General features: G+C 40.0%; 9 protein-coding genes across 20 annotated transcripts; 5 read left to right on the top strand and 4 right to left on the bottom strand.

The window, feature by feature from the left end:
- Positions 1-16,845: 16,845 nt before the first annotated feature.
- On the bottom strand, positions 16,846-28,088 carry taf1b (TATA box binding protein (Tbp)-associated factor, RNA polymerase I, B). Its single transcript, XM_023297128.3, has 15 exons — positions 27,947-28,088; positions 26,713-26,811; positions 25,102-25,189; positions 24,445-24,542; positions 24,260-24,352; positions 23,477-23,582; positions 22,620-22,779; positions 22,396-22,495; positions 20,601-20,748; positions 20,287-20,461; positions 20,176-20,213; positions 19,941-20,028; positions 18,943-19,016; positions 17,801-18,029; positions 16,846-17,426 (listed from the first exon to the last, which is right to left on the bottom strand). The coding sequence occupies exons 1-15, from the start codon at positions 27,962-27,964 to the stop codon at positions 17,141-17,143; spliced, it is 1,800 nt and encodes a 599-aa protein (XP_023152896.1). The 5' UTR covers positions 27,965-28,088; the 3' UTR covers positions 16,846-17,140.
- A 2,690-nt stretch (positions 28,089-30,778) lies between these two features.
- On the top strand, positions 30,779-49,717 carry adam17b (ADAM metallopeptidase domain 17b). The gene is made up of 18 exons (XM_023297113.3): positions 30,779-31,079; positions 32,681-32,813; positions 32,901-33,034; positions 35,371-35,459; positions 35,652-35,832; positions 37,004-37,134; positions 37,202-37,288; positions 37,811-37,921; positions 38,543-38,687; positions 38,794-38,885; positions 39,066-39,218; positions 40,825-41,024; positions 41,356-41,459; positions 42,843-42,977; positions 44,873-45,003; positions 45,084-45,251; positions 45,809-45,865; positions 47,221-49,717. The coding sequence occupies exons 1-18, from the start codon at positions 30,917-30,919 to the stop codon at positions 47,611-47,613; spliced, it is 2,607 nt and encodes an 868-aa protein (XP_023152881.2). The 5' UTR covers positions 30,779-30,916; the 3' UTR covers positions 47,614-49,717.
- Positions 49,718-50,147: 430 nt separating this feature from the next.
- On the bottom strand, positions 50,148-62,177 carry cpsf3 (cleavage and polyadenylation specific factor 3). The gene is made up of 18 exons (XM_023297114.3): positions 61,994-62,177; positions 61,395-61,458; positions 61,212-61,309; positions 60,897-61,025; positions 60,468-60,645; positions 59,449-59,538; positions 58,709-58,859; positions 57,929-58,104; positions 57,681-57,839; positions 56,022-56,168; positions 55,505-55,657; positions 55,312-55,420; positions 54,998-55,096; positions 54,002-54,096; positions 52,608-52,695; positions 52,463-52,529; positions 51,968-52,064; positions 50,148-50,393 (listed from the first exon to the last, which is right to left on the bottom strand). Exons 1-18 carry the CDS (start codon positions 62,062-62,064, stop codon positions 50,304-50,306), a joined length of 2,061 nt encoding a protein of 686 aa, XP_023152882.1. The 5' UTR covers positions 62,065-62,177; the 3' UTR covers positions 50,148-50,303.
- A 636-nt stretch (positions 62,178-62,813) lies between these two features.
- Positions 62,814-100,192, bottom strand: asap2b (ArfGAP with SH3 domain, ankyrin repeat and PH domain 2b). The gene is made up of 28 exons (XM_035942376.2): positions 99,732-100,192; positions 90,159-90,231; positions 88,303-88,448; positions 87,103-87,177; positions 85,879-85,928; positions 85,531-85,660; positions 83,355-83,440; positions 82,992-83,067; positions 82,816-82,902; positions 81,066-81,169; positions 79,816-79,885; positions 77,320-77,407; positions 77,183-77,231; positions 76,942-77,108; positions 75,885-76,018; positions 74,382-74,476; positions 74,107-74,296; positions 73,295-73,380; positions 73,010-73,125; positions 71,857-71,924; positions 70,680-70,787; positions 70,369-70,600; positions 70,096-70,200; positions 69,003-69,279; positions 68,653-68,711; positions 67,429-67,487; positions 67,096-67,215; positions 62,814-64,219 (listed from the first exon to the last, which is right to left on the bottom strand). The coding sequence occupies exons 1-28, from the start codon at positions 99,855-99,857 to the stop codon at positions 64,145-64,147; spliced, it is 3,051 nt and encodes a 1,016-aa protein (XP_035798269.2). The 5' UTR covers positions 99,858-100,192; the 3' UTR covers positions 62,814-64,144.
- Positions 100,193-101,772: 1,580 nt separating this feature from the next.
- On the bottom strand, positions 101,773-180,345 carry LOC111587239 (NACHT, LRR and PYD domains-containing protein 3-like). 9 transcript variants are annotated; one of them, XM_055015740.1, is made up of 18 exons: positions 163,385-163,541; positions 162,154-162,255; positions 161,934-162,047; positions 160,670-160,759; positions 159,976-160,083; positions 158,910-159,020; positions 158,498-158,608; positions 155,881-155,982; positions 154,787-154,835; positions 154,292-154,514; positions 149,874-151,674; positions 149,610-149,783; positions 149,108-149,281; positions 133,603-133,776; positions 106,505-106,678; positions 104,890-105,069; positions 104,322-104,368; positions 101,773-104,031 (listed from the first exon to the last, which is right to left on the bottom strand). In XM_055015740.1, the coding sequence occupies exons 2-18, from the start codon at positions 162,240-162,242 to the stop codon at positions 103,487-103,489; spliced, it is 4,266 nt and encodes a 1,421-aa protein (XP_054871715.1). In that variant the 5' UTR covers positions 162,243-162,255; positions 163,385-163,541; the 3' UTR covers positions 101,773-103,486. The 9 variants fall into 9 exon arrangements, with proteins under 9 accessions (XP_054871715.1, XP_054871719.1, XP_054871718.1 ...); XM_055015741.1 differs by lacking the exons at positions 101,773-104,031; positions 104,322-104,368; positions 104,890-105,069; positions 106,505-106,678 and adding exons at positions 128,617-131,462; positions 132,799-132,845; positions 133,331-133,504; XM_055015742.1 differs by lacking the exons at positions 101,773-104,031; positions 104,322-104,368; positions 104,890-105,069; positions 106,505-106,678; positions 133,603-133,776 and adding exons at positions 142,847-144,903; positions 145,955-145,998; positions 146,539-146,718.
- On the top strand, positions 116,139-192,945 carry LOC111587233 (NLR family CARD domain-containing protein 3-like). Of its 3 annotated transcripts, XM_055015748.1 has the most exons (13): positions 116,139-116,289; positions 117,360-117,512; positions 118,464-118,565; positions 118,666-118,782; positions 119,123-119,236; positions 119,814-119,951; positions 185,616-185,694; positions 187,296-187,521; positions 187,717-189,517; positions 189,610-189,783; positions 189,903-190,076; positions 191,987-192,033; positions 192,144-192,945. In XM_055015748.1, exons 3-13 carry the CDS (start codon positions 118,477-118,479, stop codon positions 192,665-192,667), a joined length of 3,483 nt encoding a protein of 1,160 aa, XP_054871723.1. In that variant the 5' UTR covers positions 116,139-116,289; positions 117,360-117,512; positions 118,464-118,476; the 3' UTR covers positions 192,668-192,945. The 3 variants fall into 3 exon arrangements, with proteins under 3 accessions (XP_054871723.1, XP_054871724.1, XP_054871725.1); XM_055015749.1 differs by lacking the exons at positions 118,666-118,782; positions 119,123-119,236; positions 119,814-119,951 and adding exons at positions 184,731-184,844; positions 185,335-185,448; XM_055015750.1 differs by lacking the exons at positions 116,139-116,289; positions 117,360-117,512; positions 118,464-118,565; ... (1 more) ...; positions 119,123-119,236; positions 119,814-119,951 and adding exons at positions 181,561-181,694; positions 183,956-184,000; positions 184,269-184,370; positions 184,731-184,844; positions 185,335-185,448.
- A 2,387-nt stretch (positions 192,946-195,332) lies between these two features.
- LOC129347237 (NLR family CARD domain-containing protein 3-like) lies at positions 195,333-203,045 on the top strand. Its single transcript, XM_023297125.3, has 10 exons — positions 195,333-195,472; positions 195,810-195,911; positions 196,019-196,135; positions 196,633-196,746; positions 196,908-196,986; positions 197,283-199,072; positions 199,165-199,338; positions 199,459-199,632; positions 200,817-200,863; positions 200,985-203,045. Exons 1-10 carry the CDS (start codon positions 195,390-195,392, stop codon positions 201,518-201,520), a joined length of 3,216 nt encoding a protein of 1,071 aa, XP_023152893.2. The 5' UTR covers positions 195,333-195,389; the 3' UTR covers positions 201,521-203,045.
- A 2,539-nt stretch (positions 203,046-205,584) lies between these two features.
- LOC118469452 (NLR family CARD domain-containing protein 3-like) lies at positions 205,585-221,038 on the top strand. Of its 2 annotated transcripts, XM_055015746.1 has the most exons (13): positions 205,585-205,949; positions 208,258-208,360; positions 209,348-209,464; positions 209,780-209,896; positions 210,773-210,877; positions 211,112-211,190; positions 211,309-211,537; positions 214,045-215,842; positions 215,935-216,108; positions 218,351-218,524; positions 218,625-218,798; positions 219,486-219,532; positions 219,672-221,038. In XM_055015746.1, exons 2-13 carry the CDS (start codon positions 208,272-208,274, stop codon positions 220,235-220,237), a joined length of 3,669 nt encoding a protein of 1,222 aa, XP_054871721.1. In that variant the 5' UTR covers positions 205,585-205,949; positions 208,258-208,271; the 3' UTR covers positions 220,238-221,038. The 2 variants fall into 2 exon arrangements, with proteins under 2 accessions (XP_054871721.1, XP_054871722.1); XM_055015747.1 differs by lacking the exons at positions 208,258-208,360; positions 209,348-209,464; positions 209,780-209,896; positions 210,773-210,877 and having other exon boundaries at positions 205,591-205,949.
- Positions 221,039-221,576: 538 nt separating this feature from the next.
- On the top strand, positions 221,577-228,478 carry allc (allantoicase). The gene is made up of 11 exons (XM_023297131.3): positions 221,577-221,763; positions 222,833-222,883; positions 224,663-224,750; positions 225,838-225,957; positions 226,130-226,209; positions 226,462-226,594; positions 226,671-226,826; positions 226,952-227,025; positions 227,859-227,967; positions 228,045-228,163; positions 228,244-228,478. Exons 1-11 carry the CDS (start codon positions 221,674-221,676, stop codon positions 228,421-228,423), a joined length of 1,200 nt encoding a protein of 399 aa, XP_023152899.2. The 5' UTR covers positions 221,577-221,673; the 3' UTR covers positions 228,424-228,478.
- The last annotated feature ends 59,880 nt before the right edge of the window (positions 228,479-288,358 follow it).

The following is a 288,358-nucleotide window of genomic DNA, read 5'->3' on the forward strand; positions in this document are numbered from 1 at the left end:
GAAGGCAGTCGGAGCAGCACCCCACCACCACCACCACCACCTCCTCCCCCTTTCCTCCCCCCACTTGTGCACACGCTGGCCCAGTACCGGCTCCTTTGTTGTGGCTGTATGTTAACCCTTTAGGCTGGAGGTCGAGATGCACTGCCACCACCACCACCACCATCATCATCATCATCTTCATGACATGAACCAATATTGGAGGAGGAGGAGGAAGGTGGAGGTGATGGAGGGCTGTGGAGTTACGACATCCTGTCTGAGATAGAGGCAGACAAAGAGCGAGTTTCACTCCAGGAGCCGGACGCCTGTTTGTGATGCTTCATCTCTCAGTGTGTGATTGACAGCAATAATCTCCTCACACAGCCGGCCACGCACCGCCCGCTCGCCTCAAAAAACCTCTCGGCGGCGGCCTGGCTCGCTGTGCAGCTCATACACAAAACCAGATCAACAGCTTCGTTACTCAAAGTGAATTAGCTGAACATGCTGCTGCTGTCTGCGGAGAGAGAGGTGAGCGCTGAGCTGTAAACTCAGCCCAGAGAGGAGAGAGAGAGAAAACTGGGACAAAAGCAGGCTCTGGCAGCAGGCAGGGGTGACGTGAGTTCATTTTCATTTTCAAGTTCAGCGAGGTTGTGAAATAAAAAAAAAAAGGGAAAAGAAAAACACACAGGCGGTCCGACCATAAAAAACTGTTTCCAGGCAGAAAACACTCCCAGACTTGTGCAGGAGGAAATCAAAGGCAGCTCAGCTGTTTGCAGGATGAAGTCAGAGTGAAAGCCCTGAAGTATACTCTGATTGCAAACTAAACTCATGTATTAACAATTCACTTATCCACGTGGCACTTGCCTGATTTTAGACACTTTTGTGCATTAAAGATGCCTCTTCCCTCTAAAGTTAAGAGCCACTCGCTATTATATTATTGTATTATATTTAAAATACAACTCTGTCAAAGATGACATGTTTTGACACCTGAGAAAGTCGTCTCTGGTTTTTATTTTGGTTCATATGAGTCCTGACTTCATGGCAAACAAAATAATGGAGTAGAGAAAATGTGGACATTCAAGGGCTGCATAAGTAATGTTTTGCCAGTAACTTCACTCATAATGTCACTTACTTATATACAGCATATATATATATATATATATATATATATATATATATATATATATATATATATATATATATATATATATATATATATATATATATATATATATAAAATCTACCTCTAATTTGCAGCAGCAAGAAGTACAAGATGTATTTCATACCTCATTATAGACTGACTCTTTTTAAGGTTATATAATTTCCCAAAAGTTTCATTCATGCTTTGTTGAATGTTTCCTCTCTGTTGTAAAGTTAAACAAATACTAAAGGGCAAAGTATTGTAAAACAGTAAAACATTCTGCCTGTAATTCATAGCTGTTGTAAGCGTCAAGGGACCAAAAAATAAGTTATTTTATTCATTATATATCTCTGAATGGTGAAATGCGCTGGCAGTTCGTCCTCGTGGTCACTCACAGTAGTGCAATGAAAATGTTTGGGGATTAATTTTACAGGTGAGTAACAAGGTTCTTCATGTTAAATGTTTGCTGGAAATTATCCAGTATTTAGCTGCAAGGTATTAGCATTTTTCGAATAAAGTTTTCCATAATTTGGTATTAAGTGCGGCTTTTAAAAAAGGTAATTATGTATTAAGTAGGAGAAAACGCCTACAAAACTATGTACAGAGACACAAGTTTATAATTTTTCACAATGCCTCAATTTGCTCCCCCTAAATCCTCAAATGTATGACAAACAGGTAGACATTTCCTTTATTAGTTGTACCAAACTATATAGGACTTTCTTGGAAATATCCTATAAATTTCAGGTACGAAACAGTTAATTTTAATGGGAGAACTTTTCAGGGAAATAGTGGGAATTATGAGACCTGTAAAATAATGCTTCATCAAAAAATACCCAGCGGCCCAAAGACCACCATTATGAAAGAAATGTCCATAAAACTGTTGACAGCCTTTGAAGTGCAACCACAGTTGAATTGCTACTCTGAATTTTTATACTTGTAAAATTTTCCTAGAACCCAGAAAAATGCTTTTTAATTTGAATGATGTCACTGCAATGTAAAGTCTACAGGAAAACACAGTAAAATGAAAAGTATCAGCTGTTAACACCAGCCATTACTAATGGTGAACAAATATAGCATTTACTGCTTAAAAAAACAATTGGCACTGTTGTCTTAGCTTGCTAATGTTGATTATATGGATTAATTGTAGTAAAAAAGTTGTTTTTTAACTGCCTCTTTCAATAGATTTCCAGAAATTTTAATCTCCATCAGACTTTTACTCACTAAACGCTGAAACGGATAAGAAGTAAAACAAATAAATGTCTTTCAGCAGCAAACAATTATGAACTACAGTTACATTTCTAAATTGTCACAATACAGAGACAAACAATAAACAGAAATATGTTCCCCTGTAAGGAAAGATGCTCTGAAACTAATATGAAATCAAGATAAAAAGCAGCAGGCAGATGCAAAAGAATGACAGAAGTTATTTATAAGTTCTCACCTGTCCACCTCACATGCTGTGTTTAGACGTCTTGGTCCACAGAAGGAGGAGACAGAAATGAACCGGCATCCCTCAATTACTCTCAATCTAAGGTGATAATTGGCCGACTGTCACCATGGAAACGAAGGCGTTGTGTGAAGCCTGGCGGGTTATTATGTCCGACCTGAGCCCAGCAGAGTAGAACACAATAGAAAAGACAGTAGAGCGTTGGACTTGGACAGTGAGGAGGCTTTACGGGACGTGTTTTTTCAAGTGGGGACATTTTTAGAAAGTGGATTATGTCAATGAGGGTCCTGAACAGTGTAGAAATACAAACGTGGGTGTTTAAATGTTTGCTTTGCTGCTCGTTGCCGCTCGATGTGGGTAAGAGCCTCAGTTAAATCAGCACACAGTGTAAACACGCCTGAGCGGCAGAAATAAATCCTCTGCCCCAGGGTTTGTTTGCAGACGTTGTGACTCTCCATTGCAGCAGTGGTGCACATTACTGCAGGGTCAGAGGTCGATCCTCCTTTCAGACTTCCAAGAATCAGACCTCCAGGAATTACAACCCCCCTCCCCAACGCTGCTCACGTTCAGGCTGTTTGAGATGTTCACGTTTTTAGCGCTGAAAGGCCACGTTTAGGACTTCCTCCGAGGTTTAAAGTGTGTTTGGAGTCAGTTTAACTCACGGTTCTGGTTATTTCACACATCAGTTAACTGCTAACAGATCCTAAAGCATCGTTAGACTGTAGCTGATTTCAACTGGTTTAAAACAGATCAGGGGGAGTTTAGTCAACAAGTTTAGTCTCTGACTTCAGGCTCAGGGCTTAAATGACATTTTGCTTTGACTTTAGTTTCATTAGGCCACAGATTAAGATCAGATTCAGCTGAATTATCTTGTGTTAAGTTCATGAGTTTAGTCTTAAAGTTTACTTCATGAGTTTAATGTATAAGTTTAGTATTTTAGTTTAGTCACTAAGTTTTGTCTGTAAATTTAGTTCATGAGTTTAATATCAAAGTTTAATCTTTCAGTTTAGTCCTCGAGTTGAAATATCAAAGTTTAATCTTTTAGTTTAGTTCCCGAGTTTAATATCAAAGTTTAATCTTTTAGTTTAGTTCCTGAGTTTAATATTGAAGTTTAGCCTTTTAGTTTAGTCTTTGAGTTTAGTTCTCGAGTTAATATCAAAGTTTGGTCTTTTAGTTCAGTTCCTGAGTTTAGTCTTCAGGTTTTACTCCTCAGTTTAATGTCTAAATCTACTCTCTTTTAGTTTAGTTACTTAGTTTCCTCTGTAAGTTAAGTTCCTGAGTCTAGTCTCTAAGTTTAGGGTTAGGGTTTAGTTACTAACTCTAAACTAAGGAGGAATTTAGCATCTAAGTTTAGTCTTTTAGTTTAGTTCTCGAGTTTAATGTCAAAGTTTAGTCTACCAGTTTAGTTCATGAGCTTAGTCTCTAAATTTAGTCTTTTAGTTTAGTCTATAGGTTTTACTCCTCAGTTTAAGTTAAGTTTTAGTTGTCTAAATATACTCTTTTAGTTTAGTTGCTGAATTTCATTGGTAAGTTAAGTTCCTGAGTCTAGTCTCTAAGTTTAAAGTTAGGGTTTAGTTACTAGCCCTAAAATCAGGAGGAGTTTTGTGTCTAAATTAAGTCTTTCAGTTTAATTCCTGAGTTTAGTCTCTAACTTCAGTTCCTACATTTAGTCTATGATTTAAGTTCCTGAGTTTAGTCTCGAAGTTTTGTCCTTCACTTTAATGACTAAGTTCAGTCTTTTAGCTTAGTTACTAAGTTTTGTCTCTGAGTTTAGTTTCTGAGTTAAGTTTCAGATTTAGTTAATGAGTTTGGTTTCTAAGTTTAATACTTGAGTTAATTCACTAAATTTAGTGTCTGAGTTTAGTTCCCAAGTTTAAGGTCATTTTTCACTGCAGGCACTTTGTAATTTGCACACGTTCCGACTGTAACGATCAGCTTTGGAAAACCTCTTTCAGGGCTGTTTCCCGGAAGAAATCTAATCCAAAACAGGTACTTGTGAGTGATCCTGAAAAACAGCTGTGCGGGTTTCCAGTCTGATCCTAATTCATTGAAACTGGATAAAACAAATACTGATTGGTTAAACTCAGAGAGGACAACAAGCATGAACTCTTCCCTTTTGATGTCCTCATTGAGTAACAATCATCTCTTCAGTAACATTATAAAATTCACTTTAATGGCTGACATCCTCCAGCAATGGAAAAAAAACACATATAAACCAAAGCTTGTCTGAGGTCCGGCAGCAACTACAGCTCTTTGATTGATGAACTATAACAGTGTGGATGATGGAGAATCACCTCGTACAGTCTCTCCTCATAACAAACATTTATTTTATGCACCACAGACCAATGCACAGTACGCCCGTAGTGGGTGGATGATGAAAAATGACGCCCTTTGCGGTTGTGGAAACCATGAACTGGCCTGAAGTTTACTCCCTGAGTTGCAGCTGTAAGTTCATACTCAAAAGTTTGTTCTTTAGTTTCTGAGTTTAGCCTTTAAGTATAGTTTCTAACTGTAGAATCTAAGTTTAGTCTTTTAAGTTTCATTTCTGAGTTCAGTCTCTAAGCCTAGATCCTGATTTTAGTTTGAGTCCAGTTTTCAGTTCCTGGGACTGTTTTGTCTGCGTTTGATCGGAGCAGCTGATTTCCCTCCAAAGCAACGACCTCATCGACCGATGACACACCCACACCGAGTATGTATGTGCGTGTGTTTAAGGGGTGAGGGAGGGGGTGTCGGGGTGGGTGGGGTCACTCAAATGTAGGTCACACTGCGTCCGTCCGTCATCCAGGAGGAGGCGGGTGGCGCAGGGAACATCCTGCACACTGTCCTCTTTGTTTCCTTCTTCACTTTCTTCACTTCTGCTTCATTTCTAACTCCTCTGTCTGTCCTTTAACTTCTCTTTCTTCCCCTCTGTTGTCTTTTATGCGCTCTTTCCTTTCTTTTCTTCTCCATTTCCACTGATAAACCAGTTGAAAGCACTGAAAGGATAAAAATCTTCTCACACTGACCCATCTGTGCAGCTGACATCAGAGAAAGGCATGATGGGAGTTTGTTTTTGCTGACGGCTGATTCCAGACCAGCGTAAACAAACTCTTCCTGCATGGCTCTGCTCTCGTTTCCGCTCGACGACCAAGGTGTCATCACAAAAATCCTTTCTCACCAACTTGGTCCACAACCACATGAGCTGCGTTCAATCACCTACGGCAACAAACACTTTCAGGTTTTTAATGAGAACAGTTTGTACATAATTTATGCTCTTCATTTTCTCTCTGTAAAGCACATTTGAGACATTTCCAAAGAGTTTCCGGCCTTTTTCACACACACAGGCCTCAAGTGGATCTCACTCAAGGGGTTTTCTTCATATTTTACCATTTTCTACAATGCGGGAAAATCTGAAGACATCAGAACTATGAAGCAACACATTTGGAATTATGCAGCATGTTTGAAATGTTTCTCACCTTCTTCTGCTTTGGTAACAGCTTCAACACTGTCATCTAAGAGGTTCTGGACTGAAGAAGCCTCTGGATGAGAGGTGAAACTGCTTCAAGAACAAAAAGGAAAGTCCAGTTGTCAATGTTTTGAATTCTGAACAAATGTCCAACATCATCAGCAGAGAGCCAGGCTGAGCACAGCGCTGGTGGTTTTTGACACTGAAGAAACTTTCTTGAAATGTTTAGAGCTGACCTTTATGTCTTAAACTAATGCTGGACTGTCATTCTCTAAAGTTAGCTGAGCAGTTTTTGCCATAATATGGATCACTACTGCAGATAAATGCGGATGTTTACTGATAATGCCAAAGCCTAGAACGATTAAGCATCACTGATACTGTTGACCTTCTTAAGTACTTATTATGTAGGACCTTCCTAAAGGGTGTGGATTCTGCATTTTCAGACATGATGTGGAGTATTTTTGCGATATTTTTAGACAAATATTTTAGGTGCATAAAGCTGCCTTGCATAAACAGCAAAGGAAAGAGAGTTTAACGAGAAAAAATATGGGAAGCATTCAAAAGAAGGAAATAAAACCACACTGACTCTGTGCTTTTACACAGTTTCAAGTTTCAAATTAGTTTAAAGAAAATATTGTTGCAGTTGTGTATCTTTTAAAACCTGTTTAATAAAATAAACATTAAAAAAAGAAGCAAAAAGGGTCAAGTTTTTAAACTAAACACAGAAGCTAAGGAACGAAATTAATAAAAATAGTAAATATATATATTTCTACCAGAGAATTACTTAATTAAAAGTAGTAAAACTGCAAAGGAGAATTTCTTCAGGTAATAATTCTGATCTGAAAAGCTGAACAGACCAGCTGGTTATGTATATTTGTGTCATTTTATGGATGTTTTTACTCAGAATAATTTATTACTGTATAAATACAGCTGTGATAAATTATTTGGTTTGATAAACAATAAAATATTGTTGTTAATGTTGAAGGAGATACTTGTGATTTCTCTCCAATGAAGGAAAACCTTTTCTGTTGGTGTTTTACAGGATTTAAAACGTTTGTGAATTAAAACTGTTACCGATTGCTTCAGGATATTTTTAAAAGCGGCTTCTCAAAATATCTACTGCTTTGGAAAATCTCAAAAAGGCCATTTACAAGTTGTGCTTTTTCTTTACTTTGAACAGCAACTGTCTGGAAGCTGGGATTGTTTTTCTGTTTGAAAAAGAATCATACATGCAAAAAATGGTCATTTCAAAGGTTTTGTTTTGGTATTTTTGACATTGTCTTTAACTGAGCAGCCATCACATTTTAGTTTATCAAATAAAAACTCCTTCCCTACTGATATCACTTCATTTAAACATTAAAAAATTGTTTAAATCATCCACAAACACATTCAAGTATGCCCAAGTCACCATTAATATATTTCACTTCTGCATCAGCTAATGCAAGTAAATACTGAAGATGAAAAGCATCAATTTATTGCTCAATGATAAATAATTTATTTAATGCACAAATCAGAGAAATATCCACAGAATTTATTTGTTATTGACAACATAAAATTGTTTGTCGTTTCATCACAGCAGCTACAAAGCAGTTGGATGTCTCTCCTGGAGAGATTTTAAAGTGTCTCATCAGCTACAGTATTTTCATGAAATTTTAAACGGCTGGATAATTTCAAATTCAACTGTTTTCCCACTATTATTGATTTATTTAATTGTACGACAATTGCTGTTATTTGAATGTTAAAATTAATAATGTAGAAAAAGTAACGATAACGACACAAACATTTAACAATTCTGTGATTAAATCTTCTCCAAGTGAAAAAATGGCAAAACTAATTTCTAGTTTCAAGGAAAAGAATTAAATATTTTCTAAGACGAGGGGTTTTGTTATTTTTTGACCTGCAGTTATCAGTAAATAATTTTTTTCTGGGGTGATTTTGATTTGGTTTATTGACAACATCCTGACAAGATGTAACAAAAACACAAAAGCTCAGATTGGAATAAAGGATAAAATCATGAACTTGTTTCCCTCCTGATGTTTTCAGGGCTACGAGACACTCAGTGTCTGACTTTAATGGGAAAATAAGAATTAAAGGACCAGAAAATTGGGTTTAAATTTGATTAGATTACATGTTTACAAGACAATAATAAGCTGCCTTATTTATCCTCTCATCATTTAATAACAATCATTTAAATTCATGTGACAAAACCACAATAAATGATAACATTCAATGAACAAATGAATGAGAACAATGACATAAATGATAGCCAGCCAATCCAAAGATGATCTATAATCTATAAATAAGAGCAGATTTTTGAAAGCAGACACAGATTAATTTCCACAACAGTTTAACAAAACGTTTAGAGGTGGAAGGAGGCCGAGACACGAGGACAAACATCGTCTCTCAGTAGAAGTCATTGTGGTTTTATGTTTAATTTGGTTTTAAACAAAAGCACAAAGATCATACTAAACAGCATTTTATTTAAATTTGAAAGTTGAAATCAATAATTTAGAGAAGTAATGGACCAGCTGATGGTATTTAGATTCAGTTAAATTATCTATAATGTTTTTGAGTTTGTGCTATTTTCAATTTATTTCTCTTGATCAGAAAATGTCATATAAACTTGCATTAAAATACGTATTGCCTGTTTGACATGTTGAAAGCTCATCAGCACCAAGAAGTTGAATGTAAAGGATTTTAAAATGCAGGTTTGAAATGTTTTATCAGCCTGGACAGAAAGTTTCTGTGAAGGAATGTTAATCCCATCAGTCGAGCTGTTTATAATATTTACTCTGATTCTCTTTTATTTGGTTTTAAAAAGGCAAATTCGGAGTGCGTCGGCTAATTTCAGGCTTTCCTCAAACAGGAGAAAAACCTTTTCACTTTAAATCCAGAAGAAACCTTTCTTTTTCTCACGTTCATTCCTGATTTTTTAGAGTAGCTGGATGCTCAGCAGAGAGGCTGTTTGCTTTCCAGGAACTCTCCAAGTGAAATCTGGACGTTTTCCAGAGGTTTTTTATCAGCAGCATTCTAAATAAGGAAACCACGTCGATGTGCTGTGCTTTCCTCTCAGGAGCTGGAAAAAGATCCCGGCAGTGAGTCGGCTCTCTGAGCGTTGAGGTCGTTTTAGAGTTTTTGTTTAAGAGCTGAAAGAAAGAATAGAGTCGGGAGGCAGCTCTGAACCCGAACTCTGATGCTTTTATTTCCTAAAACCTTTTAAAGAGATCTGAAATGTGCTGCTTCCTTACAGGCATAATTATAATAAGCACTATATGATTACTTTTTACTGGTATTTTATGCTGTGCAACAGAGGTGACGAGTGCAAAGTTAACATGACCCACAGAAACACTAATAAATCAGACTGAAAAAACAGAATGGTCCTTTAAATCTTTGACCCAAGAGTTTCAAAATAAACCATTAATTTACCTTCATGTCTTATTTTTCACTTCAGTTCAAATATTGTTGAAGCAAACAGAAAAAAATCTCTTCAGCATCTTCTAAAATCTAAAATCTGAAATCTGAAAGAAATTTCTTGCTCAAAGTCCATCACTGGCCAACAAGTGTTCACTTCCACATCTTCACCCTTTTTCAGACAAAATTAAATCTACAATAATCAACAAAAACGAGTTCATTGCAATGTCAAATTAATCAAAACTGCATTACCTCTCAATAATTTCCTCTTTTTAGTTGACAAGTGGGGTATTTGCTCTTGTTAATGATAAAATACAGATGCTATACAAAGGCTATGTTGAAAATAAAGTAGAAACTCATTGCTACAAAAGTGAACAGACCTGTGATGACTGAAACTAAACTGAGCTCACTTGTTATTTCCAATCTAACATGGTTAGAAAATGACTTTCTCACTTTTAGACCCACAGACTCTACATCCGTACATGCCTGCATGGCTCCATATGGAGAAGAATTGTAGCATAAACTGAAAAACATGATCATGAGACTTCACAAAGATGGAAACGGATACAAGATGATCGGTGACCAGCCGAAGCTGCAGTTGTCGTCCTCCTAAAACAAAACCACATTTGGTTCACTACTTGCACAATCTAGCCACGGAAAACAGACGAGCGTTTCAGACTTGGCACAGGAGGTATCGGTGGAGATCTTAGTGGCAGTCCAGACAGTGTGAAGCATGGACAGAACAATAATTTTTTTAAAAACTAAAAAAAAACCAACCTTGTGGTTCAGCACAAAAATGCAACGTGAAACTTTTCTATGGAATATGAAAAGAAGCCTGATGAATATTGGGAGATGACACAGATAAACTTGGTCAGCTCAGATGAGGTCCAGCATGTTTGTTGTGAACCTGGTCAGGACTACCAGTGAATGTATAGTCCTGACAGTGAAGCACGGAGGTGGGAGTGTGATGATATGGAGCTGCATATTATGGAAAAATCATCTTTTAGGACTTGTTTTTGTTCTTAGTGTTTTAACATTGTAGCTTTATTGCTTGGCGCTTTTGCACATCCATTTTGATGTCTATGTTGTGTTTTGTCATGAACCTGTCTGTCTGTAACTTAGTCTTATATTGTCCAGTACAGGTCCCTTAGTGCTGTTTGTCAGTGACTTAATGCTGTTTTGTTGTTATTTGAGGACAGGTCTCTCTTGAGAATGAGATTCCATGTCTCAATGAGATTACCCGTATAAATAAAGGTTAAAAAAAAAAGAATGCAAAAGGTGTCAGGGAGATTACATTTAAAGATGCATCATGGATGCCCAAAATACTGGCAGACAAGACGACTTCCAGTCTGGAGAGTCTTGGCAGAAGATGAATATTCCAGCATGATAATGATCCAAACACACTGCCAAAATCACAGAAGAGTCTCTAAAGAAGAAAGAAGTGAAAACTATGGCCCGACCAAGTGTGTTGTGTGGGGTATTTTAGGGACAAAAGCAGAGCAACACAACTTCTCCAGCAAAGACCAGCTGAAAAAAAAGTCTGATGAATGAATAACAGTTAATATTGAAAAAAATGAAAGCTGTGAATCTCAGTAATGAAAGGTGTTCTGACTTTTGAGTGTTCAAATGTACATAAGAGCAAATACTCTGCTGTTCAAATTAGAAAAAGTGCAAATACTGTGAGTGGATGCAATTTAAAATCATTTGACATTTATGTGATATTACACACAAAGAGTTTGCTCATTCTTCCCTCCTTAGGTCAGACTTAATGTGAAGTGACGTGCTTCCTGTGCCGCCAGTGGGGCAGCTTGCAGCTACAATACCCCCGTTGCTTCTTATACGAAGGACAGACAAAGGGAATTTCAGAACACAAACATACAGAAACCCTCCGCATACTTGCAGGATTACGTGTTCAAAACAGTTTCTGTTGTGTGAGAGTCTGGACAGAACTTCTCCAGCAGCAAGCTCACATGAACACATTTGAGAGATAAGTGAACTATAAAGACTATAAACGCCTTGAGTCGGAGTCTGTGAACAGGAATGTTGTCTAAAGATCAGTTGGCTCGTTTTCAAGCCACATGAGGTGAAACAGTCAGAGGAGGACGAGGCAGCTTCACTGCTCCAGAGGTCATCTGAGGACTCGCTGCTAGCAATGTGTGCTGATGCTGGGAGTTAAGGCACTTAAGGCAATGCTGTTTATTCTGCTGAGGTGACCAGAGGTAACACTGGTATTGTTACTACAGAAAACAGAGAATATTGCAGTATTTCTACCACAACAAGCTGAGACTACTACAGTACTGTAATTAAAATGAACTTTAGAATACTTCAGTGTTCTGGGCAGTAATTAATGCTGGGATCAACGAGCACCAAGTGAATGCAGCACAACACTGTTTTTGAGGTGACATGAGGAAATGTTGACACTTTTTAACTTAAAGCTATTGGAGCTTTTGTACTTTTACTGCTAATAATACAGAAGTCATTTGAGGACTCATGCTATTTTTTATTTTGTTCACTTTAAAAGTCACATCAGGTAAAACAAGTCAGAGTAGGACACGTTCCGATGCTGTGATCAACCAGCTGCAAGTGAATGCAGCACGACACTGTTTTTACCACATGGTTTTACTCAGCTGAGGTGACGGGAGGTGACACTGATGCTGCTACTACATGAAGAAGCAGTAGCAGCAGTACTTTTACTACATGAGGCTGAGAATACTGCAGTATTCTTACACACGAAGCTGAGAATACTGCAGTACATTTACTACATGAAGCTGAGAATACTGCAGTATTCTTACAACACAAAGCTGAGAATACTGCAGTCAATTTACTTCATGAAGTTGAGAATACTGCAGTATTTATACTACTTGAAGCTGAGAATGCTGCTGTATTTTTACTACATAAAAGTAAGACTATAACAGTATTTTTATTACATGAAACTGAGAATACTGCAGTACTTATGCTACCTGATGCTGAGAACACTACAGTATTTTTACTACACGAAACTGAGAATACTGCAGTATTTTACTACATATAAGTAAGAATATTGCAATATATTTACTGCATGAACCTGAGAATACTGCAATATTTTATTACATATAAGTAAGAATACTGCAATATATTTATTGCATGAAGCTGAGAATACTGCAATATTTTACTACATATAAGTAAGAATACTGCAATATATTTACTGCATGAAGCTGATAATACTGCAATATTTTACTAAATAAAAGTAAGAATACTGCAGTATATTTACTACATGAAGCTAAGAAAACTGCAGTATTTATACTACATGAAGCTGAGAATACTGTAGTATTTTACTAAATGAAGTTGGCAATACAATATTGTTACTTGATGAGGCCAAGAATACCACAGATTGGTCACTACATGAATCTGAGAATACTACAGTAGTGTTACTACATGATGCACAGCATTGTTCCTACACAAAGCTGAGAATACTATAGCACTTTTGCTACATGAAACTAAGAATACTACAGTTATTTTATTGCTGAAACTTTAACTACATAAAGCTGAAAAACTACAGTGTTGTTACAAAGTGATGCTAGGAATACTACAACATTATTCTGAGTACTGCAGTATTTACATTATATGAAACAGAAAATTCTACAGTATTGTTCCTAAATGATGTTTATAATATTACAGAATTGTTCCTATATGAAGCAGATAATATAGACTAAGCTAAGAATACTGAAGGATTTTTACCACGTGAAGCTGAGAATACAACAGATCTTTTACTGCTGATGCTACATAATCACGTGAGAACATTTTGTTCTAATGCTGGGATCAACCAACTGTAAGTGAACGCAGCAAAATGCTGTCTTTTCTCCACTGAGGTAACGGGAGGTAACACTGATGCTGGTACTACAAGAAACTGAGAATAACTGCAGTATTGTCACTACATGAAGCTGAGAACACTGCAGTATTTTTATCTCATCAAGCTGAGAATCTGATAATATTTTTACCACATAAAGTTAAGAATACTACAGTATTTTTACCACACTGATGCTGACAATACTACAAAATCAATAAAACAGTATTTTTATCACATGAAGCTGACAATACTACAGTGCTTGTGTATTTTTACTGCTGATACTGGAGGTCATCTGAGGACAGTGTGAACAATGTGTTCAAAATGCTGGGATCAACCAGCCGTAAGTGAATGCAGCACGACGCCTTTTTCACTCCACTGGGGTGACGAGAGGTAACACTGATGCTGCTGCTACAAGAAGATGAGAATGCTGCAGTATTTTTACTACATGGAGCTGATAGTACTACAGTACTTGTTTACTTTTACTACTGGTACTTCAGAGGCCATCTAATGGCAATGTAAATAACGTGTGCTGATGCTGGCCGTGAACGCAGCACGATGCCGTTTCTACTCTGCTGAGGTGATGGGAGGTATCAGTGATGCTGTTACTACAAGAAGCTGAGAATACTACAGTACTGTCAATACATGAAGCGGAGAGTATTACAGTACTCATTTATTTTTACTGTTGAATGAGGTCATCTGAGGACAGCACAAATAATGTGAGCTCAAATCAACCAACTATAAGTGAATGCAGCACGATGCTGTCTCCCTGACAGCTGCTCTCTGTAGTATCACCATGGCAACATGTCCTATACTGTAAAGTTACCTAGCAACAGCCACAGCACTTAAAGGTGGATCGCAGCCGAGAAATAAAAAACATCCAAACTCAATTAATGTGACTAAATTTATCCAGAGGATCTCTGAAAAGGTTTGATCTGTTGATTTTTATCTAATACTATTTTATTTTGAATTATCCTATTTTGTTTTTGCAATGTTTTTTTAATTCTACTTTCTTCATTTTTTTTTGTCTCCAGTTACCTTAATTGACCTGTAGAGGAAAAATGAGGCCACTGCATCAGGCGACACAACAAAGAAATAAGTCTGCACACAAGCCAAATAAAAATCAAATCCCATGAAAATAAAATTACATAACACACTCATAGCAAGAAACCGAATAAAAATAACACACAGCATGTGATCAATAGATAGATTTTTGTACTATCAGCCGAGTACTGAAAACAAAAACCAGACAAAGGCAGACAGAAACTTGAATCAGAACCTCATCTGAACTCCAACTAGTGTTTAGTTTGTTTCTGACTAGGGCTGGAAGAGGCACTCAGACTATTTACTACAGTAACAGCACAATAACCACAGTCTAGAAATATTCTTATTTTAATAATACCATCTAAGTATAATCAGAGAAATATACTTCATGTATTAAAAGTTAAAGCACTCCATGCAGAAAAATATCCATATACTGTCACTGGTACATAATATTAAATAATTATTATGTGATGCACTCACTTGCCAGCAGCACTTGAAGGACATAGTTGGTTGAGTTACAGCTCATTTTTACCAGACATTAATGATTATTACCATTATTGATTAATCTCCTGGTTCCTGATTTTCTTGATTAACTGACTGTTTGGTTTATCCATTTCCAAAATGAAAATTTGCAAATCATCCCATTTGAGTAAGTAAAAAGAAAAAAATATTTTGAATTTTTACATTCACTTTGATTTAACTTTCTGCTATAATATTAATAATGACAACAGTAACTGAACAGATGGTTGTGGAGCTCAATCCATGGTAAAGTTCATATTGTAGAAGCCTTTTATATATTTTGTGGGCAAAAACTTTGACTGGTAAAGCAACTGCTGATGTCAGCTAAACGTAGTGCAGTAAAAGGTAGAAAAGTTACAGATGTTAGCAGTGTTGTGTCTCTGTTCCGACAACTAAATGCAGACACAGTGACACAGAAGTTTGTCCGTTTGCCTTATTGTCTCAGTAACATGATAGAAGTCCAGCTGGGCAAAAGTTCAATTCAGAGCAGCATTTTCTCTGATGCTGGAGGTCTTTCAATAAACAGTTCTGTAGATGAAAATGAACCTGATGATGATTTTAGGTAGTACAATTCATAAGTTAGATCATTTAAAAGCAGAACCAGCACTTGAAAATGCTAAAGGTTAAAATTTGTCCCGTTGGTCGTCCCAAGACAAATTCAGACTAAGGATGAATCTCCTCTAGTTCCTTGGCTGCTTCAACCCTGCTGCTATAACCACAAGCAGATTTCCAGGACAAAATTACAGCTTGTAAAGCCAGAAGATTCCACAAACTCTAGTCTGTGGCCACAGGTGTTGAAGAGGTAAGAGGAGTCACTACTTTCAAAAGCTGATTGAGGCTCTAAAAGTCTTTATTTCATCCAGAATCAGAACCGCTTCAAGTGAAAATGCTGCAGATGCCTCTTCTATGCATCCGTGGTCGACTGCACAACAGTGGAGCGGCATAGCTTTGTGCAGTAACCAGGATGCAAGAACCATGAACACATGACTGTGATTAGTGATGACTGCTGTGGGTTTGGTAGGTGTCCCTCTATGAGAAGTTACAGCAGGCGTGCACAATATATAAGACAGTGTAAACATGAAGTTGACAGTAATTGAAGTACATATTGGTTCAAGGCTCATTTTTCTTTGCTTACATGAACTATTTGCCCTTGTTTAAATGCACGTGTGTTATATTTTGTGCAATTGAGTCAAATTCTTTGAACATGTTCATGTACTTGTGCAATAAAGCTGATTCTTTGTGCACATCTTTGACTCTTTGATTGATTAAATATATCAGTTTGACCTGATTTACATTCACCCAGGCAGAACAGTTTCTGATGACTATAAATGAGTAGAACATTTCAGAAATACTAGCCATTAATAGTCCTTCAGCAACATAAAACAAATATGAGGTTTAATCTGCTTTACAGACGTACCAGAAAAGGAATTGATTGTTAAACTAAGAAACTTTGTTCATGTTTCTTTGTTTTGTTTTTTTTCCAGTGTGAAAATGAACCAGACACAAACATTATACCCGTTTCCTGATGTTTGATACCTGTTGTAGTTTGTTCTCAGCATCCTTCAGAGTAAGACTATCTCCTCCTGCTGGCCAGTTTCTGTCACTGCAGCTCTCAGATGTTTCTTTGTCTTCAGTTGGCAACACTGAGACACAAAGCAAATGAGCAAATTAAAGGAATAAATCAGGCCTCGCTCTTACACTTCTATGTAAACTAAGAATCAATGAGATTTTCACACAAGAAGGCCATTATGATCTGAGTTTACAGTTCCGTCTTTAAATAGTTTGTCCAAAAATGTTCAATTTACTGATATAAAACAGACAAAACAACAAAAAAATCTTATTTTAAGAAGCTGCAGTCGTTTAACTCATCACTTCATCTGTGAAGAAAATCAGCAGATATGAAAGATTTCATATCCAAACTATAGATAGATTCATGTAATTTAACAAATAAATATTTTCATTTTTGTTTCATAGAAGTCCTCTCTGTTTATCTGGACTCTGGTTGTGTCCTCCACATTTCAAAAACACACTTTCTTCAGTTTCTTGTTTTAGATGCTTTTTTTATTTTTAAAAACTGCCTCTCATTTTGTTGAGACGTATCTGCTTTTATCAAAGAATAGAAAATCATTCCGTTTTTACAAGACACATTTCTCCCTGTTAAATAGAATCGCTGAATCCCTGATGCCAAACACACACTGGGAAAACTTAAACATTTATTAAAAATATTTCTGGTGTAAAGTTGGAGAAAATGTTGCGTTGCAGAACGAACACCTGAACCAAAGGTGGCATCAGCCAATCAGAGAACTGATGCCCTCCAGCTGCTCCGCGCTTCTTTTAGCTGGAGTCACTGACAGTTTTTCCACTTTCTCCTCCAGTTAAACAAGTTCTTTCTAAAGTCCTGGGTGATGATTTGGTCCGGGCGCTGGTCCTGGTTTTCTTCTTCCTCGAGGATACGTCGCAGTGCGTTTTGGTACCGATGACTTGTCTCTCCACCTTCAACACCTCCTCGTATAGGTCGGATGGCTTCACGTCGAGTAGGAAGGAGAAGAGCTGCAGCAGCCAGACGAAGGAGCGTGGCAGCGTTGGCTCCATATCTGAGTAATGACTGCTGGGGCACCGCCTGCACAGGAGGAGGATGAGGAGGAGGAGGAGGAGGAGGAGGAGGAGGAGGAGGAGGAGGAGGAGGAGTAATCAGGACGGGAGAAGTCTGGAGCACATGTTCTGATTCAACTAATAACCACTTATTTTGTTTTCACCAACAATAAAGATGTCTGCTCTCCTGATCAATAACTGAAAAGCAACTTTCTGTCTGACAACAGCAGAAGTCCTGAGGCTGGATATGCTCCCGGTTTGTGGTCAATTCCTCTTCAGATTTGGACACACTTGCACATCTCCCACATCCAATCAACTCTTCACTTACCATCTAAAATATCCACACCTACACCTGTTATCAGATAATGACCACTGTTTGAACTCCAGCTCTAAAAGACCTACCGGCGGTCACATTTCTTGAGCCCTGGATGCCAGTACGTGGAGTTGGAGGGAGTCAGGAGGTTGTGTTTCTGGCTCACGACTCCATCCAGCTTCATGTGATGCAGACTGGGACCGTCTGATCCCTCCTCGTCCCCCCAGCAGAACCTGAAGCTGGACGGACTAACTTCCTGGACTCCAGCCGGCCTGGAGGACAGCTTCTCGAAACACAGCTGCACCTGCTCCGCTATTCCTGCACAAAAACACAGCAGACAGTAATTAGAATGTTTTGGTCCTCCCTGTGCGTTTCAAAGACACTTCACCAGCTTATAGAGCAATTTCTTTGTTTTAAGCAGCTGTCTGATTCATTTTTTTCTTGGAAAATCAACCTCTAGAAAGACAACCCTGAGCACTTGGAGTGAAGCGTACAACCTACTGGATATTGTTGAACTCAACACTGTAACGTGATCACATGTTTGCTATCAGCTGCTTATTTAGCTACAATTTCTTTTATAGTCATGCTTCAACTTTTTATTTCTGTTTTTGGTCTCCATCAGCTCCTTAGGGAGCGTTGCTCTTTAGCTGCTGAATGCTCCATTGTGTTAACCAGCTTGTTTATAAGAGACTTTTGATAGTGGTTTCTCTGAAAACAGACAGAGAATAAACCTGCACAATAAAGTTGTAGACGCTCAGCTGAGCAACAAGGCCAAAGTCAGTTTAAAGCTGAGCACAGCTGCAGCTTCAACTGATGACTCTCTATGGGAGACTGCTCTCAAATCAGTCTAAACCCTTTTAAAACGTTGTCTCTACTAGGACTGGATCCCTTTTAAACATTTGAAAATAATGGTATTAAAAAAAGGTTGACGAGACAATGTTTGAATAATGCTGATTAAAGTTATGGAAAGTATCTCATCTTTTATTATCTGTTAAAATAAAGTTTATTATGAAAAGACGCCGGGATTAAAAAATGAACAGAAGATTCCCATCAAAGCTGAAATTGTAGGACTCACACAACCTGGATTTCTAAAACGAATGCAGCCTGGAGAGAAAGGAATCAACCTGCAAACTAGTTGGAGGATTTAAAACTCAGGAACAGCAGTGACCACTTCACTGCCCACACCACATAGTCAGATGTTGTTTTGCAGTTAACAAACTCAGATTCTTACTTTTCTTTTTCATCATCGTACGTTTAGCCCCATTATTCTTCGGGAAAATTAGTTTCTTTGCCTTCCACTGTTTCCTGTGGACGAAAATGAGATAATAAATACATTGGTGATAAAAAACATTATATTGCTGAACAAACATCAAACATAATCAAAAGTAAACAAAGGTTTCATCATCTCATGCACACATTCCATCTGGTTCTGCTAAGCTTTCAGATGTTAGGCCTCACTGATGTTATATTTTGTAAGATTAGAGGCAGCTTCAATGACATTAATTAAACTGACTCAAAGAAGCTACAATTACTAATTTATCTCTAACAAAAGGTACACAGACAGCGTTTCAGCATCTTGTTTATTTAACAAATAAATTCAGCTGTTCTATTGTGTTAATATTTGAAGTAACTGGTATTTACAGCAACAGGTGATGCTTAATTTTTCAAGGAAATGTAATGTTTCAAATAGAGCTGTTCAAGTCGAGCCAAGACCAACACCATAAGACGGTAAGTCCAACTAACTCCAAAGCAGGCTAGAGTCCTAGTTTCAAGACGGAGGCCAAATGGGTTTGAGTTTGAGACAAGCCCAAGTCCTAAAGTAGCAAGAGTCACAAAAGGGTCGCGTTCGACTGAAGTCAAAGTTCAATAAGTTGAGTCTGAGACAAAAGTCAGTCCATCAAGGGTCTAGTTTGAGATAAGCCAGAGTCCAAATAGGGTTGAATCTGAGGCAAGACAGAGACAAGACCAAGTTCCAAAGGTGTTGAGTCACGATTCAAGATTAAATCCAAAAGGAGCCGAGTCAAAAGGGGGAAAAGTCCAGGACAACAAAGAGTCCAGTAAACATGAATAAAGCCAAAAAAACATTCAAGTCTGTAGACAAAATAAAGTTTTAACATTTCAAACTGACTGCTCAAACAGCAATCCGATGTTGTCGAGCATCGGGCCTCAAACGTGATTTCTGGTTTGTGTGAGCAACAGCTGACCTGTAGATCACTGTTGACGTCTCACCTGGCAATATCCTGCCGTCTCCTCTGCTGAGCTCGCATCAAAGCAGTCTGCATTAATCTGTACCACCTCCTCAGGTTAAACATATCACCTGTTAATCATCAGAGAAAAGACAAAACACTGTGTTACAGACTCACAGGTGGCTGTCAAGTCCATGTCCAAATGAGGTCAAGTCACTGGAAAACAAAAACAGCAGGTCAAGTAAGCCCTGCATAACATTTAAGTAATAAATACTAACCTGAGTCGCTTTGGTTCCCAACTTCATTGGATAAATTCCTGAAAGATAAAGAGCAAAGTCACACACATGTAGCTGTATACATGGAGTCCTACAGTGTGGAGGGGCAGTTACCACTCAGTTTGGTCGTCTAGGCCGAAGAGGAACTTCATGGTGACGATGATGAGGGCGGCGGTCTGGACGTCGTACCGAGGCAGCACAGGACAGGAATGCGGGTCAAATGTGTGGAGTGTTTGATCTGCCATACCGGCTTGTTCCATTAGTCTGCAGACCCAGAGGTGGAGCTCATCTGAGCGAAACGAGAACAAGGAAGAAGTCTTATAAGCGAGTCCTGGATGGTATCAGAATGTGTGTCAGTATCAGTAGTGTTGGTACCAGCAGGTGGTAATATCAGCAGTACTGTTAATATCATGTATCAGTATTATCACCGGGCAGGTTGGTGTCGGTCAGATACCGCAGGCTGAGCAGCTCTGGGTGCAGCAGAGTCTCACAAGTGACTGGAGGAAAAGCAGGAAGCTGCAGGAACAGAACCAGAGCCTGAGCCTCCTTATGCACAACCCGGTGAGATGGGATGCTCTGCAGAAACAGTTCACAATAAAGTTAACCAGACACGCTTGGATTAGGTAAACGGTGATCTCCAAGACAAAGAACACGCATGATCACGAGACTGGTAGTTTGCCATGAAGAGTTGTTGTGTGAGTTTGATCTCAAGTGGGAGTACATTCTGAAAATGTTCACATTTAAGGAATTATCTTTTTATAAAACACTATGAACAACTTGAATTGTCTTAAGAAAAATAAGTTGAATTTCAAAAATATGCCTCAGTTTATCATTTACACATTACAACTTCCAGATCACAGTGTTTCTGCAAAGGCACAAAATATTTAGTCATATCAAATCAAAGGTGCATCAAATGAGACACAAAAGGACAAACATGAGACAAAACATGACAAAAGCAAGAAGCAAAACAACAAAAAACTAGACAAATAACACAAGCGAGACAAAAAAAACATAAAACGATAAAAAACGATGCTCAAAACAACAAATAAAGCTTAACACAAAATGACAAAAATAAGACAAAAAAACACAAGCATGACAAAAAGGAAACAAAAAATGACAAAAACTTGAGACAAACAACAAAAGTCAGAGAAAAAAACAACAAAAACAAGACAAAATATTACAAAAATGAGACACAAAATGACAAAAGAACAAACAATCTAGTATTTTACTTTATGATCAAAACAACTTGCCATGGTCTAGAGATTATTTGAAATTTATAGTTTTACAAATTTACAATCTGCATTTAATACCTTCTCTGTAATTTTTACACTTTACAAAGTCGTCCCGAGGGCTGGATTGGACCCTCTAGCGGGCCACTTTTGGCCCGCTAGAGGGTCCAATCGTTTGACACCCCTGATTTAGAACGACACAGTGTGACTCGCTGTCGGATCCTGGTCCAGACTCTCCATGCTCTCTCAGGGATAATTTACATTGAAGGTACTGGCACTGTATTTTAATTTGTGCAAATGTGTGCAGCTTCCTCTTTTTGGAGATGCTTGTAAATCCTACTCCTGTCTGAAGCTGCAGGTATTTAAAAAAACTTAAATAGTCCTAAATAGCTAGATGAGACAGACTTAAGGTCCTATTAATGTGTGGGGGAAAAAAACTTGGATTACATCTTTTACTGGTGAGTGTCATCAGTCTTCAAGCTGTTAGTCTGTTTTCATTGAAGTAAAGTTTTATTTTTGGACATTTAATTTTGTAGATGAACAGGTTTGAAAGTGTAAAGCAAAATGAGTGAGAAAAGTGTCCTTTCTATGATGTATTTGGATGATAACCTTTCCTAAATCCCTTCCCACGACTTGAAGTGCCGTTGCTTGTGTGCGTCAATCTATTAATGTACCTGGGTGCAGTTACACGTGATATGGAAATGGTATTAGGTCCAACCTAGTAAAAGGAACCATTGTGCTGATTCAGACATCCAGCTGACGTGTTCAGATGCCATCAGATTAACAGAATAGAGAGCATGTCTGAAAGGGGCTAAAGTGGCAGAGTCACAACTTAACAAAGTGTCAGAATTAGAGTCAAAGTTGATGATGGTCAAAACGCTAATTCTAAATCAATCAAAAATCAACAGCCGTCACTATAACAAGACCTAAAACTTTATTGACTACACTCATACATCCACGATTAATAAAATTTATCAGGAATTGAATTTCTAACCTCAACTCTAAAGAGGAGAGCGTCTTTTCCGACCACCTTCATCTCTTCAGGCAGTTGTTCGTAGGCGTTCACATACGGGACGTGGCCTTCGTTAACCAGCCTGAAAACACAAAACAATCACTCCAAGAACTTTCCCATATTTTTTAGACCAACACAGTCATGAGTTCCACTTAACATCATTTGCTTTTAGCCTTGTGCAGCCGGTGTCATCTAAAATATGTTACCTGAGCAGGTCGCTTAGAGTCAGAGCTTCGCGGCTCCAGACCAGAGCCAGGTGGATCAGAGCCAGAGTTTTCATCATACTCAACGGACTGCGTTTCCGCCTCAGCCTAGCCGAGAGGTAGCTGGAGACATCCATCGAACCTGAGTAATCACTGGCGTTCTCTGAGGGGTATAAGGAGCGTTTCAACTAATAAAAGACTGCAGCAATAAATAACATCTCTTCATTAATTCATTATGGGACAAAACAAAGTCATTTTAATTCACAAACCTGCTGTTTCTTTTATCTAAACTTGGTGCAAGGAGTTCATTTTTTCAAACAAAAGAGGCAAAGTGTGACATTCTGAAAATTTCACTTAATCAAATCAGTCTTTTGACGGATTATTTTGCATAAAGTTGGGTTCAGTTAAAGTCTTTGAGGGAGAAGACATGTAGTGACAACAGCACGACACACACCGAGTGCAAACATTGTCTACCTTCACACGTCAACATGTGGCTCACACTAATGAACATTTATCGTTATTGAACAAGCTGAGTGCTGTTGGACATTTTAGATAAAACAATGTTCTATAAAATTGTTTAAATTGAGAAATAGAAGAAAAAAGGGGGCTCAGTGTTCAGCTGATAAAATAAAATTACAGGAACCTAACTAGCAGGCTAGTCAGCAGTTGTTGCAGCAGCAGCAGTAGTGGCAGTAAAGAAGTTGTACATGTAGTCGTGCCAGTAGTAGCAGTGATAGCAGTAATACCAGGCTTGGAGAAGTATTAACTGTAACTGCTGCAGTGCCAGTATTAGTAGTGACAGTAGCTGGATCATGAGTCTTGAGGTTTGCATGTTCTCAGCCTTAGTGCCTCTACTGTACCTGCATTAGAGTCGGCGACGCTCGGCGGGTTCGACTCTCCGTCTGTCGCACTGGCGGACATGATGGACGACTCGGCTGCACTGTCTGAATACGAGTTCACATCTTGCTGAGGGGAGAAGAAAACATGGCGGCAGAGTGAGAATAGATGAAAAAACTGATGAATAATGACATTTTCTTTTTGTCTGGGATCAGAATCATAAAGCTATAAATACTGCACACAACAAAATAAGGACCGTTACTCATGTTGGTGCGTAGAAAATGCAAACACATAAAGGACATTCTATAATCAAACAATATGATAAATATTAAAAAAAGTTTTGGAGAAGTGATGCACTGTAAGCAACATGAACGGATGAAGTGAATGTGAACTATATTCGCTACTATAAGTAGCAACATGAAATATTGTCCTGCATGGTAGTAAATCACATTAGATGTTGTACACAAATGATTAAATTGCAGGAGTAAAAGCAGCATTATTTTTTTTTGTCACAGTGTATGGAGGAACCGCATAAATAAGAAGTCTCTCAGCGTTTATCTGAGTCTATTAAGAACTACAACTTATCATATCTGAATTATTTAAACTTGACCGAATCTATTTGTGGGTTTTTTTTAGCTTTAAAACATAAAAGTTACAATTGATTTAAAAATTATATTCAGATAAGGCAAAAATAAGATAATAATAATGACAATACATACAAACGCAACCATAAATAAAACACAAAAATGTAAAATATACAATCAAATGATTTAAAAAAAACTTATATTTCAAAATACAAAACTCACCACTCTGAACTTGGAGCTCTTCACTGGGTTAGAGGTGTAGGCCAGTCGACTCCTCTGCAGGAAGAGTCTCCACAGTGGACACAACACGTCGTCCTGAAACATTTTAATCAGTGAAGTCTCCGATCAGACACGTTCTGCTGCCGCTGCGGCTGCAGGTCTAATGATGAGGAGGATTAAAAGCCGACCTTAAACTGTGGACTGACTCCCAGTCTGAGCAGAGCGTTGGCCTGGTTCCTCAGGATGAACTGGAAACCTTCACACACCATCCATATATGACCACGTTCTGAAAAAAAACACTTCATTTGAAACTGTTTCTTATTGTTATACATCTTCAATACATCAAAAATTAACATTTAATTGGTAAACTGGCTGGATATACTTTTCAAAAAGCTCCTTTAGGTGAACCTAAGTGCAATAATTCTTGTCTTTTTTTGGTGATAAAACGTCACAAAACAGACATAAAACATTCATTGTTTTCCAAGAACTTCAGGAGACATTTTCAAAAAAAGTAACTGTACTGACATACCAACCAGCGAGAAAAAGAATGAGCGAGAAAATAACTGAAACACTGAGTGTCATTTTGTTGTTGCTCGTAATTGTAAGGAATTACACAGGTACCATGTGTCTGCAAGTACATATGTGCGTCCATTATACTCTGCTCTCCCTACTAACTACAGGAGTGGACTTAATATCATAGGGAACAATACACAAGTGGTAATGGACTGTGTATTTTATATGGGTTGTGGGCTAAATTACAATAACTAGATTAGAACTTTTAAATATACTACTGACATCTATTGTAAATATCATAAACGCTTTTGGTAATCAGCTGTATCACTGACCGAGCTTCTTCTTGCTTCCTTTCCTGATGGAGGAGATCTTGTTGGACCCTCCTTGAACAAAACCCGTGTCCTCCACATCTCTGGTTCTCTGAGGACATTTGAGCACATTAGATACATTATAACGGGATCAAATTCACACATTTAAGACGTCATCAGTCTGTGTGTCGGCTGGTACACAAATACCAAGTTTGCCATCTGCTGACACTCAGCAACACTGCAGCCTGACAGCAGGAGCTACAACTCTCCTCCTTATGCCAATTTAATCTGCAGGAGTTTTTAAATCTAAAACACATTTTGAAATTAGGGGACCTTCTCAGATATTTTGTGTCTAATATAAAATGTGCACAACTTCCAAGATTATTATTAAGGTTAACTCAACCAGGACTTTGTGGACTGGTGCCTGCTGAACTGCCTTCAGATCAACGTGGTGAAAAACAAGGAAGTGGTGGTGGATTTTAGCAGGAACGGACACACTTCTCCTTCACCAGTGAACATCCAGGGAACGGATATTGAGACTGTGGACTCTTACAGGTACATGGGTGTTCACTTAAACAATAAACTGGACTGGACTACAAACACCAATGCACTTTACAAGAAAGGTCAGAGCAGACTCCACCTGCTCAGAAAGCTGAGGTCCTTCGGGGTGCAGGGAGCACTTCTGAGGACCTTTTATAATTCTGTGGTGGCATCAGCCATCATGTATGGAGGTGTCTGCTGGAGCAGCAGCATCACGGCTGCAGACAGGAAGAGACTAAACAAACTGGTAAATAAAGCCAGTTCTGTCCTGGGCTGCTCCCTTGATCCTGTGGAGGTGGTGGGAGACAGGAGGATGATGACAAAGCTGTTGTCTATCATGGAGGACACCTGCCATCCCCTGCAGGAAACAGTACCATCACTGGGCAGCTCCTTCAGTGACAGACTGCTTCACCAGCAGTGTCTAAAGGAGAGATACTGCAGGTCCTTCCTTCCTGCTGCAGTCAGACTTTACAATCAAGCTCCCAGTAGTTCAGTTCATCCATTTACAAACTGTGCAATAAAAATGTAAAAAAAATGACGTTGTGCAATTTCATAGAAATTTTGCTGTAAATATTAAGGTTTTCTTCTAGAATGAAAAACATCTATTTATATCTATGCACTGTGTGCATTGTGAGCTGCTCTTTTTCTTCATGTTTTTCTGTTTGCTGCTGTTACACCGTAAACTTCCCCGCTGCAGGATCAATAAAAGTTTTATCTATCTATCTATCATGGCAAAGGGAGCAATCAGCTAGGAGTGCTCCACCTCACATGATCTCATGGCGACGCAGATGTAGACAGAAGGAGAATGTGGAGCAACAACGTCCTGTAAAATTAATAACACGTTGCAGTGAGAAAAAAAGTGGAAGGCTGAACAAATCTGGACAAGAACATGCTTGCCTTGTCTACTTCAAGAGGAACTGGAAATAAGAGTTTAATTCCAATATCAATCTTTATAATCTTTCTAAGGTCTTTCTAGTGGAGAAACTGAACTCATTAGTTTGCTAATGCCTTCATGGTAATTTGCTGAGGACAAGTAAGCCAGCTTCACTGAAGAAGATCCTGAGTCAGACCTTTCGTGATCATTTTGTTGTTTACCTCGATGACGTTGTGGCAGGACCTGCAGTAGAAATGACACTCGTCTGTAATGCCCCAGTCCACCGCTGAGCACTGAGAACAGGGCTCCCTGTACCCAGCCTGAACACACACAGTTAAATGTACATGTGAGAAAAAAGACACAGCAGCACAAAAACACAAAACATGGTTTGATCTGAACCCACGATGCTCTCTGGGTTCTGTATCTGCACATCTTGAATATCAGAAATGCTTAACTGGTTCTTATTTGATCAAATCTTAACATTAATGATTAATCTGCTAATGAAACAGAAAAATAATCGTCTAAATCATTTTTTAAAAACACAAACAGCAGGAAACACCCCATTTTCTGCAGATTGGAGGATTTCAAAACAGAAGGCTTGCTGTTTTATTAGTTAAATATAATAGTGAAGTGAATGTTTGGAGGTTTCAATCTTTGAATAACCATAAAAAGTCATGTGAAGATCCCCCCTTCAACTCAGAAGTAACCATCTGGCAGTTTTTTAAAAATTATTTTACAGAATATAATAATTAAAATGACCATAAGCTGCAGCCTGAGAATAAACACTGTAAAATTTTATCCATAAGGGAAACTGCACAAATTAAACGATTTAACTACCATTTTTATGTCTATAAATGAATGCTAAAATACATACTATGATTTTAGCAACATTATTTAATATCTTAAAGCCACTTGAGACACTAAGAAAATCTGTCCTACAATATTATCAGCAACTACTGACAAAACTACATTCAGAAAGTAGCAATTTAAACTTTCCATGCTTACTGAGAACTGTAAATAATTCTTAAAAGCTACATAAACAGTTTTCAATTTAAAGCTTTGCTAAAACTTTCGTCATATAAACTGACAGACATTTAAATTTTATGTTAATATTTAAATATGTGTTTTAAAAAAAGAAATATAATTTAATTAGTTCAGAAGTATTTGAGCTAATCCGTTTTACAGCCAGAAAAACTGATGTGTTAATACATTATTCTCGAGGTTAGCAGTTAGTAAATACATGCCGATTATTAAATACGCTCGCAATGATTAGCTTTTTCCTATTAAAATCAGTTGTAGACCGTTGTAGACTGAGTTTTGCACGAAAAATCGCAAAATTTATGTTATTTACAAAGTTTGGTGTGAATCGACTAGCTAACACCAACGGTCGTTATTAGCTACGAAACGTTAGCCACAAACTTTACCAAAGTAACAGATATGTGAAACAGAGTTTACCGTATATTCGTCATCCATGTTGACTTAAAATTAAGCTTTAATTTCAATATATAGTCAGTCCACAAAGATAAACGTGCGGATGTTTAGGACTTTTTCTTCTTCTTCTTCTTCTTCTTCTTCTTCTTCTGCTGCTGCTGCTGAGTCTTCTTCTTCTTCTTCTATGATTTGCAGCAGACTGAACGCTCTCCATCCAGCACTCTGCTGCCACCCACAGTCCACAGCATGAACTACAATTTAAGAAATCACAAGTCAGAGTGGAATCGAACCATGCAACCTGAAATTTCTATTAAAACACGTTCTGAAATTAAAGAACCTGGTAGTGAATCTCCTGCTTAACTGACTGTTCTTCAGATGTTTCTACATGACACCACAGAAAGGTGACTGTTTAGGAGAATTATAAAAGTTGGACTTAAATGTCATCTATGTAAACAGAAAAATGAAGTTCTATTAAACATAATTATCATCACCTTTCGTGCTTGTAGAACCTCATATCATCACATTCTCACCTCTGTGCTTCGCTGCCAGGACTATGCACTCACTGTGTTCATCCTGACCAGATTTAAAACACCCTGGAACACATCTGAGCCAAATAAAATGATATTGTTCTCATCTGACCAAAGATTGTTCCTCCAACATTTCATCATGTAGTTTTCTGAAGCCGCCTGTCTGTTTTTCAGAAGTAGATCGTGAAAATAGTGCGCTCTCTGTGGCATTATTTTAGGAGAATGGCGACTGCAGTTCTGATTAGTGACACTGTGGCTCACTCTAAACCTTCTGATCATTGCTGCTACTGGGTTTGCATTGATTTTTACTTTAGTCAATGATCTTCCTGGATCATTTTCCATCTTTGTGAAGTCTCAGTTGGATTTTTCAGTTCGTCTGTCAGATCTTGTCCATGTGGGGCCATGATGCAGACATGCCCATAGTCCTGGGCACACGTTAAAAGCTGAGAAAGTTCTGGTGTTCACAAATCATCTTATACCCTTTTTATATTATATTACATATAATAATGTAATATTTTTATTATACCCTTTATTGCACTATTTCAGTGTTGAAACCTGTATTTTCAATATAGTCTTCTTAAAGTATTTGATTATTCATAGAAATAAACGCTCTATAAATAAAACACATAAAACGCAACTCCTGTGAATTGAAATCAGACTTTAAAGCTGTTTTTCCACTATGTCACATGCATCAAACACAGTGATTTGTTTATAAAACTTCCATTACATTATCCATGTAATATAAACAAATACACAAATGTTATAAGCCTACAAACAGGTCGTCACAATGTGTTTAATTGTGACCTTAGACAGTATTTGAAGTGTTATTTTCCTGCTCTGTCTTTACATTGTGAGGGACAGTTGTGATATTTGCTCTCCATCAGAACTGTGGAGGTTTTTCTCTTGCATATATGTTGGAGTAGAGGAGGATTTGGATGAGATCAGAGGTTATAAATAGATCAGCCAGATGTCTCTCTTATTCTCTTACATAACATGGACGAATGGACGATAGACATGTTGTAATATATTGTTTTTTTGTTTTTAAAAAAAAAAAAACTTTATCTGGTTGAGTTTGGATTTTTAAAGTGAATCTTCCACCTCAGTAAGAATCACATCCAGTCACAGTTTGAGTTTTAGTTGCGGCAGCTTTTCAGTGCTTCGCTCACGAGTCCGTCAAGTTTACGATAACACAAACAAAAAGAGAAGAGAGGGTTTTCAAAATAAAAGCAGTTTACGCTATAATCCTGATTTTATCGCTATTTTTATTTTTGCTCTTATGTTTACTACCACAACTGAGTGTTTAATTAGGTTTGTATTGAAGTGATACTTATATAAAATTAACCAATTACCCTGTATTCATAGATTTAAAAACATTCAATGCAGAGAGTTAATATTCAATTAGTATTCATTATTTTTCCATATGTCAGAATTTATTTTCTGACAATGTGAAGAGGGATTTGAAAGTCATGAAAACATTTACAGCATTTGAACTGTGAATAACTGAGTAAAAAAAGTATGGTTGCCTTTAAAGTAGTTGCTTTTATCTTTTAATTTTTTTTTAATTTATGCTCATGTACTTTTTATTATTCAGTTTTTATATTATTTACTTTGTGATTGATTAAATTTTAACTCAGTAGTAGTTTTTTTTAAAAAAAGCTATCTCAGTAAATAATTTCCAAAAAAGCATTCAAAAATATGTTATCTGAAATAAATACATAAAATTATTCAAAATTAAATTTACAATTATTAACTTAATCGATTTATTTGTTTTGTCTTTATATAATTGTTTCTCTTGCATATCTATTAAAATACACTTATTTTATTTAGAAATGTTGCATTTATTCATGTAATTATTATGTATTCTAATCTAGTGATAAATGATTTACTTAAATATGAATTGCATTATATATGTTTTTAATGCATCTGTGTATGTGAGTCTAGCTTTGATTAGGCCAAAGATGTACTTTGCATTTTATTATTTTTAAAAAAAAAATATTTTTAATATACTGTTTACAACTCTTGTTGTATTAAAGGTATTTTAATTAAATTTTTATCAAACTTTTTTCATTAAAAACTGAGTCAGTCTCAGTTGAGCCGATGTGATTGACATCCATTTCTTAGAGCATTAATCCTAATTATCCAGGGACGGAATTTTATTCATTAATCACAGACTGCATAATAAAGACTGTTTTTAATCCATCTCATTCTAAATGTTGGCTATATTTAAACCCTTTATTGTGAAGGCTGTTTTGTCTACTTCCGCCCTCCCTGCCTGCTTCTTGCTAGCTTTCCTCGGAGACTCTCGGTCTTCCTGGTTCTACGGGCTGGAGGCGTTTTTTTTTCCCCTCTTCTGGTTGTCTCTAAACACAACAAAGACTTCAGCTGGAAGAGATTTAGCCTCATTCCTCCAGAAATGTGTCTTGAATCTGAACTTTGCGTCTGAAGAGGCGTCAAAGTGTTGAATCTGATGTGCGGAGACTTCGGTCAGAAACAAGCAGCGACGTCCTTCTTCCATTCAGTCTGCTGTCAGTCCAAACCGTCCAACATGAGACTCACTTTTTTAACCGTTTTTATCGTTTTAACGGAGGCAGCCATCACTCCGCCTTCAGACCTGGCAGGACAAGACTTCAGTAAGTTGCTACAACATGTTTATTACCGTGTAGGTTTTATTAAAGGTCTGTTTTCTTAAGTTAGCAACGAGAAGCTAAAAAGAAAGTTGATGGTTGTCGTTGGTTGGAGATGAAGGAGACCACTCCTGCAAAAACAAACAAACAAACAAAAAAACCCCCACTAAAATACAACAAAAAGTCCAAATTATAGGATAGCAAGACAAAAAATGTGAGATTTAAAATCAAAAACATGAGATAGTAAGTTAGAAGTTTTGAGATAATACAACACGTGACAGTAAAGTTATGATTTTTGTGATTTTTTTATGCCAAACGCTCAAATTTAATTAAATAGTTTGGGATTGTTAATTTTAAATTATGACATAATAAGTTCAATATTTGAGTTTTTAGGTTAGAATTAGTAAATAGTAATTCGGAATTTTGTGGTCACAACTCAATATTGTGGTTTACTAAATCAAAATTATAACATGTTGAGTCAAAATAATGAGATTTTAAGTCATAATTGAACATAATAATTGAAAAATCTGAGACAATATCTTATCTCTGAGTTATTACTTAATACAATATTGCTTTGCATCTCATACAATGTCGCAAATATGATATATGGATATAAGTCCTAATTTAATGGGAATTTAATGGTTTGAGAAGGTGGATCAGAATTGTAAACTAACTTTCTACGTCTTTTCACATCAGAACTATGAGTTTATGTCAAATATTTGAATTTTAAGGTCAACATAATAAAAGATAATGAATCAGAATTTGGAGATAGTATGTCAACATGTGAAAATCGGTCATAATTTGGTGAATGTTGTTATTACTGTTTGCTAAATCAAAATATGTCAAAAATGATGAGATTACTGGTCAAATTATGACCTTTTATAAAATATTTTAGTTTTAAGGTCAACATTAGGAGGTCATAAATCAGAATTCAGACTTTTAAATTGATACATTTAAGCTAATAAATCGCAACTTTCTGATTGTTATAAAGATTAAGACTGTTATGACGGAACAGTAAAACTGAAAGTAATTTTGAGGTGACAATTCCTTGTTAGTACATAATAAATTCAGATTTTATGAGATAATTTTGTGTCTTTTACTGTATTTTTACTACTATATTCTTACAATGTCATCAGTAATTGATAGTAAATCATAACTAGGAGAAAGTAACTTCAGATTTTGCCTCATAATGCCTTAATTTTGGCTTTATACTTTATAATTTACTATTTACAGTGACCTCTTTATTCATAAATGCTTACGCACAAGCTATAAGAAAACAAAAATTATTTCAAAATTCTTTTGGAAGCTTTTTTTTGTTCACGATTGATGATTTAATTGTGGTTACCTGCAATGTTTTGATGGGGAAACGTATATTTTAGTCATAAAACCACAGCACTGGTAGTTGGTGCTGTCAGGAGGAACATTAAAGTTTATTTATTTGATTTCCTGTTAACTTGCTGTCATGCATGACCTTATAATACATCGTAGAAGTCTAGATTAGCACATGAGAGTGTTTCATTTAACTATAACAAAAGGTAACTTGTTTGTCAGGTGAAATGAGCACTTTGAAAGGATGATAAACATGAACCTGTTGGTCTCCGTTTCAGCCTCCCTCAGGTCGATGCTGGATGATTTCGATGTGCTTCCTCTCGCCAGCCTGCAGACTCACTCCGTCCGCCGCCGCGACGTCCAAACTCAAACTCAGGTGGAGAAACTGCTCACCTTCAACGCTCTGCAGAGGTCAGACTCCACGTTTGAGACAGCTTAGTGTCACTTTTTGATCTTGATTCATATAATCTGAGTGTCGCCGCCTCCTGCTGTGTGTAGGCACTTCAGACTGTACCTGAGGACCAACGACGAGCTCTTCACTGAGGACTTCAGAGCCATGATCGTGGACGAGGACGGCCAAGAGCGAAGCTACCCGGTCAACAGACACAACTACTTCACCGGACACGTCATCGGTAATGTCAAATTCAGACAGCAGGGTGCTTCTTTCAACGATCAGCTGAGATCCAGTCATAAATTTCAGTTTCCTGTCATTCACAACCTGCGTGATGACGTTGGGAAAGATGAGTCAAACTGGACTTGTTGAAACAAGAATGTAAACAAACAATAATAATAGTAATAACTTTTATCAGAATCAGCTTTAATGGCCAAGTACATACACAACATACAAGGAATTTGGTTTGCTGTTGGTGTCACCCTAGGAATATAGAGGAACGGGGAGGAAAATAAAAATAGTAGTAATAAAATTAAATATAACACAGTATATACAGAAATTTACAGCTAGAAAGGAATATATAAACACGGCAGTGCACAAATGATAATTGCTATTAACACGGTAGTGCATATAATAAATAAATGATGCAGTGCAAAAAGTAGAGAATGCTGTTCATGGTGCAAAAAAACCTGTACATGTGCATTGGAATGCTGTCTATTCTACAGGTGTGTAGGAGTGGCTCAGCTGTTTATCAGAGTGATGGCAGTGGGGAAGAAGCTGTTTTTGTGTCTGGTGGTTTTTGTGTACAGGGCTCTGTAGCGCCTGCCAGAGGGGAGGGGGGAAAACAGTTTATGTGAGTGAGGGTCTGTGATGATATTAGCTTCCCTGGTTCTGGTTTATTTCTTTATTTTTATAGCACCTGGGGTTATAAAATGCTTCACAGAGCATTAAAATATTCAAAACATTAGATAAAGGAATAAAATAAACAAGAAAAGCACTCAGAGCGCAGTACTCCACCAAGGCTGCTCAGTCGTTGTTTGATGTCCGACAGATAAGTCCCAGTAAGTCCACAGCGGTCTATTTGTAGCAGGATCGCAACCATTTGATCGTCAGCAGGCAGCTGGCGTAACGTTTATTTGTTGTCACAGTTACGGTGACACCGTGCCGCTATCGCGCAATGATACGGAAATCTTTAACAAATCCGTGGATCCAGACTATAAGCCGCAATCTAATCACTTGGTCCTTGTGTCATTTCTTACCTTCTCTGAGAATTTCATCCAAATCCATTAATCCATTTTTGAATAATGTTGCACACAGACACACAAACAGACAGACAAAGTCACATAAATCCGCCTGCTTCCTTGGTGAATTAATTTTGTCAATAAAAAAAAAAAAAAAAAAACAGTGCAACCTTAAACAAAACAACAATCAAGCATCAGAGCAGGAATAAAAAGTTGTATCAATGCTTGTCTGTCCGGATCCAGAGTTCAGTTTCAGATCTCAGGGGTCGATGTGCAGAATATAATACTAAAAGTTCCGATATATAGAGTGGGGCCAGACTGTAGATGCTTAAAAGTGATCAACAGAATCATAAATAAGCAAGTAAGCAATTGTGTCAGAACCAGAGTTAGGCATTCCATTCATGCCTGAGTGTTTGTGAGAAGTCTTGCTGCTCTGTTTTGAACCAACCAGGTGATTGTTGCATCATTAAGACAGGTGAATAAAGATTTACAGTTCGGTAGGAGACAATGAGGGTGTGTATGAGCTGCTTAGCTATGTTTCTCGGGAGAATTGGTTTAATCTTTGCAATATTTCTAAATTGGATGTGGCATGATTGGACTAAAGTGCTGATATGCTGGTTAAAGTTGAGGTTGTGGTCAAAGATAACTTCCATGTTTCTTGCATGTATTATATTGGTTGAAAGTGGTCCGAGGTGGGGGGACTGATATTGTTGGAAATGTGGCTGGGACCAATAGTCAAGACTTCAGTTTTGTCTGTGTTTAGTTGGAGGAAGTTAACAGCCACCAGTCCTTGATTACAGTGAGGCAGTATTGCAGAGAGTGTAGATTGTCCTGATTGGGGTAAATGATATGTAGAACTGGCAGTCATCGGCATAGTAGGGGCAGGAAACAGAAATGAAGAATGATATAGTGAAGTGGCAACAGATACAGATTGAATAAAATGAGACTGAAGGCTGATACCTGAGGGACCCCCCACAGGACATGAGGGCAGATGAAGTTGACAAATTGCTTGCTAAGTATGATGAAGACCATTTAGAAGCAGTTCCAAAGATGCCGACCTGGTTCTGTAGCCTGGTTTGGAGTATTTCAAGGTCTACTGTGTTGAATGCTGCACTCTGGCGTTTGATACTTGATATTGTCCATGTCATGGTTTTTGAGGTGTTTTAGAAAGTTATAGAAGTTCTTGTGGAGATTTTAGACGTCTTAAAGTTCCAGATGTTCTGGGTGGAGAATTTAGACTTTTAGGTTTTATGTGGATGTCGTCAAAAACCCAATGAAATTCAAGGATAAGTTGCCAAGAAACAAAATCCTTTAACTCTGCTTTATTCTCTTCCAGGGGAGGAAAACTCTCGTGTTCAGGCTCATATAGATGACCACGAGTTCTCAGCGCACATCCTGACTGATGAGGCGGAGTACAACATTGAGGTAAAGCACTAGTAGAAGGAAAATGAGAGGTTGTCCACTTCCAGACTCAACTTTTTAATCATGAAATGTGTTGCCACTTTATCATGAATCTAAATATTAATCAAATCCATCTATGAGATGTTTAGAATTCTCAGAGAATAGGTGAAACTACCTGATGTCTCTGCTGGTATTTTCCCTCTTTGAACTCTTCAGCCTCTGTGGAGGTTCACGTCGGCGCCCCCTGATGGTCGTCTCCTGATCTACCGCTCAGAGGACATCAGGAACATCAGCCGACTGCAGCAGCCTTCAGTCTGCGGCTATGTGACCTCCGACCCCAACCACCTCCTCCCTGACAGCGTCAGAGCAGCCATGTTGGCCGACCAGGAGGAAGAAGGTTGGTAGATGTTAGCAAACACAGAACAACCTGGCAAGAGGAGTTTCTCTTTCAGGTGTTGAGCCATTAAATTAGCTTATGTATAAAGATATCAAGATTTCTCTATGTTGCTATTCCTGAACCTAATTGCAGATTTCTGTCTGCATAGTTAACTGTGACTGTTCCTCACTGCAAATTTGAAACTAATGTGCCGCAAAAATTGCCGAAAAAACAGGCTGGTTCTGTCGTAACGATCAGTGCTGGTCAGTGCAAACTTTATAGACAAATACAGCGTATTTCCTAGAGCTGCTTTACAAGAAAAGCTTTCAGTGTTACTCTCCAATGGAAAAGTCTTAACCTGCACACAGAGGTATTAATGTGGATTAAAGAGCGATGAGCAACAAAGAACTTTTGATGCGAAAAGAGCTTTCAATATGACAAAAGAGCTTTCGGTATAAAAACGGGCTTTCAAATAATACATGAGCTTCTGATGTGAAGAAAAGAGCCTTCAAAGAGTACAATATATTCAGTGTGAAAAGATGTGCAAAAGAGCTTTAAATTTTTGAAAAAGGCTTTCAAAGAGTACTGACCTTTCGATATGAAAATGACATTTTAATTTGCAATAGCTTTTGATGAGAGCAATGAAACGTTTACTGTGAAATAAGAGCGCGCTGCATGATTACAGTGACCCTTCAACTAAAATGCTGAATCATCAAGTTGTACCGTCACAAAGATGAACAAATTCAACATCTGTTTATGTAAGTCGGTAGCTGACCGACTTACATAATCTAAGCATCTAAGCTGCTGACAGTAACTCCACACTTCCTGCAGCTGCTTCTCATTGAAAGCTTTTACCATAGTGATGATGATAATAGATACTTTAATCCCAAGGGATATTCAAGTATTCAGCAGCTTACATACAACAAAAAAGGCAGGTTAGTAACAAGATTAACATTAAAGGTTAGTATATATTCTAAAAGGCATGCTCTACAATACTATAAACTTTATAACAGTAAAAACTTCTAATTGAATAATGGACAGTAAGAGATGCTTATTGTGAATATAAATAAAAATATATAATTAAAAAATATGACTTTCACCAATTTAGACAAAGAAATTTTAAAGTTGACTTAACGTCTTGACTTCGTTTTTGTAGTGCTTTATCCTGACCTTTGTGTCTTTTTCTGCACAGAGTCTGTGCTCAGAGAGAAACGTCAGGTCCACGACCACAAGAAGAACACCTGTCCTCTGCTGCTGGTGGCAGACCATCGCTTCTTCAAACACATGGGCCGAGAAGAGGAGAGCACCACCCTCAACTACCTGGTCAGATCATAGTCCATACAGCTTTAGTTTAACCGATAGTACGTCCGCCTAACGACTGTGTTTTCAGATCGAACTGATTGATCGTGTGGACGACATCTACAGAAACACGTCGTGGGACGATGAGTTCAGTGGTTATGGCGTTCAGATCCAGCAGGTGAGCGGTGTGATGTCAACCAGCGAGAGCTAAAACTTTCTCTGTTAAAACTGTTTTAAATGAGCTGATGTCGGTCCCAGCACTGACTATAAATCCTAATGTTAAACTGATATAACTCGGTGTCTGTTTTTTACTTGTACAATTAAATGTTTTTACTTCCGGTTTGTGTTGCCAGATTTTACACTGTAGTCCAAACTCTTCGTCCTGACTGGTTCACATAGAATGCTAGTAATTTCTCAAAACTACAACAAACATCCACGTCTATGAGGAGGTTGTACCTCAGACCAAAACCATTGGTCAGAGGGACTATATGTCTCAGTTGCAGTCTTTCACAGTTTGCTAATTTCATTGTTTCAAATCATAATTTCCATTTTAATTGTTTGATTGTTTAGACCTGTCGCGGATGATTGAAAAGACTCTTTGGAGCAAAGTCAGTTGTCATGTTAACTGTCAAAACGAGCTAACTGCGTGTAGTGCTGATGTAAACCATGATGGAAATGTGCTTCTTTGTGTCTTCGTCAGATCATCATAGAGAAGAGTCCGACTACTGTAGCTCCAGGAAAAAGTCACTTTAACATGAGAGGAAGTCCAGTGAAGGGAAGAGACGTCTGGGATGTCAAGAAGCTGCTGGAGGTAAGAGCGGACAGACATGAAGCTAACTTGGTAATGCTGGTGTTGTTCATCAGTTCCTCCCATGCTTAGACCCAAAAAAGCAATTTTTTTAGTTTGTTTCATTATGCTTTTTGCTGTATTGACTTTGTCTGTGGCTCTCAGATACAAATGCATTGGTTCATCCTGAAGATATAAATCTTTCACAGGTATATGCTTTCAGTTTTTGGATCATATTGTAGGTTCAATCATAATAACGCATTTTAAAAATAGGTATACATGCTGCTCTACCCAGGGATTGGATGTCAGGTACAGATGTGCCGTTATTAGCCGGTGTAAATGTTATTCTAGTGAGTGTTTCTGGCAGCAATATACTGTAGATAATATGTGGGGCTCAATCTAAATAAACTATGAGAAAAGAGGTTTCAGGTTACAAAAAAGTATTCAGTGTTATGATATGAAAAGGGCTTTTGATAAAGAAAAAAATGTGTAAAAGAACTTTTACTAATAAAGGAGCTTTACATGTTAGAATGTACAACACAGTCAGTGCTGCTCTGGTATTGCACATGGGATTTGTTGGCAGTCTATTGACAATGATGAATGTGGCGTCTGCTCTGAGACCTCTGCTGGTTGTTCTTCTTGCAGCAGTTCAGTGTGGACATCGCAGAGAAAGCCTCCAACGTCTGCCTGGCTCACCTCTTCACCTATCAGGACTTTGATGAAGGCACTCTGGGTCTGGCCTACGTTGCCCCGTCCAAACCCGACATCCCCGGAGGCCTCTGCTCCAAAGGTGAGTCCTGCTGCTTCATACTGTGGTTCTGTGATCACGGCAGCTAATTCTAAACAGTCGTCCTCCTCATCTAAAATAAATCACACCTGGTGTCTTTGATCTTTAGCTTGCCCTTCATCTACAAACGAACAAGGATCGATCTACCTCAACACGGGCCTCACCAGTACCAAGAACTACGGGAAGACCATCCTGACTAAGGTGTGCTGGTTTTTATAACGCCACATCAGAATGTATCTCGCCAAAGAATGAGCTAACGACATTATCGATTTGGAAAACGTGGTTACCTGAGTGACAGTGCTGTTGAGTGTGATTCTTTGGAAGTGAGCCCCCTTTGTTCTGCTCAGAAATAATAAGCGAGGTTTGTCGTCGTCTCCACAGGAAGCAGACCTGGTGACGACTCATGAGCTCGGCCATAACTTCGGAGCGGAGCATGATCCAGACAACATCCCGTACTGCGCCCCACGAGAGGACCATGGGGGGAAATACGTCATGTACCCCATCGCCGTGAGCGGCGACCACGTCAACAACAAGGTGCTGTTCGTTTCACCTAACATATCTGTGGCAGATACCAGCATCCCACCATCCTGAAACGTGCAAAATGGGTTACTGTACAAACACTGACCACTAAAAACTAACCTTCGAAAACAAACAGACATTTACACACATTTTGAGATAGGGATGTAACCGAGTCAGAATTTTGCTAGTTGAGTCAGATTTGACGATTTGAGCATTTGCTCTTTTTACTCCACCAAGGAACGGAGTTATGCGACGATCGGCGTATGTCTGACTGTCTGACTGTCTGTCTGTCTGTTAGCAACATTACTCAAAAATGGACAAACGGATTTGGATGAAATTTTCAAGGAAGGTCAGAAATGACACAAGGACCAAGTGATTAGATTTTGGCAGTGATGCGGTTTATAGTTTGGATGCATGGATTTGTTTAATATTTCTGTACCATTGCGAGATAGTGCCATGGTGTCACTGTAACTATGACAACAAGTGAACACTACATCAGCTGCCTGCTGATGATCACACAATTGTAATCCTACTACAAATCCACTGCTGCAGACTTAGACATCGGAAATCATACAACGACTGAGCAGCCTTTTCGGACTACTACGCTGTCGGAGTGCTTTTGTTGTTTTTCTTGCCGAAATACAATCTTGGGCTACTTTAGGGGTTTGTCGAAATAATAAACCAGGCAGCACACGTGTATTTCTGTTAAAGTTGAGCTCTACAGCCTGATTAAAAAAAAACAAAAAAAATTCTTTAAGCAAAGTGTACTTTACTATCAAATGACTCTGTAGTGATGACGGGAGACAGAGACCTCGCACACTGTTTACCCACAAAACCACCCTTCTAAAGGAAACAGCTCGGCTGGTAACCAGAGTACCAGAGTAGTAGTTTCAGCTTCACTCACCAGTTATCCACAAGCGCAGCACATGTTGTCACAAGGATTAACGGATATATGAAAAAACAAGCATTGTGCCAACAAGAAATGGATTTAAACCCAACGAAAAGGTAGTAAAGTCACCTTCACACCCCCACCAATAGACCAATAGAAGGATAAATACTGAAGAGGAACCAGCAAAACAACAAACAAAAACCTAACAAACTGTAGAATCCCTAATTAATATCAGTGCATACTGACCCTAAAATTTAACAGTGAAGTACATCAATGATGACTTCGGTTGAGAGTGTTTTTTGCCTCTAATATGTTTCCATCAGTTAAGAAAAAGTTTGTACCATGAACACAGAGAGTTTGGTTTATTTTTGCTGATTAGAAACCCAGTAACAAAACCCAGGTTGGAGCAACAGACTCCCACAAAGCTGGTAACGTTCTACTGAGATTCTGCTCCATGTTGTCAAGCTTCTGCTCAAGTGTTTCCCATAGAATTAGATTTTATTTGGGGTGGTAGCTGATCAAAAAATAAGTCATTCTTCTAATTAGGATGGTGGATCTGTGGGTAACCAGTTAGCCCATGTGTGGAGCTACACTTGTTGGACCTAGTGTCAGTGGTTTACTTAAAACCAGTATGCCTGTGAGTTAGCTTAACCATTGATTGACAGGATCTGTGTTACTTCCAAACACAGTGTGTCAAATCGACCGATAACAAATCCTCTCCTCTGTGTCCAGCTGTTCTCCAACTGTAGTAAGCGCTCCATAGTGAAGCGTCTGAGGTCGAAGGCACCGTCTTGCTTCAAAGAGAGAAACATCAATGTTTGTGGGAACTCTCGAGTGGAGCAGGGGGAGGAGTGCGATCCGGGACTACTGCACATCAACTTAGACGAATGCTGCACCGCAGATTGCAGGCTGAAAGCCGGATCTCAGTGCAGGTCAGAGTGAAACCAATGTGTTCGCCCTGGTTAATCTCATGTCTGTCTAGTGTTTCTTTCCTCCGTTTGTCCCATGATTTCATTGTTTGTTTAGTTTGTCCTCTGTTCTTCTTATGTTTAGCAGTTTTTCCAGTGCCCGGTGTTTATTTGTGTGTTGTTCTCATTGTTCGTCCCATATTTGTCCTGTGTTTTTCTTGCACAAGTCCAGCGCTTCTCTGGTGTTTTCCCATGTTTCTATTTGTTTATTATGTGTTTGTCCCATGTATGCCCAGTGTTTGTCTTACATTTGTTCCACTGCGACACTCAGCTACATGACGGTTTCTCTGTTTAGTGACAGGAACAGTGCGTGCTGTAAAAACTGCAAGTTCGAATCTGAAGGTGAAGTGTGTCAGGAGCCCATAGACGCCACCTGTAAAGGACACTCCTACTGCACAGGTCAGCTGGTCAAACTGTAATTATCAGTGATTTACACAAGTACTTTACTTAAGTATAAATTTGAGGTACTTGTACTCTGAGTATTTTCTTTTCATGTCCCTTTACACTTTCCATCTAAATCAATGTGGTTTAATAGTATTTTACTAAGTCAGAGTCTCTTATTAAAGTAGTTAATGTGGCTGTAACAACAGTTACAGATTATTATTTAAGAATCAAGCTTCTTCTCGTCTTGTTAATTGTTACGAGGGCCAGTCTGAGAACCCAAATTTAGGCACAGAAACTGGCAGGCACGAGGGAAATAGGCAATACTAGTTTTATTTTACCAGCGCGAACAAAAGCAGATGCAGATAAGGAAAACTGAGCAGCGGGGAAGAAGAAAACTAAACTGGCTATCAAACAATCGGAATTCAACATAAAACTTTATCTAATCAACAGAAATGCCAAAAAATTATCAAAGGAACATTACAGACACAAGCAGAGGTAACCGACGAGGGAAAGGACTGAACTGAGGCAAACTGAGCCAACTAAAACTGAGAAGTAATCACTAACCCTACGAAATCTAAAGATAAACTTAACAAGGCGAGAACAATAGAAAACCAATCTGAATACAATAAGACACACAAACCACACAGGGAATACTCACAAAAGGGGAACAAAAACTGACAAGGAAGCAGGGTCGGGGAGTCCAGAAACAGAATGAAAGCTGGGACGAGGCTGGGTAGAATCCAGGGAGAGTACTGAGTCCTAGTGTGGGAAAGAGAATCCAAAAGGGAGTAACAGAGCCCATGACAGAGTGTAAGCCTTTAAGTGAATGAACAGAGTTTAAATAGTGGAGGTGTAATTGCAGACAGGTGAGGTCAACGGCCTGATCAGTGCAGGTGATTCACAAAACTAATCAGGAAAGCAGGCAGGTGAGTGAGACAGGCAGAAAGATAGAAATCAACAGGTGCAGACAGACAGAGGGAGACAGAGGTTCCAGACAAGGAGAGGGAGGAAACATGGGACGAGAGAGACAAGAGGGAGAGAGATGACAAACAGAGGGAGCCAAAGGAAGACAGATCAAAACAGATAGACAGATACAGAGAGAGCAGGAGGAAGAAGGAGACCAAGAGGGAGAATGAAGGAGAGAAATACAAGAGACAGATGACAAAGACAGGAAGAAGAAGGGAGAAGGAAGAAAAGAGGAGGAAGGAGAAAGAAAGGCAGTGGCTAGAGCAGGATCATAACATTAATAACATAAACTGACATTTTAACTGGGAGGCGAAGAGATGAGACAGAAAGTGAGTGAAAGGGTTGAAATACATTCAGATCCAAAGTGGAACCCCCATAAAAACCCATCCCTTATTTGGAAATGAACAGTCTGCTGTGTGTTTCTGTTGACAGGAAACAGCAGCGAGTGTCCACCTCCGGAAAACGCTCCAGATAAAACGGTGTGTTTGGACAGCGGAGAGTGTTTGAACGGAGAGTGTATTCCTTTCTGTCAGGCCATCTTAAAGCTGCAGCCCTGCGCCTGCAACGGTAGGACATTTACAGCAGTCCCCTGTTTGAAAACAGTTGTACACCAAGTTTAATCCAAATCTGGATGCTATGTATTGACACGTAAATTGAAGATGTGAAGGACTGAGTACTGAGCCCTGAGGCACGCCTCAGGTAAAGATTGACACTGACAGGGGTTTAAAGTGCTGACGTCTAAAATCTGGTATTTGTGTGGATGTGAAGGACAAAGCCTGAAAGCTCCTTCATGTCTCATTAAGACTTGAATTATTTACTATTTACAAAATTTTAAAATCAGAATTGAGGAAGAAAATGTCAGTGAAAAAACTTCTTCTTCAGGCTAACAACTGGTTAACTAGCTAACATGAGCTAGAATGGTAGCGGTTGGCCTAAGGATTCCAGTGACTATCCTTGTAAAACTAGCTGTCAGCCTGAGGAAGTCATGCCAATGCCAGTTGGCAGTCCAGGATACTTTGATTGCAAGTGGCTAGGCTGGGAATGCTAGGGGTTAGCCCTGAAATGCCAAAAACTAGCATTGGAATGGCGGCAGTTATTCTAGGAATGCAAGTCGTTAGCCTGCGAATGCTAGTGACTAGCCTAATAATGCCAAACACCAGTGTAGGAATGTTGGTTGTTACTTAGGAATGGTACTAATTAGGCCTGGAGATGCTAATGACCAGCCTGGGAATGACTTGTTCATTATGAATACAAATGAATAGCCTAAGAGACACTAGTCGCTAGCCGAGGGATGCCAATGGCCTCTGACGTCAGATATATATCCAGAGTGTTGCTGAGGTTGGCAGGTGAATCATCTTCTACAGAGGAGGAGGAGGAGCATTGAGGACTGTTTCAAGGAGCAGATTTAAGGAAGTTTTCTGCGTAACTGGAACAAAACCTCCAAAGTTATTTATAAACATGCTTCCTGGAGAAGGCTGTGGTGTTCAAGAACGACTTGGCTTATACTGATTAAAGGTTCCTGTTTATTTCAGTCCGGCTTATTTCCCATTAATGCTGACTTTTGTAGCTCTAATGTCATGTTAACTTTGCACTCTCTGACTCCACTCCAGGTGGCTAATTTCTGTTTTCTTTCAATAAGACTTGAAAGCAAACACTTAAAATAATTCCTATAAAAATCGGCTTATTTGGAAAGCTGCAGGAAGTCCATGCTAAACTCTGTTTCCCCAAAACTCTACAACTGAGGTGCAAACTTAGCATGATTCACAATAACCGTATTATGGGGAGATACACAACAGTGAAATAAAAAGAATTGTCCTTTAAGATTAGCAATGTTCACATCCCCCACTTGTAGCTGCTGTTTTTCTGACTTTTTATTGCTTGGCCTTTCATAAAAATCTCCTTTCACCATCTGCTTTGAAAGATGTATATCAACTGTTACATGAATTTTTCTGACAAAAAACCCACAGTTTAACTAAAGACAACAAGCTAACGCTAATGGAGTAACCTCTGAGTATCAAGTCACTTGAGAGAGTGAAATTTAAAGCTAATTCATTAAGATCGTTAAGGTTTGATGTACAGGAATGATTTTGGTTGTGTTAAATACAAATGTGGAAAGTGTTAAGTAATATTATTTCACCATATGAAGCAAAAAATTACCCCTTTTTGTTTCACTTCAACTGAGGTGATCCCTTTACCTTTGCTGAATGTAGGTCAAACAGTGATCTCAGAGACTTTATTTTTAGGTTTTGGATATAATTTGTATCTTCACAAGCATATTTCTGACTTCTGTTGTTCATTTTTAAACTTGAGAGAAAATTTGCAGTTCATTTTGATATTGAATCACATGCAAAACAAACCATTCGGGATCCAAGTCTCTGTGCAGAAGAAATTTCCAACATCAAATGCTTTTCAATCCAGACTGAGTTCTGTTCTATGAAGATCCATATCTGCTTCTCTCCCAGAAACCAACTCATCGTGTAAAGTCTGCTGTCGGAGCAGCAGCGGGGTCTGCGCCCCCTACCAGGACAAAACAGGCAACTTCCTGTACCTGCGGAAAGGAAAACCCTGCACCGTGGGCTTCTGTGACGGAGCGGTGAGACGATTGAAACGCACACGTAATGCGCCTCGTGAAAGAAAGCAGGAGGTTTGAGGGTGTGTCTGCTGTGTCTGCAGGGGAAGTGCATGAAGCAGGTGCAGGATGTGGTGGAACGTCTGTGGGACTTCATCGATAAACTGGACATCAACACGTTTGGCAAGTTTCTGGCTGATAACATCGTGGGCTCAGTGGTGGCCTTCTCTCTGCTCTTCTGGGTTCCTTTCAGCATCCTGGTGCACTGTGTGGTGAGACTTAAGTCACTCCGTTCAGTTCATTATTACACAAGAGATCCATCCTGATCACAGTGCAGTGGTCCCTTGCCATATCGCGGTTCACTTTCGGTCTAACTGTATCGCGGATTTTTAAATTTTATTTGGTATCAGGGATTTTTTTGCTATATTGCAGTATTCTGTGGTATCGAGGTATTTTTATGTATGTATTATTTTAATTATTTTTGTATTTTGTAGTATATTCACTGTTGAGTACCCATATAGAATTGTATATGTTGTTTGGTTTAAGAGTGTAGAAAGTGTTTAATAGCATAGGAAGTGTTTGTGAGAGTGTTGGGAGGGTTTACAAAGCCTTAAAATATATATAAATAATAAAATAAATACGGTGGCTACTTCGCGGATTTTTGCCGATCGCGGGGGGGTCTGGAACGCTGCGACAGACCAGGGATCACTGTCCATTTATATGAAAGAGCTGCAGGTGTTGAAAGTCAAAGGATGTCTCAACATTACTGAGATGTTTCAGGTCTGAATGGGGCTCCTGTTTCTCACCCTGTGTCTCTTTATACTTTCAGGACAAGAAGCTGGACAAACAATATGAACAGACCACCAAGTCTCTCTTCTTCCCCAGTGTGAGTATAAACACATTTAAAATCTGTCACATAAAGCTGAATATAATCAGAAACATCTAAAAGCTCAAGAAGCTCTGTCGGTCTAAAATGAGGCAGAAATATTTCAGTCTCCAAACTATTTCTCAGTTAGAATTAAGTGAAAGTGATGATATATTGCAGACAGATCAGAAGTGAGCACAGCATCAGTAGATTAATACATCATGTTTTGTTCATTGACAGATAGAAAAGTAGCTTCATTGCAGATATAGAATTAAACTCAAACCAGCAACATTCCTGTCCAAAGAAGTCTAGTATTGTCTTCAAGGATGAGGAGAGTCTCTACGCCAGTTTTCAGCAGGAGAAACAAGGCCAAATACTTGGAATGGCCTAAGATATAGCAACGTTTTACGTACAACAATGAAAACAGTTCTATTTTATGATGAATTCCAGTTAGAGATGAGTGGAAATAACAGAAAGCTGTATGTAAGGAGACCAACAGCAGAGGAAAACAATACGAAACTGGGTCTAACCCACTTTGAAACATGCTGCTGAGAACAAAAAGCTCCTGAGTTGCTTTTTATTTATAATGTTACACTGCATACAAAATAATAATGCATCAGAATAAATGTTGGTTTTAATCACTGATACATCCCAGCCTCTAATAATCAAGACAAATGAATTTTCCCTTTAGCACTTATATAGAAAGTATTAATTTTTAAGGTTTTTTTGTCATAAAAAAACAACAATGACATCATGGAAAGAAAATGGCATTTGCAGGGTTAAAATCTTGGTGAAACAAAATGAGCCATTTAAAGTAGAAAATAATGGATATTATATAACATTTTTAAACCGTGATTTTCGTCTGAGACATTTTTGTCCTTAAGGTCTTAAGTGTAACAATTTTTAAAAAAGTTTTACAGTATAAAATGTAATAATGCATCAGAATCAATGTTGGTTTTAATTATTGACACATCCCAGACTGTGAATATCAAAAAATTGTTTTCCACTTAGCTCTCACTATATGGAAAATAAATGTTTTTGAATTTTTTTTCTTAAAAAAAAAAAAAAACAAACAAACAATGACATCATGTAAACAAAATGGCATTTAAAGGGTTGAAATCCTGAAAATGAATGAATATTTGATAATTATGATCAATAAGTCAACGGAAGTGAAAAATAACATTAGTATATTTAAGTTTTTTTGGCATTGTTTTGATGTGGACATATTTTGACCTGAGTGTACCTTTTTTTAAATTGACGCCTAAGTGTTAAACTGAATTAAATATCAGTAAAGGAACATACAGCTGGTGGAAGGTTCATTTAAATTCAGAAAAAGTCACAGTCTAGTAACTGACTGCGGGTGTTTATTTTCCCAGAATGCCGAGCTCCTGAGCAGCCTGGAGTCGGCGTCTGTTCGGATCTTCAAACCTCCAACCTTCCCCACCGCCCCCCTGCGCTTCCAGCCCAGCGGCCCCCAGCAGACCAGCACCCCTCCGGTCCCCAGCCCCGATTCCGTCCCCGTCCCCATCCCCGGCCACACCCCCCCACCTCTGGACAGCCCCCGCATGGCCACCATCCACGAGGACGCCAGCTTCGACTCCCACCTGGACCAGGAGGCCCTGGAGGAGGCGTTCGGGCGGCCGGTGGGGGCGGCTCGGCGCTCCTTCGAAGACCTGACGGAGAAAAGCGTGGCGAGTCGCAGCAAGAAGGCGAAGCAGTTCAGGCTGCAGAGACAACATCAGATCGACAGCAAAGAGACGCAGTGCTGAGAGACGCTGTTCCGAACGCCGCTGCACCCGTTTCCTTTACTTCTGGTCCCACTCTAACAGCTGCTGCCAAAGCTGTTTCTGTTATAACCAAGATCTTCATGAGTTAAAATCAGGTTTAGTTCAGGTCAGTAAAAACGTGCTGGGGTCAGAACACACCCCTCCTCAACATGAAACCACTTCAGGATCCGTCCTCTTAACGTCTTGAGACAATTCAGATGAAACCATTTGGTCTCGAGTCAGTTGCACCTCGGTACCGACACGTGTCTGTAGCAGCGACAATCAGTAGACTTTCGTCCAAATAAGGTCAGACTTCGGCTTCTCTCAGATTTAGAAATGATCTACAAATGTTAGTGTTAACTCCTGAACATCCAACACTCAATTTAGTTTCTGAACTTTCAAAGTCATCGCTATTGTCAGCTTCTAGAAAGCTGCAGAAACACCACTCAGGCTGCGTTCCAAATCACATACTTTGTGTTTCTCTGCTCAGTACGTGCTAAAGCTGCCCGTACAAAGTATTTCCTGCTGCATACAGCGTGCACACATATCACAACATGTTGCTTTGACATAATATTGCGCCTTGATCGTACATCTGTTGCAGTCTAAAGAGCAAAATGAGTTGGCGGCTGAAGCTAGTTTACATTCACACAAGTCACTGTGACGTAAGTGATGTAACTGTGCAGACGGTCAGAATGGACTGAAAAGTACTGGAAAATCTGGACATCCTGGTGTTTTAGGCAAACCTAATTAGACGTAATGTGTATTGGAACAGACTAAACCTTATTCAGGCATCCTATACAGTTAGATATTGTGGATATTGGCCCTTCATGTGTGAAAGTGTTTACAGTTTGTGAGTTTTCTCAGCAGCATGAAGAGCAGATTTCCCAGAAGCCAATTCTCAGGCTCTTCTTTCACCACTTCATGCAGCAGATCTGAGCTGCAGCTCAAATGTCATCCAACTTTAAGACAGAACTCTGTCGTCTGTGTTCTATTTGAAGCTTCAGATGTTTTCTTTCCAGTCATTCACAAATGTTAAAAGGTGCAGCAGCAATTTATTAACAGAACATCTGACGCTTCACCTTCTCCAGAGTTTTGCTTTTTATTTGGGATTCAGCAATTGTGAAGCATGAGCAGTAAAATCTTTTTCACCCTCGACACTCTTAAGAGTCAAAGTGTTGCAAACGTCAGGTGTCTCAGTGGGACTCAAACCCCAACAGTGTTAGTGCCTTGCTCAACCTGCTGAGGCGCATACTTTCTATATGTATTGCACAAAACATTCTATATCCCTGTGAATCCCGTTGCTCTGCTTTCTGTTTAATGTCTTTTGCAGGAGAATATTTCTACCAATTTCAGTACCATTAGCTCTGCAATGATAAAGGAATTCATTATTTAACCAGCAACTATTTTAAATATGTACAGTTTTTAAGCAAAAATGTCCTAAAGTTAAGTTTTTTGACGATTTGAAAAGTGAGAATTTGGGGTTTTTTGGTCCTAAACTGAGTATTTTGGGACTCCTAATGTTTTATAGTAGATTTTTTTTTAATGTTTTCTAAACCATTTACAGCCATATTTTATAAATAATTTATAAAACAAAAAGTTTTACACTTTGTGTAACATCATCCAAAGGCATGAGTCTGAAAGATTTTGCCAAAAAGGTGATACAGCACCATAATGTTGACTTACTTTGTATACGTGAATAGTTTTTATCTGCAGAAAAATGAGACTCTAAATGAGAAAATACATTTATTTCCAACTATAAAGTCTGACTGGACACAAAGCTTTAAAAAGTTTCAGTCTAAAAACTGACATATTTACCGCTGTGTATCTATGATTAGTTATGATAAAAATCCGTTTGTGTTGTATCAAATGTCATTTTTTATGTTTTCTTGCTTGAACCAAGAGACAGGCTGCTGTTAAAGTCTTTATTTTTAAATATGACAATCAGTCAATGTGCCTTCTCTTCTTCTGTGGTATTCAAATGCACTGCAGTCAGTATTTTAACATTGTGTGTTCTATGCAGGTGATGCTTTTGTGTTTAACGTTTTTACCTTCAGGCTCACTGTGATGTCTGTTTTATGGATGAGAAATAAAGTTATCGTTGAATAAAGCTCAAATGTCCTGCAATGTTTTTTCTTATCAGGAGACAAAAATGCTGTCATCAGAGTTTTGTGAAGTACTAAATACTGCATTCAAGTACAGACATAAAATAACAGACGTGACCACAAACATCCTCCTCAGGTCAACATGAGAACACATCTGTATTCATGTAAATACAACATCTGCTACAAAAAATTATTTACAGTCTCAGAATTTGGAAACAAATCAGAATCAGTCACACTTTAACTGAGTATATTATGTGAAAATAGAAATATACAACAATTAAAGGACGAACCTGTGTGTATTCTGACTGAAAACGTCGTGCTTGTAAATGTAACTTGTGATGGTTTTAAAGGATCAGTCATGTTCTAATGGAAACCTGCTGCATTCATGTGTCAATCAGAACGTATATTAAAAACGGTAAAATCTGAAAAAAGGGGTTAATTTGAACAGTTTATTTTTTTTTACACATAAAAAATAATCACAAAGTTGCAAAGCTAAATCAGTAGAAAAATGTCTCCTACAATCAGTCGAACTCCTCAGGTGGTCGAAAGGTGAATCCCCGCCCTGTGACATCACACAGTGGGCGTGGTTTGTCAGAAGGCAGGGCTGAGGGCGTCGTAGAGCCGATGGACGGCGACTTCCACCATCTCCCTCAGCGACTCATCCTCCGCACAGACCACCGACTGTAGAGCAGCACAGAGACATCAGCCAAAGGACAGTTTATATCTTACAACATGCAGCGAGTAGAAGCAGGCTATTATTGTTTCAAGGCCAAAAACTATCCGACAAATACTTAAATTTATCAAGTTTTATATAACACTTTCTGTCAGCAGTTAATCAGCTGTGTTTACCCATAATTCTTAGCATATAATACACAACCAAGAAGCAGCAGAAGATAAGCCTGTCCATTTTCAATGTTGTTTTATTCTTCAGTTTAAGGAAATTACTGAGAATTGTGAAGTCCAGAGTGTCTTGGACAAGTTTTAAGATCAGTATAAGAAAGGAAAACTTCAAAACCACAAAAACCTGCATGTCAATCAAAACCTTCCAGCTATAAAATCACATCTATGTTTGTTCACATCTTGCTACATCTATACTGAGCTGCATTCACTCACACTGCCGTTACTTCTGCCTGTGAAATGTTTGTAGTTGATTTTGTGACAACAATGATTTGTAGCTAAAATTTTTTCGTTGGTTTTCAGCTTGAAGGGAAAAGGATCAAGAAAATGTGGCACCATCGCACAGTCGTGGATGTGCAGAAGAAAATAAGACAACATGCTGAAATTCTAACATCTTGACACGCTTGACTTTCGGCATCGTGAGTGGCGACCTCTTCAGTAGGTCCGTCTACTCCAATTTCCCTCTAGATTAAGAAAGTATCTATCTATCTATCTATCTATCTATCTATCTATCTATCTATCTATCATCTAGATATGAATAAGACAGGCACTTAGACACTCACCTGCGCGTCTCATTTACAAATTTGTTTGCGAGGCATTTTAAAAGATTTGCATCTTTAGCATGATAATGGTTTACATTATTAACTGATGAGATTCAAATAATTTTTTCACTCAATACATCAAAAAATGTGGCTGAGAAGAAGGACACATCTTCAAATGTCTTATTTCTGTTAGTAGTCAAAAAAAATGCAAATATTCAGTTTAAATTGAAATGACAGCAAATCTTTTCTGTTAAGATGTTGAAATCTAAAAATATTTAGATTTAAAAAAAAAAAAAACTAATCATTTATCAAGCTAGATTACTTTTCTTTTTATTCTGTCAGCTCTAGTCAAAAGTCCCAGCTTTAGATACTAAAAATGCACTCATGCATATGTATACCTCTCTGCTGATTCCATATCTGTACAGGAGCACATGTCATGATGTATTGGGAGTAAAAAAGGAAGCTTTGATTGTGGCCAGTAAGGCAGTTGTCAGTAAGTTTCATAAATGTGTCCTTTTGTGCTGCAACACACTGCTAGTTTGGATGTAAAATTAGATGTGAGGACAGTAAGACAAACAAAATGACTGATTCTTGTTAACATTTCAGCTGTAAATTTGTCCCAAGCAGGCTGTGGTTCCAGGCAAAGAACTTTTAGGTTTATGTAGCTGTAACCTTTCCTCTGCTGCCACCTTCTGGACAAACGTTGCATCATTAATCCACTGTGATAGAGGTTTTAGTCTTTTTTTTTCCCCAAGTGTAATAAACATTTTAGCTTCCTGCTCTTCCTTACAGTCAGAACATCAGACTCATACTCACTCGGGTCTCTGGGTCGACGGACGCTGTGGCTCCGCCCACCGTCACGTTCAAGTTTTTACGGTCTTTGAAATTCACGCAGTCGTCCCCAAACATGTCACTGCAACAAAACATTGTTCTTGTTATCCTCATGTCTACTGACTTTAAAAGTTTAAAATATAATCATTGAAGTTTTGCAGATACTTTTGTTAACTTCTTGGCTCAGAAATATTTTAACTGGGGAACTGGTGCTTTTGACTGCTGTTTCAAGAGTCCAAAGAAAATTTAAACATAATCATACAACATAAATCAACAATAAGACCTTCAAGTTTCCAATTTCCTAAAAGTTTGGTCAGTTACTATATTATGTCTCTCTTGCAGAGAGGTAATTTGTTTTATCATAAAGGAGTGCCAGGTGGGGTTTCAAGAGCTGGACCTCTCTGTTCCTTGTCATGTTGTTCCAGGTAGACGCCACAGACATAAAATCAAACGTCCACCAGGTGTGAGATGTGAACTCACTGCAGCATGAGCTCCAGCCGCTCCACAAACAACTCCATGTCAAAGGTTTCTTTCTTGCCTTCCAGGACTGAAACAAACACACAACCGTTACAGATCCCGCGTCACTGAACGTCACACTGCAGGTCGTCGTGTTGCGTTTACTTACACTTCTGGGCGTTGGGGTTGGACTGGACCTCCAGGACCACCGTGGCGACGGCGTCAGCGTACATGTCGTTAAGCGGGTTGGCAATCCACTGAGGTGGAAACACCGAGTTAGAAGACGACACTCAGGAGTGACGCACTAAACATATGCTGAGTTTTACTCAAGCCATCTTCAGCTCTGATTTTGCTGTTTTTAATTTTGTTCTGACAAAGACACTGCAACTCACTGTATCCTGTTTAATCAACATACTAACATGTAATAACGGTGTTAGAACAAACTAATGTGGCTGGAAGCAAATCTAAATGTTTGTTGATAAATGATCAGTGGAGGAAATACATGAAAAACATTTATATTCACCAATACAATGATTCTCTTAAAACAACATAGTGTTTCATGGGGCTTCAGTCAGTGTGTCTACAACTTAATTCATTATTTTTTGAATCATTAGTTCAGTCATTGGGCTAAGAGTGTCAAACTATTTTAGCTCAGCCCAATTTAAGGAATTATCTTTTTACAAAACATTATGAACAACATGGGATTTCTGAAGAAAAACAAGTTCAATTTCATCAACATTATGCCTCAGCTTATCATTTACACATTACAACTTCCAGATCAGAGAGTGTGTCTACAAAGGCACACAACATGACTCACAGGTATCTGGAACTGAAATATGTATCATTTTACTTCAAATCGACAAAAGTCAGACAATAAAAGACAAAAAACAACAAAAACAAGGCGAAATATTACAAAAATGAGACACAAAATGACAAAGATTGAGACACAAAACACAAAAACACAAGCGAGACAAAAAAGAAACCCCAAAACGACAAAAACAAGAAACAAAATGTCAAAAACATGAGACAAACTATAAGTCAGAAAAAAAGACAAAAAACAACTAAAGCAAGACAAAATATTACAAAAATGAGACACAAAATGACAAAAAAAACCTGAACAATCTAGTATTTTACTTTATTATCAAAACAACTTGTTATGGTCTAGAAATTATTTTAAATTTAGAGTTTTACAAATTTACAATCTGCAGTTAATGTCTTCTCTGTAATTTTTACACTTTACAAAGTCGTCCTACGGGTCAGATTGGACCCTCTGGCAGGCCGGTTTTGGCCCGCGGGCCGCATGTTTGCCACCCCTGGTCTATCACTAAAAAAGTGTCTTATGATCCACTATCTTAAAGTAAAACAAGAAAAATACAGTAATGCCAGAATCCTCCCAGTCAGCAGCAGCAAGTGTCATTTTGTCATCAGTTAATAGACTCGATGTCAACTTAGGTGAGGCCAAACCTTAACTTTAAATTCATCAAATATTTGACATTTTTTGCTTAAACATGACCTAAACGACTAAATCACAATAGTGTTTGAGTAGAGTATGGTGTGTCTGACCTCCAGCAGCACCATGCCGGCTTCATGGACCAGAGTGATGCTCTTAAAGATCCTAACTGTGATTTTCTCTGCTCGCTCCACCTGCTCCACGTCACCTGGAGACACATAAATCACACGTTACACAAAAAGCAAACACAATCACAAAGAAACTACTCAAAGAAATCACACTCGAACAAGGCTGCAGGATATTTTGCTTCACATTTCGGCCCTATATTTATCTGTGTACATCCGGGCTCCAGACTCACTTTTTCCACTGGTGGCATCGGTGCGACCAATTTGGTCACACCTCCCATCTTGTCAGAGGCAAAACACATCACCCGCTGAACATTTTCTTATCGACAGACACTGCAATTTACCAATGTTCCCTAAACACCCCACACTGCAGGTTGCAGTAGCTGCGGTGCTCAGACAGGTGTGTGACCAAAAATTAAACTAATAAACTAGGGCTTTCTAATGTCAGAATGGTCACAGATTTGTGTTGTTTTGTTCTACATATGCTCTTTTCTATGAGCAGATGAAACACCACATGTAGGTCCACATTCTATTTTAAGCTTAAAAAAAGCACTACTTTCCACCACTGTGGTGAACAGTCACTGACTGCCGGTTAGAGCGACACCAATACAGGTTAATGATCATCATCACCTCACACAATGTGACCACGTGAAATTTTAACTCGCAGACCCTCAAAAAAAGGTTGCAAATGCACCATTTTAGGCACTGACTGGAGCCCTGGTGTACATACATCTATACATTATATGTCACTTTTATGTTTCTGCCTACATCAATCAGAAATTGAATTTATGTTTTTTAAAGGTGTTTCAGGCCTGAAGAGTGAAAAATACTTTTGACATCTTCAATGTCATCTTACAGTTCACTATGGTGTAACAGAAAGAGGAAATCTTCACATTCAGACCATCAGCTGCTGAGCTGAAGCAGAAGGATGAACAGAGAAGTCTGAGGTGAGTTCAGGTGAGTTGGGCTCTGGTGGTCTCTTACCTGCCAGGCTTCGTAGCTGGCTGACCAGCAGGGAGATGGGTCCTGTATATGGGATGGCCTGACTCTGTGTCACTGTGCCCATAGAAAGATCTGTGTAATCTGAACAAGAAGAGTACAAACAGTCAGGAGATGATGAGGAAGCCCAGGGAACGTAAACACATAGGGATGTGTTCATTAAAACCACATCTGAACCGTCAACCTTTAAGTAAACAACAACCAACAATCTTTAAGCAGCACCAAAATGTCCTCGCAGTGATGGTTAAACACTGACTGGTCCTCAGAGACAGATGAACACATACAGCACAGTTACTAACCAGAGAGGTCGGAGGGCGTCAGGATGTGATAGTTGAAGTTTCTTTTGACGAGGATCCCAGAGACCCTCTGACCCTGAGCACACTTCTGATCGGCCAGTAAGCCCATCACCTGCAGCGAAGCATGCTGGGAGTTAAATATTGTCGGGTTTAAAGCTGCTGACTGTTTTCAGTGTTTGTGTGGATGCAGGTAAACCTTAGCAAGTTTCTCTCCTCTGAAGTTGAGCGTGACGGCCTCGGTGTTCTTTGGGTTGTGGACTTCGATGTGAACCTCGTCGTTGTCTTCGTACTCGCGGATCAGAGCTGCCTTCAGTCGGGCCATCTCGTTCTGCTCGCCGTGGACCAGAATCTGAAGACATGAGACCAGATCAGGAAACACTGTTAATGTGGTGATGTTCGCATGTAACCTTCAGCATGTCAGCATTGATGCGAGCATCGTACTAGTAGACACAGAGGCTATGAAGGAGTTAAAATCATCTCCAGTTCACTGTTTCTGAAACATTATCCAACTGAACTCATTCGAGTTTGAATTTTGACATTATTCTAAGTAAATACTGTTCGTCCACAAAATAAATCTTTGATATCTGAAAACTGACTCAGAACTGAGTTGAGGTTAACCCTAGCTTTTCATCATATGTTTTTCTGCCTGTAATAAGTCTTGTTCCATTTCCTAGAGTAATGTGAAGATGTGCTTGTTGTTTTCATGCGTTTACCACATGTGGAGGTTTGAGGGCTCTGATGAACTCGCTGGTCTGCTGGTAGTCGGTGTGAGCAGAGAAGGAGATGTAGTCCACAGACATCTTCAGAGGAAGCTTCTGACCCGACATGGTGGTAATCTCATCCGGTTCTGTCATGATGTGCTGAAACACAGACACACTTTCAAGTTATATTCCAGTCTTTTATTTCCCCTCATTATAAACATGTGAAATGTGAGAAAACAACCCCGGTATTCTCAAACTTTCTATTCTAATGTTCTGATGTCCACAGGTTAAAAATAATGAAAAGTTTAGTTTTTCTAATGTCTGTGACAAGGATGATTTATTTCACGGGACACTGGATGAACATTATAGAGGGCGGTGTTGTAATTCACACTGTAATGTGAGGTTGGCAGTGTTGTGACTCACTTGAAGCGCCTAAAACCAAACACAATGACACTGAAGTTAGTCTTTTTGTCACAGCAACATAACGGAGCGGGTGACAAGTTCAGTTCAGAGAAGCACTATCTTTGATGATGGAGGTTTTTGATGATGACAGCTCTGCAGATGAAGATGAAAGTGACGTATCTGATGATTTAAAAACAGCACTCTAAGAAAAGACTGAAAATAAACCTCGTATACTGTAGTCCAACGACCATGCTTCTATAAACACAAGTAGTTTTCCAGGGCAACTGTGCAGCTTCTGAAGCAGGGCTCTAGACTAACTTTCTCATTTGGTCGCACCTCCCGCTTTGTCACAGGAAAAACACATCACCTGCTGAACATCTGCTTATCGATAGACACCACAGTTCACCAGTTTTCCCTAAATGCTGCTTGGTGGCTGCGGTGCTCAGACAGGTGTGTGACTAAAATTATTAAGAGAACAGTTAAACCAGGGCGTTCCAATGTCAGATTTGTCCAGGACGAAATAGAGTGACTTTTTTCTACATGTTGTCTTTTGTTATCAGCAGCACATGTAGTTGTACTCTGCATTTCATGAGAAGACCGAATTTTTAAGTGTAATTACCACAGTACACCGAAGTGATAAAAGCACTACTTTCCACCACTGTGGTTCACACAGTAGCTTGTCTGTACTGGTTGGAGCTACGGCAATACAGATTAATGATCATCATGCCCCCGCACAATGCGACCACTTGCAAACTCTCAAAAGAAGGCTACACAGTCTGGAGCCCTGTGAAGCCACAAGATCTCATGAACTCAGAAAAGGTAGGAGAAGCCACAACTGACAAACACTGACTGAGGCTCTAAGTCTTACGTTTTTCCAGAATCACAATAGCTTCATCTGAAAATCTCCCACAAAAATAAAACGCTGGAGACACCACACTCAACTACACAACAGTGGAATACTGCAGATTTGTGCAATAACCACAATATAACAACCACAAGTGATTAGGCAGGTGTCCTTCCATAAGAACTTAGAGCAGCTAGGTGCAACTTAAGACAGTAGAAACAGGAATTACATGCATCTGAACTGACTCATACTTATCCAGGTAGAACAAACACACTTTCTGATGTCTTTAAATGACAAGAACATATATTAAAAATGCTTGTTGCTGTCACTTTAGAACACTCTGAAAAGGTTAGAGCCACTACCCAGGGTTATAGGGGTGTCTGAGGGTTAAATTATGGCTGCTGGTGTGTCTGAACTGAGCTTACCTTGGCCAGCGTTCCCTCCACGCAGTACCCAGCGATGATGACTCCGTTCCTCTTGTCGGTGCACCAGCTCTCAAACAGCTCTCTGGAGAGGCCGCTCTGCATCATACCAGGAGACGCCATCACCACGCTGGGACCAATGTCGTCAAAGTGATCCATGCTCTGAAACACAAACAGGAACATGAATCATGTACGTTATCTAATCTGCCACTCTCCGGTAACAGGACAGCCTACAGAGCGCGCTCACTGACCTTGAGGTTGCTGATGTGTTTGAAGACGAAGGGGTTGTTGATGTTGATGGCTTTGCGGATCTTGTCGTTCATGGCGTTGATGTAGGTCTGGTAGACGGCCATGCACTTCCTGGCCAGAGACGAGGCGTAGTAGATGGGGATGTCGTGGAGCTCCGGGTGGTTTTGCCAGTACTCGTCTGGTTCAAACACACACAGAACACTCTTTGTACATCTACAGGTTCAAAGATGGTTGCAAGATGAGTCCAAATGAGTACTCAGCTGGGGTGGCAGAAAATCTGCCCAAGATCTGTTCATGTCACTTTGAGAGTCAGAATACCCCAAAACAAGTCCACTGTTTCCCTTTTATGTCCTACAACAGCTGCTGATAAAAAAGAAGCATTAAATGTTTGTTGCAGTGACATAAAACCAACCAATAAAAATTCAAAACATCACTTTAAGTTAAACTACTATGTCAGCAACAAATGTTTGATCTACGCTGTCAGATTAAAGCTATTCTAAGATCCGTTTAAAGATCTTACTGGTATTTTAGACATGCAGAGTTACTTTAAGTATTATTTGTTTAAAAACAGGACTATGATCCATCACACCCTCTCTGTTAAACTTCAGTTCTACTAAAGACAGTCACTGCATGTGGGCTGATAAAGAACAATCTTTTGTGAAAGCTTTAAAATGAGTCGACATAACTGAGAAACACCCACTTTGTTGACGTTGCTTTACACTGAGGAATAAACCCTACCGTTTCAGCTCAACACAGACGCCTATGGTGCCAGCTGATCTTACCCAGGATAAGCAGCAGCTCCTGGGCTCGTCCCAGAGCGAAGACAGGGATCAGACAGCGACCCTCCCTGTTCACAATGTCGTGGACGGTGTTACAGAATCGAGCCTCTCTCTCCTCTCGCTTCTCGTGGATGTGAGTCCCGTATGTCGACTCCTATCAAACACATGCACACAGACGTTTACGTAAATGTCCAGCTGCTCTAACTTCTACTCTGAGTTTAAACAAAGCAAAAAAAAAAAACAAAAACAAAAAAAAACATATGATGCATGTTTCCTGATCAATATTTTTATACTGGCTCCTGATTGATGGCTGTTGTACAGCTGACGGTGCTTCACAGGTGTCAGGTTTGCCACCAGTGGAGCAGCAGCAGGCGAGTCCTTAGGTTTGATGTGATTGCCAAGTCACATTGCTGCTTTACAAAGTTATAATTTGTAGTGAAGAATCTATAATACCTCCATGCTCTGCTCCAGTGTGATAACTTAAAATGTCAGTGACTGTGTTGTGTATAGTAAAACTTCTAAAATTCAAGGTGAATGTATGGAGTCAAAACCTTTTTTTGGTACTACTTCCCCATCAAACCGACATCAGATCATTTGCACATCTCTGCAATCAGCCGTATGCTTGGTATCTCTCAGTATTAAAACTGTTTATTAGGTGGGTAGTGTCGTCTGCTTACATTTTTTATAAAAAGTATGAACACTCAAGGTATTCAGCCACAGCAAAATACTGCAGTCACACTCACTGTGATGAGGATGTCTGGTTTCACGCTGGGGATCTCTGCTGCCATCAGATGTCTGTCCTCCTGACGGGAGAAATCTCCTGTGTACAGCAACTACACACACAAACACAAAAACACACAATAAGCACAGGTGAGCACCACACAGCTCTGAGAACGCAACCAAACACCTTCATTCTCCTTTCGTCTTTTAATTCTGTGAGGAAGTTTACGTTCTCTGATTGTCCCTTTCTCCTCATTTCACATCGCTGTGTCTCATCCCTTTAAAAACAGGAACAATGCCAGTCAGAATCAGGAATACCTCATGCTCACAGTAACAGAATCGGTTTAACTTAATTTTAAACATAGTTGGCAACAGAGATGTGTGAACTCTTAACGTTAAAAAATCATCTTCACTGCTGTAAACCAGCAAATACAAAATGCTGATTTTGACTGAGTGAGAAGACTTTGTGCTCATGTGTCATTTGTCAAATATTGTGATATTTTCATCAAATGTGAGGCTGTAATTTGCTGTCATTTTGGTTCACAGCCCCACACTTATCCTGACATGTTCAGGCATAGCCGCCGAGAGTTATTTAGTTATTTTCGCTGCATCTCTGTTTTGATATCATCTTAGTGTTTTTTTAAGAAGAAACATTAGGATGCCTCCTTTCTGTTAGAACTAATTCTATTCAGACAGTGTAGTTCATGGGCTGCAGTCATTGTAATGTGGCTCATTAAAGGCTTCTATGCTATAAAACAAGTGTTGTAGGGCATTTCTGACAGTAAAAAGGTGTAACGTGCAACAAAGGTATAGGAACTCTTGAAGCAAAAACAGATATTCACTGTAGAGGGAGAAATGTGAGACAACAATGTTCTGCAAGGCAACAAAGACAACACAGAAAATTCTGCTCCTTTGAATGAGATAATATAACAAAGTGTAAAGAAAAACAGGCTCAATGGGAAAAATATGCACCCAAACAGCAAAGAGTCAGTGAAGTAAGTGGAGGATGAATCTAGATTAGTGGAGTTATTTTTTAACAGACCTTGACGCCAGCGATCTCGATCATGAACATGGCGGCTCCGAGGACATGTCCAGCGTGGTAACACCAGAACTTGATGCCGGCTACCTCCTTCACCTCATGGAAGTTGATGGTCTCGATCTTCTCCATGCTGTCCTCCAAGTCCGTCTCGGTGTACAGCATGTCATCCGCAGAGATGTTACTGCAACACACGTTGTCAATAAACAGAACACGCTGTAAAATACAGTACACATCCTACATTAATCAGCCACATGCACGATAAATCTGACCTGACTCTAACATAGTAGAACTGTCTACTGTCTGATGTGTCACTATCTGGCTTTGTGGTCATCCTGATGGACATCTGACGTAGTTGGACATCAGTTCTACCTGACTCTGATGTAGTTCTATCTGTCTATAATGAAGTTGTATCGAACTCTAACGTAATCCTACCTGACTTTCACGTAGTCGGACAGCAGCCAGCGGTAGATGGCCTTGGTTGCATGTGTCATGAAGGTTCGTCCTTTAAAGCTGGTCTTCTGCAGGAACCAGGGCAGAGCTCCACAGTGATCCAGGTGGAAGCTGAGGGAGGAGGGAAGCTGTTACCTTCAGTAAAATGAGCCTTCACCTGGATTTTTACAATCACGATGACCTATTGCACGAAAGTCATCTCTTTCTACAATTTAACCAAGAGTGGCTATTTTTGTCACTCCTCATCATATATCTTTGCATCTGTTCATTAATTTATAAAAGATTTTCATGACTCACTGGCTGATGAGCAGCAGGTCGATCTCAGCCGGATCGATCAGATCGATGTAGGGCAGAGCATCCATCCCCTCTAGACCAGGATGTATCCCACAGTCCAACTAAAACCACCAAACACAGATGCTTTTACACATAGAGGTTTAATGTTTACAGCTGATTTGACAAATGACACAAAGGCAGTGTTACCATGATTTTTCGTCCCTTGAACTCCAGGATGATGCAGGATCGTCCAACCTCCTGACCAGCTCCTCTGCACATAAACACATAGCCATTACATTGTCTATCTGACATCCAGCTATTCTAGATATTCCTCTTAAAGCTAAAACTGTAACTAAGCACACTGAGCATTTCAATTCACCATGATAGATAATAACTTAAGGATTAGCAGCCAGGATTACAGTAACCTTTAGACAAAAAAATACAAATTCAATTTAAAATTTCATGCAATTCTAAAGATCTCTGGGCAATTCAAAAGGCAAACACCTGGGAGAATATAAGCCACGTGAATCTCAACATAATATATACTCAATGAAATATTAACGGTATGGAAGCTACTTGCATCTGGTTCTACACGTTAAAACCCTCTTAGATAAATACTGCTCGATGCCGAATTGAAAATAATCCTCTGAGGACTCTTCGGAACTCTTTAACCTGTGTGTTTGCATTTGCCAATCAGAGAGAACAACTGAATTTACGATTTCTGAACGGAGTTTGTTGTGAGAGCAGCTCACACGGAGCGAAGCTAAGCTAGCTGCTAAACCGAGATAAAAGTGGCTTAAACTCACAGCGGGCGGATGAGCAGCTGATCGCTCTCCTCTGCAGGAACCGTCACGTCAGCTTTACGTTTAGCTGCCATGCTTACTCCGAAAAACGCAATAAATGTCACAAATAAACTATTTCATCACTCCTTTAGTTAGCCACTACGCGCGTATCCGTAAGTTTTGCTAATACATCATTTCCGGTTCCTGCTGTAATCGGTCCGAGTGGAACAACTGAGCGTTACTTTTGTTCCACCTTTCTCTCTGACCAGAAAAGTTTTGAAATCAGTTAAACAACATTTTTCACATAAATCATTTTTATGTAATTGTCAGGAAATTTTGCTTTAAATAAAAACTGATGTTAATACCGTTTTCAAGTCTCTTCCCCTTATTTTAAGCAAATAGGTTTCCTTTAATTCAATTTTAATGTAATTTAAGTATGTAAATTATAATTTTGAAGGCTTTCTTAATATTTATTGTCACTTCACTTCATTATTATTTTTTTTCAAGTATTTTCACCTGGATAAATACTGTACAGTTTTCCTTATGTCTGTTGTCATACGTTTTATCAGTAACAAAAGTTTATTTTAGAGAGAAAGTATGTGTGAGTTTTCAGAGCTGAAATATTATTTGTATTTTTTTGATTAACTGTGAAAGCAGATGCAACAAAAACAAAACTGCTTTGTAAGTAGCCATTACTGTAAGAATGGATTAAAAATTTGGAAAAATATTGAGGGGGGGAAAGAGAAAATAAGAGACTAAAAGAGAAAGGTGTAAAGAGGATAAAGTAGAATATGCGCAATGGCAAGAACAACAACAACAAATTCATACACAGTTTAAGACGCAGTTACACTTCAGGTGTTTTTAATAAAGTGAGAATATAGTAAAATTCAATAAGGTTTTCATATTCTTCCCTCAACCTCTCATCCACAGTTTCCCTGCAACCCTTCAGCCAACATGTTAAGATAATAAAAATAATTCTCATTCAGTAAAACCTGGACTCCAACATTTGTCCTGAAACAGTTTAGAAACATAAACACAGTATTTTTCAGCTATAATGTCACAAGTTTGATGCCAGCAGCAGAACAAGTGTCACGTTTATTAGTCTCTCACAATATTGCATAGTAATATGGCAAAAAGTGTGTGGACGGCCTCCATACCCCTGGTTTCAGTCTTTCATTGAACCTGTTGCAGAGTCCAAACTTGTACCTCCCAAAGGTGTTTTGGTTTTACTGGCGGTTTTGGCTTTAAATCACATACTTACATGCATTAAATTGTAAATTTGCACTACCAGTCAAAAGTTTGGACACGTCTTCTTATTCAACGCTTTTTATTTATTTGTATTATTTTCTACATTGTAGATTAATATTGAAGATTAACAGTTTTTTGTTTACTACATAATTCCATATGTATTCTTTTATAGTTTTGATGTCTTCAGTATTAATATACAAGGTAGAAAATCATTCAGTAAAAACCACTGAATGAGAAGGTGTGTCCAAACTTGACTGGTAGTGTATGTGTTACAGTCATTTCAATGAGTTTTAATAGCACTTGGACACAGTCAAAAACAGAAATATGGACTGTAACTAATAAATTAAAGTGAGTCTTCTGAAAAAAGCTCCTCAAGAAACTACGCGAAGGCATAGTGAAGTATTTAGGTATTGTGTGGCTTCCAAATAAAGTTGTTATTTTTTGGTAAAATAATTAGCCTAAAAAGACAATAAATCAGTGAATGTGATTTATTGTGTACTGCTATTCTAACTGTTCACTGAAATTCTGTTGTATTTCCACTGAAAGAAATATGCTTATTCATTAAAAGCTTCATTATTTTAAGAATATTTGCAACATTCCTTTGGATTTGGCACCTTTGGAAGCCTTAAGATCTCTCTTGAGCTTTTAAAATAAATCTCTCTGAACATGACTGCAAGGAAGTGTTCTGCAGGGTTCAGTGCTCATGTCGTAAATGTTCTTTATCAGGGAGTAAAGTTGGGGCTGAAGGCGTCAGGTGAAACACACTTCAGTGCTTTGCTTGGGTTCATTCTGACGTTGGGTCTGAGGTCGAGCTCGAGCCTCCTGATCGATCCAGAGGAGGGTCAGGTTTGAGTTTTTGTCCTGGATGTTTCCACTCAGACTGATTGTTGCTGGAGAACAAGTGAACAGGATGTGAATCGTGTCCGATCACTCCGTGATGAAGTGAACGAAGGTGACAGGAAACACTCCCCGTCTGCCCGGTTCTCCTTCAACGTGACCGATCTGAAACACAGAACGCAGCCAGTTTACAAAATGCACTTGTACCTTTTTCTTGCTATTGCAACCACCTGTTTCTGTCCTTCTAATTGCACAGAACTCTGTAGCAATCATATAGCAACCAATTACTCACATCAACCAAGTGGAACTTCTGAACAAGTGCCACTTTTAAAGGGGGGTTTCATCTAAATGTAGCACAAGATTTGATGTCAAGAGAATGAAAACCCAATTGAATGCCCGTTCTCATCAGAGACTGCATATATAGGATGGATGGATGGATGGATGGATGGGTGGGTTGGATGGATGGGTGGATGGATGGGTGGGTGGGTGGGTGGGTGGATGGATGGATGGATGAGTCAGGGATGGATGGATGGATGGATGAGTCACAGATGGATGGATGGATGGATGGGTTAGGGATGGATGGATGAGTCAGGGATGGATGGATGGATGGATGGATGGGTGGGTTGGATGGATGGATGGATGGATGGATGGATGAGTCAGGGATGGATGGATGGATGAGTCAGGGATGGATGGTTGGTTGGATGGATGGTTGGATGGATGAGTCAGGGATGGATGGATGGATGATGAGTCAGGGATGGATGGATGGTTGGTTGGATGGATGGTTGGTTGGATGGATGGATGGATGGATGAGTTAGGGATGGATGGATGAGTCAGGGATGGATGGATGGATGGTTGGATGGATGGATGAGTCAGGGATGAATGGATGGATGGATGAGTCAGGGATGGATGGATGGATGGATGGATGGATGGATGGATGGTTGGTTGGATGGATGGATGGTTGGATGGATGAGTCAGGGATGGATGGATGGATGATGAGTCAGGAATGGATGGTTGGTTGGATGGATGGTTGGATGGATGAATGGATGGATGGATGGGTTAGGGATGGATGAATGAGTCAGGGATGGATGGATGGATAGATGGATGGATGGTTGGATGGATGGATGAGTCAGGGATGGATGGATGGATGGGTGGGTGAGTGGGTGGATGGATGGATGAGTCAGGGATGGATGGATGGATGGATGAGTCAGGGATGGATGATGGATGATGAGTCAGGGATGGATGGTTGGTTGGATGGATGGATGGATGAGTTAGGGATGGATGGATGAGTCGGATGGATGGATGGATGGTTGGATGGATGGATGAGTCAGGGATGAATGGATGGATGGATGAGTCAGGGATGGATGGATGGATGGATGATGGATGGATGGATGGATGGATGGATGGATGACTGTTCTGAAGCTTAGAGTTTGAAATGTAGAGACAATACAGCTATAAGGCTCTTCCATGTTAGCTTAATTTTTCAGACCCAAATGCTTGGTCCATCTTTTATATACAGGTGTTGGGTTCCTTCCACTGGTTATATAAAAATGAATTAATCGGTTGATTGACAGATTCTCCACTGTGTAAGAAGAGATGACTCAAACAGCTCCAGTTAAAGCTTAAACAGTGAAAAAAAGTACAAAACATGATGGTGATGATATTTCTGCTAGTTTTGTTACAGTTTCCGCATCGCTCCAAACATATATGATCTATTTTATTCACCAATTCTGTAGCATTTTACTTACATTCGTACAGCAACTTTTCTTCCTCCACAAAGCATAAAAAAATCTTGGGATAATTTAGGATTTTTCCACTGTTTCCACTAAGGGTTTTTTCTAAGCAAACATTAGAAATGCACACAAAAAAGAAACCTCACCTGCTGGATAAGGCCAGTCCATTACTGGAAGGTTTAGACTGATCACTTGGTTCATAGAGACCTACTCACTGATCCTAGTTTTAGTCCATACAGGTTAGATGTAAATTTGAAAACGTGGCAGCAACGAGTTTGCTTATTTGCAAGTAGCCAATGGAGTCGCACAAATAAATAAGGATTTTTTTTTAGATTTTAGATTAGACAAAACACAGATCAAATGAAATAGCTCAGAGCATCTGTATTTATTTTGACACTCAGAGCTGATGTAGGTCTTCATGCTGTTAAATCTTTAACAACAACAATGCTCAACCATTCTGATGAAAAAGAATTTTTGTTGACAAGTCCTGTATTTGGGCAACATATCAACATTTAGTTTTTTCTAAACTGTACCTATTGAGGATAGATGGCATCAAAAAGCATCACATGGGCTTTTTTTGAGACGCAGAACAAACATGTTCAATAAAAGAGGAAGTGAGTTTATTCAAACCTTCAGATAAGATTTTCAGTAGAATGCTATCAGACATATTGTACTGTAACCTTCAGGTTTTCCAGAACAATCAGATAGGAGTTACTATAATCAGCTATAATGAGTCTGATAAGCTGAATAAATGACCTTTAAGACTCAAAGACGAGTACTGTCTACAAATGCAACGATGCCTTGTAAAGGTACTCAATAGGATGAAACCCAATATTAGTGTCACCACATCAGTACTCAGCAAAAAATAAAATATGGTCAGTCTCCCCTCCTGTTCTTGAGTGGTTTTGTTGAAAAAAGACCAGAAAAGTGTTTTTGCGGAACGTTGTGATGGTTCAGTGAAGGTGACCTTTTGGATAATCTTATCATAATTAAACATGTGTGTGAAACGTTATAATAAATGCATGAAGTATTGAGTTATGGTAAAAATGTGCCACTGATAGTTGACCACTAAAATAAAATCGGTTAATCCTCGAGTTCAAGTGAGTGTCTCTGCCAAATTGAAAGAAATTCCCTCAACGCATTCACAAGAATGGGACGTATGGACAACCCAAAACGCAATGAATCAGGCCATGAATGCATAACAACAGGTGGAGTTGTTTTTATGTGTTACTTTCTGCGCTCCTTGTTACAGATGAATCATGTGTGGGTAGCGGTGTTGTGTTTGCTGTGCTGGAGGTTTCCGTCACTCACCCACCACACGTTGTCCTCCTCCCCCTCCACCACAATCACCTCCCCCTCACTGAACGTCAGCTCGTCAGGATTATCGGCAAAACAGTTGTAGATGGCCTTCACCCTCTGAGGCTTCTGCTTCTACACACACAAAGGCAAATTTAACACTTATCTATACTGTACATCTAAATTATCTGGATTAAAGACTGAATCAAGCTGCATTCACAAAAAAAACCCCTCTAATTCACACAGTCACTGTCGGGATACTTTGCAGTAGACAAAACTGATCAGGTTGAAGGTTTTTACTGAGAAGCTGTCAGACAGCAGTAACAAAGGCTGTGCTTGAGGACTTACTGAAAAGGTGGTTCTGGGTTTGGGTGTTGGAGGACTTTGGGGGGACTTGGGTTGAGGCCCTGCGATAAAAAAACAACACAACATGAAGTAAGGATCACGAAAAGAAAGCTTCAGTGACGTGGTTTAATAAACACAAACAGCAGGAGATTTGAGGAAAGATGCAGGTCATTTATTTGCTGCTGACAAATGCTGCTGGGGCACTGATTGGTGCAAAACTCAACAATGCTGGATGTTTTTCACGTTAAAATTCTGGTGGATTTGTTGAGTTTTATTCAGAGGAGCTAAAGTGGTGAATTTGTGCAGAGGAAATGGACGTTATATGATATTCATCAGACGACTTAGCAGAAAGGTTGAGTTCAACATAACTGGAAGAACTAGAGATAAAGGCCTGAGGGCTGTACTACGAAGCAAGATTAGTGGGTTAGCGAGGTTTGTTGAGCCGAAAGTAAAAGTTTTCAGAATCATGAATGTGGCCCTCTTTTAACCTAGTTAGATCTCCATCTGGTCCAAAGCAGGTTATGTTTTGAGTTTTGGATTTTCACCAAAGCGTTTCCTGGCAATTATTTATGGGCGATACAGATTCACAGTCGAGGGAAAGTGTTGTATCTGCCACATGTTGAGCTGTATGTTACTAAAACCACTGACTGAAGCTGCGGAGTTACAGTATTGTACACTACATGCGTTGTGTTTCCATGGGAACCTACATATACTTCGTTGGTGATGCAGAAATCATATAAATAGGGTTAAAGTTTGGTCAGGATTCCCTGTGAAGTCAATTTACATGTCAGTTACAAATAATCAGCTGTACTGATTGGTAAAATAAATATATTAGGCACATTTAGCAGTTTTCTACCAGCACCCCTGCTTTGCATCAGCTGCAGTAACAGCACATTTAACCGTCATACATTTTCATAGTCCTCATTGTTCTCCATAAAAAAAAATCTGTTGACTAAAGCAGCTGATGATCATTTAATTTCTAAAGAGTCACATGAAGCATTAAACGCCCACTTGTATGCAAACACACACAGAATTGGAATCAGAAAGACAAAGAAAGTTGATAACCACCTTCGTGATACCCGTTAACTCAGATTGAGGCTTCAGTTTTTGTCGAGCTGACTTACACAAAGAAAGCCCCACCAACTTGCTTCATAGTATACCCCTCTGGTTCTGTCTGATACTGAGGTAAACAAATAAATCAATCTGTTTGTATGTGTGTTTGTGTACCTCGTTTGTCCACAGATGCCGTCCTGAGTGGAGGTCTCTGAGGAGGACGTTTCACTGACCTGAAATTAGTACATAGAAAGTCAAACTCTTCCACTTCCTGTTAATCCATTCAAAAAAACAGAATCAAAAGTACTGTCTGGTAACACATCACACAAGTACTAACTAGTACTAACATGTCATAGAAACTGGTACTGACTGGTAAGAAACCAGCTAAGGTTGGTACAAACCATGAAAGAACTGCAGCGTGGAAACCAGAACAGACATGTACCAACCTCTACCAACCTCCACAGACAAGTACAGTTCACTACACATCAGCCTGGAAGTAAAACCCACTACAGTCCAGTACGTACGCAGTGGGAGATTTGGGGGACTTGGGCCTTGGTGGTCCCAGTGGTCCCTGTAGTCTGCTGGTCTGGTGGCTGGGCACAGGTGGTGGGTGAGGTGGAGCTTTGTAGTGGGGTGGCGGCGGGATGGAGGGGGCTGGAGGGGCCGGGGCAGAGGGGGGTCCTGCTGGTGGGGGAGGCAGAGGAGGGAGGGGGGTGTTCTTGGCTGACACAGGCTTGGTATCCAACACGGTGGACCTCTTGTTGACTGGGGGAGGAGGAGGAGGAGGAGCTGCTGGGAGCACTGGGTGAGGAGGAGAGAGATGTTTAGGATTCATCACAGCTCACAAGTCACACAAGGCCAAGAGTAACATCTGAAGGTGCATCCACAGCCTGCAGTCTGTGTGCAGCAAAAACCCAGGTCAAATAAAGTCTGCAAAGCACGCACCAGTTTCAAATAGAAAAACAAAGTGACAAAAACAACCGCAAGTAAACACAAATTGATCACAAGAAGGCACAAAAGACTAAAGAAGACACTAGACAGAGACACGTAACTACTCCAAAGAAAGGCAAAACTATCACAAAAAGATGCAAAGCTGCTACTACAAAGAAAAACTACTAAATATAACCAGATACACAAAATATACAAAGCTTCTCCAACGAAATCTGAAACCACAAAGAGACACAAAGCTACAACAAAGAGAACATGGGACTACAAAGAAAGACAAAACTACTATAAAGGCATGCAATGCTACTAACAAAAGATACAAAATTACCACAGAGACCTGCAAAACTACAACAAAGGCACACAAAACAGCAAGAGGCACAAAACGACTAAAGAATATCTCAGAATACAACAAAGAGACACAAAATTACAACAACCGCAGGCTCATAGAACAATAATGATGCAAAGCTGCAACAAAGAGATATAAAGTTACCACAAGGGGACCCAAAACCAGTAGAAAGAGATCCAAAATGGCCACAAAGAGACGCATAATAACTAAAGACGACACAAAGCTACTAAGGGAGACACCACACCACTACAAAGACATGGAAAATTGCTATGAAGCATCACAATCAGACCACAAATCGATTCCACCCAGTCCCAGGTGACACTCACCGTACATGGAGGAGTTCCTCTCAGGGGCTTGAGGGTTGGGAGGGTCTGAAGACGAACGCTGTCTTCCCACTACTTCTACAGTAGCAGGTTTATTAAGACCTGGACCTGCACGGAACCACAAAACACATAACGTGAAGCAGCTGCATCAGTGAACTGTCTGTTACAGAGCTGATATGCTGGAACTTTAGCGTGGTACCTTTGATAAAAGTCAGTCTCTCATTGTACAACATGTAAGTAATAAAACCCAGATACATGACAAATGACTCTTCTGACCTCTGTTTGGTGCTCTGGGGGGCAGCGGTGGTGTCGGTCCCTGAGGCAGCTTCAGGTCCAACATGGTGCCGTAGGTCTCGTTGCTGATCATAGTGCTTTGGACATGAGGCCTCTGTTTGTCCCGGGCCAGAACGGCGGCGTCCCGGGCCAACACTGCCAGGTTGGGCTGCATGCCGCTGCTGCCGGGCACGAAGCAGCTGACCGGACGGTCCTCCCGGCGGTTGGGAATGGGCTGCGCACAAAACACACGGTTACACAACCTTAACGCCAGCATGAAGCTTAACAAAAGACCTCTCAAACACCCTGCTGACCTTGTCCTCCATCTCGTCCTCGCTCTCGTCCAGGTCCTCGTTTTGGAGACGCCACTCGTACTCAACGTGAACGTGGACGTTGAACTTTCCCGTCTGAGCCTGAGTGAGCTGGAACGAGATGATATTTTCAACGCAACGTGAAACAAGCGGCATTAAGGAAACGCTAATTATACAAATAAGTAGGATAAACAGAATCCCTATTGGAAACTAAATTCTTTGGAAAAAAAAGTGAAAACAACACAATAAACCAGATATAAAGATTTCAAATAAATTGAAACACCGAAATAACGTTAAATAAGCTTTTACTATTTAACATTCCTCTGCTTCTACTGCAGCAGCATTATTTAAAAGCTTTTCTGACTTAGATAGCCTAGCATAGCTTAGCATAGCCTAATTCAACTTTATTATTCATAGCATAGCTTCTATTAATTTACTCAATTCTGCGTTAATGTAGTTTTTATGTGTTCAGGGTAATGTTACTTTCATTTTTTTGCTAGAAGTAAAATTTTGTACGATTCACGCCTAGTTTCACTAACAGTACTGTGCTAGTTTAGTCAGATTTAACTTACCTTAGCCTAACTTCAGCTTATTTTACCTCAGTGAAACATCAATTTATATTTGTTTACTGTAATTAATTCAGCTCAGTTTGCTTGGGTTTACTTCAGTTAAACTGCACATTTGTACACTCCAGCCATTTTACTGCTACACCTATGAAATCTGTTGAGAACCAATACAACAGTTTTGCCATAAATTCTAGTTTTGTGAGGCAAAACTGTTTTGTTTTGTTCATGCAATAACTGATATTGATTTTATCATATAGGTGAGCTCTGACTGTCAATAACATTTATGTTTTTGCCTCAATAAAATTGTCATTTTTAATATTTGGTATATTGTGTTTCTCTGGCCTTCACCAGTATGTTGCACGTGTAAGAAATGGAGACATTTTACATCTATTACATCTATTTTAGGAATATCCACCACCACCCATTACCACATCAAATATAAACAGAAAGTAGATTAACCACCTCTGAAAATGCGGAAGCTTTGCAAAGTGTGACTTATGGCTGAGCTGCTGCATTGGAATTTTAAGTCATGGAACCCACAGTACATCTTTGTACTATAGGTATTTATTATGCTAACAAAACAACAGATAATATTACATACGCTGAAGTCTTACCAGTTCTTCGCACTGAGTGTGTCGCAGACGTTTTGCGATGTCCAGCGGTGTTTCTCCTGCTTCGTTTGCTGTGGAGACAAATTCAGACATTCAAACTGAGACAAAAAACACAACTACAGTGTACTTCCTCCATGTTTCATTGTGTTGTGTCTGAAAATAATTTTAATTCATCTGAATTAATTGAGAAACCCTCCCCTAGGACATTTATGCTGGAGGGTAAAGAAAAAAATGTAAATAAATGTACTAACTACTGAATGCACTTTGCATTACTACTAAACTCTGCTGCTCATATTATTAAAGACATTTTGTTCATGCAACAGTTATTCAATGCAGAGTTACCAAGAAGTTAAATGTTTTTGCACGTCTTGTTCATTTCTATCAGTGTTTGTTCGCATCTCCTACATACATATACGTCTTAATTATTATCAATTGACTTTTCACTCTTTCGTCTCAAGAAGTGAACTGAAATGTATTTATCCATTTATCTGTATTTATTCTCTGCTTCTGCTGTGCTCTGTACATGGATAAAAACATGGAAACTGAAAGAATGTTTGGTACCAGAGAACAAGTCAAGGGATCAGCATGATCTTAAAAAATCATCTTTTGACAACAATGAATAATTATAAATTTACATGCTTAAACAACTGGCACATATTCAGTGAATTATGTGAGTGGACTGCATTGAAAAAAATGAAACCTTATTATCTTGCAATTATGAGATCTGCATCTCATCTAATCTTGGAATTACATTACTGATGTTTGACTTCCCCTGAGTCATCTGTCATACAGATACAATAAAAACTGTTTTTAACTGTTTAAATCAGAGGCGTCTACTGAGCTACACTAAATACCTGAGACACCTGTGCGAAACCGACTAATATTTGAATGAAGTTTATAAAGGTTTACATGAACTGAGGAACTACATCAATATTCGTCATTACCGTTAACCTTACATGAAAATGGACATTAAATTAGCACATATTTGAATGGAGTTTGGTGATTTTGAGCGGAAAAAGCTTGGAGCTAGGAAAACTTGTAACCAGACACTAATATTTATCATGGGTATATTAGTATACAGGTTCTTCTCTAAATGATGTATTTCTATTCTGACAGTGTTTGCAGCTGATGAACAGTTTCCGGCTTGTGCTCTTACTGATGGACACTGAAGCTTTTCCTCTTAGCAGCAGTTTGAGACACTCGCTGTTGTCTGTCAGGCAGCAGTAATGCAGCGCTGTACTTCCTCTGGCCGTCTGCTTGTCCAGAGTAGATCTAAAACACACACCGTAGTCTTACTATTAACACACACACATATACAAACACACTCTCCACTCTGACATCCGCTATGTCAGGCAAACAGTTGTTTATCTCAGTCTTCTGTGTGCTTTCAAGGCAGGAGGTGCAGGTTTTTTAGCTGACAGTCACAATGTGTTGTTGTTACCCGTTTTGTGCGAGGAAGTCGACAATGTGAAGGGAGTTTCTGTCGACCATTCGGACCGCCAGATGGAGCACCGTTTCTCCAGGTTCCTGACAGAAACCAACACACAGACCTTTAGCATGCAGACACAAAGACAGACACAAACAGCTGCAATTTAAGGCAACATGACTGCAAAGAAAAACGAGAACAACTGCATGGAGTCAAAACGACCAGAAAGACAAGGAAAAAAGAAGAAAGATCTAAAGTGACTGCAGAACTTACTGTCAGGAAACAAAAAAATACTGTAAAGAGTTGCTAAACGGCTACATAGATATGTAAAATGAACAAAAAATATATAAAAGGACCAAAAAAAGAGACATAAATCAACTATGAAGAGCGAGAAAACAATATGAGAAAGACTACATAAAGATGCAACATATCCTCAACAATACAAAAGTTACAGACAAAAAACAACTGTAAAAATGTAACACAAACAAAAACAAAAACAATCCAAAGAAACACTAATCATCCTCAAAATGACCAGAGAGACACAAAACTGCCACAAACAGATGCAAAACAACTACAGAGGAAAAAAAGGCCTGCAAAAGTCAGCTACAAACTTGAACAGAGTCATAACGAAACAAGAAAAGTGATGCAAACTGGCCATAAAAAGACAAAACTAGTGAAAAATATGATGAAAACAAACACAAATAGATGCAAAATAACTGTAAAGACACACAAACTAGATCACTTTTGCTCTCCGGTTCTGGGTTTGGCTCAGGGGCCTGTTGTCTTACAACCAGCTGATGGGTGAGTGTGACTGTGTGTAGTCGTACGTGTTCGTTGGGTTGTGGGATGGCCTCCATCAGGTCCACCCCCTCAGCGTAGACCTGGATGAGAGACAGGATGTCTCTATTTCTGACGGACTCATACAGAAGCTGCAGTCTGGACGCAGCGTCGGCACAATGCCGCTGGGCGAAGCGCTTCTCGGTGTACTTTGCTGTGATGTAGTCCTTCCTCATCTGCCTGGAGAACAGCGCAGAGAGCCAGTTACCATGACAACCTCTCGTTTTCTGTGAACATCACCCAGCGCGCCGTGTTCGTCACCTACATGTCACTTGTCGGATCCGGCTTGGTCACACCCTGCGCTGACAGATCCGCCTCCATGATCTCGTTGAAGCTAGCATTTCCCACGTTCTTCGCCAACTAAAACACAACAAAAACAACACATCAGCTCTGGTTTGGTGCCTGCTGCCCCTCCGGAGATCAAACTGTCACATCCTTGTGGTTCGTGCTTCTTCATATACTGAAAGTCTGTGAGGACGTTCAATGGAGTCCAGTACAGCAAAACTAAAACATGCTGGAAAAGTGTTTGTGAGGAAGGACAACAGGACCAGGCAAGTTTAATAAGCAATTAAGCCATTAGCCAATCAGAGGCCACTATACTCTGCTGCTCTGCAGAGGATCACTCTCACCTCGTCTTCGTGGAAGGTTCAGAAGAGAGAGGTTGTTAAGACTGTTCACATACATATTTGGTGTGTTGGTCGTCACCTTTCTTCCGTGTGCGTACATTGTACAAGCAGGCTGATTATGTTCTTTGTGTAGTTTATAATGATAGTGTAGGTCATGCTGTTGCACGTTTACCCAGTTTTCCTTTGTTGCTGCAGATTGCCTGCTGGGCGATGTGCTTTGATTTCTTTAGATTCATAGTGTCATTACAATGTAGAGTCAGAGAGTATTGTGATACTACACACTTATTATTTACTTCTTTCTATTTACCTCTTATTTCAGAACCACAATCATACAGACACTTGCATCTGTGTAACGTTTGTTAGAAATAAAGAGCAAAAGGGAACACGTTGTCTTGGAGGGGATTCAAACCGATGCCCCCCTGGCGGCCACAACCCTACTAACTGGTGAAAAATTATACAGTCCTTCTAATCACCAAAACAGTAGTTTAGAAAATATTTGAGGGTGGTTTTACAGAATCCTCCTGTTTAGAAAACATCGTGAACATCAATTATTTTTGCAACCAGCATCATTAAGTAAATCTGTCCCCTTGCTGTACTCAAAGTGTTTAAAATTTGTACTCCAAAAAATTAACACCAGAAAACTTGAAGAATGTTAAGAAATATTCTAAGCTGACTGACATAATATCTGTAGAGATATTAACTATATTTTCTTAATTATTTGTAATATTAGCTGAAGAATTACATTTTATTTATACTGCTGTTTGAGAATAAAGTTACATTTCAAAAAAAATAATGCAAACTTTTTGAGAATTTTAAAAACAACAACACACAGTATTACAAGACAATGCCGTAAAAAAACTACATTCATTCTAACTTTTTTCTTTTACATTTAATTACTCATGCACTACTACAACTACACTAATTTATGCTCTTTCTTCTGTAATTTGGCTATTTTTTCAAAAATATTTGTCCTTTATTCAGATAATCTGGCGCTTTTTTATCCTAACCCTGGTCCTAAAAGTTGCAAAAAAAACAAAAAACAAAAAAAAAAGAGGGGTAAAACACAAAACCTTGGTCTTACTCTGCCCTGCCTTGATGCTCTGATTTCCATTACTTCTCTGGGAACAGTGAAGTGGACTCACCAGCAGCTCGGACGTTCCCAGGACGTCCAGGTCCAGACTCTGGATCCTGGAATAGTGGACCCCCATCTCCCTGTGGATCCCTGAGCACTCGATACAGATCAGCACCCCGAGGTTGGTGGACAGCCAGGTGGGACCTGCAGGGAAGAGGAGGTGATCAATTTATCGTTAAACTGAGAAGCATTCACTGTAACAGTGGGTCATATCCAAGAGGTGGCTTCATATTTTAGAATTTCTGTACAGATACAAGCAACAAAGTTAAAGTGAAGAATGAAAGTTTTGAACAACCACAACTGACTATTACAGGACAACACAAGTCTTAATCACAGAGAAGACTGTGATTAACATTATGTACAAACAACAAAGAGACACAACTCAAGACTCTTCAGTCTGGATGTGGTTTTATAGAGCAGAGGTTGGAGTTCCAGCAGTCTTTAACTACGGGTCTGATTTCAGTTCATTTAAAGACACAACGGCCCACAAAGTGACTGACAGCTTGGCCGAAAAATGGGAACTGTTTGCTTCTTGCAGCAATTGCAACAGTAAAACCTTTCTTCTATTGAAAAACTAGTTGGACCGGCGCAACCAACAGCTGAGGAATGAACACGTCTCTTTGCTTTGATTCGAAGAGGCCAAAGATGCTGCTGCAGCCTCAGACACCAAAGACATGCCAGAGATGTTAAAAAGGACCAGACTTAAAGGAACCAGAAAATAAATCCATGGAAAGAACACCAAAGACTGTGAATGTATGTCAGATGTCCCGCCCCTCCCCTGAAAAAGCCAATCATCTGCTTTGTAACAACTGAACCTGGAATCATCGAAGACAATTGTGTTGTTGCACTGAAAATTTTTAAACCTGATTTTGGGGCAAAGAAGGAAAGCTTTTTTTCAGCAGCTTTTGTCAGATTTGATAGTTTTTCTGTTCTAGTGTTGAATTGAATTGCAGTTCAATTTAGGGACAGTTCTCTCCCCATTCAATTAGACAGGAACTTGTACTATAAGCAGCAGTAGTATTAGCTGTACTCTTAGTAAACATAGCAGTGTTTGTAAGTGCACTGACTTGCAGCTCCACAGTCGCAGCAGCCATCGTTGCCGCTCATCCTCTTCACCTCTCCTACGATAGCTTTGGTCAGCTCCTGGATGATGTTGTTCTCTCCTTCATCCTGGTCGCCTTTGAAGGCCTTGTTGAGTGCCTCCTCCTTACTGTTCTGCAGCACCGACACCCATCTGAAACACACCAACCGTCAGAGCGAACACCAACACTGAAAGCTGGCGCTGAGCCCATATCTGCTGCTACTTACATCTGACACTCTGCCTCGTCCTCAGCCTGGAAGTGGTAGGTTCTGTCGTCTGAGGGAAGGACACAGAAAGTAGCTGAGATGTGAGATAAAAACACGTAGGCCTCTTTTAATTCTGACATGTGAGCTGGATGGCGTACGTGAGAACAGGTCGAAGCTCTTCTTCTCGTCGGGATTCCTCTTCACCTGGCAGGTGAGCAGGTTGAGTTTGGCTGGAGGTCTGTTTGCCTGCAAGACAATGAACAGGGACGAAGGTGAGACAGCAGCCTGACAGGACACCTGAATGAACCTGACAAATGTGGAAACCTAAAGTGTTTAATATGTGTACAAAAATAAATAAATAATTACGTGAAAAGACAGACAAATATATAAAACACTGAACTTGTGAATAATTCATTACATTCAGCCACAATACGTACATTGGATAAATGTAGAACTGAAATTATCGTCTCCAGACGATGAACCCAAATGACTTTTAGTAACTGACTACATTTTCATAAAGCAGACAAAAGTTGTCGCTGATCAATGCATAAGTGACACATAATTTGGTACAGACATGTCCACAGGGCTGTTTTTCCTCACCATGAATATCGCCTGCTTGGTGTGCTGTCACTTGCGAGCCACTAGGTGGTCACATGACAGCCCTTTAGCTTCAGTTTGGCAGAAGCATCTGACGGTAGCAAACCTTCTCTTTTATTACGAACTCAGTTCAGAGAAAAGTATTTCTGAAAGCATTTGAGGCGAGAAATAAGCTGTGCAGTTGCTGAATCTGTCCTCATTTTAGTACAATAATGGCTAGTTTAGATGTTTACGAAAGTTTCCCGAGGCGTTGGACTTCCACTCACTGCGTCTCATTTGCATAAAGCAGAACTCAAGTCTACTTTATGCAAATGACCTGCTGCCAACTCTGGGGCAACGCACAGCTATATACCAGGAAACGCACCACAACGCACCCAGCATGCAACGTGGTGCGCTGCACATAGACAATGAATAGGAAGCAAGAAACTGACGGATCCTATGAACACGTACCATTATGGTCATCAGAGGATGCAACAACTTTGGTCATATAAACAGCAAAACTGTTCACCATGGTGGTGCAAAAGGAACATTAATATTCATTATGGCTCCTCCTCTGGGGACAGTGAACATTAGCAGTTTCTAAGATAGAGAGGATTTCTATCTGTAGGGCAGATGGTGATTTTCAACATTTAAATGATGGAGATCTTTATATTTCAATGTGAATCTCTCCTCTGTTTTAGCATCTCAGGAGTAGGGATGCAATTTTTAAATAATCTTCTTCAATTAATAATCAATAATCATCAAAATACATGGAGGTACAAAGGAAACGATTCCATACGCTGATTTATTTCTAACCACAGACGTGTGACTTTCGCTGCAAATGTAGCACTACAGGTAGGTTTTCCTTGTCTGGAAGTCATTAACCACCACAGAAGTCAAATTTGTAGTCATGGAGGCCTGTTGCTGGTTTAACTCCCACAATGCTTTCTGCTTGCCTACACAGAGCTGCCCATAGTCCAAGTGACCGCCTCCTCTGGTCAACACAGAATTAAACATAGCAAACAAACTGCAGCCTTCCATCTAAATAGTAAGAAGCTCCACCTGGTGGCATATCTAGGTATCACAGCTAACATACATTTTCTCACATGCATGGCTAATTTATTTTTAAGCCATTAGAATATTATCTGAAAATAATAGACCGACAATTAATCATTAACGTAACTCCTCAGGGTGAACTTCAGTCTCTAATAACAAATGGTACTGTTGTGGAACAAAAACTAGAAAGAAATTAAATCGGTCAGAGCGACACCCTGCAAGCTCAATAATGAGCTACAGGGAGGTACTTCTGTTTTCTCTGAGCTCCAGTTTTAGTCTGGATATATTTAGATTTTGTCAAACTGGTGCCTTTAGAAGCACCTGAATACTTTGTGAGTAGTTCCTGTTTGCAGTGCATCATGGATGTACAAACATTAATAGCTTAATTACTGTGATACTGAAAAACAATGACTGAATATAAAAGTTTAAAATAACTTTCGAACAAAAAGTTAAATTTGCAGGAATGACAGCTGCATTCAAATGTGCAGATTTGAATTTTCCTGCTGCATATAGTTGATCCTTACAACACATAGGGTTGTAAAGGTTGTAAAGAAAGATCAATTATACCAGTACGAGTTCTGTGACAGTCAAAGCTGAAGCAGAAAAGAAGGGCTGAAAGCTCAGAGAGAAACAGTGAAGTTGCATTAGAGACTTCCTTCCCCATCACCTCTCTCTAATCAGTGTCACAATTTATTGCAAGCTCGTCCTCTTCCCACCCTTCTCTCTGTCATCCTTTTCCTTATGCTCTTCCTTCTCCTCCTTTTTCTCTTCCTCTGCTGCTTGCTCTGTCCTGATTGGCCGTTTGACTCTTCATGTTCAAACTTCAAAATAAAAGACAAAAATAAAAAAAAGAAGGAAAAAAAAATAAGAAACTAAACTTTTTTTTTTTTTTAAAGCACTCTTTATCCCCAGCTGATGTGGATGGTAAAGTCATGAGAAGACGTCTGATTGGACATGCAGGCAGGAGGGCGGGAGCTTGGCATGCAGGACGACCAATGGGAGAAGAGGAGGCGGCGTCTTACCGTCCCATGGCAGATGGTCAGGAAGCCGTTCCTCACTGAGCACTTTCTCTTCTGCCAAACCTTCCTCAATCTGAGGAGGAGACACATGAATCAGTGTCAGTATTTAATGAATTAATATTATTTAATGATCATAACTGTTTAAATGCAAGAGTCTTAGAGAACGATACATGTAACCATGGCTACTGTTCACGAAGATGATATGAGCTGTGGCCTCAATGTGCTTAGAATCTTGGTTTTAGTTTCAGAGCAGTTGAAATTATCCAGATATTTCAGAATTTCACATGATGTACATCGTTTAAAGCAACCTTCACATGCAAACCCTAAAAACATCGTATTAAGAAACTGCTATACTTCTGTATGTGTCTTATTATAAAATGCTGGCAACAGAGATGTCTTTTCATAATTGCGTCAGAGAGACTGTCAAGAATCTGACAACATCAGAACCATGATGGTGGGATTCTGTTTACACTGTCAGATAGACTATAGATCTAAGACCAGCGCTGCCTGATTGTGCACAGGTGACCTCCGATATCTTTTAACCACAACTTGTAAAACACTGAATTGAAAAGCAAATCCATTATTGTGTGATTGTTTTTATTACATGATGTGGGATGTAATATCAGCCCTATGTTGGCAACCAGGCAGACGTTTGCTGTTAAAACTGGGCCACTCTTTGACGTTAAGAGAAACAACCACTATCATTGGAAAGAGTCATTTCTGCTGTTTATTTTGAAATGCGGGAGGTGTGTCATTGCTTAGATACAAACATATCTAAGCAATGACATGTTTATGAGTAAATCAAACAAGAGTAATGTGCGTGGACAGTCGTATGCAGGTAGTAACTATGGTTACATTTGATGGAAGCTTAATATTACTGTTCTTACAAACATTTATTGTAACAGATAAGCAACTGACATTGTTGGAGAGGTCAAGTTGTGCTGTTTTATTTGATAGGAGCAACACCTAACTACAATAAATACGTTGAGAGCAACTCAGCCAAGAAAATGAAATATGATTATCAAAACAAAGTGCATCTGCAGCAAACCATGTGTGTAGCTGTCTGTCAAAGCCTCCAACATATTAGATGCAGCAACTGGAATGTTTTTTTTTTTTGTTGTTTTTTTTGTTTACACACACGGAATAATAATAAAAGAAAAAAACTGAATCAGTGCGAAAATGTGCAGAGATTTTAACTCCAGAGAAAGTAGTCTGTCGGTCACTTGTTTTCCTGTCGGACTGAGTTCACTCACCCCTCACTTTTCTTGTAGAGGACTCCGGAGCGCTCGGTGCCGTGGGCCTTGTTTCCCTGCAGCTGATGGAGGCTGTAACCTGCGTTCTGCTTCGCCTGAGCGTCCTGAGGTTAAACTCAATTAAATTACTTTTCATAAACAGAAAACTAATTTGCACCAGAATTCTAATGCATTTAAATTAGCATGTACATGAGCATCAATGTAAACTGTTGCAGAAATCCTTGAAGCATTTAAGTCTGAGATCAAAACAAGATAATAAAAGTAGAGACTAACTGCAGCTTTTAATTCACGGTTTTTCACTTCTACAGAGGAGAACAAAACTGAATACATCACAACTATGAAATATTATAAGTGGAAGTAAACAAACCTAAATCTGGTTCATATGTTTGTCAGAGGAGCAACTGTTATACTTGATTACGGCTCTGAACATGTCGTCAGGATATTAACCAGCTTCATGAGGAATAGTTTCCATTTTAAAAGTGTCTGGTTAAATGATGAAATTTCTTCCTTCTTAATGACACTATCAGTTTTGTGTTTGTCAAGGTGGTTTTGGTCTACAGCAAACTTATTCAACTACTGTAGTTATCCATGTTATGGCAAGAAGGGCTCAGACAAGTAAACAGCAAGAAACAGCAGGTCATCTTTACTTTCAGACCTTCATGTCTTAAAGTAAATACTGACAAATAATCCAGTAAAATGGCTTGGAAGACAAAAATCTATGTCAAAATTGGCATTTGGTGCCAATGTTAACCCTTTCTGCCGCAGGAGAGAAAAGCTGAAAAGACCTGGAGACAGCAGATTAACCAATAATATTTTTTAAGAATTTGAAAAACTCTGTTGGCAAAAGACAGGAAGTCCGTTCTAATCCTGCAACAAATAACCCTAAAGAGACAAATACAGCTTTGAGGGTAGCTTACGATGGTCACCACTAGTTCTGCATCATCTAAGCAGCAAATCAGTCCAGAACATTTCCAGAAAGTTTCCTCATAGTCAAAAAGCATCTGGCTTTCAAGAAACCAAGCCACAAAAGAAAGGCCAAGAGTATTTCCTGCAAAGAAACCACTACTGAGGGGGACCAGGAAGAAGAAGAAAACTGCTTGGATCCAGAAAGACAAGAACTGGATATTAGACGAATAGAGATCTGGATATGGACTGATGACACATCGAGTTGCAGAAGTTGTTGTGTGGTTCCTACAGTATTTGTTCAGAATTCTAGGCAACTGCACCACCATGGTGACCACAACCTCCTGCAGAGACACAACATCTTATCTGGTTTCACCTCAAGGGGACCATCATTAGTTTGTCAGCAAGACTCGGAACTAAAGCATCTCTAGTAGGCGCTGTTTGACCAATAAGCCGAATTATGCAGCATCTCATCTTCTGACCTTTACAGTCACACAACTATACCCAGCTGAGATGGTTTGGGATGAGTTGGAGCACAGAGTGAAGGAAAAGCAGCCAATAAGTGCTCAGGATGTGTTGGAAGAAAATAAAAGCTCCGGGTGACGACCTCATGAAGCTGGTTGGAAATTGAAGAGTGTAAAAGTTGTGAGAAACGAAGAAGACAAGAGATTGAACATTTGAGAGAATTCCACGTGTCATTTCATAATTCTGATATCTTTAGTTTTGTTCTTCACTGTAGAAAATAGGAAAAAACAAAAAATCATGAATGAGTCGCAGTTTAAATGTTTCAGTGCTGTCAAGTCCGATTGTTCGGTCGCGCTGTTGTTTCAGTTTCAGAGTTTGTCACCTCTTTGTGCTCCGACTGTAGGGAGGTCTTCAGGACGTCTCGGAGCTGAATCAGCTGCTTCCTCTCTCCATCCTGAGTCTGTTTGATCTAAACACAAACGGTTGGAATTTAATGTCCTCGTGTGCTTTTCTTTGTATTTTGTATTCTATTTTGATTTTTTTGGTATTCTGTCTCACCGTGGTCAGATCTGTGGCCAGTTTCTCCACAGATGGCTTCAGGCTCTCCACAGCTTTCAGTCCATCCTGAAAGAAACTGAAAAAAAACAAAAACACTGGAGGAGTTTTTCACCAGACGTGCGCAAAAACTTGCACGAAAATATAAATGAACAAAATGAATGTGTCATGAATTATTTCATCATTATTGTTGAAAGAGTAATCTGGGCAATGATCATGTGTTCACATTTTATTATTGTTACCTTGATCTAAATTAATTCCCACATTCATTTACTTAAACAAGGATTTCAAACTAAATCACATGAAGTGGATATTTTCTTGACTGAATAAAATGACTTTGTGTGTTTTTTTTGCAGGGCGGCATACTTGCACTGAGCGTGGAAATACTTGATGAGGTTCTGGAGGAAGTCGACACCTTTCTTCACTTTGATCTCATTCACTTTTAGCAGATACTGTAGAGAGACAACAGACAGAAGAAAATTAATTCATTTCTCCAGGTCTCTAAGTCAGGCTGCATAGTGGCTCGGTGGTTCACACTGTTGCCTCACAGCTGGAAGGTTCCCGGTTTGTTCTCATTGTGCATACAGTCCACCCACAGTCCAAAAATATGCTGAGGTTAATTGGCAATTCTAAACTGCCTGTAGGTGTGAATGTGGGTGTGATTGTTTGCCGCTACATGTAGCCTTGTGATAGTCTGGTGATGTGTTCAGGGTGTCCCCTGCCTTTGCCATAAGTCAGCTGGGATAGACTCTGATGAGGACTAAGCAGTGTATAGATAAAGGATGGATGGTCTCTAAGTCTTACTGAATGCATTTTAAATGATAATGGGGATAAAAACAGACAATGCAGGGACAGTTCAAAACCTCCCTGTGAATGTTTAAGTTTTAATGTAATCCACTGATCATTGTGAGTACATCACCAAATACAAAACATAAACCGTTAATTGAAGCAACTTAATTCTCTAAAACAAAAACAAAACATGGTTCATGTTACAGCACAGAGTCAAACTCACTGCGATCACTGATGGCAGCATTGACATGTTCCAAATAAGTTTGATGAGACAAAAAAAAAATGACATTACAGCTCATGTTCAGTACATTAAATCAGGCACTGTAGTATAGTGATGATTGATGACCACCTTAATCACTTTTCTGAATAACCAGACCTGGATTTCGTGATGGATTTTTTGCCGATCCCATAAAACATGTCTCAGCCCCAACACTGATCCTCTGGATCACCTTTTCTCCACCAAACAGCAAAATTTATCACAAAAACCTGTTAGCTGAAACATTATAGCCACAGCCCATGTGCTGCTGGTCCAGTCCAAACAGCTCTGATCTGCTCTCAGGCTCCAAAACATCAGCAGCAGGGCTTTAAAGTCCTGGAAGCTGGAGCTTTGGATCAGATTTGTTCCAGCACATCCTCCTACAACCTGTATCTGTCCCTTCTCAGGTCAGGAGCAGCAACCCACAAGCTTTCAGAGATGGCTCTTGTCAAAGTGGCTTAGGTCTTTATAGTTGCCTATCTCCTCCAAATCTAACCACGAGAACCAACAACATCAAATACGGCCAAATATGGTCCTGACATGCTAGCAGATCTTCAACATCTCTGTGCAGAGTTAATAAGTTTATAAAAAAACATAAACAATACAAATGCAATGAAGACGTTCTGAGATTCTCCCTGGAGCGAGTGCATGGAGCATTGGACAGTCATGGTCACTCAACATGTGAGCACCAACTGTCACAAGTAAACATGCTGAGCAACGTTGAGGTAGCTATGTTTTATAGGGGCACATTTGCACTTTCTTCATGAATCTCAAAATAGAGCAGAGAGATAGCATCACATTCTGTGTCAGTAAGCAGCTGTAACGACCTTCATGTGGAAGCTCATCAGTTGTGATGAGAGGTGGGTCAGCAGCTACCACCAAGAAAAGATACAGCAGTTTTCACAGCAGAAGAGCCGCAGTATCCAATAGCGGAGCCAGAACACCAGTCAGGAGCATTTCTTTAGCATTCACAGGGATGTGCAGCGTAAATTCGTCCCCCAATCCACAATTCGCCGGATTGTCAAGACAGAGTTCTACTGCAACATCCTGAGGTGTCTGATGGAGAACATTCAGCACAAATGACTTGAATGACTGGTGCAACTGCATGTGGGTGCTCCATCACAACAATACGTCCTCTCACAGCACATACAAAAAATATTTTTGTTGGCCACAGCTACACAACCGCTGCCCTCCACCCGGCCGTTTTGTAAGATTTGACTCCTCTCAAATTCTTCCTCTTCCCCCCAGTGAAATTCAAGTTGATGGGCCACCATTATGATGCAGCTTAGGACATCCAGCATGCATTGCAGAAGGTGCTTGTCATGTTTGCATTAAAGCATTTACAGGGAGCAGTGGATCTCTGCACCAGGAGGCTACTGGCAGCTAAAATTAGGTAAGGCATGATTTTCGATTTCACCTCTAAATTTTTAAGCTTAAATGGTCTTAGGTCAAAAATGATTTCAAAATAAAAGACTCCAGTGGCCTCTGTGACCTCACCTCACACATCTGCAGCTGGAACATTCGCCTCTCCTTCTCCATCTCTTCAGCGATCTCTCCTCCGCTGAACTCTGTTCGAATCATGCCGTGCTGCTTGGCATGCTCCCTCTTCTCCTTCTCGATTTTCGCTCTGCAGAGGCCAAAGCTCAAATGAAAATACCATCCCAAATATTCCTACATTTGCAGCTCTTGCTCTGCTGTTGTTTTATGTCTTAAATGTTATTTTTGATAATTTCTGACAACAGTTTTTTCGAAAAGTGACACCCTTACAAACGGTCACAAATGTCATAAAAAGGGTCCTAAAACCTGCAGAAGGTAAACTTGAACAAACGAGTAACTTTTTCTTACAGCTTGGTTTCGTAATCCTTCCAGGCTTTATCGAACGGCTTCTTCAGATCCTGTAGGAGAAGAAAAGACGTCACAGTTAGTGTGAGCTGCCAGCAATCCTTCATAACAGCAAACACAGAGAGGACTTCGACCTGTGAGTCTCCCTGGAAGTATTTCGAGACGATAACCTTGGGTGTTTTATGCTGATAAAAAAGGGAACTTGACTGGAAAGTGTTGTTGATAGCTGAGATCTTATTCTAAAATTGGATCGGATGCACATAAATGCTGAAGCTCCACAGAAATGCAGATGTTATCTAAAAGTGTCAAGAAATGTGACAAAGCAGCCTGAAGAACTATATTTATGGTATTATAGCATTTTTCACACTTTGCTGGATATAAACACTCAAAAGATATTTCACCAAGCTGATAGCTGATCTCCCAAATACTCACTTATCTGTGTACTATTTTTGAGCCATGCTGTATTTATTTTATTATTCCAGTATGTTTTATTTTCCTTTTGTTGTCTCTTCTCCATTCTGTAAAGAATGCCTGCAGTTCACCTGAAATCTCTGAATCATAGATGGCTTCTTATTTGTAAGGAGAAGCACAAAATGTTTTACAGGATCTGGTGCAAGCCATTTATTTTTGTCCATTTTGACTAAATATTGTGAAAACAGACGTATTTTTCCCAGTGGAACTGTATGTTACTAATGATGTGTTCAAAGACCACTGGAAAGCTGAAATGATTCTGTCTGTTTTGATCTTTTGTGGCTCTGACAAAGAAAACATACTCAACTCAGCTGGCAGGTTTTGGGGTTCACATGGTGATTAATGAAAATTATAAATGAGTGCGTTATACATATTTTTAGTCTTTATTATATAGGACAGTGGGGAGTGAGAGAGGAAACGTGGGTAGAAGAATGGAGGAATGACATGCAGTAAATGGCCATGAGCTGGATTCAAACCCACGACTGCAGCATCGTGGACTATAACCCCGTTCATGGGTCACCTGCTCAGCCAGCTGAGCCGTGTTATATTAAATCCCATATAAATATAAATGCTACTTGGACAGCTTCACTTCTTCCTGTCTTCAAAGGGCAGAATGGAACAAATCATTAATCAGAGACATTAATCAACAGCATGGCAACTGTTTATTCTCTGCAGCCCTAACAGGAAGTAAAACCTGAGTGCTGTGTTTGCTTTCTGAGACATTTAGAGGCAGACAGAAGAAACTGAAAGACAAACCCCTTTCACTCCTTTCAGATCTCCCTTCAGCAGACTGTCCAGAGGGAAGGTGATGATGTTGTTCATGTTCTGTAGCTGCAAACAGAAAGTTGTGTTACATCAGCACATTTACTTCATACTGCAGGTCAGCGTTACATCCAGTCCGTCATAGGATCGGATTTTTAGAAGAATAATCAGAATCAGAAAAGTCTTTAATGCCCAGTGAGTTTGCACACAAAAGGAACCTGACGTGGTGTATAGAGTTGCAGCACTCAGCAACAACAACAGACAGGAAAAGAATAAATATACACATCTAAATCTGAGAATTTCTAAATAAAAAATGCTATAAGAAGTACTGTGTAAAAGTAAGGGTAAACAAAAAAGTACTGTGTAAAAAAAGACATACATTTGCTTAACTAGGTTAATAAATTAGAGTACAATTAAAATAACAATATTGCACATTGTTATTAAGGTATTTCACATGAGATAGAACTATTGTCCATGTATTGGATATTGCAGTGGTAGTGAAACAGGAGTCCTTAATGATTTCCTGAAGTATTGCAGTAGTATAGTGAATAGTTTTATAGTGAAAAACACTCAACACGTATCCACAGACATTCTGAGAACCATGTGGATAAAAACCATCCTGTCTGGGTGGGAAAACGTTTATTAGTGAGTCTATTTTCACAGTAAGAAGACAAACGACACATTATCTGTGATTGTTTTAGTGTGATCAATGTGATAATATTAGAATCACCTTATAAAGGCCTGAAAACTGAATTGAAAACTTTACTCTCAAATACATTTAGAATCTTTGTGCTGTTTCCTAAAAGTGACAACATGAGGAAACACGGTTTGTCTTTGCTTTTTTCTATAATTTGATAGAGTTAACATTCTCATCACATTCATTCCTGTACGGAAAAAGCTTAAACACTAAAACACTCACGACACTGTGTTGCTTAAATGTTGGAGAAAAGTTTAGGAAACTGAGAAACAGATTAAATGCTCTTTTACTTTTATCCAGATGGATTAAAAAAGAAGCAGCTTCAGGATCAGGGTCAGTGAGGTCAAACCACCTTCTGGGTTTTTTAAAGGCGCCTGGTGTTTATTCTTTCTGTTCTGTAAGATCTTTACTGACTCCACTGAATCAAACAATTCAGTTTAAACCGAAAGTTCAGATTCGCCTGTTTGCTCTCACTGTGGCTGCATTTGGTTCCTCACCAGGTTTTTGAAAAGCGCCGTCAGCTCCTTGGTGAAAACGGCAAACTTGAGGAAGGCAGAGCCGACCTCGGCGTCCTCCCTGCACACACAGTGGTCCCCGAACTTCTCCATGGACTGGATGTACTGCTCCTCATTGTCCACATGAGCTACGACACACAGGAAGAACTTCAGCTGGACGTCAGGAACAGAAACACACACTGAGGTTCACAATCATCTACCACACAGAGCTGGTTTGCTTCTTAGTACGAATTGTAGCCCTAGATAAATGAATAAATCTACATGTACAGCTGATCAGTTAAGAGATCAGCAATGTATGAATGTGTGCTGCGACAACAAACATCGGCCCAAAGAGAAAAGAATTTTAAAAAGAATTAAAAATGACAGGAATAAAAAAATACATAAGAATAAAATAAGAAAAGTCATAACAAGCAACAATAAAACAAACGAACCCAATAATGAAATGAAAAAAGACAAAAGTTACGTCTTCACACAAAAAGAAAGAGAGAAATCAGCCAAACAAATAAAAGGAAATGATACAAATTATAATAAATTGCTTTAACAAACAGAATAACAAATATGAGTAAAAAGAAAAAAATACAAAAGAAAGGAAAACTAAATTATTCATAATTAAAAAAATATAAATACAAATAAAAAATATCACTAAACCAAAAACAAATAAATAGAATTACAACTATATGAAGATAAAGTAAAAAGCAAGAAAATTAAATGAATAAAAAAGAAAAATTGAATAATAATCACAAATAAAGAAGAAAGAAAAATAAGACTAATCATAATACATAAAAATAAAAAGCAAATAAATAGAAGCAAGAACATGATTTTAAAAAAATGTAATTATAGGAAAAATAGAAAAAGTTAAAAATAAATGACATCTAAATATAAAAAAGGAAAAAATATTAAAATATATATAAAAAATAAAATAAACAGTCTATAAATGCAATTTTTAAAGGATTAAATAAGGCAGTTTTTGTTTGTGTGAAACTATCTAACTTGTATTCGACTAATTTAAGTTTAGACTGCTTTAACACTATAGACCAGATGTGTTTGTGAAACTCTCAGTCTTCAATTAACTCAATGCAGAAGGAACAAGACCTTTATTGTTATTTAAAATGAAGGGAGACCAAGCCTCTCACATCCACAAGGAGAACATACAAAATAACTTATACTTATCGTACCAAATTCAACTCCGAGAAATGATTTAATTCCAGATATTTAGTCATGGTAACATTTTTACTTGCTAGGTCTATAAATCCTGTTTTCTTCTTCTTCACTGAGAAGCATCTAAACTTTTAAAGGGTGAAGCATCAGTACACTTTTGGCCATGTAGTGCAGACAAAGTGATCTTTCTGGTTTACAGCTGAGTTGTGTAGCTGCTCATTGATGTGTCAGAATTGTTGCCAGCTCACTGACAGAACTGCTGAGTAACGTTCAGGCAAGTTCAGTTTGATAAATTAAATATTAAGTCCTTATTTGCTGAGTGTGTTTGGTGGGATTCAGCCTCTGTTTCCTATCTGAGCGCATTAAGGTGGTTTATGAGGGCGTCTCTCCCTCGGCATGCTGGGACAGGCGGCAGTATGACAGGAATGTTTGGAGGAGAGACTCCACCTGCCTGAACACAAACCTACCAACCACACCGAACGCAGCTTTGTTATCATTTAACAGACTGAGTAAAGCTGAGACACGCTGCATGCAATTAAAACAGTTTCTACCTTTATGCCGGCAGTTTGTGTCTGAGCAGACAGACAGGAAGTGACAGAGAGAGCGGGTTGCCGTGGTGAGAAGCATTTTTTTGCATATGCGTATTTTTGGACGCACTGAGATGAAACTGTGTCTCTCACCCAGACCAGACGTATTGATGGCCTTCACTGACTTCTTGATCTTGTACAGAACCGATCTGTCCACGTCCAGAGCCTGAAGAGCAACAGCACAGAGATCAGATGACCTTTATTACTACAGCCACAGTGTAAAAATACTCTATTACAATAACTGCTCTCCTTGGGATAAAGTACAAAAGTACTAATAGAAAACCTAAGTATCAGAATGTCTCCTGTAATGTATATTTACGTGTTTAAACAGTTAGTTGATTTAACAATTAGTAACTTCATTCATTAAAATCAGACTTTAAAGACTAAAGCCAGCATCAATTTTGGTTATAATTATCTTATAAACAAGTAGCACTTTTTAAATTTAACTTCTATAACTAGATTTATGGGTTTATATTGCGGAATAGAGGCATTACTGGGGCCCAAAAATCAGGGAGGGAACCACGAAGAGGCAAAAATGACCATAAAGAGATGCAAAATAACACAGTGCCACAAAATGACCACAGATGCAGAACAAGCAAAAGACAGAAAATCAACCATCAAAATGCAAAATGCCATAAAGAGATACAAAATAACTACAAAACGATCACAAAAGACATAAAACAACTGCAAAGAGACAATAAGCGACCAGATAAGCGATGGAGAATTACCAAAGAGATGCAAAAGAACCACAGACACAAAATAACACGGACACAAAAAAAACCCCCAAAAAACACCACAAAAATACAAAATGAGACACAAAATGACGACATAAAGGAGGCAAAAATACTGCAAAGAGACAAAAAAAACTATGGCAAAAAACCCAAAAATGATCATAAAAGATGCAAAACGAACGTGGCGATTCAAAAACAGACACAAGCTGAAAGAAAAAAGTGACCATAAAGAGAGGCAAAAGAACTAAAAGACACAAAACAATCACAATAAGATGCCAAATGCAAGAGAGACAAAGATGCAAAATAACACAGAGAGACTCAATACAACCACAAAGAGACACAAAACAACAACAACAAGGTGCTGTTGCTCTCAGTTTGGGTGTCTTGTTATACGGACAGGTCTCATAATTTGTCCACCTTAACAACTCCTTCTTCTAAAAGACCTGCAGGACAGCAGAGTGACCGGCTTCCCACAGGACAACACAACATCAGACACACAAATAAAGCTACCGAACAACTGTCAGAATAAATAAAAAGCTAAAACGAGATGAAAAACAACAGACTCGCTGACCTCAGCAGCCTTCAGTTCATCATTCGTTGTCTTAAATTTAGTTTAAGAAGTGTCAGCAGCAGCAAACAGGAATCTTTCTTTCCTTTTGTCAGAACGCTGCAACACACAGCAGATATGGGTTTGTGGTCTGCAGGCATTACTATAAAACAAACCTAGTTTTAAACACGAGGAGAGTTTTATGACCCAGAATACACCAGCGACACACACAGAGAGGCAGCATGATGAGTTCAACATGAAGACTGCGTGCTCTAAAATAAAAATTGCAGTGTTGTCAGATGCTGCTTGAAAAAAAAAAAAGACACTCATCAAGTCAAACCAAGATATTTCTGACAGCTGGTAGCATATTTTCTGTCAATAGTATCTGTGGTCTTTTGTCTTGATGTAATATGATGTAAAAATTATTTTTAAAATGCTTTGATGAAGGTGTGCGTGACTGACAGGAGGAGTTCTGACAATATTTCCTTCTTGGTGGTGCATTCAAAGGCACTCAAATGAAGAAGTGCTGCATAATAACCAGACAGGCATCATATAGAAAGACAGTCTAAAAGCATGACAACAATCCAGTGGACCACGTCCTGGTTCGGCCTTAAACAAGTCAAATAAGTGACTGAACAGGAAACAGTTTCAGACAAAACTTAACCCAAAGAAAATAGTTTCTGAGCATCACAACTTCTGCTCTGATCAGGTAAGTTCAGCTGATCGTCTGGTTTCACTGGATTCTCAGACATTTGTAACTGTGAGCTTTATATGCCTACTGCAATAAATTTATTTCAATCAGAGTAAAAACATAATCCATTCGTTGATCTATTAATTGATTTTTCAAGCAAGGATAGTAAAATGTTCTCTGATTCCTGCCAATAAAATAAAGAGGATTAGCTGTTTTTCTTTGTCTTGTGCACAAAGTAAACTACACCCTTTGTCCAACAGATGGACTTCATCTAAGTTACATGTCAGGACACTATGACTAGACATTTCCACTTGTAGCACTGCTGCAATCAACTTACTGAATTACTAAGGGTGGGAAATAGAATGACATTAATTAGCCATGCATGCTAATGAACAGTTGTCTTTGTACAGCTTAATTTTGCATTAATCTAAAGACTGACAGTAACTCCAGCCTTTATATTTGCCCTGAGGTGGTCTGATATCACTGCTATAAACTGGACACAGGCTAAATTCCTCACTTATTGAACATCTGTTTCATTAAATGCCTCACTTACAGGCTAAGTTAGCCTGCCTGTGCACAGAGAAGACTCTAGTCTCCACTCAGTTACTGCAGTGCAGTGGCTGCATTGTAAAAATAATCAGCTGTAGGGTGCCCAGGTAGCTCAACTGATTGAGTGGGTGACCCATAAACAGGGGCTGTAGTCCCCAATGCAGAGGCCTGGGTTCGATTCCAGCCTTTTACTGCAGGTCTCCCCCCCATTCTTCTCCCTACTCTCCTGTCTGCCTCTCTACTGACCTATCTAATAAAGCCAACAAAAGGCCAAATAAAATAACTTTAAAAAATCTGCTGTAAATCACTTAATCTTCATCATCTGCTTAGACTAAGCACTGAGGAATGCAATCTTGCCCTCCGATGGTCTGACCCTAAAAGCGTCATCAAAATAGAAGACACCCTGAAGAAGTCCTCTCAGAATTTGCATTCGCAGATGACATTGCTCTCCTGGAAAATGCTCTCAGTGAAGCAGACGACTTCCTGCATCAGGTAGAGCGACAAACAAGACTGATTGGACTCTTCCTGAATGCTGGAAAGACGACGTTCATGCACCTTAACCCAACATCTGAAGAGACATTGCACGGAATAGATGAGTCCAAAACTGAAAAAGTTGGTGTTTTCCTATATCTTGGAGGCTACACCAACTCAGCACCTGATATAGAAACAAAAATTGGTAAAGCTTGTGGAGCATTAAATTCTCTGTCAAAAATATGGGTATCTCCAATTAAAACAACCAAAATGAGAGCATTCAAGGCATCAGTGGAATCCATCTTTAGACTTTAATTACACTAAAGCTGCATCACTTTTGGTTAATATTATGTTATAAATAACTAGCACTGGCAATTTAACTTGTATTACCGGATTTACAGGTTTAAGCTGTGGAATAGAGGCATTACAGAGGCCCAAAAAGCAGGGAGGGAGGGCACTATGAACCTTACTATCGGAGAAGAATATTTAACAGACAACAATACGAGATGAAAAACAACCACAAAGAGACAAAAACGACCATTACGAGATGCAAAGTAACACAACGCGCAACAAAATGACTACAGAAGAGACACAGAATAACCAAAAGACAAAGGAAAAAAACAACCACTAAGATGCAAAATAACTATGCCTTCCCCTTCTGGCAGTGAGAGTGATTACACAACACTGTTGGTGCAACTGCTTATACTGCATGCCTTTTCGTTGAGCTTTGTTTGTGGTAACCTGTAATTCTTTCTCTGATCACTGATTCTTTTATATCTGCAGCATCACAAACCTTTCTTGGACATTTGTGCCCATAGACTCCACCATACTCCTAGTTGCTCCAACTACTCCATCAATAAGATGAATCATCTCTTCAGCGCTGACAAACCAGTCATTAAATACATCTCAGAGCTTAATCAGAAGAGTCAGAACTCATGTTGCTTGAATGTAACAGATGTCTACATATAAATTGCTAAAAAGAAATTGAAGTAAACATGTAATCATCACAGCATGACACCAATTCAACTTAACTTCTAGGATATGGATCTGTCCAGTTAGTAAATGGTTGTGAATCTCCTCCTGAGTGGGTTAATATTTTTCATTTTCACGGTTCATTCTTACGTCATTTGCTCTCAATAAATTACTTAGTGTACATCAGATTTTTAAGCGTTCCTTTAGATTTTTGGAGCGGTGCATGTAAAAGTACAACGCTTCAGTTTTAATGTTCCTCACTACCCTGGGAATAGGGTTAGTTTCAAAAGCTAACTTGGAGATTGGGCGACTTATCTCATAGAGAGATAAGAAAAGGTCCTGTCGGTCTCTCCATGGTCTTAATTTGGGATGCCCCTGCTCCAAACTGCAGGACAAAAGCAGTCCTTTAAATTCTTCCTCACTCTTCATCTTAACTAACTGGAACATCCTTGAAGGATCTCGATTAGTCTCCAGATCTCCAGGACGGGAGGGAGTTCAGTTATCCCAATGGGAAAATCAGCTGTTTTGTCATATTCACAACATTTTAACTGCAACTACACACTGAACGCAGCATAATAAAAATTTCAGCCTGCTGTGCACACATCGTAAAGCTCTACAGTCAGCAGCTGTCTGGTTAGAGTGTCACTGTTTGCACTGACAAAACCACGATGTCAGTCACCTGACGTGGTCGACGCTTCTCCCCGGACATGCAGATGCAGCATTCCTGCTCAGGTTCACCTCAACGTGTGCAGCTGCAGCTGAGTCACAGCTCAGTGACTCAGTGTGTGAAACATGCAGACCAGCCAGAAGCTCTGGTAATGTTTGCACAAAGTTTGCTTTATATCTGCTCTGAAAACTGCTAGACAAACTCATTTTCAAACATCATTCGTAGAACTCAGCTGGGTGTGAGAGACACTGATTGTGTTGAGAGGAACAGGTGTACTCGCATGTTATAAAAGCTAAAAGAGGTCATTTGTCATAGTTAGTCTGCAGCTATAGCTCAAACAGGAAACTCAACTCAAAGAGGAGGCTGGAGACCTCTAATACACTCCTCTTAATGTGCTTCATAACTTACTGAAAGCTAAAACAGACCTGCTAAATGATCACAAATACCACAAACAGGGAAAAAACAACCACAGAGACACAAAATGACCACAAAGAGATGTGAAACAACTACAAAAAGGCAAAACATGACAATAAAGTGGAAAAAATGAACAAAATGACCACAAAGAGGCATGATACAACAATAAAGTGGCATAACACAACGACAGATGTGCAAAATGACCACTTAGAGATGCAAAACAAACAAAAAGAGCCATGAAATGGTCCTAGAAAGACACTAAAAGATCACAGAGCCAGAGAATGAACAAAAAGACAAAACTGCCGAAAAGAGACACAAACTGACTATAAACAGACACAAAATGAACAAAAAGACACCAAACAATTACAAAAAAGGCAAAAAATGAAAAAAGAGAACAAATGACACAAAGAGAGATAAATTAAATAGAAAAGACAAAAGATAACCCTTGAAAGACACTTTATGGACAAAAATGGCCACAGAGAGACACCTAATGACCCCAACAAGATGTGACACAAAAAGAAAGATACAGAATGAACAAAAAGACAAAATTGCCAAAAGGAGACAAAATTAATATAAAGAGACACAAAATGACCACCAAGAGACGTGAAACAACTACAAAAAGGCAAAAAATGACAGTAAAGTTGACCAAAAACAAAATGACTACAAAGAGGCACGACAAAGTGGCAAAACATAACCACAGATGCGCAAAATGACCACTTAGAGACACAAAACAAACAAAAAGAACCACAAAATGGTCCTAGAAAGACACTAAAAGACCACAGAGGCAGAGAACGAACAAAAAGACAAAACTGCCAAAAAGAGACACAAAATGACCATAAAGAGACACAAAATGAACAAAAAGACACCAATTACAAAAAGACAAAAAATGAAAAGAGAACAACAATAACCACAAAGTGATAAAACAAACATAAAAGGACACTATATGAGCAAAAATGGCCACAGAGAGACACCGAATGACCCCAAAAAATACAAAACAAAAAGAAAGAGACACAGACTGAACAAGACAAAATGAACCCAAAGTGAAAAACAACCACAGAGATGCAAAATGACGAAGAAGTGACAAAAAATGTACTAAAAGACCAAACTGTCCGAAAGTAACACAGATAAAACAAGAAAAGGACTCAGAGAGTGCAGTACTCCGCCAAGGCTGTTCATCCTCCCATATAGCATTGTCAGAAATGCAGCATTTCTTTGTAGAAATGCATCATTTTTTAATTAGTTACTGATGATCAGAAAGCACAGCTAAATAGTTTGTGTCCATTTAATATCGATGTACCCACAAACAAAATGACCTTGCACTGAGCACAAACGTGTGTTTTCCATGTGTACATTATGCATGGATACCGATTCGCATGACCTAAATATGTAGCGGGCGACAGGAATTGATGGGACTCAGAAAATGCCCACAATTTAATCAATTGTTCCGTGTATTATTTCTGATAAGTCCGCAGCCATGGATTTGTAGTAGGATCGCAATCATGTGATCATCAGCAGGCAGCTGACGTAGTGTTCACTTGTTGTCATAGTTACAGTGACGCTGTGCCGCTATCTGGCAATGATGCAGAAATCTTTAACAAATCCGTGGATCCAGACTATAAGCTGCATCACTGCCAAAATCTAATCACTTGGTCCTTGTGTCATTTCTGACCTTCCCTGAAAATTTCATCCAAATCTGTGAGTTCATTTTTGACTAATGTTGCTAACAGACAGACAGACGGACAAACATATGCAGATCGTCACATAGCTCTGCTGCGTTTCTTGGTGGAGTAAAAAAACAGTCTCAAAAACAATTGCAAAAATAAAAATATTTTAGATTCAGGGTGACACTTTGTGACAATATCATCATCTCTGACGTTCATCAAGAGCAAAACTCCATAAGTCTCCTTAGAAGCACATTCGACCATCTTATAATTGACAATGTGCCATACAATTTTAATGTTTTTAAGTTTCCAGGATCACAGCAACCAGTGATGGCTATCTGAACACCCAAACATGAGCTACTCACAGAGGTTGAAGCTACTTTTATTGGTGAGAATTGGACAAAACAGAACCGAAACAGGTGACGTTCTGTCCAGCCACCACCCCAAAACACAAATATATTGAAGTTACATTCAGCAAGTAGAAGTAACCACCTTACAGGAGGCGCTGACCACTAAATCTGCTCTCTGTGAAGGGTTGTAGAGGATTAGAGAGGTTTTCACTGGCTTTTTACATGTCAACATGTCCAACAGTTTTAGACCAGCTGAGTCACCAGGCGAAAGGACATAAATCACGACTTCTGCAAAGTTCTGGGCATCTTTGATTTTTTGCTGTCAAGTTCTTTAATTAGTTTCACTGCTATCAGAGTCAACGATACTGTGCTTGTTTTTTACAGAGCAGAGACACTGTGTTGATCTCATGTGTTTACTGTAATTACATTAACAGTGTGGAGACGAATGAGGCGGTGATGATTTATTGGTGTTAAAGACACAGAGCAGCTTTAACTTCTCTCATATGACTTCAGACTGACGAGTTGGGACACGACTGAAGCACAGAGGTGGTTAAAAACTGAACACAGGAGAACATTAAAAGTGAACAGAGAGGATGGATGGATATAGAGTTGGAGGGAACAAACAACCAAAGTGAGGAAAAATAAAAGATTAAAACGGGAAGATTTAGCAAAGAGGAAACTATACATTAGAGAAGAAGGAGGGTGAGATGGGTCTTGTTAGGACTCGATCAGACGGGTGAGGCTCTGCCATCGCCTCAGGTCTGCTGGGAGGGAACGTCCCAGCATGCAACAGGAGGAGGAGGAGGACATGATAAGATGTCCAGACCTGTGACTCCACATCAGTTCACTCGAGGTATAAAAATAATAAGTGCAAGAATGAAGAAATATATGTTTTTAATAGGACTCAGGAGCGAACTATGATTTCTCCACCGAGAAAAACCCTTAAAACCACAGAAACCTAATGGAAACTTGTTAGTAAAACTGAAAGTGTCTCTGATGCAATCTGTTCATTAACCATTTAACAACCACAGGACAGTTTGGATGCATTACTGAATGTGAGGCACTACCCCGGGGGTTACAGAGGTAGGAGGTCCCTGGTGTGAAAAACTACTGCAAAATGACTGCAAAGAGATGCAAAACAAAAGCAAACACATGCACCATGACCACTGGAAAACATTGTAAAAAGGTGCTAAATAACTGAAGACAGGAAATGACATGCAAAAGGACCACAAAAACAGAAAATTGTTGGAAACAAACACAAAACAACAACAAAGAGATGCAAAACAACCACAGAGACACACAAGAACTACAAAAGATACAAAATGACCACAAAGAGATGCAAAACAACCACAATGAAATGCATGATGACCACAAACAGATAGAAAACAACTACAAGGAGATGCAAAATTATTACAAAGAGATTTAAAACAACCACAGGCACAAGATGACAACAAACAGACGTACAATAATTACAGTGAGACACAGAATGACTACAAATAGGCTATAAACAACCACAAACAGACACACAATAGATTCCAAAGAGACACAAAATGACCACAAAGAGACACAAAACAAGGGAATCACAAAGAGATGCAATATGACAACAGACACAAAACAACTACAAAAACAACAAAATGACCACAAAGTGTCACAAAACAACTATAAAGAGACATAAAATGAGCAAAAATAGGCATAAAATGACCACAAAGACACAAAACGGCCACTCGGACACAAAACAAGACAATTACAAATAAATTGAATACAATAACAGGCACAAAACAACCACAAAGAGACACAAAATGACTACAAAGAGATGCAATACAAGACATACAAATCATCCACAACAACAAAAGCATGCAAAAAGACTTAAAAATTACTTCAGAAATGACCACAAAGTGTCACAAAACAACTATAAAAAGACATAAAATGACCGCGAAGACACACAAAACTGCCACGAAGAGACACAAAACAACCCCAAAGACACACAAATCATCCACAACAACAACAAAGATGCAGAAAGACTTAAATATTACTACAAACAGACACAAAATGACAAGCCACACAGTCTTATTGGCTTCCACTCTTTCTCCTGTGTAGGACCCATTCACAGGGTTCACATCTCCCCTGCAGGAAGCCCTAGTGAGAGCTCCTCATCTGGCTTTTCCCTTCACTTCACTGGGACACCTTTAACCTTTAACTTCCTAGCTCCTTCAGTTGACAAAACTGCCTCATCATCACAGCATTGCAAAACAAAACAAAAAAAAGAGGCAGTGGAGCTGTGAACTCTTACAACATGCAGAGAGGCCAGTGCGAGCTGCTGTTACACCAGGAGGAAGTGTGTCTCTCTGTTCCTCTTTCTGCATGACAAACAGCCAGATCTGCTGCCTGTTCCTGCATGACAAAGTCCAACACTCCTCATCTACACAGTAAAAATGAGCTTTCAACTGCAGGGGCATCATCTGATTGCAGCCTGGAAACTACATGATCAATTCAGAAGAGACAGCAACAGGTTTCAGCAGGGTGGGACAAGTAATAACTTGGCTTTCTGGGTGTTTTTCCCCCCCTCTGACAGCCAGTTGAACCACCTCACTGAGCTCCAGAGTGTTTGCTCACCTCCTCCAGAGCCGCCACCGCGTTCCTGCAGTGGGACATCCGAGTGGTGAAGCTGGAGGTGGTGGGAGCTTTGTAGTCCTCATTGGTCTCCGCGATAAAGTCCGTCACGCTGATCAGCTCCGGCATTGTGAGATCCAACACAACAAACGCACACACAGTTCTAAATACACAATAAAATCCCTTCACACGACACCGAGTCAGACGGCAGGTGGAGCAGCCACACCTGGACGAAGCAACCCGGACCGTCACCAGCAGCCGCCGCTGATCCTGCGCTGGTTTCTCATATCCGAAAGCTGGATTTCTACTCTCTGATTCCGCTGAAAGGATCCACGCTGGTTTCCATGTTTGTGAAGCACCGACAGCCGTCACATTCCTCCGTCCTGCGGCCGCTTCACCTGCGGAGACTCACCGAGCAGGGAGGAGACTGGGAGCGGACAGAGCGCTCACTCCGCGGGATTTCCAGGAACCACAGGGCGCTGATCTGTTTGTAGGCCACACCCACCTCCTGACGTCATTATAGCCACTGCTTTAAAACGTCCTGCCATAGTTTGGAAGAGCGTGTTTTGATTGGACTCTTAACTTTTGCTGCCTTATTAAAGGACTTTGTGTTTAGAGTGTTAATATTGAAGCAGCACGAAATGCACATTAAAAAATAAAAACACACACAGAGACAAAAAGGTAAAAAAGAGACACAAAATGACCACAAAGAGACTTAAAATTAACAAAAGGACACTAAAGGACTGAAAGAGAAGTGACTAAAAATGAAAAACAAGACACAAAAAGACCATGAAGAAAGATGAAATAATCAAAAAAGACACAAAATGACCACAGAGATGCAAAATTTAAAGCAAACATTTTAAATCTCTTGCAAACATTTGATAAACTAGATCACAGACATGGACTGTATAAGAAAGTATTTACACAGATCATATACAGTCTATGATCAGAGATAATACCAAAAAAACAAACAGCAAAAAGGAAATTGTATCCAAATCAAATGAATCATAGTTTTAAGAGACACTTTGATGCTTTTATTTGATGTTGTTGCCATCTAGTGGAGAAAAGACTGAAATCACAACATCTGAGCTGCAATGACAAACTCCCTCTCTGGTATTTGAATTTAACCACTAAAAAAAATCATCTCTGTGTATCAGAGTTTTCATGCAAATAATGAACTATAAATATAAAGAGAAATACATTGTAACAAAGAGCAACATTAGCAAGCAGTTTGTGCGTGAGGTGCAGAAATGTGTGCTGCAAAAAACAAAACAAAAAGTGAGCATAAATCATATTAAGATGAGACACTGTAGGAAAAAACAGAGTCTTGTCATACACAGGCTAATTCTGAAAATTTTGAAAAACTTGGAGGTTTTCTGAGCATGTCCACCTTAGAGAAGAACACGTGGTAGACTCAGAACCTGCTGGAGGGATTATATAATCTCATCTGGCCTGGGAATGCCTCGGGATCCCCAAGGAAGAAGTGGAAAGAGTTGGCGGCCAATCAATGGCTGGAATTACCCGCTTCGTTTGCTGACTCTGCGACCCAACCCCAGATAAGTGGAAGAAAATGGATGGATGGACTTTGTTGGGCTCTCCTTTCTAAATTTGTGAGGGATTCACCTTACAATGTTTAGTGCTGTGAGATGACATATGTTGTGACTTGGCGTTATATAAATAAAATTGAACTGAATTAAATTACATTGCATTTGAGTCCTTAACTCAATGATCCACAACAAATATTGTCCTGACTTATTTCAGTTAACTTGAAACTTTTTGAGAAATTAGAAAATATGGGATTACAATATTGCTGGTAGCTACAACCAACTACTACTCTGTCCCCATTTTGTACATGAAATGCATATACATACGGTTTGATAAAATAACACTTGTGCGCTTTAATCGACAAAATAAGAAAACACTCCGAATGCCATGACGATCAATTAGTCCTTCCTCAGAGGTCTACAATCTAGGCGTCACCTCTGATTTAATGCTTTAAATCTGAATCACGCAGTTACTTTCAAATATTATTTACACAACATAGCAAATTTTATACACTTTATTTCATACATTTACAATATATAATACAGTGACAATGAAGAACCAGACAGGAACCCTAACCCAAGCCCAGGGTAGACTGGTTCAGTGAATGTGGTGTTGAAGGTGTGGAGGTGCATCAGACAGTCAGAAGAAACCCTGTAGAAGGACAGAATGCCAGCAGGACAGTCCACTGCTGCTCTGTTAGAGACCGAGGAGGAGAAGATGGATATTTCTGCTGTTGTACCATACAGAGAAGCCAACAGCAGAGCAGCTCAGACTCCAGGTATGATCACTATTTCCTCTTCTTCTGATATTTCAACCTCTCCTTTCCATTCCACTTCCCAGTAACAGTGACCTGTCAGACCATTTGCACACAGCAGCTGAATCCAGCAGCCAGATCTGTCTGGATGATCAGGATACAACTGCTTTTATCAGTCAATCTGAGCTCTCTGGTTGATGCCTTTGGGTCCAGAGTGCAGTTGATGTTAAACTGCTCTATTTCATGTTAACTTTTCAAATCACGTTCTCCTATGTCTACTTCCTCCTCGCATGCTTTCAAACTGACACAAAACTGTACAACATGTTCACAGACTGTATATACAATATATAGTCTATAGACATTCTGCATATTTCAGATAAGGTCTGCTAAATAGCAAATAGATCTGCAGATTGGCAGTGAAATCAACTAATGGCAGCTAAGTAGGTGTTTCTTGTAGTATGTGTTTTATTCAGCATTGCTTGGTGTGCAGCTTGACATTACTATCAAATGAGGTCTTGGAGGCTGCAGATGAATCATTCTGGGCTCTTTTCTCTCTCAAACAGCTCTTCATTTAGTACCAATTCCAGCTTTTATGATTCAGGTAAATTTAGCAATATCTTATACTAAATCCAACAATTTTCACAACACCATTGTCTTACATTTGTTTTGCATAAAACATCAATGTAAAAACATCAAACAGTATTACACGTGTATTGAACACAATATTCAGTGAGTGCAGAGAGCAGCTGTGGCTGTTCAGAGTGGCAAAAATATCTTCCTATTACTAATCTTGCATTAATTAGCAAAAAAAGACAAATAAAGAAAGAGAAAAAGGAATTTGTTGTTCACATAATGGAGCTGGATCATAGCGATTCTAGACAACTTGTTTGCCACCAACACATCATGAGTAAAAACTACCTTCTCTGCTCAAAATTACCTTTGGTTCATTCAAATACTTTTGCATAATGAAATAAAAGCCCAAACAATGGCTAACGGTGGCTTCAGTTCGTGCTTCTTCCACAGAACTCTTTGTTGCTCTTGCACTAACACACATTTTGCAACAACAACACACTATACATTAGAGTACGTTAGAAAAGCCAAACAATGAGGTACAGGATTATTTATGGATGTTGAACTTGATTAACTGTACATTAAAGGCATGTACAATACAAATGGTGAAAATTCTAGACAGTACTAAAAGATCAAATGTATCTGAAATAGAACAGATATAACAGATCTAATATGGAACTGCACAAAATGATGGTCAACCTTCAGATCATGAAAAGGATGCAAGAAATGTTCCCAAGATGTTTCACATTTTGTAGAGCATCCTCCTCTTTACAGCCAACTTCACAGAGGTTTACAACACAGTGCCAGCCTTCCTGATAATTTTATTCAGTTAGCCTAACCAGCTATAGTGTGAGTGAGATGATTAACGGGTTAAACAGGCATTCTTCAGTCAGCAGTGAGACTCTGCAGCACTCACTGAACATATAGTCACTGAACCACTCCAGACTCTAAACCCAGGATGCAGAGGTTCAGTGAATGTGGTGTTGAAGGTGTGGAGGCGGATCAGAGAGTCTGAGGAGACTCTGTAGAAGGACAGAATGCCAGCAGGATGGTCCACATACACTGCTACTCTGTTAGAGATGGAGGAGGAAGAGATAATCTTCTCTGTGTTGTTGTGCCAGACAGAGTAACAATCATTAGAGCAGCTCAGACACCAGGACTGATCGTTCCCTCCAAACCTGGAGTTCCTGCTGTATCCTCTCCTCCTGATCGCTCTGTAGGCCACTGCTATATCAACCTTTCCACTCCACTCAACTTCAAAGTAATGACGACCAGTCAGACCATTTTTACACAGCAGCTGACAGAAGATATCAAATCTTTCTCGATGATTAGGATATGGCTGCTGCTGGTTCACCACTTCCACTCTCTTGTTGTTGTCAGACAGTTTGAGGTTTCTGTGTGCTGACTTTGGGTCCAGAGTGATTTCACAGGCATCTGATGGAGAAAGGACAGACAATAATAACATCTCTCATAACAATGTATGTTTGTTTTTTTTTTTTTTTAAATTATAGCTCATATAATTGTCTTGTTCAAGATTAATATATTGCTTTGCAGTTCTATAGAAAGTAAAGGTAAAATGGCATCTCAATAAAATAACTTTTATTCAATTCAAAGCTGTTGTAATGTCTGATCCAGGTACTGCATGCATCCTTAGCCATAAAAACAAAGAAAGTGTAAGTCAAATACATTTTGTATAGATTTTATATATATATATATGAACTTACAGCTCCTCTGATCAGGAGGTAGTTTCTGTTTTTCATCATTGTCCACTCTAGAGGATAAAACACAATTAGACAAGTACAATCCTTTTTGAATATGGAAAAAAAAATGTTCTTCTCTTTATAATGTTCAATGCAACAAGAATCCTAATTACTGTTTTTTTTTTTTTTTTTTTAAAAGATCACTGTGCTTCAGATTAACTTGTTGGATAGTCATCTTCTGATTCGCCTTCTCTTTCTGGAAAAAAAAATGTCTGTCATACTCACTTTACTAGTGATTGAAAGAAAGTTTGAAAAAAAGGAGTTTGACTTTTTTCCTTTCTTTTGAGAGAAAATAAAACACCATAAAGTACATGCATTTTCTGCATTTGTGGAAACCATCATGACTTGCCTCTCTACATGTACAGCAGACTTTACTAACTGCCCTCAGCTGTGGCTGTTCAGCCCACAGAGAAACACTTTTGACTTTTTACCTATGAGACACTGCATGATTATCTATTTTTCAAGAATTCTTCCCCTTTATGTTACTACTGTTACAAATGAGCTGTGTGAGAGCTTTAGTGTCTGTCCACACCTGAGAGTTTTAAGTCTCCAACGTGGATCCTCCACTCCAGCACAAAGCTGCTTTACTCCCGACTCCTGCAGCTGCAGGTTGTTGTCACTCAGGTCCAACTCTATCAGATGGAAGGGGTTGTAGCTCAGAGCTGAAGCCAGAGAAGCACAACCTTCTTCTGTGACCAGACAACCAGAGAGTCTACAGACACATACATACACACAAACACACACTTAGTTTGCTTACAGTTAACTATCCATTCATTGCCTATACACTGCTTTATCAGCTCAATGCATATATTTACGCAGACGTGGAATGCTTTTTTTTTTTTAAAGATCAAACACTGCAGTGGAGAAGGAATAGGGTGGTTAAAGTATTGTAGAAACTGCTCATTTCTTGAATTTCCACATTCAGTTTGTAGAGTTTCGGGAGAAAAGCATGAGAATAAAAAACTTTTTAAGTGAGATGGGAGTGAAGTGAAAAAGTGAGTAACGAGAGGTCAGAGGTGACTAATGATTTAAGCTGAGAGGAAGGGGACAGTAACTGGAAATAAACAATCATACAACTGTGCTTCACCGCATAACAAAGCGGCAACGGCAGAGACTGAAAGGTGAAACCAAAGTGGAATTGCCTGCAGTTCCTCAAATGGCCACTTCAGGCTGGTTCCAAAGCCAAGTCAATCCCTACTGATTACCATGTCACAATGTCCAACTTTATAGTAGATATAAACATATTTACAGTCTTGTACAAAGACCATGTTGGTCTCGAATGCAGATTTCCCTGTTAATGACAACTGTAAAGAGGTGCTTTTTTATATAACTCACCCTTTTAAGTTGCATTAAGGTCCAAAGTTAAGCATAATTACAAGTGTATTTCAAAAAGTTCTCAGCTTCAGTAGAAAACGTCACAGAAGAATGATTGTTCTGGCATTGTTTTTCAACATAGTCTCTTTTAGCTACAATCTACTTTGTCCACCAGTATTCAAGTTTTGCAATACCTCGTGGACGAAGGTCACAACTTAAACCTCCAGATTCTCCTCAGCAGCATGCAAGACTTAATCATTACTCTGAAAACAGTGACCACACAGGTAGGAATTGAGTTTAGGAAACAGAAGACGTCTGTCTGGTGAGTAAGGTTGTTTTGGCAACAGTTCAAAGACACATTAGGCTGTTTCTGCCAACTTCACTGTGTTGATGGACAGATTGTCCTGGAGCAACAGCGGCCAGATTGAAGCGTTGCTCTCATTTTTTCTTTAATTGCTTTAAACAGTTGAGCTTTATGTGGACAGTGATACAAGGCTTTTCTTTGCCCAAAAATGAGAGTTACACCTCTTGTCTCAGCATGAGACCAAGAACTCTTGTAAGGTCATAACTGCATTTAGTGACAGTTTGGTAACGTCGTAAGACACTTCATGACCCAGAGACACTTGCATGGTCAGTTCCATTCACAGTCTTCTACTGTCAACAAAGAATGAAAAAACTGACAAGCTGCAGTTGACATACCTGACTGACCATGCCCATCTCTTTCTGGCCACTGTCCACCCATCTTCCAGCAGGATGATGCCCCGTGATGTCACAAAGGACATATCAAATTGCTCATTTGCTGTTAATTTGAAAACACACAGCTGTATTCTGACCTGAGAGTTTCCAGTTCACAGTGTGGACTCTTCAGTCCAGCAGAAAGCAGCTTCACTCCTGAATCCTGCAGGTCACTGTTACTCAGGTCCAGATCTCTCAGACTAGAGGACTGAGAGCTGAGAACTGAGGACAGAGCTTCACAACTTCTCTCTGAGAGGTTACAGCTGCTCAGCCTGCAGGACAATCAGTTATGAATGACAAAATATTTTCAACGTCATCTTTATAAATATGTATTTGGTACTTATACTTTTCTAAACACACATACTCATTGACTTACAGAGCTTTGTTGGAGACTTTGACCACTGGCAGCAGCCTCAGAAGAGCCTCCTCTGAAGCAGAATATTTCTTCAGGTCAAACACATCCAGATGTTCTTCTGATGACAGTAAGATGAAGACCAGAGCTGACCACTGAGCAGGAGACAGTTTATCTGTGGACAGACGTCCTGATCTCAGGGACTGTTGGATCTCCTCCACTAGAGAACGATCGTTCAGTTCATTCAGACAGTGGAACAGATTGATGCTTCTCTCTGCAGACAGATTCTCACTGAGCTTCTTCTTGATGTACTCGACTGTTTCCTGATTGGTCTGTGAGCTACTTCCTGTCTGTGTCAGCAGGCCTCGTAGGAGATTCTGATTGGTCTGCAGTGAAAGACCCAGGAGGAAACGCAGGAACAAGTCCAGGTGTCCATTTGGACTCTGCAAGGCCTGGTCCACAGCTGTCTGGTAGAGATGTTTCAGAGTAGGTTTGTCTTTGATGACAATAAAAAAACAAGATGTTTTCTGTTCTTCCATCAGGTTGACACCAGAGTTGGTGAAGGTTTGATGGACATAAAGAGCAGCCAGAAACTCCAGAACACTCAGATGGACGAAGCAGAACACCTTGTCCTGGTAAAGTCCTCTCTCTTCTTTGAAGATCTGTGTGAACACTCCTGAATACACTGAGGCCTCTCTGATATCGATGCCACACTCTGTCAGGTCTGATTCATAGAAGATCAGGTTTCCTTTCTGCAGCTGCTCAAAAGCCAGTTTTCCCAGAGATTCAATCATCTTCCTGCTCTCTGGACTCCAGTGTGGATCTGTCTCAGCTCCTCCATCATACTTGATCTTCTTCACTTTGGCCTGAACCACCAGGAAGTGGATGAACATCTCAGTCAGGGTCTTGGGCAGCTCTCCTCCCTCTCTGGTTTTCAACAACTCCTCCAGAACTGTAGCAGTGATCCAGCAGAAGACTGGGATGTGGCACATGATGTGGAGGCTTCGTGATGTCTTGATGTGGGAGATGATGCTGATGGCCTGCTTCTTATCTCTGAATCTCTTCCTGAAGTACTCCTCCTTCTGTGGGTCAGTGAACCCTCTGATCTCTGTCACCATGTCAACACACTCAGGAGGGATCTGATTGGCTGCTGCAGGTCGTGTGGTTATCCAGAGGCGAGCAGAAGGAAGCAGTTTCCCCCTGATGAGGTTTGTCAGCAGCACATCCACTGAGGTGGACTCTGTAACATCAGTCAGGATCTCATTGTTGTGGAAGTCCAGAGGAAGTCGACACTCATCCAGACCATCAAAGATGAACACAACCTGGAAGTGTTGAAAGTTGCAGATTCCTGCTTCTTTGGTTTCAGTAAAGAAGTGATGAACAAGTTCCACCAAACTGTATTTTTTCTCTTTCAGCACATTCAGCTCTCTGAAAGTGAATGGAAATGTGAAGTGGATGTCCTGGTTGGTTTTGTCTTCAGCCCAGTCCAGAGTGAACTTCTGTGTTAAGACAGTTTTCCCAATGCCAGCCACTCCCTTTGTCATCACTGTTCTGATTGGTTCATCTCTTCCAGGAGAACCTTTAAAGATGTCTCCTTGTCTGATGGTTGTTTCTGCTCTGTCTGGTTTCCTGGATGTTGTTTCAATCTGTCTGACCTCATGTTCATCATTGACCTCTGCAGTCCCTCCTTCTGTGATGTAGAGCTCTGTGTAGATCTGATTCAGAAGAGTTGGGTTTCCTGCTTTAGCGATCCCCTCAAACACACACTGAAACTTCTTCTTCAGGTTGGACTTGAGTTGTTGTTGGCACTTCACAGCAATCGTCCCTAAACAAACAATAAATGTAACTGAGCTAACGGCACAGTAAACTTGCCTTGTTAAAGCCGTTAAAATACTCTGAAGGATTTTTTTTTTTTTTTTATCCTTTTACTTTTACGGATGCGTAACAAAACTACAAAACAAAAGTAATTTAGTATTTTATGTTTGGAGTTGTCATGTTAGATTTGAGAAACTCTAAATGAGTGAGTAGGTGTAAAGAGGCAGTTGGTTTTTAGAAAGGATGTCTATTTTTAAGTAAAACACTTGATCAAGTCTGGGTCTTTCGGGAGTGAAATATTATGTTGGTCAGGTAGGGAATGTAGGTGAAGTTTGCTTTGCAATTACAAGTTATAGAAGCATTGTCTGAAATAATACTGTAGATGTTGGAATCTATTGCTATATGCAAGAGTGGAACAGAAAATAGTAAATACAAGAGTATTGGGAAATCAGGATTAGTAAGAATGTTCTCCGTTGTTCTGTTGGTGTCGACCTCAACTATTCCACATTCTGACACACTGTCAATGAGAAATATAGAGGCTTATGGAAGGTGGAGTATGAAGATTGATCAAGATCTGGTTTTAATAAAGAGATAAACTTGCCTCTTATAATAGTATGGAAATTTGGGAAGCTTTCTAAAAAAAGATGACAACAGTTGTGAACAGGGCCAGATCGTAGCTATTGTCACATCCATCCATTATCTATACACCACTTAATCCACATTGGGGTCGCAGTGGGCTGGAGTCTATCCCAGATGACTGTGGACAAAGGCAGGGGACATCCTGGACAAGTCGCCAGTTTATCGCAGGGCTACACATAGAGACAAACAATCACACTCACATTCAAACCTACGGAGGAAGCCAGAGTACCTGAAGGAAACCCATGCATGCACTCACACAGGGAGAACATGCAAAATCCATGCAGAAATCCCAGGTCCAGGCCGGGAAGCAAACCGGGGATTTGCTCGCTGTAAGGCAACAGTGCTAACCACCAAGCTACTGTGCAGCTGCTATTGCTACAATATCTTTCTAATCTTGCTAATCAGAGTTGAAGCACAAAGGTTTTTGTTTTTTGCAGTTATATGAAGTGGTCTGAGTTTCAGGAATTCAGTCTCCTTGAGATTAGAGCCTTGAAGTAGGAAGATAAACATAAAAATTCATGAAAATGAAATCCTCTTACTGCTCTGTAGACAGTCAGCCAGCTCGTCCTGCTTCATTCTCCTCAGGAAATGTAGTGTGATCTTCAGAAATGACTCTCTGCTGCTCCTCCTCTGCTCTTCATCCTCACCCTCCAACTCCTCCTCCTCCCTCTGACTCTCTAAGCATTCTGGGTAATCTGGACTTAAAATCTTCTGGATTTTCTTCATCTCATTCATCACGTAACTGATGATGTTCTCCTCTAGCACCTGAAGCAGAGAATTATATTGAATTTACTTTCAACTGAAACGGAAGACAAAATCAGATCTGTTAAAATCTAGTAATTAGAGCAGTGTGAACAGTATTTGGACCAAAATCATAGCTGAAGTGGAATCAAGAGATGAAACAATTTCATCAGTAACTGAACATTAAAACCTTCATGAAAGTTGGATTTATCGCATCACATATGTATCTCACTGTAATACTTGGACCTAAATGGATAATAAGTTGCTCACTGAGAGTCTGTTACATGTTTCATCAGTGAATCAGAACAAATTCTTCTGTCAAGTTAATGTGACAGTAAAGTGTTGAATGTAGAATAGTTCTCACCATTAATATGGAGTCCAGATCTGTTTGATGCTGAGGGACAGACTGACCTCTGAGATCCTCTGAACTCTGCTGGTTAACACTGCAACAACATTCAACTTTAGCACATGTACACTTTGTTAAAGGTTTTGTGTTCTATAGTGATGAATTCTGACAGAAACATGAAGTGATCTCTGTTGTAAATGATGTTGTCACTGTTGGATGTGATGTTTTCAAAGAGAAAACACAATCAACACTTTATATTCTCACAATTTATCAACAGACTGGTGTTCTTGTTTAAACTTTTTTTTTGAAGCATCGGTTTCTTAACAACACTACCAGGACTTCTGAACCAGGACAATAAGAGAGACAAGAAACTGTTGTAGAATAAGAGAACACAAAATTTTGTGTTTTAGAGGGACAATTCAATGTTTTTATTTTAAATTTACTGAGGATATATTTAGCAGTTACAAAGTTGCAGTAATATTATGCAGGTATCATATTTAATCGTATTTATAGTGCCATTAAATGTGTAAATTAGGATTTTCCTGCAAAGAGCGGGACTCTGGTATTGTTAAAAATAGAAATGTTGGTATTATTTAAAAGCTATATATAATTGTTTGTGGGAGAGAAATGCTCTTACTATTCACGGACAGACTGGTGTCCATCTTTGAAATCAATGGGATCATGCAGAGATCGCTTCTTCATACACACAAAGCTGGGTTCAGGAGTCTCTATTCTCTGCTGACGAATCCTGATAAAAGAAAGCAGCAAGTCAAGTGTGTCTTTACAATAGACTTAATCTACATTAAATTTAAAAAAAAAAAAAAAAAAAAAAAAGGTTAAAACAAGACAAACTTGCTGTACTTTTTCTGCAATAGAAAATAATAAATAAAACATTCTTTGATCATTTTTTAAACTCAGGAAGTTTATAAATATGCTTGAGATTTTTCACAGAAACTCAGATGACTTCCCACCCAGGTTCACATTCAGGTTGAGGTCTGTTCTGCTGCTTTGTTCTTCAACACAACACACACACATAGAACTTTGATGTAAATAACGATGGTCAGTGCTGAGTGCTGAGCTCTGACATGGAGAAGAGTCATGGACAGTTAGAGATGTTCATCTCACCTCTGAGCTTTGGTCTGGTTCTCATACTCCTTCCACAGAGTGGCTTTAGAGGGAGGGACTCCCTTTGCTCTGTCCTCATACTGATTCATAACAGAAACACCTTCACACAAACACAACAACCTGTTCAGTTCAACAACATTCACACTGCTGTCTACCACGGTGTCATTTTAGATGCTACCACCAGATGGCACCAATTTGTCCACTTGTTCATATTCAAGATTGGTTTGTTTATGTGTAAAAACTCTGTATAATTTTAATTCAGCTGTGTGGTAGAATAAAGAAAATACTGACCGGGTGAGTTCAGATCCACATCCAAGAGAAGCTGCTGATTCTCCTTCATCAGTCCTTCATCATCCATCTGAGGACTCTGTCACACATTCATGTTGAGAAACATCAAGATGACAGTAAACCGGGGAAACCTCCAACCACAGACCAGAGATCAGCTCCAATCACACAGCAGGAAGCTGCAGGACAATAAAACATCTCCCAGAGTGACACAGGGTAATATCTGATTCACTGTTTTTCTGTCTAAAGGTACTGACAACAGAGGGGGAAGATGGGCTTAGGGAATCCAGGGGCAGACAGAGGCGAGACACGAAAAACAGGCTGGAGACAGAAGCAGGGCTGGTGAGAATCTGGGAGAAGATCAGAGTCCATGTGGGGGAAATCCAGGGCAGAAAACCGGAGTCCAAAAGTGAGGATGTGAGTATATGATCCAGCGGAGAGTGAGTGAAGGAATGAGGTTTAAATAGTGAGCAGGTGAGCTGATTACTGCAACGCATCACCTGCAGTAATCAGCTGAGTGCAGGCAGGTGAAGCAGGGAGAGCAAGACACAGGGAGAGAGAGAGAGAAGAGGGAGAGATGACAGACAGAGTGAGCCAAAGGGAGACAGGTCAAACCAGAAAGACAGACGCAAAGCGAAGAGGAGGAAGAAGGAGAGGAACAGGGGCTGGACCAGGGATCACGACATTTATACCTTGTTTTGCAAAGCAAGTCTGTAACAGTTTTCACACTATGATGCTAGAACCTACAAACCTCTACACTTTTGCAGACTTTTCTCTGTGTTCATTCATCAACATTGTCTTGAAGATACCCACCAACTGCAGCAGAACGGTGGAGTTTATGCGTCTCTGCTGCAGACCTCATCCACAACTATTTGTTGCTTATTGATATCCACTTATTCAGCTTGTTCAGAATGAACTAGTCTTGCTTTGTTCCTTATAATTAACTGTTTGGAGTCAGCTGATCTTCTGTTGGACAGCATGAAGTTCTGCAGCACAGAGGCCTCGAGCTGTGGCACATATTCATATCTTAATGTTCCACATTGTGTTTATAGACGTATTCTAAGTTGTAGATTTGATGTTGCCATATTAGTGTTGATTTGTAGTTGTTATTCTTTAGTTAAACATCTGTGTTGAGTCTCAGTAATCCTGAGAGCTTAAAGTAAAAAATAAAAAATAACTGGTCTTCTCTTTGTGGTTCCTGGAAGCTTTTTCAGTTTACTGTTATCTGTGCCAGATGGTCAGATGATTAGAGTTTCATGTCTTTATGGCTGAATAAACATAATTTTGAACTTTAATAATACACTTTAATATCTACACTTTGCACTTTGATGTTGTTTATATCATCATGTGACATTTAATAAAGGTGCAGTGCGTAGGATTTAGTTTAAGCAGAGACTGAAAAGCTTCACTTCATCTCTTTTTAGCGTGGAGGACAAGCTACACTGAAAAAACTTCTTTAGAGTTCTGAGCTACTGTACAAAGATAGTGGTGCTACATGGCTCTGCTCTGTCTGTAGATGTAGACCAAACCCCAAACCCCACCTCAACGCTGAGCACTAAACCCTCTCAGACTGACATCAGTTTATTAGTAAATGAGGTTACAGTGACTCTAAACACTATAAACAGAAGTCAGACAGACCTTTGGGATTTATCATATTTCCTTTATGATGTCAAAGTAGGTTACATACTATTGTGAGACTTTCTTACGTTTACAGACAAGACACTTCAGGGAAAGAAAATCTAGACAAACTACATAGTTCCTGTAATGAATCACCACTGAGCTATGTGTTCATACTCAGATGTTAATTTCTGTTTCCTTATAGCATAAATGTTGGTTTGTCCTTCGTGCTTGTTTGGTAACCCTGTGTTTAATGTCTCAGTGCTATGAAATATGGATAATTCCATCAGGTAAAGTCTGTAGACATGTAGACTAGAAATGTAGAATATTGCATAAAGGATTCAAATTGTCACTGAGTGAAACTTGAGAGTGATTATACACTAATGAAATCTTTTTCTTTGGCTGATTATTTCCTGTAAATCACAGACGACAGCATCAACAGCACATGAATGTCTTTCACTAACTACAATGACACCTTAAAACTGTCACAAAACAACTCTAACAAGAAGAAAAAAGTTGTTGCGAAATCCCAAACTGGAATAAATAACAATTTTACCAGCTTCAGTTTCATCTGCAGAGACATTCAAACATGTTTTTACTTTAAGATTATAATGACCAGAAAGACTCCAATCTAACTTTTCTCTACATATGTCACACTCATACATATTTTTATACAAAATATGCTCTTATATGCTGAGACTGACTAAATAAACTGAGGGACCAGAAAATCAATAATGCAGTCAAATACCAGAATCCTGTCATCTGTGTGAAATGAAGATTTCACCTGAGAGGAGTTGGTTCAGTTCTTTAGGTTTGTGATGTGTTAGTTTACTGACTGCTTAATATCATACTGGGGTTTCTAACACTGCTGCACCTGTAGATACTGTAACTGAAAAGAACAAACTAATAGAGACATGTTTTACAATACTGAGTTCAAACTGTTTTCTATCTCACTGACTTTAGTTTTAGTCTTTCAGATGATGCAGTGTTGCTGAATTTACATGGATGTGACTTGCATGTTGCACTGTAGTGGATCAAGATTAGTCAAAAATCTGTAGTTTTCTGGCGGAAATATTGTTTTGATCCCGAAAGGTTCAGTATAATGTGCCTCCCTCAGTGCAGGACTTTCTTGATGTAAATTTCATTACTATGGAATGTGACTCTTACAGGCATCTATTGAGAATTAATATCCATGAATCAGTAGATTAAAGGTTTGTGAATAAACTACAAACTGCCATGAGATTAGGCTGGTAAATGAAAATATAAAAATATCTTTCAAAATACTGAAGTCCAAGAATAGAGATCCACAAACTGAATATGAGTCCTGACAGGATTCAACTTGTTTTGTTTCCTCTGGAGGATTTCAGATGTTTCCTTCAACATGGAAGCTGCTGAACGTTCCACCAAACACAACACATTTTAGCTCAGCTGTAATGATCAGTTTAACAGCGACACCAACTCACACTGAAATGATGCAAAACTGATGATTACACTACCTTTGGATGGTGAAAGTAATCAGATGAATGAAGGTGAAATTATTTATCCATGAGACCAACCAGAGAGGATAAACATGTATCTCACAGTGGGAAGTTTTCAAAGCTGAGTCTCAGCTGTTCAAAATCAAAAGTTACTTTAAGGAAATGTGATAACAGAGCAGCTCTGACCTGAACAATAAAGAACCTTGAACCCTTTGGATCAATCATTAACATTTTGAATTCTTATCAGTTACACCATAAAGCTCTGATGATGCAGTTTTAACCTGCAGTGCATTTTATTTTCCAGCAGCTGGAAAAGACTGAGACACGTCCTTCTCTCTGCACTCAGACTGTCAGTCAAACCATCATCAGCTGCTGTCCATCATTTCTGACCAACAACAGAAGTGAGCAGGTCTGAGTGAAGCAACATTATCTGAGCTGAAGATCATCAACACGACTGCAAATCCTCATCTTCTGTCTGCACCAGATACTGCTGACACACACAGTCAGAGACACACGAACCAAACAGAGTCGTCACTTCACATCACTATAACAGAACTGATTAAATGTCTTACAGTCACTTTCTGGATGCTGGATTGTGTCACAGATTCTGTTTTCAGGGAATAAAACTCACATTTTTCACATCACATCAACACTCAGTGACCACGAATGAAAAAAACAACTTGTCTTTAATGTTTGAAGAGTTCCTAAAACTCAAAAATGGAAATCTTTTAATGATAAACTACAGGTTGGAAATCATTGTGGAAGAATCTAATCTAAGTAAATATTTTAACTGCATGTTCATCCAAAATGTGCACAGTTTGGTTCTATGAATTACTGTCATTAACAGTGGAAATATTCAGTTTACTTCAGCGCTGCAGTCTGATTTTAGTTCAGCAGGAATGTGCAAAACACCTGCTCTTACTGACTATATTTGACTTGTTAGTGAGTCAACTGAATCCTTTTTAAATTCACCACCATCAATGCATTGGTTTTGTTACGACTATTATTTTTCAAAATATTTGTATAACACCTGCAGGATCTGACTGACTGTGAAGCAGATCATAGTGACTTTTAGCCTCAGACATTTAGTTCTTTAAACTGTCCATCAGCATCAACTACCAGTGGTGGGAGAACTACACCGCCTGATCTGTGACTCAGTGAAAGTAAGAAAATATTACATTTTGGTCTTGCAAACTTTATTAGAATGGATGGATGGATCATGTGAGGCAGGTAAGTGAGATAACCCGGAAAAATGCTATGCCTGACTGCTGGGAATCTGCAACAGGTCAAACTGGTTCTGTCTCTCATTGTTGTTGATGTTTTGTAGACGTTAATTCTCAAGTTATGAGGATGTGAGAACAAGTGTTTCATCAGATCAAATCATCAGGACTGACGAGGGAGAATAAGCAGCTTCTTCTCTCCCAGTGTTTCCTCGATACAGGAAGGTGGCAAGTGTGCGAAGTAGATCTGAAGTCAGTTCAGCAGGTGAGAAATCTGTGCATGTCTGATTAACAGGATCACACCTACTGTAGTTTCTTTAAGGTGATTGTTTTATCTACCCGGTACTCACAAGAAAAGAGCTTGGGTTTGTGCTAAAGGACAGTGATTCAGCAATCTATGACTGCAGGCGGATGGTAGCCTGGTCAGTGTGTCTGTGAGAACAGCAGCTATTTGTTGACTGGTGTCGAAAATTTTCTCTTAATAAGATACTGAAGATGTGGAGTTGCTGTAATAAGAACTAAATCAATAAATCTTTCACACATTTTTGTGGGGGTAATAATTTGGGCTATTACAAGTCCTGCTACTAAAGTGAACAAACGTGTCTTGTGACCAAAGCTGTGTAGTAGCAGCCTTATTTAACCGTATTTTTAGAATCAATTGTTGTGTATAAACAGGATTTCCAAGTCTTGGACCAGTCATGAAGATATTTCTGGAACAGTTTGATTGAAAATTTGAATTAACAAAAAAAAAAAAGGCATTGATGATCAGAATCTCTCAGTCTTTGTTTCCCTCCTTTGGCTTTGATGTAAACAGCTGCATAGACTTGACCAGTTTGTTCAGACCTGATGATCTATGTTGTTCCAGCATGATGTGATGATGTTCCAAAGAGTTTCCTGTCTAACAACAATGTTTGTGTTTTTCAGTCTTCAACTTCTCTATAAATGTTCAGCAATATTTGGATTTTATGTTTTATGTCTAATTTGTTGTAAATTAACACTTTTCCACATTCAAAGTGAGAAGTCAGCACTCACAGTGTTGCAGTTATGATAAAGAGCTTGAATTCCTCCAAGCATGAAACAAAACTTTTACCATCCACAATGTGACGCCATTCAAACAGCGTATCAGTAAGATTTGCTTACGATCCAACTGCGTCTGATCTGGCTTTGTGCTTTGCTGAGCTTCTTCAGATAATCTGTTTGCGCCATCTAGTGGACAGACAGTAGAACTCCATCTGATGCAGGGTGCCTCAGATTGGGTTTCTGCCGCAGGTTAGACTGCTTCTGATGTCACTGATTCTTGCTTGTTTTGTTTGCTTTATTTTTTATTTTTTTTAGACTCAGGTTGCGAGAATATGACAGTATCCTCAAATTAAATGCACACGGACCGCAAGATTTACGAGGGAGAATAAGCAGCTTCTTCTCTCCAAATGTTTCCTGGACACACAAAGGTGGAAAGTGTCTGAAGTTGATCTGAAATGAGTTCAGCAGGTAGGAATCCTACCAGAGAATTCTGCACATGTCTGATCTACAGGATCACACTGTGTTCTATCACTGACTCATAGTACAAATGTTTCTTTGCATTGCTTGACTGTCTTAAATATCTGTTTGATGCTTGTATGTCTGAATGTTTATCTGATAAAGTGAACAACAGTGTCACTGTAGTCTGATCTCATGTGATCAGTAAAAAAATGCAGAGCATCAGAACTGGTTGGGCAGCTTGGATCAGGTTGGCTGAGGTTCCTTTATTTTTAACTGTTAAAACTCTGACTGTTACATCAGGATGCAACACAAGTTTGAAATCACAGTGACACACATGATGACAGTTTAACAGATGTGTGAAGGCATTCAGACCATTTTCAGGATTCTCACCAAAGCAGACAGGATGCAGGAACCCAGTTAGAGTCAATGTTTTCAAATGTGTTAAGTTTGAGATTTTGACGCACCGAGTTTAGACTGAAGGGGGAAAAAAAAAATCACATTTTTACCATCAACGTATACAACAAGCAAAAAGGCCTGAATCTTTTGGGATGACTTAATGTCAGATTTAAATTAAATGTTGCATTTTAATTTCACAGAATGTAGGATTGTAAATTTAGACTGGTAATGTCACACAGAAGCATGTAACAGAACCATGTGACAACAGAAGGACTTGATGGGATGTTCTGATTATATTAAAGGCATTTTATAGATAAAGTTATTTTGAGATTGTGAAATAAAATTTAGGGATTCTGACAAATTATTTGTGGATGTTTGAATCCCACAATGAAAGAATGACTTTTTAAAGGGTACTGTTTCCTTTTTTTGACAAGATAACAAGCAGATGTCATGGTTATCATTGTATATTGGTGAATCTGGAGTCTAAGTAACCACTTTTGGACTTGTCAGTGAGAACTGTTGTTGTTGTTGTTGTACTGAGCAGGTTGTTGTGTTTGTGTGAAGGTGTGTCTCTGCTATGAATCAGTGTGAGGACAGAGAGGAGGGAGTTCCTCCCTCTGAAACCACTCTGTGTGGGGAACATGAGAACCAGACCAAAGCTCAGAGGTGAGATGAACATCTCTAACTGTCCATGACTCTTCTCCATGTCAGAGCTCAGCACTGACCATCATTATTTACACTCAAAATTCTGTGTGTTTTGTTGAAGAACAAAGCAGCAGAACAGACCAGGTTCTCCTGTTCCCAGCTGTGTGTCCATGAAGAGTGATTGGTCTATGATTGAGCCCATTAACTTAAAAGATGGACACAAGTCTGTTCATGGAGGGTAAGATCACGTCTCTCCCTTAAACAATAATGTATTACATGTCAATAGTCACATGATCTCAACTTTCCAGAGTTTCCAGAGTGCCATCACAGCAAAGACCTGGTCCCCTTTAGTCATAAATCTGACCCAGAAACATCTGCAGGTTCACAGTTTGGAGCTATGGCAAACCTTAAATCAATAAAGTCTTCAGATAAAGCCTAAAAGTAGTGGACAGCCAGTGTTACAAAAGTGCTAAAAGTGGACCAACTTCTAGTTTTAGGAATGCAGAGACAGAAGGTATTTGATAGATCAAAGATTTTTAGAGAAGTATTCCTTTAACTTACACTTTTATTTCTATCAGGATGAATCAGCAGAGACCAGCCTCTCCTGTTCCCAGCTGTGTGTCCATGAAGGGTGATTGGTCTATGATTGAACCCATTAACTTCAAAGATGGACACAAGTCTGTACATGGAGGGTAAGATCATTTCTCTGCCACAAACAATAAACTATAGCCTTTCATTAACACCAGAGTCTCCATTTTAAACAATACCAGAGTCACGCTCTTTGCAGAACAATCCTAATTTCCAAATTTGATGATGCCATAATTAATTTAACTACAGTACCTGCTGTGTTATGTTTTTCCACTTTGCTGAATAGTAATATTACTGCAACTTTGCAATTACCAAATATGCCCTCAGAAATCTAAAATGAAAACAATACTGGTCCTGATCAACCTGGAATCATAGATTGAGTGCAGATGTTGGGATCATCACTCCGGTGATGTTGGATTTCTTTAAATGTGGGATTTAAAACTGTTCAGTTCATCATGTACAGAAAGTTCTGGGTGTTAGGGGGAGAGAAAGGTCAAAAGGTCACAGTACAAGATATAATCCCCTCATCTCCAGAGGTGTAGTTATCTTCAGGATTACCCCCTGTTGTCTCCAAGAGGGCTGTGAATGGTCATTTTGATGCAAAAATCCAACTTATGTGTTCCATTAAATGTCATTTTGGGGTTATCTGTCTATTCAAATGGCCTCCTACCAAATTTACAGCTGTGAGGAAGGGCTTCTGGATTCTCTGAATCAGCAAAGACCAGCCTCTCCGGAACCCAGCTGTGTGTCCATGAAGAGCGATCGGTCTATAGTTCATCCCATTCAGTTCAAACATGGACACCAGTCTGTTGACAAAAGGTGAGAATGTAAAGTTTTGGTTGTGTTTTCTCTTTGAGAACATCACATCCAACAGTGAGAACATCATTTACATGAAAGATCACTTCGCGTTTCTGTCAGAATTCATCATTATAGAACACAAAACCTTTAACAAAGTGTACATGTGCTAAAGTTGAATGTTGTTGCAGCGTTAACCAGCAGAGTTCAGAGGATCTCAGAGGTCAGTCTGTCCCTCAGCATCAAACAGATCTGGACTCCATATTAATGGTGAGAACTATTCTACATTCAACACTTTACTGTCACATTAAGTTGACAGAAGAATTTGTTCTGATTTACTGATGAAACATGAAACAGACTCTCAGTGAGCAACTTATTATCCATTTAGGTCCAAATATTACAGTCAGATACATATGTGATGCGATAAATCCAACTTTCATGAAGGTTTTAATGTTCAGTTACTGTTAAAACTGTTTCATCTGTTAACTCTACTTCAACTATGATTTTGGTCCAGATATTTTTAAGACTGCTCTCATTTCTGGATTTTAACAGAGATCTGTATTAGTCTTCAGTTTCAGCTGAAAGTAAACTCAATATATTTCTCTGTTCCAGCTGCTAGAGGAGAACATCATCAGTTACGTGAAGAATGAGATGAAGAAGATCCAGAAGGTTCTGAGTCCAGATTACCCAGAATGCTTAGAGAGTCAGGAGGAGGAGGAGGAGTTGGAGGGTGAGGATGAAGAGCAGAGGAGGAGCAGCAGAGAGTCATTTCTGAAGATCACACTACACTTCCTGAGGAGAATGAAGCAGGACCAGCTGGCTGACTGTCTGCAGAGCAGTAAGAGAATTTCATTTTTAAGGATTTTTATGTTTATATTTCATTTTAAAAAAACTTCCAAAATTCTTCCAAAATAGATGACAGAACCACCAAAATGGAAATCAGTCAGTCAATAACCAATAAACTTTATATTCTGACATTACTTCATCCAGCCATGACATACAATAAAGTCTTAAGTACAGCAAATTACAAATCAAAACATTATAAATAAAGTGAAGCTGGGAAAACATGTTTCTGACTTCAAACCATCAGCACAGGATCACCACAAGTCTGTGTCCTTTCACCTCTGCTCTTCTTGCTGTACTCAAACAACTGCACATCCAATCGTCAGTCTGTGAAGCTCCTGAAGTTCGCAGATGATACCACACTCATTCGACTCATCTTTTTTGGGGATGAGTCGGCCTACAGATGGGAGACTATCTGGTGACCTGGTGCAGGCAGAATAAGTTGGAGCTCAACACCCTTAAGACAATGGTGATGCTTGTTGACTTCAGGAAGGACCCTGCCCCATGCAACCCCATCACCCTGTGTGACTGCCCAGTGAACACTGCAGAGCACTGCTGCTTCCTGAGCACCATCATCACCCAGGACCTCAAGTAGGAGTTGAACATCAGCTCCCTCAGTGCTGATGTTTTAACAGTTTTAACACGATGGAAAGGAGGAATCGAGGCAACATGGAAGAAGTTTATATTTTTAAACTCTACTGGTAATATGATGTAAACATCTGCATCAGATCTAGGAATTCTATAGGATTGAAAAGAGTCAGAAACTGGTTGTCTCCAACTGATATGCTGAATATACCTTTTGTAGACAGAAAACATCGACACAAATGGGTAAAAAGTTTGCATTTTCTAGATTTATGAACCCACTCATTAATTACATTTTGCGGATGACACAACTGTGGTGGGTCTCATCAGTAACAGCGATGAGACACAATGCAGGAGTGAGGTGAGCAACCTGGCCAGGTGGTGCAGCACCAACAACCTCTCTCTGAACGTGGAGAAGACAAAGGAGATGGTTGTTGACTTCAGGAGAGGACACACCCAGCATGCTCCTCTCAACATCAATGGTGCGGCTGTGGAGAGGGTGAGCAGCACCAAGTTCCTGGGTGTGTACGTCTCAGAAAATCTCTCCTGGACCACAAACACAACATCACTGGTCAGGAAGGCACAACAACGTCTCTACTTCCTGCGTAAGCTGAGAAGAGCCAGTGCCCCGGCCCCCATCATGTCCACCTTCTATAGAGGCACCATGGAGAGCATCCTGTCCAGGAGCATCACAGCGTGGTACGGTTCCTGCACCTCCTCCTGCCGCAGGACCCTCCAGCGTGTCGTGAAAGCAGCAGAAAGGATTGTCAGTGTCTCTCTCCCCTCCCTCCAGGACATCTACGGCACCCGCCTCACTCGCAAAGCACTAAGCATTGCAGGTGACCCCACACACCCGTCCCACAACCTGTTCAGCCTGCTGCCATCAGGGAGGAGACTGAAGAGTCTGAGGACCAGGACCAGCCGACTGAGCAACAGCTTCATCCACCAGGCTGTCAGGAAGCTGAACTCTCTCCCCTCTCTCCCCTCTCTGCCACCCCCTTCCCCCACATACACAAACTCTGGTCAATAACCTCTGATCTGCACTGAAATAGCACATTCAACCGTCAAGCATATTTGCACTTCTTGGACTGTTACTTATTTCCACTGTTCTGAGTATTCTGCACTAAATCCGTCACTTTATCTCATGGTCATGTTTACATTTCACTCAGTTCTGCTTTTCTTAGTTCTTAGTTTTTGCTCGGCTCTAATTTTGCTTCCTTAGTTCTTTTTTTGACCTTTAATATCTTCTTTTCTAAGTCTTTATTTAATGTCTACTGTTGCACGAAGAGAGAGTAACGAAATTTTGATTCTTGGTATGTCATGTACATATTGAAGAATTGACAATAAAGCTGACTTTGACATGACTTTGACTTAATTGTTTAGGGAGTATTGCTGCGATGTGCCAACAACAACTTAAGTCTAACCTGAAGAAGAAGTTCCAGTGTGTGTTTGAGGGGATCGCTAAAGCAGGAAACCCAACTCTTCTGAATCAGATCTACACAGAGCTCTACATCACTGAGGGAGGGACTGCAGAGGTCAATGATGAACATGAGGTCAGACAGATTGAAACAACATCCAGGAAACCAGACAGAGCAGAAACAACCATCAGACAAGAAGACATCTTTAAAGGCTCACCTGGAAGAGATGAACCAATCAGAACAGTGATGACAAAGGGAGTGGCTGGCATTGGGAAAACTGTCTTAACACAGAAGTTCACTCTGGACTGGGCTGAAGACAAAACCAACCAGGACATCCACTTCACATTTCCATTCACTTTCAGAGAGCTGAATGTGCTGAAAGAGAAAAAATACAGTTTGGTGGAACTTGTTCATCACTTCTTTACTGAAACCAAAGAAGCAGGAATCTGCAACTTTCAACACTTCCAGGTTGTGTTCATCTTTGATGGTCTGGATGAGTGTCGACTTCCTCTGGACTTCCACAACAATGAGATCCTGACTGATGTTACAGAGTCCACCTCAGTGGATGTGCTGCTGACAAACCTCATCAGGGGGAAACTGCTTCCTTCTGCTCGCCTCTGGATAACCACACGACCTGCAGCAGCCAATCAGATCCCTCCTGAGTGTGTTGACATGGTGACAGAGATCAGAGGGTTCACTGACCCACAGAAGGAGGAGTACTTCAGGAAGAGATTCAGAGATGAGGAGCAGGCCATCAGCATCATCTCCCACATCAAGACATCACGAAGCCTCCACATCATGTGCCACATCCCAGTCTTCTGCTGGATCACTGCTACAGTTCTGGAGGAGCTGTTGAAAACCAGAGAGGGAGGAGATCTGCCCAAGACCCTGACTGAGATGTTCATCCACTTCCTGGTGGTTCAGACCAAAGTGAAGAAGGTCAAGTATGATGGAGGATCTGAGACAGATCCACACTGGAGTCCAGAGAGCAGGAGGATGATTGAGTCTCTGGGAAAACTGGCTTTTGAGCAGCTGCAGAAAGGAAACCTGATCTTCTATGAATCAGACCTGACAGAGTGTGGCATCGATATCAGAGAGGCCTCAGTGTATTCAGGAGTGTTCACACAGATCTTCAAAGAGGAGAGAGGACTTTACCAGGACAAGGTGTTCTGCTTCATCCATCTGAGTGTTCTGGAGTTTCTGGCTGCTCTTCATGTCCATCAGACCTTCATCAACCTAATGGAAGAAAAACAAACCACATTTTGTTTGTTTAGCATCTTTACAAACAAACCTTCACTCACACATCTTCACCAGACAGCTGTGGACCAGGCCTTACAGAGTCCAAATGGACACCTGGACTTGTTCCTGCGTTTCCTCCTGGGTCTTTCACTGCAGACCAATCAGAATCTCCTACGAGGCCTGCTGACACAGACAGGAAGTAGCTCACAGACCAATCAGGAAACAGTCCAGTACATCAAGAAGAAGCTTAATGAGAATCTGTCTGCAGAGAGAAGCATCAATCTGTTCCACTGTCTGAATGAACTGAATGATCGTTCTCTAGTGGAGGAGATCCAACAGTCCCTGAGATCAGGACGTCTGTCCACAGATAAACTGTCTCCTGCTCAGTGGTCAGCTCTGGTCTTCATCTTATTGTCATCAGAAGAACATCTTGATGTGTTTGACCTGAAGAAATACTGTGCTTCAGAGGAGACTCTTCTGAGGATGCTGCCAGTGATCAAAGCCTCCAACAAAGCTCTGTAAGTTGATTAATGAACCACTTCAAACATGTTTACCTTTGTACAAAAGAAACATTTTGATTGTGTTGATTGTTAATTCTTCCTCAGACTGAGTGGATGTAACCTCTCAGAGAGAAGCTGTGAAGCTCTGTCCTCAGTTCTCAGCTCTCAGTCCTCTAGTCTGAGAGATCTGGACCTGAGTAACAACGACCTGCAGGATTCAGGAGTGAAGCTGCTTTCTGTTGGACTGAAGAGTCCACACTGTGAACTGGAAACTCTCAGGTCAGAATACAGCTGGTTGTTGATCAGTTAAATCTCCTTTATGTTCTTGTTTTTGTAGATGTTCAATATCTAAGTTGAAGATGTTTTTCTGACTCCAGTCTGTCAGGTTGTCTGGTCACAGAAGAAGGTTGTTCTTCTCTGGTCTCAGCTCTGAGCTTCAATCCCTCCCATCTGAGAGAGTTGGATCTGAGCTACAATCATCCAGGAGACTCAGGAGTGAAGCTGCTTTCTGCTGCAGTGGAGGATCCACACTTCAGACTGGACACTATCAGGTATGAACAGACAACAGGAGCTTCCTGTTTCTCATTACTTAGCTCCTTCTTTAAGTGTCAAAGTGACACACTTTGTTTTTAACAGCATGTATCATGCTAGATTTTAAATCAATTAGTAGAACAGTTCTTAAATTTTCATCTTTATCAGTCCTCCTCTGACTGTATTTCTTCCAACAGGGTGGAAAATGGTGGAGAAGAGAGGATGAAACCTGGATTGAGAAAATGTGTGTACTGCTTTTCATTTATAACATAAAAGACACACAGAATTTCTGATGTGACATAAATTGAAATGAACAATGATATTTTATAGTGAAGTAATCATAAACCCATCAGATGTGCCAAATGATTAACTGTTGCTGTACTCTGTATTGTTCTCTTGATCAGATGCCCTCAAACCTGAGCTGGATCCAAACACAGCGAACAGATATCTCAGACTGTCTGGGAGTCACAGGACGGCGAGAGCGGTGGAGGATAAGCAACCATATCCTAATCACCCAGAGAGATATGACAGCTTTCAGCTGTTGCATAGTAAAAGTCTGACAGACCGTTGTTATTGGGAAGTAAAGTGGAGAGGGTGGGTTGACATTGGTGTCACTTACAAAGACATCAGAAAGAGGGGAAACAGTGCTGACTCTTACATTGGAAGAAATCGTCACTCTTGGACTCTGAAGTGTTCTGATGGAGGTTACTCTGTCTGGCATGACAACAGAGAAACTGCAATCCCTCTCCCTCCTTCTTCTGATGCAGTAGCAGTGTATGTGGACTGTCCTGCTGGCATTCTGTCCTTCTACAGAGTCTCCTCTGACTCTCTGATCCACCTCCACACCTTCAACACCACATTCACTGAACCTCTGTATCCCGGGTTTAGGTTCTGGTCATTTGACTCCTCAGTGACTCTGTGTGAGTTGTAGGAACAGGCGTCACCTCGTGTGGAAAAACAGAACATAAGTTTCAGTGAAACATGAAGTGACACAAATTGTGTGTGTTTTTTTTTTTTAATCCATGCAATGTGAAAACATTAAAAATAATTATCATTCCTGCCAACACAAGTAATTTTGGGTGAATATACAAAGATGAGCCAAAACATTCTGACCACACAGATGAAAATCATTGATTACCTTGAACCAAAAGTGTTTCACCATGTCAGGTTATATACATGAAAAGTCAATTTTTATAATCACGGTGTTGGATGAGGAAAAAATATGCAGATGTAGATAATTTATTTATCAAAATATATGTTGTGAACTCAACTATGAAGATAGCATGCAATATTTTATTAAATTCTGTCCATTCTTTTTCAAATAGGTGAAGAAGTATGTTGGTCCATCAAACAGCATCTATACAACAGAATAAAACAACCAAATACACTTTACTAGAGATGATAATGGGTGGAGAGAGGAGTCGGAGAGCAGAAATCACAAATCAGGGACAAGTGTGTCCACCACTAGCATCACGTAGTGCTGCACATCTGCAATCCACAGGAGTAGAGTAGAGTTAACAGTTTGTAGCAGTAATAATTTTGTCTATACTGACTAGTGGAATGTTGTCCCACTCTTCCTGAAGGGCTCAAGAAAATTGTTGGACTTTTTGGGCAACAAGATCACATAATTGTGTCCATCTAGAGCATCATGTGGCAAATTGTCTGTTGTAAATGATTTCTTAAATCACAAATGGAGGAGTTGTTGACATAATAGTGCCTGGCTTTGATGCAGACTGACATGTCAGCATGTAGCTGCTTTCATTTTTCTCTTGGAATCTGAGGCATTGTGTCATTTGAATAAAGTTGCATTTTAAGTTCTTTTATAGTCAATAGCTAAAGGATGGTATGTGTACTGGTTAGGCTGTCCTTTAAATACGCTCCTGACTTGGATGTGGATTAACTCAGTGGTCGCTTTTTGTACATAATCATGTTTCCAAACCAGAACAAGAGAAACTATTACTTTTTCAACGTTTTGTTTGTCATAATATAAGTACCTTCTACTGCTGTGCTGCAGTACAGACAGAAACAAAACTGAAATAATGAATGTAAATATTATATTGACAACAGGTTTAGGGATTCTGGACGTGTCAGAAAAATCAGCAGAGACTGCCTGATGTTTTACTCTAAAAACATGTATGTCTGCTGTGTACCACTTGTTCTAATGATCGATAACAACTTTTAGTGTTTGGGTCCTTGTTAATGTAAATTGTCTGATTTAAAAAAGAAAAGTACTGTCTAATAATTGATTAAAGCTCTGAGTTTTTTCAACCTACATTTTATGGAATGTTAAGTTTGTTATCTATAATAAAAAAACAAAACAAAACATGAATAAACAGCATTTTTCTTCTTGTCTTTTTCAAAATCATTGTGGGACAGCGCTCTGAAAGAGAGATTCCTGAACTTACAGTTATAAAAGCATAACAAAAAGACTTATGCTGGTGAATTCTGAGAACACCATTGGGTTTTTCTTAAACAAACCTGCACAATGCATTTCCACCTCACCACAAAGACAAGTTAACGATGTACAGAGAAAATATGAGTAGAGTTGTATGTATGAGTTTTTTACATTGGATGAATGCATACAATGTCTTTCCTGTACACAAACTGTAAAATGTACAAAACTGAAAGGCAGAATTATCAGCTGCTAAAAACAAGGCCTGCCAAATGGAATGAAAACCATGATCTGGTATGCTGGAAAAAACAGCCAAAAAAATTTGTCACAGCACCACAGACCTGCACATGGAAATGATGCAGATGGGAGCAGAGGAAGAAACAGGGTGAGGGCTGCAGCTTAAATACTCAGCCCTACTCAATGCTTGGCCACCAGCTGTACAGCATCAGGAAAGGCAGCAGAGCATTAAGACACATTAAATCAATGCTGCTACACCTCTAAACACAGACATTGCACACACAGTACATGAAGACTCAAATTACACAACAGCTTCTTCACAAAGTTGGTGGACTGCTAACTGGAGCCTCAGTCTCCACAACGAATTAGCAGCCGCCAACAGAAGCTCGAAATGTCCGTAGGACCCACCACAAGTAACTACAGACTGACAGCCCACACAGGAACACAAACAATACACCACTCAGACAGAAGAACCAGGGCCAACTGGTCACAAATACCAGCCGCCTCAACTGAGAGTTTGGCTGTAGTTTTACCTCTTCAGGTGTGGCTTGGAGGAGGAGGCCTTGTGGTGGCAGACCAATCCGATGGATCGGGAGGAGTGGAGGACCAGGGCAGGGAGGAGGTCTGGAGCTCCAGGCTTATCAATCCTGATGAATGCCAGGTGGAAACTGGAGCTCAGTAGCCAGCTGTAATTAATAAGGTCCCCCCAGGCCATCCAGACATACATACTATTCTGATAGGAAAGCAGAATGTTTAATAGCAGCTTTTACAAAGACAGCTTGGTTATCAAGTCAAAACACTCCTGATTACAGTAACTTAAAATCATGAACAAAACCGAACTGTTCTGAACATGATGGGAAGCTAATAAGTAGCTCCTGCAGCAAGACAGAAAGAGAAAACAGGCAGAATGAAAATATTTTTGCATGTAATACAGATCAAGTCAAGGCTAATTTATGTATAAATCAGTCAGTTTAATGTGAAAAATGCAGGTACAGCTTATTTCATTTCATCTGAGGACATTTGTCTTTCCTGCAGGAACTGATTTCATTTATTTGTGCAGTCACATTAACCTTTGTATAACAGTGAGTCAGAAGAGAAACAGCAAAGACTGTGAAATCGTCAGCTAAAAAAATGCTACAGTAACATAATAGCACAGCTTGCTTGATTTATTCTACACAAAACAACCATGATCTTAAGGAAAAATACAAATCAGAGGCTACATTCAAAGATTCACATACACAAAAATGAAGACAGAATGAGGGAAAGGGACAAATTAACTCGACACATCTCCTCAAATTTCATTTCAATCATATTCTTTTACATTTCTGCATAAATCTGAACATCAAAATCTACAAAAGACAGTAGGAGAGAAGCAGGTAAGAGCAAAAGAGGAAATGACAGAGAAAGAGACTTAATGTATCTGATACAATTAAATCTAAATCCTTTGATATATTTGATCTTTCTTTAAATTAAACCCTGCCCACACACTAAATTGCATGGAGTTAGAAATAGGCCATATTACTGTCACATACAAAATGCTTTACAGGCAAATATAAAAGCATAATACATGTAAAAGATAAAATACAACAATACACATTAATTACATTAAATACAACAATATAAAATTAGTACAGACAAGCTGAATAAGGTGAACATTTAATGATTAATTAAAACTAACTGACTAAAAACAGCCCAAAAAAGAGAAATTAGGATGTTAGTCTTTAGTCCCTTGAGGTGTCAGCCTTCCTGTTTTATTGCCAAATAAAACTGTTTTAGTGTGAATTCAGTGCAACAAAAGTCATCACACCTTTCATCCTTACCTTAGGATTGTTTTTATTTTTTATGACATACTAAATCCTTATCATCACAACGGATACATTAATGTACAAATTTCTGGAGAAATGCTCTTTTCTCTTTAAAATACCCCAAAGATGTTATTGGATTTAAGTCACATTACACAGCTGGCCAAATCATTCTCTCTTTACTGTTGTGTGATTCAGACAGTGTGTTTTGTATGGTTAGCATGGTGAAACATTCCTCTTCTGCCAAACTTTTACAGACTGGTAGTTATCTTGGCAGTCAGTGTTTTTGGTATATGCACAGGCATTCATGATGCCATCTGTAAATGTCATCCCTAAAACACCCATTGAACTTATTTAGCTCCACATCATTACACTCATGCCTTTGTGTGTCATTGTTGGGTCGATGCATTCACTGTAGTAGTCCTGACCAGGTCCACACCAAATGCCTTTTTTATGTTTTTGGCAAAGTTTCAACTTGCAGTTTTGTGCCAAAAAGCATAAAAAGTTTTTCTTTGATAAACTAAAGAAAACCCATGTTTTAACATTGTGCAATGAAATTTGTTTTTCAAAGGTATACACAGTACTGTGCAGTTAGACTAAGTGGTGGTTGCAGGTGTACTGTTAACTGTCAATGATGACAGTTTTTCTAACTTGTTTGTCAGGGATCAATTTTCTCCTTTGGTTCCTCTATGAAGTCTTTCTAAAGTAATTGTTTTTGTGTGCTTATACTCCACTTGTCAACGTGTTATTGAGAAATAATTTTCAATTCAATTCAAATTTAAATTTTGATTCACTTGACTTTTAGATGTTACAATATGGGGGTGAACTCACTTCTGTTGTACACTGTAACTTGAACAATGATGGAAAATCTAGTCAAAGTCTGATAGCAGTTTAGTATGTATGTAGATCCAGCTGTTTTACAAACTACTCAACTATCCTTGTTAAAGTTGAGCAAATCATGTTTCCCATACTTTCCAAAGTACTTCATAGACATAAGGTAAAAGAGGAATTACACCACAAGCAAAATGAACCAAATTTCTTAAATGGATAGATATGAAATATAAATAAATATATACTGATTTGGTAATAGGTCAGTATTTCCATTATAAATAAAGAAAAGAATATTAAACGGCGGAAAGACTAAGCAGCTTGTCTCAAAGGTTTAGTGTAAAACACTCACAGGTTCAACTACAGTGTAGTCTCTGAAGGACAATACAACAAATAAATGACTCTGGGTAGCAAGTGCAAAGAGAAACAAGGGCAACAAGGTCCCTCAACTTTACACGATAACCATCTGAGTCCACGGTCTCTTCCACCAGTATGTATAGACATGGACCGTCATGGAAACCTTTACATACTGAGTAAAAGTGGCAATATAGTGGCACAATCTGGCAAAACTTACAGGTGGTGTACATATCCAGTAGACTGTGACAGTCTGGATATTCTGTGTTTCACAAGAGGAGTCTTTGAGCACAGAGACACGGAACCACTCCAGACTCGAAACCCAGCATACAGAGGTTCAGTGAATGTGGTGTTGAAGGTGTGGAGGTGGATCAGATGGTCAGAGGAGACTCTGTAGAAGGAGAGAATGCCAGCAGGACGGTCCACATACACTGCTACTCTGTTAGAGATGGAGGACGAAGGGAGAGAGATGGTCTTCTCTGTGTTGTTGTACCAGACAGAGTAAAAATAATCAGCGCAGCTCAGACACCAGGACTGATCGTTCCCTCCAAACCTGGAGTTCCTGCTGTATCCTCTCCTCCTGATCCCTCTGTAGGCCACTGCTATATCAACCTTTCCACTCCACTCAACCTCAAAATATTGACGACTGGTAAGATCTTTGCTGCACAGCACTTGACAGAAGATATCAAATCTCTCTGCATGATCGAGATACGACTGCTGCTCGCTCACCACTTCCACTCTCTTGTTGTTGTCAGACAGTTTGAGGTTTCTGTGTGCTGAGTTTGGGTCCAGAGTGATTTCACAGGCATCTGATGAAGAAAGGACACTTAATAAAGAAGTATATTATCATAAAAAATGGTCAGATTTATTATTATTTATTTTCAAAAGGGGTTTCCCAATGGTAAGTAGGGTTTTTGTGTTGGCAAATACGCATTAGTTTTTCTAATTTGACATTTTGTTGACCTCTCTTCTAGTCAGAATTGGTACAGTTAACCTAAATTTTCCAGCCATCTGACACAGACTTGTTTCTTCTACATGATCTTGACAGGATTTAAGTCTGGACTTTGGTGAGGCCAGTCTTCATTCTAGCCTGATTTAGCCATTTCTTTAGCATTTGTGATGTGTGGTTGGGGTCATTGTCCTGTTAAAACGCCCAACTGCACCCAAGACCCAACCTTCTGGCTGATGATTTTAGGCTTTTCTGAAGTATTTGGAGGTAATCCTCCATCTTCATTATTTTATTTACATTTGCAAAACACTCCCAGAGCATAATACTGCCACCACCATGCTTGATAGGTTTGGTGTTCATGGGGTTAAGGGCCTCACCTTCACTCCTCCAGACATATTTCTGGTCACTGTGCCCAAATAGCTCAATTATTAGTTCATCTGATCACAGAACTTTCCTCCAGAAGGCCTTTTTTTTGACCATGTGATCAGCAACAAACTGCAGTCAAGCCTCAGTCAAAGTACCACTTCAAGAGGAAAGGCTTCTTTCCTCTTTCTTGTTTTATATCTTGTCAATATAAAACATACAGTACTTGACTGTGGACACTGACACATGTGTTCCAGTAGCTTCTGTATCATTGCAGACCTAGATGCTTTGAAATGGCGCCAAGTGACTTTCTAGACTTGTTCAAGTGAATGTTTCACTTTTTAAAATACACACAGTAAGTCTGCCATCAGATTTCTTCTCTATCCCCTGCCATCTTTTGGAACTTTTCAAGTGTAAACATGTCAGCATTTACAATAGTAAAGTGCTTTAGTGGTGGAACTAACTTGGGAAAATCGTAATGAAGAACTCAAGTAGTTTCAGACAAAATGACACAATAAAAAGCATAGCAAAACATCCAAAACTGCCAACGCGTCAGGAAGTTGAAGGAGCATCTTGAGATACACCTCTTTGAGGAGGAAGAGTCGAAAGTTTTAGGGGGAACCTTGCCCATCTGTGGCTGAGGTCAGTGAATGAAGTTAAAAACCTAACTTGTAGTCAAGAGTGAAGACCCAAATTTAGATGTCCAGGTATTTGCTTATTCATGGATTTTTTTTTGGATGATATTCTGTTAAAATGTGGCACAAGATCAAATGTAACAAGACTTTAATGTTTGATGTGTAGTTATTGTGATGCAAAACTCTGTGCACACTTACATTTCCTTAAGCCAGGTTGCAGCCTCTGCTCTCCACAAAAGTCCACCCTGGAAGAAAAATTACAGTCAGACCAGCATATTCTCTTTGAATTAGGAAAAGGAACAATCAAACTACACTCTATACTATAATTATCCAGGGGTATGGAGGTGCAAGAGTAAGAAGGGTTCATTTTATTCATTGCACTATTTCTGTCAGTTTTTCTGTGAATCATTATCATTCCATTTCATTGATTCTGTCTTGCCTTGTTTTATGACCGTACCCTTAAGTATTGAATTCAATTCAATTCAAAAACTTTATTTGTCCCCAAGGGGCAATTAAAAAGGGCATTAAAGCAGCTTAAAAGGGACAACCAAGCAAAACACACAATTACACAGAAAAAGACAAAACAAAAGAACATTGTAATTTTAAAGTGCATTTTGTTCCTCACATATGGGACAGTAAGGTGCTCTTAAATACTAAATGTTGAGTGTGGCGATTCAGCAAAAGTAGAAACCTAGCATATGCTCCCTTTGGGTTGTTCATCTGTTCATACCTGACAGCATCTAGTCTCCAGTGTGGATCCTCCACTGCAGCAGAAAGCAGCTTCACTCCTGAGTCTCCTGGATGATTGTAGCTCAGATCCAACTCTCTCAGATGGGAGGGATTGAAGCTCAGAGCTGAGACCAGAGAAGAACAACCTTCTTCTGTGACCAGACAACCTGACAGACTGGAGTCAGAAAAACATCTTCAACTTAGATATTGAACATCGACAAAGACAAGAACATAAAGGAGATTTAACTGATCAACAAGCAGCTGTATTCTGACCTGAGAGTTTCCAGTTCACAGTGTGGACTCTTCAGTCCAGCAGAAAGCAGCTTCACTCCTGAATCCTGCAGGTCGTTGTTACTCAGGTCCAGATCTCTCAGACTAGAGGACTGAGAGCTGAGAACTGAGGACAGAGCTTCACAGCTTCTCTCTGAGAGGTTACAGCTGCTCAGTCTGAAGAAGATGAAAAAAGCAGTTTCTTATTCATCACCCTAAATTTTAAACATATTTAAATAAGTGTAACTATCAGATCACCTACAGAGCTTTGTTGGAGGCTTTGATCACTGGCAGCATCCTCAGAAGAGCCTCCTCTGAAGCAGAATATTTCTTCAGGTCAAACACATCCAGACGTTCTTCTGATGACAGTAAGATGAAGACCAGAGCTGACCACTGAGCAGGAGACAGTTTATCTGTGGACAGACGTCCTGATCTCAGAGACTGTTGGATCTCCTCCACTAGAGAACGATCATTCAGTTCATTCAGACAGTGGAACAGATTGATGCTTCTCTCTGCAGACAGATTCTCATTAAGCTTCTTCTTGATGTACTCGACTGTTTCCTGATTGGTCTGTGAGCTACTTCCTGTCTGTGTCAGCAGGCCTTGTAGGAGATTCTGATTGGTCTGCAGTGAAAGACCCAGGAGGAAACGCAAGAACAAGTCCAGATGTCCATTTGGACTCTGTAAGGCCTGGTCCACAGCTCTCTGGTAGAGATGTTTTAGAGTAGTTTTGTCTTTGATTGCTTTTAGTGTCTTGTAGGTTGCTTGCTGTTGCTCTACCAGTAAGTTTATTCCAGAGTTGGTGAAGGTCTGATGGACATGAAGAGCAGCCAGAAACTCCTGAACGCTCAGATGGATGAAGCAGAACACCTTGTCCTGGTAAAGTCCTCTCTCCTCTTTGAAGATCTGTGTGAACACTCCTGAATACACTGAGGCCTCTCTGATATCGATGCCACACTCTGCCAGGTCTGATTCATAGAAGATCAGGTTTCCTTTCTGCAGCTGCTCAAAAGCCAGTTTTCCCAGAGACTCAATCATCTTCCTGCTCTCTGGACTCCAGTGTGGATCTGTCTCAGATCCTCCATCATACTTGACCTTCTTCACCTTGGCCTGAACGACCAGGAAGTGGATGAACATCTCAGTCAGGGTCTTGGGCAGCTCTCCTCCCTCTCTGGTTTTCAACAGCTCCTCCAGAACTGTAGCAGTGATCCAGCAGAAGACTGGGATGTGGCACATGATGTGGAGGCTTCGTGATGTCTTGATGTGGGAGATGATGCTGATGGTCTGCTCCTCATCTCTGAATCTCTTCCTGAAGTACTCCTCCTTCTGTGGGTCAGTGAACCCTCTGATCTCTGTCACCATGTCAACACACTCAGGAGGGATCTGATTGGCTGCTGCAGGTCGTGTGGTTATCCAGAGGCGAGCAGAAGGAAGCAGTTTCCCCCTGATGAGGTTTGTCAGCAGCACATCCACTGAGGTGGACTCTGTAACATCAGTCAGGATCTCATTGTTGTGGAAGTCCAGAGGAAGTCGACACTCATCCAGACCATCAAAGATGAACACAACCTGGAAGTGTTGAAAGTTGCAGATTCCTGCTTCTTTGGTTTCAGTAAAGAAGTGATGAACAAGTTCCACCAAACTGTATTTTTTCTCTTTCAGCACATTCAGCTCTCTGAAAGTGAGTGGAAATGTGAAGTAGATGTCCTGGTTGGTTTTGTCTTCAGCCCAGTCCAGAGTGAACTTCTGTGTTAAGACAGTTTTCCCAATGCCAGCCACTCCCTTTGTCATCACTGTTCTGATTGGTTCATCTCTTCCAGGTGAGCCTTTAAAGATGTCTTCTTGTCTGATGGTTGTTTCTGCTCTGTCTGGTTTCCTGGATGTTGTTTCAATCTGTCTGACCTCATGTTCATCATTGACCTCTGCAGTCCCTCCCTCTGTGATGTAGAGCTCTGTGTAGATCTGATTCAGAAGAGTTGGGTTTCCTGCTTTAGCGATCCCCTCAAACACACACTGGAACTTCTTCTTCAGTGTTGATTTCAGTCTCTGTCGACACACAGTAGTACCGATTCCTGAAGTAACACAAAAATAAACTGTATGAGCAACAATAAATTTGAATGTTGACAACAAACACCACCTGACTGTTTTGTCAAGGTGAAGTCCTCATTTAGATATTTACATGAGTCATAATTGTTCTGAAGAAATGTAGCAGGATATCTGTTTTGCTTATACTGACAATTACTTAATGTTTGTAATTTAGAATGATAATGTTGTCAATGTTGCATACAGGTCTCTGAATGATATAGTAGATACTAACAAACTCCTTTGTAACATGCATTAACAGGAGCCAAGCTGTGCACTGTTGGTGTTAAATATCTATAACAATTAAATGCTATTGCATTACTATGTATGAGCTGTTCTGGCTAGCTATCTTGTACCTGTTTGTCATTCAGAATCACAGACACATATCAAGTACTGAATTAAAGAGTCCCATAATGCCTTTTTATATATATATAATTGTAAGCAATTTAATGAATGGCTCACACATCCTAACGTGTCTTTTTTTAGCTGAAAGTGCTACAACGATGGTTCACCATGAACATGAAACTCCTGGTTTTAGTTCTGTTCTATATAGGCTGTTTCAGTGTCTTTAGGTTTAAATGCAGTTGAGCTGCTGCTGTCTACGCCCCAATGAGGAAGAAAACTATCTGCATCTGTGATTGACAGTGTTCAATCATCACTTCTAACACTTCTCTGAGTGATAGTTTCTCCCTTGTTGCATCTTTTTGTTCTTTCCATCATGTTGAAGTTGTTAAAATCCTCTTACTGCTCTGCAGACGGTCAGCCAGATCCTCCTGCTTCATTCTCCTCAGGAAGTGCAGTGTGATCTTCAGAAATGACTCTCTGTTGCTCCTCCTCTGCTCTTCATCCTCACCCTCCAACACCTCCTCCTCCTCTCTCTGACTCTCTAAGCCTTCTGGACTCAGAGTCTCCTGGAGCTTCTTCAACTCCTTCTTTGTGTAACTGATAATGTTCTCCTCCAGCAGCTGTAACAGAACAATAAACTTGAGGTTACAACAACAGAAGGCATTTCTGAATAATGTGTGACAGATTGAAACCCTGCTGGGTGGTAGTGGATCTGAAGTTTGTTCACTAATCACATGTTCAATCCTGGACTCTTCAACTCTGACACCCAGTTCTCACTGGTCAGATCAGAGCCTTTTATATTTGTATTCTTTCTTACAATCAGTGTGTGTGGTGAATGGGTGAAGTTGAGGAGAATTTAAAAGCTTAGCATTTAGTTTGTGATGACTGAAGTGAGCAGTAGTGACTGTGGTTTAACATATACACACCAGAAATAAGGTGTTCAGGTTTGTTCGGTGCTGCTGGTTGGAACGACCACTGAGATCCTCTAAGCTCTGGTCATAAAGGCTGTTGAGAAAAGAAACACACAGAAGTTGTTCTGTCAGAATAAGTTCCAGTGGAAGGTGAACAAAGGATTTAAAAAAAAAAAAAAAAAATCATTTTCAGCATATGTGAACAAGCAGATGTCTCTTCGAGTTGTTTTAAGACAATCAGGTTGTGTCATAGGAAAATCCTCTTTATTGAAAATATTACAAAATAATACAGATAAATATCATTTTCATATATTATATTTTTGTTCAGTGTCCAATGTTGTATGTAATGCCTCTGTCAGGGCCAGTTTGGGGAAGCATCAACCTGATGCTTACTTAAAAACCAGAAGAAACAAGCAAAAAATGGAGTCATCAACATACAGGTTTGTCAGCAACCAAATCTACAATGTGTAATAAGATTATCTCTGGAGTGTACAATGGTACAAGTCTGAGAAAACTCTGTATCTAAAAAAGAAGTGGGAGAAGGAGGGAAATGTAAATATTTCAGAGGAGGACTGAAGAAGAACTTTCAAGTGAGATGGATATCAGCTAGTTTAATTAGAGGGTAGACGTTCATTAACTGACTGTAGAAGATTAATATGTGAGAATATAAAGTGATTCATGTTCATTTTAGTCTGCATTCATTTTTTCTTTGTTTTTTTTAACTGTGCAGTAAAGGTGAAAGCTTTCTATGTTCAGTTCAAAGTAATTAAAAATAATGTAACAGAATACCTCTGGAAGAGCCATGCTGTAGAATGGTTATTGAGTATACTTCAAATATTTAATATAAAAAGTACGCTTTGAATCAACTTTCAGTACTATGGAAAGAGATGAATGTGATAGGACTGCTTTTACATTAAAATAAAAAACTCAACTAAAACTCATAACAAGCCTAACTACAAATCAATCATGAAACTGCTGCATCAGGAGAGATGTACAATAAGACATTTAAATTCTTACACTTCTGACTGGCATCCCTGTTTGAAGACAGTAGGTCGATACATGGAGTTGTCACTCTTCATGGAAACACCACTGGGTTGAGGAGAGTCTGCAGTCGGATGGATCCTGATAGAAACACAAAACCGATTATTTCAAGCTTAAGAGAAATTTATCAATACACAAGTATACATCATATGCTTTATAACATGCTTGTAGAATATTCACTGATGAACCAAAACATGATAACCCGCTCCCCAACATTGTGTTGATCCCTCTTGTGCCACTAAAACAGCTACGGAGTCCTGGACTCTACCAGAGCTCTGAAGGGGCCCTGAGGTATCAGGCTCTAAAATGTTAGACTAGAGGTGGAGCTTCTATGGATCAGACATGTTCCACTTTATCCCCCAACACCCTGTGGCTGGTTCCTGGTCTATATACCAGTTGTATGTCCAACACGCTCACTACAAGAGTCAACTGTTTGCTTATCATTTAATAAACCTTACCTTAAAGGATTTTTAGGAGATAATCAACATTAATCACAAGTTAGACTCTGAGAGGAGATATTTGTTGGTCAAATCCTTGTGTTTGAGGAAGCAATGCATTTGCTTGAGTATTCTGTTCTTACACTTCATCAACAGAGTGATGCCTCTTTTTGAAGACAGTAGGTCGATACATGGAACTGTCACTCTTCATGGAAACACCGCTGGGTTTAGCAGAGACTGCTCGCTGCTCGCTGATCCTGATAGAAGAAGTGAAAATTACTTTGTGCCATTTTGCCCTAATGGGCTGAGTAGCCAAAAAAACAAATAAACTAATACCCTGAAAAAACCTGAATTGTCAGTGGCCATAGTATGAGAGTGGTAGAAATATACGAGACGTTTTTGATGAGGACGAATGTGTCATGTATACATCAAATCATGAGATCACTTTACGATTACGGCAGTGAAAATTGATGCACCACCGATTTAAATTTTATTACTGTATACATTGTCTTGAGTTTTCTTAGATTTTGTTGCATAAATATTGACTTAAAAAGTAATTTGTGGTGCTCTCCTCTCTGCCCCTCCCTAAACTAGGTTCTGACACCATCACGTGATTTCTGCACAGTAAGAGAACTAGTCATACTGAATTCTCACCTTTTAACAGTTGAGCTGTGTCTCTCTTTGAAGACAGTCGGTCGATACATGGAGTGGTCACTCTTCATGGAAACAAAGCTTGGTCCAGGAGCATCTGGTGTCTCATACACGCTGATAAAAACATGATAGTGATTATTTAAAGTGACAGTCATCAGTGTACTAGTATATATAGTGTCATTTTCTAATAGACTGCGAGCCCTAGGATCAGGATTCTGTTCCTACTCTTCAAATGAGTGGCTTTTGTCTTTGAAAACAGTAGGTCGATACATTGAGTTGTCGCTCTTCATGGACACGCAGCTGGGTTCAGGAGAGTCAGCTTCCCGCTGACGAATTCTGACAGAAAAATCAAAACAGATTAATGTTTAAGATCAAAAGTAAATCATCTGTGGGATCTTGTTGGATGCTAAAATACATTTTACAGTAATTAATAGTTAGAGATGTTCATCTCACCTCTGAGCTTTGTTCTGGTTCTCATGTTCCCCCAGCAGGGTGGCTTTAGAGGGAGGAACTCCCTCCTCTTTGTCCTCACTCTGATTCATCGCAGAGCCACACCTGCTCAGTACAACAACATTCACATCACAGGACACATTAGTTCTCATTACTGTCACTGACATGGCATATATTTTTGAATTAATTCTGGAAACATCGTCACAAATGGTCTCAAACTTCTGGACCCTAATACAGCAGTGAAAAAAGTTTACGTAAACTTGTAAAGACTAAGTATATCATGGCAGTCTTTAGTGTCCAATGACTCGTATAACTCAAAATTTTCTATGATGGAATCAATAAAACCAATGTGTACCAAACCATCTTTGTCACAGAAAACAATCATGCATTTTGGTTCTTTCATATATTTATTATAGGTCTTCTGGTAATATTCCATAATCTGCTGGGTCAAAAAAAATACATATAATAACTTGAATTATCAGCTTTAGAGATGTACAAAAGCTGTGTAAATCAAATTTCCTTAGGAGCATGACCTCTTAACGTCTTGTGAGTGATCACAATGGACTACAGTTGCTGACTCTAAGCCAATTTAAATAGGGCCCATTTGATCCACTCATCAGAGTCACAAACACTACAGTGGGAAAGTCTGCGGCACTCAGCAAAGATCTGAAAAAGCAAATCATCAGCTTGAACAACTCAGAAAAGTCACTTGGACCCATTTCAGAGCAGCTACAATGGTCTGTAGTCAGATGAAACATTAACTGAGTCATATGGCCAGAATGACCAGAAATATATTTGAAGGAAAGGAGGTGATGCCTTTAAACCTCAAAAGCACCAAACCTACTGTCAAGCATGGTGGTGGCAGTATTATGCTCTGAGGCTGTTTATCTGCCAGTGGAACTGGTACTTTACACAAAGTAAATGTAATAATGAAGGAGGATTACCTCCACATTCTTCAGGGAAACCTAAAATTGTCAGTCAGAAAATTGGGTCATGGACACAGCTGGGTGTTCAAACACAACAATGACCCCAAACATACATCAGAAGTCAGAAGGTTTCAGACTGGTCTCCACCAAAGGCCTGACTTTGGGGAGACCAAAGTCTCTCTTAAATCCCATCAAGAACTCATGGACAGATATGAAGAAAGTCTGTGTCATGAAGCCAAACAAATGTAGTTGAACTGAACCAATTCTGTCAATAGGAATTGTTAAAGATAGAACCAGAAGCTTGTGGATGAGATAAATGTTGTGAATGAGTGTGAAAGGAACATGTGACTAAATATTATAATTTCTGTATGTATATTTTTGACCCAGCAGGGGGCTTTACAAGTGCATGTAAACGTTTATTCACAACTGTGTACACAATAACTGATCCTCAAACCTGCACATATTTGTTACCACACAGCTTTAAACACAGGATACATTAGATCAAATTCCTCTGACCAATTCCAGAGTAATAATCATTCCAAATTTCTACCCCTTGTTATTTAAAAAAAGGTGCAAACTTCCAAATTTATGATTTGTGTGATCCAAATGAAATTGTAAGAATTCAAACATTTTGTCATGACAGCTTTAATATAGCTTTGTGTTACATGATTGAGTTATTACACATTAATTCTTTTCACATTTTCTATATCCTGTGATCCTCCAAAATCAGAAGCTGTGAAAGTTAAGAAACACATACAATTCACAGCTGCTTCACATTTTCAACACTAGTAGACAAACTCCTTTTGTCACAGCCTCTGGAAGGGTTGAAACATTAACTCAACTGAAAACCTGAGGATAAGATAACAGCTCAAGCGCACATTGGTCCAGGTGATATGTCCATATTGGTTTTATGACTTGATAGTGAAGTTACAAGAAATCTGTTGTTGATTCTGGGAGTCTCTAAAATGTTATTCACACTCATTTAAGTGAAATTACTAAACTTTTATCAAAAGCAAATGTGAACGGATATGTTTTGTAGTGTCAACCACATGACTTGCAAGTTTTTAATCACCACAGTTAGAACAACAGTGATTAAAAGTGTATTTGTATGACTGAGAGCAAACAAATTCATTCACTTAATTCAAACATTTGTGCAATTTTTCTCACTTTTTAAGCTGGAAAAAAATCCAGATTTAGAATTCCGATCATGTTTTTACCATGTACATGCAATCATAGATCGTTAAATCAATGTCCTTCAGCACAAATACACATTCTTTACTTTACTTGTGAGTACCAGGTACATGAAACAGTCAGTTGCCTTAAAGAAACCACAGTGTGATCCTGTTGATCACACATATACATACTTTTCTGGTAGGATTCTCACCTGCTGAACTCACTTCAGATCAGCTTTAAGACACTTTCCACCTTCATGTGTCGAATAAAAACATTTGGAGAGAAGAAGCTGCTCATTCTCCTTCGTTAGTCCTGCCGTCTGTGTGATTTGACCTGAAGAAACAGTCACATTTGCATGCATTCAAGAGTCCAAGAATGATAAATATGAGGGTGGCACGAAACCAGTTTAACCTGTGTCACTTTCCCAGCAGACAGAAGTATTCATTTCCTTGTTCTTTGCTACCAACCTTTTTCTTGTCACATGCAGGCAGTTGAGGGTTATCAGTGCAATCAAATGCACTCATTCAAATGCTCACATTGGTGCAACAGGGTTATATACAGAAAAGCATTTATAGTTAAAGAGTCACGCTGTGCAAAAATGTACAGTAGTGCAAGATTACAATAGGCCCTTTGGTTATTTTTGAATTTGATAATCTGGAGAGGAGGAAGTGTTAATCAGTTTTATGGCCAGGGGATAGAAACTGTCCTCAAAACTTGAGGCTCTATATAGTGAATCGTCACTTACCTGCCTCCATTTGTTACTGTGTCTGATAAAGCTTTCGAAACCAAAATTTAATTCTTTCTTACTTATTACTACTAATTAAGTTTTCACACGCAGTCATCTCCAGCCAGTCTCAGATCAGGTGCTGTAGTTCTACCAGCTGTCCACTAGATGATGGTGATGGGCAATTTAAAGAATAAAATGTCTGTGATCAACTCCACAAACATCCTGAGGCTGGAAGTCACTAAATTCTGCTCACGGTCAGCCAGATCCTGCAGGTGATTCACCCGTTTAGACAAGCATCGTGGAAAATTCTGCAATAATAGACTCTTCCAAGCAAGTTGTTTTGATGGTGGCATATTAAGAATTAGTGGACTCACTATCAAATGAAAACAATCAGTAAGTGCAGATAGTTTGCACAACTACAAAGGACTAAAATCAAGCAGCAACACTGAACGACTCAGAAAATCTGCACCAAGAATGTGAATTATTCATGAAACCAAACTTTGCACATTTTGGATGAAGATGTGTTTTAAATGGTTATTCATAGATCACATTATTTCACAGTCATTTCCAACTTACAGTTTAAGAGGAGCTGAGGGGAACCTCTACAATAGGATGTAAATAACTACATATTATTTTCCTTTACCATCTACATTCAAAATACTGTCAGTAGATACCATATTAAATTATAAAAATATCAAAAGGCTAAAACAACGTGCACAAGAAAGTAAAAATTGATAATGTCAAAATATCTCACATGCATAGACCAGAAAAATGTATTATGGCATTTATCCAGGTTGTTTTCTCCTGATTAGATCATTGCTTGTGTTGTATCTACTCTTAGATGTACGTTGCTTTGGATAAAAGCGTCTGCTAAATGAATCTGTAGAACTGCAGAATAGTAATTAACACTGTCAAGCTGAATGACTCAGTTGTAAAGCTCACTGTTGCACAAAACTAATCTAATACAGTGTCCAGGTAACATGAGACACTGGACTGGACACAGTGACCAGTCAGACCATTTGCACACAGCAGCTGAATCCAGCAGCCAAATCTGTCTGGATGATCAGGATACAACTGCTTTTATCAGTCAATCTGAGCTCTCTGGTTGATGCATTTGGGTCCAGAGTGCAGTTGATGTTAAACTGCTCTATTTCATGTTAACTTATCAAATCACATTCTCCTATGTCTACTTTCTTCTCGCATGCTTTCAAACTGACACAAAAAAAAAACGGTATGCCTTCTTTGAATGTAAGGCGATATACACATTGGATGACTCTGGTTTACAAAGCACTTCTTGGCTTAGGTCCCACTTATCTGTGCACTCTTCTTCAGAGAACTGGAAGCCGTTATGCCCTACGATCTCATGACATTTTGCATCTCTCGGCTCATCGTGTTTGAACTGAAATGAGGAAAAAAACTTTCAGTTCCTCTGCCCCCTGTGCTTGGAATGCTCTGCAATCTGAAATGAAAATGTCAAAATTTGTTTCATTGGAGGCCTTCCGCTCTATTTTAAGATATCGACAACGGAAATCCTTTGAACAGTACCTGTGTTCTTAAATTATAATTATTACTGTAAAAATGACTCCTGTATTTTATGTATGTAACTACTTGTATTTAATATTTTAATGTTTGTTTTTATTGTTATCTGTGTGTATTTTGTTTACTTTGATGTTTGCTGCTGCCTCTCTTGGCCAGGTCACCATTGTGAAAGAGGTCTCAATCTCAATGGGTCTTTTATCTGATTAAATAAAGGTAAAATAAATAAAATAAATGGTGAAAATTTGAGACCGTACCAAAAGATCAGATGTATCTGAAATACAACACACATAACAGATCTAATACGGAACTTCAAAAAAATGACAGAATAACTGTTCCTGTAAAAGTAAATGTTTTGGGCTTAGAGCTGTTTGACCTTCAGGTCATGGAACGGATGCAAGAAATTTTCCAAGCCAGCTTCACAGAGGTTGTGGCTGTCACTGGCTATACTGTGAGTGTGCACTCATATGGATTATCTTCTTCAGTCAGCAGTGTGGCTGCAGCGGCCTCTGAACATATAGACACTGACCCACTCCAGACTCTAAACCCAGGATATAGAAGTTTCGGGAAAGTGGTGTTGAAGGTGTGGAGGTGGACCATTGTATCAGAGGAGACTCTGTAGAAGGACAGAATGCCAGCAGGACGGTCCACATACACTGCTACTCTGTTAGAGATGGAGGAGGAAGAGATAATCTTCTCTGTGTTGTTGTGCCAGACAGAGTAACAATCATTAGAGCAGCTCAGACACCAGGACTGATCGTTCCCTCCAAACCTGGAGTCCCTGCTGTAGCCTTTCCTACCGATTCTGATGTAAGCCACTGCTATATCAACCTTTCCTTTCCACTCAACCTCCCAGTAGCAGCAACCAGTCAGACCATTTTTACACAGCAGCTGACAGAAGGTATCAAATCTTTCTCGATGATCAGGATATGGCTGCTGCTGGTTCACCACTTCCACTCTCTTGTTGTTGTCAGACAGTTTGAGGTTTCTGTGTGCTGACTTTGGGTCCAGAGTGATTTCACAGGCATCTGATGGAGAAAGATCAGACAATAATAAAGCAGTTTATAATCTAATGTAACTGACAGATTTATCATTTGCTGATCTATAAGCAGAGTGACTGTTTAAAGGGTCCCAGGAGACACATGCTGAAGAAATCTTGTTAATTTAGATCTGGTGAATCCCACCTCAATAATAGCTTTCAAGCTTGTTTACACCTGGCTGATCCTTTGTTTACTGCTTATCTTTTCTTGATGGTAGTTCACAGATTAAGTTAAAGGTATATTGGTGCATCTTATAGAATTAGAATATGCTGGAAAAGTTCTCATGAGATATTGTTCAAAGTAAAAATTGTACATATGGTAGATTCCTTACATGCAAGCTGAAAAATGTCAAGCCACTATTTGTTTTAACTTTAATGATGATGGCTCTGAATTCCTATTGTCAAGCCACTCCTAAAAACCCAGCAGAAGCATCTTACCTGGGCAAAGACAGAACAGGGCCATTACTAACTGGTCTAAAGTCCTTTCAGATGAGAGTAAATTTTGCATTTCTTTTAAAAATCAAGGTTGCAGAGTCTAGAAGATGAATTCATCAATCAGTGATGATTTGGGGTGCCATGTCATCTTACTCGGTCTTGGTTAGTTTTCCCAATCTGCATATTCTGTCATATCGTGATTAAGTCTGGTTTGTAAATTGTGCTTCACATTCCTAGCTTTATGTCCTTTCTGGGCTTCTGTAGATTCTCTGTAGCGTGTTGCCTCTGTCTGCATAGTTCTCAGGCTTACCTGCTAGTGTCGCACCCGTTCCAGATCCCCAGTTTTCCTTTGTATTTGATTATTGTGACCTTGTCTGCACTTGAGTCTTACTACAAACTGTGACAAATTGTGTTGTAGTTCAAGACTAATAGACTGTTTTGGAATTCTGGAGGAAGTAAAGGTATGATGGCATCTCAGTGAAATAACTTATTCAAAGGAGCTTTCCTGATTCAAAACTGTTGTAATGCCACATGCGTCCTTAGGCATAAAATGGTAGAAAGTACAAGCCAAATACACTTTGGATTGATGATATATAAAGACTTACATTTCCTCAGACCAGGAGTTAGCTTCCGCTCTCTATTGTCCACTCTAGAAAGTAAAACACAATTAGACAAGTACAATCTTTTTGAATATGGAAAAATGTGCTGTTCTCGTTTTAATGTTGTTCAATGCAACAAGAATCCTGCTGTTTTTAAAGACCTCAGTATACTTGAAATTAACTTCTTGTCCATTGGTCATCTTCAGAAACACTATTCCTTACACCTTTTGTTGGAACAGGGGGCCCAGAATGTACCAGTCTTTATAAGATGTAAAACGGCTGTCATATCCACTTGGTGGGAAATTTGGCAAAAGGAGCTTGGCCTTTTTTCTTCTGCTTTTGAGAGAAAATAAACTGAAAGTGTATGCATTTGCTGCATTTGTGGGAGTCATCCTGTCTTGTCTGTCGACATGACAGCGGACATTACAAACAGCACTCAGGCATTGCCCTTCAGTCCAGGGAGAAGCACTTTTTCTTTACACATGTAAAAGACTCTGTATGAATTTTTTTTTTTTTTTTACAAGATTTTCCCACCTTTAGATTATTACTGCGATAAATGAACTGTGTGAGAGCTTAGTGTCTGTCCATACCTGAGAGTATCAAGTCTCCAATAAGGATCCTCCACTCCAGCACAAAGCTGCTTTACTCCCGACTCCTGCAGCTGCAGGTTGTTGTCACTCAGGTCCAACTCTATCAGATGGAAGGGGTTGTAGCTCAGAGCTGAAGCCAGAGAAGCACAGCCTTCTTCTGTGACCAGACAAGCTGACAGTCTACACACACACACACACACACACACACACACACACACACACACACACACACACGGTTACAGCTGAGAAGAAGGGGACATACATACATCCATCTATTATCTACACACTGCGCAATCCTCATTAGAGTCACGAGGGGGGTGTAGCCCAAACCAGTTGACTAAGAGCAAAGATAGGGGACACCCTGGACAAGTCGCCAGTCTATCACAGGGCTACATATACAGACAAACAATCATACTCGCATTGACACCTACGGACAATTTAGAGTCACCAATTAACCTGAGCATGTTTTTGGACTGTGGGAGGAAAGAAGGGGACAGTAACAATAAATTAGCAATTATGCAGCTGTGCTACGCAGATGAGTATCACTTAAAGCACAACCAAGTGGTAACGTTGGGGACTGAAAGGTGAAACTGTGGAATTGCCTGCAGTACTTCAAATGGCCACTTGAGATTGCCTTCAAAACAAAGTCCATGCCCATAGATCACCACGTTACACAACTTTACAGAAAACATAAACATGTTTACAGTCTGGTACAAAGACCACATTGGTCACTTTTGCTAAAGAGTAAGGGGGTACATTTTTTTAAAAATTCATTTGTTTAAATTACATTACATAATTAGGGATGTGGCCACTTTTAGTGACAGTTGGGTGCTGTCATGGGACAATTCATGGCACAGTGATGCTTGCATGGTCACTTTCATTCACACTCTTCCACTGTCAGTAAACACCAATAAATTTGACTGGCTGCAGTAGACATACTAGACGTACCGGACTCCTACTACTGACCCTGCACATCCCTTTCTGGGCACTGTCCACCCATCTTCTAAGGGCTACTTCCAGCAGGATAAAGGTCTATGATGTCACAAACGACATGTCATCTCAAATTTATCCAACAAAAACACCAATGACTTCAATGAACCTAAATGGCCTGTATAGTCATCAAGGTAGTGGAGTAGGAAATGTGCAGCATGAATGTACAGTTATGATCAAAAGATGTGAATCTAGTTTGAAGCTCATAATGGCTGTTGTATTACCCGCTTGATTGATTTGGTTTCATTTGCGTGAATAGACCAAGCAGTTTTAGGAGATGGAGGAAAGTCGCATACAGGATGTGGAAGAGGTGCAGTAGGATGGTGGTGTCGATCGAACTCGACTTGTCAGTCAATGTTGCAATGAGGAACAAAGGAAGGCCAACAGAAACAATGATTCTAGAGGGCTGGCTAAAAGTTCAGACTTAGGACGTTGTGACGTACTGATGCCTTAGGATAGGAGGACAGATGTCAGTGGAAAATAAGAAAAATTAATAAATTGTGCTATTGTGGGTGTTTTGAGTCCCAGACGGAGGTAAGCAATATGAGATGGAGGTGGATAATGAGGCTACACTGAATGATGGAAAGGAGTAACAGAATTTTTACTTGAGCATTTGTGGCTCTGTGTGAGGGTTGCGATAACGATGGGGAAGATATTGAATACTGCTGAAGGCAGCTGGAGAGGTTTCTGCTAGAACTTGGAAGGCTATGGCATGGAGAGCATCAATGACCAAGAAACCACCAAAACTGGCAAAAGGAGCATATCTATGAAGAGCTGTTTGGGATCTTGTTCATGAGTGATCGAAGAATGGAGCTTGATATGGACAGGTAGCTAGGTGTATTATCAGCAGTAATATGGGCGTTGCACTGAACCATCATGATAGGAATCTACATTCCAACCCTAACCTGTAGTCATGAGCTCTAGATGGTGATGGAAGCATGAAACTGTAGGTACAAGCGGCCGAAATTAGTTTCCTTCGTAGGTTGGCAGGGCATGGCCTCTGAGATAGGGTGAGGAGGACTGAGCATTAATTAGTTAATTAACTAGCAGCAGCAACAATTTTTTACTTTTCTTTGTGCTGATGAAGAAAACAGCACAATAGCACATCCTGTTGTTACATGTGATTCCACTGAGCAGGAAAACCCTTAGTGTTGCTCTTGATTCCATCGTGTTTTGTCATTGATTTGCAACCTTATGCAAACCAACCACTGCTCACTTTTGTATTTACATACTGAGACATACTCCCTACTCTCTAACCATCAGTATAAAATGCTGTACTCTGCAAATGTTGCAGTTCGACTTACCCCCACAGAGTCATGCTCTGTTTAAGTAAGTCGACCATATGTCGGAATATCAATAAAACACCCCACTACAGCAAACTCTGCATGAGGACTAAGAGTGAATGTCTTCAACAGTGCCCACCAAACATGGCTCTTCATCATAGCTTCTTTATTTACACTAATATGAAGGGTATTTAAGACTTCCTTGGGTCACTGTGTTTCAAATGAAAAAAACTGAAAGTGTTCACTAACATAAAATGACATGTAGTGCAGAATTTATTGTTCAATTGAAAGCACACCTGAGAGTTTCCAGTTCACAGTGTCGACTCTTCAGTCCAGCAGAAAGCAGCTTCACTCCTGAATCCTGCAGGTCGTTGTCACTCAGGTCCAGATCTCTCAGACTACAGGACTCTGAGCTGAGAACTGAGGACAGAGCTTCACAACTTCTCTCTGAGAGGTTACATCTGCTCAGCCTGAAAAGTGAAATGCACAAATTTGACAACATTGATCAGAAATAATGTGGCTCTATACTGTGTCATCACTTTTCTGTGGGTAAAAGTTTCTTTGTAAACTTTGTAAATTGCTGTTTCACAACTAGCTTTAATAGATAAGTGCATCAGTGAACTGGGAAAAAATGTTTAGTAAAATTAAATAATGTGAAATGTATTTTTGTTTCACCATATTTTACTGGTAACAAAACAAAATACAGGTAGATTTATGAGAAGACTTTGGTTCTCACAAAATTGAAAGCTACTTGACATATATGACTATTTATGTACTATGCTCATTCTTGATACTGACCTGAGAGTTTCCAGTTCACAGTGTGGACTCTTCAGTCCAACAGAAAGCAGCTTCACTCCTGAATCCTGCAGGTCGTTGTTACTCAGGTTCAGATCTCTCAGACTAGAGGACTCTGAGCTGAGAACGGAGGACATAGCTCCACCGCTTCTCTCTGAGAGGTTACAGCTGCTCAGCCTGAAAAATAATTAATAATGAACACAAACAAATGTTTCTTTTCTTATGTACAAAGTAAACATGTTTGAAGTGATTCATTAATCCACCTACAGAGCTTTGTTGGAGGCTTTGACCACTGGTAGCATCCTCAGAAGAGCCTTCTCAGAAGCAGAGTATTTCTTCAGGTCAAACACATCCAGATGTTCTTTTGATGACAGTAAGATGAAGACCAGAGCTGACCACTGAGCAGGAGACAGTTTATCTGTGGACAGACGTCCTGATCTCAGGGACTGTTGGATCTCCTCCACTAGAGAATCATCATTCAGTTCGTTCAGACAGTGGAACAGATTGATGCTTCTCTCTGCAGACAGATTCTTTTTGATTTTTTTTTTAATGTACTCGACTGTTTTCTGATTGGTCTGTGAGCTACTTCCTGTCTGTGTCAGCAGGCCTCGTAGGAGATTCTGATTGGTCTGCAGTGAAAGACCCAGGAGGAAACGCAGGAACAAGTCCAGGTGTCCATTTGGACTCTGCAAGGCCTGATCCACTGCTGTCTGGTAGAGATGTTTTAGAGATTGTTTGTTTCTAAAGACGTTATTCAGCCGAGATGCTTTCTGTTCTTCCATCAAGTTGACACCAGAACTGATGAAGGTCTGATGGACATGAAAAGCAGCCAGAAACTCCTGAACACTCAAATGGACGAAGCAGAACACCTTGTCCTGGTCCAGTCCTCTCTCCTCTTTGAAGATCTGTGTGAACACTCCCGAACACTTTGAAGCTCCTTTGATATCGATGCCACACTCTGTCAGGTCTGATTCATAGAAGATCAGGTTTCCTTTCTGCAGCTGCTTAAAAGCCAGTTTTCCCAGAGACTCAATCATCTTCCTGCTCTCTGGACTCCAGTGTGGATCTGTCTCAGATCCTCCATCATACTTGACTTTCTTCACTTTGGCCTGAACCACCAGGAAGTGGATGTACATCTCAGTCAGGTTCTTGGGCAGCTCTCCTCCCTCACTGGTTTTCAACAGCTCCTCCAGAACTGTAGCAGTGATCCAGCAGAAGACTGGGATGTGGCACATGATGTGGAGGCTTCGTGATGTCTTGATGTGGGAGATGATGCTGCTGGCCTGCTCCAGATCTCTGAATCTCTTCCTGAAGTACTCCTCCTTCTGTGGGTCGGTGAACCCTTTGACCTCCGTCACCATGTCAACACACTCAGGAGGGATCTGATTGGCTGCTGCAGGTCGTGTGGTTATCCAGAGGCGAGCAGAAGGAAGCAGTTTCCCCCTGATGAGGTTTGTCAGCAGCACATCCACTGAGGTGGACTCTGTAACATCAGTCAGGATCTCGTTGTTGTGGAAGTCCAGAGGAAGTCGACACTCATCCAGACCGTCAAAGATGAACAGAACCTGCAAACGTTGAAAGTTGCAGATTCCTGCTTCTTTGGTTTCAGTAAAGAATTGATGAATAAGTTCCACCAAACTGTATTTTTTCTCTTTCAGCACATTCAGCTCTCTGAAGGTGAATGGAAATGTGAAGTAGATGTCCTGGTTGGCTTTACCTTCAGCCCAGTCCAGAGTGAACTTCTGTGTTAAGACAGTTTTCCCAATGCCAGCCACTCCCTTTGTCATCACTGTTCTGATTGGTTTAACTCTCCCAGGAGACCCTTTAAAGATGTCTCCTTGTCTGATGGTTGTTTCTGCTCTGTCTGGTTTCCTGGATGTTGTTTCAATCCATCTGACCTCATGTTCATCATTGACCAATGCAGTCCCTCCCTCTGTGACGTAGAGCTCTGTGTAGATCTGATTCAGAAGGGTTGAGGTCCCTGCTTCAGCAATCCCCTGAAACACACACTGGAACTTCTTCTTCAAGGTTGATTTCAATCCCCATTGGCACACAGTAGTACCGATTCCTAGATGAACACAAATTGAATAAACTGTAGAAGCTACGGTAAAACTGAATGTCAATAAGAAAACACATTTTGTCCAAGTTAAATCCTCGATTAGATATCCACGTCAAAGTCATGCTTGTTCCAACGAGATATACACACATCCAGCATCAAAACCCACATAGTATTTGTTTATTGGTTTTAAATTTATCATAAAGTTTCCACCATTTCTGAGCTTTGATCTGTGGACATACAATCAAAGCAAATCAAAGCTGGGTCATCAGCAACCTGAAAGCCCTGCTAAACTAGCAGAAAACGACTTTCAGGAAGGGTGAAAGGGACAAAGTAAAGGCACTGCAAAAGGAACTTCAGAGGAGGTTTGAAGAGGGGAAAGAAGCCTACAGGGTGAAACTAGAACATCAACTGCAGCAAGATGGTGTGAACCAGACATGGTTCACACCATCTTGCTGCAGGAAGATCACTAACTTTGAGCGGAAAGGTGGACCGCTGCCGGACAGAGACCAGGACCTGGCTACTGGCATGAATGCCTTCTTCAATAGATTCGACATCACTGCCCCATCTTCTGAGCTCCATGTGGTGCTCACTCCCCCGTCCTCCAGCTCGACCGTCTCCTCCCACCCTCCTCCTCCAACCCAAACTTCTACCTCTCAAACTTACCCCTCTCCCTTCCCCCACCAGCTCTGGTGCCCTCCTTCAGCTCAGTCCCACCTTCCCTCACTCCTCCCTCTCTGACTCAATCCCACTTCCCTTCCCCTAGCTTGTCCATTGTCTCATCCTTAACAAGCCAGCCATTTCAGGTGAAAAGGGAACTGGACAAGCTGAAATAGGGCAAAGCAGCTGGTGTGATGGTATCAGCTCCAGACTGCTGAAGACCTGTTCATTCTGCTGTGTGACATCCTCACATACCTGTTCAACCTCAGCCTGAATCTGCAGAAGATCACCACACTATGGAAAAAATCCTGCATAGTCCCTGTCCCCAGAGGAAACACCCCGACCTGTGGCCCTCGCTTCTCACATCATGAAGACATTTGAGAGACTGGTCCTTTCTCATCTAAGGCCCAGGGTGAGGATGTATACAGACCCCCTGCATTGGTGTAGATGATGCCCTCATCTACATGTGACATCTGGACACTGTAGATGTGACTGTGAGGATCATGTTCTTTGACTTTTCAAGTGCCTTCAATACTATCAAGCCGGTGCTGCTTGGTGAGAAGATGAGGATAATGTAGGTGGAGTCAGCACTGGTCTCCTGGGTCATGGACTATCTGACCTGCAGACCATAGTATGTTCAACAGCAGAACTGTGTTTCCAACAAAATTATCTGCAGTACAGGGGACCCACAAGGAACTGTCCTGTCCCCTTTCCTCTTCACATTATATTCATCTGACTTCAGGCTGGTTTGATTGTGTTATGATCCCTACTCCAGCCCCTGCCCTTCTTTCTCCTTCTCCCTCTTTTCTTCTTTCTCCCTCTTATCCTATATCACCTTGTCTTTCTTCTTGTTTTGTCCCTCTGGCTCCCTCTGTTTGCACCTATTGGTCTCTGGGTCTGTCTGCCTGTCTTCCTTGGTCTCTCTCACTCACTCTTCTGCATCACCTGTCTGCATTCTGCTGATTGCTGTGACAAGAATCAGCTGCAGTAATCAGGCCATGCAACTCACCTGCATACAATCACATCTGCCCCTTCTGTCTAGTTTTTTCCCTGGTTGTGAGTACTCTGTTTGTTTGCTTAGTGTAGTTGTTCGTGTTTGGGTTTTTTCCTTTGGACTTCGGTGTTGGATTTAAGTTAATTTTGTTTTGGTTTTGCATATTTTGTATTTAGTTAGATTCGGTTTCCCCCTCAATCCGGGTTCCCTTTTGTATTGTCTTAGCTCTTGTTTTGTTAAATAAAGCCCTTTCCTAATTTCCTGCCGTCTTCCCATTTCTGTGTCTTCCCCGCCGTAACAGATTGCTCTGTAACTGCTTTTGGGTTGCTACTGGAAGCTGCTTGGGCTAAACCGCTCCCAGGTGTGTGGCACGCAGCCTCCTGTAGTGCAGTGAAGAGCCAAGACGGCTATTTGGCTGAATTTATCACGCTGCTGCTTTGCCTTGGCTGCTGTTTGCTTGCTTTGCTTTTTTTTTTTTTTTTTGTTAAGTATTATTTTTTCGGCTTTTTTTTAAATTTTTTTTTATTGAGGCACAGGGAGAGAGAGACAGGAAACAGGGGAGAAGAGTTGGGGGAAGACATGCAGCAAAGGGCCGCGAGTGGGAATCGAACCCGGGCCGCTGCGTAGGGGACCAGCCCCTGTACATGGGTCGCCCGCTTAACCCGTTGAGCTATACGGGCACCCCCTTTGCCTTGCTTTATGCTGCTTTTCTTTGAGCTGCTTTACCTCACCGCAGAGTTTCCTCGTCACTGCTAACGAGTAGTATTATTCTATTCTATTCATATTAGCCAGGCACACACTAAAGATACTCCTACTGTTGTGGTGTCATTGCTATCACTGATGCAATTTCAACAAACATTTGTCTGCCCTGTAATTATAAACAAGCGCAGCAAGCACTTGCTTAGGAGCCTCCACAACATGATGTTGCCTCTTCTTGTTCTTTCCATCATATTAAAGTTGTTAAAATCCTCTTACTGCTCTGCAGACAGTCAGCCAGATCCTCCTGTTTCATTCTCCTCAGGAAATGTAGTGTGATCTTTAGAAATGACTCTCTGTTGCTCCTCCTCTGCTCTTCATCCTCACCCTCCACCTCCTCCTCCCTCTGACTCTCTAAGCCTTCTGGGTAATCTGGACTCAGAACCTTCTGGATCTTCTTCAGCTCGTTCTTTGTGTAACTGATAATGTTCTTCTCCAGCAGCTGGAACAGAACATTTAAACTTGAGTTTACAACAACAGAATACATTATTGAGTAATGTGTACAGACTAAAAGCCTGCTGGGTGGTTGTGGATCAGCAGTTTGTTCACTAATCACATCTTCAATCCTGAACACTTCCTCTCCACACCAAGCTGCGACTGGTCAGACAAGAGCCATTTATCTTTATTTTCTTCCTGACAATCAGTGTGTGTGAATGTGTACGTGAGTAGCATTGTGAACTGAGCAACAGTTCCTGTAATTTTACATGTACGCACCAGAAATATGGCATTCAGGTCTGTTCGAGGTTGCTGGGTAGAATGAACGCTGTTGAGAAAGCAGACACAGAAGTTGTTCTGTCATAAGTTCCAGCATTCATCCAAGTTTTCATTGAGGGGATGCTCTTTATGTACTTTATGTGCTTCTTTTGGGTATTAAAGGTTCTTTTGTGAATGGGTTATTTGGTCGCATGTAATAGCATGAAATTAGACATACAACTACAAACAGTTCAGAACCTGAAACATTAAATGTGGTATGATGGAAGACTTTGATATGCTAGAAACTCTTACATTTACGGTTCATACATAAGTTCTTTCATCGCTAGCTGTCAAATTGCATTTAGTGTTCCTTGATTTTTAGTTTGGTTTCATGGGTGCATTTAATCTTTTAATACACTGCATTCCCTGTCATCATGACTAGTTTTGTGCTCAGCCAATAAGTCCAATAGCTTTATGTACATAAGAACATTAATAAATATTTTCACATGTTTATTTTTCAACCGGTGCAAAACTACTTGGTTTAAAACGCTAAAGGAACTATTTATTTATCAAAAATTTGTGAGTTTTTCTCTCGCTTTTTAAAAAAATAAATAAAGGTTCTTAACTGATCCAGGTGGATCCACAAATAACTTTTTTGAAAATGATTCTTGAAAAACCTCCTTTTGCTAAAATTATTATTTGACCATCATTTATGGAACCATTTTTGATAGTTCTTTGAAACACATTTAGGATTTCTTTACAGAATAGTTTGCAGAAATTATCCTGAAAGAAACTGATTTTTAGTAAGTTTGACCTCCTGATTTGTATCATTACTTCCAGCTGCTACAGCAGACTATATAGCTTTCTATGTCCACTTGTAAATAATTAAAACTGATGTCATAACACACAAAACCTTTGGAAGTACTCTGCTGTAAAATGGTTACTGAATGTACTGCAAATGTTTTAAATGTGCACAGTACTATGTGAATCCACTTGCAGCACTATGGAAAGACATGAATGTGATTTGATTGCTTCTACATGAAAGTAAGAAATAGAAAAAAAAACAAATCAAACATAAATCTGCTTAATCAGGAGACATTTACAAAAATTCTTACCTTTTAGAATATGACTGGTTTCCACCTCGGAAGACAACAGGTTGATCCATTGAGTGGTCACTCTTCATGGAAAGGTGAGAGTCTGGTGGCAGCCAGTAGATCCTGGTAGAAACACACCCAAAATGAATATTAATGAAAGCATATTATCTCGGTTCAATTAGCTGTAGATAATTTATTTCTGAAAAAGCATAAAGTTAAATGATTAAAGGCTAATAAAACCCTCAAATTTTCAAGGATGTTTAAACAAAAACAGCAACAAACAAATTATGCAAAAGCATTTTACACTTGTAGGTGGCATAATATGACAGTTAGAAACTGAATTACAACTCTGCAAACCCCAAGCCCAGGACTGGCTCGTGGGTCAAAAGTGCCAGGAGGGTGCTGGCGCAATTAAAAAAAAAAAAAAAAAAAAAAAAAAAAAAGATACTGTGGTTACAGTAAGAACATTATTACCAAAATCAGATTCTTAAATACTAGAGGGTAATAAACATACTGTTCCCCCCAAACTGTCAGTCACAATTTTTCCACATTTCAACACCTACACTGGTCCACAAGCATCACCAGAGCACATAAAAGAAACATTTACATGCTAAATTTACAAAAGGCATACACACAGACCTGTCTGTAAGAGACTCTGAACTATAGTGGTTTAACTTGCATTAATATAAAGTTAGAAGTCAAATCCTACAAAGGATCAATGTTTTTACACCAACCCTGCCTGTGTTAACTCAATACAATGAACAAAAACAGATTACTTAAGGCAAAAGACATCAAGGAACACAGGGCATCATACAATATGTCAGTGCTATAACAACTAGAGCAAGAAACGAAAAACCTATCAGAAATCACTCAAGTCCATTTAATTAATCACAGTTCATAATGAAACAAAAAGTCAGGTTCAGCTTTTCTTTAAAGTTCTTTGTAGTTCTTTGCAATTGTCAATCAGTTCAATTCAAACCTAAGAAAAAAAAACAAAGGTTGCTAAACCAGGTGAATGGGAAGAAGAGAAAAGAAGAAGCAAAACCAAGGCTCACTGATACCAATCCAACTCATGGTCACCTCAGGGATATACAATATGCTGGGTTCTGTGGATCCTGTGATTCTCCATGAGTAACTCCATGAGTTTTGTGACCAGTAAACAAGATTCTACATCCTGTGGTAGGTTTTATACCTTCCCAGATAGTCGGCAGAGGGTCTTGATGGAGCAGTGTCAGTAATTGTGAATGCAGGCTTTCAGGCATATATATCCAGTAAGTAGTTTTGTGAGACACCCTTAAAACCCTGAAGACCAAGTTCTCAAATACAGTGAAGGTAGTATTGGTGTTCACCTGCATTTCTCCCTTTTCTATGATGCTTTGATAAATAGTTTGACATAAAGGGCCTTTCTGCTAGGTGTGCCACACTGCCTCAGTCATAATGGGCAGGTCTTTTGAGGAGTTTGGCATGGCAGACACAATGGTGGCACAAATGAAATCGTGAGTAGATGCATCATTATCACTTGGAGCTCTAGACAGAGCATCCTGAACCGTGCTGTATTTGCCTCTTCTGTACTCCACAGTGAAGGCGAATTCCCAGAGCCTAAGAACTCACTGGATCAGTCAGGTACTAGGCTTGGTGGTCTTGAATAGTCTTCAAAGACAGAAGCCACTCAGCTGATGAAGAGTAAGAACAGAATCCTGACGGTCAGCAGTGGTGATTATTTCCAGATAGCAGCAGAAGGTTGAAGTGTGGCTATGCCAAAAAGGAGGATTTAACAGGTACTTTTGTCAAAGGAGGTCAGGCATTCAGGTGATCAACACAACTTTACTCCTTTTTCTTTCAGGGTATGGAGAGAACCTGAGAGCAATTTGGTCCAAAATGACAGTACCATACAGCCATGCTCAGGAGTTCCTCAAGGGATTTCCTATTGGTGGGCACTGGGAGGTTTTCTTAAGAACCACATGATATCCCTTAAAGCTACGACATGTCTGAGGAAGGTCAGGGATGTACAGAAAAATTTACTTTTCTTCACATTTACTGTAAGGCTTGCCTAACTGAGCTTATCCATCGCTGCTTGGACATCCTTGTCATGCTGTTTTCTGGAATGCGAAAAGATGATTACATCATCTAGATACATCAGTACCTCTATCAGTATGGGCAGCTGTGCCTCAGGTGGCAGACTCGACTGTCCACTGGTCACAACATTGGTGGGTCAATCCCTGTTCCCTCCACATGCCAAAGCGTCCTTAGGCAAGGTGCTGAACCCATGGCATGAAATTGAAGGGAAAAAAATGGGCCATGTGACTGGTTGAAAGTGTTGACGGGGCGTAGAGGGAAGTGTATAAAAAAAAAACTTTTCTTAATATTCAATGCCATATATTTTGGCAATCACACAACACAAGCAGTCTCTGAACAAAACAAACGTATTCGTGTGAATGTTGGCAAGTGCATAAAGCCTATAGTGTAGAGTAACCCCCAGTCAAGGAGACAAATGTCTCACTTTGAACTGTGACAAGCATTTGTGAGATCAATGGAGATCCTTCTGCTCAGTCTGTGAAGATATGATAGCAACCTACAATATTAATTACATCTTTGTGTTTGAGAAAGAAATTCCTTTGTTTGAATAAGGAAGCCTTACCTTTGACCAGAAGAATGACGTCCGTCTTTGAAGCTAATAGGTTGATACAAGGAGTTGTCACTCTTCATGGAATCACATTTTGGTCCAGAAGAGTGTGGTCTCCTGTAGATGCTGATAAAAACACAAAACTGATTTAAAGCGAGAGTTATCACTGTACTAGCACATATCATGCACTTTCATGATGGACATGAATAACATATGCATATATTCGTGTTCTACTCAGACAGCTTTGAGGTCTGGACTCTACGAGCCCCTGAAGGAGTCCTGAGATATGAAGCTCTAAGACGTTAGAGTGCAGGTGGAGCAGCCATGAATCAGACATGTTGCACCACATCCCTCAACACCCTGACTGACTGTAGACCTGCTGTTTGGAGCTGATCACCACTGCTGACTGTCAGGATTCTGTTCTTACTCCTTATCAGCTGAGTAGCTTCTGTCTTTGAAGACAACGGGTTGATCCATTGAGTGGTTGCTCTTCATGGAAACACCACTGGGTTGAGGAGAGTCTGAGGTCTGATAGATCCTGATTGAAACACAAAACTGATTATTTCAAGCTTAAGAGAAATTCATCAATACACAAGTATGCATCATGTGCTTTATAATATACTTGTAGAATGTACACTGATGAACTAAAACATGATAGCCCGCTCCCCAAAATTCTGTCGGTCCCTCTTGTGCCACTAAAACAGCTACTGAGGCTTGGACTCTACCAGAGCTCTGAAGGGGCCCTGAGGTATCAGGCCCTAAAATGTTAGACTAGAGGTGGAGCTTCTATGGATCAGACATGTTCCACTTTATCCCCCAACACCCTGTGGCTGGTTCCTGGACTATAAACTGGTTGTATATCCAACACACTCACTACAAGAGACAACTGTTTGCTTACACTCTAATAAATACAACTCTCGTCTTACAGTATTTTTACAAAATAATCAGTAGTATTCACACCATCTCTTAGCCTTTATGATGTTTTTGTTCTCACAAGTTAGACTCTGAAAGGAGATATCTGTTGGTCAAATACTTGTGTTTGAGAAAGCAATACATTTGCTTAAGTATTCTGTTCTAATGTCTCCTCAAAGGAGCGATGTCTCTCTGTCAGACAGTAGGTCGATGGAGTGGTACCTCTTCATGGAAACACAGTTCGGTCCAGGAGAGTCTGGTGTCTGACAGATGCTGATAAAACCATAATATGGATTATTTTAAACTTCAGAGAGTAATATGTATACTAATTTACATACTAATTGACTAATCATGTACTTTCATTATAGAAGTGACTAATATAAGCATATATTCTTGTTCTACTAAAACAGCTCTGATTGCTCTGAGGCCCCTGTGATATGACTCTCCATGACGTTAGAGTGCAGCTGGAGCTGCCACGAATCAGACATGTTGCACTACATCCCCCCACCACCCTGAGGTGCTGGTCTGTCGACATGCTGTCTGGAGCTGATCACTGCTGACTGTCAAGATTCTGTTCTTACTCTTCATCAGCTGAGTAGCTTCTGTCTTTGAAGACAACGGGTTGATCCATTGAGTGGTCACTCTTCATGGAAACACAGCTGGGTTCAGAAGAGTCTGGGGTCGCATAACTAATGACAGAAACACAAAACTCATTATTTAAAGCTTCAGACAGTCATCAGTGTACAAGTGTACACAATGTACTTTTATTATAGATTTGAATAATGCATGTGTATGTTCTTATGTCACTAGATGTCACACCATATGCACAAGTAACATCTCATTAGAAGAGTGAAATATCACTGATAAGAAAAAATAGTATAGGTGCTTCTAAGGCTGTCACAAGAAAGTTACTCAGTGCCACTTGAATAGAAATAATATATAGAATGCATATTAGAGAAAGACTGTCATTTTCCTTCAAATCCCCAAAAGCTTTTTCTCCATCTTGGGCCAAGGGGACTGAGTATCTGAAATCTATTTGGTCAAAGTTTAGTTGACTTGATAAAATAAAGATGTCAGTATAACAGAAAACCCCCTGGAAGAGCCCCGTTGTGAAACAGTTTTTGATTGTACTTCAAATGTTTAAAATATGAACAGTATTATGTAAATTCAAATCCAAATGAAAAAAAAACTAAAACTCATAACAAACATAGCTACAGGTCAAGCATCAATCTGCTGCATCAGGAGAAATGTACAAAAAGAAATTTAAAGTCTTACATATCATAATATGACTGGTGTCCATCTTGGTAGGCAACAGGCTGATACATCCAGTAGGGGTCAATGAAGTCTGATGATGGACAGTAGAGCCTAAAAGAAAAAAAACCCCAAAAGAAATTTTATTGAAAGCATATTATCTAAATTAACTTGTTCGAAAATTTTTGACAAAGTAAAATCTGATGTTAAAAGCAGAAAATTAAAGATTAGTTAAAAAAACAAGTTTTTGAGGATGTTTAAACATAAACAGTAAATTATTGGAAAGCATTTTACACTTGTAATAAGACAACAAAAAACTGAATTACAGCTCTGCAGACCCCAGGTCCAGGGCTGGCTAGTGGTCCAAAATGTGTGGAGGGTGCTGGCACAAGTTTGTTTCTTTCAGTACTGTGCTTAGAGTAACATGACCAACAACAGCCTTTTACATTCTACAGGGTAAAAAATATGCTGCTCCTTCTGAACTGTCAATCACAACTTTTCCACATATCAGCACCTACAAGCATCACACAGCACAAAAAACAAAAATTTATATGCTTACTTTGCTAAAGGCGTACACACAGACCCGTCTGTAAGAGGCTGTTAATGAGACTCATCTGCAATAAATCTAATTTGACAAAACTGTAACAGGAACAGAACTTTAGTTTGTTGTCTCCGGTTGTTTGTTGGAGTCTTTTCTCTAAGTTTATTAATAACGTGCAGCATCCAACAGCAGCAGGATCCATATTAACATTTCCAAAGAGAGAATTTTTGTACATTTATAGACATACAGTCTACAATAACATCAATTACTTTGCTTTACTTCATTTAGAATCTAAGTTAATGTGAGTTAAAGAATTCATCTGTTTTTTTCAGTCAGAAAACTGAATGAAGAAAATAAAAACACAAAAGAAACTAACAATAATTCTAATGATAATTAAAATTTTCATTCTGAATTTAGTATAGTATTTTGTCCTTCGTATTTATTTTATTTTAATGTTGCACTACTTGGATGCTAATTGTCTAGTCTGTGGAGAAGCATTTTAGTAAGATTTTCATGACATTTTCTACAGTTTACATTGTATGTGTGACAATAAAACTCCTTGAAATCCTTGAAACTAATCCAAAATGGCCGCCAACCATGACAACCATCAACCAACACAACCAGTTTCTAAATGGAGCAAATGTGTTCATCTGAATCTTGGTAAATGCATAAAGCATAAAGCCTTCAGTGTAAAATAAACCCTATTCAGCTGATCACCACTGCTGACTGTCAGGATTCTGTTCTTACTCTTCATCAGCTGAGCAGCGTTTGTCTTTGAAGACAACAGGTTGATCCATTGAGTGGTCACTCCTCGTGGAAACACAGCTGGCTTCAGGAGCTGGAGGTACCCGCTGATGAATACTGATAGAAAATCAAAAATGATTAATATATAAGACCAAGAGTACATCATCTGTGTGATCTTGTTGGATGCTAAAACACATCTTACAGTTGGAGATGTTCATCTCACCTCTGAGCTTTGGTCTGGTTCCCATGTTTCCACCACAGAGTGGTTTCAGAGGGAGGAACTCCCTCCTCTCTGTCCTCACACTGATTCATAGCAGAGACACACCTTCACACAAACACAACAACCTGCTCAGTACAACAACATTCACATCACAGGACACATTAGTTCTCTTTACTGTCACTGATATGGCAAATGTAGTGACAGAAAACTTACTGAGGAAAAGACAGAACTGATTTGATACTATATAATGAATAAACTGTGTGTGTTAATTTATCAGTTTCACCTTGATAAAAGCATCCAGAGATATGACATATTTCTACATTTGCTCTACCTGCTGCATGTTTTTCTACAACACTCCCCAACTGTATTAATGCCTCTACAAATTTCATCTTTGATTTGATCATTGAATATGAAATATGATGACAAAATCGAGGTTTGGTTGTCATTGTGCACACACCTGATTCTACTTTTCAATCAAACTCTTATAAAAGTATCTTTATGAGTGGTCTCAGACTTTTTGGACCCTACTGAAAATAGCTGATCCTTCAAGTCCAGTTTAACAAGGTTACAGTTTAACAGGACAAATCAGATCATATTCCTGTAACTAACATTGTAGATATTTTCCCATGTGTATCAAATCTGTTATTTTGCCCAGAAATTAAATTGTGAAGACCAGGTTCATATAAAACTGCTTCTCCAGCCTTGAGGACAGTTTAAACATTAACTCGATGGAACATCTGAGGATAAGATAACAGCTCAAATGCACCTTGATCCAGGTGATCTGTCCCTCTCTGTAGTTTTCTGACTTGATAGTGAATTTACAGTAAACATGTTGTAGAGTTTGAGAGTCTCTAAACATTATACATTTCAATGAAATAACTATAGTAAGCAAATCTGAAGGGATACAATTTTCTGTAACATCACTTGAAACTTTTTAAACATAACAGTCAGAAAAACTGTGATGTAAAGTGCATTTGTACATCGGAGTGACTGAGAGCAAACAAATTCATTCATTTAGCTCAATTGTTTGTGCAACTTCTCTCAATTTTGAAACTTTAAGATAAAATGTACATATCATCATAGATTGTTAAATCAATGTCCTTTAGCACAAATACAAATTCTTTACTTCACTTGTGAGTACCAGTTACATGAAACAGTGAGTTGTCTAAAAGAAACTACAACGTAGTGTGATCCTGTTGATCAGACATGCAGATTTATCTGGTAGGATTCTTACCTGCTCAACTCATTTACAAACGCTTTCCGCCTTCATGTGTCGAGTGAAAACATTTAGAGACAAGAAGCTGCTCACTTTCCCTCATCACTCCTGCTGTATGTGCGATTTGATCTGAAGAAACATGCCCTCATAACTTCAGAGTCCAAGTGTAATAAACATCAGTGTTACCTACTGGAGGTATTCATCCATTCCATCCGTTATCTCTACACAGCTTAATCGTCATTAGGGTCACCGGGGGGTGAGGGGTTGAAGTCTATCCCAGCTGACTTACAATATATCAATTAACCCCAGGATGTCTTTGGACTGTGGGAGGAAGCCATAGTACCCAGGACCTGCTAGCTGTGAGGCCACAGTGCTAACCAACACATAACCGTGTCACCATATCTTTGTTTTCATGTATAGAAATAAATAAGTTACCACTGCAATCATGTTCTTATCTCGCTGTGTCTCTGCCTAGTACTGTGATTAATCTGTTTGCAGAATGCACTCACTCAAATACATTCATCACTCCCATCTACTCATACATACTGAAGAAGACAAATACTAAATATGAAAATAACAGTGGATAAAGGTTCTGAGCAGAAAAAAACTCGTTTTCACGGTGACAAATTCAAAAAGATCCGGTCGACACATTGACAAGTGAAAACAATCAGTAAGAGCAGATGGTTTGCACAATTTTGCATGACTAAACTCAAGAAGCCAACAATTAGAATTATTCATGAAACCAAACTGTGCACATTTTGGATGAAGATGTGTTTTAAATGTTTATTTATAGATCACATTCTTCCACAGTCATTTCCAGACTTACAATTTAAAAGGAGCTGAGGGGAACCTCTGCACCAGGGTGTTAATAATTACACAATATATTGCTACAAAGCAACATGAACACGTTTCCGTCCTGTTTGCTGAGGCTGCTCCAGTGAATGACGTCATCAGCAGCATTGCACTGCAGTGTGACAGCTTGCTTTTATGTAGTGTAGAGTAACATCAGTGTTTGAGTAGAGTTGCAGGTGAGCTGGTGGGGATTGGTGAGTGGAGACAGAAGCAGGGGCCACATAGATCTACATATTCTAGAGTATACAGTATTCTACTGTAGAATTATATCTAAGCCATTTTAAGGATTATTTTCAACATAGACTCACTGAAGAACCTGATAATGCCTGAGACCCAAACCCAAATCCAGGGTACAGAGGTTCAGTGAATGTGGTGTTGAAGGTGTGGAGGTGGATCAGAGAGTCAGAGGAGACTCTGTAGAAGGACAGAATGCCAGCAGGACAGTCCACATACACTGCTACTCTGTTAGAGATGGAGGATGAGGAGGGAAGTGGGCAGTCTGATTTTGTTTTGTTGTGCCAAACAGAAAAACGCTCGTTGAAGCAGTACAAACACCAAGACTGATTATTCATACCAAATGCACAGTCATCTTTGTTTCCTCTCCGTTGGATTCTTCCATAACTCAGAGCTATATGAACTTCTCCATTCCACTCAACCTCCCAGCAACAGCGACCAGTCAGACCACTTGTACACAGCACCTGCCACCAGTTAAATCTCTCTGGATGATCAGGATATGGCTGATACTCCTCTACCAGCGTAACCTTCCTGTTGTCGTGAGACAGTTTGAGGTATCTGTCTGCTGTGTTTAGGTGTAGTTGGAGATCACAGGCATCTGGTGGAGATGACAAGATACAGTAAACAGTATAACAGCAATTTATGAGTAAACACAACCTTTCAAAGTATTCACTCCTTTTGGAAGATTGCAGCTTTAACTGTCATTCAACAGAAATCATGGTCAATACAATTTCGATTTTCTGACAAGAATTTACAAAAAAAAATAAAATAATGAAAATTAGATTTTGACAAGGTTATGTCAGTTAATTAAAGATATAACACATAAAATAAATGACTGCATAAATGTGAAGCCACTTTAAGTCAGTATTTAGCAGATTCACCTTTGGTCACACAAACAGCATTGAGCCTGTGTAGACAGGTCCCAAGCTCTGTCAGGTTATGTGGAGATCATGAATGAAAAGCTGTTCTCAAGTTTAACCACAGATTTTCAATTAGATTGAGGTCTGGGCTCTTATTCAGCCACTCCAGAATGTTGACCTTGTTGTCTCTAAACCATTCCTGTCTAGCTTTGGTCAGACATTTCAGGTCATGGTTTTGCTGGGAAGCAAATCTTCCAAGTTGCAGTTCTCTAGCAGATGGCATCAGGTTGACCACCAGGATTTTAATATACTGTGCTGTGGTCATTTTACCCTCGACCTTAACAAAGCCTCAAACAGGGCCTACTACTGAGAGGCATCCCCACCTCATGACGCTGCCACCACCAGGCTTCACATGATGTGCAGTGTTTGGTGTCTACGAACCATAGCATCTGGTCTTATGCTCAAAAGGCTCTCGGCTCATTAGACCAAAGAGCCTTTTTCCAGTTGACTTCAGAGTCTCTGACATGCCTTCTAGTGAACTGAAGTCTAGATTTAATATGAGATTTTTCTTTGCTCTTTGTCACTCTCCCATTAATCTTTGAGTGGTGAAGAACAGGCAACAGTTGTTGTATTGGCAGCCTCTCCCAACTCAGCTGCTGAAACTTGAAACTCCTTCAGAGGAGTCATAGGCTTCTTGGTGGCCTTGGTGGCTTCTTGGTGGCGTCTCACGGTCACTAAGCTTTTTTTAGGACGACCTGCTCTATGCAGATTTACACGTACCATATTTCTTCCATTTTTAATGATGGAATTAACTGTACTATAAGGGATATTTACTTACATCATACAGTTCATGTTTCCATCCTGTGACCAACGCTTCTTAATGTTCTTTTCACAGAGAGATTGTGTGTGTGTGTTATTTAGTCATCATGGTGTAGTTTTGATTCAGTAGTTTAACTCCCCCAGTGACTGGGGAATTACACATATTCACTTCACTCAGATGATCTCCTTTTAACTAACTGTGTGACTTTTCGCATCATTTGCCTGCACCTATGTTGATTTAGATGAGTCACTTTGAAGGCAGTTAGGATTTATTCATTCATTTCATTTACATTTTATATTTTAAAAATTTGAGTTGAAATTGGCATTACATTCTAGAATTTTTTTTTTTTTTTTTAACTTTGATATGAAGGAGATCATCCCTCCATTATCTATGCATTGCTTAATCTTCTGTCAGGTTGCAGGGGGCTGGAGTCGATCCCAGCTGACTTAGGGTGAAGGCAGGGGACACCCTGGACAGGCTGTCTGTCTATCACTGGGCTACACATAGAGACAAACAATCATACTCACATTCACACCTACTCACATTCAGTTTAGAATGACCAATTAACCTCAGCATGTTGTTGGATTGTGGGAGGAAGCCAGAGAACCTGGGAGAAAACCCACACTGAAGAGGGAGAAAATGCAAACTCCACGTAGAAAGATTCCAGGCCCCAATTATGAATGCCTTCGAGATGTAAGACAGTGCAAATCCCTGCAGCACGGTACCGCCTGACATGAAAGAATTTCAAGATTTTTTTTGTAAATCCGTGCCAAAAAGTTAAATTCAAATGACCATGATTCAGTGGTGAAAAGCAGCTAGGTGGGAAAACTTCCAACGATGGTGAATACTTTTTACAGGCACTTTAAAATAGATGCTTTAAAGTTATTACAATGTTATAGTTTCTTTCCTTGTGAATCAAGCTGATACACACTTACACTTCCTCAGACCAGGTTTTATTCTTTCTTTTCCACCATGGTTCACCCTAGAGGAGATAAAAGTCAGGCCAGCATATTTATTTTCATTATGAAAATAGGGGTATCTTAAGACCTTCCCTCTAAATGCATTTCTATCCAACATGGTTCTGCTGTTGAACACTGTTGTTCACAATGCAGCACAAAACGGCAGCATTTCATTTGTCCTCAATATCTTCTTGTTTCTTACACTTTTTCTCAGACTTAAAGACGGACTGACTTGTGTTCAAACAGTAGAACCGTGATAATATGGACAGCGGTGACTGAGTGCAGACTGTAAATACAGTAACACTTTAAGTTCCCTACCACCATGCCCAAGTTCTATATAATGGCAAATCCTTCTATGTAATCATAAGATCAAGGTAAGAAGAAGCAGACCCAAAGTTTGCCAGCTTTTCCCCTCTTCATACCTGACAGTGTCTAGTCTCCAATGTGGATCCTCCACTGCAGCAGAAAGCAGCTTCACTCCTGAGTCTCCTGGATGATTGTAGCTCAGATCCAACTCTCTCAGATGGGAGGGAGTGAAGCTCAGAGCTGAGACCAGAGAAGAACAACCTTCTTCTGTGACCAGACAACCTGACAGACTGGGACATTTATTGAAATGGTCAAGTACGAGCTGGCAACAGAGACATCAGACTTAATCAGTTTAATGTTTTCCTTTGATTCTTTTGAGAAGTTCTTTAACTGTCTGCAAAAATAAAAGAATGCCTGATATTCAAAAATTGAACAAAAAAGTCACTGAAGGACACATATGGCCAGCATCTCCAGGTGTCCTAAACACACTCCAACCAAACCACGACTCCTCTAATATCCATCCATCCATTATCTATACACCGCTTAATCCTCACTAGGGTCGCGGGGGGTGCTGGAGCCTATCCCAGCTGACTCAGGCGAAGGCAGGGGACACCCTAGACAGGTCGCCAGTCTGTCGCAGGGCTACATATATAGACAAACAATCACTCTCACATTCACACCTACGGGCAATTTAGAATAATCAATTAACCTCAGCATGTTTTTGGACTGTGGGAGGAAGCCGGAGTACCCGGAGAAAACCCACGCATGCACAGGTAGAACATGCAAACTCCATGCAGAAAGATCCCGGGAAAGCCGGGACGCGAACCAGGGATCTTCTAGCTGCAAGGCGAAAGTGCTAACCACTACGCCACTGTGCAGCCCTCCTCTAATATAATTTGGAAAATTATTTTATTATTGAAGAAAAGCACAAAACCACTGTATGCTGACCTGAGAGATTCCAGTTCACAGTGTGGACTCTTCAGTCCAACAGAAAGCAGCTTCAGTCCTGAATCCTGCAGGTCGTTGTTACTCAGGTCCAGATCTCTCAGACTAGAGGACTGAGAGCTGAGAACTGAGGACAGAACTTCACAGCTTCTCTCTGAGAGGTTACAGCTGCTCAGCCTGAAAAATGAATTGTACAAATTTGACATTGATCAGAAATAATGTGTTAGTTATTGAAACAGTTTCTTTGGGTAGTAGTTACTTACGTTTGTCTGTGTATGTATATTTTTGAATGTCAGATTTAATCGGTAAATGCATCATTGAACTGGTCTAAAATGTTTAGTCAGATTGTTAAATGTATTTTGTTGTACAGTGTTTTACTGGAAACACAACAAAATACAAGTAGATTTATGCGGAAACTTCTGTTTTGATGGAACTAAAAGTTACTTGACATCAATGACTTTTTATGTATTGTAATCATCCTCTATGCTGACCCAAGAGTTTCCAGTTCACAGTGTGGACTCTTCAGTCCAGCAGAAAGCAGCTTCACTCCTGAATCCTGCAGGTCGTTGTTACTCAGGTCCAGATCTCTAAGACTAGAGGACTGAGAGCTGAGAACTGAGGACAGAGCTTCACAGCTTCTCTCTGAGAGGTTACAGCTGCTCAGTCTGTAGGAAAATCAGTTATGAACAACAAAATATTTTCAATGTCATCTTTATGAATATGTATAATGTGCTAATTAACTTTGAAATACAGAGTTATTCATTGACTCACACAGCTTTGCTGGAGGCTTTGATCACTGGCAGCATCCTCAGAAGAGCCTCCTCTGAAGCAAAATATTTCTTCAGGTCAAACACATCCAGACGTTCTTCTGATGACAGTAAGATGAAGACCAGAGCCGACCACTGAGCAGGAGACAGTTTATCTGTGGACAGACGTCCTGATCTCAGGAACTGTTGGATCTCCTCCACTAGAGAACGATCATTCAGTTCATTCAGACAGTGGAACAGATTGATGCTTCTCTCTGCAGACAGATTCTCACTGAGCTTTTTCTTGATGTACTGGACTGTTTCCTGATTGGTCTGTGAGCTACTTCCTGTCTGTGTCAGCAGGCCTCGTAGGAGATTCTGATTGGTCTGCAGTGAAAGACCCAGGAGGAAACGCAGGAACAAGTCCAGGTGTCCATTTGGACTCTGCAAGGCCTGGTCCACAGCTGTCTGATAGAGATGTTTTAGTTTAATTTTTTCTTTAAATATTTTATGCTTCTTGGAGGTTGTTTGTTGTTTTTCCATCAGATTGACACCAGAGTTGATGAAGGTCTGATGGACATGAAGAGCCGCCAGAAACTCCTGAACACTCAAATGGACGAAGCAGAAAAGCTTGACCTGGTAAAGTCCTCTCTCCTCTTTGAAGATCTGTGTGAACACTCCTGAATACACTGAGGCCTCTCTGATATTGATGCCACACTCTGCCAGGTCTGATTCATAGAAGATCAGGTTTCCTTTCTGCAGCTGTTCAAAAGCCAGTTTTCCCAGAGACTCAATCATCTTCCTGCTCTCTGGACTCCAGTGTGGATCTGTCTCAGATCCTCCATCATACTTGATCTTCTTCACTTTGGCCTGAACAACCAGGAAGTGGATGAACATCTCAGTCAGGGTCTTGGGCAGATCTCCTCCCTCTCTGGTTTTCAACAGCTCCTCCAGAACTGTAGCAGTGATCCAGCAGAAGACTGGGATGTGGCACATGATGTGGAGGCTTCGTGATGTCTTGATGTGGGAGATGATGCTGATGGTCTGCTCCTCATCTCTGAATCTCTTCCTGAAGTACTCCTCCTTCTGTGGGTCGGTGAACCCTCTGATCTCTGTCACCATGTCAACACACTCAGGAGGGATCTGATTGGCTGCTGCAGGTCGTGTGGTTATCCAGAGGCGAGCAGAAGGAAGCAGTTTCCCCCTGATGAGGTTTGTCAGCAGCACATCCACTGAGGTGGACTCTGTAACATCAGTCAGGATCTCATTGTTGTGGAAGTCCAGAGGAAGTCGACACTCATCCAGACCATCAAAGATGAACACAACCTGGAAGTGTTGAAAGTTGCAGATTCCTGCTTCTTTGGTTTCAGTAAAGAAGTGATGAACAAGTTCCATCAAACTGTAGTTCTTGTCTTTCATCCCGTTCAGCTCTCTGAAGGTGAATGGAAATGCGAAGTAGATGTCCTGGTTGGTTTTGTCTTCAGCCCAGTCCAGAGTGAACTTCTGTGTTAAGACAGTTTTCCCAATGCCAGCCACTCCCTTTGTCATCACTGTTCTGATTGGTTCATCTCTTCCAGGTGAGCCTTTAAAGATGTCTTCTTGTCTGATGGTTGTTTCTGCTCTGTCTGGTTTCCTGGATGTTGTTTCAATCAGTCTGACCTCATGTTCATCATTGACCTCTGCAGTTCCTCCCTCTGTGATGTAGAGCTCTGTGTAGATCTGATTCAGAAGAGTTGGGTTTCCTGCTTGAGCGATCCCCTCAAACACACACTGGAACTTCTTCTTCAGGTTAGACTTAAGTTGTTGTTGGCACTTCGCAGCAATAGTCCCTAAGCAGCAAACAAGCAGTAAAATGAAGTAGATGCCTCCATCAATCTGACTAAAATCTAACTTTATAATGTTGACTGTAAATATTTTCCGCTTCAATGAAATCTGTTTGGCATACCACCTATGAAACAATTGTAATCACTCACAAGAAGTTAAGAGGCCACACCATTAGAATTTTTGACTAACACTTTTCACATCAGCAAAAAAACTGAAAACAGAGGATTTTGCCAAACTAATAAACAAACAAGAAAAGTAATTAAGTAATTCCCATAGCAAATTCGAAAAAACATAAACTTTGAAGTTTTCAGTGTTTTCAGTCCAGAAAAAAATCATTCATCTGATGCAGATATTTTCAGCATAATAACAGCAGAGTTTGGAAACATACATTTATCCCATGCTTTCTCCATTTGTTTTTTCTATCATATTAAAGTTGTTAAAATCTTCTTACTGCTCTGCAGACGGTCAGCCAGCTCATCCTGCTTCATTCTCCTCAGGAAGTGTAGTGTGATCTTCAGAAATGACTCTCTGCTGCTCTTCCTCTGCTCTTCATCCTCACCCTTCAACATTTCCTCCTCCTCCGTCTCACTTCCTAAGAATTCTGGGTAATTTGGACTCAGGTCCTTGTGCATCCTCTTTAGCTCTTTCTTCACAAAACTAATGATGTTCACCTCCAGCAGCTGGAACAGAGAAGTATACTGAGTTTACATTTAGGTTTTTTAGGTAAAAAGCTCCTCAATAAGATTCATGTTTCATCAATGAATCAGAACAAATTCTTCTGTCAAGTTAATGTGACAGTAAAGTGTTGAATGTAGAATAGTTCTCACCATTAATATGGAGTCCAGATCTGTTTGATGCTGAGGGACAGACTGACCTCTGAGATCCTCTGAACTCTGCTGGTTAACGCTGCAACAACATTCAACTTTAGCACATGTACACTTTGTTAAAGGTTTTGTGTTCTATAGTGATGAATTCTGACAGAGACACAAAATGATCTCTAAATGCTGTTCTCACTGTTGGATATGAAATTTTCAAAGAGGAAACACAATCAAAACCTTAAATTCTTACCTTTCATTAACAGACTGGTGTCTATTTTTATATTTAATGGCTTCAAGCATAGACTGGATAGTCTTCGTGGACACACTGCTGGGTTCAGGAGAGGCTGGTCTTTGCTGTTGAATTCTAATGGAAACAAAATCACCGCCACACAAGTGTTTGTTCAAGGCCTACTCTACTAAAAATCTTTGCCTGTAAAATATTAATTCTCTCTAGGGCTGAACATGAGTGCTGAAACATTGAACTGGAGTTTTTCACAGCTCAGATAAACCTAGTCCTCTTCCTAAGTTTGTAAGTTCACAATATTTTTTTTTTCACCATCTTGCAATGTCTCTCTGTTCAGAAAGTTTTACATTCATTTACAGGTGAGAAACTGTCTCTGCAGAAAAAACCTGTCCAGGGTTGGGCCATGGAGGCAGCAAGTAAAGCATACATCCCTCTCCCCAGCAACACTTTCCAGTTTCTCCTAACCCTTCAGCACCGCAGGACAAATCTTGCCACCATCTTGAATCTTGACACCTTGACACCGAGGAGTTTCTTGACTATCTTGTATCTTGGGAGGTTGTCTCTGCCATGGATGTGGGCAAAGATTCCACCGACTCTTCAGGCTCTGCCTCCTCAGCAGAGGCTGTGTTAACTGCGTTGATGAGTTCTTCGAACTACTCTTTTCAGCAACTGACAATGTACTGAACAGTTTGCCAGATCTTCCTTGAGGTTAAATGAAAGTCCCTCTCCATTGCCTCTCTGAACTTCTCCCTATTTGAGTTTTATCTTCCACTTTTGGCTGCTTCAGGAGACCCCCAAGCCAACCAGTCCTGATTCTACAGCCTCATGCCCTCCTTCACTGCTGGTGTTCACTAGCTGCCATGATGGGCATCAGTGACCTTTTGGCCACAGCTCCCAACAACTACTGCTGCAATAGAGGCTTTAAACATGGCCCACTCAGATTCCATGTCAATGCCCAATTCCCCCAGGTAGGCAGAAGAAACTGTTCTGGAATGTGCAAGCTGAAAAGACCATACAGATGGGCCTCTCCAAAATGTTCCAAATTCACCCTCACTGCCTGTTTGGGTTCAACAGATCTGTCTGGCAGCCTTCCTCATCATCTTATCCAACTCACCACCAGGTAGTGATCAGTTGACAGCTCTGCTCCACCCTTAGCCTGAGTTAGAAAGGTGCACTGGTACCAAGTACATTTGTGAGCTACCTTATGCTTCAACATGGTGTTCATTTAGGCCAATCCATGACGAGTACAGAAGTCAAATAACAAATCACCATTTGGGCTCAGATCAGGCAGATTGTTCATCCACATCCCCCCCTTCCAGGTTTCTCCATCGTTGCCTCCTTGAGTGTGGAAGTCCCCAAAAAGAAGTGTGTAAGTACGGAGCCTGGCTCCAGAACAGGGTCCCAGTCTTCTTATTCTGAACAAGGTGGCAGCTGTCCTTTTCTGTTTCGATTTGGGTTATGTGAATGGTTCTTTGTCTTGTCCTTCCCCCAGGACCAGTTGGCCTTGTGAGACCCTACCAGGGACTAATGCCCCCAACAACATAGCTTTCAGCATCACAGGTATACTCAAACCCCTCTCCCATGAAATGGTGGCGATTCTTGGGAAAGTGGACCAACTTGACTAAATGGAGTTTTGATCGGAAATGTGAAGGCCATGAATGACTCAGAGCAGTAAAACGCTCCAGGGTTCAATGTAAGATCCATCTGCCACTTAGGAAAAAAATGTTGTAGACAGAGCTACACCTGTGTTTTTGTTTTTTTGTATGATACAGAAAGCAAGCAGCCAAACGTACATGCTAATACACAAGTGACTCTGTGTCATGCCCTCGACCTCCGCCTCTACATAGTTGGCAGCTCTCCCTCTCCCTCTTTTCCCTTGTGGAGAGTAGCTCACATGCCAATAATCACCACTATCTGCCATAAAAGATGGGCTCATCTCACCATTCGATGCCAAACCGTTGATAAGACAACAGTTAGTCAGCTCAGGCCAAATCTTTCTGCTCTGTTGTTGTTTGCTCTGGTTTAGTCTGCTTTCTCTTCTGCTTAGTGCTGCTCCCTGCCTGGAATCCCTCCCTCACGCTGTTCCCTCCAATGCACATGGCAACAGTCTGGACCTCGACTCATCTCTGGCTCTGCAATAGGCATCCAAGACCGACGTCTCTACACCACGCTTCCATTCTTCCTTCGCCCACAGATCTTCTTAATTGCTCTCCTACCTCTGACTGCCAGCTAATTGGAGTACCTCGTTTCACCCCTTATGCTCTCATTCATTATAGCGTTGTTAGTTGTGTAGTGTCAGAGTATTGTGTAGTTTTCTTAGTGTACTTTTTTCTTGTTTAGCATTGCACTGTGTTCCACATTCAGTTTCTGGCTTTTTGCTAACATATATTGTTCCCGAATCCTTATCACTGTTCCTTGCCTTGAGGTACTTGGTCTTGATCAGTACCCCTCCCGGTAAGTGTCTAGGTATTCTCCGGATTTAATCAGTAGTGATTTTCCCTAGTATCGATCTAGTATAGCTTGTCTCTCTTAAGCCCCTGCAGCATTAGCACTTACTGGTCTTGTGTGTAGTTTCCACCTCTTGGTTAGGCTATCTCCCAAGCTTCTGACAAAGGTCGCTATTGTTTCACGTCGGCATTTGTTCCCTTAGCTTCAGTCTTAGTCTTCTGCCAGTCAGTTCCTTATCTTTATTCATTCCCTATTCAGCCTTTCCCCAGTCTTCATAACCTGCATATTTATTCTGTTTACTTTTATGAAATAAACTCCTTCATACATTCATCCAGTCTGCTGTTTTCTGTCTGCGTTTGGGTTTCTGTTTTCCCATGACACTCTCACCAACATCTGTAGATTTCTAATGTATACTAATGAAAGTTAATATAATACATGTGATAAATATTTATCACATGGTATCATATTTTCACATGGCTAAGAGGTCTGCTCTATGTAAAATCGTTATATCTAATTAGATTCTAAAAAGGACTTGAACTGTAATTTATTTCTATATATGTATTTAATATAAACATTTAACATACAACATAAAGAGAAACAACGGAGCACATTGCACTCCAGAGTAACTCACTGTGTTTCAGAAGGCTGTCCTTTAAGTGCAAGAGGAGGATCCATGGACTGGTCACTCTTGATGGACACACAACTGGGTTCAGGACAGTCTTGTGGACACTGCTCAACTCTGTGAATCAAAACATGACCAAATGATCAGGAGTGCAACTTACAGAGCAAGATGATAAATCTGCAAGAAGTAAGTGAATCAGTAAACTTCTTTCATTCCACCAAAGTGAAGTTGCTGAAAGGTGACTAGCAGCAGACTGTGGTTGTACTGGTCAGATTGTGTGCCTAAAAAGCAGAGGTGGCTCCTTTTCCCTTTCCCTATTTGTGGGCGTAAGTGAGGCGTGTGCATGAAAATGTATGTGCTTCGCTTCTGTTGGATAATCAAATGAGTGAGGACACCTGTGGCTGGTAGCAACGAACCTGCTCTCAGTCATCGCCACCTGCAACCCAAGATTGGCTTGAACCACCATCCATCCATCCATTATCTATACCCCGCTTAATCCTCACTAGGGTCGTGGGGGGGGGCTGGAGTCTATCCCAGCTGACTTGGGCGAAGGCAGGGGACACCCTAGACAGGTCGCCAGTCTGTCGCAGGGCTACATATATAGACAAACAAGCACTCTCACATTCACACCTACGGGCAATTTAGAATGATCAATTAACCTCAGCATATTTTTGGACTGTGGGAGGAAGCCGGAGTACCCGGAGAGAACCCACGCATGCACAGGGAGAACATGCAAACTCCATGCAGAAAGATCCCGGGAAAGCCGGGACGCGAACCAGGGACCTTCTTGCTGCAAGGCGAAAGTGCTAACCACTACGCCACTGTGCAGCCCGCTTGAACCACCACTTGACCCCAAACGTACAGTTAGTCAACTCATGCCAGGTTATTCTGTTCTGATTTTTGTGTGCTCTATCTAATGTGATTTTCTTCTGCTTTGTTCTCCATGCCGCTCCCTGTTTGGACCTCCTGCCCTTGCTGAACACCTCCAACTCACACCTTCTCTTTCTTGGACTCTGCTTTGTCTTTGGACACCTCACTCCTGGATCTGCAACTTGACACTCCCAGCCTGAAGATTCCTCCGAGCCCGCAGACCCCTGACGGCTCTCCCTATCCCGACTGCCAGCAAAGTAAAGACGTTTGTCAGCCCTGTGTGGAGCACAGCTATTAAGTCTCTCAGTGTCAGTAGTGTCAAGCTCTTCACTGCTCTCAGTTAGTGCTGTTGTGCTTATTCAGTCCTTGGCTTTGTGTAGCATTGTGTCACATCGTGTGTGCGTTAATCCTGGCATTTGGTATTTGTACTTTATTCTGGTTCCCTCTAGACTTTCTTAGCCTTGTGTTACTTGATTCTGGTATAAAGATTTAGTCTAGCTTTAGCAACCCTATAAGATCATCCCTCACAGGCCTCTGTAGCTTTTCATTTCCAGTCTGTCCACCTAGTGTGCATTCCTTGGTCTCTTCCATTGTGTTTCCCCAGAGGTTGCCATTTTCCCCTTCTTCCCAGTGTAGTTCCCCTCTAGATCCCCATCCACTTCCTCCTCCGTCCCATACCTGTATTCCCTTTCCAGATCATCCCATTGTATTAATGAAGCACTGTTCTCTTTCAATCTGACCTGCTGTGTTCTGTCTGCTTCTGGGTTTTTATATTTTAAGTGACCCAGATACTAGCTGGGAGGAGAAATGAAAAACGTTCACTGACAGACAAGTTCCTCATCAGGCTTTTACATTATTTATATTACTCTTAATAACACAGTACATTATCACAAGAGAATCCACCTTCAAAATGCTCAGTTAATGTTAATGATCAATTGTATTATAATGGATTACTGTATTTCTGAAGGTCGTCCTTTAACAGCAAGTGGAGGATCCATGGACCAATCACTCTTCATTGACACACAGCTGGAAGCGGGAGAACCTGGTGTGTTCTGCTGCTTTGTTCTTCAACACAGACAGTTTTACACACACAGTTTTGAGTGTGAATATAATGGTGATGTAAATGCTGAGCTCTGACATAGAGAAGGAATAATATTCTATTCTTACCTTTGATCAGTTTGGTTGTGTCCATCTTTGAACTCAATGGGCTCACCCATAGACCAGTCACTCTTCATGGACACACAGCTGGGAACAGGAGAAGCTGGTCTGTTCTGCTGCTCTGGTCTTCAACACAACACAACACACCACACACACAGAGCTTTGAGTGTACATACTGATGGTCAGTGATGAGTGCTGAGCTCTGACATGGAGAAGAGTCATGGACAGTTAGAGATGTTCATCTCACCTCTGAGCTTTGGTCTGGTTCTCATGTTCCCCACACAGAGTGGTTTCAGAGGGAGGAACTCCCTCCTCTCTGTCCTCACACTGATTCATAGCAGAGACACACCTTCACACAAACACAGTATTCACATCACAGCACACATTAGTTGTCACTACTGTCATTGAAGCATATTTCAAAATGTTGCTGACCTGAGATTGTGTTGCACAGCCCCTAATTAACCAACAAAAACATTTTACCACAAAATGTACTGTGATTTTAGAAAGCATTTGTCGTCCACTTTTGCAGATTTTCCAGTGTTGTGGATTCATTTTAAAGTTTTGAAAATATGCATTTTCTCTTTGAATCTACACTCAATAACCCATAATGATAAATGAAAGCATGCTTTTGGACTATTTGGCAGATTTATTGAAAAACAAAAACACAAATCTCTCATTTACAACAATGTTCAGATCAGCTGTATCCTGTTTGCTTTAGTAATCCTTGGGTGTTTAGAACCAGACCAGGGTCACCTGGGGCAAACTGACCTGATTGGACAGAGTTTAGAAAGAAAAATTTGTGTTTATAAGACCCCTCTTTTCACGCTGCCTGTTAAGACACAAACTGAGTGGAGAAGCCCAAGAACTCTCTGGAAATATCTGTGATCAAACTGCGGTGAGATCATTGTGATGGTATAAAACCATTCCTAAACCTCTGAGTGTTCCCAGGAGCACAGAGGCTTCATTAACTGTGAATTGGAAGAATTTTAAAACCAGCAGGAGTCTTTGTAGAGTTGCCTGTCCGATCAAACTGAGTAGCTGAACAGGAAGGTTCCTGGGTCAGGGAGGAGACCAAGAGCCCAACAGTCCCTCTAACAGAGCTTTAGAAATCCCCGCAGAGATGGAAAACCTGCACCTCAGCAGCTCCCTATTCCAAATCAGGGCTTTATAGTAGAACATCTGGATTGAGCCACACTGACTGGGATGATACTTCAGCTTTCTGCACCACAATAGGTCAACTTCCACTGCAGGAACTTAGGGCAGGGGCAAAGTTGTGAGAACATTTACAGGAACAGCCCTCTAATCAATCCTTTCAGTTCATCTGTTTTCACTGAGGTGCAGAAACAGAAATCTGTGACTATGATGTCTACTCACTGTGCATCAAAACAGTAATAGTAGTTACAGAAAGCAACTCCCGTTCTATGAGCATGTAGGAAATAAAACAGTGAAGGATTTATTTCTATAGATGCAGTTCTTTCAGTCTCAACATGCACAAAGGATCAGGCTGTTGTAAAACAGCCCACAGGGTCCTGCAGGGGAAAACACTGGAGTGGTTCAGGACAAGTATCTTACTGTTCCTGAAAGGTTAAGCCAAAGTCTTGACTTTAACCCCACAAAACAGCTGTGGAGAAATCTGAAGATGAGAGTTCCCTAAATCTGACAGGGCCTGAGAAGATCTGCAGAATTAGATAAATTAGATAAATGGATACTGGAGGATTCAGGAAGGGACCCAAGACAGACAAACAAACTTTAATCTAAAACTGCATGGCTAAGTACGTAAATAATCAAATATGTCTGGTGATCTAGGAATAAAATGAATCCATATATGAAGAAAGTAATCCAATGGCAAAACAAACAAAAACAAAAATGGCAAAAGACAGGAGTATGTGTATGCAGATAACCAATGAGCAAACAAGACGCAGGCAAAACTAGTCAGTGTGTCAGACCATCAAAAAGGAGGGGAAAACACACAGAAGGAGGAAGAAGAAGTCAAACAGGAAGTGACTGAAACGAGGCATTATATATAGACAGAGAAACACACAAAGAAGAAAACACGCAAGACACAGGGCAAAAGAGAACACACAGGAGGGAGTCTAACAAAAACAAACAAACAAAAAGAACTAGAACCAAAACCAATGAACCATGACATAAACTGCCCAAATCCAGGTGTGCAGAGCTTGTAGAGACTTGATCAAGAAGACTGGAAGCTGTAACTTCTGTCACAGGACCTTCTTCAAAGTATTAGAGAGTAAGCCTCTGTATTCTTTTGTAAATGACAGGTCTGAGTTTGTGATTTTTCATAATTTTTATGTGCATTTCTAAAGCCATGTTTTCACTTTGTCATTCTGGCAGTGATGAAAGTATTCCAGTGCTTTACATAAGTAACAACACAGCAATGAAAAAAATACTACAATCCATGTAAAACTTCTGCAAGAAAAATCTTACTTCAGGAAAAGTACACAAGTTTTAGCAGGTAAATGTATTTAAAGTCTTACAGGAAAAATACTGTTTTGGCTACTTTGTTATTTTATTTAGTTTGATCTTTACATCCAGTATCACATACGGGAACACCAGATAAAGCTGTGGGCTCATCACACGATTTAACATTACAAGCCATGTTTTCACTTTGTCATTCTGGCAGTAATGAAAGTATTCAGTCCTTTACATGAGTGACAACACAGCAATGGAAAAATACTACAAGTAAACATTCCACTTATAAAACCTCTTATAAAAATTCAGCTTCCAAAGTAGAGCTCTGTTAAAAATGATTGACTAAGTTGTATTTTTGAGGGCTTTATTTGTGAAAAAATGTTCTCTGTGTTTACATTTACACTGATCAGGCACAACATTGTGATTACCTATCTACCAAGTCGATCAAAGCTGCCCAACCAGTTCTGACGTCTTTTGTGTTTTCCACTAATGTTCAGAGTTTAGATTAAAGATTACATAAAAGTCATTAACTAAGAATGAAATTCTTTACAACATTTAGCCCTAAATGCTTTGAATAGATAATTTAAAGCACTCAGTAAGTAGAAACAAACGTCTGTACTGTTATTCAGTGATACACCTCAGTGTCATCAGAGTAATCCTGTCAATCAGACATGTACAGATTTATCTGGTAGGATTCTCACCTGCTGAAGTCACTTCAGATCAACTTCAGGAACTTTCCACCTTCGTGTGTCGAGGAAACATTTGGAAAGAAGAAGCTGCTCATTCTCCCTCGTCAGTCCTGATGTCTGTGTGATTTAATTCGAGGAAACCTTCATAACTGGATTAACATAGTGATGCAAGAACCGGTTGAACATGTGGCAGATTCCCAGCAGTCACACATATCATTATTCTTTTGTTTTACTTACCTGCTCAGTGTGATCTATCTGTTACTGTGCCTGATAAAGATTTCAAGACCAAAATGTAATACGTTTCTTACATAAACTGAGGCACAGATCAGGTGGTCTAGTTCTACCACCTGTCTGATAGTTGATGCTGATGGACAGTTTAAAGAATTAAATATCTGACGCTAAATTCACAAACATCTGGAGGCTAAAAGTCACTAAAACCTGCTCACGGTCAGTCAGATCCTGCAGGTGATTCACCTGTTTATACAAGCATTTTAAAAGAAAAAAGTGTAATAATGGACTTTTCAAAGCAATGTGTGTTGATGGTGGTGAATTTAAAAAGGATTCAGTCGACTCACTAACAAGTCAAATATAACAAGCAAGAGCAGGTGTTTTGCACATTCCTGCTGAACTAAAATCAGACTGCAGCGCTGAAGTAAACTGAATATCTCCACTGTTAATGGCAGTTATTCATAGAACCAAACTGTGCACATTTTGGATGAAGATGTGGTTTAAATATTTATTTAGATTAGATTAGATTCTTCCACAGTGATTTCCAACCTGCAGTTTATAATTAAAAGACATCCATTTTTGATTTTTAGGAACTCTTCAAACATTAAAGACAAGTTGTTTTTTTCATTCGTGGTCACTGAGTGTTGATGTGATGTGAAAAATGTGAGTTTTATTCCCTGAAAACAGAATCTGTGACACAATCCAGCATCCAGAAAGTGACTGTAAGACATTTAATCAGTTCTGTTATAGTGATGTGAAGTGACGACTCTGTTTGGTTCGTGTGTCTCTGACTGTGTGTGTCAGCAGTATCTGGTGCAGACAGAAGATGAGGATTTGCAGTCGTGTTGATGATCTTCAGCTCAGATAATGTTGATTCACTCAGACCTGCTCACTTCTGTTGTTGGTCAGAAATGATGGACAGCAGCTGATGATGGTTTGACTGACAGTCTGAGTGCAGAGAGAAGGACGTGTCTCAGTCTTTCCAGCTGCTGGAAAATAAAATGCACTGCAGGTTAAAACTACATGATCAGAGCTTTATGGTGTAACTGATAAGAGTTTATACTGTTAATGATTGATCCAAAGGGTTCAAGGTTCTTTATTGTTCAGGTCAGAGCTGCTCTGTTATCACATTTCCTTAAAGTAACTTTTGATTTTGAACAGCTGAGACTCACCTTTGAAAACTTCCCACTGTGAGATACATGTTTATCCTCTCTGGTTGGTCTCATGGATAAATAATTTCACCTTCATTCATCTGATTACTTTCACCATCCAAAGGTAGTGTAATCATCAGTTTTGCATCATTTCAGTGTGAGTTGGTGTCGCTGTTAAACTGATCATTACAGCTGAGCTAAAATGTGTTGTGTTTGGTGGAACGTTCAGCAGCTTCCATGTTGAAGGAAACATCTGAAATCCTCCAGAGGAAACAAAACAAGTTGAATCCTGTCAGGACTTAATTTCAACCTTTTTGTCAGATACACCGAGAGACCAGAAAAGTAGAAACATCTGTAAATGTTTGCATAAATGCTTCATTTTAGCAAATTGTCTGTTACTTCGTCAGGCTTTACTTTGTGGATCTCTTTTCTTGGACTTCAATATTTTTAAAGATGTTTGCTGTTTGTAGTTTAGTGATAAGCCTTTGATCTACTGATTCATGGACATTAATTCTCCACAGATGCCTGTAAGAGTCACACTCCGTAGTAATAAAGTTTACATCAAGAAGGACTTGCGCTGAGGGAGGCACATTATACTGAACCTTTAGGGATCAAAACAATATTTCCACCAGAAAACTACAGATTTTTGACTAATCTTGATCCACTAAAGTACAACATGCAAGTCACATCCTTGTAAATTCAGCAACACTGCATCATCTGAAAGACTAAAACTATCTATCAGTGAGATGGAAAGTAGTTTCAACTCAGAGCATATTTAGTATAAAATTAGGTAAAAGTGTGATATATGTAGAGAAAAGTTTGATTAAGGTCTTTCTTGTTGTTACTATCTTAAAGTAAAAACATGTTTAAATAGATGAACATGTCTCTGACTTTTCAGAATAATGTGATCTGAGTGTTAACAAGTTTTACTCAAGGTGACCTCAAACCCATAAAATTGTGATTTTTTTCCAGTTTGTTTGTTTAAAATCCTTTTTTAAAATTTTTCTTTTTGTGGTTCTCACTGGGCAGCAATGCTACAACCTTACAATGTTCATATGGAATAAATTGATCAACAGTTTAGCAGTTTACAAAGTAGTTAATATGAGTTCAACTTTAAACACCTACAGTAGTAAAATGCCTCATGCAGTACATTAATGAAGTGATAGTAGTGGAGTATTTTCAAAATGTGGTATTAGTTCTGGAATAAAAGATATAAACTTCTCTCCCACCACTGATAATCATAACATGTAATACAATTAAAGTTCTTTGGCAATTTTCGAAAGTTTCTGCAGAAGCGCTGCTTGCAGCAACACAGACAACTTACAAACTAACAACAGTCTCAAACTTATGAATATCACAATATAGACTGCATCAAAAAAGTTTAAAGTTCTACTTTGCATCTTGTGTTGATTCAGATATTACTTGCAGGCTCTCAAGGTTCAAGGTTCTGTTTATTTAACCATAAAATCTTGAAATTCTGCACTCACGCCCTGATGGTGTGACACAGATAAGAACAATGTGGGCCACAGCTGGAGGCCTCTGTGCTGCAGAACTTTAAGTTGTCTAACAAATGACCAACTGGCTCACATCTGTTCATTACAATGAGCAAAATACACATAGTTGAATGAATATCAGTAAACCACAAATAGTTTTAGATGAGTTCTGCAATGGAGATACATAAACTCCACCATACTGCTACAGCTGGTGGGTTTCCTCAAGATAGTGTTGGTAAAAGACAAAAGCGCAAAGTTTATGCAAATTCTGTACAGTGTGTAATTTTTTACAGCCTTAGTTTACAAAACAAGGTTCAAATTTGCATTTGTATAAAGCTATAAGGTACATCTATTTTCTGTTTTTGCAACTGTGTTGCCTATTTTTAAGGTTAGAGTAACTTAATTATTTTTTTGCTTGTTTGTTTTTTTGATGTACTTCACTTTTCGTATGCATCAGATAATGTATCATAGTGATAAAACAAAGCTGTGGATTCTTGCTGAGATCAGTGTGCCCACTTGGAGAACAGCACAGGATGTTTTAATGTCCAGGCAGAGAGCCTCAGGCTATTCCTACTGTGCGACTGGAGCTGAACTCTGGTTTTACTGTGAAGTTTCTGCATAAACACTTGAGACTGATAAATAATAAATAAAATTTTCACCTGTGTGTTTCAGTAACACTGCAGGAATTTTGTTATGAGGAAGTTATGCCACACTTCTGCAGGATTTATCTTTGGACAGATTGAGCTTCCCGCTGTGTGATTAGAGCTGAACTCTGAACTCTGGTTGGTTTACTGTCATCTTGATGTTTCTCAACATGAATGTGTGACAGAGTTCTCAGATGGATGATGAAGGACTGATGAAGGAGAATCAGCAGCTTCTGTCTGTGTTTCAGGTGAACATTCTGCTGTGCGACTGGATGTGCATCTGAACTCACCTGGTCAGTATTTTCTTTATTCTGCAACACAGCTGACTAAAATTATACAGTGTTTATGCAGAAGTGAACTCTAATGTTGAATATGAACTCGAGGACAAATATACAAAATTATAGACAGTACAATATTTGATGCAGTTTGATAAATAAAATAGACATTTCAAACAATTGTATTTGTTGATATTGGTGCCATCTGGTGGTAGAATCTAGAACAGCACTATGGTAGACAGCAGTGTGAATGTTGTACTGATCAGGTTGTTGTGTTTGTGTGAAGGTGTGTCTCTGCTATGAATCAGTGTGAGGACAGAGAGGAGGGAGTTCCTCCCTCTGAAACCACTCTGTGTGGGGAACATGAGAGCCAGACCAAAGCTCAGAGGTGAGATGAACATTTCTAACTGTCCATGACTCTTCTCCATGTCAGAGCTCAGCACTGACCATCAGTATTCACACACACATAAGTGCTCAGCTCCAGTGATCTAAAGTGTGTCGAGCATTACTGGTGCTGCTGTTTTTTCTTCATCATCATTTTCCAGGCTTGTTCAAAGAAAACAATAAAATATCAGAATACCACCCTCTGAAGGCCATTTTGGAAAACTTCCACTTTCAGAGGAGAAACATGTTTAAATCTGGAAGGACAACAGCATGAAGAGAAAAGTCTGCATTTGTAATGTAAAAGGGACCCACGCCTGAATGACAGAATGCTGTCACTTTAATAAGGTGGTTTTGTTTCAATCAGGATCCATCAGCAGAGACCAGCATCTCCTGAACCCAGCTGTGTGTCCATGAAGAGTAATCTGTCCATGATTGATCCCATTGAGTTCAAAAATGGACACCAGTCTGTTGTTGAAAGGTAAGATGAAGTGTTCATTTTTAATTGGGCATCCTCTTTAAAAACATCACATCCAACAGTGAGAACAGCATTTACATTAGAGATCACTTTGTGCTTCTGCCAGAATTCATCATAATATAAAACAGCGCTTTTAACAAAGTGAGGGATTTATGATTCACTTGCTGCCTGCGTGACCCAACCCCTGATAAGTCCTTTTTGCAGAAACAGTTTTTCACCAGTATAAATAAATGTGAAACTTTCTGAACAGAGAGATATTGCAAGAGATAGTGTTAAAAAAATAATAATAAAAAATAACACTAGACATAGAACTTACAATGAAAACGGATCAGTTACAAAGAGGACTACGTTTGTCTGAGCTGCGAAAAACTCTGGTTCCATGTTTCAGCACTCATGTTCAGCCCCAGACAGAATGAGTATTTTAGAGGCAAAGATTTTTAGTCGAGTAGGTCTTTAACAAAGATTTGTGTGGTGGTGGTTTTGTTTCCATCAGGATTCAACAGCAAAGACCAGCCTCTCCTGAACCCAGCTGTGTGTCCATGAAGACTGACCAGTCTATGCGTGAACCCATTGAATTCAAACATGGACACCAGTCTGTTGATGAAAGGTAAGAATTTAAGGTTTTGATTGTGTTTCCTCAGTGAAACCATCACATCCAACAGTGAGAACATTATTTACAATAGAGATCACTTTGTCTTTCTGTCAGAATTTATCATTATAGAACACAACCCCTTTAACAAAGTGTACATGTGCTAAAGTTGAATGTTGTTGCAGCGTTAACCAGCAGAGTTCAGAGGATCTCAGAGGTCAGTCTGTCCCTCAGCATCAAACAGATCTGGACTCCATATTAATGGTGAGAACTATTCTACATTCAACACTTTACTGTCACAGTAACTTGGCAGAAGAATTTGTTCAGAGTCTGTCAGAGATTGGGACAGAGGCAAAGACACAGCAGACAGAACTTACAAAACATACCAGATTTATTTACAATAAATATTATTAATAATGAATATAACTGAGTAAGACAGGAAAATGACACAACCAGAATTACACAGAACAGAACACTCCAGAGGGAGACAACTACTGGACAGAGGGTGTACTATACTAAATGGAAACACTACGGAAGCTGTGGCAGGATATAATATAAAAAGCAAACTACTAATTCACAAAACAGGCTTAATCTTATAGAATGGATAATATTATTCAGTAGAGACTTACCAGGACTTGGTACGACCAAGCTAAAAAAGTGAAAGGCAACATAGAGATAACTACGTGCACACGGCACAACACACAAAACTGAATGCCAACATGGCGATAGCACACAGAACAGATTTAGCGAACACTCAAAGTACTCTACCGTTTAAAAGCTTGGGGTCACCCAGGCAATTTCATGTTTTCCATGAAAACTCACACTTTCATTCATGTGCTAACAAAATTGCACAAGAGTTTTCTACAATGTGCCATTAAAACACAGGAGTGATTGTTGCTGGAAATGTTCCTCTGTACCTCTATGGAGATATTCCATTAAAAATCAGCTGTTTCCAGCTAGAATAGTCATTTACCACATTAACAATGTCTAGACTGTATTTCTGATTCTTTTAATGTTATCTTCATTGAAAATTGCTTTTCTATCAAAAATAAGGACATTTCTAACCCCAAACTTTTGAACAGTAGTGTATATTAGCATGATCATCTACAGGGAACCCAAGAAAGAGTGGAGCTAACGTTGTTGAAAGCCAGGGGTAGATTGAGTTAGAGGGAATGCAGGCGGAGGAGGCGTGTGGCGTGACAGGAAATGGCGTCTTGACAGATGCAGGCTCCATGTGGCGATTTCAGGATGAGAACCCAGACTGAACCAGGTTGGTTCAAGAGCTGAGGTTTCAACTCAAGGCAGACAGAGCAGACAGAAGGGTCATGGAACTGAGGTAGAGGAGAACAGGATTAGTACAAACATGAACAAAGCAAGAGTCAGGGTTGACGAACAGGCTGCTGTACAATGGTCCGGTGTCATGGAATGGTCTGAGCCAGACTTTTATGGTCAACGTATGATGAGTTGTAGGTGGACCACCCTCTTCCACCAGTGTGCTGGGAGGGAACCACGTGAGGGGAAAAAAGGAAGGAGGGAGAAGGAGGGGAAAGGCTGCAGCTAGGCAGAGCTAACAGTGGAGGGCATGACAGATTCACTGATGAAACACGAAACAGACTATGTGAGCATCTCATTAAATCCATTTAAGTTCAAATATTACAGTCTTATCCACCAGTGCTGCGATAAATCCAACCTTCATCAAGGTTATAATGAATTACTGTTGAAACTGTTCCAGGTGTTGATTCCATTTCAACAATGGTTTTGGTCCTAATATTGTCCACACTGCTCTCATTACTGGATTTGAATGATAATCTGAATTCGGCCTCAGCTTCAGATGAACATAAACTGGATATATTTCTCTGTTCCAGCTGCTGGAGGAGAACATTATCAGTTTTGTGAAGAATGAGATGAAGAAGATTCAGAAGGTTTTGAGTCCAGATTACCCAGAATGCTTAGAGAGTCAGAGGGAGGAGGAGGAGTTGGAGGGTGAGGATGAAGAGCAGAGGAGGAGCAGCAGAGAGTCATTTCTGAAGATCACACTACACTTCCTGAGGAGAATGAATCAGGAGGAGCTGGCTGACTGTCTGCAGAGCAGTAAGAAGATTTTAACAGATTTAACATGACGGAAAGAACAAATGGAGGAAACATGGGAGATGTTTACATAATATTTTCAGAATCTGCTGTTTATTTGATGCAGACATTTGCATTAGTCTGAGAATTCTTCTGAAAAGAAAAAAAAAAAACAAACTATATTGAGGCATATATTTATTCATTGCATCCTTTGTTTAGGAACCATTATTCTGATGTGTCGACAACAACTCAAGTCCAACCTGAAGAAAAAGTTCCAGTGTGTGTTTGAGGGGATCGCTAAAGCAGGAAACCCAACCCTTCTGAATCAGATCTACACAGAGCTCTACATCACAGAGGGAGGGACTGCAGAGGTCAATGATGAACATGAGGTCAGACAGATTGAAACAACATCCAGGAAACCAGACAGAGCAGAAACAACCATCAGACAAGAAGACATCTTTAAAGGCTCACCTGGAAGAGATGAACCAATCAGAACAGTGATGACAAAGGGAGTGGCTGGCATTGGGAAAACTGTCTTAACACAGAAGTTCACTCTGGACTGGGCTGAAGACAAAACCAACCAGGACATCTACTTCACATTTCCATTTACTTTCAGAGAGCTGAATGTGCTGAAAGAGAAAAAGTACAGTTTGGTGGAACTTGTTCATCACTTCTTTACTGAAACCAAAGAAGCAGGAATCTGCAACTTTCAACACTTCCAGGTTGTGTTCATCTTTGATGGTCTGGATGAGTGTCGACTTCCTCTGGACTTCCACAACAATGAGATCCTGACTGATGTTACAGAGTCCACCTCAGTGGATGTGCTGCTGACAAACCTCATCAGGGGGAAACTGCTTCCTTCTGCTCGCCTCTGGATAACCACACGACCTGCAGCAGCCAATCAGATCCCTCCTGAGTGTGTTGACATGGTGACAGAGATCAGAGGGTTCACCGACCCACAGAAGGAGGAGTACTTCAGGAAGAGATTCAGAGATGAGGAGCAGACCATCAGCATCATCTCCCACATCAAGACATCACGAAGCCTCCACATCATGTGCCACATCCCAGTCTTCTGCTGGATCACTGCTACAGTTCTGGAGGAGCTGTTGAAAACCAGAGAGGGAGGAGATCTGCCCAAGACCCTGACTGAGATGTTCATCCACTTCCTGGTGGTTCAGACCAAAGTGAAGAAGGTCAAGTATGATGGAGGATCTGAGACAGATCCACACTGGAGTCCAGAGAGCAGGAAGATGATTGAGTCTCTGGGAAAACTGGCTTTTGAGCAGCTGCAGAAAGGAAACCTGATCTTCTATGAATCAGACCTGACAGAGTGTGGCATCAATATCAGAGAGGCCTCAGTGTATTCAGGAGTGTTCACACAAATCTTCAAAGAGGAGAGAGGACTTTACCAGGACAAGGTGTTCTGCTTCATCCATCTGAGTGTTCAGGAGTTTCTGGCTGCTCTTCATGTCCATCAGACGTTCATCAATTCTGGTGTCAACTTGATGGAAGAACAGACAACATATTTGTTGTCTATCATCAGTGGAAACAAACCTACTCTGAAACACCTCTACCAGACAGCTGTGGACCAGGCCTTGCAGAGTCCAAATGGACACCTGGACTTGTTCCTGCGTTTCCTCCTGGGTCTTTCACTGCAGACCAATCAGAATCTCCTACGAGGCCTGCTGACACAGACAGGAAGTAGCTCACAGACTAATCAGAAAACAGCCGAGTACATCAAGAAGAAGCTTAATGAGAATCTGTCTACAGAGAGAAGCATCAATCTGTTCCACTGTCTGAATGAACTGAATGATCGTTCTCTAGTGGAGGAGATCCAACAGTCCCTGAGATCAGGACGTCTGTCCACAGATAAACTGTCTCCTGCTCAGTGGTCAGCTCTGGTCTTCATCTTACTGTCATCAGAAGAACATCTGGACGTGTTTGACCTGAAGAAATACTCTGCTTCAGAGGAGGCTCTTCTGAGGATGCTGCCAGTGATCAAAGCCTCTAATAAAGCTGTGTAGGTGGATTACTGAAGCATTATAAGCCTGTTTAATTTTGGACGTCACAAATTAAACATTTTGATTATGTTCATTGTTAATTCTTCCTCAGGCTGAGCAGCTGTAACCTCTCAGAGAGAAGCTGTGAAGTTCTGTCCTCAGTTCTCAGCTCTCAGTCCTCTAGTCTGAGAGATCTGGACCTGAGTAACAACGACCTGCAGGATTCAGGAGTGAAGCTGCTTTCTGCTGGACTGAAGAGTCCACACTGTGAACTGGAATCTCTCAGGTCAGAATGCAGCGGATTGTTGATCAATTAAATCTGGTTACAGTTCATACTGGTGCAGATGTTTTACAACTGTGATATTTTCCATCTTGCTGCTTGAGTTGACATTGTTTTGACTCCAGTCTGTCAGGTTGTCTGGTCACAGAAGAAGGTTGTTCTACTCTGGTCTCAGCTCTGAGCTTCAATCCCTCCCATCTGAGAGAGTTGGATCTGAGCTACAATCATCCAGGAGACTCAGGAGTGAAGCTGCTTTCTGCTGCAGTGGAGGATCCACATTGGAGACTAGACACTGTCAGGTATGAACAGACTACAGGAGCTCACACAGTGCAGGTTTGTCAAATGTCTTTTAGGGTGTCTGTGTCTTTCAGGTCCATTGTTACACCCAGCCACTAGGGTCAGCTGGGGGTAACAAAAACAACCAGATGTCATTGGTTAGGTAACGCAATTTATTGCTCAGTGGCAAATAAATCCAAGAATCAAATAAAACCATACAAAGGCTAACAGAGTTATCAACATAGCTAAAGAAAAACAAAACAACTTAACTCCCTAGCTTAAACACAATAGCAACACTCACACCAGACAACAGAAACATACAAATGAGTGCGGAGTGCACAAAATTAATTCAATAACTGGTGCCTCAAAACACATTTTACCAGCAGGGCATAGTATGCAAATCTACAGCCTTCAGTGGCTACAAGAGACACACAGGACATGAGTAGCATCTCACCAAATTAGTCAGCTACTAACAGAAGTTACAGTCTTCACCAAGACTTGTAACTCCTCACTGAACTAGCAGCTGCTAACAGACGCTATATTTTCCAATTAGCCACCTCTCTGTGGCTACAGAACACACAAAACACAGACTCAAGAAGCACCAAGGCAAACTAGTCACATTAAATCCCAGCCGACCTGAGGGAGAGTTTGGCTGAAGATTTATACTCAACAGGTTTGATGGCTGCGGCTGGTTGGATGAAGGAGAAGGGAACTGAGTGATGACCCAATCACACAGGTCCGGAGATGGAGAGAACAAAGGCTGGAGTGCAGATCTTCAGCTCCAGACTCATCAGCTGAAATGACTGGCAGCTGGGATTCCAAAGAGGCTCTCAAACCAGCCACGGCTGGGCCAATACCGGCCATCTCCATATACAAAGGCCCAAAAAATCCACTACAGAAGCAAGACCCCACACAATCCCCAGTGGTCGTAACATCCATCATGAAGCTTGTCTTTATTCTTTTCTTTTCGAAGAGTGACCGTTAAGTTTCTTTTCTTTTATATTGACCCAATTACCCAAATTAGCTGCTGATGGTGAAGCACACAGGAGGAACACTGGAGAGCAGGAGACGGCTGGATTTTTTGGAGGTCTTGATGAGGTGGGATGATTGCAGTTGTGTTCAATCAGCCATCTGCAGTGAGTCAAGCCATGCCCTCAGGCACACACTCAAAGGGAATGATGAGAACCAAAAGAGGGAGAAGGGAAGAAGAGCAAGGAAAAACAAAAAAACAAAAACAAAACCCAAATCATGACAGTACCCCCTCCTCATTGGACATCTCCTGGCATCCTCCTAGGCTTACCCAGGAATCACCTGTTAAAGTTGTGCAATAGTTTTGAGTCTAGAGTGGGAAATCCATGATTGCTCCTCCAGTCTGTAACCCTCTCAGTCCACCAAGCACTGGTACCCCCAACCCTGTCTGTACACGTACAGCAGTTGTCGGACAGTGAAGGCAGGATGGTTGTCAATGAGCACTGGGTGAAGGCGCTTTGACAGGAGGCTCAGAGCACTGGTGGAAACAGCTCTATGCACAGATGCATTAAATGCAGGATGAACATTAAGAGCAGGAGGGAGTTTGAGTCTTATACAGTGGAGTTGATAACTATTTCTATTTCATATGGTACAATGTACACTACCAGTCAAAAGCTTGGACACACCTTCTCTTTTAATGGTTTTTCTTTATTTTTATGACTATTTACATTGTAGATTCTCACTGAAGGCATCAAAACTATGAAGGAACTCATATGGAATTATGTAGTAAACACAAAAATGTGAAATAAGTCAGAACATGTTTTATATTTCAGATTCTTTAAAATAGCCACCCTTTGCTTTGATTACTGCTTTGCACACTCTTGGCATTCCCTGGATGAGCATTGACCAGCAGTTAGGACTCATGTTGAATAGAAAATCATTCTGACTGTGCTTCTTCCTACAGTGTGGATCATTGTGGAGAGCAGAGATTAAAACCTGGTCTGAGGAAGTGTAAGTTTGACTATAAATTAACATCATATTGCATAGTAAAGGCAGAATAAAGTCATCAGATTTGTCAGATGATAAACTGCAGCTCTAATCTGTCTTTTTTTCTCTGTCAGATTTCTGTGAACTTGAACTGGACACAAACACAGTAAACAGAAACCTCAAACTGTCCGACGACAACAGGAGGGTGACAGCGGTGAAAGAAAAGCAGCCATATCCTGATCATCCAGACAGATTTGAATACTGGCAGCTGCAGTGTAGAAATGGTCTGACTGGTCGCTGTTACTGGGAGGTGGAGTGGAGCGGAGAGGTGCATGTATCAGTGAGTTACAGAGGAATCAGAAGGAGAGGACTCAGTGATGAGTGCTGGTTCGGAGGGAATGATCAGTCCTGGAGTCTGAGCTGCTCTGATGATGGTTACTCTATTTGGCACAATAACAGGGAAACATTCATTCCTCTTCCCATCTCTAACAGAGTAGCAGTGTATGTGGACTGTCCTGCTGGCATTCTGTCCTTCTACAGAGTCTCCTCTGACTCTCTGATCCACCTCCACACCTTCAACACCACATTCACTGAACCTCTGTATCCTGGATTCTGGTTATGGTCATTTGATTCCTCAGTGTCTCTGTGTTCTCTGTAGGAGAGAGAGTGCTTGGAAGTGACATCAGCTTCATCTTTGTGGTTTAAATGTTGATAGTGGATGATGTTTCACTTGTGAATCATTGATTTTGATCTCATGTGAAAGCATGTGTTGTCTTAGAAGCAGTGAAGTGATCTCCTTCCAACAAGTCTTGATAATGACTGAGCATCCAATCGATGTTTCTGGTTCCAGTGAAGCTGTTTAACTTTAACACTGTCCATATTTTTTCAGTGTTCATCAGTTTCAGTTGGAAAATAAAATGTTCTATATGTGTTTAAGAGGTTTAACTGGTGATTTTTTTATTAACAAAACTCAAAAAACCTGAAGCACAAACATGTTTCCTGTTCATAAAGAAAGTGATAAAACATGATGCCACAATGCGTTGACTTAATTATGGACATTTTAAGAATTTACAGACAAAGAAAACTGCAAAAGAGCACTTCAAATACTGTCCAAAGGTGAATTGGATGGATGGATGGATGGATGGATGGATGGATGGATGGATGGATGGATGGATGCTTTATTTATCCCCTTGGGGGAAAAAAGTGCCAAAAATGCTAGTATTCACAAAAAAGGTGCAAAAAATTGTTGTTATTTACAATAAAATAAAGTATTAGAAAAAGTACAGACACAGAATTACAGTGAGAATTTGCTGCTAGCCTAGTAGCAAAGATAATGCTGACAAAAAGTTAGTCTACAGGTAGAGATATAAAGAGTGTTAGCGTCCTGAAACATCCACAGACAGCAGCACAAAAGTTCCCAACAGATGTAAGATAAACATGAATGAAAATCCTGCAGCTGGTTGATGTATGTGGCAGATATAAGCTGTATGTCTGCATGTTAGTGCAAAGAATCATAAATGTTCTTCATCAGTCATATTTCTCTGAAGAGTGAAAAATGTGACATGGTGACACATTTTCCATCAATCTGCAGCTACACCAGCTGTCAGAGTCTCATAGCTGAATCTCTAAACGTATCAAATTGATCAGTGAAACACAAATCAGAGAGCCCAACAAATGTCCACAGTCTTCATTAAACAGCCGATAACAGCAGATAACACTTATTTCTAAACTAACAGGGAACTTTCCATTTTGGGATCACAAACATTTTACAAACAACCAAAGTTTTAAACACAAAATTCACCAAAATTGACCTTCAACAGATGCAATCTATCCCAGAACAATGAATGTCAAAAACCTGATTGTGTTTTCCTTAAAGCTGTGCAGGAACATATCAAAATTTATCTGATGATAGTTAATGTTTGTCAGCAGAGGGATCCATTAGATTACTGAGCAGCTTTTTAAAGAAAAGAATCTTTCAATATGAGGACATTTCTGGTTTATTTTACAATGTAGGCGATGTCACATAAACATTGCACAGAAATTATACAGAGCATGACTTCAGCTTGGGTGGGGAAAAAAAGAACATTGGCTAGAATTGTCAGCTAATATCTTGAGGAAGTTTTCATGAGTATTAAAATGTAAAAGAATTAACATTTCTGAAGTTTTTTTTTTGAAATTTCAAGTGTGAAACAGTGTCTCTATTACAATCTATTTTGACATTGAAGGGGACTTTCCCACTATTTTATCTTTAAAAAGGTATTGATTTTCAATGTTAATATGTTGTTACATGTATAGTATTGTCTACAGTCTCATGTTCTGCTGCGTCCCCACCACACCTGTAATGTGAATTACACATCACTGCATTGCAGTTTTCAGTCAGCATAAACTGAACCTTTGAGCCTTAATTTATTCAGTTCAGTAAATTTCTTAGTCTGCTGAGTGTAACTGTCCTCAGTCACTGCTTCAGTCTCATTCATTGTGTTAGTTGTACTCCTCTGTTCTTGCCAGACACTTGTCACTTGCCTCAAGTTCCACTCAATCGCCGTCCATTCATCCATTCATCCACAAGATGACCTCCCAACCTGCTGAATCTGACATCACCTGCTCCTAAATCCTCAGTCACCCCAACAGTATTTCAGTTCACCTGCTCCTTGCTGGATCATCAGTATTGGACATTTGCTTTATGGCCACTTGTACCTAGAACACTGATCATGCATGCGCTACCTTTTAATCCACAAACCCTAACAGCCTTCTGCTTCTGCTTGTAAGCCTTTGTCTCATGACTAAATGGCCAAACTGCTTTTATCAGCCTGGTAGTTTTCAGTCTCAGCAGTGTATATACTTGTGTTTGCTGTGGAGTTATTGATTAGTAGTGTCAGTACTGTATGAAATAATGATGAAAAATGATTTGGTTTTAACAGCTGCTGAAGTTTTTACAGAGAACAATGGATAAAAGTGCTGTTAGAGAAAAATGTTTAGAAGTGAAAATCTATTCTAAGAACTTGTTTAAAATCTGGCGCCAACTACAGCCAGGACTGAGTGAAGGACCCTGACAGAGACTTCAGGCCGTCAGTATCTTATAACCAGACACTGTGCAAGTTTACAGTCAATGATTATAACAAGTCAGCAGGTCCAACATATAAAATAGTATATGATCCAAACTGATGCTGCGCCATTAAATGTTATTAGATGGTCTTTTAGCTACATCTAGTGGACAGACTGTAGAACTCCATCACCTGATGTGGGCTGTCTCTGACATTGACTGGGTTTTTCCCACAGGTTGGTCTAGTTATGTCGTCACTAGTGTTTTTTTTTTTCAGACTTCTTGGAAAGTTATGAGGATGTGACAGCGTCCTTAGATTAAGGACTGACGAGGGACAATGAGCAACTTCTTCTCTTCTAATGTTTCCTCGACACATCAAGGTGTAAAGCGTCAGAAGTTGATCCGAAGTGAGTTCAGCAGGTGAGAATCCTATCAGAGAAATTTGTACAGGTCTGATCAACAGGATCACTCTGATCACACTGTGTGGTATTACTGACTGAATGGTAGAAATCTTTCTTCATCCTGACTGTCTGTTTAGGTACACATGTTTTACATCTACTGTAGAATTTGTATGTAACTGAACATACAATGACTGTAGGATAACTTACATGTGTCACTGTTAATGATTACTGGGGGGAAAAAACAACAGCAGGTTGATTCCTATCCGCTCTCGAGTTGCATAGTTGACTTAAAAATGCAGAGAATGTCAAAACTAAAGTTGTTGTTGTACTGAGCAGGTTGTTGTGTTTGTGTGAAGGTGTGTCTCTGCTATGAATCAGTGTGAGGACAGAGAGGAGGGAGTTCCTCCCTCTGAAACCACTCTGTGTGGGGAACATGAGAACCAGACCAAAGCTCAGAGGTGAGATGAACATCTCTAACTGTCCATGACTCTTCTCCATGTCAGAGCTCAGCACTGACCATCATTATTCACACTCAAAGCTGTGTGTGTGTTGTGTTGTGTTGAAGAACAAAGCAGCAGAACAGACCTGGTTCTCCTGTTCCCAGCTGTGTGTCCATGAAGAGTGACCGGTCTATGCGCGATCCCATTGAGTTCAAAGGTGGACACCAGGCTGTTCATGGAGGGTAAGCTCATTTCTCTCCCACAAACAACAGTCGATAGCCTATCTATAATACAAACATTTCCAGTTATTTTTTAACAATACCAGAGTAATGTTCTTTGCAGAAAAATCTTTATTTACAAATTTGATGACACTATAACTAATTTAAATGCAGTACCTGCAGTATAATCATGCTTTTTCCACCTTACTGTGTAATAATATTGCTGCATCTTTGTAATCACTAAATAAGCATTTAGTAATTTAAAATGAAAACACTGATTTGTCTCTGTAAAACACAAAATGTTTGTGTCAGAGCTCAGCACTCACATCACTGACCATCAGTATTCACCCTTGTGTTGATGAAGAACAAAACAGCAAAACAGACCAGGTTCTTCTTTTCCCAGTGTTAACAACAAAACAAACAACAACAAAAAGTCTTGCAGAAGATAATCAGAACCTCACAGAGTACTGATCTGAATATCTTAAGTTTCATTTGTGTGGCCGTGTTTTTATTTCTATCAGGAACCATCAGCAAAGACCAGCATCTTGTGAACCCAGCCTTGTGTCTATGAAGAGTTACCAATCTATGCGTGAACCCATTAAATTGAAAGATGGACACCAGACTGTTAATGAAAGGTGAGAATGTAAAGTTTTGATTGTGTTCACTCTTTGAAAACATCACATCCAACAGTGAGAACATCATTAGAGATCACTTAGTGTTTCCGCCAGAGTTCATCACTATAGAACACAACCCCTTTAACAAAGTGTACATGTGCTAAAGTTGAATGTTGTTGCAGTGTTAACCAGCAGAGTTCAGAGGATCTCAGAGGTCAGTCTGTCCCTCAGCATCAAACAGATCTGGACTCCATATTAATGGTGAGAACTATTCTACATTCAACACTTTACTGTCACATTAACTTGACAGAAGAATTTGTTCTGATTTACTGATGAAACATGAAAGTCACTGAGCAGCTTATTCGATCCATTCAAGACCAAATACTACAGTCTAATCCCTAAGTACTGCGATAAATTGGAATTTCATGAAGGTTAACGTGTAGTTATCGTTAAAACTGTTTCAACTGCTCATTCCATTTGAATTGGGATTTTGGTCCTAGTATTGTCCACACTGCTCTCATTAATGGATTAAATCAAAGATCATAATTTGTCGTCAGTTTCAGTGCCAACAACAACTCAAGTCCAACCTGAAGAAGAAGTTCCAGTGTGTGTTTGAGGTGATCGCTAAAGCAGGAAACCCAACTCTTCTGAATCAGATCTACACAGAGCTCTACATCACAGAGGGAGGGACTGCAGAGGTCAATGATGAACATGAGGTCAGACAGATTGAAACAACATCCAGGAAACCAGACAGAGCAGAAACAACCATCAGACAGGAAGACATCTTTAAAGGCTCACCTGGAAGAGATGAACCAATCAGAACAGTGATGACAAAGGGAGTGGCTGGCATTGGGAAAACTGTCTTAACACAGAAGTTCACTCTGGACTGGGCTGAAGACAAAACCAACCAGGACATCCACTTCACATTTCCATTCACTTTCAGAGAGCTGAATGTGCTGAAAGAGAAAAAGTACAGTTTGGTGGAACTTGTTCATCTCTTCTTTACTGAAACCAAAGAAGCAGGAATCTGCAACTTTCAGCACTTCCAGGTTGTGTTCATCTTTGATGGTCTGGATGAGTGTCGACTTCCTCTGGACTTCCACAACAATGAGATCCTGACTGATGTTACAGAGTCCACCTCAGTGGATGTGCTGCTGACAAACCTCATCAGGGGGAAACTGCTTCCTTCTGCTCGCCTCTGGATAACCACACGACCTGCAGCAGCCAATCAGATCCCTCCTGAGTGTGTTGACATGGTGACAGAGATCAGAGGGTTCAATGACCCACAGAAGGAGGAGTACTTCAGGAAGAGATTCAGAGATGAGGAGCAGGCCATCAGCATCATCTCCCACATCAAGACATCACGAAGCCTCCACATCATGTGCCACATCCCAGTCTTCTGCTGGATCACTGCTACAGTTCTGGAGGAGCTGTTGAAAACCAGAGAGAGAGGAGATCTGCCCAAGACCCTGACTGAGATGTTCATCCACTTCCTGGTCATTCAGACCAAAGTGAAGAAGGTCAAGTATGATGGAGGATCTGAGACAGATCCACACTGGAGTCCAGAGAGCAGGAAGATGATTGAGTCTCTGGGAAAACTGGCTTTTGAACAGCTGCAGAAAGGAAACCTGATCTTCTATGAATCAGACCTGACAGAGTGTGGCATCGATATCAGAGAGGCCTCAGTGTATTCAGGAGTGTTCACACAGATCTTCAAAGAGGAGAGAGGACTTTACCAGGACAAGGTGTTCTGCTTCGTCCATCTGAGTGTTCAGGAGTTTCTGGCTGCTCTTCATGTCCATCAGACTTTCATCAACTCTGGTGTCAACCTGATGGAAGAACAGACAACATCTTGTTCATTTGGCATCTTGAAAAACAAATCTTCACTAAAACATCTCTACCAGACAGCTGTGGACCAGGCCTTGCAGAGTCCAAATGGACACCTGGACTTATTCCTGCGCTTCCTCCTGGGTCTTTCACTGCAGACCAATCAGAATCTCCTACGAGGCCTGCTGACACAGACAGGAAGTAGCTCAAAGACCAAACAAAAAACAGTCCAGTACATCAAGAAGAAGCTCAGTGAGAATCTGTCTGCAGAGAGAAGCATCAATCTGTTTCACTGTCTGAATGAACTGAATGATCGTTCTCTAGTGGAGGAGATCCAACAGTCCCTGAGATCAGGACGTCTGTCCACAGATAAACTGTCTCCTGCTCAGTGGTCAGCTCTGGTCTTCATCTTATTGTCATCAGAAGAACATCTGGATGTGTTTGACCTGAAGAAATATTCTGCTTCAGAGGAGGCTCTTCTGAGGATGCTGCCAGTGGTCAAAGTCTCCAGCAAAGCTCTGTAGGTGGATTACTGAACCATTTCAAACATGTCTGACTGTATACATAACAAATCAAACATTTTATTTGTGTTCTTTGTTGACTGTTCCTCAGGCTGAGCAGCTGTAACCTCTCAGAGAGAAGTTGTGAAGCTCTGTCCTCAGTTCTCAGCTCTCAGTCTTCTAGTCTGAAAGATCTGGACCTGAGTAACAACGACCTGCAGGATTCAGGAGTGAAGCTGCTTTCTGCTGGACTGACGAGTCCACACTGTGAACTGGAAACTCTCAGGTCAGAATACAGCTGGTTGTTGATGAATGAAATCCAGCTTTAGGTTCATGTTGTTGCAGACATTTAATATCTGTAAGATTTTCCTTGCTTCTTCAGTTAATGATATACTTCTGACTCCAGTCTGTCAGGTTGTCTGGTCTCAGAAGAAGGTTGTTCTTCTCTGGTCTCAGCTCTGAGCTTCAATCCCTCCCATCTGGGGGAGTTGGATCTGAGCTACAATCATCCAGGAGACTCAGGAGTGAAGCTGCTTTCTGCTGCAGTGGAGGATCCACACAGAAGACTAGACACTGTCAGGTATGAACAGGCTACAGGAGCTCACACAGTGCAGGTTAGTCAAATGTGTTTTGTTTTGGGGGTTTTGGGGGGTAACGGTACAGAGGAGTATAGAGAGAGAGAGACAGAGAGAAAGGGTTACGACTAAGTACTCATAGTGTCCACTGGAGGTGCTGAACCCTGTCTTCCATTCATCTCACTCCCTGATTCTGACAGTGTGGTAGACATTTCTGAGGTCTGGGCTGTACAGTGGCATGGTGGTTAGCACTTTTGCCTTGCAGCGAGAAGATCCCCAGTTCATGTCCTGGATTTCCTGGGATCTTTCTGCATGGAGTTTACATGTTCTCCCTGTGCATGTGTGGGTTTTCTCCAGGTACTCCAGCCTTCTCACACAGTTCAAAAACATGCTGAGGTTAACTGATTATTCTAAAGTGCCCGTAGGTGTGAATGCAAGTGTGATTGTTTGTATATGTAGTCCTGCGACAAATTGGCAACCTGTCCAGGGTGTCCCCTGCCTTCGGAAGTGGTACTCCAGGATGAGGGGGTGCTATGTTGAGTTAACCAGGAGCAAGCTGAGTTTCTCTCTGTTTGTCAAGAAATATGAGAGACATGGTCACTTGCCAGGAAAGCTTGTAATCAGATGACACCGTGTCAGCGTACATGTCTTCACATCAGTCAGGTGAGCTGTCACACGCAGAGTGATAGTTTAGTTTCCAGCTGCTTAGGACAGCTGTAAGATCCATGAGTGTCTCCAAATAGAGAGGGAACTGCACATATTTACATATAAAGCATCAGTACTAATTTCATTAACTAGATTTAACAACAAATTGTCCCTCACATGAAAAAAGCACCAATCATGTTCAAACAGCAGGTTCTTTCTTTATCGCAGACAGGTGAGGTCACAGACAGTTTTTCAGCTGCAATTTATTATTTTGTCACATCGCAGTAGTCCTCATGTTGAGTCCTAAACTGTCAATTTCACAGTTTAAGTTATTTAGAAATAAACTGGGCTTCTTCTTCTTCTCCTTTTCCTTCTTCTCCTTCTTGTTCCTCATCTTCTTCTTCTTCTGGTCTTTTCCTTACAGCCTGGTTCTGTCTTTTTCTGTTTCTATCATACCAACAAACTGAGGAACTCTGCTTCATGTTGAGCAGCAGCAGTTAGGACTCGTGTTGGATAGAAAATCATTCTGTGTTTCTTCCTGCAGTGTGGATCATTGTGGAGAACAGAGATTAAAACCTGGTGTGATGAAGTGTAAGTTTGATTAATGATGACAAAACAGTAAACTGTCAGTTTGTCTTTAAATACAGCAGATAGTTCAAGACTATATCCCCTTAAGCATTACTCATCAAAGATGTCATTTTCTCCCCATTAGATTTCTCTGAACTTGAATTGGACACAAACTCAGTGAACAGAAACCTCAAACTATCTGACAACAACAAGAAGGTGATGCTGGTGGAGGAAGAGCAGCCATATCCTGATCATCCAGACAGATTTGACAGCTGGAATCAGCTGCTGTGTAAAAATGGTCTGACCGATCGCTGTTACTGGGAGGTGGAGTGGAGAGGAGAGGTACATGTATCAGTGAGTTACAGAGGAATCAGAAGGAAAGGAAACAGTCTTGACAGTAGGTTTGGAGGGAATGATAAGTCCTGGAGTCTCTTTTGTTATGATAATGGTTACTCTCTCTGCCACAAAGACATGGTAACATCCATCTCCTCCTCCTCCATCTCTAACAGAGTAGCAGTGTATGTGGACTGTCCTGCTGGCATTCTGTCCTTCTACAGAGTCTCCTCTGATTCTCTGATCCACCTCCACACCTTCAACACCACATTCACTGAACCTCTGTATCCTGGATTTGGGTTTACATCTTGGTGTTCAGTGTTGTCTGGTTCTTCAGTGTCTCTGTAGGAGGGAGAGTGTCATGAAATTACAGCAGCTTCAGTTCTTACTCTTAAATGCTGATGGTGGATGATGTTTCACTTTGGTTCACATTTGAATCACTGATTGTAATTAAATGTCAAAACATATTTTGTCTTAAAAGGTAATGACATCATCTTCTGAGCCCTGAACTCATAGAAAAACTGGACTTACTTTGATACTGACTTCAGCAAAATGGTTTCTTACAGCATCTATTCGATTCAATTCAATTTTACTTATATAGCACCAATTACAATTCAGATTGTCTGAAGATGCTTTACAGAACCCATATGTCTGAATACCCAGAGCAAGCCCTAAGGTGACAGTGGCAACAAAAACTCCCTTTTAACAAGAAGAAACCTTGAGCAGAACCCGGCTCATATGGAGGACCCATCTGCCACTGGCTGGCCAGGTTATGAGGGACAAAGTCAGAAGAGGTAGAGGGGATGGGGGACAAGGAAACACAGAGAAGGACACAGGGGGACACAAAGTGAATGCCATGTGATAATGGTATAGATAGTAAATACACAGGAAATAAGAGAAAGACTCAGTGCATCAAGAGTCTAACCTAGTGATCGATAAGGGCTGCATTGGTTGTCAATTACTTTAATCAAGTTTTGGACAGAAAAAAAAATCCCTGAGCATCAATTAGGTAACTACATTAGCGTCATCCAACATCTTTCCAAATATGTATTCAGAAAACACCAGGATGAGGTGATGTGTTAGGCACAGTCCAAACTCATCATCCACAGCTGCTCAGTCTTTGCAAACCCTCCAACAGTCGGCTCAAACTGCCATCTCTGCCCTTCTCTGTGTTCTCCATGGAGGGAGCACAGGAATCCAGCAGGTGAGAAGGAAACACTAAAACTCTCTCAGCAGAGAGGTACTATGGATAATTGCTACTCTCCATTCAGAGAAGGATACAAGGGCAGCGGTTTGATCCGGAGGGAATTCAGCAGATGAGAATCCTAACAGAGAAATAGCTTTCATCAACAGGAAAACTTTGATCAGTACAAATATGTGTTAAAGCTGTCTGAGTGTTGAAATATTGTAAAAAATTTCTCTGCAAGGGAAACGTCAATATTTGTAGAGTAATTTCTGTGTATTATTGCCTGTGATTAGCAGGTGAAGTTTCTTTGTGTGTATTTGTGTGTATGCACAGTATATTCTCCTGCTAAAGTGAAGAGTACTTAGATTGTAATCTGATCTCAGGCCAACTGTAAAAATGCAGAGAATGTCAGAACTGGTTGAACAGCTTTAGTCAGTTTGACTGAGGCTCATTTATGTGCACATAATATGGGTGTTTATGATGTGTCGATTATACTTAACAGTGATATATGAGAAACTGAAATCACTGCTCTTGTAAATATTATTGATAGAATGAATAGCCTCTCAAATGTACATATTTGATTGCTATTAGTAGTAGTACTACTGGTAGTAGTACTAGCAGTAAAACGTTTATTATTTTTTAAATGATTCTTGTATTCATGTATTATTAAAGTATCGTTTTGTCTCATCACTGTCTGGATTAATCAATGGTCACACAGCAGAAACTTAACATAAATGTAGTCCCACTTTAAGAACTGAGAAATGAGGAAAAGGGGCTTTAGACATAGATTTAAACACAGACACCATCGTTGCAGTTTGAGGTTCTGGAGATTCTGGTCCCCCTTTGTTACAAACCAAGACTGAGTATCAAAGTCAAACAACACAGTTGTGTTTACATGTAATAAAAACTGCTGTTGCGCCATCACATCTCATCAGACTGTCATTTAGCTCCATCTAATGGACAGACAGTAGAACTTCATCAGATGATTCAGATTTTGTATCAAGTTCGCAAAAAGAAAGATCTAAAGGACTCTGAAAGAGGGTCAGTTGTTAGCGCACGGATGGCAGGAGCTTCAGCCACAGAGAGAGCTCAATGGCTTCAATAGGAACAATGACTGAAGTGACATCTGCATCTAGATTTATGGAAGAAAAAAAAACATCAGTAAGAAGAATTTGAATTATGGTTAAAAGCACACACTTTGGGCTGCACAGTGGCTCAGTGGTTAGCACAGTCGCCTTGCAGCTAGAAAGTCCCCGGTTAGCGTTCCAGCCTGGGATCCTTCTATGTGGAGTTTGCATGTTCTCCCTGTACATCTGTGGGTTTTCTCCGGCTTCCTCTCACAGTCCAAAGACATGCTGAGGTTAATTGATAATTTTTAATTGTCTGTAGGTGTGAATGTGAGTGTGATTGTTTGTCTCTATATGTAGCCCTGTGATAGACTGGTGACCTGTCCAGGGTGTCCCCTGCCTTCACCCTAAGTCAGCTGGGATAGACTCCAGCCCCCCACGGTCGTAATGAGGATTAAGTATAGACAATAGATGGATGGAGCACACATTGATTAGCATGTGCATTCATGTTCTGTTTAAGGAAACATAGAAGAGGGAATCTTAGTCAACTGACTGACAATGTCAGGACATAATCAGACTGCAAGCAAAAACAGTCCAGGAGATGGTATGGTAGGACTGCTGTGCATAAACATGTCATTACAGGATGAACAGCCGTCTGACAATTCAATAAGCAATAAGCTGAAAGGGTTTACCAATCTTGTCTCCACAAAATATAGTTCCTATGCAACTAAACTGCATTCTCATTTTGAGGGAAAAGTAATTACGTTATGGTTGCATGTGTGACTTATCAAAAATATATTTTTAAAAGTATCGGCAGTATAGACATTTATTTTGTTGCTTTGGTGTTACTCCGTTACAGCCAAACAATCCATTATTAGGCAGGACTTGTCACCCGGGTAACCCAGAAAATTCAAACATGCCGTGAAAATGTCTAAAAAAACCCCCCACAAACCATAATTTTTTCTGAAATCTAATGAAGTACTTTTGTTGCCTGAACCTCACTAAATAGCAAGTGAAAACAATGAGTAAAAATAAAACTTAATTCTAAGAATAATGGTCCCACATGTACTGCAAGCCCCAATAGTCCTGTGGTTAACGTACACGTCTGTCCTCCCCTCTTAGCTCCTTTAACCTTAGAAAGAAAACCTTTACTATGATGTCACAGGTGAGACAATACTTTTGTTTCTGTTTATGGAGTTTATTTGTACAGCAATGAAATTTTATGTAGACATTCTTTGGTCTAGAGATGTGTAATAAAGTGATATGGTCAAATGAATCATCTATCAGCACATCACCTAGTGGGCGATTCTGCATACATGAAGAGAACCGAGCAGGCCTTAACATTTAACCCCGATAGAGACAGGATTTGGTGGCTCTGTTATGCTGTGGGAGCTATTTTGTTTTTTCCAGAGACTTGGAGAGTCAGTGTCAAGAAGCATTAAAGCTGTTCTGGTGGGAAATCTTGGCCCAACACTATACAAAGAAATGCTATGTTAGTTTTTCCTTTATTTTGTCACCTGTGTATTTTCACATTTCACATTATTGCACATGTATTTTCTAGTGAAAATACTGGTTTCAGCTTCTTATACGCCATTTTCTTTTCAGTGCTGCTTTTCTTTATCTTGCATTTTAGTGAAGTGAACCTCTTTGGATTTAGGGCTACCAGTTGGAACAAACAATATTTTATGATGACCTTTGGTTCTGGGACACTGTGGAAGAACTTGTCTCTGTTTTAGGATGTTTCAAATGCCAAATGATTAACCAAATAACTAATCCATTAACCAAGAATAGACATTACTTGGGCCACTGATTTGGTCCAGTACGTTATAAACATCTGCTGTATTCTAACTTGCTGCCTCACTTTTTTGATATGAAATCACTGACAGCAGTTAGTTGATGATAAATGAGCTCTGACGAGAAAATCTCTGCCATTCCAAGGTGCTACGACATACAATAAACTGCTCCTTCAAAGCTTTAAGATCTGTTCACAAGTATCTATTTGCTAATGATTGACTACAGTTGTCCTGAATTCATCATTTCAAAGTTCATGGTTGCTAAAAGATCATATTTCTTTAGATATCACCTCAGATTAAAGATTAACAAAAAGAACTGAAGCTGTGTGTAAATCAACAGACCTGTGAGCGCCATATTTACGTCCAATCATTGGCTACATATAGAATATTTCTACCAACCAACAGTAACGTAACCAAATGTTTTCCACCAATTCACAGTCAGCGGGTGTCATCGTTAAACTGATCTCAAAGCAGTTGTAATAGCTGCAGCAGGGATGGATTAATTTGTTGGATGTTGATGTGACGTCATTTTCAACTGCATTTTCATTCTCTGTTCTCTCAGTGGACTTTGCCACAAGCTGTGAGACATTAATGGACATCACCATCTACTGCCTCATCGGGAAGATGAGTATTAAAATATAATGGACTGTTAGGAACAATAGAAGTTGCAGAAGACTGTCATTGCTAGACTGCATTTCCAAGTGGAAAAGCTCCGCCATTGGATGGACTGCGTAAGTCACTCATAATGTATCGTACATTTGGTGCCATTTGGTGTGAAAACCTGATTTTCATCAGAGTGAATCTATAACGGTCACAATAGAACCATTTCTACACTGTAAAAAAGAAAACTACAGTCTATTCAGCAGAGTTGGTATTCTGATTTGTTTGAACATGAAAATTAAAATAGCTATACTTGACTTGAAAATACACATCAGACCAATCATGTTTACCTCATTATGTCTAAGTTTGTAATTGTGAATAAGCTGAAACTGTAATTTGTTGTTGGTACAACAAACTTGGGAAAAAAAACACAGGGTTTCTCAGAATACACAGCAAGGGCAAGTCTTCATGCTTTCTTTCCCTTGGCTTATGACAACTCAGCTGTGACCCCCTATAGCTCAACAGATCTGTAAAGGGTGTGTGTGATTGAGTGAATAAAACTTTCATAGTAAAGCACTTTGTAGAATTCAGCTGCAAGTGCAGACTATTTACTATTCTACTTCTACGCAAATCTCCCCACACACCCATCACATCTGCATTATATTTATATACATATACAATGAGACCACAAGCTACTTTCTGCTAATAGAACACTTTAGAATTTGAGGAACTTAGCTGCATTGTCAACATCAAAATCCTCCCCAAAATGAAATGAAACCATGCAAGTGAGAAAGGAAAACAAGGGAAAAAAAAAAATTGCACAGAGACTGTGGGAAGAAACAATCGTAGGTTCAAACAGGTAACAAGATTTTTACAGCGGCGGAACTATGTTCTAACAGCTGATCAATCTGTCCATTGCACTGTAACTACACACACAGACGAGTCACGCTTGAACTAAGTGACAATTTATATTTAAAGAAAAACCAAGACATTTGGCTGTAATGGGGCCCTTTGTACCTTAACATTTTTCCCGTGTTACAGCAAAGTAAAACCACTCTGAAGACGTTAACAAGTCACGTGGTTCATTATGAGCTGAACAAAAACAATCATTAAATATGCTAAAACGAGAGTTCTTACAGCTAACGTCTCTGCAAAAACTCTGTTGGCATTAAATATTCATTTAATATATTTACTGATGTAACTGAAGAGACAGCTGCAGAAACCAGAGGAATAACAGGAAATAAATCTAAACCAAAAATGATTAGCATACTTTTCCTACGTTCTCGAACTTAAAATTTTGTTAGCAAAAGAAAAAATTTTTAAAAAAGGCTAATTGAAATAAAAGGCAGCTACGAATAAGAGCAACATATGCAACATTAAATATATTAAATACTAGATATATAGTGTACTAGTTTTTAGATCAGCAAACTATTTCAATGATTAACAAAAATGCAGTTGAATATTTTACTGAAGGTGATGCTATCAGATGGGAGCTGCATTAATAAATTCTACAATCCTACAGTTTCATTTAGCTTTCATCCAAAGCGACGTACATCTGAGAGTAGATCCAAAACAAGCAAGGATCTAGTCAGGAGAAAACAATCTGGATAAGAGCCATAGAACAAGTATTAATAAAGGCTGTCATTTATCTTTTATTACTGCAAGTTGCTGCACCTTGTCCTTAGCGTTAACAATAAAAACATGAAATTGTTTTGCAAAATGGTCAGAGTTGTCATGTTGTTTCTCTATCTTACTGTAGTGCAGAAAAGTTGGTTTGGGTATAAACTTCAGATTTCTGCTCTTGATTTTCTAAAATAAAGCATACAGCTGAAGTAAGTACACCCCTGTGCAATAATTTTTAAATGTATGAATGGCTGCATCACTTCTACATTGAACAGCAGGATATTTGCTTTAATGTGAAGTTAAATACTAATCATATAGATTCACTATATTAAAAATACAGGCCCCACAGTAGAAACTAAATGTATCAAAATGCAGTACAACTTTTCTTACAGAGATTAAAATCTTATTTTTTTCAACGCTTTGTTTGTCCACCATTATTTCTGATGGCAGACTGAATCCTCCTTAGCACACAGGATACCAATGATGCACAAATGTCTGGATGACGTTCTATCATTCTACAGACACATTTATTTTTCAGCAGCTCTTCACTGGAAGGGTGGTGTTACTCTGTTTTCTTTTTAAATACTCCACAGGTGTTTAAAAAAATGTATTTAAGTCAGACCAAGCCACAATTTTCACTCTTCCCACTCCTGTGTGATTTTGGCGTATATTGTAGTGATGAGCAAAGCATTGTTTTACATTGTAAACTTTTATCTTTGAGTGCCTTAGTTTGACGGCTTCAGATATCTTTGCCATGTCAGTGACAGTAATGAGAAGTAATGTGTGCAGTGATGTGAATGTTGTGTTTGTGTGAAGGTGTGGATTCTGCTATGAATCAAAATGAGGACACAGAGGAGGGACTCCCTCCCTCTAAAACCACTCTGTTGTGGAAACATGGGAGCCAGACCAAGCTTCAGAGGTGAGATGAACATCTCTAACTTTCCATGAATTAGGACTCAATGTGGTATTTATGTAGTTATTCATACCAAGTTTGATTTATAGTGAATTTAACTCGACCAAAAGGTTTCTTCTAGCTAAAATGACAAGTGATAAAAGACAGTGAGCCATTGTGTTACAGATGATTATGTGGAATTATTAATGTTTTCTTTACATTTTTTTAAACAAAAAATGGCATGTCCAGAATTATTCATTTATATTTGCCACCACAGCAATCAAACATTTCTTGTAATTGTTAACAAGCTTTCTGCATGTCTTCAGTGAGATTTTAGATCACTCCTCTTTTGCACTGATCTCCAGGTCTTTGAGGTTGGCAGTCTTTTATTTATTTATTTATTTTTACCATCAGTCTGGTTTTCAGTTCATTCAGAGTTCAGACCTCAGTCCCATCTAGAATCTGTGGCTGGGCTACTCCAGCATGTTGACATTAGTTTCAAGTATCCATTTGTTGACCACCTAAACTGTATGCTTATGGTCATTGTCTTGTTAGAAGGTCCAATGCTGCCCAAGGCTTTTCACAATCTACTTTTTAATGATGCTTGCCGTTGTGGCTACTGAGACTTGAAAACACTTGACTATGGGTTTGTAGCCTTTCCACATCTAGTGAGCAGCCACAGTGCATGGCTGGACCATACTAGCAAGCTCACTTAGCTCTCTGGTTTTAGTCATGACTTGGAATTGGCTAATTCTTGACTAGAAAACAACTGTATCAGCTATTCTAAATGTATAGTGTATTTCAATGGTGGAAATTACCAAGATAATTTGGAATGGCATAGAAGCTGCATTTTCTTAAAAACTGGCAACAGATTCAAGGGATATAAATACTTTTGGGCATGGAATTTTCACCAAAAATAAGAAAAATATCAAAATGGTTAAAGTTCAGAAGAAAAGCCAGAAGAAGAAAAAATATTCCCCTTAAATCGTGTCTTCATTCTATTATGTCCTATAGGAAGATAAAAGAGAAGAAACCAGACTCTTCTGCATCCAGCTTTGTGTCCATGCAGAGTGAGCAGTCTAAGGGTCGACCTGAAGACTTCAAACGTGGACAGCAGTCTACTGATCCAGGGTAAGAATTCAGTACAATTACACAGTATTGGTTGAAAGAAATTATTCTTGATCTCAAGCTGTATTTTATCTAGAAGGAAAGTTAACACATGAATCTAATTTGAATCATCTTAAAGGAATTTACTGTAAGACACGGCTTTCCTAGGTGAGGGATCAATAATCATATCTTATTTAGGAGAGTTTTAGAGGAGCAAGAAAAAACAAACTTAAAAAAGCATTTCAAGACTGTAATTGTCATCTATATGAGATACGTCACTCATTAAACTATTTACAACAAGTATTTATAAGCCTGGCAAAAATGTACGTTCTGTTGTAGGAGGATCCATCAGCAGAAACCGGATTCTCCTGTATCCAGCTGTGTGTCCATGCAGAGTGAGCAGTCTAAGGGTCGACCTGAAGACTTCAAACGTGGACAGCAGTCTGCTGATCCAGGGTAAGATACCCCCTACAGAGCCCCATGGACAACACAGTCATTGGCCTTTTCGAAGTCCACAAAAGAGATGTGGACTGCCTGATGGAAACTTCCATGACCCCCTCAGCAGCTCCGTAAGGCTAAAGACCTGATCCACTGCTCCACAACCAGCATGTAATCTGCATTGCTCCTCCTGAATCCAAGGTTCAACAGCTGATTGGAGCCTCCCTTCCAGCATCCTAGAGCAAACTTTCCCGAGTAGGCTGTGAGGTGTAATACCCCGATAGTTGGCACACACTTTCTGGTCCCCCGTTATGAAATTGGGAGCCACCGATCCTCAGGCACCATACCAAGAATTTCCCCAAGGCCAAGCGAAAGTCTCTCTCCACAACCTCTCCGAACTCCTCCCACACCCGAGTTTTAGCTTCTGCAACTGCCGCAGCTGTAACCCTTTTGGCTGACTGATACCTGTCTGAGGCTTCTGGAGACCTCTGAGCAAACAATTTCCAAAAAACTTGTGAAAACTGATTTTCACTTGAGAGCTTGTTTGAATTTTGTGACAAGCCAAAAACGAACGTTACTGTTTAGCTTGATTAGTTTTGCATATCTGAAGGTTATGCATATACCAGTGCTTGCATGGTAGGAGCAGCATGGGACAGAGAGACAAGAGGTGCTATATTTTCAAGTTTTAGAAAAGTTTTACCTTTTCCAAATTTCTGGTTACTGCAGCTTTAATATCTGCATTGATTATGGTTGTGTCAGGGTAAGAACAAAAGCTAGTCAAAAGTACATATCTAAAAAACAGAAAGTTTGGCATCAAAACATGGCAGTTTACAATTTAAGTGTCTTGGAAGAAGTTACTTAACATGCACATTGATCATAGTTGTGTTATAACAGGTTCCCTCCACAAAAACCACATCCATCTGGATTAAGATCTGTGTCCGATCGGTCTAAGGGTCGACGTGTTGACGTCAAACATGGACGGCACTCTGCTGATGTTGGGTAAGAATTTAAATACATCTATTGATAATTTTTCAACTCTGCTGATCAGTCTGTCAAATTTCAATCCAAAGTTTTATCTGTGATGCACTAATGATTTATCTCTGCTCACACACCGTATCACAGAGCAGCATTTATTGTGCTCCCCTTGTGTTTCTACCAGTAATTACTATGACAAGCAACAGAAAATAGTATGTATGTTTTGGAAATTTATATTAAAAAGATGTTTTTCCTCAGACATCTGCAGCAGAGTTCAGTAGTTTCCAGCAGTCAGTCTGCCCAGCAGCATCCAAAAGACCTGGACTCCATATTTATGGTGTGTAAATATACATTCAGTTACTGCTGCTAACTTCAGTAACAGTTCTGCTCTGAGCAGTCTTCGTGCTGCTTGCTGTCAACAAACAGCCCTCCAGATGAACATGATTGTGTTTCAGCTGTTGGAGGAGAACATCATTCGTTTTGTGAAGAACGAGTTGAAGAAGATCCAGAAGGTTCTGAGTCCAGATAACCCAGAATGCTCAGAGAGTCAGGAGGAGGAGGAGGAAGTGTTGGAGGGTGAGGATGAAGAGCAAAGGAAGAGCAGCAGAGAATCATTTCTGAAGATCACACTGCACTTCCTGAGGAAAATGAAGCAGGACCAGCTGGCTGACTGTCTGCAGAGCAGTAAGAGGATTTTAACAGATTTATCATGATGCAAAGAGGAATGTTTACAAATTTTGCCGTAAATATGGATTACACATCTGCATAGGTCTAAGAGTTCTTTTGAACAGCACACCAAGAGGAACTGACAGGAGACATGGATGCATCCTATCTGTCTTACAGTCATGCAGTACAGATTAATCAAAAATAACAAACACGAGTGATTCACTTACACTTAACTGAAACTTTAGCTAGAAAGGCAAGTAGATACGTAACAAGTGAACCTCTTAATGACTGGAGTAAAGCCTTTGGACTGAAATATTCACTGTTTAATGAACCGCTTCTGAAGCCACCTCTGAAATCCACACAATACATGGCTGGATAGTGAGTTTTTGATAGAATATAAAACTGTAAGATGTATTTTCAGTGAAAATGGATGTGGTCATTTCATTGGGACTGAAGACTATATCTTCTAATGAAAGGCTCAGCGCTTCCAGAACAGATTTAGGTTATCTCTGAAACTACTATTTATTGTTGTCCCTGACAAAAGATGACCAACATGAAAGGCCATTGCTCCTCGGTACTATGCCACACCATGAGAGAAGCTCAAAGATAATCATTGTTATAGTCTTGTGACCAAAGGCAGCTTTGACCAAAACTCTGAGAGTCACAAATTTAGGATGACCACCTCATATTGTGACTGCTGCTACAGCCTACTCTACGAAACAACCAATAGGAAGGCAGCATGAAGTGACATGCTGATGAAAGCATGCTTACTGCCTGGCTTTATTGTTCATTGCTTTACCAGCAGATGGATGGGTACATGCCGAAGCCATCATAGGCAAAGATTCAATTGGTATTATCATCATATAGTCTATATAGATATCAAATTGGATGCTGTGTCAAAGTTTACGCCATCTAATGGAGAGAGCCTGAGACAATAGCTTGTGTTTCAGTAATCTGTGCATTTATTGCTCCTAAGCAATTGTAAACCAACATTCTTCATCTCAAACAAACAATTCACAATGACTGGCTTCTTCAGTGGTCAAAACTGTTTTACCTTCCAGGTGGAACACCTGCCCAGACAAACACTGGTTCCTACTTACAACGTAGCGCTCACTGGCTCCTACAATTACTTTGTACAGTGTACAAAAGAAGCAAATACATCCCTGTGCAATTTCATTTAAACGTTAAATGAATCAAACCGGCATCATTTTGACTTTTTTTTTGTACTTTCATACTTCAAAGATGTTCTATTGGATATATGTCAGGCTACATACTGGGCCAGGTTATAGTCTCACATTTTTCAGTTTAAGAAACTCTTGTGTGATTTTAGCAGAGTGCTTTGGATGGTTATCAAGCTGGAATATTCCTTTTCTACCAGTCTTCTGCAGAATTGGAGTCATCATGTCAACCAGTATTTTGGTATTTCAGCAATCATTCATAGTGTCATCTTTAAATGTAATTTTCACAACATCTTCTGCAACCATTCAGCCCCATATCATCACACTCTCACCTCCGTGCTTTACTGTCAGGGCAATGCATTCACTGTGGTAGTCCAGCTCAGGTTCACACAAAACAACATGCTGGACCTCATCTGAGCCGAACAAATTTTTTCTTTATCTCATCTGACCAAACAATGCGCTCCTATTATTCATCAGGCCTCTTTTCACGTTGATTAGCAAAGTTTTTTGGGGCAGTTTTTTGCGGAACAACATGCAAGGGATTGTTTTATTATGCCAACTGTTCCAACTGAGATACACATTATGGAGTGTCATTCAGACTGTATGACCTGTCACAGAAGCTCCAGTTTGTATTACATGTGCCAAGGCTGTGTCTGAGATATTACCACAACGTGGGTCTGAAGAACATTGACTGTCATGTCATTTTGGGAAGATGGCTGCTGCAGCTGTGACAAGTGGTACTATGGCTTAGTCTATACCTCCTGATTACCACTGAAACAGTTTTTGACAGAATTTTAGTAGGCCAATGATCTTCCTGTATACTTTTCCATCTTTGTATCACACAATCAGGCTTTTAAAATCCTCTGGCAAGTCTCCTCCATGCGGAGCCCTGATGTGTGCATGCATATAGACACAGCCCACTAATCCAAAACTGATACAGTTCCGGTGTTCACAGATCAATTAATGACCATGTTCATGCAGTTAGTCGAACTGGAAATTAGATGTGCTCAGTTTTGTTCCAGCCATCACAGATTTTCTAACTTGTGCGTCAGTGATCAAAGGTGTATCCACTTTAGCTACATTAAGTTTCTACTTTTGGGCCTGCATTGCATATATAATGTTTATAAAGTATCTACTTTTGATTTTTCATGAGATCAGACACTTGCCACCAGACATAATGCAATTACTAAGTGGTGATGAAATTTGAAATCAACAGATATTTAAGGGACTTGCACTGATAACTGAAAAAAAATCTGCAATTTTCATCGTTAAGTTAAAGAGGATAAAACACTATTTTTTCTGTACAGTGAAATTGTACACATTTTCATTTATCTTTTGTTCATTTAGGGACTCATGATACTGTTTGTCAGCATAAACTCAAGGCTAACCTGAAGAAGAAGTTCCAGTGTGTGTTTGAGGGGATCGCTAAAGCAGGAAACCCAACTCTTCTGAATCAGATCTACACAGAGCTCTACATCACAGAAGGAGGGACTGCAGAGGTCAATGATGAACATGAGGTCAGACAGATTGAAACAACATCCAGGAAAGCAGACAGAGCAGAAACAACCATCAGACAAGAAGACATCTTTAAAGGCTCACCTGGAAGAGATGAACCAATCAGAACAGTGATGACAAAGGGAGTGGCTGGCATTGGGAAAACTGTCTTAACACAGAAGTTCACTCTGGACTGGGCTGAAGACAAAACCAACCAGGACATCCACTTCACATTTCCATTCACTTTCAGAGAGCTGAATGTGGTGAAAGGGAAAAAATACAGTTTGGTGGAACTTGTTCATCACTTCTTTACTGAAACCAAAGAAGCAGGAATCTGCAACTTTCAGCACTTCCAGGTTGTGTTCATCTTTGATGGTCTGGATGAGTGTCGACTTCCTCTGGACTTCCACAACAACGAGATCCTGACTGATGTTACAGAGTCCACCTCAGTGGATGTGCTGCTGACAAACCTCATCAGGGGGAAACTGCTTCCTTCTGCTCGCCTCTGGATAACCACACGACCTGCAGCAGCCAATCAGATCCCTCCTGAGTGTGTTGACATGGTGACAGAGATCAGAGGGTTCACTGACCCACAGAAGGAGGAGTACTTCAGGAAGAGATTCAGAGATGAGGAGCAGACCATCAGCATCATCTCCCACATCAAGACATCACGAAGCCTCCACATCATGTGCCACATCCCAGTCTTCTGCTGGATCACTGCTACAGTTCTGGAGGAGCTGTTGAAAACCAGAGAGGGAGGAGATCTGCCCAAGACCCTGACTGAGATGTTCATCCACTTCCTGGTGGTTCAGGCCAAGGTGAAAAAGGTCAAGTATGATGGAGGATCTGAGACAGACCCACACTGGACTTCAGACAGCAGGAAGATGATTGAATCTCTGGGAAAACTGGCTTTTAAGCAGCTGCAGAAAGGAAACCTGATCTTCTATGAATCAGACCTGACAGAGTGTGGCATTGATATCAGAGAGGCCTCAGTGTATTCAGGAGTGTTCACACAGATCTTCAAAGAGGAGAGAGGACTTTACCAGGACAAGGTGTTCTGCTTCGTCCATCTGAGTGTTCATGAGTTTCTGGCTGCTCTTCATGTCCATCAGACGTTCATCAATTCTGGTGTCAACTTGATGGAAAAGCAACAAGCAACCTCCAAGAAGTCAAAAGCATCTAAAGAGAAACCAAAACTGAGATATCTCCACCAGAGTGTTGTGGACCAGGCCTTGCAGAGTCCAAATGGACACCTGGACTTGTTCCTCCGCTTTCTCCTTGGTCTTTCACTGCAGACCAATCAGAAACGTCTAGGAGATCTGCAGCAGACAATAAGCTCAGAGTCCAATCACAAAACAGTCGAGTATATCAAGAAGAAGATCAATGAGAATCTGTCTGCAGAGAGAAGCATCAATCTGTTCCACTGTCTGAATGAACTGAATGATGATTCTCTAGTGGAGGAGATCCAACAGTTCCTGAGATCAGGAAGTCTCTCCACAGACAAACTGTCTCCTGCTCAGTGGTCAGCTCTGGTCTTCATCTTACTGTCATCAGAAGAACGTCTGGATGTGTTTGATCTGAAGAAATACTCCGCTTCAGAGGAGGCTCTTCTGAGGCTACTACCAGTGGTCAAAGCCTCCAACAAAGCCGTGTAGGTTCATAGATAACCTGATGTGCAACTATGACTAATATGTTATCAGAGGAAAACAGACAAACTTGATTAACTTTTTTCATCCTACTCAGGCTGAGCAGCTGTAACCTCTCAGAGAGAAGCTGTGAAGCTCTGTCCTCAGTTCTCAGCTCTCAGTCCTCTAGTCTGAGAGATCTGGACCTGAGTAACAACAACCTGCAGGATTCAGGACTGAAGCTGCTTTCTGTCGGATTGAAGAGTCCACACTGTGAACTGGAAACTCTCAGGTCAGAATGCAGCTGTTGAGTGAGACTCCAAGGCTCAGTTTTTCAGACATGGATTAAGTGTGGTCCTAGACTAAAAGAAAAACTTAAAAACTCTTCTGATGAGGATATACGGTCCTCCTCAAGGTGTGGTAACTTCAATTATACAGCTAGCCAGGCTGCATTTACAAAGACATGAGAGTTAGGATGGAACCTTTGAGATATCCTTTGCAGACCTGAAGTGCATGAGGATGAAAAAATGTAGTGAAACAGAATACAGCACCACCACTGTAATATTTGCGTTACAACGGCAAATATCTGAATTCACAAGCATGCCAAGTTAGAAACTAAACTGATACAAATATAACCCCCAAAAAAGGCTCAAATCCAAATAAATAATATGGTACATCAACAGCTACATAAATACAGCAATGGCATGGTGAGGCTAAATGATTAATAGCAACATCTCTTTGAAGCTACTGAAGAAACCACCATATGTGACTCAAAGGCTAACCTAAAAACAATGCTTTCAAAAGTTGCTGTAACAGTATAACTTCCACAAAATTCTTGTTGATACGCATCGTTGAATTGCTTATTAATTTTATTCAACTTACAGTCAATGTTTTCTATGGTACAACAACAGGATGTCAGCAGATGTACTTGTAGTACACGGGTTTGGCTGAAATCCAATCCACAGTGGCATATAAATGCTTCTCCTTTTCCTTCTTACTGTCTACAGAAGAATTTGTGTCAACTTCCTGTTCAGACAGGAAGTTGGGTCAAAAGGCTGTGCAATTCATTGAATTTTTATTTTAGTCTAGGAAAAGGCTTAATCCATGTTTGGGAAGCTGACCGTGAGAGCCTTGGTATTTCTGAGTAATTTCTACAAGTTAAAGTCATGCTCAAATTCATTTCTAAACTAGAACATAATTACTTTAATATGTATTGGCTGATTGCAAGGGGTGGTACTTTTGATGATCTTTTGGACGAAGTTTGCCTTGTGGGTAGATGTGATAGCGGTTTTTGACATGTACGAGAGACTCAACACGACCAGTCCTGACTATAAGTGTTACGCGGGGGGAGCTGGGGAACCCAAGCGCAGACTCACAGAAACTGACAGACAAAATGAATAACTGAAAGAGATTTATTTTTACAAAACAACTAATCAATACGGGAACACAGAACTGAACTGGGGGGGGGGAGAACCAAACCAAAACTAATAAACTCTAACAACTAACTCCATGAATAAAAACGGAAATCTACAAACTGAACCGACTTAACAAAACTAAGCTAAAGAGGGATACTCACAAAATGGGGAAACTGATAACCGAGGGGAAAACAGACTAAACCAAACTACGAACAAACACTATGAATTTGAGAACTGAAGATCACTAAACTAGAACAAACAAAACTAAGCAAAGGAGGGGTACTTACAACATGGGGGAACTGAATAGAAGGGGTAGGGAAGCTGGCTCAAGAAATCTGGGGTGAAACGGAGACGAGACTAAAGCTGCTGGCTGGGGATCAAAACAGGGATAGCGGGAATCCTAAAAGAGGAACTGAGTCCAGGGTGAGGGAAATCCAATGGTGGTGAAAACAGAGTCCAAAAGTCGAGTGCAAAAACAGAGTCCAAAAACAGAGGGCATGTGGGTCGATGATCCGGCAGGGAGTGAATGAACGGGCAGAGCTTAAATAGGTGGAGGTGAGGTGGAGAACAGGTGAATGGTGTGAACTGATTGCTGCAGCTGGAACTCATTGAAGCAATCAGCAAGACAGAGTGCAGGCAGGTGAAGCAGGTGAAGCAGGAGGGTGAGAGACAGGGAGAGAGAGAGACACATGAGGGAGAAGTGACAGACAGACAGAGGGAGCCAAAGAGAGACAGGTCAACACAGAAACAAATCATGACAGGGGAGAAAGGAGGAAAAAGAGGAAAAAGGGAAAGAAGGGCAGGGGCTAGAGCCGGATCCTAACAATAAGATACATATACCATCAAAACGTGATTTATTCACAGAGGTAGCATCAACACTATTACATGCTAGCAAATATTTCAGTTAAATCACAATCAGCCACAGTGTTAAAGAACTACATTATAACACTGTACAAACAAATAAAAACTTCTACATTACATTTAAATTTTTAAGCATTCTGTAATATTTGTTTTACTGTTTTTGTGGATACATTGAAGTTTATAAAAGACAATACTTTCACACCAAAATTACTAATTCTGTTAGGATTAATTATTTTAAACACATCTTTCTCATTCAAGGCTAGCTGTGTGTAAACTGCCATGTCAAAGCTGTGAAGCCCTGTCCTCAGTTCTCAGCTCTCAGTCCTCTAGTCTGAGAGATCTGGACCTGAGTAACAACGACCTGCAGGATTCAGGAGTGAAGCTGCTTTCTGCTGGATTGAAGAATCCACATTGTGAACTGGAAGCCCTCGGGTAAGAAATCCAAAGTTATTATAAGACATGATGCATAAATACTTCTATACATCCTGTTTAGTGTCAGTAGAGATGACACGCTACCTTCTCTAACTTCCAGTCTGTCAGGTTGTCTGGTCACAGAAGAAGGTTGTTCTTCTCTGGTCTCAGCTATAAGCTCCAATCCTTCCCATCTGAAAGAGCTGGACTTGAGCTACAATCATCCAGGAAAATCAGGAGTGAAGCTACTGACAGCTGGACTGGACAATCTAAACTGGAAACTAGCCACTCTCAAGTATGGACAGACAGCACAACATCAAACAGTAATGTAAAACAAACAAACAAAAAACAATCAGTACATTCACCACAAAATTAAAGCTTTCAAATTCAAACCAGGAGTACCAGACAAAGGTCCAATGTGAAGAACCTTCAACAGGTGGAACTTATGTTTTTTGAACCTCTGACATTAAGGCTCTGTTGTTCTTTTTGCTATTGAAGTGTGTGGTGTCAGCATATCAAGATTGAAAGAGCCCTTTAATGTCTTGTTGATGCCTCAGAGTCTGATTAGGGACTTAAGAAGATCTCCAAATCATCCGAAATACATAATTTCAGTCCAAGTGGTATAGATTTAGAATGACTGCCACTTTGTCCAGGACTGGCTGCAAATTCACCTTAAGAGTGTGAGTATGATACAAAAACGATTTCTCCAAGAACACAACATTTAATACCAGGAGCTGCAGGTAAGTCTGCAGCTGTTGTTATCAAAGTGCTCACATCTGCAGTCAGATAGTGCAAATTTGACCTGCATGGGAGGTGCGACAGCAAAATGCCTTTGTTGTCCAAGAACAACATGAGAGTCAAACGATCATACAGGTAAAGAGCAGGCCTTTTGAAATGATGTGCTCTGCAAAGTTATTGAATGTTCCCGTTCCCAGAATCAAGAAGAACACCCTGATCTGACTGGGGGGTTTTTTTCTTGCAGGGTGGACAATGGTGGAGAACAATGGTTAAAACCTGGTCTGAAGAAGTGTGAGTATGGACTCAGTTTGACTCTTGATATTATAACATTACCTAATCAAGTTACAGTCCTTACTTGCAGTTTCTTCACAATTGTCTTGTTTAATTTACCAATATTAAACCTTTCATTGTGTTTTCATGTCTTTGTCAGATGCGTGTGAGCTCACACTGGACAGAAACACTGCACACAGAAAGCTCAAGCTTTCTGATAGCAACAGGAAGGTGATGCTGGTGAGAGAGAAGGAGCAGCCTTATCCTGATGAAAAAGAGAGGTTTGACCGCTGCTATCAGCTGCTGTGCAGAAATGGTCTGGCTGGTCGGTCTTACTGGGAGGTGGAGTGGAGTGGAGAGGTACATGTATCAGTGAGTTACAGAGGAATCAGAAGGAAAGGAGACGGTGCCAACTGCAGGCTCGGAGGGAATGATCAGTCGTGGACTCTGAGCTGCTGTGGTGGTGGCTATTCTGCCTGTCACAATAACAGAGGAACATCCATCTCTTCATCCTCCCCTGTTTCCAAGAGAGTAGCAGTGTATGTGGACTATCCTGCTGGCATTCTGTCCTTCTACAGAGTCTCCTCAGACTCTCTGGTCCACCTCCACACCTTCAACACCACATTCACTGAACCTCTGTATCCTGGCTTTGGATTTGGGTTTGGGTTGGGGGTGGAGTCTTTGATGCTGTCACTGGAGTCTTCAGTTACTCTGTGTTCAGTGTAAGATGGAGAATCTCTGACATCTCAGTAAGCATTGGTGAAATTATCTCAGTGAAATTACATTTATATACCCCCAATGCACATGAGCATATAGCTGGTGGAAGGCCTTGAGGAAGCATAATGAAAAAATGTCCATTTTTAAATGTTTCAAGAAGGAGTGTATTTGTTTTCTGACTGAAAATCTGATCAGCCACAACATGAAAACCACCTGCCTAATACTGTGTGGACTCCACAGACCTCTGAAGGTTTCCAGTGACAGGCACCAACACATCAGCAGCAGATCTCTTAAGTCCTGGTTGTTGTGAGGTGGGATTCATGGATTGGACTTGTTTTTCCATATCTGCATCCCTACCCTTATCCCGCAGACACTCGATAGGATTGAGATCTGGGAAAATTGGAGGCTGAGTCACTGCCATAAACTCTGTGTAATGTTGATCAAACCAGCCTGAAACAATGTTGAATCATTAGGACATATTTAGGAAAAGGCATTATCACTGTATAAACATAATTTTGAGGAGATAGTGAAATGGTTTCATCAGCTGTCAGTGAAATACAACATTAATCGTCTCTGCAGTCTGTGGTAGTCGTTTTGAATGGTCAGCAAAGCACTTGCCGATCAGAATCTCAGTCATATTTTTAGTTTTTTCTACAATTCATTACGAGTGATGTTTAATGTTGTTTACGTAATTTATCTGTTTCAAACTGTCAAGACATGAAACACTGACTTGAAATATACAGTTAATGGCCCACTATTCTCATGTTTGATTTGATTGTTAAATAAAGCTTTCCTCTAATCAAAAATCCATTTGTACTGTACTGTGCTTACTTTACTTTGCTGTGAGTTCATATGAGTTAACTGGCTTAGTGGCACGTTGATAGCAGCCAACAATCACCATGATGATTTACCATGTAAGATTAAAAGATAAGCTGCTGTTTAATTCAATAAAACCATTTACAAGTATAATTTAAACTGAAGTTACAGTGCTGAGATTGGTTTAACTTTTCTTTAGGGTCATTCTATAAAAGAATAAGACTTTAACTCATGATTTTTTTTCAGATTTGACTATACTGCTGATTATTTTTGGCCATTAATTGATCAGTTGACTTGTCAATACATGAAGCCAAAGATGTAAAAGTTCCAATCATAACAAACTAAACAAGCTTGCTTGCATGTGCGTATACATATAATCTCCTTGCATGTTTCAACAGTCAGTAATGCTGCAGATTATAATCTGTGTGATGAACGGAGAGGTAAATGAGTGACAGGTGTTTTCAGTGTGACTGAGCGGACATGTTTGCTGTTTGTAGACGGTCTGAATAAACAGCAGCTGTCTGTGGCCGAGCAGCAGACGAACTTTGTCCTGCAGGGTGGAAGCTGTGTGAGCTGCTGCTTCGGCCTTTCAGATCTCGTCTCAGTAGAAAGTTGAGGAAAATCTCAGCATGGCAGAGAGGAGAACAACGGGAAGGGCAGTGGCAGACCCTGACTTCCTGCAGTTTAATGATTTGGCCTGTGAGACGGTCGGAGGGAAGGTGAGTCAGCAGACATACATTCAGATATGGACATGTCTCAACCTTCTTAACCATGGGCTTTCATTCATTCTGCTGCTCAGACTATATAAAGATATTCATTCATTACTGTAAGATATACACAAATACATGTTGACTGATATTATAATCAATCAAAAAATAACACATAATTTAACTGTATATTATTCTATTAATTTATCCTAACAACCCAGAGGTTGAATGAGGGGAACAGCTATCTAAGTAGATTAATGATATTTAATCCAGATTTGCTCACGTGTACCTGTAATAAATATAAAATATGAATAAATCAGGGCTAGAACTATGTTTTTATAGTTATTTTTTTATGAAGTATGAGGTAACAGATGTGTTCAAATGTCTTTGTTTGCACAACAAAGTTTCCAAAAACCCCTCAAATATTCAGTTCAACAGTATCACCCTGTCACAATGTAAATATGTGTCAAATATATGGACATATAGACACGGACATGTGCACACATGACTGCAACTCTTGCATAATGTACACTTGATTTTAATCTCTTCACTCCTCATTATTTGTGGATATTTTTTCAGGAATGTTTCTATCATGTCTTGTTGTTCTTGCCCAACCTTGTGGAACAGTCATTTTGCACTGTATTGCCCATAGTGTATGTATGGCGTTAATTGAAATTCTTGAGTCTTCAGACTGATATATTACAAAAAGAGACATAAAATTAGCTTAAAATGGTTTAAAATGACCAATTCTGTTTCATCTGTTTTAGCTCTAATGTTAGTGTGGTTCTTTAACATACAGTTTCTATTTTAAATTATAAATAATGAAAATTCAGCAGTGTCTAACTGAGCTGTCAGCACCACCGCTGTTTTCAGATCTCTAATCAGTTTTTTAAACTAAGTGTTCCGCTTCAGTTACCAGCTGTAATGGTTTCTTGTTGCTGCTGCACAACAATCTGTATACACATGGATGCATGGGCCAGAGTGGTATCAATATGAACATCTAACATGTAAGATTGCATCCCAAACGGTAAATGATTATTCATTAGTCCAGTTCTAACTCTGTATGTGCTGTCTCTTCTAGGTGATCTTTGCCACAGATGAATGGTTCGCCCCTGCTAACAATCTGCTGAAGGTACCACAATCTTATCAGCACCATCAATATCATAAATCTACAGTTATTTCACTTTAAAGGATATCTCTGGTGTTCGTCTTTTTTTTTTTTTATCATATTGACAAAAAAAAGAACAAAACAAAAACACCCCAACAGTGTGTTAATCCATGTTCCTTCTTCTCAGTCAGTTCTTGCCTTTAAAAAAAAAATAATCCTGAAAGAGCTGCTCAATCACAGTTTTCATCAGTATTTGTGGCAGGACAGTATATTCAAGGAGTAAAGGAGCTCACCATATGGACCATGTCCCCAAAGTTCATTCTGCCCAGAAAAACAAAGCTCAAAGTCCGAATATGCAATATAGTCAGTTTATTCAATAACCAGTATTTCCCCCTTTCACTTTGATCACAGCTTTCAGTCTTTCAGGCATGGAATGTACGAGGTTCTTGAGTGTGGATGGTTCTATCTTCCCCAACTCCCACACAGCCCCAAAGTTGAGCTGTTTCATGGTGGTCGGTGGTGGATTGGTAAAGATGCAACTGTTCAGGATTCCCCAACAGTTCTCAGTTGGGTGAGGTCAGAGGAGTTTGGTGGCCACTCCTCCTTATGCAGAAAGCCAGGTAGATGCTCAGAACACCATTGCTGAGTCATACAGGTGGTGTGAGCAGGGGCACCATCTTGCATAGATACCAATTCTGAACGTCTGTTAAACATTTTCTGTTCAGTCAGAGGCCACGATTTTTTCCTCCTGGCCAAAACTGGAAGTAGTACCTTCTCTAGAATGTTATTGGTATAATATTGTGCATTAACAGTGGTAGCTTGAGGCACAATGTGCAGCTCTGACAGACCTGAAGTGGACATAGCTCCCCAAATTATACTATGGGTACTGAAGTTCACTTGCTCAGAAGATGATACTTTCTCACCATCATCAGTATAGATACAGTCGTTTTAGCTGTTGAGTGTCAGAAATAAGTAGAGAGGTCACTGATCAGAGAAAATCCAGTTCTCCCAGTCTTTCGGAGTCTGAGTTATCTACTTCTTTGCAAAAGTCAGTCTCTTCTCCTTTTACAGTCTGTTGAGTCACGGGGTACATTGCATCTTGTAAGTTTCAGCCCCAATGTGTCTGTTAAATAATGATGCACAGTGCAAATAGAAACATCTTCTCCAAGATTTTTCAGACTCTGAGACGCCGGCATGACTGGTGTCTTCTACCCTTGGCCTTTCTCAACAGATCCTTGGCTCTTTCACTTCGGCTAGATGGATGTCCTGAATGATGATCAATTTCATTTGGCTTTTTGGACAAGAACTCACAGATAGACCCTTTTGTGTCAAAGTGAAAACAAATTTCTACAAAGTAATGTCAATAAAAAATCTAAAATGTGACATAAATGACTGCATAAGTATTCACCCCCTTTAAAGTGACTCTTCCATTTCAACACATGTGCAATTAACTGGTGCTAGAAGTCACACAGTTAACGAAATGGAGAGATCTGAGTGCAGTGAATGTGTGAATCAGTTAACACTGCCCATCAAACATGCACCATGAAGCATGGTGGTTTCAGCTTCATGATGTGATATTACTTGGGAGAGATCAGTCATGGGTTTGACACGAAAGAGTCTTTTTGTCAATTTGTCAAAAAAGTGATTAAATGAAATTATCCATGAATAAATGCTGCAAGGCGATAAAAAGGGGAAAACCTCCAGATTTTGAGTGAAAGATTGCATTCTCACATTGGACAGGGTGGACAGCATCAGGTTTGTCCTCATTTTCTTTATTTATGTAGCACCTGTGTGTTTGTACAGAGAGAGCCACCACAGTTCATTGCATCTGCCTTCACTGACTTTGGAAAGTGGATGGACGGATGGGAGACGAGGAGGAAGAGAATATCTGGTTTGTATCTGGATGTCAATGCAGAGTGCTGCTGTCAATTCCCTTTGTTCTTTACAATCAGCTTCAGCAAACCTTGTCTGACTGTTTATTTTTAACATCTCTATGATCTAGATAGATATGTATTTTCCAGACTTTCAGTTAAGCAAAAGAACACAGCACATAATATATATTGTGATTTATTGTAATATAAGATAAGAATTTATGAATCCATGTTTCAGCAGTGCAAAAACACACAGATAGGTGAGAAAAACTATTGACATTACATAAATCAAAAATAAAATAACAGATTAAAGTAATTAGTGAAATCAAAATGAAAAGAGAAATACACTTCACACATTGCAATATCCACTGGCGCACTAGATTGTAGGCTGAAACAATTACATGATGATGAATTTTGAGTGAACTCTGTATTCCTTAGACCAGCAATGTGAAAACTAGACAGTTTTTCTGTCACCTTGCAGGTCTACGGACCAGTAGCGTCTTTGTAAAGGGTCTCTGAACAGCCGATTATTAGTAACTAGAGTCAGCCAAAGTGAAGCACCGTTAGAACATTTACATCGTCTGTCGAGGGCCAGTTTGCAGATGTTACTGCTTCTACATAGGCCAAACGAATGAATATAAAGGTATATTCGTTACAAGGTAAACATGGTGTTTCTGTCACAGATTAGTTTATCTTTAACAGATAATAAAAATTCCAAATTGAATATGTCAATTCTCAGGGCACCTTGAAACCAGCTTTAGGGAGGCAAAGATTGTCCAGCTGCTCCTAAAATATTACTAGAGTATTTCAACAACTGGCTTTCCCTCATGCCTAAACTTCACAAACCAAGATCACTAGAACTAGACAATCAAATGCAAAGATGTAAGAAAAGATGTAGCACATTAGTGGATGATGTTAAACATGAATTTAAAGCTGAGGATACACCATGTAGACTGAAAAATAACCAGGTATACTTCAAATAGTTGTACCTGCCCTGCACTACAACACTGGTTATTTCTCTGCTTTACTACCAATCAAAGGACATTCATTAAATCACTCATGACCACGGCCTTTTATTGTGTGTTCTCGTCAACTATTTTGTTGAAGGTCACGATTGGTGCATCATCCAGCTGGGCGTACCGGGGCTGATTCACGGCTTCGATGTCGACACGTCCTTCTTCACAGGAAACCACTCGCCACACGTCTCCATCCAGGCCGGCTGTCTGGGTACCAACTGATCACCATCATCATCTTCTCCTACTTTCCCCTTTTCTCAGCAAACTGTACTTCCTGCATTTTACGTTAAACTTATCACACAGCTAACGTGTTGGCTTCATGTGTCCCACGGCAGCTTCTATCTGTATTTAGATGTCAACTAAAATAACTTCTACCTCATCAGACCAGCTGCCCACCTTCACCCTGGAAGGAGATCGAACCGACATGGCTGCTTCTGACAGTCAGATGGCTGCAGTCACCAAGGTAACATTGGCATTCAAGTGATCACTAAGGAAACACTGCAAGAGTGGGATGCTAGCAAGGTACTAGTCACTGTGGTACTAATGACGAACGACTGGTCACCATGGTAACAGCACTGCTAAGCATCACCATGGTAACAGTGGGTGCTAGTTGGATAGAACAATATTGACAAGTTGGTCACCGTGGTGTCCAACTTGGTTTGAGATTGGAGTCACAGCAGATTGGTTTACAGCTGATGTGTGCTTTGATTGACAGCTGGGCTCGGAGGCGTGGCCTGAGTTGGTGAGTGTGTCTGAGCTGCAGCCTGGATACTCAGACTCTTGCCATAACTACTTCAGGGTCAACTTTAACAGGAGAGTCACACACATCCGTCTCAACATGTACCCAGGTACACACACACACAGACACACACACACACAAATAAAACACATATGATATTATACAGTGCATGTGTTTGTCCTCAGACGGAGGGATAGCCAGGCTGCGGGTGTATGGTGTCGGGCAGAGAGACTGGTCGTCTGTCTCCACCAACCAGCTCGTTGACCTGGTGGCTCTGACCAATGGTGGAGTCTGTCTCGGCTACAGCGATGCCCACTTCGGGCATCCACGCAACATGATTGGTTAGAATCAGTTCAAATTATTTATGCATTAGCTTTTTATCTTCGTTGCTGTTGGTTGTGATAAAAGTGAGCTCCTTGTGCCCTTAGTGGATCGACTAATGATGCTACTACTGCTGTGTGTGCAGGTCTTGGTCGAGCTGCCAACATGGCGGATGGATGGGAAACAGCTCGGAGACTGGACAGACCCAAAAAACTGAAGGTTTAAAGAGTTACCCTCAAGTTAACCTCATTCTTAATCTAAAACTGTCTAAATTCTCAATCAGGTCGTTCAAGAAGTAAGGATGGGACAATGTGTGTTCACTTTCAAAATACTGTCTCACTTTCTAGTGTCTTCCACATTGTCTTCTCTTTTTAAAAAAAAAGCATGTTCCACATTTTTTCAAACATAACATTAAAAAAATATTCTAATATTCCTTGCAAAATACTGCAAATTTCCAAATAGTACTTGTTGTCCAGCAACTTTCCACACTTGGAAAAAATGTCTTCACACAACCAAGATATATCCATTTACCTTCCAAGACATCCTCACCTCTTGAGAAATTGTCCTGCTTTCTAAAAATGGCTTCAATTTCCAAGATGTGAAGAATTTCTTCTAAAAAGTCTTTACTGTCCAACAGTGTCCTCTGTTGGAGAAATTTAGATTTTCTGAAAATTTTTCCCGGTTTCCCTGTGTACCTGAAAATGTCCTGTCTTGGTTTACTTTGAAAGGTTGTCTGATAAAGTCTTTATTTAAAAAAACTAACAGACAAAAAAAAAAAAAACATAAACACCATATAACATAATCCATAATTTAATCTGGAAAATGCCTTGTCTCTCCCAAAGTATCTCTTTATCTAAAATGCCCCACTTTTCAAACTGTGTTTAGTTTAAAAATTGTTCATATTCATCTTCTGTGAAGGGTCTCCTTTTCAAAGCTCTTTCTCATTCCTCTTTATTCCATCACAGTCAACATGAGCAGGAATAAAGTTCAGTTTAAATGTGTGGACTCTGTTATGACAGATGTTAAATGCCTCCCTGCTGGCTGTCTTGCAGGTGGACCAGCAGGGGATCCTGCAGGTGCCCGGCAGGGAGTGGGCCGTGTTCCGTCTCGGCCATCCTGGACTGATCAGCAGCATCGAGGTCGACACCAACCACTTCAAAGGTGGAGACACGTCTTAGCTACTTCACTTCACTTCTTGAAGCGATCTCAGTAGTTCATCTCGGTATTATTCCATTCAGGTAACTTCCCGGACTCCTGCAGGATCGAAGCGTGCACTTTGACCCCTGAAGAGGAAACTCAGTGCATCAGGACCAGGTGGAATTCTGGGAAATGGCAGGTCCTTCTTCCGCCTCAGAAGGTAATTTGTTTCGTACGTGAAGTCGTTTTCATCTGTTGCGCATCACCTTCCTAATCGTCCTCTTCCTCTCCGTGCTGTAGCTCCGTCCTCATCACATTCATCACTACAGTGAGGCCGAGCTGATGCCGAGTCATCCTGTCAGTCATGTCCGACTCATCATCGCTCCAGACGGAGGAGTCAGTCGCCTCCGACTCTGGGGTCGACTCACGCCAATCAATGCAGCTTCGGTCAATCAGAGGAGACCAACGTCCAAACTCTGATATTAATCATGTGACAGTCAAATGAATGATGAAATAAACACGATCCAGTCACACATACAGTAACACATTCTGTCAAGCAATGTGACAATGAAATCCAGGGACTAACAGTCATGTTCATGTCGTTCATCATTTATTATTTCAACAGTTCATTGTGTCATAATTATGCAGCAGCATATTGGGTGAGGAGATTACGTGTTTAATGTAGTATGACAACCATAATTCTTAATAGTCCAACATAGTTTAGGCAGTTTCACAGATGAGAGAGAGATGGTATGAGAGAAAGGAGAGCAATTCCACCCAAAGGCAATGAAACAGCAGCAGCAGCATACAAAGGGGCACAATGCTGTCAGAAAAAGTGATACGTCGACCAATGAGAATTCAGTTTATATGACTGTCTGAAAGCATTCTTGGCACTTTCCTACAAACCACTCAATCTCAAGTGCAGACATTTGACAGAGCATAGGAATGTCATGCACGGTTCTTCAGTGCACTTAAAAAGTAAAACAAAACCAACAGAATGAAATGTATAAAATATAGCAAAAACATGGCCTTTAATTTGGAGCTAGGCGTGTTCTTCGCTGCAGGAATGTGGACGTCAGAATAAATTCATGGTTTGCGTAAGGTGAAGGAAACAAGCAGATCTGAAGGATCAAAAATTCTCTCAGATACATGATTGCAGCAGAACAGAACAGAGTAGAACCCCATCATTGAAAAAATGCAAGGCTCTTATTGTTAAAACACTGTTGTGGTGACTGTATTCTCTTCACATTTGACACATCAAGCTCCAAATTAGTTTCTCTAAAGCGTATAAGGCTGGTGATCCTTTATGAGCCTGTATTTAAGAAGCTTTTCTACAGTCCTCAAAGATTTTTCTGTTCATCGAGACCAAACATGTTTCATCCACTGAACTAGTAAGGTGTATTTTACAAATATGCATTCAGAAGCAATTTTCCCTTTTTGCATTTATGGTTTAATGCATATAAATTGACAGCTGAAATGCCTGTTTTAACACTTAAAACCAAAACTTGCGAAGTGTGCAAAAAGCATATAGATGAATTTGCTTTCGGAAATGGTTATATTCCAAGCTGGGAAACATTTCCTAAAGCGAGCAGCTGTCGGAGGAGGCGCTCTGTATTTGCTGCTTATTTTGAGCAAAGCAAACAAAATATGAGGTAATTTCAGTAAAATGTAGCTGACTATATATGTTGAACTTTTATTTGTTAATAATTTTTGACCCTGCAGACTAAATAAACCCCCCTTTGTTGGCTCTGCTTCATGCCCCTGAAAACTGCTCGCCACCAATACCATTTACCCACAATCCTCTCTGTTTCTCCTCATCACACTCATTTATTTTCCATCAGTCAGCTGAGGATCTCGTCTCAATTAATAACACAAGATAACCATTTCAGTGGGGGGAGAGGAGGGATCAATGACGTCTCCACCTTCTCCTTCCTCAGAAATTAGCGATAAAAAAAAAATCAAATGGCCATCGATCTGTTGCTCATTGATTTCCTTTGCTCTTCACCTCCGTCATTAGTTCTCATCCATCTGTGTTTTCTGCCTCCTCTCTCTCTCAGAGTCAAGGTCAACTTTAATCAACCTCAGGCGGCGTTGTCACCCGCCTCCCCCTCGCAGTCCTCCCGCTGTCATCCCCGGCTGCATCTGTTCATGTGTCGACCTGCTGCGTTCCAGCATCTGAACCTCCTCCTCCCCCTGCAGTCACAGCGCTGAGCTTGGACCTGACCTCTGACATCGCCTGGGCAGCCTCAGCGCTGAGGCGGACGTTTGTGTCATCTCTCAGACGTTACTGTCGACCCGCTGAAATTATGGCAATTAGCCGCCCTGTGTGGGCCGACCCAGCTCTTAACTGTGTGTGTGTGTGTGTGTGTGTGTGCTAGCTTTAACCCTTAAAAGGATCACTCCAGTAATTTTCCACCTCAGTGTTTGTTTCCAGGTGTTGCGCAGAAGAAACCATAAAATCTGTCGTGTCTTTAGAAAATAGATCTGTATTAATCATTTTTTTATACCCAATATCCATTGTTGATCTTACAGTGTTATGGGAGTCTGATGATAAATCAATTTGGTTCTCTTTCAAAACAAGCATGATGTTGAACCTACAGTGACTTGCACAAGGGACAGCAATAGACATAATATCATTCAGCACACGTCACTTGCAGGATTGAAGCTGCTAAAAAAAATAGCATCAAGTATTAAAGACTGTTTCAATACCAGTTGGACACTTGAACAGAACAATCCTCTGACATTAGCAACACCTGTGCTTTTTCTGAGTCAAAATCCCTGCTCTGAAAAGTGCCAGACAATGATTTAGTCAGTTACACTGCCCTGCTAAATTGAGTCATCCACTCTGTTATAAGCTCATCTACAGATACGCATCATGTTGGGATTGTTACACAGTCAACATTATGATAGAAATTCTCCCTACTGATGCATTTATGCCCCAGAATGGAAGAAAGAATAGTGAGCAGCCAACATAAAGTACAAGACATAAGCAACTTGTCTTTTCTGTGCTGTATAAAAAAAAAATCTCAATACATATGCATCATGTTATATGTTTAAGGTTAAAAATAATCTTTTTACCACAATCTTCTAACTTTACTTTAAAATGAAGTTACGTTTGGTTCAGTCAAGTCGCTGTGTGCAACATTAACACATTTTTCAAGTTTAACATCCAGAGTGGATTGACTGGTTAATCACACCTGTTATATTAATACATAGACATACATTTGAAAATTATGATAAAATAAAGATCTAACTGAAAGCGTGACATCATAACTAAATAAAATGTATAAATTTACATTTTAAGGCCAACTTGGAAACAAAGCTGGCAGTGAAAATATCACCCCCTGGTGGTCGAATTGAAATAACTCGTTCTTGATTGGTGTCTTGCTGAAAGGGGACTTCAATGAGGACCTTCCTCCAGTTTCAGTAGGGCTGGAAATGATCTCTGTTTATTCTAATTAAGTTGAGTCATTAACATCGTGAGCGTAAGGGTTGCGATCATCACTCATGAGAGGAGAGTTTAGACACACCTCCACCCGACTGTCAACACTGTCTGATCAAACCAACACCATCATCCTTCATCTGCTCTCCTGAAGGACAAACACATGCAGATAAAACACACATGTATACATACACATTTCTAAGTTTATCTAAATGTTTGACTGTGTCCACCTTAAGGAGGTTGGTGACAGGGACCGACATGGAAGTACAGCCAGAACATTCCAGCGTCTGTTAGCTTTAACGTTCTTACCACCGTTGAGTCCAGCAGATCCCCCTGTGGTTGTATTGGGACGACTCTGTCCCTTAGAAATTACATTCATTCTGCTATCCGGCTGTTAGTTATACTCAAAGGGTCAAAGGGGCTGCAGCCCTGACTTTGGGGAAGAGGTGGGAGTTTTTCCCAAGAGTTTTTCCCAGTTGTGTTCAGGTGCAACATCATCATTGACTGGATTTTGTTCACAAGCAGTATTTCTTTCAATGAGCTGACAGCAGATTTGAGCTACATCAGTCTACAGGAGGAGATTGGGGGGGATGAAGGTCATGGGATGAGACTGGGTTCACATTTAGATGCAGGTAAAAATCTGTTTTTGGACTAAAGCAGACCATGTGACCTTGACCTGAACCAGAGTCTGAACAGGACCAGAAACCTGGTTCTTCTTGCTGCAGTCACTGTGCAACAAAAAATAAATAAAAAATAGTTTTCAGTGAACATTTTTAACATTTGCGACTTGTGAAACCCATAAACTAACATTTCCTCATACAGGAAATGTAAATTGAAAGGTGTGTGAAAGGTGCCCATGAAACTCGAGATTAATAGATTAATTTGGGGTTTTAATGACATGAAGAGATTTCACATTCTGATACTTTCCAGTTAAACAGAATTCACAATAAAGGGATTTAATGTATCATCTTTGTATATTTATGACAACATATGGACTGGATTTAAAGATGCTTGTGGTCATTCAGGTGCCATTTAAACAGAGGCAGCCATATAATTTTCAGGTTAAATGTTTTTAAAATCAAAACGCCATAAGTAGCCTTTAAAATCCTCATGCTGAACGTGTTTCATAGAGACGCTTTAATTGAGCTGCTGACTTGGACTTCAGATCACCATCCTGCCAGCGTGTCCTTGAGCCAGACCCTGACCCTGCTGAGCTCCTTCAGTTCAAACTGTAAGTGTGATTTGACCTGATTTCCTTCTCTGCTTTTTGTCTTTGAGGTCTGATCATCGACCGCTCTGACGTTAATAAAGATGAAGCACAGAGAGGAAATTAAAGCCCCGCTTCCCTCTTCTAATGAGACCATATCCATCATGCTTTGCTCTTTAACCTATTGTACAACCACCCCCCTCCAAACACACTTACAATGCCATAAACACAACCACTACTGCCGTCTTCACCTGGCTCCATCTCTTTGTATTAACAGTGTGAAAAGCTGCAGTTATTGAGAGTAGTGTTAGTGTTACTGAGTCTTCAGGTCTTGAATGGAAACAAAACTCTCCTGCAAGAATTATCAGTTCAGAAGGTGAACAACTATTCTTTAAAAAAAATAAAATAAATAAATAAATCAACATACAAGAAGTCTGTGGACCATTTGTTACATTATGGATGGATTCAACTTACAGCTTCATAGAGCAACAACATGACATTATGAATAATGAGCCATTTTAATCTTCATATTAAATTCATGTTGCTGTAACCTTTTCAGAGTATTAACAATAAATAGCATTGCTGAAGTGTTCCAATCAAAAACTGTGTTCTACGTGGATGAATATGACTCAGGTCAGACTGATCTCTTTCATGTTTCTACTTGTTTTTCCACAGAGCTTCTGTAACTTCTCATATTCACACCTACCAAACGTAAAACAGTCAGCACAGTTACATGTGGTCTTTGCAGCCTGGTTGTTGCACAAAGTTGCAGTGCTCCACTGGTGTGCAGTTGCATCTCTAGTGTTCGAGTTTTTCAGCTAAAGTTCTGATTCTGGACAATTTAAAGCCTTTTAAAGCTTAGTTTTCCGTTCCAGCTGCTGAAAGGTGAAAGTTTTCCAGGACTCTTTGCGATCTTCTGACTTCATAAGCTACAAATTTGTCTTGGAAAACTGGTTGTGTATTTGTAGCAGCAGGGTCAAGGCAGCAAAGGAAAGAACAGATCTGTAGCTTTAAATTTAAGCTTTTCAGACAGGATGTTATCAAGTGGAAGAATGTACTGTTTCTAAAAGACAGCGGTTCTCATATAGAGCTTTGCAGTACACCAACATTAAACAGGAGGGGAGTGATACATCTGAATGTCATTTTAATGCACTGGATCTGCTTTTCGATTATCTAATTGAACACAAAAATTAACTCCTCATCTTCCTCAACACCATCATCAGCCTCAGGTTCATCTTCATCTGCAGAGCTGTCACCATTGAAACTACTCAACATCAAAGAAAATGTTGCTCTAAAGAGAACCTGCAACTCCTTCATGTTGCTTTGAAAATTTAACGTACAAATTTCTGTACCATTGTGTCTGGGTCACTCAAATATGTGAATCACAAGGCTGGCCCCCTTCATGTTTTAAAAAATGCAAAACTCTTTACATACAAAAAAAAAAAATGAAATCAGAAAATACATCATTAAATTTTTTTTTTAAACTTTTGACAACACAATGTTGTTAAAGATGAACAATTTAAGGAATAACAGGCAGTTAAGAGCTTCACTAAAGACAATTAATGAACTATGGTGTGTAAAGTCCATCCTGATGCTGATTCAGCTGCTCTGAGAGTTAATTAAAATAAATATGAAATTAGGAGGACAAAATAAGCAGAGAAACAAAGATGAATGTAAGATGTAAGATGTAAGATGAATGAAAATAAAACTGACATCTTGCTTCTGTTTGTCATCAACAGGGGGCAGTAGAGGCGCAGTTTGCTGCCTGCAGACATGAACGTCCTGTGCAGACCAGATATTATGTAAATTAGCTCTTTATATGATCTGATCCCAGTTTTTTCCCCTCTCTCTGCTGTGGGGAGGAGGAGGAGGGTGTGACAGCAGAGAGGGGACGAGCAGCATAATGAAAAAAGGCTTTTAAACTTAATGGGAATTCAGTTCAAAAACATCATTTAGATCCTGCAGGGCAGTCGAGCAGAAACCAGCGTGAGACACGGTCATGTGTTCTGTTCTGCTGCAGTCCTAGTTATACAACAACAGGCCCTGAAAACCTGTAAATAACGATTACGCCCAAACACACACCTCAGTGTAAATCAAGGTGCCTTCATGTGTCCATTAATCAACTAAAACCTTTGTTTACAAATCCCTTAATGAGCATGATTTTATGAGAGTCTTCCCAGTAATTGTAACTATCATATCATAGCAATACAGTGAATAGTATCAATTCAATAAAAGATGTTTTACAGTGTTGTGGGATTATGTGATCTTAAGGTCTAAAATATTTTAGCTGCTTATTAGTTCTCTCAGGACAAATATTGTTAAGCTTTTTTTTTAAGGATTTCTGCTCAGTGTTCGGGTATTTTACTTTCATTTGGGCTGAAATGCTAAAGTCTCACATTAAGGGGTTTTATGGGTGGATACAAATGTTAGCCAGATGGCATGCTAAGCTAATGCTAAACATTATGTCGCTAAACACCAGCATGTTAAGTTCAGTTTTACTTTCACTGCACACTGTTGCGCACAAATTAAGTGCCCCATCAGAAGCCTAATGTGAAAATATATTCAGTGTATTCATAGAAAGTAAAAGAAGTGTGAAATACAAACTATTTAGTGGGTGATATGTGTAGACAGGTGCATGTTAGCATGCTGACTTTAACTCAGTGTGTCTAAGTGCCTCCCAGAGCGTTGGGGTTTCTGACTCTGTGCATCTACGAGCCTCCAGAGTGTCTCTGCTGCAGGGCCTCCTGTTCGCTGTTGTTCACCATCTGTGTGATGAGGACTCTGAGCGTGATCGCTCCGTGACAACGGTCTCATAAACGCCGACAGACTCTCCCCCCAGCGTTGCTCAGAGTCCCGGGGGGTGCGGGCCTCCCCAGGCTCGGCCCTGTGGAGATTATTGCCCCGTCTAACCGGCTGAGGATATTACTTTGCCTGAAGCAGCACCTTGCATGCTTATTTCCCCTGAGACTCCTGAATCACATTTCCAACGACCCTCGCTGGAGAAATCTGGTAAAACCATGTCGGTGCGAATCCCCCAGAGAGAGTGCGGCGGCTTCATTAGCATAACGCAGAGCAAATCAAAACCTCAGTGAAGAGGCCAAGCAAAGCTGAGCAGAACTAACCCCCCTCCCCTTTCTTAACCAAAGATGGTATAAATGGACTCAGTCTGGGTCAATATACCACCAATGCAACCATGGATAACTTTACCTGCTACCACTGTGATACTTTGACTTAGCATCGTTGAGCAACTTACTAAAATACATTCATTTTGACTCCATGTTAAATGCTGTTTTGTATATTATTGTGGAAAATATTGGTTGCCAAAATATGGTTTAACAAACTTTGTCATTTAGGGAAATGGTAATACTTGCTTATATGAAACCATTTCTACTTTAAAAGGGTAATTGACTCATGACTTTGAGATAATGAATGTTGAAATTAACATGAAAACATATTTCCCCCCCTAAAATGAATCTTTGTTATAGATTACAACTCTTCATTTGTGAAGTCAATTTTGTCTATCTTTGCACTTGTGTGACACTTTGAGTCCCACATTTACTCTTAGTTTAGCATCCACACATTGTTAACAATTAGTTAAAAAGCAACAAGCAACTTCACTAATAACTAGAGTAGGTTATAATAAGAATTATGGATTAAAAAAAAGTCACAGGAAAATAACACAAAGTCTAAAGCAATTGTCTGAGGGTGTTTCTTTTTTACCTAAGAAGGGCCTTTAACATGTATGTGGTTGTTGCTACAGTGGAGTTTGACAGCACATAGAAAATGTGTCATATTTTTATGTGAACCTTAAAATCAGAAAGGTTTTAAAATACAAGAAGTTCTGACACGTACACTAAAGATATATTTCAGTCTGATCATTTTATCATTACTCAGGCAAACGATCAGATTAGTTGCAGTGACCCTGTTAACTCCTTCATACAAAAGGTTGGAGTTCCTCGAGTTGTATCCTTTCACTGCAGTAGCATTCAGATTGATTCGTTTGATTCAGATTCTTTTTCACCTAAATCAACCTGTAGTCATTGTTAATCTCATGTAAATATGTCTGCTACTCAAGTTTCCAGCAGACTGTTGTTCACCAAGTAGCAGTGTGATGGTGGGAAACATGGCATGGCATCAGAACTAAGTGAAAGTGTCAGAAGTTAAATTGTTACTGACCAAAGAGGATCTTTATCAGCATCACTTCATGGGTGGACTAAAGGTTTGTAACAAGACACTGCATGGAGCTCTGCAACATTTTGTGGAAAATCAGTTTTTATCCAAACACGATCAGAGAGACCAAAAGTGGGCACATCAGATGATCAATGCATCAAGCTTTGTTCAGAGATCAGCAGCTACATCTCAAAATTTACTAAAAGACAACAAGACGCCAATCAGCAAAGGTTCTGTCAAAAGAAAGAAGTCTAGTAATGTCGTCAGAGGATAAGTAGCACCTCTAAACCACTTCTCAGGAGCCTACACAAGGCCAAACACAATCTGTGGCTGAGGCAAAGACACAAAGAAATGCACATTTCACAGCGGATGATGGAAAAAGTCCTTTTTACTGATGAATCCCAGTGGCAGTAACAGAGAGGTGTATGTAAGGAAACAAACAGGAGAGAATGATACCACAGTGGATCTAACACACAGTAAAACATGTCGCTAGATATATTCAAGTATGGGGAGCTTTGGATACCTACAGTAAATCGACTCCACCCTCACTGTACATTTTCTCCCTCCGGTTTGCATTTTTGTGGAGAAGAATTCAAGCTGCAGCCAAATAATGAGCCCAAAGAAAAAAGAATTAACTGAAAAACCAAAGAGAACCACGAAGAGTTGACTATCATGGACTTTACTCCACAGCTACATGAACTCAAACCCAATGAAACATCTACGGAGCCACTGAAGACTGAGAAATTCAATTTAAATGACAAGGAGCTCTTTGGAGCATTTGCTGGGATAACATGGATCATTAGGTCCGAACAAACAGGTGGAGTCCATGCAACACGAGTGCTGCTGTCTTGAAAGCAAAAGGATGTAAACAAAGACAGAGATTCTGGGATTCATGGGCATTTTATCATTATTTGGTATGAACCATTTTTTTTATTGAATTCAAATCAAATGCAAACCAGATAAGTCTTAACCCACACTGTTGGGCGTCACTGTAGATTAAATGTGATTTTCAGGAGAAGTCAGGCCACAAGTTTCACTTTGTGATGGCAGGACAGAGAATAATGATGGAGGTGATGAGGATGGATGGCTGGCTGGGACACACTCCTCCACCTCCGGCGACTTTCATTCAGAACTGACAGCGGACTGCTTCTTGGAGGCGTCAGATTGATCGGCGGAGCTCGACTCTGTCCCGTTCAATAAAGTCTGAGAGTCCACTGATGCTGCTTCTGTCACGTGCAGAACTGAAAAGCCCTTGTTGTTTTATCAGGAGGGAGATATTAAAACCCACCAGGATGTCTTTTAGTCCAGACGAAGAGTTCTGAATCTTATTTGTGACATATTTATGAGGGGGAATCTGCTCCACTGGTTTTTATCCCCACAAGTACTGTTTAAAACTGACTGTGTTGAACCACTGTTGAGTGCCAAGAATAACTCGGATGAGTTAAGATTTACCATGTTCAGAGTGTAAATGAGGCACTTCACTGCACCAGAATAAACAAAATAACTGTTCAACATTCATCTGATCTCACTGGACTTTAATTTGAAAGTCATAAATCAAGAAAAGCAACATGAGTTAAGCTTGGTTGCTATAAATCCCCATCATGTTTTAACTTCATTTTAACAGTGTATAAACCCAGAGCTGCAGTCCTGCGATGGAAGTAAAGATTGACAGGTTTGTTCTTTCATGTCAGATGAAGCTCAGTTTGTATAATTACTGTTGTGGTTTTATGAGTCCTGATTTACAGCTGATGAACATCTCACTGTCTCAGCTGAACCGTCCTACTTCCTGATTCTCAACATAAACACGTGTCACCGGCCTCTGCGGATGTTTCTACACATTAAAGCACCATCTTTTCTGAACCTGAACCAAGAGCTGCCAGAGTCTGAACCACACACAGTAAATAAAGATGGATGTAGCAGGCGATGGCGTCACCCATCAGTTTGCACTGGCGCTGGATTGAAGCCTAGGGAATGGCTTTATGGTCCACTTGATCTTTCTGGCTTTAATTTCCAAATATGGGAAGCGATGTGGAGCAAGATGGTGACAGATAAACCTGACTGAAGCTAACGGCATCATTGCATGTTGGCTAACAGATACTGATACGGTTTATTAGCCATGGAAGAGACACAATTTGGAGGCAATATGCATTTGACATAGAAGTAAAAATCTTGGTGTCCATTATAGAACACAAACTCCAACATAAAACTTCATTGGCAATCCTTTGTTTAACACAATTTCAATACAAAGAGAATGTGTCAACATTTCTGCTTCAGTGTTGACGGGCTACACGCCACAAGTAACAGCCAATCAGACAGCACTGTGGGCGGGACATTGCTTGACATCACAGATTGACTACAGACAGGAGGAGGCATCATCATAGTCAAAGAAACATTGATTTTTTTTTAAAGAACACCCCTAGTTCATGTTCTGCTTTATCCTCACACTGCATAACACAACTGCATTAAAACTGGAATCCAACTGCAAACTAAACATTTACTTCAAGAAAACATGAATGTCAGAATCCTTGAGGATTTGTTAATACAACTAAACAAAGAGCAAGTCAGAATTACAGTGAACTGAAAACTGATTAAAAGATGTCAGTTTAAAAAAAAAAAAAACAAAAACACCCCATCTGTGAAAAATGTTCCACCTCTTCACACGCGACAGTCATATCTACTCAACTGAAGCCAGTATCGTGTAATATCATACTCACTGGTGTACAAAAATTACTCAGTATTTCATGTTAATTTACTTTTGCACATCTGACAAAAAGGCAGCTCAACACTGAAGAGTTCTTTATGATATGGCAATAAACAAATGACAACTACCAATTTAATTCTGAATTCATAGTTTACATTTCTTCATTGTGTTCTTGCTGCTTTGTATTGTTCTGCAATGTGGGGTTAAATACAGTGGAGGTTATTTGGTGTTCAGTCTTCCACATGTAGTGTGTTCAACGAGGATTGTTTAAAGGTGTGCTGGGAAATGTAGGACAACGCAACAGATTTTTAAAGATGTATTTTTTATTAACAGTATATCATTGGTTTTGTTGCATTATCATTTTAGGCGAGCGTCTGCACATTCAGTCTTTGAGTTTTCTGTTCAGATGAACCTCTAAGAGACGGTTGTGAATAACAGCTCAGCGTGCAGACTATGCGACACCAGAGGTTACAGAAACAATAAAAGATTCATACAGCTGAAGCGCTCACATCGACAGCCTCCTCTGAGTGTTATCTTTGATCGCTCTGCAGTGAAACAAACAGGAATAATGACAAGCTGTGGCCTCGTGTTCCGCTGACTCGGTGCTTCTCTGGTTCATCCGTTCCGTTGTGAGTCGAGTCGGAGCGGTTTGTGCTCGAAGCCTTTGGTCCAAGGTGAGAGGAATCGATAGCAGCCGTCTGAGTGGTGAAAGAGGGCTGATGAGGACTCATCACTGACCTTTTGCTCATAATGAGATGCTCCTGCAGAGGAAACGGCAGTGATCAAAGCTGGACAAGCACATGCAGATGGGAGGGCGGAGGGGGCTGAAGCACCTGCCCCTTTGCCCCCCGATGCCCAAACTGCTCTGTTGTCAAAGTTGATTTTTAATTTAATTTAATTTTTTAATTTGTAAGTGTGTGTGTGTGAAAGTTTTTGTGGCCCAAAATAATAAATGAAACAAAAATAATAATTTAGATCAACCATTGGTCGGTCACGTGATCCACGTAGGCGTCCCTCACTGCCCTGAGGTGTCCAGATGTGTCCTGTAGCTCAGTGCTAGTGCTGATAGTCTAGAAACCGAGGACTTTAACCGCTGATGGTCCTGATGGTGAGGAGGTTTTGCAGCGGTATTCGTTTGTGTACGGTGTTTTCTAGATGACTGATGAAGTGAAGTGAGCATCCTGCACACACACACCTCTCATCAGTTATAGCCGCTAGTTAACCACACAACGTGCTGAGAGGATAAAGTCTGCCAGGCTTCTTTTTGTTTCTGTATTTTTCTGTTGTCATGGTTAAAGTGCATCAGAGAGATGTATTATTTTACTGTCAGTGAGTTGCAGTGTGTTTCCTGTGTTTCTAGAGGCAATGAGGCAGAGGTTATGTTATTTCAATAAAACTATATACATGCATTTTCACATAATTTTGGACTATTGCAGTATAAATACAATAACAATAATAATTAGAAGAATTTGAATTATGATTTTCTCAACCTCTCATTTAAAGATATCAGTACTTGTTTATAACATTTGTATATACAGACAAATGAAATATAATATGCATAAATATAAAATATATAACTTTTATAACTTTGTTGTCTTGTGCAAAGTGGATAGTCAAACTGAATAAAAGGACAAATACATTTAAATACATGATTTCTATATTATTTAATATATTTTTTTTACTTTATTATTAGCACTACGAATAATAAAGGGCAGATTATGAATCAGCACCATGGAGCAAATCCACGGCTATACAGTATATGTCTGGAAAAGGTATGAAATTTAAAAACAAGGACTCCTTTAAGAGTAGCCACAGTTAAACAGTCCAGTGTCTGATGGTGATCTAAATTCAACTTAATACATTATCTTCCTATGTCCTAAATGAATGCACAGGTTGCATTACGGCTTTGTAGATACAGGATGTCTTCACTATTCATGTAAAATATGTCCGCTTATGGAAAAAACATTGTCATTCAATGCTGATACGTAATAACTTTGCATATTCTACAGTAAGTGAAGTATCAAACATAAAATACACATGTCTTTATGTTGTCAACAAAACACTGTTAACATGAATAATCATTTACATTTTTGAAAATAGACTTCAATGGAAAGCAGTGAATGAAGGTATGTTCATATTTTAGAACAGTGTATGTGTTCAGTGAAATAGTCGTATATTTTTGATATTGTCACACAGATGGGTTAAGTTTCCAGTTGTTTTTATTGAAAACTGTGTAAAAAACAAAAAACTTTTAGCTTGGTCTTATATTTGAGCAATCACCTGATGGATGGAAAGACAATGCTACAGAACTAGCCACTACATGCTCAAATCTGCCTGACATACATGTGTGATCGCAGTCCTACCCTCATCACATCCATAGGCCAAAATACACGCTCAGTCGCATTGACACATGGTGGACATGCTTGGATTTCACACCCAGCAAGGATGCAAGGACCCGTTCATTGCTGCTTGCAGCTTTAATTTGAATCGATGTTGAGGTGATCTGTTGCCATTTAGGTCAGTATGCAATCGTTTCAGTCACAGATCCATTATTTTCATGTATATTTCAGCTGTTACATTCACAATCAATTCATCTGTGACACATAATTAACCATGTCAGCCAGTCATCCATCACTTAGGACCATTCCACCATCTTCCATCAGTTTTAGCTTTTGCCGTTTATGAATTATATTTGCATATCTAGTCCATCCATTTCTTACTTCTAGGCTGGACTATTGTAACTCCTTATTCCTCCGCCAAGGAGGCGGCGCCTCAGCGGAGTTATGCGACGATCGGCGTTGGTTTGTCAGTTTGTTAGTGACATCACTCAAAAACGGAATAAAGGATTTGGATAAAATTTTCAGGGAAGGTCAGAAATGACACAAGGACCAAGTGATTAGATTTTGGCAGTGATGCAGCTTATAGTCTGGATCCATGGGTTTGTTAAAGATTTCTGTATCATTGCATGATAGCAGCATGGCGTCACTGTAACTATGAAGACAAGTTAACATTGCTGACAATCACATGATTGCGATCCTACAACAAATCCACCGCTGTGGGCTTACCCGTCGGAAATCATGTGAGGAAAAATTTATTAAATTGTGGGGGTTTTTGAGTTCCATCAATTCCCGCCACATATTTTGGTCACTTGATTCGGTATCCATACATAATGTACACAGCACAGGTCATTTTGTTTGTGGGTAAATCTATATTACGTGGCCATATTCTATAGTGTCATAATTTCTGCCAAGAGTTTAAGATTTCACTCATCGGAAATGATACGACTGAGCGGCCTTGGCAGAGTACTGCGCACTGAGTGCTTTTGTTGTCAGGATGTACCAGTAGCACTCAAAAAAAAAAACAAAAAACCTCCAGTTAATATAAAATGCCAGGTGGGATCTGGAGCTCAGTCTTCAGTCAGGTGTAATCGATCCACTCTCCACAAGCCATTCAGACACAGAAGCTGTACAAAGTCCATTACCAACCACCTCACTAGCAGAGGATGTAACACACAAACTAATGTTTATTTTAAAAACTTGTGATGTTACACCCAGCATCCACACAACACAAGCATTTTAGGAACCTCAAACTGCAACTTTCCCCCACTTTTATAGACTCGCCTTCCTGTAAAGTTCTCTTTTATCAGTGTTCTATCGGTCAAAGCTCTTTGTGAATGTTCTTTTGAAAGGTGCTGCACAAATAAAGTTATTATTACTGCTACGGGATAGAGCGAGTAAAATTTATAACCCAAAACACAACTTATGTGGGAGTCACTAGTTTTGAAAGAGACTGTTTGAGAAAGGAAGAAAAAAGAAGCAAATAATAACTTGATTCTCGCATTCAGACACTCAAACTCCATATTGCCAAAGAAAGCCAGCTAATGGTGCTGAACCTTCTGAGTCACACTCCCCAACTGAGCTGAGAGCCAAAAACCTCTTTATATAGTCTCCACCAGGCTGATTACCAACAGCCCACAGCTGAGCTCTACTTCACAGGTGCAGCTGATCTTCCTGATGAGCAGGGTGAGCTGAGACCTGGTTTTGCTCAGGAAAAAACCTAACTTTTTGCATCAGTCCATAACATATTCAACAGTTTCTACTTCTCTTTTCAAGAATTAACTCAATAGTTTATCTATTAGAATTACCTAACAATATGAAATAATTATGGATGTGTTTCATGTGAACTTGTATGCTTGTTTGGTCGACTGTTTTGATGACTTTTCACTGCAACTGACTATAGATAGCTGACTGAAGGTAACATTTACATTGAAAATGATACATTAACTTACCTGCCTGGGTGTCTGCAGTTTGTCTCAGTTGCTTTGTTGCTGCTTCTTGTCTGATTCTCAGCTATCTGGAGGTGAATTTAGCTTGTAAATATGTGGGGTTTTTTTTTTTTTTTTTTTTTTTTTACATCAGATGACATCACTAATAGAGACAGGAAATTACCAAATGGAGGACGCTTAATATTAAGTAGATAAGATAAGTCTTTTCCTGTGTGATTCTGCACTTCCTTCAGTAACACTTTAGTTCATTTCTGTGTGATTATCATTATTGTTTACATTTGATGACAGTCAAAATACATAAAGTGGAAAATTATCTCATTTCTCAAAACTTTCTATATAGTAAGTCTCTTTTTTTTTTAACTGTTGCCAAATGATTTTTCTTGTCCCAGTTTTCATTGATAAAAGGTTGACAGTCTTTGTCCAGAGTCCATTAAAGCCAGTTGTTATTCAGCTTTATCAGCATGTTTGGCTTTACCTCTGTAATCTTTAACCCCAGTGAAGCAGAGAACACAGCAAACTGAAACTTCTGCATTTCAAAGAAAGAAGCTAAACGGTGAGAACCTGTCCGTATGAGCGTTCATGCAATTTTAATGGCTTCGGACGCCACCAGGGAACCAGCCAATCAACAGCCAGAATGTCCTTCCTTCAGTCTGTCTCTATGACAGACGTCCAATCTGTATGCAGAACACACGCTCAGCCCTCCACCTCTCTTTAGTTCATTTTTCCGTTATGCTCGGCTGGTCTGGAAACGAATAAGAGAGAGAGAGAGAGAGAAGGTGGTGGAGGCAGCAAGTTCACAGGGATCGACATCTTTAGGAGAAATGACGATAGCGGATATTGATTCAACACACACACATAGAGACACATGATGTGGGGGAGGAGATATCTGCAGTTTGTGTCTTGTGTGTTCCCATTACACCCAGTCACACAGCTAACCATCCGGTTCTCTGATACACAAACACACAGTGATGTTTGACAAACCCAGAAAGAGGTTCAACAACACTTCCTGCTGCTCCGAAGGCCTTTTTTACAACCTCCACAACTCCTGTGAATCAATAGAGCGTTCTGGCTTTTGTACTGAACAAGTCGCAGCAGTAACATGTTACCTTAAGTTTATTATCATCATTGTGTAAACATGCAATAAATGGTTTATGACAAAGTCTAATGTGCCTGTAAGCAGATCTGCTAACTGGTCCTGACACCCAGACGTGGACGCTGCTGTGAAAACATAAAAGAGAAAGTTACAATTAACACTTAAAATGTTTTGATATCTGCTTACAGCTATAGTATAATGTGATATAAACCATTTATTACTGTTTAGAAATGATTAATGAGTCCTGATAGGTTTTGCATAGTTATATCCATGTAGGCAACAATGACAGAGGGTGTGTCTTTGTTATTTTGTATAACACAATAAAAAAGGCACGTTTTTTGTTAACATCTAAAATTATTTTTATTTATCAGAATATATTTTTAATTTTAGAATATATTTGTTTCATTTTGTACAAAAGTGAAAAAGGCCGCACTGTATGTCATATCAGACTATTATCTTTGTTTGAATTAGTTCGTGTGTGCGTGTGTGTGTGCGTGTGTGTGTGTGTGTGTGTGTGTGCGTGTGTGTGCGTGTCAATTTGGTAGGATTTGGGCATAAATAAATCATTTCATTTGAAATCTGGATTTTTATTTATGGATATTATTCACATCATTTGCATGCACAGTAGGTTTCCCCGACCAGCAGACACAAAGTTCAACATGCAGCAACACTTCAAAAGTAATTCTGCGGGGAAACCATAGATTTGGCAGAGCTGCTGCATTTATGAATGTGGTTACTCGGTCTGTGGTGTTTACAGAAGCTGTAGGCTTTATAAAAGCATATTTCAATTCATCCTGTTTTACTCCTGCCTGTCTTTTTCATAACGTTAACAGAGATCACACATCCTGCCTACAAAATCAGCCCGTCAGATACGAATCACAGATAAACCCACATGTTCCTGAAGTGAAAATGATAAAGGAATAATCTTATCACACATTGCAGCTCTAAACAAAATACCATATGAAATAGAAGTGAGTACGCCCATGTGCAATATCATTTACATGTTAAATAGCTCAAAAATAGTATAATTTCTCTGAGGAAGTGATGCTGTGGGTGGTTTTTGGCTTTGCAGCTCCGTCAGTGCATTTATTAAACTCTCGGGTTGGTTTGGTGGAGATAATGATACAGCTACAAGAAATGCCTGAAAATGACTGTGAATAGTCCTGTTCACAAGAAGATGAACCCTTTAGGTTTACACCGATCAGGCACAACATTATGACCAATGCCAGGTGAAGTGAATAACACTGATTATCTCTTCATCATGGCACCTGTTTGTCTTCAAAATTGATGTGTTTAAAGCAGGAAAAATGGGCAAATATAAGGATTTGAGCGAATTGGACAAGGGTCAAGCTGTGATGGCTGGATGTCTGGGTCAGAGCATCTCCAATACTGCAGCTCTCATGGGGTGTTCTTGGTCTGCAGTGGTCAGTGTTGAGCGTGTTCATTTTTTGAGATAGAAGACAAGCAACTTCTCTCAGTTAAAGTTGTTAATTCTGCAATGCCAAGTAGCTTGATATCAAGGACCATTACTGTTCAGAGGACTATAGTTAACAAAGGTGTTAATCTGAAGGCGTCTTCCCAGCAATGGATGCAGCATTCAGTATGCAGTGTATATTTATGAAATGTGCTACAATCTCATTAGTCAAAAACTGGTGGAGAAGAGCTGTGGTTTAGACTTGGCTCTCTCTTGTTGGTGGACAGGCTTGCCTACATCTTCTCACCATACAATCCTCCAATTAATCATCAGTCTCTGATAACCCGAAAGAGAAAGGAATCCCTCCCTACAATGAATGAATGATTGATAGGTGTGTTTGTGCCTTCGTGTCTTTATTGTTAGCCATAGCCTAAGGGCACAGTCATATGCAGTAACTTATGGTCTTCCTGTTAAAGTTGCATGACAGTGCTCTCACTGATTTGGGTGACGCATGCCTCCAATCATATGCACTTTATCAGTTTTATGTTCCTTCACATGATGTTCTTAAAACAAGTGCGGCCTTCAGTGAGTAGTGGCTGGTATGTGCGAGCGTGCAGCGAGTGTGCATGAGAGTACGTGTGTCTGCAGTGCATGTTTGTGTGTCTGATGTGTCTTGAGTGCAAGCTGGTGTGCTTTGCCCTCTGTTTGAACTGCTGCCATTCAACATTGTTTTATCTCAATTCACATAGTGTGAGATAATGTTCCAGACCCTCCCATCTTACACAGGTCAGTGCAACTCTTTTTATTAGCACTTAAGCAATGTGTAAATCAGAATTAAGCCAGCAGGATGTTTAATAGAAATAATAAAAATAATAAATCCTAATATCAGTATCTAACTGGTAATAGGGTCATGGGCAGCCAAGGCTCATGGATGCATGTGGGGAGCGAAGGCTGGCCGATCCAACAAATGAGGTTGCTGAAATTGCTATAGAAGTTAATGCTGGTTCTGATAGAAAGGTGTCAGAATACACAGTGCATCGCAGTTTGTTGCGTGTGGGGTTGCATAGCTGCACACCAATCAGGTGCCCATGCTGACTCCTGTGGACCAACAATGGGCACTTGAGCATCAGAACTGGACCATGTTGCAATGGAAGAGGGTGGCCTGGTCTGAGGAATCACGTCTTCTTTTACATCCCATGGATGGCCAAGTCCGTCACTTACCTGAGGAACACATGACATCAGGATGCATTATGGGAAGAAGGCAAGCAAGCAGAGGTAGTGTGATACTTTGAGCAATGTTCTGCTGGGAAACCTTGGGTCCTGCCATCCATGTGGATGTTACTTTTACACATACCACCTACCTAAGCATTGTTGCAGACCATGTAAGCCATGGAAACAATATTCCCTGATGGCTGTAGCCTCTTTCAGCAGGATAATGTGCTGTATCACAAAGCAAAAATGGTTCAGGAATGGTTTGAGGAGCACAACAACGAGTTGAGGTGTTGATTTGGCCTCCAAATCCCCAGATCTCAATCCAATCCAGCATCTCTGATTCATGGAGGCCCCACCTCGCAACTTCTAAGACTTGAAGGATCTGCTGCTAACATCTTGGTGCCAGATACCACAACATACCTTCAAGGTCTAGTGGAGTCCATGCCTTGACTGGTCAGGGCTATTTTGGCAGCAAAAGAGGGACCAACACAATATTAGGCAGGTGGTCATAATGTTTTGCCTGACTAGTGTAAATGACTGTCCTTTTCCTTCAGCATCAAGCAGTACATTATAAATCTGTTGCTGGTATCAGACATTGCAGTTTGACTCAAAGTTTCACAGCTGGGATTCTTCTTATCTATCAGTACATGAAGTCTTTTCCAGTCTGCCATGAACATTTACTGCAGGAACGGTTTTCATTCACAGTTGACAACAGAACAGTGAGAGAAGGAACAACACCAGTTTCTAGATATACATTGTCTTTCAGGACATCCTGTTGTCTTTCTGCCTCCATCCTCCAAGTCTCATCTTTATTTGATTTAAGTCCTCATCTGTAGGCTCTAATAAATACAGCTGATCATCAAACTAAGATGAGCTGCTATCGTCCTAAAGTCTGTCTCACACAAGGAAAAAATAAACTGTTTAGTGATGAATGTGCAGGAAACTACTTCAACCAAAGACTATTTTCTATTTTTAAAGCTTAAACTAAACTAAACAAAAAATCGCCAAGAATCTTTTGACTGTTTGTGTTATTAGTTCAATAGTTATGTTTTTTTTTTTTTTTTAAAACACCTTTTACTCATGTAGGAACCATCAGGCACCAAACGATCCCTTCTGCATCTTTATCACTTTAGCAATGCACTCCTCGTCTGCTGCTGAAGCCAGATCACATTTCTGTTTGTTTTCACTGCGTGGTTCACAGTGGAGTGTGGTCAGAGGTCAATGAGGGAAGGGGTGAGGTGGAGGGGGGGAGACATGGGGGAGTCAAGGCCACCAGGAGAGTCTGGGAAGGCAAAACAAGTGTGAGCGCTGGAAGAAGGAGCGGCGGAGGCTGAAAACCTGACAGCAGTTTAGCCTGTCTGTCTGGAGGGCTTCAAAATAAAAGCGGGTTGACTGACAGACGCTGTGTGGGCCTGAACAGCGAGGGATGGAGTTTCACACAGAAACAGCTCCACCCGAAACATTCTCAGCCGACCACGAGACCCGCCGAAAAACAGCTATTTCACTCACACCCACTTACATCAGCAGCAGAGGGAGCAAAGCAAAAAAGACTGAAGGTTTTAAATCCTGAAATCAAGGGCTAAAACTGAACTTTTCTGCTTTAATGCTTGAGCCAAGTCTTTTTTAAAATTTGTCTTAGGATATAATTAGAATTATAAATAACCACATCGACCTGTTGGCCACTGAATGACTACACAGATTTAACATGTGGCAACCTCCATGGCTGCAATCATACAATATTAAACATAGTCAGTCAATATTCTCATTTATCTGCAGAAACACATCAATGGTACTTGAATGCCTCACACACACACACACACACACACACACACACACACACACACACACACACACACACACTTAGCAATTTACTTACATTCATTTTCTAGAGATTTTCGCTTTATAGGGACATGTTTTTGTCCTTAAAATGGCATCGGGTCCTGACAATGTGACTGTTTAAATCCATTTATGTCGCCACAACAAGTTTAAAAAAGCACACACACTAACATCACTAATGCTGTAGAGAACAAGGGCATAATCCACAGATATTAGGGAGAACAAGGCTGCCTTGAAATGTAATTCTGAATGTAATGCAGACTAACCTTAATGAAAGTCTCCTGTTAGCTGTGGTGGAGCTCAGGATTCCTCCAGAGAGGCTTTCATACAAGTAATTCCACCATATAAACCTGGAATCTGTGTGAAACAGCTGACCTGACACAGAACGTTATTTACCAGCAAGCAAATCCTGTGTTCATGAAGTTATTCCAGCTGTGTGTAAACGTGCACATCACCCTCACTTTACAGAAGCACTTGTTGTTTCTGTGTTAAGCGGCAGGTATTTAGGTTAAAGGAAAGAATCCGACACACAGTCAGCTGTGAGCAACACATGGGAGTTTAGTAGGTTTTAATTTTTCGGCAAACTCTTGGATGACATCCAGTGACACCTGAACTACAAGACATTATTCTGGCATGTTTCAGATCTGTCTGAGTCACCTTAAAAGCTGTATTTTCACAGATGTGTCAATATGTTTTGTAATAGATACCCTTTCTACCTGAGCACAAGCTATCTTGATCAACTCTGACAAATTTGCCTGAGTGACGGTATCTGATGCTGAAAGACCAAAATGCACCCTGGAAACATCACTGATGTTGTGTCCAGGTGCATCAGCATAACTTACTGCATGTTAAAGGAAGTGCAATTGATAGTCTACTATATTATGGAGAAGTAAAAGAAGCAAAACATTGTGTGTGATGGTTGATTTGTGTGCTGTAAAGTTCTGTGCATGCACCTCTGCTGACTAGAAGCAAGCAAACCGAGGCTTTAGAAATCTCAGAATTTTTTTATTCTGGAACAATCTAGAAACACTGGAAACCACCGTGTCCACTCTAAAAACTTCAGTGTTATACTCCACGTTAAGTTCCTCTCTCTTACATACATTTTAAGGACTGCAAAGGGGCTTGACTAAAAATATTCAGCGCAAGAAATCAGTTCAAGTCAATGAAGTTTCTCTAAATCAAAAATAACTAGATAATAACACCAGACTTTTGACAGGGTTCATAAAAGGGGAACATACTTAACATATTTTTGATTCTGTTTCGGATGAGACACGATTGGTATTTATACAGTACTGGGGGATAAAAGTTTTTAAGCTATAAATTCACTCTGTGCAGAAACAATCCATTGCATGGAGCTTAATGTGATGATAATATAAGATGCATGAAAGTGTCTAACAGTCACAGGGCATCAGGAGGACAGCTGGTGTTATTTCTGTATAGTGGATCATAGCGGACAAACACTGATGCTGCATCTTGAACACCGTAAAAGCTTCTCTCACTTTGTATGATGATCTCCACAATGTGTCTGTGAAGATGACCAATAGGAGCACAGAGACTGACCATGGTGCCGGTTCGCTTCAGATGGAAATGCAGGAAATCAGTCCCTGGCTCCTTCTTCCTGAAGGCATCATACAAATTGTGAAAAATGGTGAGCTCTGATTGGCTGCTGACAGGTAACCGAGTCATGACAAACATTTCAGATTATAATCAGCTGGTCTGACACAGTGAAAATGTGATTAAACAGTATCCTAATAATGCTGATGTTTCATCTGCTTCCATAAATGTTCTTGTTTAACTGTTTCCTGTGGATTTTATATTGTTTGTTTTATTATTTCGCTGCTGCAAAGTATGCTAAAAGTTCCCTGCCGGCTGTGTTAATAAGCCCTCTGTTGATTTAAAGCACAGAAGAAGCCAAGCATCATGTGTCCTGCATGCGTTAGAGTCTCCAGGTGAACATGCAGGTGTATCGACACCCAGACGGCATGTGAAGTTAATCACCTACAGCAGGTGGATCCATACGTCTACGACACTCTGAATTAAACCGAGTTCCCGACAGATTTCAGTCTGAGATCACCAGCAGCTGATTACATGTAGCAGCGAACGCTAATTATCAGCAGACGAGACGCTCCAAACGAGCTGTAATTAGTGGAGACAAACGAGCCGAAGGGAGACGGATGTTTTCAGACGCTGCCGGTTGTTGAATGCCGCCTGTTTATTCAGCAGAGATCAGCTCCATCGTTTCGCTGCAGACAAACAGCAGAACAAGGTGTTTTACAGACACTGATGCACTTTAAGCTTCTACTTTCAGGCCATAAATCACTAAAACCAAACAACTAGAAGAAATTCTAGATTTACAGGAGCCATTTTCTGTTAGTTAGTGTCACAGCAGAATTGTTGAAATAACCCATATAGGATATTAACCTAAAGCCTTCTTGTCAGTAACACATAAGAAAATGTGTCACTGTATTCAGAGTGAGAATCTACTTAAACACACGTAGCTTTAGCCAACAACTGTCTAGACACAGTTACGCTACCTTATTTTATTGATTGATTACTTCACTATTTCCTGCATAAAACAATAGAAATTCTGGTTATTTCTCTCACTAACCAGTGAGACATTAGCGTCTGTTCTTAACAGACTGACTGACTGCAATAACATACAGAACAAAACATTTTCACATATTCTCAGTGAGGAATACACAGAATGAAAACTGTGCTGTTTTAATTGACTGATTTATTGATTGTGGGTGCCTTTGGTGAAACCAGAAAGTTCACAGTGAGACTGGGAGTCTTCATCAGTCATTAGTGGGAAGATTATGAGGCAGTTCCAGCGCTCATGTATGGCTACTTGTATTGAGTGATTTTGTAACTTTAATGATTATTTTTACGACACATTTTGGGTTGGCCCTTGATTACATCTCAGTCATGTAAATCCATCACAGACCTGAGAGGCTGGTTGGCATTTTTGAGATGAAAACCAGAGGAAACCGAGCCTTTGGAGTCAAGTCTTTGCAGAGCTCTTTGTATCTTTAAAAGAGCCATATGGATGTAATGATCCGAAATGATTTTAAAAAATGTAAACAGAGGAGACATGTCAGTAGAGTTTATGTGTCAATAAGAGAAGGATGAAGATTTAACACATCTTGGAGTCATGGTGCATGTCTCCAGGATCTGTCATTTTTACGGATTCTTCACTGTCTATGTAAATTTCTGTGTAATTCAATCCATTAATGCCACACTGCATTTTGAGAGATGGACTACCTGCACCTCTTTTGCATGAAGTTGAGGTCTAAGCTAATTAATGGAAATCAGGGCAGTCCAGCATGACTCACCACCTCTGGAAATGCCCTGATAGTTATTTAAACTAGCAGTTAACTAACCATTGCCAGTATAAAATAAAGGCACATTCTGCATCTGCAAATAACTTATTTCATCTCATATGTTCTCAGAAACACATTCTGGAATTCATTTTCATTCATTTGTTCAACCTTTATTTAAATCTCGAGGAATCATTGAGGGAAGCCTTTATTTACGAATATGTCAAAAGTACAGTGAACAGAATAAAAAAACAACAATCAGCAAGACAAGAAAGAAAGGAACACAGAGCAGTCACATTCAGACGCTGTGTAGTCTCTAATCATGGACTTCAATAAATCAACAGCTATAGTCGCACCAAGTTTCAGTGTTTGATGCAAAATTCCAAATGTGTGCAGCAGAAGATCAATTCTGGGGTTTTACCAATTCTGGACGTTGAGTATTAGTCAGATACGTGAACAAGTTGTGTAATTTTGGGACCTGTTTAACAAGGAAGTTATGCATTGCAGCATTTTGTCACTGAGTGCTTCATACATAAACAAAAGCCAATGTCTGTCTCGCTTTACTGCTTAGAATGGTCAGCCAAGTTTTTCATAAAATGAACAATGATGAGTAGAATAGCCGTAACGGGTAACGACAGCTATTCCACTCATCACTGTTCATGAAATAACTCACTTTGTTGTAAAGCTTGAAATCCAGCCTACGAGTGAACCAGTCAGGTGCTCACTGATACATTGGGTAAAATGAACAAACATCTATTCTGTTTATTGGTGCATTACAAGAACTGATATCTGTTCTCCTGGCAAACCAATAAATTTTTTTTGGTTCCACATTTTAAGACCCCAATCATAGCACCATTTAGACTTTATGTTGTGATGAACCTAGTTTTCTGGGTTCTGAGAATGTTTCCCAAATAAAAAGCCTGTAAGGATGAAAAGTTAATAATAAAAAATTAAAAAAATAATGAAAAAAAAAATTTTAAAAATGAGTTTGTCTGCAGTTAGAACTGTTCTCACAACTGCGTCTCCTCTGGGTTGAATTTTTCATTGCAATACCATGAGTGATTACTGGGGTAAATTAGCAGCAAAGACGAGCAGAAGCAGGGTATCAGTGTTTAATACATCCATGTTTCCACAGCACAGCTGAGTAAGGGATGTGAAGGCCCTCAGGTACCGTCGTTTCAATGTCCCAAAAGGTCTGTCTATCGAAATAATGTCTGGGAATGGGAGGAAAGAGGACATTGTGTTGCTGAAACCTTGTTCATATATTGTTCCCTCACAACAGTAAAGCTGGTTTGTTTTAAATTTTCAGGTACAAGCAACAAAGTCTTTAAGCACAACTGTGGACACAAAGCATTGTCAGGATTTCTGTCACCAATGAACTGATCACTAAGATGAAAACCCCACATACATGCTGCACATATGGGTCAGAAAACCTGCAGGAAAATGTGAATCTGTGACTCTGTGGCTTCATCAGATGAATCAAACTCCCCCGCCTGTCCATGGATCAGTATCAGCATGCAGAGCAGGTGTCACCTGCGAAGAAGCCGGCTGATAATTATTGATTGTGTCTCTTCATGCATGAGATAATTTGGGACATTCCTCATTTGCATGCAGTCCGGGAGGATTCAGCTGCCGTGTGTCAGATCTCGGGTCTGCTGTCTGCTGTAATCTCTGCTGAAAGGATTTAATATGTGACATGTTCGTACTTCCTGTCTGGGAGGTGTCCACACAGCAACATCATCTCCCGACACACAGGAGGATGTTGACTTGATAAAGGGCAGAGCATGAACTTGAGATCTGCAGATTTGTCCCCCTCAGACTGGGGCTCTTGTTAGAGAGTTAATGTATGCATGTTGGGTTTGGGTAGGTTCTTCACAGGTTTGTTATAGACTAGATCCTTCAAGACCTCTGCTGCAGTTGCGTCACTGTGGTTTTCTGGTTCCACCTTGTGGTAGGGGTGTGGTGTAAATCTATCCAGGTAGCAAACAGATACGGAGATATAGCTTAGTTGTGGTTAATTAACAAACTGCTTCACATGTATATAAACTGCCCTCATATGTAGATTATGCCAGTCATGTTTATGATGATCAAACACACAGATTGTCTCCAGATTTCCAGTGTGGTTTTGCATGTGAAACAGTGCAAGCTGTGACGAATAAAACATGATATGCGGTCACTGTTTGTATGTCAAACCCTCTGTTTTCATAAGCTCAGTGAGGTGGCCGTCACTATCTTGACAGAGCCTGGTTCCTCTCAGCTTGCTGTTCACCCAAAAGTGACCAAACATGTGGAGTATAAGTGAAGCTAAGACAACCATACAAACATCTCAGGGCCATAGACTGTCTGTGTCACACCTATAATTAAACAGAAGTTCAAGCCTTAATACAATTTAAACAGGTGAATTATATAAACATGCACCCTCTGCACAGGTATCATGAACTGAGAAATTAGCTCTACAGACCAAAACCATTTTTTGTACCAAACTCTAAACATGTTCTTTCTGCTGTGAAGTTGGATATTTTAACATGGAAGTCGATCGGGACTGACTCACTTTTGGAACCTGCCTCAAGTGGTCATTCGAGGAACTGCAATAATTGGATCTTCATGTTGGTTACATTTTTCAGCCTTAGATGTTGCTACTTCTACAAAGCAGATAACCTGCACACATTTGAGTCTTTTTGTGTTGATGCTGTAAAATGCCAAAGAGACAATGGAAAAAATATGTTATGGTCTGTCCTGCTGTGTGGTACAACCTCTATGGAGTTCTGTGGTTAGCATGATTTCTTTGTGTCTTTATATTTTGATATTTCAGTGTCACCTCTTCATTCCTTTAATCTGCACAAATATGTTGTTGTTTTTGACAGATTTTAGTTGCATTTTTGCCAGTATTCAGACACAGAATGGACATCAAACAAGGGACTCATTGCTAATTGCATTTACGCTCGTGTCTTATGCAGTCGGACCACTTGGAGTATCAGTTCCCTCCCAGTAAGACATGTCTTACAGGAAACATGCAAGTTGTGAATATTAGGTAACAGGTCTGGGCTTCAATAAGTTGAACCAAAACCATGTCTGATCCAGCCACATGGTATACATGGATAGTTTACAGCATTCACCTCCTGATTTAATAGCTACACACCGTGTACAGGTAAATCCTGTGAGTGTTGTGTACTGACACCAGAATGCTTTGCTAAAATGTACTGCAGCTGTCCTAACAATGAGGCAGAAAATCTTCATGTCCGACATTTGGGAGAAATCACTACATGTGAATTATCTTCTGGAAATTTCTGGTGTTAACGTTTCAAACACGCTGCTAAAGATGGATTTTACTGAACTAGAAACAGACATTACATCCAACCTTTAGGCGAGATGATCTTTAGTTACAATAAGATTTTCCTTTCCTTCCTTTTTCTTTTTCAGATTATTAATGCTCGTGTTTTGTTCATATATTTCCTAAATTGTGCACTTTCAGCCACAAGAAATGTCTAGCAATTCCCTTGAAATCTACAAACCAAAACATGATCTCAAATTGGCTAAATGAAACTTTGCATTACCTTCACTTGAACAAAAACTATCACAACATTCATTGTAACAGAAAAACACTAGGCTCACATGTGGAGTTGAACACAGCTGGTGCTTTTTTATATTGATATGTACATTATTTCTGATGTCATGCATTTTTCTTGGTTGTTGTGTTGGTCTTTTTTGTGTGTCGCCTGGCCAGGGTTGGATTTTTTTTGCGTTTCTTGGAAGAACAAAGAATGGAGAAAATGCAACTGAAAACAAAACAATAAAAAATACAACATGCACAGATGTGTTTCTGCTGTCTGCAGCTCCTTTCAAGAGCTTCAGTGGTACCTGGCAAAAAATGCATTTCTGGGATAATACATTAACACACACACACACACACACACACACACACACACACACACACACACACACACACACACACACACACACACACACACTCAGTTTAAGTGTACAGTGCAGCTTTAAGTGGCGACAGACTCTCAACATGTCACAACTAATAAGTCAGACTGAGATTTATCATTTATAATGCAGGACGCTCTCTCGCTTCACACTCCACTTTAATAAATGATTGTCAGTGTGAAGGGAACCTCCTCCTCCCTCTTCTTGTCTTCTTGTTGCTTTTCTTCATTCTGTGCCGCCTATCTTCTTCTCTTTTCCAACACAAATAAATAAAGTCGTTTTAACCCGTCAAGTCCCAGCCTATTTTTTATTACATTTCCTCCTGAAGAAAAATAAACAAATCCAGTCAACAGTATCACCTAAAGAGAATAAATTTGTGAGTTCATGCAGCACTTTGCAGTGCAAAAACTGCAGCTTAAAGCACATTAGAAAGATTTTAGATGTTAGAAAAAAAAGAAACCGTGCTGATAAATAAGGCCCTGTTTCTTGATTGGCAATTTATTAAAATAATTTTATGAATTTATGTTCTTTAGTGCAGAAAAATCCATTTTCACTCATTGTTTATTTTATTCTCTGTGCTGCACAAAGTCAAAATCGTCTAAATTCAGTCAGTAACAATTCCACATTTGTGAGGTCAAACGGATCAACCTCCGTCTCTGTGCATCAGAGATATGGAGAATTTAAACATATATTCAGTCTATGAGTCTCCATCAGCAGGTCAGAATGAGATCTGGAACACTGCTGCAGAAACTGACTTTTTTTTTAGGTTCCCCCCAGAAAAACTGCAAATTACAGCGTAAATAACAAACATTATAACAATGAGTCAGGGCACTGATGTTTTGTGCCTGTTCTAAAGATCCTCCACTGCAGCAAATCTGATGCAGCAGAAATTAATCACTGCAAAGCTGCATCCATTTTAGTCACAGCAGAACCGGGAGGCCTCTTAATCCGATATAGCACACCCTGGAATATCTACATACATTACACAGTTGTGTTTTAACAACAGATAAAGGCTGCTCCCAGTGCACAGAGCTCCACATAACGCAAGAAAGTACCGTTTCATAAAGTAAATAAATGAAAGGTATGTTTGATTAAATGAATGGAGTGTTTTAAACATTAATAATGAGAAGCTTACAGGGTTTGATTGCGGTTTTCTTAATTCATTTATAGCTAAAATGTTTGTTACTACACTGGAATTTTTAAAATGTTATTTTTCTATTTGGCACTCTGAATGAACAGAATAAGTGACTACATATGTAAAACTATAAACCAGGGATGTTGTTGGAGACACATGTTGGGATGTTCTTGAATGAAACACGAAATAACAATAATAATTAACAAATATTATACAAAATATGAGCAGCAGTGAACACGAGCAGCTCCTGACATTAGGCTGAACCACTTCAGCTGAATAATGTCATGACCTCAGAGGGTTTGTCTGATGTGAATTGCTAATAGTGAGTTTTAAATTAGGGGGAGTGACACACACACACACACACACACACACACACACACACACACACACACACACACACACACACACACACACACACACACACACACACACACACACACACACACACACCTTTAATGAGTCCCAGCTTGTGTTTGAGCAAAGAGACAAAAAGCTCACACTGAGGCTCATGTGAAGGTTTAATGGGCACAGATGTTCCCAACTTCAATGCCCAAATTACTCTGTGTGTGGGTGTGTGTGTGTGTGTGTGTGTGTGTGTGTGTGTGTGTGTGTGTGTGTGTGTGTGTGTGTGTGTGTGTGTTGTGGGAACATAAACCTCCTTATGCCGAAGCACACATACATAATCATGAACTCAACACAAAACCACAATGACAGATTTGTAACCGGTCGATTCTGCCGATGTTCAGTTTTAATTTTGCTTCTCGGCAAACTACACAGATTCAGAATCAGAAATACTTTATTGATCCCCGAAGGGAAAATTGCTTACACACAACACACTCTCAGCTGGCAGTTTGTAAGAAACACACAGCTAGTCCCGCAGTAAATCCTGCACAATGTTCCGCTGTTGTCGCCACAGTTTGGTCACTTTCGATGCTGCGGTGTTGTGCTGCTGTTCAAGTGTGCTGCATTAAGCTGACAGGTGCATCTATTATTTAAGCCGCCCTCACTGATATAAATGGGAGGGACAAATTAAGAGAAACGCCAGTCAGCATGTTTTGACAGAAAGAATTAGCGTTTCCTCAGAGCATCCTTTTATTTCAGCCAGCAAAACCAAAATGCGCAAAGCAGATCTCTTTTAACAACACGACATAGGTGCACAGTTAGGACCATGATCACATATATCCTATCATATATTATATATTGGCATTTGAAACAAATGGATACGTAAACTTACAGCCGTCACGTCTTTAAAGGACCATTTTGTTGTGTTCTGCTGCTCAGCAGAAGTTCCTCTGTTCCACAGTCACTTTCTTTTCAAGTAAAGCAGCCTATAGGTTCAGCAGTGGCTGGTGGGAACATTTTTCAGGGGACTGAAAATCTCTCCATTAGTAATGCAGAAAAACAAGAGCCTGATGGCCAGTTCATGTTTTCTGGGACCACATGTGCAGGTCGATGTGGACTGCAGCTAAGCATGGTCTGCTTTGTGGACAGTCGTGTTGCTCCTCATACTGAACACTAAAAAAAACAGTGTTCCCATCGATGCTTCTTGAAGGTTGAAACTTAGCAGCTACAGAGGGGTTGTAACACCGTTTTCATGTGATTATTCACTCATAATTTCTCCAGGTATCCTGTGTTGCGTTGTCCCACTCTGCACAACAGACCACAGGATATCTGGAGAAATTCTGACTTCCTACTTGAGCGACTGTGGCTCAAGTGGTAGATCGGGTTGTCCACTGAGGCTGGAGGTTTGATCCCATGCTAAAGTGTCCTTGGGCAAGACACTGAACCCCAAGTTGTTCCAGATGGCAGAGAGGCACCTTGCACAGCAGCTCTGTATCCACTGGTGTATGAATGTGTGTAATTGGAAAGTAATGCTAACCAGTCTTCATTCATTGTTCATCCTGTTTGAATATAGGAATGTTGTTGGTTCAGACCCTGTGTTGAACTTTTCACTGCATATTACTTTCCATTTGTAACCTGTGAAAGTAAAACCTAATGGTATAACAAGGGTAGGTTTTCCTCAAAAGGAACTAAACCAAGGCTAGCCAGTGAAGAAGCAGGAAATTTAACCTGTAGGCCAACTAATATGCAAAAATTTCATAATAAATATGTCCATTTTCTAGGGGATATAACTCAGAAATTCCGATGCATCAGGTTCATAGACAAGTTTAGTAATACAGAATGATTCAAACTGCCTACTTGCAACAAAGATGGCGTAAAGAAGTTATAAACCATCTTTTTCCAAACCCAGCATTGAACTCTGGACAGCTGAGCAAAAGAGACCATTTAACCATGTGGGACAACAGAAATCTTGTTCTTCCAGCGAACTGTAAGAGAATCAGTGGAACAACAACTTTGCATCCTGAACTCATTATAAACTCTAAAGTCATGAACTCCCTCCATCCAAATTCTTCTCTTCCTGATGGATGAGGGTTAATTTTCTGCAGATTCCTCCTTTATTCTGATCCTTCTATTAAGGAGTGTTTGTATTCAGGTTCATATAAAGTTGTTCAGATGCCAAAAAATAGAAACTTCCACTGAAGGAGGACAATGAAAGAATACTTGAAGTCATTTGTTTAAAAGACCTGGATCTAAACCATTGGACTAACAAAACATTGGTGTTGATATTTAATTTGTCTTTGTCTTCTGAAAACCTTGTTCAGACATCAGGATAAAGCTGAACATCACTTTCTACGATGCTGAACTTCTGTTTCTGAAACTTTTGGCCACTTCTGCCGGCTTCCTTTGCTGGATTCACTCTCTCAGTTTATGTAGTTTAAATGATGTGGAGACAATCTGCAGACAAGGTTCATGGGATGTAGCTGAAAGCTCCAGGACAAAAAAATACTTTTTTTTAAATTTGAAAATGAAACTAGAAAAATGTGAGGTGTTAGAACCTTCAGTAATTCAGAAGGTTCTAAGAGACTAACAAACACGTTGGTTTGAGGATTTCTTTGTTGGCACTTGGTAGTATTTTTTAAATCAGTCTCCACTCAATAACAAGAATGACAAATCTATCATTTACAAAAAACTCTTTATTGCGACTCCAAACTGTGTTCTGCTGTTTCTTGTTTGCTTTGTTGACCCTTGAGATGTGTCTGACCTGCCTGGACAGAGTTCAGAAAGATGTTCACTTGTGTTTATAAGACCCATGTGGGCGACCCATGAACAGGGGCTATAGGTTCAATTCCAGCTCACAACCCTTTGCTCCAGGTCTTTCTCCCATTCTTCTCCCTACTTTCCTGTCTGCCTCTTCACTAACCTGTCAAATAACACCAAAAAAAACCAAAAAAACTATGGCGAGGTGTAGATCAGTGTGAAGGCATCAATCCATTTCTGTAGCCTCAATAACTGTGAAATGGAAGAATTCTGAAACTAGCAGGATTTTTTACAGAGTCGGCTGTCTGACCACAGTGAGTAACTTAGCAGGAAGGTCATCAGTCAGGGAAGAGACCAAGAACTCAACAGACCCCCTAACAGAGCTTTAGAGATGGAAAACCTACTGGAAGAATCATCATCTCAGCAGCAGAAGGTTTGGAGCTACACAATGTCCTCATAAAGTCAGAAAGACATGCATGTCTGCATCCTGAGCCGGGCTTAGCCCAAACATAAACAGACCCTGCTTTGTCTTGACCTCTGACCTCTATAGGATTAGCTTGTTCGTACCGAGGAGCTCAGCGTGTCCTGCCACAGTGCCTCTGAGCAACACTCTGGACTCAATACCTCAGTCCATGTATGTCTGTGAAAATGATGTCTTCTAAAAATTTCACTCCTACATCTTCTTCTGTTTCATCATCAGGACCGGTCAGAAATACATTTTTTAGTCTAGGGGCTCTGAATCTCTGACATCTCACTGTTCTGGTTATATAGAGTCTCAAACTGAAGGAGGAAGGTGCTTAAAGAGCAGACCAAGAACCCAGCTGTACCTCTAACAGTAGTCTTGCTCTACTAGAACATTTGGTAGTTCAGAATGGTCTGTCCTCATCACATTATCATTCTACTACGGGGGAAAAAATGCTCCTGCTTGTTTGTACTTCTTGAAACAGTGTTGCCATTCAGGTGTTAGGTGAAGAATACAGCTTCTTGTTTCCTCATAAAAATGAAGGCTTGATTTGTTGTGATGAAACATTTGCATGCTGGGAGACAAGCACTGTCATTAAAATTAATAATCTCCAGGAAAAAACAGCATACAGCATGATTCAAATCCTCTGTAAAACTTGAAATTTTCACCAGGGTAGGTTGCTGCTCTGAGGATTTGTTGTTCTTTGTCATTGCAAAGAAAACAGTAACATACAAAGAAAATGTGCAGCCGGTGGCAGGTTTATAGAAGCATCCTACATCTAGTGAGTGAGACTACTCTAACAAGCTTCAGAAGTCCTCTGCATAGATGGAGAGAACCTCAGAGAACCTGCTCCTCAGCAGTCTTTCCCTCTGGGCTTCATAGTGTAGCAGCTGGTTGAAGCCACTCTGAGTGCAAGACACATGACAGCATATCTGTAGTTTATCAGATTGGATTTGAAGGAAAAGATTCTCTCATCTGGGCAAACAAAGTGATCCTTGCACAGAACTCCAAGCACTACGTTTGTTGAACAGCATGCGCTCGTTATCACCTGCTACCACCACCCCTACAGGGAAGCATGGTGGTGGCAGCATCATGTTGTGGGGATGCTTCTCGGCAGCAGGAACAGAGGGATAAATAAGAAATGAGGAGAGCATGAATGTAGCTAAACATACAGAAATCCTTGAAGGAACCCTGAGACTGGGATGATGGTTCACAGTTCAGCACCACAATAACCCCAGGAAAACAGCAATCACAACACTGGTGTGGCTTCAGGACAAATCTATGGCTGCTCCTAAGAGGTCCAGCCAAAGTCCAAATTTAAACCCTGCCGAACATCGTTGGAGAGACCTGAAGATAGAAGTTCAGATGCTTCCATCCAATCTGAGAGATTCTAAGAGGATCTTGGGGAAGAACAGAATAAATTGCCCAAATCCAGTTGCTCAGACCCTGTAAAGAGTTATGAAAGATCAGAAATTGTAGCTGTTGCTAAAGGTGCTTCTACAATATCCTAAAATGAGTGCTTTATGAATTACAGATTTCAGTTGGTGATTTTTTAATGCATTTCTCACTCTGTCTTTATGGGTTATTGATTGTAGACTGATGGGAAAATTGCCAGTTTTTCCTTTTAAAATTAAATCTACGTCGCAATAAAATGAAGACATCTGAAGACTTTCTGTCCTACTTTTTGTCCTCAGGTGGGTTGAAGTCTTCACTGTCAGTCCACGCTGTCGTCTCGTCTTCTGTTGCTGTGTCCAGAGTAAAGGTTCAGGAGTCCCACCTCGGGCCTTTTTCATTTCCAGCCAGTCCATCACATGACAGTTCAGCTCAATCCAGAAGACAGAAGTCATTTTGTTGCTCTGAAGTAGAATAAAGAATACATTATTCATGTCCTGGAGGAGCTCATTAAACTGCACATAGAAAACGCAGAAGACAGTCTCGTATTAAATGTGTCTCTGCTCGCTGAGACGAAGCGTCCTTTGATGTGATGGAGCGAAGATGAGAGTTCAGTTTTCAAACACAACAACAATTCATCTCAACAGTTTAAAGACACCAGCTGCTGTGGAGGACAGAACAGGACAAATCAGAAAATGTAATGGGAATATTAAATATTGAGAAAAATCACTAAGAAAAATAGGAATGTATCAATATGTAAACTGATGACTTGTTTTGATATTGTTATTATGTCTGTTTGCACATTACACATCATTTGGATCCACAATTTAGGGTTAATAATCAGTAGTTTTGTAACCTCAGCAGCTCAGTGTTGTGTTTTATACTCTTATTTACAAAATGTGCACTTTTTACTAATCTTTTATTGTCTCTAGAACTTCTTTAGTTATTTAGCGGGATATTGTTGTGGTAAATACTCTTTTTAAATTTCAATTTCACCAGAAGTGTCCTCTTCAGAAAGATCAGGTTTCTTAAAACTTGATAAGCAAATGAAAATATCGAACCATAATACAGACTGAGATAAAAATTACAGTTACTCTATTTTATTATAATTGTAATTATTTTATTGTATTGTAACTATTCTCTACATATTTTGTGCAGGTGTACAAGCAAATTATTATAATAATTTTCAATACATTATGCTTTTTTCTTTGTAGATTTTTCTCTTTGAGAAATACCATTTTTTAAATTTTATTTTAGTGTATCTGTCAGATTATAGTTGTTTAGGAAATGTAAACTGCTATAATGGAATTTAAATTTAAGGGTTTGAGTTTGAGGGGACAGATCTGCAGTAAGAAGGGGAAAATCACTGCGTTTAAGGAACTATGTCAAAATTATTTGGAAAAACAACCCAAGCATAAGCAGTATTAATGCATTTGTAATGAGAAACTCCACCAGATTTTCTTTGACATATAAAAATATATTTCTCCTCTCTATTTTCCATGTTTTGATCGATGAGTTTTCAATTGTCTCTGTCTTATCTCTATTTTGTGCCAGATTTTGCCTCCATATCTCAGTGGCGAGGCCATAATGACTCAGATTTCATGCAGCGTTAACGATGTGGAAACGTCTAGCAGAAGCGATGCTGCTTGGCTGAAGAATCGAGCATCTCCCCGACAGTCAACTGTGGATCCTCCATTAGCTCGGGGGAAACAGGAAGTTCTGGCAGCGGAGAGGAAACATCAAACGGCGACCTGCTGGTGAACTTCGGTGAACTCCGCCGCCCCAGCAGGGGATCCGTTCCTGTCCAATTAAAAATGCATTGACTAGCCGGGGGCCAGTGGCTGCAGAGTGTTTGAAGTGCTGCTGCTCTGATGCTGAATGTTGGATGTTTCGTATGATGACAGAGAAGGAGAGAAGGCTGCTAACGAGACATTCAAACACACAAGACAGTACTGACGCTCAGAGTTCCAGAAATCCAAAATACACCCAAATCTAACTTCAACTCTGCATTAGTTCATTCAGATGTCGAGGCAGTGTTCTGTCTTCTGGTTGTGTTCTGTAGGTTGAAGCTGAAATCAGGCAGAAATCGAAAGATGACTGCTCACTGAAGAGGCGCAACTGGGCTCGTGTCAGTTTGAACTTAATAAAAGGAAATGTCTACTACAGATGAAATGGAGGAGAGGTCAGAGGACTTTAGCTGGTCTCTTTAGTCCACTATGGTAATGCCAAAAATGCACTAGAAGAACTGAACACTGGAGACTCCAAGAAGGTGCCCATTGATTTGAATAAAGTGTGCTCAGTCAGTGCAGCAGTAACACGCTCATGAGACAAAATTCTCCCAAATCAATTATATTTTCTTTGTTTCAGCACATCTCCACTCTACCTTTACTGTCTGTTGCGAAGTGAGTGTTGGTTTGTGCAGCGATGCACTTAAGAAATATTTCTCCATTAATAAGATCTGAAGGCGGATAGAAAACTTTGATGTCTCCATTTGGGAGGTAAGTGACAGTTGTGACTGACAGTTTGCTTGTTCGCTGGTCTTCCCGCCTCCTGAACTCTTCTTCTGAACTCATCTCCTGAACACATCCTGAATTTTTGTATCTCGTTCTGCATTCGTCCTTTCTCCAAAAGTTGGCTCTTGAACACGTAACCTGAGCTCATCGCTTGAATTTGTCTCCCATAATTGTCTTCTAAATTCATCCCAATAGAACCCATCTTCTAAACTGGAGTTGTACTTGTACTGTTTCCTGAACTCATCTCCTGTAATTGTTACCTAAATTAGTCCTGCCCTGTGACCTCACTTGCTGGACTTGTCTCCTGAACTCGTGTCTTAAACCTGTTGAAAGTCTGGAACTCACCACCTAAACTCATATCACCCTGTGAATTTGTCTCATGAACTCATCCCATCTCTTGAACCAATCCCCTGAAGTTGTCTCATCTCCTGAACTCGACGGGAAGCTGTCAGCAGTATTTCTCTAAAGTCTGCACCTGGTTATGATACCTGACTTGTTCTCAGGGAGTAGAGTTGCTGCTTCTTCACATCAAAAGGAGCCAGTAGAAGTGGTTCAGACATCTGATTTGGATGAATTACTGAACTCGCTGGAGGGATTATGCATCTCATCTGGCTTCGGAAAGCATTGGGATCCCCAAAGAAGAACTGGAAACTGGAACATCTGGAATTACCTGCTTCATCTGCTGACTTTACAACCTGACCCACGATAGATAGATAGATAGATAGATAGATAGATAGATAGGTAGGTAGGTAGGTAGGTAGGTAGGTAGGTAGGTAGGTAGGTAGGTAGGTAGATAGATAGATAGATAGATAGATAGATAGATAGATAGATAGATAGATAGATAGATAGATAGATAGATAGATAGATAGATAGATAGGTTAAACCTTTATTGATCCCGCAGCAGGAAAATTTTCAGAGGAGGATGGATGGATGGATGGATGGATGGCCCTGTTAGCACAATGTAGCTAAAGTAGTTGGTATTTCCAGTATAAGTTAGTGCTGATTTGGTCTGAGGTAGTGATTCATGTAGTGCGAAAGACAACATCCTGCACTGCTTCTGTGGAAAGTCCTGGACCCAAGTAGGCAGGATGGCATCGACGACAAAATGCTTCAGGGCTTCAAATCAGAAGAGCACCACTAATGTCAACAGTTTCAGATTGATCCTAAATGGTGAAGTGACACTTTCATATTTACACTCTTGAGCCTGAAGACTAAAAGTTGACTGTAAACTTTGTTCCACCTCTAAATAGTTTGTAAGTTTGTTTTCAGCCTGCTCAGCTCCTGTTGTACCTTCATTCAGCCTGAACCCCTGCAGGACGCTGACAGGACGACCTTTCCCTCCATGGTTAGAGGTGGTGGTGGTGACGACGGGCCGTTCATCTCCAGCAGGACACGCCTCACCTGAGGGGGCTTCACAGCAGGTACCAAACCCGACTCCAATCCATCACCGCAGCAGGACAACGCTGGTGCTGCTCACCCAGGGGTTCCTGCTGAAAACCAATCATCAATATTGTCCCAGCTGACCTTTTTGCTGAGCCTTGCCTACCTGCAGATGCTTCCTGCTGTACTTCACTGCCACTGAAACTGCTCAGGAGATGTAATTGAGGGGTCTGACTGCAGCTGTTTAGTTAGTTTGAACTCAGTAGGAAGTAAAAGAAACTCTGACAGACAATCAAAAGCAACCACACAACAAGAAGCTAATCTTGGTTGCTAATCTGATGTGACTACAAGGTTGGTAATGGGGTAACTGTCATATGCAGCACTTCAATGACGAGTTCCAAAATGTCCCTAAAATATGCAAATTCTTCTTTTTACCAGCAATCATTTGGTCCCCAACAAATAGTTTCTGTAAATTTTGGAGTCACTAATCATAGCCGCAAAATATGGGATTTGCAGAGGAGAGGTGAAGAAAAGAGTGTAGATGGACTGGAATGGTTGGAGGTGAAGACAATGAGGAGACCATACAGAAATAAATGTATCAGCAGAGCTCAGGATGGACAAAGTAAGAGTTGGTGTGGACATGTGGAGGAGAAATGCTGAGTGATCTGAGAAAATTATACTGAAGATGGAGCTACCAGGCAAGAGGAGAAGTGAAAGACCAAAGAAGAGGTTTGCAGATGTGGTGAGAGAACACAACTATGGTTGACAGAGGAAGATGTAGCAGATAGAAATGGGTGGATGGAGGCAGATGGTCAACTGTGGTGATTCCTAACAGGAGCAGCTAAAAGAAGATCAACTGAAGTTGTGAAGCTCAGGGTTGCAAAACTCTGCACTGTGTGCCGCCCCTTTCGGTATTGTTGTGGTTTGCTACTTTGATAAGTTTTAAACAAACCCAATTTCACATTCTTGTAGCTATTGAAGAACAAAAGACACATGACTAGTGGGGTTTAAAATAAGCAAACCCACACACAGAAGAAACAAAGGGTCTGGTTGGTCCTAATGTATAAACCCTGGGGAACATCACCAAAGAGCAGGAGGCAGGACTCTGACTGCTGTCTGGTTACCTGCCAAAAAGGCGTCAATGAACTAACTAAGCGAGCAGCTGCAGTCAGACTGAGCAGCATTTGGTTGGCTGATGGTATTAATTTCCCTGCTCCCGGTGCACCCTCTTCTGTCTGCTCATTTGGCAGAAATCAGGCTAATGAACACACCGACACCAGGCTGCTGTACGGAGCCACAGCTGCTGACCAGCAGAGCGGCCGCAGGAGCCTCGGCGATCAATGAGCCGATCAATAAATCAGCAGCGGCCGTCCATCAGCTCAGTTTTGGTTCACATGGCTCCACATTTTAACCAGAGTTTGATGGAGCGGCTGAGCCTCCTGTTCTGGCAGCCTTATTGATCAAGTTCATCCGTAATTACTAATTCAACTCCACTGATACAAACAAAATGTCCACTGAATGACTTTTTGGTTTTTAGAGAAGCTGACAGATCAAATGCTTGTTCAGTGTGATGAAAAAAATAACTCGTTGTCTCCCTTTGATTATAAAACATTTAATATTAAATTTGATAGTCTAAAGACAAAATGTGTAGAAATTCAGGATTTTTCCCCCTTTTAGTTTTGTTAGTATTTCCATAATAGTTCTTCATTAAAAGTAGCTCAGGACCACTTAAAAAATCCATATCCAACAGCAGTCAGGCACCTTGTTAGTATAATAATTAGTTAGATACTAGGTTAGATATATTACCAAACTAAATCTATCACAGCAACATTCCTGCTGCAAACCTTGAACATGATACAATAGTACAGTATGTATAGGAAAAATATGGTTTTTAATACTACGATTTTAAACGGCACTGTGAAAGAAACTAGCTGGTAAACAATCTATTCTGAACCAAACAAAAAACTGTCTGAAACCAAGTCTAAACTATTCCTAAAATAGTCTAAAATTAAGGCCAAAAACAGTCTAAAACTGAGTCAAAAACCAGTTCAAAACCAAGTCTAAAACCAGCCAAAAAACAGTCTGAAACCAAGTACAAAAGTACTCTAAAACCAGTTCAAAACCAGTTCGAAACCAGTCTGAGACTAGTTTGACACAAAGTCTGTAACCAGTCTGAAAACATTCTGTAGCCAATTTGAAAACCAGTTTATAACCAGTCAGAAACCAGTTTGAAACCTGTCTGAAACCAAGTCTAAAACCAGTTGGAAACAGTCTAAAACCAAGTTGTAAAACAGTCTGAAACCAAGTCTAACCAATATGAAACAAAGTCTAAACCTGTCTAAAATCAGGTCTACATCCAGCCCAAAACTAAGTGAAGATAAGTCCAAAATCTCTGTGAAAACACTATGAAGTCCCAAACCAGTCTGAAACCAGTCCAAACGCAGCACATACAACTTGTCTCAGTTCCTCATTGAAGCTTCATGATGTTTGCACTGAGCAAAAAATTCAAGCTCTTTAAGGCTCCATGTGTCGGCTGCAGCTTTTATCAGCTGCGTGACTTTTAGATTATTTTATTCACTTTCCCTCAAAGTTCACGATGATGTATTTAACACAGGAAGAAACTGAGGGGCCTCTGGTCTAATTTAAAGTAAAGTTCTGCTGTTTAGAACAGTGTTCGGCTGCAATAATGAATCTGTAATGATTCCCTTCTTAACTGGCTGCTGCTTGTTAACAGCCAATGATTCTTTATTTTTTTGGCTTTGAATTAAATATTTATTTATCAGCTTTACTGTGGCTATGAATCACTTTGTAACTGGTTTCTGCAGCTGCTGCACTGACCTGGTTTCATGTGACAAAAACAGGATCGTTCTGAAATCGTGTTCTCCATCATTTAGGGTTTGACATCATCCCATGTGCCCTCTGATTTTTCTTCTGCTGCAGTTTAATGACACCGACGGCAGAATTAGCTCCACCAGCTGTTTATCTCCATCAAACAGTCAACCGTCGTATTGGCGAGCAGGATACAGATGAGCGCAGATGTCAGCTACAGAAAGCCCAGCGGGTAGGATTACTCTTGTCATCAGCTGTTGGTAATAGCCAATAAGAAGCCTCTGACCTCATCATCAGCGAGGTCATCGTGGCCTCTGGTCTGACCAGCTGAGGTTGGAGAGGTCAGACCCTGACGGTCAGAGGACAGCGGACACACAGGACGATAACAGGACCGAGATTTGTCACAGTCTGTGATGTGATCTTAAAGGATAATTTCACCCAAACAGAGGATTCACCTGACTGTGATGAAGGTTATGAGGAGGAAAGAGCTTCATTATCTGCCGTCTTTATGAAGATGCCTGTGCTGACCTTTGACCTTATGGCCCACAGTTTAGATACCAAAGTGTAAATCAAAGTGTTCCTGAACTCATCGAGATGCTTCTACTGACTGTCATGATGCAACACAAATACCTACATCAGCATGTTCTCACTTTGACTGTAATTGAAGTTTCACTGTCTGGTTGGATTACTGTTGAGCTCATGAACAGCTGTGTAGTCGTCTTGCCTCTTTGTAAGCTGTTTCATTGATTTTCTGAACTTCTTGCACTTTGTAAACTTTGACACTTTAATGCTTTAATTGCTGTTAAGATGATGCTTTCAGTGAAGTCTGTGTAGCAGGATACTCTGCCTTTATCCCCTGAGATCAGGTCTGTCAGTCACTTACCCCAAAAACCGCAACTTACTGCATTTTCTTTGAAATTAATAACATGATTTTGCATACATACCTTCTCAGGGAAACATCACAGCACTGTGGTCAATAACTTCAACTCAACAAGACATATATGGCCATTAAACATTAGTTATTTAATTTATTTAAAAGTTTCTTTTAAAAATACATATTTGTATTTGATTGGGGTTTTTTTTCAGGGAATCTACTAAATCTGAACCAAATGTCACGTTGATATGCAAAGTAATGAGGTGGTAATCTCCCCTGGTTGTAATGAAAATAGCACAAACTTCTCATTTCACGTATCTGTTGTTTATAAGTTGCTAACAGTTTTTTTGAATGTCGCTCAGATTTCTGTAAATCCATTATTTCTTTCAGCACAGATTATACTCTCCTACTGTCATCCAGCAACCTGTTTCTCAGCTGTTTGCATCACATTTTTTTATGACACCTGCTTTGACTGGTCAAAGCTATCAGCGTCTTCCTGAAGCCACATTTACAGTGCTAAGCTACTACCTTAGGCATTTATTGAGTCACTAAAATACTGTAGAGTACAGACCACATCAGCATGATTATAAGCATCCTCTGGTAAATGAACAACCAGATACTGATGTCTCTCACCATATGGACTTCAGGAGATGACTGGGGGATGATAAACTGTGACCTACTGGTTGGGTTCTCTCTGTTCTCATGTTTCTTACATGTTTGTCTCCGGATGCTGCCTTACTTCAGCCAGTCCATGAGCAACAGAAAACACAGTTTGTACCCACTGCCAGGGGTTCCACTCTTCCCACTCACGTAGGTACATTTGCAGACGTTTTTGCTTCTTTGGACGTGGTGGAGTTTTGGGTGTAGACCTTTGTAAATGCACGGGTGCAGCAGCCTCTGGAACCAGGTAGCCCACGACAGGACCGTGCAGGACCAGGTATGCAGAGAAGTCTGAGGTCTATCCCTGGACCTGGCATCAGGTCCTCTCTACATAGGTCCTATGAAGATGAAACTGGCTGCTCTCAATATTTCCTGTATTTTATTTTGTTCATTATACAGTTTTGATGAGTGTGTGACAGACGTGTATGTAACATTTATGAAAATACCGAACAATTTGCGTCCCGTTTTGATTCAATATGGGACGCAACAATTAATTGTCAAATAAAGGACGATTCCGTATTTTAAGGGACGATTGTCAACCCAAGGTGTGACCTCATCTACAGCTCCAGCCAATCAGAATACTACCTGATTGATTAAGGCACATGTCCTCCCTTTGGAGCAGCTGGATGTTTCAGGATGTAACATCCATCATAAGTAGCCTAACGAAGGAATATCAAATTTTCCAACGCAGCCAGAGGTGGCTAGCTTAGTTTTAGTGCTACATAATGACAATGAATTCAAGATTGTCCCCAATCAGCCATATATTTGTTTTCTGGAAAGCTGAAGAGACATTTGAGTAAACATTTTCAATGTCCTGCTTTTCATCTTTTTATAAAGCATGCTCTTTAGCTCATGCTAAAGCTAACTAGCATGTTTGTTGTTTGAACAGATGCATACTCGCTCTTAAAGTGAAAATTTGAAAAATGTCAAATAACTGATCAAAACAGAGGAGTTTTGTCCTTTACAAGTCGAATATTTAAATATAAAATATTGTTTAGTGCAGCTTGAATGACCTTGTGACCTTTCCTCTTGTGCTATCCTAAGAACAAAGCATCTGTGATGAACTGTGCAGCCTCTAGGGGGCGCTGATTGCTCTTCTCGCCTCGTCTTCTCTCTAAGGGCGGTACTGGTGATGTCATCAGTGAGTCACAGATGAAATCAGCAGCTCACCTGATGAATCACGTTACTCAGATTTGTGTAAGTGGAGGACTGAAGGAGGAGCAGCTGAACTTCGTGGCTTCAGGCAGGTGAGTCAGTTGGCATCACGTCACGCTTCAACTGCAGAGAAAAGCTGATGGCAGCTGACTCATCCTCACCTCTAAAACCTCACCTGCTTCTCTGAAGACAAGCAGAAACATGCTCTGCAGAAACCCACATCTGTCTAAACAGCTGTTAGCTCCTCACTTCAGTGTCTGAACTTCTGAGTTGCATTTATATGGATCCACAACACAGACTGTAAATGTTGGTCCTGAAAACAATCTTGAACTTAAACCTGAAACACTAAAACTGAAACAGTATACTTGGATAAACATGTACATCTACAGAAAAAGAAAATTCAAGTATTTAAACATTGTTGGCAGAAGGTGGTTAGTAAATCACATCCACATCTGCTCTTCTTCATGCCAAAACAGTGACAGGGAGCTTAAACTGAAAACATCTGACACTGAAAGGATAGACTGTGACTGCTAAACACAACACATTATGATTTGTTTCATGATTTGATTTTATTTTTCAGCACCACTACATCCATTTTAATCCCAGTGTTTCCTTTTTTAGTTCAGAGTTTGTTTTCTAGTGATTCAGCTCCAATTTTTTAACCCTAAAGTGAGAAAATAAAACTAAAATCCTGTGTCACTAAAGTTTTGTCCACTATTACTTCTCTTTGACTGTTCAGCTTCAGACCTGTTTGAACAGACTGTACAGACGTAACATGAACACACATAACTCATGTTACACAACTCAAGCTGCTGGTTCATCAGGAATTAAGAATTTATTCCAGTGAAGTAATTTATCATTTTTTAAAAAAACTTATTTCAACAATTTAGTTCTTATGCAAAAATTGTGTAAATTATGGTCAATGGTCGTCTTTTGGACAACTGTCAGGTCAGCAGTCTTCCCCATGATTGTGTAGCCTACAGAACTAGACTGAGAGACCATTGAAAGGCCTTTGCAGGTGTTTTGAGTTAATAAGCTGATTAGAGTGTGGCACCAGGTGTCTTCAATATTGAACCTTTCCACAATATTCTAAATTTCTGAGATACTGAATTTGGGATTTCCATCAGTATACAGGTATAATCATCAAAATTAAGAGAAATAAACATTTGAAATACATCAGTCTATGTGTGATGAATAAATGTAATATACAAATTTCACTTTTTGAATGGAATTACTGAAATAAATAAACTTTTTCATGATATTCTAATTATATGACCAGCACCTGTAGGTGTTTGGCTGTGGCTGACTTTCTTGCAATCACCTCATGGTTTCCATCTGCCTGTTGGACTTCTTTGTTAGCTTAGATGTTGGGTTGGGTGGATCAAAAAATTCCTCAGGATAATGTAAGAATGTCTGTGAATCAGCTGAAACTCCGCAGAAGTTGGGTGATGCAACAGAGCAATGGCCCAAAACACTGGAGCAAATGCACAACAGAATGGCTGCAGATAAACAAAACCTGTGTTTTGGAGTGGCCCAGTCAGAGCCCAGACCTCACCCCAATCGAGACGCTATTGAATGACTTAACCCTCCTGTTGTCCTGCAGGTCAATTTGACCCGTTTTAAAGTTTGAAAATGTGGGAAAAATTAAAAAAAATCGTCCACATTTTCAACATGTTTGGGAAATTTTCGAACATTTTTTGGTGGAAAAAAAAACAAATGTTAAAAAAATTCTTTAAGAACATTCACAAAAAAATCAACCAAAATCCAGTGAAATTTGCTGGATTTTGGTTGATTTTTCTGTGAATGTTCTTGAAGAAAATATTAGAAGTTTTACTGATATATATGTAATCACTTTAGATATTTTTAGAATGTTTTTGGAAGATTTTTAATAATTTTTAAAAAATATTTATAAGAATTTTCTTGCCAAATTTTGGAGATTTTTTTAAATAAAAATTTTTAAGGAATTATTGGAATTTTCTCCCTGAAGATTTTGCAAATATTCAGAAATTTTGGGAATTTTTTTGCTGAATTTTTGGATTTTTTTCAGACAAGGAAATAATATTTTTTGGTGCCTGTAAATGAAGACAACAGGAAGGTTAAAGAGAGTCATAAACAAAGAATATGACAGAGCTAAATGAGTTCTTTCTTTACCGGTAGCATATATTACATTATTGGAATCCTATTATTGATTCCTTATTGTAAAAACATCTAACGGCTCCACCAACTGTTGGGTCTTAATGATAACATTCATGTTTAAGTGCATGTGGCTCGTAAAATATCAATCACTGTTCTGTCAATGTGAATTAAGTTCCATTTGTGGTTAGCAGTCGGTTAGGTTAGTTATTTTTGGAGATTTTATTTTGAGGTGGCAAAGATGAGCTGTTGTGGTTTGCTACTGATTTGTCCTCCTCCTTTGCAATTAATGTTTTTCACACTCTATATTGGCTGTTGACTTTATTTGATGTTGTCCAAGTTCCCTTTTTTCCCTGGAAAATCAACTTAATTTAATGGTTTGAAATAACTCTCAGCTGTTTATTATTCAGTTCCTTTTCGTTCAAAAAGTGTTATAAAGCTCTGAAGTTGTTGTAAAATGTTTAAGTTGAGTTCACTAAATATATTTACATTAAGTAAGCTTAGAAAGACAGCTTAATTTGTGCAGGTTTCACAGTGTAATGAATGATGTCAGAGTTTCCTGTCACTCTGAATTCACCGGAGCGCTCATTATCTTGATCTTCATTGTCAATAATCAGCTTCAAATGAGTCATCATCTGTGCAGCTGCAGGAACTGTCCAGCTCATGCACAAAAAAAGCCACGTTTTCATATTTTCTTAAATGACCGGAAACCTTAGAAGTTTAACATTTACTTTTACACACAGGAGAAAATGTGACTAGTGAAAATCAGATGAATCTAAAATATTAGTAGTCATCTTCCCTCTTAAAAATAATTTGGAAAATATCATTCCACGAAGAAGAAATCCTTGCAGAATAAGTGTGGTTGTCAGATTCACGTCTCCAGCTCCTGTTTAATGACGCAGGGTTTCTCTGCGACTCCTCTGAGGAGGTAATGCATCAAAGCGACAGGCCAATCAGCAGCCGAGCCGCTCTTCATCCAACATGATTAACTGTAATTAATCTGCTTACTGTGTGAGGTGTGAAGCGTGCCGAGCCGCCTCGTTTATCTTCGTTATGTAACCGCGGGAAGATGAGGAGTCGCTGTCCTGCTGCTCAGTCAACCTTAAACTCTGATAAGAGCTGATTTAGTCCTTTATTCTCCGACAAACAGGGAGTTGACTTCTTTTTTACAAGATGAGAAGAGAAGCTTTAGGCTGAATCTGAACCAGGAACAGCAGATCAGATTCTGTGAAGCTTTGACATGAAACATAGTTTATTATTTATATATCAGGCTCCCTATTAACTTTCTAACAGCCAGGTACTTCACAAAAGCACATATGGCAGCATCTTATTAAACAATAGCTGAAGTTAATGCTGACATAAATATCTTCAGTCTAGAAAGAAAAAACATCCTTTCCAGCCATATGGAGCTGAGATTTAGCTCTCAAATGTCTGATGCTGCTGATGCTCTAATTATGAGAGGCATTTTATTCAATTCTCCTCTGGAAACAACTGAATGTTTGTTTAAATAAATATATTTTTTGTTGTTGTTGAGGAATTATCAAACTGCAGTTACCCTGAGAACATTGGATGACTATGAATCAAGCTTAAATCTATTAGGTTTAATATTACTGTATATAATGATGCTGAAGTTCTTTACTGAAGGCCTGAAGTGTTACTTATCTATACGAACAAACCTTCATAATCCTTCAAATGATTAAAATATCCTGTCCATTAGAGCCACCAAGTGCTTTGTAATTGTTATTTACAAATGCCTCACTTGCTAAACATGTACCCTACAAAAGCCATTATAAATTACTAATGTTCTCTAAACAGCTCACATGTATTTGGAAGGTGGCTGTGCACAGAGAAGCCTCTAGTCTCCACTGAGATGCTTCAATTCAGACAGGAGTGTGGCCAAAAATTAGTTTGAAAAGTGTCAAATAGTGTTTTTTAATGTCAGATTTGCCCAAGTTTTATTGACTTGAACTGTCTTCTATAAGCATGGTTCTCGACTAATTGAGTTAATATCACAGTCATCACGCTCGTTTTAACAGTGTAATGCCAAAACAGGAAAGAAATTGAGTTTTATGTATATATTATATATAATATTCAATTAATTGTACAGCCTTCAAACACCAGGTTTTATTTTTTAAAGTGAAACAGTACAAGTTTAGAGATATTACCGAGAAGCTAGACTAGAAGCTTGGCGGCATTTTGTTTCGGGACTCTTACAGTGAAAATACTAAGAAGCACATCGTCATACCACAAACAGATTCCCTATAGATGACATAAAAGTTGGAATACTGCTGTTCTGCTGAGTGCACAGCCTTCTTACAAAGTAGGGAACTGTGGCATAGTGTTGCTTTCTGAAAATGGTTTACGCTGCTTGAATCACAGCAGCAGACTTTTGTTTGCCTTAGATTCAGCGTGCTGAGGGTTAGAACGAACTTTGTGGTCAGTTTCTCCATCTGAACTTTAGAATCTATAACTGAAATGTAACTTTTACCAGTGGATAGTGTCAGAAAATTGACCACATCCAAGTAATGACAGCTACATAAAGCTGAGTGTCATCTGCATAGCTGTTTATGCTATACACAAAATAAAGCGAAAAAGTCATAGTTTTTTTTAATCAGCAGTCGGGTTTATATTATATTATTCTGGAGCTGTTGGGGAAAGAGGAGCTAAATCGCCTCTTTTTCTTCAAAACAGATTTCAAATTTGTGCTTCAGGAACCGATCCCTGTTGTTCAATAAAGAAGCAGTAAGTCATTTTTTAATGACTGAACCTCCTCAGACTCTGATGACGAAGATGAGCAGGTGAAGACATAAAAACCTCAAAAGAAGTTTTTTTTTATGGAGAGGTGAGACAGTAAAGCTTGTTGAAGCATTTTAATGTACCAGTTTCATGCTGCATGGATGAAGAGCTGATGGGAGACGTTTCCTGATGGCCATATGTCTGTACGCTAGTCGCTGGTGTTGAGCTTTATGACGCTCGACAGGACGTCTCCTGAATAAAACTTTATGCTATTTTCACACTATCAGCATTCAGCCTGTTCAGCTGCAGCGATGACAGATATATGATTGCTGTAATGAAAGTGGAAAATGGCAGATTAAGTGATATTTTATATGAAGCCGTTAATTTAAAAAAGGTCAGTGGATATAGTAATTTAATTCAGAGCAGAACAAGGAGACAGTTACACGAGGAGAAAGGCATGCAGAATGAAAATAAAGGATCAGGCTGCTGTTTTTGTACTTCACCTTTTATATTTTCTGTTGCTGTTACAGCTCATCTTTGTGTTTATGTCTTGTAACAGTTAAAATAGTAAAAATAGTTGTTCATGAGAATGTAACAGGTCAGATTATTTAGTTTTCTCTTGGATTTGAAGGGTTTATATATTTTATTTAATCAACTACTACTCCTGTTCTTATTTTTCTCAGTGTTTGCTCTTTTTTCCCCCAGTTATTTCCAAAGTAATTACCAGTTTCCCACTTGTGAACAGCTTTCATCCGAGTTCTGAAATGCACCAACACATCCAGCTGTTGGCAAAACCAAGTAGATAGATGTATCTTAGGACCCAATGTTGTTAAATGTAGTTAAACTTTTCAGTTTAACACTGTTTCATAAATAACCTCACATCACCACGCACAATGTGAAGCCACTCCACTACAGTCTTGACTGTTGTGGGCACTTGCCGTACACTTACCACTTTCTAGGTAGTAATGACATGTAATAAGTAAATGTTAACATTCTAGGTATGTAAACTGCATATCTGCAGCCTTTCTCCATAGATTGGTTGTCTGCTGTTTAAATTTGAAGCGTGTTCCAGTGAGTAGATCAGACAGCAAATACCCCTAGATATAGATCACTGATACAGTTAGCTACATGTCATAAAACCTTTATTATCTTACCTAAAAAGCTGTGCAATAATGTAACACATTGACTTCTGGGTTTCCTTTAGGCCAGCGACAGACTGATGGCAGCATTAAAGGAGCTCCTATAGTCAACCCAAGACTGAGCTAACGTTGTTTACTTCGTGGAGCCATGAATGTTGACTGTTGCTGGTGAGCTTTCCAACCATTACATTTGTTTCCTACCATAATGCACCATCTGACTGTAGTATGAAAGGCTTCCTCCTCTATGCTGAGGCCCGGCGAAGGTCAACTTAGGCTAAGCAGGCTGCGGGGACTGCAACCCTACCATGGAGGTTACGGAGATATTTTTGGTTTATCTGTTATCCTCCAGTCCCCCTGCACTGAGATGAGCAGAGGATGAGTAGCTCAGCGGCTGACATCAGGTAGTGCCACATTTCACTCTAGTGACTGTAATGACTCCATGTCAGAGTGTTCTGAGTCAACTGATGATGTCGCCAAGTCATCAGCAATTTGTTGATTTGTTGTTGGCAGCTAATTTGGTCAACAACTTTGAATATCCTTCACATTCAGTCAGACTGAAAAAAAAGGCTCATAATGACTCAAGCGAAACGATTATGTATTTATATGTGGAACTAGTTTGCCTATATTTCTACAGGGAGCACAAAGTTAGCATGAACCATAGAGAAACAAAAGACACAATGATGGGAAATACAGCAGCGTCCTGGTGGTTCCATCGTTAAACTGCATCATTTTCCATTTTCCATCATTTTTGTTGCTCTGATAACAATTTGTTCGGCTCATTTAAACTGGGATGTCAGGTTAACAGAATCTTCCCAGATGGGAAATGTTAATGAAGGCCTCAGCTCCCATGGTGCACCTGTGCTGCTCCCAGTGATGCCTTGAGAGGTTAGAGGTCAAAGAATAAAAACTATCTATCTATCCTCTTGGATCCTTTGAGCGCCTATGATTTTAACTCCTGAGCTAGAACAGGACACAAATCATCTGCAGCCAGTAAACTAATAGAACCTGCATAATATTTTTCAGAAAGAAACCTCATTGAACTGAAGCTGAGAAACATCTTCCTCTTTTGATCTCTTAGCTCATGTTTCTACCAACCCCCAACTAAATTGTGTTGCTGCTGTTGGAAATATTCATGCTTTACCCACGGTGGCTTTCAAAGCTCCAATGATTAGTCAATTAACCCTTAATCACCAGAAAAATTACTGGCAAGTGTTGTTATAAAAAGCAATCTAAATGTAATTTGAGCAAAAACGTCACAATGTTCTCTAATTTCAGTTCCTCGGTGTGAGAACTGGCTGATTTCTAGATCCTTTTTTATTCCTCCTTCATTCCTCCTCTCTTGTTCTCTGGTTCAGACGTTCATGCTCCCCTCAGGATGAACTCCAGTAACTTCACAGTAACAGGTGCAGCCAGTTTAAGCATCCAGTGACAGAAACCTGCCCAGAAACGCTGTAGTTCTCTTTGAAAGTGTCTGATGCATCTTCTCCTCCTCCCTCGTCTTCATCCTTCTTGCCTCCCTTTCTTCTCTTCTTCTTGTTTTTTCTCCAGAAAGCGAAGGAGTTCAATCCACGACACAGATGGTGAAATTAACTTTTTGAACTTCCTGGCAATTAGAAAAAAGCGAGAGAGGGAACGGAGAGAGACAGATGGAGGGACGGAGAGAGAGAGACATTAAAGGCGGCTTCCTGCTGTGTTATAAGGAGGCAGATTGTGTTGTAAAGCGTCACACTCATGAATTCTTCTCTCCTCCCGATGATCTCACTGTGTCTGCAACAAGAACAAACCCTCCTTCTCCTGCTCTATTAATAGGTGTTTCTTCATCCCTTCCACTTGTCACTGTGTTTTGTTTTGTTTTTACTTTTTTATGCAGCTGCTCAGTCTGTACAGAAGAACATATTCCTGAAAGTAAACGGTAGACAGTTTTCTAGGGCTCCATGGAGCAGGTGTGTCTTTGGCCAGAACCTCAATCTAAGTGGCGTTACCCATCATAAATCTCCAGAATTACAACATTTATCAGAGTCAGAAATTGTACACAATAGAAAGAATCATCAGATATTCAACTTTCTAATGGTACTTGAACTAATAATCTGTAATGTGTGATTCCATGAGGAAGCCAAGTCTAAGTTTAAAACTGTGATAGTTCATCAAAATCACAATATTCCAAATGTTTCTTTTAAAAATGTGACATAAATTCAGTTTGCTTTGACCAGATTCTGTATAAACTGTTCAGTGCAACCCACAGATATGAGACAAAAATAATAATAATAATTTCAGCTGAACTGCAGGCCGTGTTTACACAGAGAGGGGAAAAAATTAAAATGGAAATAGTAAAATATCTACAGCATGTAGAGGCATCATCAATTTTGTAAAATAAATAATCAAAGAAATTCAACTTTTCCGCAACTGCAACTTTGTCTGACAAACTCGTCACACACGAGTTAAAAACTTTGGCTGTGCTGTAAATTCAACAATATTTCCATATAAAACGATCATTCAGATATATAGATAGAAAGTGCTCTGTCAGCTACCATGACACAGAGAGAGTTTTCTTTCTGAAGGGGGAGTGGACAGCAGCAGCTCAGCTGTATTTAAAGCTACAGACTCTGAAACAGCCCAGGACAGGACTTAATCCAGCAGTTACACAATCATTGTGAAATAAACCATCTATGTGCTGTCTTAATTGAAGATTGAAGGATGTTGTTAGTGGGTGAAAGAACATCTTCAAACTGATGTGAGATCAGCAAAAGAGAAGACGTCTCACCAAGTTGGAGCTGTTGAACTACAAAAACAACCTTCACATTTGATATCCTATCACTCAGTGAGGAAACGGTAAATATTATGAGGTGAAGCTACCTACAGTCACCGATGGTTGTCATTTTCAGCAGAGGTGAGCATCAGCTGAACATGGGACACTTCCTGCCTCCCTGGATTATTGTGTCTGAGGATGACAACATATTCTTTGGCTTGTGTAAAAGAAAAAGGCAACAGAATGCCACCTTTGGATCAGTGACACCACCTGACAATTACTTTTCAAGTAGCTCTGTGAGAGTCCACAGACAGGAAGTGACACATCGGGGCTGAGGTCAATACCTGTCTGTCTGTCCGTCCTCTGGTTGATGTGGTCTCACCTTCATCGCTTTAAGTCTGCAGCTCAGCAACAAAATCAATCAGGGCATCTGAGGTCTGTGTGGCTAGACGGGTCGATTCAGATGGGGAACTTTTCTCGAATCATTTTCACAGCTCCGAGATTAAGAAATGATTCTGTGATCATTTCAGAGGCAGCGCTGCAAACCTGGAGGGTAATTTAACCACAGTCTCAGGTTGGATAGCTGCAGTCGGGATGCGGACGCTGAATAAATCTATACGAATCGATAGTTCCAGTCCTGCAGGCAGCAGGGATGAATAAACAGGAACACAGCTCCTGCTCATTAATGAAAGAAACAACAGCAGGCCCTTCAGATCGATGCCTCAGTCAGTTTACACTTGATACTGAAGAGACTGGCAAGTTTAAAAAACACTAAAACCTACCAGAGAAAGTTCTGGAGGAGACAGTCAGATTTCTTCAATAAGTCTCTTATCGGGAGTTTAGATTAAAGGGCACTGAGACATTTATCCTGCCACGCTGAGAAACATTAAACTCCAGCTGGTTGCAGTTAAAAGATCAGTCCCACGTTTTGATGGCTGCAGATGTTTCCTGTCTGTGAACATCTTCATGTTCTACATGTGATCCATCACTGTCAAACCTCCAGCTTCCTTACACCAGCCTGTTGGTGCTGGATGTAAACAAGAAGGAGAGTGTATTGTGATGTTCATGTTGATCATTTATCATTTAATTTTGCATGTTCCTACTATTTGTTAATCCATACACACAAAAACTCCAAAACTCCACATATTTCTGTCTACCACATGACCTCTCTGTATTATTCAACTTTAAAGGCCTTTAATTTTAGCTGTATGTCTTTTTTGTGATTGCTTCATCTTTCATTCTTTGAATTGTATCCTGGCACACAAATCAGTTTGATTCATTTGAATATTCTACAAAATTTGGAGATCATCATAAATACAGACAATCTTCAAAGCTTCAAAGAAAAAAAAAAATCTAGCAACCACCAGGAAAACATCAATAGAAACACCTGATTTAACAGTCAAATCTCCTCACAAAACATCTCCAAACATGACTGAGCTAAAGATACTAGCCTACTAACTACTACAAGATAATTGGTGTCCATTTTGGCGCCTGATGCAATTTTAGTCCAGTTTTAGGTGTTACATTTGTCAGTTTTAGTCACAGTAACACTTCTGCTTTTCATTTTCATGTCTTCTAAACACCTTGGAGCTACAGCCGTCTCCATCTTTGTTACCATGGTTGCATGCGTTGTTCTCGTCCGTGTGATGATAATGAAAAAGGCTCTTGTCCTTACGTCCGCCTGGATCCGCCTCATCAGCATCCGCTTTTTTACCCATCAATTGAAGTTTAAAATGCCACAATACAAAGGGAGTTGCGCCTCTGATCTTGCACACAGATGTTTCCCTCGTCCTCCCTCACAGCGACTGATGGCGTCGTTCGGTTGATAGCGGCTTTAACGGCAGCAGATGGAGGAGATTGTAAAAACCAGCAGGTCGCACGCCTTCGAGCGTCGGAGGGTGTCGGGACAGATGCTGCTGATGTCCATCCAGCTTATCCATTATCAGAGAAAGTGTCTGTTTCAGCCTGCTGTTTGGAAGACGTCCAGGATCGTCATCATCATCAGCTGAGGACAGAACGCTCGTGTGGAAGGTTTTCAAGTCGTTAGGCGGAGCGGAGCTGGATGGCAGCGATGGGTCTTCGTGAGGTTTTAACAGAACTGATGTCGCGGCTGTCCTTGTGTTGGGTGGATTATTGTAGAAGTCCCTCTGCATAAAAGGATCACATGTGTTGAAGTGCCTCTTGGATTCACCAGAGAAACCGTCGGGTTGTTTGGCTGTAAAGAGTTGGTCTGGTGCTGCCGGTGCATTCAGACTGTCGGCTTAAGTGACTGGTTGTCAAAAACTGATCGGAATTGTTCTGATTCAACCTGAGATGAGGATAAATTCAATCAGGAGAGACTCAGATCAGAGAGAGGCTTAAATACTATTGCAGAGGGAAGATGGTGAGACATTACCACACTTTGGAATTAAAAGATCATATTCAACATTACAAAAGTAACTTTGTGCAAAAAAATTAATGTAAAATGCATCTTAAAAGAGCATTTCCTGTTTCAGTGACAGAAGTATTGCAAAAAAAATCGACCAAACTGTCAAAAATTAATACCGTTTAAGGAGGCTATCCCTCACATTGTGATTTCATCTGCAACCCGGATTCTTCCTCCTGTTCCACACAAAACCTACCCAGGAATTAGTCTGATTCTGAGACCCTGTGAGCATTTACAACCTCATCTTCATTCCATATCTGGACTATATGCTGTATCTAACCTTAGTTCTAAACCTACCGACTACTGAAAAAGTCTGGCGTATCGGTATTGGTATCGATATCGGCAATACTGGCCCTGTATTTACTTGGTATCGGATCGATACCAAATCTTGCAGTATCGCACACCACTAGGATCTCACATGGATTCTTTGGAAAGTTTTGCAGTTGGGTCATTACACCTCAATTCACCGAAAGCCTTACACCTGACTATCTTCAGTCTGACTGATTATTTTTAAAAGGGATGAATATTGATAGAGTTGATCAAGTGCAAAATCTGGGGTCAGAGGTAACATTAGTTTTTGAGTTGAACATTCCTAAAGAGGATGTCGATTTTTGCATCATTTTCTTCACACCAATCTGTGGATCAGTGTTTAAAGTATTATAAGTTGAGAAATACATGCATGACATAAATAAAATAATTGTGAACGTGATTGCTTGTGGTACCACTTTTCACTATGAGTTGGAAAACCATTATATTTCTTTCAGCCCACTGAGAATATTATATAAATCTTCCATTTGGGACCACTAATGGAGTGGCTCCATTTACCATACCTGCTCCTAATATTGTCCATAAATGCAAACAAAATTGAATTTTAGTAATTTTTTTCTCATAAAATATGCCTCTGAGTGGTACAGGAAAAATTTTGGCTCTTATGGTCAAAAGTATAGGTTTTATGGTTGATGGAATATCGAAGTAGATAGAAACATTAAATTTTTTGATAAGAAATAAATTTTAAAAAACAAAGAAACATGATCCCATCCCTCTGTATAAAGTTTTTGTCAACAAAGTGACAACATCTGTGACCAAACATTTTACATGTTTTACTTAATAACATATATGTGCACAAAAAAAAAGTCTGACAAACATGAGATCGTCAGGTGTGAACTTGGTGGAATGACTTGATTGGTTCAGAGGCTGTTCACTACAAACACAATCAACTCAATCCCAATCTTTCCCTCAAGGAATCTTAAACCACATATCTTTCTGTTTTTTGATGTGTTAATGTGAAAGGAAATCTAGTGGCTGGACCACCTGAAGTCTTCATTATACTCCCAACTGCAGACACCACTAAGCTGTTGTTGTTAAGCTACTTTTCTAGTAGTAGTAGTAGTAGAGTTTGGTTGGAGGATTGTTCCATACATGCACAGAAGGTCGTGTCCACTCTATTAGTCTTGCATTCACCAAACAGACACATACTTTGTGGCTACACACAGACGTTTGTAGAGAAGTTATGTAGACTCTCCTGGACTTGGATAACGTTGGATAGCATCTGGCCAAAAGTGTAACACTGACGACAGAAACCCACAGTGTCGGCCAGATTAATGAATACAGATAATTCTCAAGTAACATTAAAAGACTTCTCATTCATAGACTATTTCAAGAAAATAATTCAGTCTTTTCGTGTTCAATTACAACTCCAAAATCAGAAATTTTGGTTTTAGTCTTGAGTCAAAAATAGGAAATAATAAAAACGTACTTGGTTTTGATATTGGATGTGTTTGATTTGTGTGATTTTGTGATTAAAGTAAAGACTTATTTGAAAGTCCTGACACGCTTGCAGAGATTTCACCATAGAGAGGAGAGGGAGAGACGGCAGCACCCGATTTAATGTCACGAACATGAGCCGGCTGAATAACAAATGTTTCATTTTCCAATTTCAGTCTCAGTTGAATAAGGAAGGAATTATTTCCTGATCTAGTGATTTCCCAGGTTCCATGTTGCTCAACAGAAACTGGAACTGACCTTTCTTCAGTGTGACTGTGATGGATTATGTCTCTGCAGTAGGTTTCAGGTCTCCGCGGTTGTTTTTCATCGAAATGAAGTGAAACTAATGTTTGCGTGGAAGAAAGGAAATCAATCTGAAACCGAGTGTGGACACCTGAACAGTCTGATACAATCCAATACAGCAGATAGTGCTGAGTGTGTTGCTGCGCTGTACCTCGGTGTCATTGACTGGCTGTAATGACATCACCTCCTGGTGTCTGAAGCAACTCTCTCCACATACAGACCGGCTGACTCTCGCCCATCAGCGCCCATTTTCTGAGGCGGTGACCTGCTCTAACAGGGGCGCAGTCGGCTGGTTGAGCTTCACTCTGATTTCCATTTAAAATAAATCAGCCGGGGTGTCGTTCATGCCTCATCAGGAACCGTGCCTCCTCTTTAATGTCCATTCCCCAGAGATTCATGCTGATGCAAATGATTCAGAGTGAATCAGAGCCAACAAAGACCCAAATCAGGTCCAAGTGCTGCTTAAGGATTCTCATCTGAAATCTAACCGAAGCCAAACCTCCCAAAATTTAGGCCACTGAAACTTTTTGCATCATTCCACCCCCATCCATCAATTATTTGTACACCGCTTAATCCCCATTAGGTGTAAGGGAGCTGGAGTCTATCCCAGCTGACTTAAGGTGAAGGTAGGGGACACCCTGGAGAGGTAACAGTCTATCACAGGGCTACATATAGAGACAAACAATCACACTCACATTCACACATATGTACAATATAGGGTTACCAATTAACCTCAGCATGTTTTTGGACTGTGAGAGGAAGCCGGAGAAAACTCATGCACAGGGAGAACATAAAAACTCGATACAGAAAGATCCCAGGCCGAACTGGGGATATTCTCGCTAAAAAAAAAAAAAAAAAAAATTCACGTCTGATCATCTAATATTTGTCAGATTTGTTTCTGTACATAAATTTTTTAAAGTAAAATATATAAAACTTTTGGTTAAAGGGATAGCAACTTTTTGAGGAACAAATTCTCAAAGGAAGGTGGCTCATACAGATATTTGCATATCTCCTTGAAGTGCCATAATTTGAGAAATAATGAAACTGGAGTCCTGAAATTTTGCAGACTAATTGATATGTACATGTAATCGTCAGTGGTACAACGTTGCTTTGATAGAATAATAAACCAATTATATGATGGAGCAAATTTGGTCAAAATGTTTCAATGTGTCTGTCTACTTCGATATTCCATCAACCATAAAATCTGTATTTTTCACCCTAAGAGGCTGATTTTTACTCTGCCATGGAGACCGAGCCTCAGCGGATGTATGTGACGATCGGCGCTGGTTTCTCTGTCTGTCTAATAGCAACATTACTCAAAAACGGATGAACAAATTTGGTTGAAATTTTCAGGGAAGGTCAGAAATGGCACAAGGACCAACTGATTAGATTTTGGCAGTCATGCATCTTATAGTCTGGATCCACGGATTTGTTAAAGATTTCAGCCGTCGGAAATGATACGACTGAGCAGCCTTGGCGGAGTACTGCGCTCTCTGAGTGCTTTTCTAGAGTTACTGCTTTGACTGGTACCAACAGGACAATTTAAAAAGAGTATGGTGCCAGTCTGAGGTATGCACTTTTTTTTTTGCATTTATGACCACTATATATAATATTGTTACTAAGCTAAAAGAAAAAAAAAATGGTTTTCCAACTCATGGTGCTTCAAATAGTTTTATGAGAAACATGGACATTTTTTGACTGCATTTACGCCATCATATAACTGGTTTGTGTTGTTCTATCAAAGCATTGAAGACCACATGCACATATCAACAAGCCTGAAAATGTCAGCACTGTTGTGTTATTTCTCAAGTTATAGCACTTCAAACACTGATGCACAGATTGGCGCCAAGAAAACGACACCATACTACCAACCACACCCCTCTTGGAGAATTTGTGCCTCAGTAACTCCTGTTACCTATGAGCCCAGATTTTACACATGGTCAACTGAATCCATAATCAACACTTGAAAGAAAAAAAAACTGTCAAATTGAAAATGGTCAGGCGTGGTGCATTCAGTGAAAACAGGCAGTATGAACCAGCTGACACATTTTTCGTGATGAAAAGCAAAATAAAATGCTTCACAGTTTCATCAACAACTATGAACCAAACAATAATATTGAAGACAAATGAAGCTAATTAATGTTTTAATGTTAAGAGTTTTGCGATGGCATCTGTGGAATGAAACACTGCAGCTCTTGATAAAAGCTTCCTCTTGTTCAGCACATTGATTAGGTTGAGGTGCCGTTAATAAGAAGCTCGTTCCATTCAGCGTCTGCCAGTAGTGTAATCTGACGTTAGCGCATCTTGGATGAAACATATTTATTGACTAAAGACAACAGCAAAAAAAGCTAAAACAAACTGCGAAACATTGCTTTCAGAAGAAATAAGGAGGCTCGACACAGCCCTTCTAAAAGACTTCACTAAATGATTTCCACTCTGTAACCAACTTGTCTCGAGATGCAGCTAAATTAATGCAAAGGAATAAAAGCACAGTGGAGGTGAAGCCACATCCAGCTCAGTGTTGCATCATGTTGGAGCAGATGATGAAGATGAGCGCAGCAGGTAGTTAAAGTGTTGCAACGGCTTCATTCTCCCTGCATTAATCAGACGCTGTGAATACAGGCGGCACAGTAAATCCAGGTGATGCATCGCCCTGCTGGAAACTCATATAAGAAGATTATCATCAGCAGATAGCGCTGCTGTCTCCATCCTTCCTCTGCCCGCCTCCCTGCACACTTCATAAATAATCATTACAGCCATAGTAAAACCAATATTTATTTTCTTTATGGGTGGAGGAGAACGTTAGGTTTATACCTGCAGGGAGGACTCAGCCCGGGACTGATGGAAGCACAAGTGGAGCTGTTTCTTTTTATAACAGAAATAAATATTGTAGTAATAATAACCTGGTGACGTCCAGGAACAGCAGGAGTCGCAGGATGTTTCTCTCTCTGGAGTTCTGCTAATTCTCAGACATTTTCTTGATTATACTTTAACTTCGGTAGTCTTTTCAATTCAGGACTTTAACTTGTAAAATAATTTTATAGGATGCTATTAGTACTTTT

The sequence above is a fragment of the Amphiprion ocellaris genome, chromosome 12, assembly GCF_022539595.1.
Source record: "Amphiprion ocellaris isolate individual 3 ecotype Okinawa chromosome 12, ASM2253959v1, whole genome shotgun sequence".
NCBI lineage: Eukaryota > Metazoa > Chordata > Actinopteri > Pomacentridae > Amphiprion > Amphiprion ocellaris.

What these genes read in the sequence shown, in the direction of transcription:
- adam17b (XM_023297113.3), top strand. Translation starts at nt 30,917, where the DNA reads ATGTGCGGAGACTTCGGTCAGAAACAAGCAGCGACGTCCTTCTTCCAT. An exon ending in CGGAGGCCTCTGCTCCAAAG is followed by an intron (nt 38,688 to 38,793) that starts GTGAGTCCTGCT and finishes TTTGATCTTTAG; the next exon opens with CTTGCCCTTCATCTACAAAC. An exon ending in AGGACACTCCTACTGCACAG is followed by an intron (nt 41,460 to 42,842) that starts GTCAGCTGGTCA and finishes TTCTGTTGACAG; the next exon opens with GAAACAGCAGCGAGTGTCCA.
- LOC129347237 (XM_023297125.3), top strand. Translation starts at nt 195,390, where the DNA reads ATGAGCAACTTCTTCTCTTCTAATGTTTCCTCGACACATCAAGGTGTA. An exon ending in ATCCGAAGTGAGTTCAGCAG is followed by an intron (nt 195,473 to 195,809) that starts GTGAGAATCCTA and finishes GTTTGTGTGAAG; the next exon opens with GTGTGTCTCTGCTATGAATC. An exon ending in TGTGAACTGGAAACTCTCAG is followed by an intron (nt 199,339 to 199,458) that starts GTCAGAATACAG and finishes TTCTGACTCCAG; the next exon opens with TCTGTCAGGTTGTCTGGTCT.
- LOC111587233 (XM_055015748.1), top strand. Translation starts at nt 118,477, where the DNA reads ATGAATCAGTGTGAGGACAGAGAGGAGGGAGTTCCTCCCTCTGAAACC. An exon ending in AACCAGACCAAAGCTCAGAG is followed by an intron (nt 118,566 to 118,665) that starts GTGAGATGAACA and finishes GTTTTGTTGAAG; the next exon opens with AACAAAGCAGCAGAACAGAC. An exon ending in CACAAGTCTGTACATGGAGG is followed by an intron (nt 119,237 to 119,813) that starts GTAAGATCATTT and finishes CCAAATTTACAG; the next exon opens with CTGTGAGGAAGGGCTTCTGG.
- taf1b (XM_023297128.3), bottom strand. An exon ending in CCTGCCACAACGTCATCGAG is followed by an intron (nt 25,190 to 26,712) that starts GTAAACAACAAA and finishes AAATGTCCTCAG; the next exon opens with AGAACCAGAGATGTGGAGGA. An exon ending in AGACGGCAGGATATTGCCAG is followed by an intron (nt 19,017 to 19,940) that starts GTGAGACGTCAA and finishes TTTCGTCCACAG; the next exon opens with GAAACAGTGGAAGGCAAAGA.
- LOC111587239 (XM_055015740.1), bottom strand. Translation starts at nt 162,242, where the DNA reads ATGAATCAGTGTGAGGACAGAGAGGAGGGAGTTCCTCCCTCTGAAACC. An exon ending in AGCTACTCAGCTGATAAGGA is followed by an intron (nt 158,609 to 158,909) that starts GTAAGAACAGAA and finishes TGTTTTTATCAG; the next exon opens with CATCTACAGGAGACCACACT. An exon ending in AAAGCCTCCAACAAAGCTCT is followed by an intron (nt 149,784 to 149,873) that starts GTAGGTGGATTA and finishes ATTATTTTTCAG; the next exon opens with GCTGAGCAGCTGTAACCTCT.
- allc (XM_023297131.3), top strand. Translation starts at nt 221,674, where the DNA reads ATGGCAGAGAGGAGAACAACGGGAAGGGCAGTGGCAGACCCTGACTTC. An exon ending in CTGCTAACAATCTGCTGAAG is followed by an intron (nt 222,884 to 224,662) that starts GTACCACAATCT and finishes GTGTTTGTACAG; the next exon opens with AGAGAGCCACCACAGTTCAT. An exon ending in CATCCAGGCCGGCTGTCTGG is followed by an intron (nt 225,958 to 226,129) that starts GTACCAACTGAT and finishes CTACCTCATCAG; the next exon opens with ACCAGCTGCCCACCTTCACC.
- asap2b (XM_035942376.2), bottom strand. Translation starts at nt 99,857, where the DNA reads ATGCCGGAGCTGATCAGCGTGACGGACTTTATCGCGGAGACCAATGAG. An exon ending in TACAGTCGGAGCACAAAGAG is followed by an intron (nt 81,170 to 82,815) that starts GTGACAAACTCT and finishes GTTTAACCTCAG; the next exon opens with GACGCTCAGGCGAAGCAGAA. An exon ending in AACCCAGAACCACCTTTTCA is followed by an intron (nt 67,216 to 67,428) that starts GTAAGTCCTCAA and finishes TTGTGTGTGTAG; the next exon opens with AAGCAGAAGCCTCAGAGGGT.
- cpsf3 (XM_023297114.3), bottom strand. Translation starts at nt 62,064, where the DNA reads ATGGCAGCTAAACGTAAAGCTGACGTGACGGTTCCTGCAGAGGAGAGC. An exon ending in TCGAGATCGCTGGCGTCAAG is followed by an intron (nt 59,539 to 60,467) that starts GTCTGTTAAAAA and finishes TTGTGTGTGTAG; the next exon opens with TTGCTGTACACAGGAGATTT. An exon ending in CCGTCGACCCAGAGACCCGA is followed by an intron (nt 50,394 to 51,967) that starts GTGAGTATGAGT and finishes GCTGCTCTACAG; the next exon opens with TCGGTGGTCTGTGCGGAGGA.
- LOC118469452 (XM_055015746.1), top strand. Translation starts at nt 208,272, where the DNA reads ATGAATCAAAATGAGGACACAGAGGAGGGACTCCCTCCCTCTAAAACC. An exon ending in CAGCAGTCTGCTGATCCAGG is followed by an intron (nt 209,897 to 210,772) that starts GTAAGATACCCC and finishes GTGTTATAACAG; the next exon opens with GTTCCCTCCACAAAAACCAC. An exon ending in TGTGAACTGGAAGCCCTCGG is followed by an intron (nt 218,525 to 218,624) that starts GTAAGAAATCCA and finishes TCTAACTTCCAG; the next exon opens with TCTGTCAGGTTGTCTGGTCA.